The 238,401-nt window shown below is 48.0% G+C and overlaps 2 protein-coding genes across 28 annotated transcripts; both read left to right on the top strand.

Moving 5' to 3' along the window:
• Window positions 1–12,140: 12,140 nt before the first annotated feature.
• On the top strand, window positions 12,141–67,231 carry STARD10 (StAR related lipid transfer domain containing 10). 2 transcript variants are annotated; one of them, XM_083737275.1, is made up of 6 exons: window positions 12,141–15,540; window positions 53,427–53,574; window positions 55,419–55,522; window positions 57,389–57,506; window positions 63,006–63,058; window positions 65,415–67,231. In XM_083737275.1, exons 1-6 carry the CDS (start codon window positions 15,379–15,381, stop codon window positions 65,640–65,642), a joined length of 813 nt encoding a protein of 270 aa, XP_083593401.1. In that variant the 5' UTR covers window positions 12,141–15,378; the 3' UTR covers window positions 65,643–67,231. The 2 variants fall into 2 exon arrangements, with proteins under 2 accessions (XP_083593401.1, XP_083593400.1); XM_083737274.1 differs by having other exon boundaries at window positions 14,629–15,540; window positions 53,432–53,574.
• Window positions 67,232–77,101: 9,870 nt separating this feature from the next.
• Window positions 77,102–238,045, top strand: ARAP1 (ArfGAP with RhoGAP domain, ankyrin repeat and PH domain 1). 26 transcript variants are annotated; one of them, XM_083735959.1, is made up of 35 exons: window positions 77,410–77,454; window positions 126,737–126,850; window positions 128,096–128,846; window positions 157,434–157,564; window positions 158,626–158,696; window positions 164,655–164,767; window positions 168,341–168,502; window positions 170,956–171,079; window positions 172,081–172,201; window positions 172,942–173,147; window positions 174,465–174,571; window positions 176,868–177,067; window positions 178,451–178,536; window positions 183,952–184,134; window positions 188,129–188,303; window positions 192,106–192,240; window positions 194,455–194,590; window positions 196,118–196,220; window positions 197,539–197,734; window positions 201,556–201,601; window positions 202,742–202,905; window positions 206,164–206,376; window positions 210,742–210,847; window positions 212,052–212,199; window positions 214,836–214,922; window positions 216,235–216,303; window positions 217,423–217,540; window positions 226,175–226,288; window positions 227,983–228,125; window positions 228,939–229,021; window positions 230,511–230,561; window positions 232,198–232,261; window positions 234,164–234,319; window positions 235,659–235,698; window positions 236,887–238,045. In XM_083735959.1, exons 3-34 carry the CDS (start codon window positions 128,179–128,181, stop codon window positions 235,674–235,676), a joined length of 4,497 nt encoding a protein of 1,498 aa, XP_083592085.1. In that variant the 5' UTR covers window positions 77,410–77,454; window positions 126,737–126,850; window positions 128,096–128,178; the 3' UTR covers window positions 235,677–235,698; window positions 236,887–238,045. The 26 variants fall into 26 exon arrangements, 19 of the variants coding, with proteins under 19 accessions (XP_083592091.1, XP_083592078.1, XP_083592088.1 ...); XR_014563547.1 differs by lacking the exon at window positions 126,737–126,850 and having other exon boundaries at window positions 77,102–77,454; window positions 171,010–171,079; window positions 235,659–235,900; window positions 236,382–238,045; XM_083735965.1 differs by lacking the exon at window positions 126,737–126,850 and having other exon boundaries at window positions 77,102–77,454; window positions 171,010–171,079.
• The last annotated feature ends 356 nt before the right edge of the window (window positions 238,046–238,401 follow it).

Below are 238,401 nucleotides of genomic sequence, written 5' to 3'. Positions count from 1 at the left end.
GGATTGGCATAGCCTTCTTGTAAAAGCAATTTTCAACATTTCCACATATTCTTAGGGCCAACCAATATTCTTAGGACCGAACTGGACACAATGTGTGTGTGGGGGGGGCTTGTTGCTGTTATTGATGGTAACTTTTTGTATCTTCATTTTAGATGTCATTATGATTTATATGGAAGCTGTATCAATTTGTGTGTGCTTTTTGATGCTTCTTTGTTGTTTATGACTACTTTGGTTATATTTGTAATTTGTTATATTTTTGCAATTGGATGCGTTTGCAGCAGAAGGCACACACACACTCTTTGGATCAGACCAAAAGTCCACTTACTTCAGCATCTTCCATCCCATAATGGCAAGCAGGACACAAAGGCGATAGCTTTCTTTTGGTTTTGCTTCCAGACAATTCATTTTCCAAGGTAGACTGTCTCTGAGCATGGAGGTTCATTAGCTTTGCCAGCCGATAACTTAAAACAGATTCGTCATCATCCAGTTCTGAAGCCGCTGCCACATTTTGGGGCTGCAAATGTGAATCTTCTGCTTGACATTTTCATGGGATGATTCTGGAACTGTAGGATTGTGGGAGAGGGAGAAATGTACATACATCTCTCTTTCTCCACATCAACTGCCTTTTGTTCTACACCATGGGTAGGCAAACTAAGGCCTGGGGGCCGGATCCGGCTCAATCGCCTTCTATATCCATCCCGCGGACGGTCCGGGAATCAGTGTGTTTTTACGTGAATAGAATGTGTCCTTTTGTTTAAAATGCATCTCTGGGTTATTTGTGGGGCATAGGAATTCGTTCATTCCCCCCCGCCAAATATAGTCCGGCCCCCCACAAGGTCTGAGGGACAGTAGACCGGCCCCTTGCTGAAAAAGTTTGCTGACCCCTGTTCTAAAACCATTTCCAACCCTCTGAAATCCTCCAAGCAGGATCTGGTTTCCAACAACTAATATTCGGAATGTAGCAGGAACCCCCCCACCCCAATCATTCTGTTTGTATAAACTTCACACACACACACACACATGCCACATTTCTGTTATAAATTCATAGAAAATCAACCATACATCGGATTTGCACTGTTCCATTTTTATTTTACTCCATATGACAAGAACTAACAAAGGGGGGTGGCTTAGTCCTGGTCAGCCATAATCCCTTCACTGTCTCAGCACATAACACAGGAGCCCTGCCCATGCCAACCCTGATGATCCCAGACAGAAGACAATCAAGATCACAAAGAACCTGCATATGGGAGTGGATTCAAACAAAGGACACTGATCAGATCTTCCCTCAGGGGGCAGAAAACTGCAAAATCCCCTTTGTCTCCTGAAGTGACTCAGGGGGAGGGGGGAAGGGAGGAACCAGCCAGGTGACAAGACACTCCAGTTACCACCAACTCCTCCCTCAGCCCCTCCTTTCTGTAATGTATGCATGATGTTTCTGGGGGTGGGCTAGACCTAGAGGAGGGGAATTTCAAAAGTTTTTATAAGACCTTGCACACTATTCTTCTGGGTCTTTTCCTCTCTCCTGCAAGTGAGGGGAGCACCCTGTTGCAACAGTTCAATAAAGGCCAAGCCTACAGGCTGCTGTTTTGCTCCAAGTTATCCTGGTTGGTGTCTTTGTTTTGTCCAAGGGAGCCCTCAGATTTTTCCTGTAACAGGAAACATTTATTACCTTCAGCTGTGGAGGCAGAGCAGAGTCATTCTGGCTGGTAGCCATTGCTATTCCTCTCCTCCATGAACTTGTCTAATCTGCTTCTAAAGCCATCACGTTGGTAACCATCTCTGCCTCCTTCAGGTGCGACGTCCATAGTTTAACTTGCACTGCACAAAGAAATTACCGTATTTTTCGCCCTATAGGACGCACTTTTCCCCCTCCAAAAATGAAGGGGAAATGTTTGTGCGTCCTATGGGGCGAATGCAGGCTTTCGCTGAAGCCTGGAGAGCGAGAGGGGTCGGTGCGCACTGACCCCTCTTGATCTCCAGGCTTCAGGAGAGCCCCACCGCCAGCCCCACAAGCTCAGGGGGCAGCGGGGAGGCGGAACGGCGCCATCCCGCTGTCCCCCAACCTGGTTTGGAGGCTGGCGGCGGGAGAAGCCTGCTCCTCCCCGTCGCCAGCCCCGCAAGCTCGGGGGACAGCTTCCCGCCCCAGCCCCGCGCCTGGGGGGGAAATAATATTTTTTCTTTATTTCCCCCCCAAAAAACTAGGTGCATCCTATGGGCCGGTGCGCCTAATGGGGCGAAAAATACGGTACTTCTTTTATCTGCCCTGAATCCTTTAAGATGCCACAGGACTCCTTGCAGGCTTTTATCTCAGGAGCACAACAACCCTGTAAAGGAGGCCCAGTTGCAGTATCCGTATTGCAGAGAGGAATAATGATAATAATAATAATAAATTTTTATTTATACCCTGCCCTTCCCGGTTCAAAAACCGGGCTCAGGGCTGCTAACAACAAATTAAAACACTTAATTATAAAAGCAGCATAAAATACAGTATAAAAACATGAATAACAATAAAATTCAAAAATCATGTCAATAATCCCCAGGGCTAGTTGGCTGAATTGATCCTACTTGGGCCAGCAAGGAGGCCAGGGGAGAATTAAAGAATCAAATTAAAGGCCAGGCGGAATAGCTCTGTTTTACAGGCCCGACGGAAGGAGGTTAAATCCTGCAGGGCCCTAGTCTCATGGGACAGAGCATTCCACCAGGTCGGAGCCATCACTGAAAAGGCCCTGGCCCTGGTGGGGGATACTTCCTTAGGGCCCGGGACCTCTAAACTAGAGGAGACCAGGGGAGAATTAGCTGTCGGGTCTCAGAGCGTGTGATCTTCATAAAAGGGGAGGGGGAGGGAAGAGAAGGGAAATAAAAGATCAGGCTGAATTCAAATTAAAGGCCAGGCGGAATAGCTCTGTCTTACAGGGCCGACGGAAGGAGGTTAAATCCTGAAATGCCCTAGTCTCCTCGTTCCACCAGGTCGGAGCCATCACTGAGAAGGCCCTGGTGGAGGATAGTCTGACTTCCTTAGGGGAAGGCCATGCAAGCAGTCCAAGGGGAGATTCAAACTGAGGATTTCCTCTCACTCCTCCTGTTCTCCGTTGCTCTCTGCTGGACCGTTTGCCTCTCTTTTTCTGGCTTTTATCTCAGGCAGGAGCACGACGACCCTGTAAAGGCGGCCAGCTGCATTATCCGCGTTATCGATTGCAGAGAGGAGGGGGTTCACTGAAGGCCATGCAAACAGCTTCATCTCACCCCTCAGTCGCTCTGCTGCACCATCTCTCTCCCTCCCGCTCTCTCTCTCTCTCTGGTCTTCAGCTTCCCGCCTTGCCCTTTGGCATTGCCTCTGCCCCTGTCTGTGTGCTGCCAAGTATTTAAATGAAAGCCGACAGAAGCAGCTGCAGACACTAATGAGCAGCCCAGATCGTTAGGACCGGGCGGCTCGCAGGGGTGGCGGCAGGGCGCTGGCCTGATGAAGCGGATTCTGCCTCCGAGGTGCCGTCTGTCTGAGACGGTGCTGCTGTGCTGGGTGGGCTGCGGGTGCTTAGAATTCAGGGGAGCCCTCCTTGCAGGGCTGAGTCATAGCCTGCAATGAGGCAACACATTTTCCTGAAGTGCAAAGCAGAGACCGGGGAGGTTGGGCCCGGCAAAAGCTACGGTCAGGCAAAGAATCATAGATACCGAGGGACAACAGGACTGCTCAAGGTGCCCCGGCTATAAAATGGGAGAAATCGAGAGATACATAGCCGCACCGGCAGCATATCTCTTCTTTCTCATATGCAAAAATGCAAGAAGGGCTTTTACACTTGCCAGAAGCTCGGCTCTGCCCTCGCCGGTCCCGGAAGCATCCTTTTAAAAAGTCCCACATGCTCAGAGACTTTGCACCTGTCCATTGGGGGAGATAGGAAGCCCAGAGCACTTGTTCTTTAGATGTCCCATTTACGAAGAGGCGCGTAGTGAGACCATTGATCCCCGGCTGGTGAGGCTCGCTGACCTCCCGAAAAAGCAAAAATTTGACTTTCTCCTGTTTGGCAAAGATCATAAGACGACCCGGATGGTCGCCAGATTCTGTGTACAGATCTGCAGGCGCAGGCCACCCCCCAAACAACAAACTAGTTCGTTAAGAAAATCCCCAAACTCGGTTCCATGGGTGACTCTGGGTCATCTCTCTGCGGTAGCTTATATTAAAGTTTTAAGTGTCTATACGCTTGTCGCATTTATAAATTTTAAATTTATTGTTGTACATTGTTGTAAATGTTTGTTTTCCTCCTGGGATTGTATCCCCAAGTGTGTTTTATAAGCTGGTCTCCAACCGTAATAAATTATCTATCTATCACAGACCAGAGAGGGAGAGAGGAGAGGAACCGATGCACCTCTTTCTCTCTCTCTTTCTCTCTCTCTGTGTTTCTTTATTTTTCTCACTGCTAGAACCAGCCTAAGAATCTAAGAAGAGCCCGCAGGATCAGGCCGGTGGCCCAAGTAGTCCAGCATCCTGTTCTCACAGGGGCTGACCAGATGCACAAGTGGGAACCCAGCAAGCAGGATTCGAACACAAGAGCCTCTCCTCTCCTGTGGTTTCCAGCACCCGGTCTTCAGAAGCACTGCTGTGGAGGCAAGCATAGCCATCATTAGCTTTCTCCTCCTCCATGAACTGGTTGATTTAGAAGGTCCAGCGCCGAGGGCCTTCTGGCGGTTCCCTCCCTGCGAGAAGTGAGGTTACAGGGAACCACGCAGAGGGCCTTCTCGGTGGTGGCGCCCGCCCCATGGAATGCCCTCCCACCAGATGTCAAGGCAATAAACATTTTACTTTTAAAAGACAACTGAAGGCAGCCCTGTTTAGGGAAGTTTTTCATATTTAATGCTGTATTGTTTTTAACACTCGATTGGGAGCCACCCAGAATGGCTGGGGAAACTCGGCCAGATGGGCGGGGTATAAATAAATTATTATTATTATTATTATTATTATTATTATTATTATTATTATTTGAAAGAGAACCTGCCATGGAGGCATCAGTGGCTAGTGATGTTTGGTCGGAAATTCCCTCCTTGTCATTTGAATCCATTGGTTCGGAACCTCCCTTCTGGAGGAGCAAAAAACAAGCTTGCTCCATCTTCCATGGGACGGCCCTTCGGATATTGGAGGGTGGGATATAAACAGTTATAATCATGGAAGGGACCCCATTGGTCATCAAGTCCAACGCCCTGCATTGCAGGAATTGGGAATCTCAGCTGAAGCATCCATGGCATCCATTATTATCATGAGAATAATAATAATAGATACACGTTGCAAAGAAACCAGCCCTGCAAAAGATGAAGAAGGTCTCAGCTTTCTATTGCTTTGGAAGAAGAACGAAACACACAACTCACATGCAAAGCGAGAGATAGACTTGTTTGCTTGCACCTCTGCTTGGCTGCCTGGAAGAGAGAGAGAGAGAGAGAGAGAGAGAGAGAGAGAGAGAGAGAGAAAGAGAGAGAAATCACAGCAACTGAAATTGTGAGAAAATGCAGAGCCACTTTCGCCTCCCTGGCATGACTCATCTCTGCAGCTCCGAGAGAGCTGCTCTGTTTATTCCTTAGCCCATCTGCCTCTGTTTACAGGCCCATGTGGCAAGCCAGACGCTGTTTCTCCTCCTCCTCTTCCCACACGCCCTGCTCCAGGGAAACAAATAATGCCACAGAGGAGGGCTGCCTTCGGATTGCTGCCCTACAATGGGCCAGGAGTCCTGGGGTGGATTCACAGCCGCTGTTGCCAGCTGCCCCGGGCTCAGCAAGCCACAGGCAGCATGCTTCACATGCCCAGCGGGTCCCGGGTTCAAATTCCTGGCGACCCCTTGCCTGAAACTCTGGAGAAGGGGTCGGCAGGTCTTACCGGGCATGGGCCGGATCACTCCCGTGGAGATCCTCCGTGGGTTGGACCAGCACAGCACGATGCCGGAAATTGCGTCTGCGCAGAAGCGATTCCGGTGTCTGGGCATGCGCAGAAGCTATTTCCAGAGCCGCGGAAGAGAGTCCCTGTGCCACACTGGTTTAGTGCAGTGCGCGGGGACTCGCCGAGCGGACGGCTCGATTTGGGGGCGGCTCGGGGGCCGGTTAAATGGCCCCCGTGCACCACTTCCGGCCCATGGGCCTTAGGTTGCCAACCCCTGCTCTGGAGAGTTCCTGTGCAGAAGGAATGCTAGGCTAGATGAATCCAAGGTCTGGCTCAGGAGAAGAAGACTCCCTTTGTTCCTATCCCAACTATTATTATTGTTATTGTTATCATTATTAGCAGCAGCAGCATTATAGCCCAGACCAGGATTTAAAGCATCTCATCATGCCAATTGAAATGACCCAGATAAAATACAAAAGCTAAAAATGTTTGGAAGATAATATATTTAAAAAGCAATTAAATTCTAACAGAATTACAACAATATCAGAAACAGATCTATTGTAATACACGGAACAATGCAGCCTTCACAGCAAGGAAGAGAGCTGTTCTGGAATAGAAAATATATATTTTTTATCCCTCTCTCCTAACACTAGATGTCATGGGCATCCAACAAAGTTGAATGTTGGAAGATTTAGGATGGTGAAAAGAAAGACCTCCACACAGTGCAGAGTTAAACTGCGGAACTCCCTTCGGCAGGAAGCAGTGATAGCCACCAACTACGGTGGCTTTTAAGGAGGCTTTGGCAAATTCATGGAGGAGGGAGAAGGCAGTCAAAGGCCACCAACCACAATAGCTATCCTCTGCCTTCGCGGTTGGAGACAGAAATGCTTCTGAACCAGTGGCGTAGCGTGGGTTGTCAGCACCCGGGGCAAGGCAAGTAATTTGCGCCCCCTAACCCGTGGATTTGCGCCCCCTAACCCCTGGATTTGCGCCCCCTAACCCGTGGATTTGCCCTAACCCCAGATGTTGCGCCCGGTGCGGCCGGCCCCCCCTGCACCCCCCACGCTACGCCACTGTTCTGAACACCCGTTGCAGGAAACCGCAGGAAAGAAGAGGGATCATGTGCTCGAAGGCTGCTTGTGAGTCTCCCACGTAATAATAATAATAATAATAATAATAATAATAATAATAATAATAAATGTATACCCCACCCATCTGGCTGGGTTTCCCCAGCCACTCTGGGCAGCTCCCAACAGAATATTAAAAACACCATAAAAGATCAAACATTAAACCTTCAGGTGTCTTCTAAAAGTCAGGTAGTTGCTTATTGCCTTGACATCTGGTGGGAGGGCGTTCCACAGGGTGGGAGGGAGCCACCACCGAGAAGGCCCTCTGCCTGGTTCCCTATAGCTTCACTTCTTGCAGGGAGGGAACCACCAGAAGGCCCTTGGAGCTGGACCTCCATGTCCAGGCTGAATGATGGGGGTGGAGACGCTCCTTCAGGTATACACAAGCACCTGGTGGCTGGCCACTGTGAGAACAGGATGCTGGAATGAGAGATGGACCATTGGCCTGATCCAGAAGGCTCTTCTTCGGTCCTCAAGTTTTTTAAAAAATGGATGTTTACAAGTGCGGTTGGCTGTAGGGAAGGTTATGTTCTTAACCTGAGTGCAACCCCCAGTTGTGATTCCCAGCACATAATGGCCTCTGACGGCAGAGGCAGAAGGCAACCACTCTGGCTGTGTTAAGAGAAGGTTCTCAATTTCTGGACTGTCCCTTAGAATCGTAGGACAGTACAGTTGGAAGAAACCCTGAAGGGCCCTCTAGTCCAGTCCCCTGCAAATCAGGAATCTCGGCTAACAGATGACAGTATAGTATAGTGTATTTTAAAATGGGGTTTCAGAGTTTTTAGGGTTTTTTTTAATGTTTTATGTAGTTTTGTAGTAGTTTTATGTAGTTTTGTAGTAGTTTTATGTAGTTTTTCTGTAGTTTTCTGTAGTTTTGTAGTAGTTTTATGTAGTTTTTCAATTTCATTGTTCTGCATGGGACAATGACAGTAAAGATATCGTATATCGTGCAGGTGGCCGTCCACCCTCTGCTGTAAAACCTCAGAGAAAGGCGAGCCACAGCCTCCCAAGGTAGACCATTCCACTGACAAACCGCTCCTTGTTTCGTAGGTCTCAAATAAAAGATGCTGCAGGTTTTTTGGATCCAAGTCCTGAGTGAACACCCCAAAATGTTTGCTCCCCCCCCCCCACCTCACCTCCATTTTGTGAACCATCCTTGCAGGGCATCCCGGAATGTGACTCTCACATGCACCCATGAGATGGCGCTGATGCTCCACAGACCTGGGCCAAAGCGAGAGTTTTAGGAGCAGGGGTCAGCAAACGTTTTCTGCAGGGGGCCGGTCTACTGTCCCTCAGACCTTGTAGGGGGCCAGACTATATTTTTTTTGGGGGGGGGGCGAAATGAACAAATTCCTATGCCCCACAAATAACTCAGAGATGCATTTTTAAATAAAAGCACACTTTCTACTCATGTAAAAACACACTGATTCCCGGACCACCCGCAGGCCGGATTTAGAAGGTGATTGGGCTGGATCCGGCCCCTGGGCCTTGCCTACCCATGTTTAGGAGTGATGCTCTGGACCTGTTTGGCAACAAAGCAGTGGCTCCCAATTAGCTAAGTGCTGCAGCCCACCCTATTTTTCGAAAGCCAAGCCAAGGACCCCCTGCTTTTGAAAATATGGATGTCTCTGGTGGCTTTTGGTGTGCGAATGATGCCACAAGCCCCCTGGGTGGGTTATATATGGATGTGTAAGTGACTCAGACTTTGAGAAGCTGGCTTCTCTGGGTCAGGTTCATCAGCTTTCTCGACTCACACAAATGGTAATTGGATTTGGAGTAAACGTGCAATTAATTGTCAATATTTTGAATATTGTTGTTATCTTCCTGAGAGGGCCTTGCAAACTGCTGTTCTGAATAATGTGTCCTTGGGGAGTTGGCTAGGGGGCACTGGGAATGAGTTTAAATGTAAAGGGACCCCTGACCATTAGGTCCAGTCGTGGCCGACTCTGGGGTTGCAGCGCTCATCTCGCTTTACTGGCCGAGGGAGCCGGAGTACAGCTTCCGGGTCATGTGGCCAGCATGACTAAGCCGCTTCTGGTGAGTCAGAGCAGCGCACGGAAACGCCGTTTACCTTCCCGCTGGAGCGCTACCTATTTATCTACTTGCACTTTGACGTGCTTTCGATCTGCTAGGTGGGCAGGAGCACGGACTGAGCAATTGGAGCTCACCCTGTTGTAGGGATTCGAACCGCTGACCTTCTGATCGGCAAGTCCTAGGCTCTGTGGTTTAACCCACAGCACCACCCGCGTCCCTCGGGAATGAGTTAAGTGAATAATTATAATAATATAATAATAATAGTTTATTATTTATACCCCGCCTATCTGGCTTGGTTTCCCCAACCACTCTGGGCAGCTCCCAACCTGTTATTATTATCAATAATAAAGCAATTTAACATCAAACATTAAAAGCTTCCCTAAACAGGGCTGCCTTCAGATGTCTTCTAAAAGTCAGATAGTGGTTTATTTCCTTGGCATCTGATGGGAGGGCGTTCCACAGGGCTGCCTTCAGATGTCTTCTAAAACCAAGCAGGGTGTGGCCCCACAAAGTTGGGAACCCTTGATCAACAAATCATGCCTGATTTGTCTACAGAGAAACTGTGCTGCCTGTTGGGGCTTGGTTTTTTAATTCGGGACCTGCGCAGCTGTCGGAGGTTAACTTAATTCAAAAGGGTTATATGCAGCTTTTTGGCAAGCCTCTGAACAATTTCCTGGGGCTGGTTTTCCCTGGGTCCAAAAGAACAGGACGGGGAGGGGAAGAGAGAGGCTATAGAGACTGAGTAGCTTTTGAAAGCTATTTCACTGTGCCTTTACGCAACACAGAAAGATTACAAAGGCATTATTTCAGACATGGTCCACACATGAGATGCTCTTTCATTTTTTTAAAAAATGTTATTTATAATTCCCCCCCACAAGTGTAAGTCAGGCAACTGTTCAAAAACAGTTCAAAAATAGATTCCCTTATTGATCGACTTCGCTTCCACCCTTCCGCGGTTTCCTCCTGTATCTTGTCACTGCTGCATATTATAATTATTCTAATCCTTTCATCCATCTTATTCTCAAAATAGCTTTTACTGTTGAGCTTGTTCCAAATGGGCTAGTCTTCTCCTTCATGCCAAAGCATGGAATTGGCTGCCGCAGTGACCACCAGCACGGACAGCTTTAAATTGATTATTTATTCGCTTTCTTAGGGCATTTATTTTCCTCCAAGGAGCCTGAGGTGGCGTATGTGCCTTTCTTCCCTTCCTTGTTTAGTCCCCACAACAACCCTGTGGTTAGGCTAGTTAGGCTGAGAGAATCAGTGACTGGGCCAAGGGGCACACCCAGGGAGCTTCATGGCCCAGTGGGGGATTTGAACCCTGGTCTCCCAGGTCCTAAATTAATCCTCAGGAAAACCTTGTGAGCCAGGCTAGGCTGAGAGGCAGGGCCTAGTCCAATTGTTGTCTTTGTCCATGGAGTTTTCTTGGCAGGGATACTGGAGTGGCTTGCCGGTTCCTCCTCCAGGTGGATCACGTTTGGTCAAAACTCTCCACCATGACCTGTTCATCTTGGGTGCCCTGCTCGGCATAGTTCATAGCTTCTCTGAGTTCTTCAAGCCCCTTCGCCACGGCAAGGCAGTGATCCATGAAGGGGATCCAATACTCTTAATTCAATACTAGTCCAATACTCTTACCTATACACCACACTGGCCTTCCAAAATGAGAGCAGATAAATCAATGGGGGAATAACAAATCTTGGGAGTGGCTGTTCATCACGATGCCAAAATTAAACCTCCAAGGCTGTAAGCTGCAGAATAGGAACCACCTGAAGGGACCTTTGGGGTGTGTGTTTCTTTGAAAAACACCTGGCTGGCTCCTGTGAGAGGCAGGAGGCTTGGTTAGGTGACAGACTCACTTTTCTTGGATGTATCAGAGCTCTCCTTACATTCTTACTATGAGAAAAAACGGTCATGGATGCTATAGCTGAGATTCCTGCATTGCAGGGGGTTAGACTAGATGAACTGATGCTTAGACTAGATGAATTCATGCTTTTGAATTCTGGTGCTGGAGGAGACTCTTGAGAGTCCCATGGACTGCAAGAAGATCAAACCTATCCATTCTGAAGGAAATCAGCCCTGAGTGCTCACTGGAAGGACAGATCCTGAAGCTGAGGCTCCAATACTTTGGCCACCTCATGAGAAGAGAAGGCTCCCTGGAAAAGACCCTGATGTTGGGAAAGATGGAGGGCGCAAGGAGAAGGGGACGACAGAGGATGAGATGGTGGGACAGTGTTCTCGAAGCTACCAGCATGAGTTTGACCAAACTGCAGGAGGCAGGGGGAGACAGGAGTGCCTGGCGTGCTCTGGTCCAGGGGGTCACGAAGAGGCGGAAACGACTAAACAACAACAACAGACTAGATGAACCTTGGGGTCCCTTACAACTCTATGGTTCTCTGATTCTGTGACATGGGAACCTGCATGTCAGAGATCAGTAAGACCTCCCTGGCCCTTCAGACCTGCTGGACTCCCCATCAGCCTCAGCAGGCCCAAAGGTCAGGCCTGATGGTGCAGAGTTGGGCTCCAGAAACCTCTGCAAAGCTACCATTGGGCCACCTTTCTTGTCTGGGGAGAAGGCAAAGCAAAGTCCAGAAATGATCCAGGAGGTGGAGCGAATACCCTATGGAGAAAGGTTGCAGCATTTGGGACTTTTTAGTTCAGAGAAAAGGCAAGGAAGAGGCGGCGTGCTTTTTTCACAGGGGGACGAGGGTATACCAGCTCACATCCCCTTCATTAATGGCTGGAGGCAGTCCTAGGCGATTGCTCCCTAGGGAATTAGCCACGCTGATTGCCTTAATTATCTTTCCAACCTGCCTTGCCATGCCCAGAACAAGAATTAGATGCAGCTCCCACTGCACAGGCGGCAGAAGCCACACAGGGAGAAAAAGGCAGCCTCTGGGCTGGAGGAAGAAACTAATGATGCCCATCAACATTTTATTAACTGCTGGAGAAGCAGCAAAGATGCATTATTAAGGTACTTTGCATTTAAGGGGTATGTGTGTGAGTGTGCAAGTCCTATTGCCACTCATCACCCCAGTGATGAGATTCCAGGGGTTCCAGGCGATTACTCAGGCTTCAGTTTCCTCGGGAGGAAGATAAGCAGAGATTGCGATGTCTCTCGGATATCTGGTTTTATTTCCACGTATATACAACCTGAGCATAACACGGCAGGGCTCACAGCATCAGCACCGCAACAGGTCTTGCTTCTCCATCGGTCACAGCTTTGGATCCAGCACGGAGCAAGCAGGCCTCTCTGTCTCCAGCTCCCAGCCTGTTTCCCAGGTCAGCTCTCTCACACAGCTTTGGCTATTGCTCAGAGCTAGGAGAGGGGGTGGAGGAAAGGTTGCTCATTTATTCTATGGCTCCGAGCAACTTATGCTAATCTTATTGCTTAACAAGCCATCCCCAACCAAAAGGACTGGTTTGGCAAGCTGGCTCTCGTACCTTCTTTCCCTCACATATACAGGAACCCATGAACTGAAGGGAACCCAGGGCATCATCCAAACTGACCCCCACCACACAAACCAGCAAAACTATATTTTGACGCTATCGGGCCTTTTCGGGTGAGCGTGTGTGTGTTTGCCAACCTGTGCTAAGTGTCCATGTAATATAGGCAGCTCTGCCTTCCCTTAGTGCCCTCCAGATGTGCTGGACCGCAAGTCCCAAGAGGCCCTGCCGCACCGATGGGAGTTGTAGTCCGATACATCTGAAAGGAGCCAGGTTGGGGAAGGAGGTGAGATAAGGGAAGGGAAGGGAAGGGAAGGGAAGGGAAGAGATAGAGGCACAAGCATACCCACAGGGTAGCACCACTTTCTAAATACTGAGCCTTAATGTGCTAGATGCACTGCTTAATTAAGTGCCTTAATGCTGTTTGGGGAAATATCTGCCGCTACCCAGCTTGTGTTGTGGAGGGAATTCTGCACTTATGCAACACTGAAGATTTGGCCATATCAAACTGGTTTTTAATTGGCTAGCCCAGACTGGGGATTTTCATAGAACCGTAGAGTTGGAAGGGACCCCACGAGTCATCTAGTCCAGCCCCCTGCAATGCTTTGAATGCCTCTCTCTCACAATGAGTGAAGGTTGGACAGACTTTAGGTTAAGGGATGATTTAGTCTACGCAACTCTGCAGAAGGTCAGGGCTTAACCCAGGAACACGATATGTACGAAAACAAAGCAGCTCCTGGGCATGGGCAAAGTGCACTTCCAAGCAAAAAGCCACAGCTGGTTCTTGGGCTTATTCTAGAGCAATATCCTTACAAAAGGACATTACAGAGTTGGAAAAGGTTTAGGAAAAGGCAACCAAAATGAAGAAAGACTGCAGTGTTTGGGACTTTGACGCTTACATGATAGATTGAATTTTATTAAAATTATGCGTGGCCCAAAGAAAGTGGATAGAGGAAAGTTCTCTCCCTCGTAACACTGGAACTCGTGCAGATCTAAAGAAGCTGAACGTTCGAAGATTCCGTACGGAGAAAAGAAAGGAATTCTTCAGCCAGGTGCTCTAATGGGAAACCTGGAAGCAGGATTTGAACACAAGAGTGCTCTCCCCTTCTGGTGTCCAGAAGCATTGCTTCCTCCAGCTGTGCAGACAGCACATAGCTGTCCTGCCTAGTAGTCACGGAGCCCTTTCCTCCATCAATTTGTCTCGTTTCAAAGCCACCTGGGTTGCTTCTAGTGGGAGTGAGTTCCATAGTTTAACCTTCCCTGAAAATAAAAACAAACTACCACCAGCGCACCAGCAGGGAGAAAAGACTTTTTTTGCCTGATGTGTTGTTTGTTGCTTTTGAGGTGCACCCTCAAATGGGACTCCCCCCCCCCACCGGCAGAAACTCAGGTCTTCCCTAAGCTCTTTCCTCCCCACCCCCCTCTTTTTGCACCTGCCTTCTTCCCTTAGCGAGGACCCGTCCAAGCAAGTAGCATCTCAAGGATGCGCAATAACCAAGCCCGCCAAGAAGATGGTTTGTCTGCAAAATTGGGGAGCTCATCTAGGCTGCCGCCCCCCACCGTCCCTCCCTCCAAGATCTGAAAGCTTAGAGCATCCTTCCTCCTCCTCCTTTTAGAAAGAGGACAGTAGGACCCAGCAGAAGCCTCGGGCGCCCGGGGAGGTGAGTGTCTCTCTCTCTCTCTCTGTGTGTGTGTCTCGCCTTGTTCCCCGCCTGCTTTTGCATCCTTGAGAGAAAAGGCAGCAGATTCTGCCAAGGAGGCGCCCGGCCTGCCCTGCATCCCGGCCAGCGAGGTGTGGGGAGGGGGGCTGTGCCTGCCCAGAGGGGGAGAGGAGCGGGGAAAGGGGGGCAGCAGGAGAGGGGCGAGGGCGCTGGCTTGGCAATGTGAGCCCATCTGCCCCCATCTCTCTCTCTGAGGAGGAGAGAAAAGGCGCCCTGCGCGCCTGGTTTGCTGCCTGGCCCCAGGGACCGGCTCTTCTCCCGACTGGTCCTCTCTTCCCCTGCCTGGCTGGCGAGCATCCTTTGAACTCTCCCTGCATCCCAAGGAAGGACCACTTGGCCATCGCCGCTTCTTCCCCCCCCCCCCCACAGACAGCTTTTCTTTCTTCGTGTTTTCTTTCTTTCCCCCGTAGCGCCAGCGAGGAGAACAACTCTCCTAGGAGTTGTCGAAGGGTCTTCCCCTTTCCTCTTGCAGCCATCTCTTGAGAGGGGAAGGAAGGTTTCAGCGCTTGAGAAAGGAGGGCGGAGGGAGGACGACGACGAGTCCGAGCCAATTGTCGGAGGAGGAAGTCCTTCCACTCTCACCTGTTCCCTCCCGGAGGGCTGGATCTAATGCTGTGACTCACCTGCGCGGCTGGTTTCCGACAGGACACGACAACAACGCAGCGCCAGGCTTTGGCAGGCGACCAAAGCCACGCAGACTTCTTCTCTCCGTCTCCTTTGGGTGGCTCTGCCCCTTTTCCCTCCTCCTCCTCTCCCTCCTCCTCCTCCTCTACGAAAAGGAAGAACTCAGGAGTTCTCTGCAGCCTGCTGTTAAGTATTATACTTATAATATCCATGTCCGCTTTCGCCTTGGCAAAAGGGGAACAGCTCTCCATTGGGGAGAGACGCCTCTGCCAAATCTGATTTCCCTGGCTAACTTAGTTCCCCTTCCATCTCCACCTGCCTTGTGCTCTCCCCGCCCCTCTGATCCGAGACAAAAACCTCCTTGTTCTTTCATAATCGCTGCGAAATCAGTTTTACAAGGAAAAAAAGAGAGAAAGGAAAGAGAAAGGATAGAACCGGCCTCTCCAGTTTTGGCTTGGAAACCGAAGGGAGATCTTCCAGGCTTCACATCTCAGCCGCTTTTCGTTTTGCTGAGACACACTGAAATTTACAGTTTTGGTTGTGCCGGCTTATATATCTTGACTTCGACGCCATGTCCACCCGGGACAGCGTGCAGATTCCGGACGACCGAGATTTCGACCACTTCCGGACGGAGTGCAATTCTGACGATGGCTGGAGCCTCACGTACAACAAGTCTGGGATTGTCGTGTGGATCCAGATCCTTGAGGCAGAGAAATCCCTGCACAAGATCAAGGTAAGGAATGCGCCGTGGAGCGTGGAAGGATCTGGTCCAGCACAAGCAACCAGGGTTTTGTTGTGGCTTCATGCCACAGGCCCTGGTTGGCAAGGTCTTTTTTTTTTTTAATTCTCTTGTTTATTAGCAACTTTTCTTTTCCCCCAGTTGCCACTTCTACTTTTCTGCCTCTTTTGGGGTTGACGCAGGAAACCCAAGGCAGTTTTCAGACGTAGCGTTTTGAGGTATTTAATATGCAGGGGGGCTGTAGCCCATAGCGAACCTGTCCCACATGAGCCTCATGCAAAGGAAATGTGTGAGAGCGCATCTGTGGCCTTGCACCACTCCTGTGAGTTGTCACATATGAGTCCCAACCGCGCCAGAATGCCTGGCGACTGAAGTTTCGAAACCTAACATGCACTTTGCTGGGAAGTTAGGTTGTCCTCTTAACCTGACATTTTGACCGCTGCATGGAAGTCCTTGATAAGGCATTTCGTTAGAAATTCAGTTGCGCAATCCTCAGTGTCACCGCCACAAAATGAAGCAAGTCCCACAAGGCAGCAGAAAAGCGGCAGATTATTAACTCACAAAAGGGCAGGAGTTAAAAAGCGCTGTGCTGTCTTGAACTGGGCCACTTTGGAACATGTAGATTTCCAGGTTTCGCAGAACTCTTTGTCAGATAAAAACTGATGAAGACTTCTGAGAAAGCGGAACATGTGCATGCTTTTATACCAGCTGAAAACATATAATGTACCGGACAAGTTTTCCTTTCCCTGCATGCACCAAGTTTTTTTTTTGGGGGGGGGTGCATTTGTGCAAACCTGAATATCTTGGTCTTTTTTATTTGAACTTCTAAGTCACCTGAACTCCGTCCTTGAAGCTCCAGGGAGGCTGCAGTGCAAACACCCACCCACCGGTGATTCACTGCACTGTGAACCAGGAACTTCCTGGTGCGAGTCTTTCACGAGATCACCCTCTGTCCGACTTAGCAACTCCCCTTTCGATCGGGTTAAGATGATGCTGACCTTCCTTACAGGGGCGACGTTGCGTTTAGTTGGTCAGGTTTGCAAAGTTCTCTGAATCCTATGAGAAGCAGTATAATGATCTCTGAATCACTCCAGTGCTTTCCCTCCTTATCAACACAACAACCTTGTGAGGTAGGTCGGGCAGGGAAAGAGAGTTTTCTCCAGAGAGCATTGAAGTTCCACTGGAGCTTGGTTGGCTGTCTTTGCCTGAACACCACATGCTAACTACTATATAATAAATGGAGGATGCCCTAATGTAATTATTCTTTAAGAACAGAGGAAGCTTATGCGGAGACGGACTGGCTCCGTATTGCCTTCACTCACCGACAGTGATTCTCTCAGGTTTCAGATTAGTGTCGCCCCCCCCCCCCCCGGAGATGCTCTTCTAGCATTTGAAAGGCCTCTCCAAACTTCAAAATTTGCTAGGCACATTTTGCACCTGGCTATCAGCCGCTTGCGACCAAGTGAAGATGCCCAGGAGTCAGGATGGTGCCCGATGTCTCCACCACCTGTGGATCCTTGGCTCGGGACTGTTTTCACGCCCCAATTCCACATCCTGTAGAATCCTGTCATCCTGCACCATCAGAATGAATTTCAGGTACCAAAAAGTCGCACGGAAAAATACGACTTTTGAGTCGTCTGGACCCCAAATGGCCACTAGGCAACCGCAGCCCTGGTTTCAGGAGCCATTTGGCGCCTAGCTTATATATCTGAATTCCTAACCCTGTTTGTCTCTGAGCTTTGCAACACACACAGCTTTCGGAGAGCTCCAAGTGCCTCACATACATAACTCGCAACAACCCTGTAAGGGAGGCAATAATTATTATCTCCCTATGAGCCAGGGTAGGGCTGTGGCCCTGCCGTCTTACACGGCGCCCCCTTCTGGATTTCTGACGGAGGCAAGGTTGGTTGAACCAGGGGATTTTATCACATGCAACTTTTCATACAGGGGAGGCAGAAGCTGCTTTGGAGATCCCCTTTTCTATGCAAGGAGTCGGGGGGGGGGGCTCTGCTGGCCTCTCCCCTCCATGCCTGCCTGCTATACAGAAAGTAACCACACAATTAAACCCCTGTGTTGCAAACAATTATCAGTAATATCCAAGGCAACACGATGACCAAGTATAACAATGCGATGTCAATATGAACTCTTTATATAATCCATACAGAACATTGAACAGTATGAAATATGCACTCTCTGCAAAACCAAATAAACAGAAATCTTACAAATCTCTGAAAGTCACAAAATAGGCACTCTTGATGGATACTCTTGAAAACATAGAACCAAATAAACAGAAGTCTTAGAAAGTCTTTGTAGACCATGCAAGTCTCTGAAAGAAGCAATGGGTCAGATTCTTATCTGGTGAAAATAAGCCGTAAAGCTTTGTTTTATGACGTCCAACGCTGCTGAAGTGGTCCGCAAACAGATGTAGTGAACAGTGATTCCAGATATACCCACTTTCTGCTATCCAGAAAGGGCTTCTGACACCTTTCTTCATCTAGGAGTCCTTTGGGAGCGAAGGAAGGGTGGGATACCAATCATTGTTGTTAATAATAATAATAATAATAATAATAATATCAATAATAATAATAATAATAAATTAATTATTATGTTAATAATTATAGAGAAAACTCGTGCTCGGGCTTTGCCAAATACCCTGCATGTCATTCAGATACACAGTGAGCTGGTTCACACATGCATTTTAAACATGGCATTTGTTAGTCAGCTTTTCTGGGTCTTGTGAATGCTACAGTGTCCCACAGGTGTCGAGATCGCAGTTTGTCCAGCCTCAGTTCTATTGGCCATCCTACCACTGCTTAAAAACCTGTCCCAAAGGAGAGTCCACCATGTTCATAAGACCACTCACTCTGGCAAAGAGGAGAACTAAACCGGACTGAAAAGACAGTTATAGGAGCCGACCCAAAGTGTCCCCCCCCCCCATATCATGCGAGTGAGCTGTGAAAATATGATTCCTTTCCCGGTTCCTCATCTGTCTCCTAATCCATCTCCTTCTGTCTCGTATGCCTGAAGCTTTTTAGCAGAGATCCTCTTTGCTTAATCACATAAAGAGATGGAGCAGGGAGATCGGTTTCCCGAGGGGGAAAACGGATGTTTCCATCCCATTAACGTTACCCGGCACTCTGGGGCCAGAGGTCAGTTGGTGCCTCCGAGACGCCGTCTCTAAGCAGCAACAAGGATCAATGGGCTCCGGTGGCTCCTTCCGTGCTTTGCACCCGTGCAGAACGACGGCTAAGTGGTGTCAAGGAATAGATTCAGTCGCCACAGATTTAAAGAGGTGGATTTGGAGGACGGGCCTCAGAGATCCTTGAGCGCCGGCAAACGTAGATCCTTTTTAGGCTTGGCAACTGACCAGAAGCAGGAGGGAATGATATGAAGTGCTCTTGTGCTGTCTGTGGAAATCTCCCTGTGAAGCTTTTTCGCAGCCTGGAAATAAACACGATGCTTTTTGTAAACATGAAATCTGTCTGCGGTGGCAGATATCAAGGCATGAAGCTGTTCCTGCACAGCAGCAGAGGCATTTTGAGAAAGCTGGCAACCTCCACTCCAGAGGTCCATCTGCCTGCATCTCTTGATCCAGGCATAGCCTTTGAAAGAGATTTCTGTTATTTTCTCTTGAAAAATAATAGAATCAGACGTTTTTATTTTTCTGGCTCGGTTAAGAGGAACGGTTACCCTCCAAAATCGTGCCTCAACAGGGTGGGCGCTTGGAGATATGATATACGATAGCTTGTTTCCTCCAGCTGATCAGTTCCATCTATTGGAGATGGTGAAATGAGGCAGAGGTTTAAGAGGCCCAGAGTCTGTTTTCCCATCTCGCAGTTTGTAATCTCATCTATTCTCCCTTCTCAGAAAGACACACACAGAGAGAGAAAGCTCGCTCCTGAGAAAGGCGCAGAGGCATAAACGAAAGTGTAGCACCACTAGTAGATTAATCTTGGTGGTGGTTATTGTTATAATATATTTAATTATACCCTGTCTTTTTCCTTGACAGGGACTCGTCGACTTACAGTTAAAAATAGGAACTGCTAAAAATGTAAGGGGAGGGCAAACAATAACCAAAAAGCAAATTAAACATTGATAGACTTAAAACTCTTTCTCTCTCTCATCATAGGACTGTAGAGTTGGAAGGGACCACGAGGGTCATCTAGTCCAGCCCCCTGCAATGCAGGAATCTTTTGCCCAGTGTGGGGCTCAGACCCACAACCTGAGATTAAGAGTCCCGTACTCTATGGACCAAGCACACACATATATGTATATCTATTAAAACTATACATATAATTGCAATAAAAACAGCAAGCAACAGACCTTTCCTTAAAAGCAGTCAGATCCCCAAAGTCTGCTGGAACAAGCAAGCCTTCATCTGCTGGTGGCAGGACAGCAAGGAGGGAGTCTGTCTGGCTTCTCTAGGGAGGGGGTTTTCAAGTTGCTTCGGAGGAGCCACCACCGAGAAGGCCCTCTTCTGTGTCCCCAACAAGCGTCCCTGTGAGGGTGGTGGGACTGAGCTAAGGGCCTCCCCTGAGGGTTTGCAGCTGAGCAGCTGCTCTTCAGAGTTAGATTTACGAAGGGAGGTCAATGGATGCTGCAGGGGTCGGCAAACCTTTTCAGCAGGGGGCCAGTCCACTGTCCCTCAGACCATGTGGGGGCCGGACTGTATTTTGAAAAAAGAAAAGAAAAATAAGAATGAATTCCTAGGCCGCACAAATAACCCAGAGATGCTTTTTAAATAAAAGGACGCATTCTACTCATGTGAAAACCCGCTGATTCCTGGACGGTCTGCAGGCTGGATTTAGAAGGCGATTGGGCTGGATCCGACCCCCGGGCCTTAGTTTGCCTACCCATGCTGTTGAGAGTTTCAGAGAAGGAGACGGATAGACCTTACGCATGGCTAGAAACCAAGAGAGCTGGCATGGTATAGTGGTTAGAGAGTTGGACTAGGACCTGCGAGATCCGGGTTCGAATCCTGACTTGGCCACATGCAGTGTGTGGCCTTGGGGGTCAGTGGCTGCCTCTCAGCCCAGCCTACCTTGCAGGGTCGATGGGGGGGGGGTTAAATGAGGAGGAGGAGCATCACTTAGGCCACCTTGAGCTCCTTGGAGAAAAATGTGGGAAAATACCATTGATAAGTAGATCACAAGGCCACAACTCTACTGGGAGAATGCCCCACTAGGTAGCGTGTCGTTTTAGGGGTTGAAAGTTAATTTTTCATTGAGGGCCTTAAAAATATGTTTTTGGGTGTAAGCAATTCAAACCTGCTATTATTTTCTGTGATTGGACAACGCGTGGCATGGTAAGGCTTCGTTTGAAGAAGGAGTACATAAACTGCTTGAAGGAAAACCAAAGGATTTTAATCTTACCTTCTGAAAATGGCAGGTAATGCTAAATAACAGCAATAAATATAACAAGATGCAATATTATATGACAGATGGACACCCGCCCTCTGTTTAAAAACTGCCTGTGTTGAAGAATCCATCACTTTCTGAGTGGACGTATGTGGATAAGGCGACTTCAAGGGTGAACCGGTACAAATTGTTAAGGACTTCATGTAATAACATATGAATGAAACAGTTGTCATCTAACGTCCCCGCAAACTTTGCACGAGCAAAAAGGCATTTCTTCTTTTTTAAAAGACATGTGTTCTAAGGTGCTACAGGTTCGTAAACGTCACATAGAAAGCATTTGGGGGGGGGGGGTAGTGTTGGTCAGTGTCAGAAGGTCCGGGTTCAAAACTCACTGGCTTCTCCAGGGAAGCTGTGAGACATTCCTGCCTGGCCACTGGTCTGATTCGGTATTACACAGCTTCCCTTGCTCTTATCTAAGAGTCCAGCTGTTTCTTCTCCAACAGAGCCAGCATGAAATTGTGCAAAAGCCCGGCAGCATTTCTCAATCTGAAGCCCACTTCCGGGCATTCAGAACTCTGCAGATGGCGCGTTCAGGTTCTTAGGCCCTTGCAGACTTGCGTTCAAGGCACGAACTTGCGGCGTTGGTTGGTGAAGCTAAATAGGTTTGCATCTCAAGCCCAGTTATGGAACTCATTGCCACAGGAGCAGGGATGGCCACTGACCTTAGATAGCCTTAAAAGACCAGTAGGCCAATTGATGGAGGAGGCGAGGGCTATCGAGGACTTCGAGCCAGGATGCACGTTTTTGGAAGCCACAGGAAGGGAGAGGGCTCCTGTGTTCACTTCAGATCCTGCTTGTGTTAATATTTTAAATTCCCTGCCCTGGAGCTCCAGACCACCCCTCCATATATCATTCATATATCACAGAAGGGGTGTAACCCAAGCCCACCACCCCCAGATACATCATACCTACATAACAGAAAAGGTGGTCTACAGCGGAAACCTGAGTGCATTGTTTACCTCCTGTCTGGCAGGTTACCTGTTAATACTTACTTGATTGGATACCCTGGGGAGCCTGGCCAGTCTTTTGTAATGACAAATACTTAGTTCCTGAGTCCAGGTCACAGGCTCACCCTATTCATACACAGACATACCCTTAAGACAGGCTTTGTGAAGGAAAAGACAATGGGGAGGCTTTTCCATTTTCCTTTGACCTTACAGAGAAAACATTTGGTCAGTTTGGGAATCAAAAATGGTTTCAGGTCAGTCTTCCTGTGCTGGTCTATGTACGTGCTTGGTTGGTACATTTATGAACATTTAATACATATCTAAGACCTTAAAATTGTTATCACACTTGCAACAGGCATCTGGTTGGTCTCTGCAAGAACAGGGTGCTGGACTAGATGGGCCATTGGCCTAATCCAGCAGGCTCTTCTTAGGTTTTTAGGTTATGTCCCCCCCCCCGACACCAAGAGACACCAGTACAACACACACAAACACACACACACACACACGAGACATTGGGCAGACAAAAATGTAATTTGGTTCCTAGGCTTCTACATTTGGAGAGAGGCAAGAGTTTTCTCTTGGCAGAAGGGCAGGTGTTGGGCACCTTATTTTGTGCCAGGCCTACCATGCCTTTCCCTGCTGCACAGCAGGCGGAAATTAAACCGGTGCAGTTTCCCAGCACTGCTGGGGTGTGGCGCCGGGAAAGCTGTGCTTCTTGAACCCTTGCGAGTAGCATGTAAGTCAGAGGAGGACCTGGCAGAAGAAGAGAGGTGGCAATTTGAAGAGAGACTCGGGTGGAAGCTGTTCACTGTGTCCTTTGAAAGTGATTCTTTGCAAGCCTTGAGAAGCAGGCGAGGCAGGCGGGGTGTCTTTTTTTAGAAGCAAGAGTCTTCATTTTGCTTCGGCATTTACACTTTGCTGATACAAAGCTTCCCACTCTCCATGGGGGAGGCAGTTTTTAGCTTATTGTTGAGTAAATGAGAAGCTTCTATCAGTCCTTGCTGGAGGGTTGGCACCTCACTCTGGCGGATAAATTCACACTTAGGCAAGAGAGGTTACAGGTTCCTGTTTCTCCCTTCCTTCAAAAGAAAGGGGAAAGGGAGAAGAATATTGTCTCTACTTCAGAGGCTTCAAAGCCAGACAGAGAAAAAGCCACAACGGGCAGGAAGAATGTTATTTTTCCTCTGCGTTAGAGAAACCTGGGCTATGGGTCTCCTTCCAGCCCTTTCTCTCCACCTGCTCTCCGAGACTGGTGAGCGGTTTGGGTTCGGATGGGGCCGGAAATCTGATTCAGGTAGCATTCGTAGGAGAATCTGATTTGCACCTTCCGAAACAAAAGTGAAGTGCAACACAAGCCATCGTTGGAAATTTCCACATCTCCGAATCTTGCAGTGCCCTTTTCCAGCCCAGAAGCATAAACAAAATGGCACATCATTGTGTGCAGGAAAATGCACGTTTTATTTACATATTGCATTTATATCCCACCTTTCCTTGAAGGAGCTCAAGGTGGGCTACGTCGTTTTCCTCCTGGGGGCTGGTCCCCAGGGTGCCCAGTGAGCTTCATGGGTAATTTGAACCTTGGTCTCTCTCCCTCTCTATCCCAGCCCAGCATTCTAACCGAAAAACCTGCTCCTTTCCCCTTATGGGGTATCTAAGAGCCTGTATGGAATCCTTAAGAAGGTCGCCTATCGGAAAGAGAAAACAACAGAGGCCAACTAGAGAATGTTGAGAAGCAAAGCAGCTAGTAAGCCTGATCTTTATTGATCTCTTGCAACAGGGTACTCCCCTCACCACATGCAGGAGGGAGGAGGGACCCAGAACAATGGTTCGCAAGCCCTTATACACTGTAAAGACTTATGAAATTGCCCCCCTGTAGCCCAAGACCACCCCCCAAAACAACATACATCCATCACAGAAGGAGGCGGTCTACAGCAGAAATCGTGTTTCCCAGGATACCTGATAATGGTCACTGATTGCTTTAACTGGGCAGCCTGGCAAATACTTTAATTCCTGACTCCAGGTCACAGGGTCACCCTACTCATACACACATACGCCCTTCAGACCGGTAAGCAAAAGACAAGGGGGAGGCTTTCCATTTCCTCCCTCACTGCAGAGAATATTTAAGGTCATTGGGAGAGTCAAAATGACTTCGGGATTGCTCTCCTGTACTATTTCAGACACGTGGTTTATATACTTATGTATGTGTTTGCCTTGTAGATTTATGAACATATGATTTATAAATCATATGAATTCCTGTGACAACCCAACTCTCCCAACTCTCTTATCACAGCCCAGCCTTCTAACCATTGCACCACACCGGCATACAAATTGCATGATGTGAGCAAAAACTGCTTTGCTAAAATGGGTATATTGGCCAAACTGCAGATAGAAGTGGGTGCGTTAGGAGAAGTCTTCCTTAAAAGCTGCCTAATTGTCACAAGGACTTTTGGGGGGGACAAAATTCCACTTAAGAGTGGAAAACAGAGAAATTGAGATTGACAGATTAACCCATCCCTCATTGTGCAAAGAGTGAAGGAGCAACTTCAGCTGCCAGATTTTGGATGCCGCTAAGGGTGAGACTGACAGATCCAACTTGTGGATGGAAATTCAGGGCCCCGTCCATTGCCTTATGCACCTCTGCTGACCTACCACTCGATTTCACAGCATTTTCAGTGGATCCGTACCCTAGGCCTTAATCCAGCTCTGCTTTTAATTTTTAGTGTCAAGTATGCAGGTGGCGCTGTGGGTTAAAGCCTCAGCGCCTAGGACTTGCCGATCGAAAGGTCGGCGGTTCGAATCCCTGCGGCGGGGTGCGCTCCCGCTGCTCGGTCCCAGCGCCTGCCAACCTAGCAGTTCGAAAGCACCTCCGGGTGCAAGTAGATAAATAGGGACCGCTTACTAGCGGGAAGGTAAACAGCGTTTCCGTGTGCAGCTCTGGCTTGCCAGAGCAGCGATGTCACGCTGGCCACGTGACCCGGAAGTGTCTCCGGACAGCGCTGGCCCCTGGCCTCTTGAGTGAGATGGGCGCACAACCCCAGAGTCTGTCAAGACTGGCCCGTACGGGCAGGGGTACCTTTACCTTTACCTTTATGCTTCTGACACTAACTTTTTCTCCATTAAAAAAAGAGTACAGTACTTTTTGTGCTTTGAGAAATATACATCTTAGGAGTGTCTTCTCATGTTCACATTGACTACATTGCTAGGAATAATACGTTTGCACAGTTGCACTTTTCAGCAAACCGAGGGCGTGAAATGCAGGCGACAGAATCCTTGCCCAAGTTGTGAGACGGAAATGGCAGCTTTGTATCTTTTCAGATCCGAAAACAGTCTGTCTTAAAAATAAATAAAAATGCCCTAATTTCAATTACCATTTCTAACAAGTAAGATGGCTTCTTCCTTAGGCGGTTTACTGTGAAGTTCAAGATCTATTTAGGAACATGAAAAGCTGCCTCATGCAGAATTGGACCCTTGTTCCACTAAAGACAGGAATAGGGGAACATTTGTGGCCTTGAAGATGTGGCTGGACTCCAACTCCCATCATCACTGACTGGGGCTGATGGGAGCTGGAGTCCGCCAAGCCTTATGAGGAGTGGTTGAAGGAGCTGGGTATGTTTAGCCTGGAAAAGAGGAGACTGAGAGGAGATAGGATAGCCATCTTCATATATTTGAAGGGCTTGCCACATGGAAGATGGAGCAAGCTTGTTTTCTCCTGCTCTGGAGGAGAGGACTTGAACCCATGTCTTCAAGTTACAAGAAAAGAGATTCCGACTATATGTTGAAGAATCATTGCTTCAACACGGGTGATCTTTGCTTCTTCCAGTACACTGGTATTTGTCCTCTGGAATTCCCAAGTGATGTGTAAATTTTTTCAGAGATACCGTTGATGGAATCTTTCGAGGAGTTTGAGATGGCGTTTATAAGTGGTCCATGTTTCACCATAGTTTAATAAACCACGGCTTAGTGTGAAGTGAGCATCAGGGGCTGTCCGAGGTGTCTGAAACAAGGCCTCTGAAACAAGGAGATCTAGCAGTAAGTGGGAACTCAGATCTGCATCTGGTTAGACCGGTTCTCTTCCTCTTCTCCTGCCCTTCCTCTTCCCCTGGCAGTTTCACCTGCCCTTTAGATTTACTATAAAAAGATAAGCCTTTCCCACATCTGTGCACGTCCTTGAGACGCCTCCGGCCTTCTGAGTCTCCTGCCCTTCCCTAAAGATTGCAGTTGCCAAGAGAGAACCGGTTAGGGTTGTCGTATTTCAAAAAGTAGAAACCAGGACACCCCAAACGTTTGGTGGGAAAAGCCACCCAAAAACCCACAATTTTTCGATTGACTTGCCTAAGATCCAGGACAAAGCGCCACCCTCCGGAAATTCCCCCTGGACGTCACTTCCTCCCTTGAAATCCCGGTAATGTCTGGGAAAATCCAGACAACATATGGCAGCCATAGAAACCGTGCTGGTCTGGAGCCGAGCCTGGCAGCCTGTTTTCAATACTGGAGCTTTGTCTTTGAGTACTGAAGTAGTGAAGAAGAGCGACTGTGAGCATGTGCAAAGTGCCCTTCCCCTCACCCCTGCACAGCCTTATCCTGAACAAATGTGTGTGATCCTCTTTTAAAACTTTCTATCTTTCTGTGTTGCATCTACCGCATTTTTCGCTCCGCAAGGCACACCTGACCATAAGACGCACCTAGTTTTTAGAGGAGGAAAACAAGAAAAAAAAATTCTGAACGAAACAGTGGATGTATGATTTTTGTGGTTCCTGCTGTGGCCACAGACATGTGATTTGACGGTGAGTTTGGGGTAGCCCAATGCAAATATTCCTGAGAATCCATGTGGATCCGTGCTTTGTAACCACGTTTTTGCACCATTGCGGCCCCACAAAACAGTGGATGCGTGTGTTTTTTGGTGCAGGCTGTAGCCATGGACATGCTATGTGATCTGTTGGTGAATTTGGGGTGACCCAATGCAAAAATCCTGAGGATCCATGGGCTTTTACCTCCCCCCCCGGCAGCCTCCTTTGTTGCTAGCATCCCTTATCTTCCTCCTGATCACTTGCCAATCAGCTGCTCAGCGGCTTAGTTTCAACACTCCCTTTCCTCTTTCTAAAAAAAGAAAAGAAAAAAAAAGCACGATCTGCTTTTCACCCCTGGGCAATTTGGCTCCAGGGACCAGGCACTCGCTCCATAAGACGCACAGACTTTTCCCCTTACTTTTTAGGAGAAAAAAAGTGCGTCTTATGGGGCGAAAAATACGGTATATCCCACCTTTTCCTTGAGGTGGCCTGGATGTTTCTTCCCCTCCTCTGTTAATCCCCACCACAACCCTGTGAGGTAGGTCAGACTGAGAGGCAATGACTGGCTCAGGATCACACCCAAGGGAGCTTCATGGCCCAGTGGGGATTCGAACCCTGGTCTCCCAGGTCTTAGTATGACACTCTAACCACTGCCCTCCTGTGGCAGGGAGTTCCATAGTTGAACCCTGTGCTGCATGAAGAAGTACTAAATCTTCCCACATTCAGCTTTATGAGATGCTCGTAAGTTTGAGTGTTCTCAGAGAGGGAGAACACATTTCTCTATTTCATTTCTTGAGGCCTGTCTTCTAGACAATGGGGATTATCGGTTCTCGCAAGCAGCAAAAGAGATGTTAGCGCTTTTAACTGGTCTGGACCAGAGGTGGGGTCTCCTTTTATTTTAATTTGCGCAGAGGGGGATTCAGCTCCTCCTTTGAGCCCCTGTTTGCGTCTGGAAGTTGTCCAGTCCGGAAACAGCTTTCCCCTCCTTCTCTGCTGTTTGGGAACAGCAGGACTCGTCCCCCTCCCCCATCATTGATTTATTGATTTATGGATAGAACAAATTATATCCTGCCCTTCAAAATGGTGTTTCTAGGGCGGCCTTGCAGCCAAACAAAAACAAAACACGCAACCGATCCGTCAGAACAGGACAATGTCAAGGATAACGGATAAAACAGGATATGCAAGCAGCGTGGAACCAGGCACCTCACAAGCTGTGCAGGGGCTTCTGACCATTTGCTAAGTCCCTGTCTCTCCTGGCTCCTGACTGCCTGAGGTTCTTTGCCAGCCCGGTGTCCTCTGGAAGTTTTGGACTACAACTCCCATCAGCCCCTACCAACATGGTCTGGGTGTTTCAGACTACAGTGGACCCTTGGGTTACGTTACCTTCGGGTAATGCAACTTTCGGGTTGCGAACGCGGCAAACCGGAAGTGTATTCTTCTGGTTTTCGCCGTGCACACATGCGCAGAAGCAGCGCCCCTACTTACAGAATTTTGGGGTGCAGACAGACCCCCGGAATGAATTAAATTCATTTCCAGAGGGTCCACTGTACAGTGGTACCTTGGTTCTCAAACGCCTTGGTTCTCAAACAACTTGGAACCCAAACACTGCATAGCCGGAAGTAAGTGTTCCAGTTTGTGAACATTTTTCGGAAGCCAAACGTGCTCCGTTCTGAGTGCCACACTTCCATGTTAAGTGTTACGCTGAGGTCTGTCTGTGTTTTTATTTATTTTATGTTTTTGTTTTTGCGGCTCTTTTTTTGTTTTGTTTTTGTGACTTTGTGGAACCCAGTTCAGCTACTGATTGATTGATTGATTGATTGATTGACTGCAGTACAGTGGTACCTCGGTCAAAACAAATTTTTTTTTCCTTCCAGTAGCACCTTAAAGACCAACTAAGTTAGTTCTTGGTATGAGCTTTCGTGTGCATGCACACTTCTTCAGATACACTCTGAATGCACACGAAAGCTCATACCAAGAACTAACTTAGTTGGTCTTTAAGGTGCTACTGGAAGGAAATTTTTTTTTGTTTTGACTATGGCAGACCAACACGGCTACCTATCTGTAAGTGGTACCTCGGGTTACAGATGCTTTAGGTTACAGACTCCACTAACCCAGAAATAGTACCTCAGGTTAAGAACTTTGCTTCAGGATGAGAACAGAAATCATGCTCAGGTGGCGCGGCGGCAGCAGGAGGCTCCATTAACTAAAGTGGTGCTTCAGGTTAAGAACAGTTTCAGGTTAAGAGCAGACCTCCAGAACAAATTAAGTACTTAACCCGAGGTACCACTGTACATTGTTTATTGCTTTCATTTTTCATTTTATAGATCAGTGGTCTCATTAGATAGTAAAATTCATGTTAAATTGCTGTTTTAGGGGTTGTTTTTAAAAGTCTGGAACGGATTAATTACTTTCTTTGGGAAAGCGCGCCTTGGTTTTGGAACGCTTTGTTTTTGGAACAGACTTCCGGAACAGATTAAGTTTGAGAACCAAGGCACCACTGTACAAAGCCCATCATCCTGAGCCAGCACAGCTGTGTACCTGGATCAGCAGAGTCCTCTCTAGGTATCATCCACAAAACTGTCCTTTACTTACATAATGTCCCACTACACATTTTCGGGAAGTATGACTCTAATTTCCCCCATTTCTTTATTTTCATTGCCATGATCATTCCCCGCTCTTCTGCTTTATATAGTCCAGATCTATCTTTCCCAGTAACAGAGACATTTCAAGACCCTGACGGCTCTGGCGTTCATTAAGATAAGCTTTGCTAAAAGTGTGTTGCAACTAACAACAAGCCCAGAACCTTTCATGACTTGAGACCTCTGTACTTAAGACCCTGTCCCTTACACACCTCTCTGCATCCTAAGGTCTAGGAAGCCCCTTCTCTGTGGGGTCCCTCAACCTGAAGCTCAGAGGGGGGCAACAAGAGAGACTCCCCTTTGGTGGTGGCCCCGCATCTATGGAACCCTCTCCCAAGAGAAGCCCACCCAACACCCCCTTTGTGGTTCTTTAGGTTAAGGTTTTCCTGATCCTCCCCATCCTTTTAAGATCACGTCCTCATGTTATCGGTGGCAGGCTTAATTTATATTTTATTGTGCTGCTTTTGCGTTTGGGCTTCTCTTCCGGTTCCCGCTTATAATCTTATCGTGGCTCGATTGCAGTATATAGCTTTAGGGTTGTTTTATTTTCTTGGACTCGGACAGCGGCTCGATAAGATTATTTTATGACGCTCCTTATCGGCGTAATAAATGAACGGATTGCGCGAAAGAGAGAAGGGGCTTTGTTTTGTTTGAGCACCTGCACCTGCCATTCACCTCTCTTGCCTCCCTCCCCGGTCAGTTTCTCCCTCAATAGATGTTCAGGATACGTCATGGAGCGCAATCTAACCCTGAAAGGTTTTGGCAGGGAGCCGGTTCTGGGAACAGCCGATAGCCTGGCTCATCTTGGCATCAAATGACACGTCTCACTTATGAGACTCTGCCTGTTAGTTAATGTTTAAACAGCCACCCTGATCTGCTTCCAAACAACATTAGCTGAGTTTTCCCAACTGACATGAAAAGTGGGCGCTGCTCGCATCCTGCTGTTCCCTGTCATTATGGATATGTGGAAAGGCATGATTCACCCAAACCACACAGGCTGTCGCTCCTTGATGGCATGTGTTTAACAGATGAGGATGCAGCCTCAAAGACAATTCCCACTTGAAAAAGGGACCTTAGACATAATGCAGCTCAACTCAGTATAGTGTTCAGAGAATTTTGTTGTTGTTGTTTAGTCGTTTAGTCGTGTCCGACTCTTCGTGACCCCCTGGACCAGAGAATGCCAGGCACCTCTGTCCTCCACTGCCTCCGGCAGTTTGGTCAAACTCATGCTGGACAGAACACTGTCCCACCATCTCGTCCTCTGCCGTCCCCTTCTCCTTGTGCCCTCCATCTTTCCCAACATCAGGGTCTTTTCCAGGGAGTCTTCTCTTCTCATGAGGTGGCCAAAGTACTGGAGCCTCAGCTTCACAATCTGTCCTTCCAGTGAGCACTCAGGGTTGATTTCCTTCAGTATGGAGAGGTTTGATCTTCTTGCAGTCCATGGGACTCTCCAGAGTCTCCTCCAGCACCATAATTCAAAAGCATCAATTCTTCGGCGATCAGCCTTCTTTATGGTCCAGCTCTCACTTCCATACATCACTACTGGGAAAACCATAGCTTTAACTATACGAACCTTTGTTGGCAAGGTGATGTCTCTACTTCTCAAGATGCTGTCTAGGCCTGTCATTGCCCTTCTCCCAAGAAGCAGGTGTCTTTAATAGTCCCACTCTATTCTACCTTGGTCAGAATCCCCACCTGGGATATTGTGTCCAGTTCCGGGCGCCACAGTTTAAAAAGGATGTTGACAAGCTGGAAGCTAGACTGGTGACTGGGAGTGGCCATCAAGACCACATAACACTGGTCCTGAAAGACCTACATTGGCTCCCCATACGTTTCTGGGCACAATTCAAATTGCTGGTGCTGAACTTTGAAGTCTAAACGGCCTTGGCCCAGTAGACCTGAAGGAGTTACAAGAAAGGAGATTACGACTAAACATTAGGAAGACCTTTCTGAGGGTAAGAGCTCCCTTGGAAAGTGGGTGACTCTCCTTCGTGGGAATCTTTCGAGCACAGAAAGTGCGCCAGCGCTGGAAATGGGGCATTGATCGGGCCGGCAGCTCGCAGATATCGAAGGGGGTGGGGTGGGAGTTTGTGTCTGCTGGCTGGAGAACAGTTCCCCTACCCTTTTGCTAGGATAATGATTTCTGCGGATGCTGAGAGAGGCAGCATTTCATGGAAACAGCCTTGAGCCGAAGCCTTGAGCTCTCAGACCTTGAAGGGATTAAATTATGCATTTGCGCAACTGAAGAAGTGTGCATGCACACATTTGTGAATCTGAAGAAGTGTGCATGCACACGAAAGCTCATACCGATAACTAACTTAGTTGGTCTCTAAGGGGCTACTGGAAGGAATTTTTAAATTAAATTAAATTAAATTTATTTTGTTTCGATTTCTGCAACAGTGAGAGCTCGGTGTGTAACAAAAATATACATGCACCATTTTGTTATTTGTTCGCCATGCTCTATATCTCACGTTTCCCCAAAACAGGAATGGAGAGCCTCTGGCCCAGAGACGAAATGTGGCCCTCTGGGCATCTCTCTCTGGCCCTTGAGACTCTCTCCTGGCCACACCCCTTTTCCCCAGGCCACACCCCTCAGTGGCTCTGCTCTGCAAATTCCTCCAGTGGTTTTGCCCTGACTTTAATTCTGCTGTTGAACTGGATGGAGGGAGGTGCGTGTTTACGTGTGTGTAAAAACCTCTGGCCTTTGCGTGGCTAGATTGTAAACCAGTAGGGCAAAAGAAGAGGAGAAGATCCTGCTGGATCAGGCCCAAATGGCACATCTAGTCCAGAGTCCGCTTCTCACTATGGCCAAACGGATGACTGTGGGAAACCCATAATCGGGATTCGAACACAAGACCCCTCCTGCCGTCCAATCATCTTTCAAAGCCATCCAAGTTGGTGGCCAAGCATGGGGCTTCTTCTTCTTAAATAGTTTTTATTGAAAATTTCAACATAACAATTTATCAAAAACATATCATCCTCACTACCACCCCCAATTTTCCCTCACCCCTCCCTAAAAGAAACCCACCCTCTCGGACTTCGCTCAGCTTCTCTCTCTGGTTTTTAAACACATGTTATTTTCTGCGTATTATCAAATTGTAATGATCCTTAATTTGTCTGTTTATATGTTACCAATAGGGACGCGGGTGGTGCTGTGGGTTAAACCACAGAGCCTAGGACTTGCCGATCAGAAGGTCAGCGGTTTGAATCCCCGTGACGGGGTGAGCTCCTGTTGCTCGGTCCCTGCTCCTGCCAACCTAGCAGTTTGAAAGCACGTCAAAGTGCAAGTAGATAAATAGGTACCGCTCCGGCGGGAAGGTAAACGGCATTTCCGTGCACTGCTCTGGTTTGCCAGAAGCGGCTTAGTCATGCTGGCCACATGACGCGGGATGCTTCACGGGGCTTATTCGCTCTCCTGCTCTTTAGCGCTCAGTCAGAGCAAACAGCAGTCGGGTTTTCTGCAGAAAGCTGTTCCTGTTAGAGCTAAATCGCAGGTTTTCTTTGGGAACGGAGCTTGACAAGGGGAAAACCGCTCTGAACTGTTCTTTCTATCCATGGGACAAGTGGAGCTGGGGATTTGGGGACGAGCCCATAGTTTAACTGTTCAGTGCGTGGAAAAGGACTTCCTTCCAGGTGTCCTGAATCTTCGAAGCTTCATGGGATATCCGCGGGTTCTAGCGTTACGAGAGATGGAGAAGAACCTTCTTCCAGATTTCTTCTTCCAGATTTCTTTCTCATGAACTTTCCTCCTATTCCCTCCCTCGCTCTCATCCCTGCTCTGCACCTGGTCCTTATCATGCTTTGATTCTCACCAAACCCGTTTTTCCGGATTCTGCCAATGTTGAGGCAGAACCACCAGCCTTTGAACGAACTGGGAGACTTTCCTAAATGCAAATTCACCCCACAACCAACACCACAATTCCCCCCTCAAAGAAAAACTAGGAAGGGCAAGGAAGATCGTGGAGAGATGCTTGCAGAGGATGGTCCTCACCCATCCAACCAGTTTGCTAGGAGTTCATGAGGACAAGGCCCCCGAAATGTCTTCTGTCCTCCCCTTGGCGGTGCCTGCCTCTTACCTTGAGACTCATCCGGAAGAACCAGAATGATGCCCTATCTGGACTGTTGATGTGGACCAGACCAAGGGGTGCGAGCAACTCACACCTGCGGGGAAAGTTTGCAACGTTTGGTATTTTTCAGTCCCCAGAAAAGGCGGTGGGATTTATAGAACCAAGCACGGCAGGGAGAAAGTGGACAGAGGGGGAGTTTTCCCTCCCTCCCGTGTAACTCTAGAACTTGTTGAATGCGGGCAGATTCACAACGGAGCAAAGGAAGTCCTTCTTCAGGCAGCATGTGATTAATCTGTGGAACTCCCTCCCACAGGAAGCAGCAAGGGCCACCAACTAGGATGGCTTTGAAAGGAGATGCACACCCAGGTTGTGGGTTTGATCCCTGTACAGGCCACCTGCATATACCTGCATTGCAAGGAGCTGGAATAGATGACCCCTGGGGTCCCTCCCAACTCTAGAATTCCATGATTCTGTGAAATTCATGGAGGAGGAGACGGCTGTCGACGGCTACTAGCCAGGATGGCTGTGTTCTGCCTCCGTGGCTGGAAGGATCAATGCTTCTGAATACCAGTTGCCGGAAACCCCAGGAGGGGAGGTTGGTCTTGTGTTCGAATCCTACTCGCGGGTTTCCCACAGGCACCTGGTTGGCCACTCCTAGAGCTCTGCAAACATGGAGAGGGGATTGCAGGAAAACGTCTGTCTGGTGTCGGTGGTTGTCCAGAGGAGGGGCACAGAGGCGGGTAGCAGACCCAGCCAAAGGCTGCCAGGCCCGAGGGCATCCTGCGCCACGTCGCCAGTCCCCCTTTAGAAGCAGCCCATCTTCAAGCTGCACACCTATACTTTGCCGTTTCGCTGCCTTGCCCACGCCTGCCTTTCTCCCCTCCCTGTGGTTACTGGCAGCGCTCTTCAGAAGTGAAGCCCGCAACTGTAATGAAATGAAACGGGCCATCATTTTGGATGTCGGGAACCTCTGCTGACACATGTCTCGGTCGCTGTGGACGGTCATGACGATGTGGAAAGGAGAGAAGGCAGGGACTTCTGCTCCTTGCAGCTCAGGGTGTGCTGGGAAGTGGAATGCAACCCGTTGGACCTCCTTGTTCTCAGGCCCAGTGTTTGGAGAGGCTCAGCTAAGCACCGCTGCTTGCAGAAGATCTTGAGTTCAACCCCCAGAGTCTCTAGGCAGGACTGGGAAAAGACTAATCTAAAATCCCGGCTGGTGCAGACAAAACTGGGCTAGAGAGGCCGACGGTCTGGTTCCCTATACTGCAACTCCCTCCGTTCCTGGTTGAACCTCCCCTTCCTTCAAAACCATGAGGACCAGAATCTTAGCTCAGTGGTAGAGTCCTTGCCCTACATGCAGAAGGACCCTGGTTCAATCCCCAGTGCCTGAAACCCCAGAGAGGTGCTGCCGGCCTGTGTAGCCAAGGCTGGACTGAATAGATGGTCCCCTTCCACCTACAGAGATTCCTGCATTGCAGTGGGGTTGGACTAGATGAGCCTTGGGGTTCCTCCCAACGCTACAATTTTATGATTCTGTGACCGGCAAGGAGCCTGGAATGGCGCTCCCCTTGGCCCCTCTCGCAGCCAAAGCCCAGGAAACGAAACTTGCCTCTTTGCAAACGCACTCAGAGCTTTGTGCTGGTGCTCAATGGCTGGCTGGCATGAGGGAGGACAGCACAGGGCCAAGAACTTCGTATCAGCTGGTGGACATCTTCCAGCCAAAGAGGATAAAAGCGGGCTGAGTGCAAGGTGGATTCCAGAGGGCAAATTGCTTCGGGGGATTTTGCATTGCTCCACTTCTCCACTCTGGGCCTGGGGCTCATCGAAGAGGGCTTGAAAATCAGAGAATCAGAGAATTGGAGAATTGGAAAGGCCTCCGAGGATCCAGCGCCCTGCAAGGCGGGAAGACGCAGCTGCCCCGTGCAAGGAGGGAAGCTTCTCCTGAATCGGTAAGGCTATGTGTCCTTTCTAGGTGTTCCCAGACTCTAGGTGTTCCCAGACTCCGCCTCGTCATTTCTTTTGCAGTATATCTGTGCGTCTTCCGTAGGTGTTTGAGCTGCTGCTCTGTAGGATTTCAGTGCCATGGGTTTCAGTGGAATGGGCTCTCCTTCTTTGGAGGTTTGTGAACAGAGGTTGGGATGTCCCTCTGTCCAGGGTCCCTTCCCAGTTGCAGGTTCCTACGATCTCTGTGGGACTTACTTCTGGCCAAACACGCCCAGTTCTGGACTGTATATCTCAGCCACGGGGCTGAGGTCTTGCAAAGCTCACTCCTGAGTCGTCCTGAGTCCTGAGTCGCATTGGAGTCTCTGCGAAGCTCTCAGAAAGCCTGAGATGCCAGAACAGATTTGGGATGTGAGGCTTAGGAACACCGGAAGCTGTCTTATAGCAAGACAAACCACTGGTTAACCTGGGTCAGTATTGCATGGCACAGGCTGGCAGCAGCTGTCTGGGGTTTAAGGCAGGGGCACTTTCGCCAACCCTACCTGGAGACGCTTTGGCTCAAACCAGACACCTTCTGCAGGACAAGCAGGTGACCTACCACCGAGTCACGCCCTCTCCCTAAATTGTGAATCTAATGAATCTTATGGCTTGTGAATCTTATGAGAGGCAGTGCAGGGTAGTGGTTAGAGTGTCGGACTAGGACCTGGGAGACCAGGGTTCAGATGCCATCGCTTGGCCATGAAGCTCATTGGGTGACCTTGGGCCTGCCGCTGCCTCTCACCCTGACCAGCCTCGCAGGGGATTAAATTGGGTTAAACTACGCATGCCATTGCACAAAATAAATAGATAAATAACGGGGAACATAGGAACCTTCAGCTGTGACCCCTGCATTGCAATGGGGCTGGAGTTTATGATTCGGCAATAGGAATCTGCCACTTACCAAATCGGACCCTTGGCCCACCCAGCTCAGCTTCTTCCACAGTGACTGGCAGGTGCTCTCCGGGGTTTTGGAAAACAGGGGTCTCTCCCAGCCCTACTGGGATATGTCCGCGGTGGTTGAAGCGGGTCTCTACCACTGAACTACGGCCTGGAAATCGGTGCCTGCCACCAGTGTGCCCGCTTTCTCCTTGTCATCTCCCAGCTCGCTAGAGAGAGTCAATATTGACTCACAGCTGAGCGATTCCTTGCCCTGTTCTGCAAAGAACCCGGATCTGCTGCATGCATCCTGCGCAGGACTGGCGGGACAGAAACTTCCTTCGCCTGCCCGGCCCCATTGCCTGTTTTCCCTGTTGTGCTGCTGCCACCGCCTGGCTGCTGTGGGGGTCTTCTCTTGCTCCCCCAAGGGCAGAGTCGGCCACACGGCTGGTGCTGATGGGCGACTAGGAGGAGGAGGGAGCTAAGGGCATGGCTGTCCTTCAAGCTGCGCTGATTCATCATCCACATAAGACCATAAGAAGGGCCTAACTGGATCTGGCCAAGGGCCCGCCTAGTCCCGCATCCTGTTCTCACCGTGGGAAACCCCACAAACAGGATCCGAGCACAAGAGCAACTCTCCCCTCCTGGTGTCTCCAGCAACTGGGAATCAGAGCCTGTCTTTGCTGCCTGCCGTTTGGAAGCGGCTGCTGGCGACAGTTCATCGCAGAGTTGGGGAAAAAAGGTTCAGGAAAGGGCCACCCAAACGATGGAGGGGATGGAGTAGCTCCCCTAAGAAGAAAGGTTGAAACATTTTAAGTTTAGAGAAAAGACGAGCACACACTTTGCTTTCCCCTGCCGCTTCCCTGCGGGAAAACCCGCTGCTCACTGCTGAATCCCAGCAAATGTCAACTGGGTTTTCTCAGAGGAAGGGGACAGAGAGACATTTTTCTCCCTCTCGCTAGAACTTGGGGGCATCCCGTGATGCTGAATGTTGGAAGATTCAGGACATCTTCATGCAGTGCAGCGCTAAACTGTGGAACTCCCTCCCACTGGAGATAGGGATGGCCACCAACTTGGATGGCTTTAAAAGAGGATTAGGCAGATTCATGGAGGAGTAGAAGGTGATACCCATGATAGCTGTTTTCTGTCTCCAAAAGTCAGAGGCAGCAAAGCGTTTACTGGAAACTGCAGGAATATGCAGCTGTCCCATACGGGGAGCGAACCTGCAACCCTGGCACAATCAGCACCATGCTCTGACGCATTACGAACGAGGGACGTCAACCTTTCTTGGACCAGCTTTGGGAAAAGGCCTGTTGAATCCCCTCCTGGGATGTCAGAAGGATTAAGTATTAAAATATGAGGAGGTGGGTTTTTTAAAAGTGGTATTAGTAGGAAACCAAGAATTTTAATTCCCTGCCAAGAGCGCATGGAGCGGTTTGTGCAGATTCCAGCAGCTGTTGGGAAGCGAGACACAATTACCTGCACGGGAAACAGATCAAGGTGCCAACACAGAGCGTAAAAATAGCGGCCAAGTGTGGCACGACTGTGAGCTCGGTTTCTCTGACGGCTCTCTGGTGCTCCCAGGAACCTGTCACAGACTCTCTGTCTGCTGCTGAAAGCCATGCAACTTTGGAGTCAGAACTGCTCATCCAAGGATAGGCCTGAGAGCATCAGAAGAAGAGCCTGGCTCCTGGATCAGGCCCACGGGGGCTCCTCTCGTCCAGGATACTATTCCCACCGTGGTGAAGGAGTTGCCCCAGTGGGAAGCCTGCACGCGAGATCTAACCACTAGTCATCATGGTCCAGCTCGGCCTCTGTACTTGCCGAAAACCAGTTTCTGGAAACCACAGGCGGGGAGAGATGCTTTCGCACTCGGGTGCAGCCTCTGGGTTTCCCAAAGAGGTCCCCGCTTGGCCCCTCTGAGTACAGGGTGCTGAACCAGATTCTTCTTCGGGTCGTCAGGTCACAGGGATGGCAACTGAATGGAGGAGCTTTCGGGACACTTGAACAGAAGTCGTTCTCCATGCAGCACCTTGTTAATCTGTGGAACTCCCTGCCACAGGAGACAGTGAGGGTCACTGACCTGGATGGCTTTGAAAGAGGATCACCAACAATAATAGATTGGCCAACACTCATGAGTGAGTATTTTCAGATAGCAAAGCTGACTGGAAAAGTCAGGGGAGCCCCGAACCCAAAAGCATAGCAGAGAAAGGAAACTATTCAAGGAATATATAAGGATATATTGTAATAATGACATTATCCCAGCAGAAATGAATGATACTTGTATATAATAAACAAATGAAACAAACATCTTAGAGGAATAAACAGAAAATGTTATAAAACTGTGCGATAAAATCATGACAACATAAAAAGTACAATGAGAATGATTGGAAGGTTTTCTCAGAAGACTATTGGATAAGATATGGTGCTATATAAATAATTGGCTTTTTAAACTGATTTTCTTTTTGTTCTTGTTAATTCTTTTTATGTATTTTTTTTTCTTTTATCTTTTTTCTTTTCTTTTCGGGTTCAACACTGCTGTACCCATCTGTAATGTATGATTGTCTTTTAAATCAATAAAGACATTTTTTTAAAAAAGGAAAAGAAAGAAAGAGGATCAGACAGGGACTTGGAGGAGAGAGCTGTCAGTGGCTGTGTGAAGAGCGACTTTATTTTATCCGTCCTGGGTGTGGGGAAGGCGTCCATGCGCTCATGTCCACTGTGAGGAGAGAAGGGTGCTGGACTAAGATGGGCCTCCTTTGGCCTGATCCGGCAGGCTCTTCTTATGTTCTCATGACCTGAGTGCAACAGAACCGCTCCCCTGCTTGAGATTCCCGGCAGTGTTGAATAGCCATCTTCAAATCCTGTGTCTCAAAGGCTGATTTCTCCTGCTCTGGAGGGCAGGACCTGAACCAAAGGCTGCTGCTGTTATGATTGCAGCGGCGTCAGCGCGGAGAAACAGGAAAGATATCCTCTTATCCTCTTTGGGATACTCCAGGCACTCGTTTCGATTTGAAAGCCATGTAATTGCCCTAAAGTGCACTTACTGGTTGACTTCACGTCAGAGGCTAAAAACGGCTCTCTCTTCCTTGCTCAGCGATGCCAGCTAAGTATTTCGGGAGACCTGCGGTCCGGCCTTGATGACATGGCTAGCAGAGCTGCAATTTCTCCCTCTCTTTCTCCCCCTCCCTGGCCCCTGTGTGGCAGCAAAAATAGTCAAGAGGTAGCCATGAGCGCTGGTTTTCCCAGTAGTGATGTATGGAAGTGAGAGCTGGACCACAAAGAAGGCTGATCGCCGAAGAATTGATGCTTTTGAATTATGGTGCTGGAGGAGACTCTTGAGAGTCCCATGGACTGCAAGAAGATCCAACCTCTCCATTCTGAAGCAAATCAGCCCTGAGTGCTCACTGGAAGGACAGATCCTGAAGCTGAGGCTCCACTACTTTGGCCACCTCATGAGAAGACAAGACTCCCTGGAAAAGACCCTGATGTTGGGAAAGATGGAGGGCACAAGGAGAAGGGGACGACAGAGGACGAGATGGTGGGACAGTGTTCTCGAAGCTACTAGCATGAGTTTGACCAAACTGCGGGAGGCAGTGGAGGACAGAGGTGCCTGGCATTCTCTGGTCCATGGGGTCACGAAGAGTCGGACACGACTAAACGACTAAACAACAACAACAAAATTCTCTGAACACTATACTGAGTTGAGCTGCATTATGTCTAAGGTCCCTTTTTCAAGTGGGAATTGTCTTTGAGGCTGCATCCTCATCTGTTAAACACATGCCATCAAGGAGCGACAGCCTGTGTGGTTTGTGTGAATCATGCCTTTGGCCACCTCATGAGAAGACAAGACTCCCTGGAAAAGACCCTGATGTTGGGAAAGATGGGGGGCACAAGGAGAAGGGGACGACAGAGGACGAGATGGTGGGACAGTGTTCTGGAAGCTACCAGCATGAGTTTGACCAAACTGCAGGAGGCAGTGGAGGACAGGAGTGCCTGGCAGGCTCTGGTCCAGGGGGTCACGAAGAGGCGGACACTACCCGTTGCGGGGATTCGAACCGCTGACCTTCCAAAGAGGCTCAGTGGAAGCCATTAAGTAGATGACCATGAGGTGCTGTGCTCTTTGTGGTGCTTAGTCAAACTTGTAAGAAGTTCTTCAGGAAGCTTAGTTAATCCTACATCATGTGGGAACAGTTTTTGGGAACTTGGAAGCGGGTTTCCACTGAAAAATTTGATGACTATCTGAAAGAACTTGGCGCAGACTTTGCCACCAGGAAGATGGCTGGTGTTGCCATGCCCAACATGATCGTCAGTCACAATGGAGATGTTATAAGCATCAAAAGAGAAAGCAGTTTAAGAAACACTGAGACTTCCTTCGGGGGGGGGGAGTTTGATGAGACCACCACAGATGACAGGAAAATAAAGAGCATTGTGGAGTTAGACGATGGGACATTCGATGAGTTGCAGAAATGGGATGAGAAAAGAGATGGCAACAAAAAGACGAAGAGCAGATGGGAAGCTGGTTGTGGAGTGTGAAATGAACAACCTTATCTGCACCAGAAAGCATGAAGACAGACTGTGTGGTTAATGGGACACGGAAACAGGAGAGTTAGCTGGTTCGGGGAGCAGAGCCCCAGAAGGCAGTTGTTTTCTCCAAAGAACTGAGACGGTATTGCTAGAACTTTTCCCAAAAACCTGTATACAGTATCCAACCTAAAAGCATTGTGACTATTCAACAAAGGGCTTAATGAAAAAGAATAAAAAATAAAGTTAATAATAATAATAATAATTTATGATTTATACCCCGCCCATCTGGTTGGGTTTCCCCAGCCACTCTGGGCGGCTCCCAATAGAATATTAATATTAATAAAAATAATAATCAAGCGATAAAACATCAAACATTAATAACTTCCCTAAACAGGGCTACTTTCAGATGTCTTCTAAAAGTCAGAAGTTTGTCGTCTTAAGGCTGCACTAAACCTTTGCTTTTCTAATCCACAAGCGTTTCAGTTGTGAGACTGAAGTCAGTACAGTGTCCTCCCAGCTTCTGTAAAATCCACTTTCCCCCTACAATTTGTGCGCGTGCTGGCAAGTCTGTGCCACGCAGCTGGCTCTGGTTAGGAGCGCAGCTGCTGTCTACCCACTGCAGAGAACAATCCTGTGCCGCTTAGTCCAGAAAAGTAAAATCTCCAGAGTGCACCTTTTCGTGCGGCAGGACCGAGTGTTTCCAAAAATATCTGGAAAAGAGGGAGATTTGTGCCTTCAAGGAGCTTAGCGTCCGGCTCAGTCAAGGAAGTGAAGAAATGTGTTGAATTGGAGTGACGAGGGCGTGCAGATGGCTTGCTGGAGCTGCACACCTCTCCTTGGGGAGGGCAAGCGGCGCTGCAGGATCCGTGGCGTAATCTCTCTGTCTCCCGCGAAACAAGCGCAGGTTATCCCCAGATGAGTTTCAGGAGCCAGCCAGGAAAATAGAAGTTTGCTTTTATTCGGCGTAATGGCAGATAAGCTGTCGGGTGTTTTGAGCTCGCATCGCGCCAATCGGTTCCTTGGCGGAGAGGAGAGCGGCTGGCTTTTTCCTGGGGATCAAAGGGAAGGCTTCCCAGATGAGATCAAATAGCAAAATGTAAATCAATGGAAATGTATTCCTGCTTCCTGGGCGGCCTAATTGGCACGGAGAAGCCGGGCCTGGCTTCAAAGGCAGCTGTGCGGACCCCTAGAGGCCTCGCTGCTGCGGAGACCATGGGCAGGCAGGATGGCTTGGTCTCGAAAGCGGCCTGAGCGCCCGCTGGATCAGGCCGGCATCCTGTGGCCAACCCAGGGGAACAGGATGCCAGGCTAGATGCCCCTGTTGTCTGACCCAGAGGGGCTTTTCTTACTTTTAGTTAACCACACATTTTATCTGACAGATTTTATCTTTGTGTGAAATCAAGATGTGTCAAACTATGCCTGCTAAAAAAGGTAAAGGGACCCCTGACCATTAGGTCCAGTCGTGGCCGACTCTGGGGTTGCAGCACCCATCTCGCTTTATTGGCCGAGGGAGCCGGTGTACAGCTTCCGGGTCATGTGGCCAGCATGACTAAGCCACTTCTGGCGAACCAGAGCAGCGCACAGAAACGCCATTTACCTTCCCGCCGGAGTGGTACCTATTTATCTACTTGCACTTTGACATGCTTTTGAACTGCAGAAGGTACATTTTTGATAATCTGAGGGTGACTGCGTTTGTAGCACTCAACTTCAGCTGGGCTCCCAGAAGCCCTGAGCAAACTGGGGGTGATGGGAGTTGTAGTTCAAAAGCATCTGGATTGCACCAGGTGAGGGAAGGCTGAGGTGCACCAAGGGAAATTGTGTGCCACTGTCGAAGTGAGACATCAGAGGGGAGTCCCCAGTCCTCTTCCAGTCCTACAGTTACTTAGCACATCATGTCGGATAATAATAATACTAATGATAATAATTCAGTGGTGCTTTAGATCAGGGCTCAGCAAACCTTTCCAGCAGAGGGCTGGTCCACTGTCTCTCAGACCTTGTGGGGGGGCTGGACTATATTTTTTGGGGGGAAATGAACTAATTCTTATGCCCCACAAATAACCCAGAGGTGCATTTTAAATAAAAGGACACATTCTACTCATGTAAAAACACGCTGATTCCCGGACCGTCCACAGGCCGGATTTAGAAGGGGATTGGGCCGGATCTGGCCCCCAGGCTTTAGTTTGCCTACGCAGATGCACTCTGTTCTTATAGGTACCAAAAGGGTTTTATTCTGTGTCATTAGATCTGCTCTCATAAAATCTATAGTGCTGCCACCTAGTGGATAATGCAGGGAAGCAGCTCAGAGACTACTGGGAGCCTCAGTGGTTTTCAACCAGTGTGCTTTGGCACCCTGGGGTGCCTTGAATGATGGTCAGGGGTGCTGCGGACAACACTGGCCTCTGTCCCGCTTTCCTTCCCTCCCTCTTCTGATGCCCTCTCATGACTGCCTCCCAAAGCCTTGCACAACTGTCTGTTGCAGCAGCCCTGCCCACAAGCTCTGCAGGTTAACGGTGCCTCTGGGGCAGGCCAGGGGGTCATTCCTAGGCCCCTGTGGGGCAGTGTGAGAAGGCACCTCTCTTTGGGGCAGAGTGGGGGGCAGTTCAGAGACCAGGGGCTGCAGGTACGGCTGCCCAGAGGACTCCCAAGGAGAGGGGAGAGGAGAGGAGGCTGAGGGAACGCTCCACAAGGGAGGGTGCTCGAAAAGGGGTGAGGGGCTGTCAGCTCTGCAGGCAAGAGGGGACATAATTGGGGTCCTGAGCCCCACAGGGGTGCCGCAGAAAGAATGTAGTTGGTCGAGGGAGCCAGGGACTCAAAAAGGTTGGAAACCTCTGGCCTAATTAAAATTCTCTCTCTGTGTGTATATATCTGCAGAAAATGTTCAGATGGATTTTCTCCCATAAATTCTAAAGATTCGATGCCAAACAATGTTGATGTCAAACATTGCTTCTGTGTGCGCAAGACGTTTGGCGCCAGCTTGGCAGCAGGAGTTGCCCGAAGGAGGCAGTACAGTGGTACCTCGGGTTACAGACACTTCAGGTTACAGATGCTGCTAACCCAGAAATAGTACCTCGGGTTAAGAACTTTGCTTCAGGATGAGAACAGAAATCGTGCAGCAGCAGCATGGCAGCAGCGGGAGGCCCCATTAGCTAAAGTGGTGCTTCAGGTTAAGAACAGTTTCAGGTTAAGAACGGACCTCCGGAACGAATTAAGTTCTTAACCAGAGGTACCACTGTATAAGGTGCCATCCAACCGCCTTAGGGACTCCACTCCAGATTTGTGTGGAGCAGGCATGTCCAAAGTCAGTTTCAGGGGCCTAATCCAGCCCCTGTGGCAGTTTACTTCCTGGGGTAAAATCCTAAAAAAAACCTCAACAACTTCAATCCTAAAAAAGGTGAACAACTTCTTCGGTTGGCCCTTTGGTCGGCCCTCACAACCCTTCACTTCATCAAATCTGGCCCTCTTTGAAAAAAGTTTGGACACCTCTGTAGGGTTTCCTCCTGAGCCTTTCTTCTCCTGAAGTTATCCCCCCCCCCACACATACGGCTGACAATTTGCTGAGCATTGTCCAAGTATTTATATCACCATTTCGCATCTTATGTCAATGGGTTTCAGTTGCTGATATTTCACAGTCAAGAGTCAACAGTCGCTCCTGGAGCCATATTGATGCTATTTCGGGGTGGGCCATCTGTCGGTGCCCCACCTGAGGAGGAGGTGGGGGGCATTTCAAGTTGGAGATAAGAAGGCAAACATCATATTATCAGCGCTTGCTTGGGAAGTTTCACTCAGCTGGGCTGGGTTTGAACCAGCCCGCCAGAACCTGCCGCTGAGTCAGACCTCTTTGGGTTCTCCATGTATTTGCAGGATCCCTTTGTGGCAGCCGCCCATCACGAGCGAAGACCGTGGGAAGGAAGCATCCATCCCATAACCATCCAGTGTGAGTGCTGACTGTCCTCAGTGGGACTTTGTTAAGTCTCAGATGGCTTAAAAAGAGGATTTGGCTAATTCGCGGAGAGGGCTATCGATGGCTACTAGCCAGGAGGTCTACCCTCTGCCTCCGCAGTTGGAGGTGTTGTAGATAAAAATCTTCCCCTTTCCCCTTATGGGGTACCCAAGAGCCCATATAGAGTCCTTACGTAGGTTCCCTATAGGTAGGAGAAAATAACAACCAGAGAATATTGAGAAGCAAAGCAGCTAGTAAGCCTGATCTTTATCGATCTGTTGCAACAGGGAGCTCACTGCCACATGCAAGAGGCAGGAGGGACACAAACAATGGTGCATAAGCCCTTATATAGACATTTTAAATTGTCCGCCTTGGAGTCCAAGACCACCCCCAGAAACATCATACATACATCACAGAAGGGGTGTAACCTAAGACCACCCCCCAGATACATCATACCTACATCACAGAAAAGGTGGTCTACAGCAGAAATCTGAGTGACTTGTTTATCTCGTCTGACAGGTTTACTTGTTTAATGGTCACTTGATTGGATACCCTGGGGAGCCTGGCCAGTCTTTTGTAATGACAAATACTTAGTTGCTGAGCCAGGTCACAGCCTCACCCTATTCATACACAGACAGACATACCCTTAAGACAGGTTTTGTGAATGAAAAGACAATGGGGAGGCTTTTCCATTTTCCTTGACCTTGCAGAGAAAACATTTGGTCAGTTTGCGAATAAAAAATGGTTTCAGGTCGGTCTTCCTGTGCTGATCTATGTAGGTGCTTGGTTGGTACACTTATGAACATTTAACATATATCTAAGACCTCAAAATCCCTATCACAGAGGCAGCTGTGTTTCAGAATCCCAGTTGCTGGAAACCGCAGAAGGGGAGAGGGGTCTTGTGTTCAAATCCTGCCTGCTGGATTCCCATGGGAGAACCTGGTCGACCCCTGGGAGAAGAGGATGCTGGGATACTTGGGCCATTGGCCCGATCCAGCAGGCTCTTCTTATTACCTTAAAAGGGGCAAGAGGAGCCAGCCGGGGTGTAGGTCTGGACCTGGACCATAGAATCATAGAACTGTAGGAGAGACCCCAGGGGTCATCTAGTCCAACCCCCAAACCTGCAATGCATAGCAGGATGTCTGGTGCCTTTCCTGCTCCTTGCCCTGCCTTTGCACCCAGCCTTGTCAACCCCCCCAATATCTGACCCCCCAGGCTTTTTTCAGCACTGTTTGTGCCTCCCTCCTTTGTGCAAAAAGCGCTTCTCCAGTTCCACCTGGTGCAGTGGAAAAACGAGCCCCTGCGCCTTTGAAATGGGCACAATGGCAGGTTTGTGCAATTCATCCCCTTCACAAAAGGCCCCCTTGAAAGCCAAGCGCTGCCGTGGGTCCCAGCCCACCTGATGTTCTGCCCAGGAGGAGGAGTGGGGCTCTTTGTGGGTATCGGTTTTGCGCATCAGGTTTCGGGGCTGCAGACCTTTCCGTTCCGCGGCTTCTTGGATCGAGACGCAGCCTCCTTTGTTCGGCGGTCTTCTGGCGGGCGGGCAGAGAGAAACGACTCCGGGTGGCTGATGAAATATTTAGAGGCTCGGCTTGTAAAAATGATAGGCCTGATTAATAATGAGAGAGTCTGGAAATGGATCCACAGACCCACTTTGCCACAATTGCCGCCATCTGACAGGCAGTGTGCTTTTGCAAAAGGAGCTGTGTGTGTATTTGTGTGTTTGTGCTGGGGCTGCAGGGAGGAGAAAATGAGGGATGTTCAAAATTCTCATAATCTTCAGGTTTGGGTGCCAAAACTCCATTTTTGCAGCCTCATCCTGTTTGCTGAATATTCAGTGGGGAAGCGGGGCTCTGTCTTGGCCTTCAATTGCCCATTGATCTCCAAGTTCCTGAAATAAACCAAACAAATCAATACAATCAAAACAGGGTTGCCGTATTTCAAAAGGTAAAAACCAGGACACCCCGAAAGTTGCTGAGGCAGCCCTAATCAAAAGAGCAGAAGTACAAAAAAGCAGCACAGTGTATCTGAGAGAGACTGAATATTATGGATGAGGAAGTACTTAAGGCCATTAAGGAAGCCAGTTTTCATGTTGCACTGTAGGGAGAAATGCCTGTGTCTCTAAATTTGTTGCACATGAGATAAAATTCCACCAAACACCATTTTTTGAGGTCCTCTGAGCCTTTGGTAATAGGGGTGGAGGAAGGGTGTGTGTTGTGTGTGGGGGGCCGGCCTGGGTGTCACCACTGGGAGGGGGTGACAAAATGCCGGGTGGCACTCACCGTGGGGCCTGCAGTGCGCCTGAGCCATGTGTCTCTTCTGGGAGAGACGCAGTGGCATGGCTCTGCACTGCCCGAACAGTCTGCCCGCTGCCTCCCCCTCAGCTATAGGGCGGCTGAGTGGGAGGAGGCAGGCAGACTCTGGAGGCACCGCCCCATGGGCAGCTCGCCCCACCCTCAGCCCGTGCCGCCCCAGGCGCCCGAGCGGCTTCCTCTGCCACTGTTTGGTAACATGTGACTTATGAGTTATTTTCCCCCCAGCTAATGCTAAACTCCACATATTTCTCATAACAAAACAGAAGTTGCAAATCCTGCATTCATTTTGGGGGAATACAGTGGACGCTCGGGTTGCGAACGTGATCCGTGCAGGAGGCACGTTCGCAACCCGCGGCTGCGCGTCTGTGCACACGCAGATTGCGATTCGGCACTTCTGTGCACATGCAAAGTGTGATTTAGCACTTCTGCGCATGCGCAACCGCCGAAACCCGGAAGTAACCCGTTCCGGTACTTCCGGATTTCGGCGGTCCGTAACCCGAAAACACGCAACCTGAAGCGGCTGTAACCCGAGGTAGGACTATATGAGGTTTTGGCAGCTGAAACCTTTCATAACAAGTAAAGCTGCAATGAAGTTGGAATGGGGCGTTTTGAGGGAGTTTGGTCATTTCTTGGCAAACCATTGTGCAGAATTTGAATCCTTGTGGTCAGTCCCACCATAGGTGGGGGAAAGTGCCTATTTTTAAAAAAACACAGTTTGGGGACCAGTTCAGGAAAGGGCTTTCTTTGCTAGAGCGTCCAGCCCGACGCCTCCCACATGTGTTGCATCAGGAAGGTTTTGGGCATTGCAGAGCAGGACAGTTTTGAAGATGCGCTCTCTTCAGCCCACATTCCCAGGCTAGTCACACTGCTGTCTGTGTTGTCTACACTGACTTGGTCACGTCCACAGAACAGAAGATGGCAGGGTCCCCAGGGATGTTCTCTACAGGGAGCTGGCTTCAGGTGCCAAGCCAGTTGGCAGACTAACTCTGCACTACGAAGATGTCTGCAAACATGCCATGAGGGCTGGCAACACCAACCCAGCCTTGTGGGAATCCCTTGTGGACGACCGCAGTGCCTGGAGACAGGCAGTCGAGTTGTGCATCTGTAGCAGTGACCAGAGGAGGAATGACCTCTGGGAGGAGAGCAGAGAGAAGAAACACCCTGGTGCATCTGCAGCAGCACAACCGGACCCCTCTCTGCCCCAGCTGCAACAAAACATCTCTCTCCCCTATCGGTCTCTACAGCCACAGCAGGTGCTGCAGGTGTCCAACAGTTTGCCTTCACCTCCAAAGGAGCACTTCTCCACTGTCTCCCAAGACAGACAGATGCCAGCAAATTCTCTGCCGGCCGGTTCTTTCTTGGCAACCACAGAAAGATGATTTCTCATCAGCTGAAGATGGATTTTGCATTTATTTTTTAAGTGTTGCATCCCTTCCAACCAATAGTGTACAGTTTGGCTTCCACTGACTCTTTTTGCCTAGTTCTGCCTACAAAATCAACCCCTGGTTTTGCTGAGTTAAAGATCACCGTGTTTCTCTTTAAATCTGCTCTTTGCCTGCCTTGGGAAGCTGTGAGTTTCCTTTACAGTTTGAGACAGTTCTGGGTTACAAGCCAGACACTTGAAGGTGGGGGGTTATTTTATCCCAGAATCTCAGGCGTGGAACCTGATAATCTCGGCGCCTGAGAGGGGCTTAGCTTGCAATCTCCACCTTGGAGCTGAGTCCACAAGCCCACCTCATGGCTACAACATCCAGCTTTTTTTACACGCACAGACACCCCCCCCCCCGCACCCCCTGGCTTTGTGCAACATCTTGCCCAATCGAGAGCCCTGGAGAACTCAGGAGCTTGCAAAACTCCTGCGGCATTTTGGTCACTCTCAGAAAAGGTGCTGCCTCACACAGAAAGGATATTGCAGAATTGGAAAAGTTTCTGAAAAGGGCAACCCAAATGATTTAGGAGATGCAGCGATTTCCTCCCCTGTGAGGAAACTCCCCAACCAAGAAAGATTGCAGCATTTGGGACTCGTTAGTTGAGAGAAACATTGAGGAAGAGGCAACATGATAGAAGTTTATAAAATGATGCCTGGCCGAGAGAAAGTGTATAGGGAGCAGTTTTTCGCCATCTCTCGTATCACTAGAACTCATCGGCCTCCAAGGAAGCTGAAGGTTGGAAGACTCAGGACGGGAAAAACAAAGCCCTTCTTCAAGCATATAATTAAGCTGTGGAACTCCTTGCCACAGGAGGCAGTGATGGCTACCAATGCAGATGGCTTTGAAAAAGAATCAGACCAGGGGTCACCAAACCTTTTCAGCAGGGGGCTGGTCTACTGTCCCTCAGACCTTGTGGGGGGATGGACTATATTTTGGAGAAAGAAAAGAAAAAAAGAATGAATTCCTATGCCCCACAAATAACCCAGAGATGCATTTTAAATGAAAATAACGTCAGGTCCCTGAAGATTTCCAGAGGGGTCATTGTGTTGCAGCAAAAGCCGTTTTTAATTCTCCACCAACAACACAGTTAAACAGTGGAACTCACTGCCACAGGAGGTGGAGATGGTCACTGCCTGGGATGCTTTTAAAAGAGAATTCTGCAATTCATAGAGATTTGCCACAATGGCTATTCTCTCTGTCTCCACCTCTGAATCCCAGTTTCTGGAAACCACCGGAGGAGAGAGAGCGGTTTCCCACGGGGGCACCTGGTTGGCTGAGTCCTCTTTGAAGAGGTCGGGGGGGGCAGATGAGGAGCTCTTTGCCCCCCTGACCCTGGAGCCAGGCTCTGCTTATCTCCTTAGGGTAGTCGGGTCACAGGGATAGCAACTGAATGGAGTAACACTCAGGACAGAACAATGGAAATAGGTCCTTACGCGGCACATAGTTAACCTATGGAACTCCCTGCCACAGGGGTGGCCGCCAACCTAGATGGCTTTGAAAGAGGATCAGACAGATTCTGGGAGGAGGAGAGGGCTCTCCGTGGCTGCGTGAAGAAATCCTTTCTTTTATTTGCCCTGGATGTAGGGAGCGTGCCTCGCACTCGTGTCCTCCTTGTGAGTTTCTGGAACAGGAAGTTGCACTAGATAAGCCTCCAGTCTAGTCTGACCCAGCAGGGCTCTCCCTGTGCTCACGGAACAACAATCTTTATCTCTGGGCGAAAGCAGAGACTGTGTTGAAATACGCCTCTGAGGAGGAAACAAAATTGCATTGCAGAAGTTAAATTTCTGATAATTTGAAAGCACTTGAAGTTCCTAACGTTGCAGCACTTTGTAGAAATCTTTTGTCTGATCCGTGGTGCCTATTTGATTTTTCCGTTGAGACCCCGTTTTAAATCTTTGAGTGTAGATATAATTAAAATTGGACTGTGCTTGTGTGTGATGGGGGAGCTGAGGCTAATTTGGTCCCGCTTTCGAATCTTGCAAATGGCTCTTCGAATCTTGCAAATGGCTCTTCCATAGAATCCTAGAATCATAGAGTTGGAAGAGACCACAAGGGCCATCTAGTCCAACCCCCTGCCAAGCAGGAAACACCATCAGAGCACTCCTGACATATGGTTGTCAAGCCTCTGCTTAAAGACCTCCAAAGAAGGAGACTCCACCACACTCCTGGGCAGCAAATTCCACTGTCGAACAGCTCTTACTGTCAGGAAGTTCTTCCTAATGTTTAGGTGGAATCTTCTTTCTTGTAGTTTGGATCCATTGCTCCGTGTCCGCTTCTCTGGAGCAGCAGAAAACAACCTTTCTCCCTCCTCTATGTGACATCCTTTTATATATTTGAACATGGCTATCATATCACCCCTTAACCTCCTCTTCTCCAGGCTTAGCCGTTCCTCATAAGGCATCGTTTCCCTCTGTCAAGCTGCAAATTTCATTTCTTCGTATTTCCTTAGCCTGCCTTTTGGCCATGCAAGCACCCCACCCCCCAAGCAGCAGACAATAATTAAGATAAGGTTCACATCAACAGTATAAAATGATTTCATGTGCAAGAGCTGTAAATCAGAATTTGCATTGTTTTGTTTACATGCAAGCTTTTTAGCTCGAGACATTTGGAGAGGAATGTAATTTCCCCAATTAAGGAATGAAAAAGCAAATTATATGAATATGCAATTATGGATAAATAACGCTGTAACTAAAGGAAGAAGACATAATCCGTTACTGTGATAATTGGCTTTGGCTTATTAAATTATTGGGACAACAATGAAGGGGAGCATTTCAACTTGTTGTTGACAGTGAGGCTGCAATCCTGGCTAATTTACTTGAGAGTAAGTTCCATTGATCTTGGGGGGACTTACTTCTGAGTAGCCGTGTGCAGGATTGTGTAGGCTTGCACTGTTATCATGGTCACAGAAATAACTGAAGTGTGCCTATAACTATCTATAAACATTGTGATTAGGGTGGGATTACTTGATGTATATTTCCATATGTTTCTCTTACGCAGTTTTAAAAATTCTCCTAACTTTCTTCAACAAGGCCTCTGAGGCAACTTTATTGAGATGCTGAAATGCAGATTTATTTAAACGTTGGCAGTTGGTTATTTGGAGGGGAGATTATTCTGCAAAAGGGTGCTGCAAACTTTGGCAGCTCTGAAAGTGAAACACTTCTTTCAAAATGGGACTTTCAGGCATTTCAGCTCTGAGACAGGAAACACTTTCCAAGGGGGATTATGTGTCTCATTAATACGGGGATCTTCCTTCCCCGTTTACAAATAATAAAAATTTAGAAAAACAAGAGCATTCACCAGCAGATTGAGAATAAAGGTTCTGCATAGCCTTGAATGAGCCAGACATTTGTGTATGCTGGAGGCACTGAGTGACAACGTGCCTTGATATCTGTGTAAGAAATAAAATCATTCCATATATACAGTGGTGCCCCGCAAGACGAATGCCTCACAAGACGGAAAACTCGCTAGACGAAAGAATTTTCTGTTTTGGAGGTGCTTCGCAAAATGAATTTCCTATGGGCTTGCTTCGCAAGACGAAAATGTTTTGCGAGTTCCTGTGGGGTTTTTTCCTTCCCCCCCTTTTTCTAAGCCGCTAAGTCGCTTATCTGCTTATCCATTAAGCCGATAAGCCGCTAAAAGCCGCTAATAGCGCTAATCCACTAATCTGTCAATGGGCTTGCTTCGCAAGACGAAAAAACCGCTAGACGAAGAGACTCGCAGAACGGATTCTTTTCATCTTGCGAGGCACCACTGTATATATATATGGGCGGGTGGGTGTCGTTTGAGCTCTGCCCTTTGAAAGCTGCTAGCTCATGAAATATCTTCTCAAAACGGGTTGTTCCCAGGTCTGCGTTCCATGAAGCTGTTATAGCAACAGGGGACCACCCCCCTCCACCAGTTGACATACATTCCCCCAACAGGCTGCGCACATGTAGTCGGAGACTATGCCCACATTGAAGATGCCTGTTCTCTTCCCTTTTTAGCCCCCTCCTGGTTCTGGGAGACAGCGATGCAAGAAAGGAGGGGAAGCACTTGGCCCTTCACTTGCCTGTCCTACCTCTTCTTCCCCTTCTTCCTCATCCTCCAGCCCATCCCTCCAGCTCCAAAACTTCTCCTGCCTCCAGCCCATCCCTCCTGCCTCCTGGCTGGCACAGAATAGGGACATCCTCTTCAACAACAACAACAATTTTGTACTTTTTACCACACTCAAATGACTGGGTTGTCCCAGCCACTAGGCAGCTTCCAACATATATCAAACATAATAAAACATTTAAAAACTTTCCTATACTGGGCTGCCTTCAGACAGCTCAGGGTTTGGATAACTCCATCCCCTCCAACATCTCTCCCATGAAAATTGGGACGTCCTGTACCACTCTGGCGGGAAGGTAAACGGCGTTTCCGTGTGCTGCTCTGGTTCGCCAGAAGCGGCTTAGTCATTCTGGCCACATGACCCGGAAGCTGTACGCCGGATCCCTCGGCCAGTAAAGCGAGATGAGCGCCGCAACCCCAGAGTTGGCCACGACTGGACCTAATGGTCAGTGGCCCCTTTACCTTCACTATTCCACCCCCTCCAACATTTCTCCCATGAAAATAGGGACGTCCTAAGGAAAAGTGGGACACTCTGGGGTTAAATAAGAAACCAAGATGGCTTCTGTAAATCCTGGACTGTCCCTGGAAAATAGGGGCACTTGGGGGGTCTTCCAGCATCCGGCCCAGTCCCTGACATCCAGGGTTGGGAAAGAGACCCCCTGCCTGAAACTGTGAAGAGCCTCTGCCGGTCAGTGTGGACAACACTGAGCCAGGTGGACCGATGGCTGGCTCCGACTCCGTCAAAAGTGTCTTCCTACATGGCCTAAGGACCACAGTTTCCCCACTCCAGTTTGAAAGGGATCCTGTGGACATTAGTGCCGGCGTTTGGGCTGCTGTTGTGTTTCTGACGCCCCGTTTCTCTCCAGTGCAGGATAGAGTGCAAGGATGTCGCGGCAGAAACCCTCTATGATGTCCTGCATGACATCGAGTACAGGAAAAAGTGGGACACAAACGTCATTGAGACCTTCGACATCGGCAAGCTGACGGTCAACGCCGACGTGGGATACTACTCCTGTGAGACGCTGGGGGAGTTTGTGCGGGTGGCTATTGTCTAAGGCAGCCTCCGCCAAAGAGGGGTGTTCCAGATGTTTGGAACGGCAGCTCCTGTCAGCTGAGACTCTTGGGAGCTGCGGCCCAAATCATCTGGGGGTCCCAGGTTTGGAAAGGCAGGCTGCCACCGGTTGCCCTATTTCGAGCCATCAGTTGCCTGGATGTTTTTGCCCAGATGTTTTGGCCTTCCCCAAAACAGCCCAGCTGTGCTGGCTGGGTTGCTGGGAGTTGCAGCCCCAAAGGTCTGGAGGGTGCCCGGTCAGCAGAGCCAAATCTAGGGGTCCCTCCTGAAACTGCAGCCGTGTTCAGGTCGACCCCGGAGGAGATGGCTGTTGATGGCTTACTAGCTAGCAGCCTCTTCTGTTCTGTCTCGGGGGGGGGGGTGCCTTGCTTCCCTCCCACACCTTTGAGGTGATGCTGACAGCCACCTAAGGAAGTTTCGCATACTCAGAGGCACTGGATTCTGGATCATGGCCTTATGGCTGCAATGCCTCCACCAGCACATCACCCTTAAGGCACGGGGCATTTAACTTTACTCTTTGGTGACAACATCAAACATCAGGGGTGCCCAATGACGTCTGCCCTTTATGCTGCAGCAATCCATAGGAACCAACTCCTTGGGGCCCTGGGGGCTTTGCCCCCCCCTAAAATATTTGAGGGGGCTGGGCTATGGTTACCAGATTTTTTTCAATGAATCCAGGGACACTTTTTTTCTTTGAAGCTGAGTAGCAACAGGGAGTCTGTAGTGGGGATGGTGAGGCAAAAGACCCTGGGCCCAAGCACACATGCATGTTGTATAAAGGTGCAAAACCCTTCTTTCGCACCCTGTAAAACAAGAAATGCACAGAATTTTTAAAAAACTGGGCAACGGCTGCCTGCCCGCAACTCCCGAGCCTCCCCCGGTCAGTCAAAGCAAAGGGGGCAGGAGATCTGTACTGCCGGACGTCCCCGGTTCCCCTTCGGCAGTGGCAGCGGCAGCGGCGGTCAGCAGCCTGGAGCCAGCCTGGTAGCGCAGTTGGCTCTGGCTGGCTTCAGGAGATGCTCACTGCCCGCTGCTGTGGTGCCCGCCATTTTTTCTCACCAGAAGTTTCGGCAAGGAAAAATGGAAGGCGCCACAGCAGCGAGCAGTGAGCAGCTCCTGAAGCCAGCCAGAGCTGAGGCTGCCGCTGCCACGTTTTCCAGGGACAGATTTGCAAATCTGGGGACTTTTCCTGGGAACTGGGGACATCTGGTAACCCTAGGCTGTGCCCCCACATTGTTCAAATGGTGTGTGTGCACTGCGTCATGATTGATTATGTGGGGTGGGACTGACCCTGAACCCCCTCAATATTTTATTCAAGTTGGCCCCCCAGCAGCAAACTAACCTGGAAGCTTCCCCTGCAAGTTTAACTTGCATGCATTCAGACGCACTTTGGAAACTCCCTGCCTAGTGAAATCCGCTGAGCGCCTTCCCTGCATTCTTTTTGGCATGTGCCAAAGGCATTCACCTTTGCGCAAGCCTGTCTAGAAGTTTAGAATGCTGGTGTGTTTTCAGTTTATTGCTGTGATGTTCTTGTTGTTTTATTAAAAAAGAGCAATGACTTTATTTGTTTTTAGTTATAACTTTAATGCTTTTTTCCTGCAATTAGCTGCTTCGAGGGCTTTTTCTATACACAACTGAGAGGCATATAATTTTTTTGGTGTGGAGTTATAAATACACAATAGATTTGCTGCAGGGAGAGGGGTGAGAGTTGTTAGCTGCAAGCCAGGATGTCTGTTTGCTTCTCCTGAGATGACCTTCCTTCTCCTCTCCTCCCGCTTTTTGGCAGGGAAATGCCCCAAACCCTTGAAGAACCGAGACGTCATCACCTTGCGCTCCTGGCTCCCCATGGGCAACGACTTCATCATCATGAACTACTCCGTCAAACATCCCGTGAGCGGCAGCCTTTTTCTGGAGAGGGGAGAGCGAGGAGGAGGGGTGTGCATGGACGATGTTCTGTACACAGACGTGGGTAGCGCTGTGGTCTAAACCACCGAGCCTCTTGGGCTTGCCGATCAGAAGGTCGGCAGTTCGAATCCCCACGACGAAGTGAGCTCCCGTTGCTCTGTCCTGGCTCCTGCCAACTTAGCAGTTCGAAAGCAGGGCAGGGCAAGTAAATAAGTAGGTACCGCTGCGGCAGGAAGCTAAAAGGTGTTTCCATGTGCTCTGGTTTCCATCACTGTGTTCCATTGCGCCAGAAGCGGTTTAGTCCTGCTGCTCATATGACCCAGAAAGCTGTCTGTGGACAAATGCCGGCTCTCTTGGGCTGAAAGCGAGATGAGTGCCACAACCCTATAGTCACCTTTGACTGGACTTAACCGTCCAGGGGTCCTTTACCTTTTACCTTCACCTTGATAGGGATGCAGGTGGCGCTGTGGTCTAAGCCACTGAGCCTAGCGCTTGCCGATCAGAAGGTTGGCGGTTTGAATCCCCGCGACAGAGTGAGCTCCCGTTGCTCAGTCCCAGCTCCTACCAACCTAGCAGTTCGAAAGCACACCAGTACAAGTAGATAAATAGGTACCGCTGTGGCGGGAAGGTAAACATGTTTCTGTACGCTCTGGTTTCCGTCATGGTGTTCCATTGCACCAGTAGCGGTTTATTTATGCTGGCCACATGACCCAGATAGTTGTCTGCGGACAAATGCCGCCTCGGGCTGAAAGCGAGATGAGTGCCACAACCCCGTAGTCACATTTGACTGGACTTAACCATCCAGGGGTCCTTTACCTTTTACACATGCGCTAGAGTTTTAGGTACTGCAGAAATTCAGGGGTTGAGCTTGCAGCAAGTGGCATGCCTGTTATAGGAAAAGCTAAACAGGAAGGATTGCTTTTCAGGATGATTTAATACTGGGGTCCTGACGGGGCACCCTGGGGACACCATGGTGCCCTGAGACCCCCCGCATGGTACCTGCAAAGGCCCTTTCCCCCATTGTTATTCGTTAGAGCGGTTGCCTCTGTGTGTGTGTGTGGTTTTTTGGGGAGGGGGACCTTGCTTTTTTGTCTGTTCTATTTTCTTCTTCTTCACCCTTCGACCCACTCTTGGTCTGGTCTGCTCCATCCATCGGATCCTGTCTTCGGGAAACCAGGGAGAAAAACATGAGAGCAAGAGTCCTCTTGCCTCACATGGTTTCCAGCAATTGGGATTCCCCCGCCCTCAACACCCCATACAACTCCCATGGGGAGGTCTAATATAATAATTGATTTATTGCTTATACTCCGCCCATCTGGCCAGGCCTCTCCAGCTAATCTGGGCGGCTTCCAACAGGTTTTTAATGACAACAGGATTATTAAAAACACAATAAAACATTAAAAACTTTCCCTAAACAGGGCTGCCTTCAGATGTCTTCTAAAAGTCTGGTAGTTGTTTATCTCTTTGACGTCTGGTGGGAGGGTGTTCCACAGGGCAGGTGCCACCACCGAGAAGGCCCTCTGCCTGGTTCCCTGTAACCTCATTTCTCGCAGGAAGGGAACCGCCAGAAGGCCCTCGGAGCTGGACCTCCGTGTCCGGGCCGAACGATGGGGGTGGAGATGCTCCTTCCGGTATACTGGACCGAGGCCATTTAGGGCTTTCAAGGTCAGCACCAACAACAGCCCCCCCCCCCCAAGAAGCACATCTTTCCCCTAAATTAACTCCAGATTTGGAGAGAGGAGGGCAGTCCTTTCTGGCAGTTTGGGAGCTGCCAGGATGGTCGTTCTGGCTGGCTTATGGCAGAATTTCAGTTTCACCTGTCTTTTTTGTTTTGTTTTTTGCCTTTGCCAGAAATACCCTCCTAGGAAAGACATGGTGAGGGCCGTCTCCATTAAAACTGGTTACCTGATCCAGGGGAAAGGAGAAAAGAACTGCAGCCTCACCTACCTGGCCCAGGTAGACCCCAAAGGTAAGGTCCATGAAGAGCCACAATTTCTTGGGCGGCGGCGTCCTGAATCACTATTAACAGTGACACAACTTCTTATTTTGAAATATTGCTCGTCCAAGCTTCTTCCTTGCTCCCGGACAATAAAGTTGAGTAAAAATCATAGAGTTCTTTCTCTCTGCAAGAACGCACACGCATGCATAAGAAAATGAGAAGAGGTTGCTGGATCAGGCCCATTGCCCATCTAGTCCAGCATCCTGTTCTCAAGGGGTGGATCGGATGCTTGTGGGAAATAATAAATAATAATAATAATTTTTTATTTATACCCCGCCCTTCCCGGTTCAAAAACCAGGCTCATTTAAATTTAAAACACTTTAAAACACTTAAAACACTTAATTATAAAAGCAGCATAAAATATAGTATAAAAACATGAATAACAATAAAATTCAAAAATCAATTTAGGGGAAATAAGCTTTAGATAATCCCTAGGGCTAGCTGGCTGAGTTAGTCCTACTTGGAGGCCAGGGGAGAATTAGCTGTGGGGTCTCAGAGCGGGTGAGGGAAGGGAAATAAAAGATCAGGCTGAATTCAATTAAAGGCCAGACGGAATAGCTGTCTTACAGGCCCGACGAAAGGAGGTTAAATCGTGCAGGGCCCTGGTCTCCTGGGACAGAGCATTCTACCAGGTCGGAGCCATCACTGAGAAGGCCCTGGCCCTGGTGGAGGATAGCCTGACTTCCTTAGGGCCCGGGACCTCTAAACTTTGGTTATTCATGGACCTTAAGGTCCTCTGTGGGGCATAGCAAGCAGAACTTGAACACAAGAGCAACTCTCCCCTCCTTTGGTTTCCAGCAACTGGGATTCAGGGCTCAGCCACACTTAGCTTTGGTCTGCATTTCTAGGCACAGGTGAAATCTTTCCAGGTCTGCTGCGTTCGAGCAAATTTTTGTCCCCACACCTTTCTCTGCAAAAAACCCCCTGCTCTTTACTCCTGAATCGGCAATCTGCGGGAAACCCAAATTGCCGTTAGTTCTGATTCGGGGTGAATATTGGGGTTTCCTGGGGAAAGCAGCAGAAAGGAAAAAAGCATTTGGATACAGACTGGGGAAATGCAGACCTGAAAAGGGTGGGATGAATGGTAAGTGTGAATGAACCCTCTGATATTTTGCTTCCTCTGATCTTGGATGAATTCTCCTCCATGAATTTGTCCAACTCTCTAGGGACGCGGGTGGCGCTGTGGGTTAAACCAAGGAGCCTAGGACTTGCTGATCGTAAGGTCGGCGTTTGAATCCCCACGGCGGGGTGAGCTCCCGTTGCTCGGTCCCTGCTCCTGCCAACCTAGCAGTTCAAAAGCACGTCAAAGTGCAAGTAGATAAATAGGTACTGCTTTATAGCGGGAAGGTAAACGGCGTTTCCGTGTGCGGCGCTGGTGCTGGCTCGCCAAATGCAGCTTCGTCACGTTGGCCACGTGTCCCAGAAGTGTCTTCGGACGGCGCCGGCTCCCGGCCTCTGGTGCAAGATGAGCACGCAACCCTAGAGTCGGTCACGACTGGCCCAGACAGGCAGGGGTACCTTTACATTTAAAGCCATCCACGTAAGTGACCATCAGTGCCTCCACAGTTTGACTATGCGCTGCGTGAAAAAGTCCTTTTTTAATTCTGTCCCGAATCTCCCATCAATGGATGCAATTGACAAAAAGCTCCAATTATGCATGAAATGTTGCATAATTTATGGTCAGGGTTTAGGGATGGTTGTTGCAGAATTATTCAGGCTATTTTTAGCAAAGCAGGGAGAGGAGGAAGGGGAGCCGGCAGAGCCTCGTTCTCTGCTGCCTCGGCCACCCATTAAATCCTCTCTTCTCCAGCTTTGCCCCTAATCAGCCGTGTCTGAGCCTGTAAAGGCCTTTCTCTAGTTCTGACCTTGGAGTCCGTCCAGGCTGCCAAGAGAACGGCGTCTCTGCAACGGAGCCCCTGTGCCGTTCGGCAGCGCGGAATTTGCTAAGCGCCGGCGATTGACGCGGGGAGTTTGCAGGCACTAAAGCTGGGCAGATTTGGGAGTTATCCTTTTTTTAGTCCTTTAAGCACAAACTCCAGCTGTGCAGAGGATTTCTGCCAGCTCTGGAGAAGATGAATCTTTGGGAAAGGTGAAGGACACTGAGGACCATAAGAACAGAAGCAGAGCCTGCCGCTGGATCAGGCCCTTCTCATCCAGCATCCTGTTCTCACAGTGGCCAATCAGATGCCCTAAAGGAAAACCGACAGGATTCGAACACAAGACCCCTCTTCCCTCCTGCAGTTTCCAGCAACTGGCATTCAGAAACATCGCTGCCTCTAACTGTGGAAGCAGATCACAGCCATTCTGGCTAGTAGCCTTCCATAGCCCTCTCCTCCTCCTCCTGAATTAGGCTAATCGCCTGGAGAAGAAGAGACATTTAAGAGGCGATATGAGAGCCACCTTCCAATACAGTGGACGCTCGGGTTGCGAACATGATCCGTGCGGGATGCACGTTCGCAACCCACAGCATTCACAACCCACGTCTGTGTAAGCATGGGTTGCAATTCGGCACTTCTGCGCATGTGCAAGGTGCAATTTAGTGCTTATGCGCATGCACAACCGCCGAAACCCAGAAGTAACCTGTTCCGGTACTTCCAGGTTTTGGCGGTCCGCAACCCGAAAAAACACAGCCTGAAGCGGCTGTAACCCGAGGTATGGAATGTACAGTGGTACCTCGGGTTACAGACGCTTCAGGTTACATACGCTTCAGGTTACAGACTCCCCTAACCCAGAAATAGTACCTCGGGATAAGAGCTTTGCTTCAGGATGAAAACAGAAATCGCACAGCGGCAGTCCCCATGAGCTAAAGTGGTGCTTCAGGTTAAGAACAGTTTCAAGTTAAGAACAGACCTCCAGAATGAATTAAGTTCTTAACCCGAGGTACCACTGTATCTGGAGGGCTGTCACATAGATGCTTTCCTTTGCTGCAGGCTTAGAATATAGGACCTACATGAGCAGGTTCCAATCACAATGAATGACTTAGGCAGAGGCGTACCTGGGGGTTGGCGAAACCAGCCTCTGCCAGGTGTGCATGCAAAAATCACCTATCATCAGGGCTTTTTTCCCAGCTGGAACTTGCCGGAACTCAGATCCGGCCCCTCTCGGGTGGGTGCCATTGTCATTCTAAGACAGGCAAACCCAAACTCGGCCCTCCAGAAGTTTTGGGAATACAACTCCCATCATCCCTAGCTAACAGGAGCAGTGATCAGGGATGATGGGAACTGTAGTCCCAAAACGTCTGGAAGGCCAAGTTTGGGGGTGCCTGTTCTAAGAGAGTTCTCTGGAAAAATAGCACTGCCTATCATAGTATGGAATGTATGGCATATCCTTGTGTGTGTGTGTGTGTGTGTGTGTGTGTGTGTGTGTGTGTGTCGATGCAATGAGGCAAGATCACACGAAGGAGAAGCTTCATAAACGGGTTATTTATTATTTTATGCATTTATAGCTTGCCTTCATGCACTGTGGCACAAAGGTGATTTGGGGTGGGTGGGTGTGCGCGCACCAATACCGCTCGTTTCCAGGGGCGCAAGGGACCCTCAATACGCCTCTTTATTTTAGGAAGACCCTCCTTGTCCATCAAGCAGCTTGGCTCGTCTTATGTTCTTTTGTTTCGGGGCTTCCCATCATGGTCATCTGTTAATTATTATTATTATTATTATTATTATTATTATTATTATTATTATTATTATTTATTTATACCCCACCCATCTGGCTGAGTTTCCCCAGCCACTCTGGGCAGCTCCCAATCGAGTGTTAAAAACAATACAGCATTAAATATTAAAAGCTTCCCTAAAGAGGGCTGCCTTCAGATGTCTTCTAAAAGCCTGGTAGTTGTTCTCTTTGACATCTGGTGGGAGGGCGTTCCACAGGGCAGGCGCCACCACCAAGAAGCTCCTCTGCCTGGTTCTCTGTAACTTGGCTTCTCTCAGTGAGGGAACCACCAGAAGGCCCTTGGAGCTGGACCTCCGTGTCCGGGCAGAACGATGGGGGTGGAGACGCTCCTTCAGGTATACCGGGCTGAGGCCGTTTAGGGCTTTCAAGGTCAGCACCAACACTTTGAATTGTGCTCGGAAACGTACTGGGAGCCAGTGTAGGTCTTTCAGGACCGGTGTTATATGGTCTCAGTGGCCGCTCCCAGTCCCCAGTCTAGCTGCTGCATTCTGGATTAATTGCAGTTTCCGGGTCACCTTCAAAGGTAGCCCCACGTAGAGTGCATTGCAGTAGTCCAAGCGGGAGCTAAGTGTTTGGTCACTGTGGGGCCAGGACTCTAGATTAGACGGGCCGCTAGCCAGATCCATCACCCAGCCTCTCCCGTCCCCTCCAACATTTCTCTGGTGAAAAGAGGGACGTCCTATTCCATCCCCTCCAACATTTCCCTGCTGAAGGGAAAGCGGGACATTCCAGGATCAGATCAGAAACCGGGACGGCTTCTGTAATCCTGGGACTTCCCTAGAAAATCGGGACACTTGGAGGGTCTGCTCTGCCATTCATAGAACCACAGAAGTGTAGAGTCAGAAGGGGCCCCATGTAGTCATCTAGTCCAGCCCCTGCCATGCAGGAATCCCGACTAAATAATCCTTGACAGATGCCCATCCATCTTCTGCTTAAAAACCTCCAAGGACAGAGAGTCATTGTTCCAGATATTTTGGAAGGGTGCAGAAAAACCATTTTAGGAGATTTGGGGGCCAAGGTGTCCATCGCTTTGGGATTTTGCTTTGCAAGCCTGGGGTTGAAAATCACATACCGTATTTCTCTGTGTATAACACCCCGGGTATAAGACACCCCCTCTTTTTGGGGACTCCAAATTGAGAAACATGGGGGGTGTTGTTGAGCTTTTTGGGGGGTGATTGCCGAAAATTGCTCACCCACAGGACCGCCATAGCCAATCGCATGCACATCAACAAAACAACCAATTCTTCAGGCTTTCCAAAAGCAAGCGCCAATCGCCTGCCCATTTGCCGCAGCAGAAAATCGCCAGCGGACCTTGCCGCACCTGCCAATCACAATAAAATGTGCCCATGACAATCTCCTGATCACAGCAGCCACCAATACCCTATCCCTGTATTAGGGAATACCCCAGCCCTGTTTAGGGAAGCTTTTAATGTTTGATGTATTAGAGTATTTTAATATTTTTTTTGGAAGCCGCCCAGAGTGGCTGGGGAAGCCCAGCCAGATGGGCAGGGTACAAATAAATTATTATTATTATTATTATTATTATTATTATTATTATTATTATTATTATCCCGCCTCTCCGCTGTCCGTGTTTAAGACGGCCCCCAAAATTTACCATACTTTTAAAGTAAAGTAGCCTCGTCTTATACACGGAAAAATACAGTATGTAGGGGCCAAGACGCCAGGGACTGTGTTTCCTTCCCGCCTGCCTTTTGTACACCTTTTTCGGGTGGGTGTTTTCTTCTCTTTGGGGTAGGGGGCTGTGTCGCACTCTAAAAACTCTTCTCCCCTCCTCAGGTTCTTTGCCAAAGTGGGTGGTGAACAAGTCCTCGCAGTTCCTCGCTCCAAAAGTAAGTCAAGAAAACCATCCCTCCTTCCTCTGCCTCTTTCGTCCGCCGGTTGTCCGTGTTTCCCTTTCCTTGCCAGCCTCATCCTTAGGCTCTCCACAAAAATAATAAGTGTGTGGACTGTTGCTGGTGACACAGAAGAAAAGCATGTTTCCTGGGGGAATCACAAATGGGGCTGCACAGGAACCCCAAAGGATATGGCAGAGCCTCCTGAGCCCCTTGGCTAAACTCATTTTCTGCACGTGAGACAAACGGGTTATTTATTATTTTATGCATTTATAGCTTGGCTTTTTCTCCATGGTTCTCCCCCTCCTTATTTTAGTTCCCACAACAACCCTGTGAGGGAGACAGGGACTGGCTCAGTGAGCTCCATGGCCAGTTGGGGATTCAAACCCTGGTCTCTCCTAGGCCAGAGGCCAATGCTCCAACCACTACACCCTACTGCCTCTCTCATATTATTCTTGAATAACTTTCGCAAAAGGTTCAATTACGTTTGGTCTTTATTGAGCCTCCTTTCTGATTTGCTTGTTGGCTGTTTACACTTGGTCACATTCCTAATTTTCTCAGTCACTTTCCTAACTGCAAAAATAAATAAATAATCCGTTTCTTTTTCGGTGCCAGGGAAACAAGATTCTTCCATGGTGCAAACCCACAGTTCCTGGGATGCGCTTGGGCTTCTCCCTCAAAACACTGGCATTCTCGAGGCGCCTCGAAACGAGCCAGTATGGTATAGTGGTTCGAGGACTTTGGAAAGACCACAGTTCGAATCCTTCCACTTGACTGTGGTTCTCATTGGCTGGACCTTGACTCAGTCTCTGCCTTCTCTCAGGGCTGCTTTGGGGATTAAATAAAGGGGAGAGCTATGTCTGATAGCTCCTCAGAGAGAAAAGGCAGTCTATAAACGCCATGCCATGCCATGCAGCAGGCAGCTTTCCACAGACGGCCATTTCTTCCAAGAGCGCCCCCCTGTGGTGCGATTGGAATTTTATCTCACGGAATCATTGAACGGGTGGGACCCCTCCTGGTCATCTAGTCCAGCCCCCTGCAATGCAACTAAACAATCCTTGTTTTGCTTAAAAACATCTGATGAAGGAGAGCCGTTGTTAGCAGCCGGGGGCCTCAGGAAAACACCCATAGTTTCTGTGCGTTTTGGCTGAAACCGCCAAGGGGGAAAAATGAGATTTTAAAGGCGCTTGCTGTTTCGTTCCTGCCCAAAGCACCTGCGATGAAGCCTGGGCTCGCATGGGCTGGCTCTCCAGGCCGCCGAACGTGAGGCCAGCATTGTGCTGGGCCTCCTTCGATGCTGACACCCACAGAGGGCACATGAGCGCGCTGCCGTCTCCCGTGACCCGGGCAGGTCACCCTCTTGCCGCGTCGCTCTCCTTTTCCATGAGCCCATCGCCGGATTAATTAGCCCTGTGGCTGAGATGTCACGTTAAACCCCTCCATGGCACCGGAGAACAGAGCAGATCAGCAAATGAGACGATGCCTCCATTTAATTAAAAAACCCAGAACTGCAAGAGAGAGAGAGAGCCCGCACACATTTGTTCGTCGTGAGCATATTAGCTTTCCAGAGGCGGAAGGCGTCTTGAGTTCTTCTGGGGTTCCTGCCCAGCAAAGGAGGCCTGTTTTTTGAATTTCATTTCGTTTCATCGTCTGGGGATTTTTTTCCTGCACCTGGGGGGGGGACAGATGACGACAACACTGTTCTTTTGCTTCAGAAATCGAGGTGGGTTATGAGATCCAGAAGGCTGTGTGGTGAAATTGAACGCATAAGCCCTGCACATGTCCGAAATGCAGGGCCAGACAGATGCAGCTTTGTGGTCAATAATAATAATAATAATAATAATAATAATTTATTTATACCCCACCCATCCTGCTGGGTCTCCCCAGCCATTCTGGGCAGCTTCCAACAGAAGGTTAGAAATACATTAAAACATCAGTTATTAAAAACTTCCCTAAACAGGGCTGCCTTCAGATGTCTTCTAAATGTCAGATAGTTGTTTATTTCATTGACGTCTGATGGGAGGGAGCCACCACCGAGAAGGCCCTCTGCCCGGTTTCCTGTAACCTCACTTCTCGCAGGGAGGGAACCGCCAGAAGACCCTCAGAGCTGGACCTCAGTGTCTGGGCTGAATGATGAGGAGATCGTATCTATATACTTTTCTAACTGTCTTTTTACCAGTGCAGCTTCCTCTGGCTGGTAGAGCACGAGACTCTTAATCTCAGGGCTGCGAGTTCGAGTCTCACGTTGGGCATTGCAGGGGGTTGAACTAGATGACACTCTAGGGTCCTACGGCCGAAGTGCCCCCTGCTTTGGCCTCGGCTGCTTCCTCTTTCCCTCTCTCTTCCCCTCCAGGCGATGAAGAAGATGCACAAGGCTTGCTTAAAGTACCCAGACTGGAAGCAGAAACACAACCCGCACTTCAAGCCCTGGCTGTACCCGGAGCAGAACACCCTGGCCAGCCTGGCGCTCTCAGATCTGGCCATCCAGCACGCCGACTCCCTCGAGAACATCGACGAGAGCAGCCTCTCTGAGACCAAAGATGACCGGGGCGAGGCCAGCGACGAGGACAGCGTCAACTGAGCGTCGCCCAGGGGCCTCTCCTCCTCCCCATTCGCGCACCCAGCCTTTGTTTTGTCTGTGTGACCCAGGCCTCGGCCAGCTGGGGGTCGCCGGCTCTTTTGGACTACAATTCCCACGGCGCCGGCTGGGCCTTCTGGGAGTTGTGGCTCAAAAGAGCGGCGGGGCCCCAGCTTGCCAAAGGCCGGGGTCACCAACACAGTTTGTGTTTTCCGAAAAGATACCTCCACGCCTGTCTGGCACACTCAGTGGTGCAGGGGGGAGGAAAGCGGGTTGGGATGGATGACCTTGGGGGATCCCTTTTTATACCCCCGCCCACAGTTTTATGATCTCCACTCACAGGTGTAGCAAAGCACTCACTTGTCCCCTCTCCGGGTGTTTTGGACTATAATTCCCACCAGCCCCAACCAGGACAGCCTTATGATGCCCGGGTGTATGACAGTGGCGGAGTTTGGGCTCTCAAATTTCAGCGGCGCATCGAACTGCGCCAAAATTCAGTCCCCCCCCCGCCTCTTGCCTCCCGTTGTTTGTCATTGTAGCAGTGCCCTCTCAGCTCAGCGCCCAGTGCAGGCGAACCGGCCGCGCTCCCCTAAATCCACATCTGGCTGGTGGGAGTTGTAGTTCGAAGCAGCTTGGAGGGCTCCAGGGCGCCGAAGGCTGGCGGAACCAATGCAGTTTGTGGCTTTTAAACCGGTCCCCTCTCCAGGCGCTTTGGGCCACAACTCCCACCAGCCCCACCTGAGACAGCCTTAAGACGCCGCGGCTGGTGGGAACTGTAGTTCGAAACATCTTGAGGGTGCCCAGCTGGGGAATTGGTGGCGAAAATAAGACTTTTCCTTGACGGCGAGCTGCAGACCAGATGTCCTTTCCCCTTTTGGGTTCCTTGTCCGTCCAAACAACTGCTTTGTCTCGGTTTTAAACACACAATTTAAACCGAGCCACAATTGTGTGGGTGCTTTGCAATGGTTTGCAAATGGGTGGAGAAGCAAATTTCAAATTTTCTGCTCCAGATTGCTGCCTCCCTCTCCCCCAACCACCCGGTCCTGGCCGTGGCTGGTGGGGCCCCTTTCCCTGCAAATCTTGCCCCCCCCCCCTGCGGAGGTAGCTGAAGAAAACACTCTGGACGCTCCCAGGAGCCTTGTACATCTATTTGTCTGGTTCAGTGGCTGCTATTTTTCACTCTTTTCTGTGTTTCTCCGTAATTGTTATTAGAGCTGCCTCTTAAGGGTTGGGGAAAAGTCTTTTCTTTCTGGTGTGCTTGTGATGGCCGTGGAGGGAGTTCTGTTTTTGCAGGCAGGGTGTGGGGGCCTTTTCGCAATAGGTTTGGGGGCTGAAGTCTCCCGCAGGCTTCCTCCTTCAAGCCTGTTGCCTTCTTTCTCTCCCTGCAAAATCTGGAGGCCTTGGGCAGCCTTTGGGGTGGAATTTAGCCACTCACAGATCTGGGGTTTGGTGACTGTTTTATTGGGGGGGCTGGCTCCTTGAAGCCTCTTTTGCATTTTGGGGGGTGGGGCGGGGGCAAAAGAAGAAGAAGCAGCGAGATTTCATACGTTGTTATCGGAGCCGTTTATTTCAAAATAAAAGAATTCAAGCAAGCCTGCGTGTCGTCTCTCATTGCATTGGAAGCGGCCGAGATTATTAATAATAATAATAATAATAATAATAATAATAATATATTTATTATTTATACCCTGCCCATCTGGCTGGGCTTCCCCAGCCACTCTGGGCGGCTTCCAACAAAATATTAAAATACTGTAATACATTAAAATCTTCCCTAAACAGGGCTGACAAAAGATCCAGAAACCGACCCTTGTAAGGAATGGTTGAGAGACTTGGGTATCTTTGGCCTGCAGAAGAGGAGACTGAGAGGCGATATGAACCACCCTGTGACCTTTGGATCATAGAATCATAGAGTTGGAAGAGACCACAAGGGCCATCGAGTCCAACCCCCTGCCAAGCAGGAAACACCATCAGAGCACTCCTGACATATGGGTGTCAAGCCTCTGCTTAAAGACCTCCAAAGAAGGAGACTCCACCACACTCCTTGGCAGCAAATTCCACTGTCGAACAGCTCTTACTGTCAGGAAGTTCTTCCTCATGTTTAGGTGGAATCTTCTTTCTTGTAGTTTGGATCCATTGCTCCGTGTCCGCTTCTCTGGAGCAGCAGAAAACAACCTTTCCCCCTCCTCTATGTGACATCCTTTTATATATTTGAACATGGCTATCATATCACCCCTTAACCTCCTCTTCTCTAGGCTAAACATGCCCAGCTCCCTTAGCCGTTCCTCATAAGGCATCGTTTCCAGGCCTTTGACCATTTTGGTTGCCCTCCTCTGGACACGTTCCAGTTTGTCAGTCTCCTTCTTGAACTGTGGTGCCCAGAACTGGACACAGTACTCCAGGTGAGGTCTGACCAGAGCAGAATACAGTGGCACTATTACTTCCCTTGATCTAGATGCTATACTCCTATTGATGCAGCCCAGAATTGCATTGGCTTTTTTAGCTGCCGTGTCACACTGTTGGCTCATGTCAAGTTTGTGGTCAACCAAGACTCCTAGATCCTTTTCACATGTACTGCTCTCAAGCCAGGTGTCACCCATCTTGTATTTGTGGCTCTCATTTTTTTTGCCCAAGTGCAATACTTTACATTTCTCCCTGTTAAAATTCATCTTGTTTGTTTTGGCCCAGTTCTCTAATCTGTCAAGGTCGTTTTGAAGTGTGATCCTGTCCTCTGGGGTGTTAGCCACCCCTCCCAGTTTGGTGTCATCTGCAAATTTGATCAGGATGCCCTTGAGTCCATCATCCAAGTCGTTGATAAAGATGTTGAATAAGACCGGGCCCAAGACAGAACCCTGTGGCGCCCTGTGGATGAAAGGAGGTATATAAATTTAATAACTATATGAGAGCCACCTTCAAATATCTCAAAGAGCTGTCACCCAGAAGACGGGGCGAGCGATGGTGATGGCAGAAACGAATGCATTTTCTGCAACCAGAGTGAAAGCGTTGTTGGGACATGGTTGCCAGGACCCAACATCCTTGCCAAAACATTTTTAAAAATGTTATTATTTTATTAAATTGATAATACACAAGGATAACAGAGTATTCAAACAATTCAATAAAATGGACAAATGGTCAGGAGATGAAAGGAAAATATTTAAAGAAACGTGTGCAAAAGAGGCAATATGGCAGTATGCCAAGATATGGCATAAACATTGGATCACAAACTCTCATAATCAAAAATAGCACCAGATTATATCATTTTTGGACGGCATTTGCCATACATGCAACTTTTATGATTTTTTTCATTTCTTTTGTTAAAGGTATAATACTTGGACAACATTAAGAAATATTCACCATCCCTCAAAGAAGTAGTAGTAGTAGTAGTAGTAATAATAATATAACAATAATAACAACAACAAACAACAACAACAACAACAACAATAATAATAATAGGCTTGCTTTCCAGAATGTGAATGCCTTTACTAAAGACTGAACATCTGGCGCCCTCGTGTGGCGGCACGTGGAAATACTGGTGTGTGTGAAACAGCGCCACCTGCTGCCTCCTTTCATGATCATATCATAAGAAAAATGCCCAAATCCACATTAAAGGTAAAGGTAAAGGTACCCCTGCCCGTACGGGCCAGTCTTGCCAGACTCTGGGGTTGTGCGCCCATCTCACTCAAGAGGCCAGGGGCCAGCGCTGTCTGAAGACACTTCCGGGTCACGTGGCCAGTGTGACATCGCTGCTCTGGCGAGCCAGAGCTGCACACGGAAACGCCGTTTACCTTCCCGCTAGAAAGCGGTCCCTATTTATCTACTTGCACCCGAGGGTGCTTTCGAACTGCTAGGTTGGCAGGTGCTGGGACCGAGCAACGGGAGCGCACCCCGCCGCGGGGATTCGAACCAGCGACCTTTCGTTCGGCAAGCCCTAGGCGCTGAGGCTTTTACCCACAGCGCCACCCGCGTCCCAAATCCACATTAGGGCAATATAATTATTGCAGCAGTGGGGGCCCTTTTTTGGCCCCGCCCCCACGGGACAACTTTTGACAAGGCAGCCCACCTGCCAGTCCATCTATTCTGATTTGCCTGCCCCGGCAGCCGAACTCTTCTGAAGTTTAAGCCAAATAAAATATCATAAAGTAGCCTGTGAGCTTTTGATTCCTCCCCAATAGTTGATCTTGCTGGGGGCAAAAACCATGAGGTGGGGAAGGAGAGAAAGAACAATCTGTGTCCTTTGTTTTGTGGTTGTCGTCGTTTAGTCATGTCTGCCTCTTTGTGACCCCTGGACCAGAGCACGCCAGGCACTCCTGTCTTCCACTGCCTCCCGCAGTTTGGTCAAACTCATGCTGGTAGCTTCAAGAACACTGTCCCACCATCTCGTCCTCTGTCGTCCCCTTCTCCTTGTGTCCTCCATCTTTCCCAACATCAGGGTCTTTTCCAGGGAGTCTTCTCTTCTCATGACGTGGCCAAAGTCTTGGAGCCTCAGCTTCAGGATCTGTCCTTCCAGTGAGCACTCAGGGCTGATTTCCTTAAGAATGGAGAGGTTTGATCTTCTTGCAGTCCATGGGACTCTCCAGAGTCTCCTCCAGCACCATAATTCAAAAGCATCAATTCTTCGACGATCAACCTTCTTTATGGTCCAGCTTTCACTTCCATACATCACTACTGGGAAAACCATGGCTTTAACTATACGGACCTTTGCTGGCAAAGTGATGCCTCTGCTTTTAAAGATGCTGTCTAGATTTGTTATTGCTCTGTGTCCTTAGTACATCCCTTTTTCCATCGGAGGGTATTGAGTTATGTGCCCCCCAAGCCAAGGAGATAAGTAACTGTACAATCTTTAGAAAACAGCTGAAGGCAGCCCTGCATAGGGAAGTCTTTTTTAATGTTTAATTTTCTATTATGTTTTTATATACAGTGGTTCCTTGGTTCTCAAACTTAAGCTGTTCTGGAAGTACATTCCAAAACCCAACCCGTTCCAAAACCAAGGCAGCTTTCGCATAGAAAGTAATGCAAAATGGTTTAATCCGTTCCAGACATTTAAAACCCCCTAAAACAGCAATTTAACATGAATTTTTACTATCTGATGAGACCATTGATCCATAAAATGAAAGTAATAAACAATGCACTGCAGTCACACACACAATCAATCAATCAATCTGTCAGTCAGTAGCTGAACTGGGTTCCACGTAGTCATAAAAACAAAACGAAAAAGAGCTGCAAAAACAATACCACAAAATAAATAGCAAAAACAGACAGACCTCAGTGTAATGCTCAAAACGGAAGTGTGGCACTCAAATTGGAAGCGTAAGACTCAAAGCGGAGCACATTCGGCTTCCAAAAAAAGGTCACACTGGGTTTGCAGTGTTTGGGTTCCAAGTTGTTTGAGTACCAAGGTGTTTGAGAACCAAAGTACCACTGTATGTTGGAAGCCGCCCAGAGAGGCTGGGGAAACCAAGTCAAATGGGTGGGATATAAATAAAAAAAATAGTAGTAGCTCCCCTCCCCCCATAAATAAGCCAAAACATAATGCCAGTAACCTGAATATTCAAAGTGCTTTCAATTATTATGTGCTGTACTTTGGGGACAGAATTTTAGCATTCTAGGCTTTGGGTCTACTAGACAGCATGTCTCAGCTCTGCTTCCAGAGTTGGAGGCAGCAACACTTCTGAATCCCAGTTGCTGGAAACCCCAGGAGAGGGCAGGGGTCTTGTGTTCGAATCCTGCTTATGGGTTTCCCATAAAGGGCATCCGGTTGGCCCGTGTGAGAAGAGGATCCTGGACTGGAGGGGGATCTGGCTGCAGCCACTTCTGATGTTCTCATCGCTAGGCAGTCTTGGCTGCCCTCCAGATGTTTTCGACCGCAGCTGTCCTGGCTGAGGCCAATGGGGATTGTCGTCCAAAACATCTGGAGCATCCCAGGTGGGCTGTAGGGTGTTGCGATGTTGGGGATTTGTTTGGCGCCTGGCAATATTGCAAAGCATGGCAGCTGGTGGAGACTGCCTCTGCTGCTCCTTTGCCCCAGGTCAACTGAAGAGCAGAAGAACGTAAAATAAAAAAGCCCTGCCGGGTCAGGCCAGTGGCCCATATAGAGTCCACGCTCCTGTTCTCACAGCAGCCAATCAGTTGCAAGTGGGAAATCTGCAAGCAGGATTCGAACACAGGAGCGCCTCTCTGCTCTCGAGGTTTCCAGCAACTGAGATTCAGAAGTGTTGCTGTCTTCAACTGGGGAGGGCAGAGCAGAGCCATTAGCAGTTCTCTCCATTCATTTGTCTCATCCCCTTTTAAAGCCTCTGTGATGGCCTGGGATTCGGACTCAGATGCTGAACCTGAGGGATCCCAGCCTGCACAGGATTCCCCGCCTCCAGAACTAGCTGAGCCAGGGCTGGGGCTTGAGCCTGAAGGGTCCTCACCTGGGCTGGATCCTCAGGTGCAGGCACCAGCTGAGTCTGCTCTGGCTCCTGAGGTGATGGAGGACCCATTGCCTGCAGGTGCTCCACTCTCAGCCCCATCAGGGGAAGAGGAGGTTGCCTCTGGGTCCAGTAACCCTCCAGCCTCTCCTGAGCTGCAGAGGCTCAGGGCAGAGAGGCGGAGGGAACTAAGTTCCCGCAGGAGGAGTGCTCACCTCCAGGCCAGGAAGGTGAGTCACCAGAGGATTGGGGCCGCCCTATGCCTCGGGGCAGATAAAAGTCAGCCAGCCCCAGTCCCAAGTTTCGGGAGCAACATTGTTGGTTGCTAGTTCCTGCCTGAGCTCCTGACCCATCCTGGCTCCCTGCGTGCAAGCCTGTTCCTAACTTCACCCGACTCCCTGCCCTGCACCCAGCTTCAGCTACTACAGGCTGCCTCCTTGTTGCACCTTTGACCACGGACTGGACTTGGACCTCGTCTCTCGGGTAACCCAAGTTCCTGTGGCAGTGAGTTCCATAGTTCACCTCTGTGCTGCATGAAGAAGTCCCTTCTTTTTGTCTTCCTAGGAGGCCCCTGAGTTCTACTGCTCTGAGAGAGGGAGAAACCCTTTTCTCTAACCACTTTCTCCAGGCAATGCATCCATTTATGCAATTCTATCAGGTCACCTTTTCCCTAACCCTAAAAAGTCCCCAACTCTGCAACCTTTCTCTCTTGTGGGTTTGCTCAATCAGCTCAATCATTTCGGCTGCCCTTTCCTGCACCTTTCCCAATGCTGCAATATCCCCCTAGAGGCAAGGCAACCGAAATTGCTTCTCTCCCTCTCCCTTTCCTTTTTATTCCAAGTAAATATTCCCCGTTTTTTATTCCTCCCACGGCACACGGATCTCGTTTAACGGAAAGGAAAGTCCTGATCCCTGTGAGATTCTGCTCTCCTCCTCCCACCTCCGGGATGATGCACAACTCCAGGTGAGTCTCTTGTGGGCACCTTTTGGGGAGTTAGGAGGGTGCCTTGGATGCCAGGGGGCACAGGGGTGAAGGGAGGGAGAGGCAGAGAGGCAGAGGAGGAGGAGGCCTGGGCGTTGTGCTGAGTCATTGCAGCGGTGGCATCGCCAGCTGCTCCCGCTGAGTCATGCTTTTGTTGCATGCGGACCATCACCATGGCACTGGGGTGCCAGTCTTATTTATTTATTCCTTTGATTGTTCATGCAATTCATAGGGCTTCCTGGAAGCCGAATGCTTGGAGTGGCAAACAGGAGTTTAATGCCAGAGGGTGCGTTTGGGGCACTGCCTTCTGGCTGACCCTCCTCCAGGGCCCACAGCAGAAGGTGCCGACCTATACTGAATCCATCTAGTTCAGTAGTGTCTACACTGGCAGGCAGCAGCTCTTTAGGATTTCGGACAGAATCTCTCCCCTGCCGCTGAGCCATGGCCTCATCCTGTATGTCCGTGGTGGCCTCTTGCCAAATGCAAGGCGGTTCTTTTAAAATGAGGTTTCAGAAGCAATACAAAACACAAGCGAGTGAGAAGTTTAAAGGTTTTATTCTCAACAGCAAGCAATTTCTCAAAACAATGTCCAACATCAAAGAAGGTACCCAGCACTATCACTTCTTCCCAACTAACTGATTAGGACATTAAAGGCTGTTCTTCATCCCATCAGAGAACTTAAGAAGAGACAAGGGGAGGGGAAAGGAACGGAGGCAGGAAGAGTAAGCATGTCGGATCGCTAACTCCTTGAAATACCATTTATTTTCCGGATGCAGGGCCCATACAGGTGGGCACAGCTGAGGCGAGAAAGGGGAATGTCACCTGAGCGGCCCTCCTCTCTCACAGTCAGGGCTTCAAAGAGGCATTTTATCCAGGGCTTTGAGAGACCATCCGGGGCTGCTGTGGGACGAAGGGAGGAAGAAATCCCTGCATTGCAGGGGGTTGGACTAGATGACCGCTGGGGATCCTGGCACAAGTCTCCAGTTCTCCGACGGGAAAGCTCAAAATAATAATAAAAAAAATCGTGAAGATTGCAACCGCAGGAATGAGGATTAGCCCTCGCCTCTCAAGGAAGATTGTATCCTCTGGGGATGGAAGGATCTGCCAAACTCAGTTCTATCAGTTTCTGCTTCTTCTATCCTAAAATTTGGGGTTTTTTTTTACATTTCTACAGCAAGTAGCAAATATTCCTTTTAAAAATTCCAGTGTGAATTTCTCCCAGTAAACACATTTTTGATTGCGGTTTTGTTGCACACATTTCCTCCACTATTTTTGTAAACACGGGTTGGTAGGGAAACTGCCAAGAAGATTTTGAACAAGCGCAAATTTCAAAGGACTTTTCGGATCTTGCAATGTTTGAGAAAGCGCAAAGTTAAGAAATCCAGCTTTAACTGTGAAGTGCATCAAATATCTTCCCCCACAGCAATTCAGTTTGAAAATGCCTTCTGTGGGAGCCCATTCAAGGCTTTCCCCATTAAATCTCATCCTGCCCCCCCCCCACCTTGCACATTCACCCAACTTAATTTTCTGCCCATTTCAGGTGGAGTGTTTGCTAACATTCTACCACATGCATTCCCCCCGAGCAACTTCAGGAGATTAATAATACTAATACTATGTGGCTTTATCCAATGGATTTCAAAAGAAGGTGCTTATTCCAGACAATGATTTGTAGGCAGTCAGGGTAGAGAACCCACATTTGAGGCGAATCTCAAAATCTGTGGCCATGTTGCACCAAGAGCTGGGTCTTGATGCAAGTCCAGGAGTCGGACTCCAGAGGGGGCCAGTGGTCCAGTTCATCACTAAAGTATTTCATTTGGCTCTGAAGCAGCTGAGAGGCAGCGCTGAACCCATGGCAGGGAGAGGAAGGCAAAAGCAGCCCCTCTGGACACATTTTTAATAATAATAATAATAATTTATAATAATTTATAACCTGCCCATCTGGCTGGGTTTTACCCAGCCACTCTGGGCGGCTTCCAGCATACTATTAAAATACAATAGTCCTTCCGATATTAAAAACTTCCCTAAAGAGGGCTGCCTTCAGATGTCTTCTAAAAGTCAGGTAGTTGTTTATTTCCTTGACATCTGATGGGAGGGCGTTCCACAGGGAGGGAGCCACCACCGAGAAGGCCCTCTGCCTGGTTCCCTGTAACTTGGCTTCTCGCAGGAAGGGAACCGCCAGAAGGCCCTCGGAGCTGGACCTCAGTCTCCGGGCAGAACTACGGAGGTGGAGACACTCCTTCAGTTATACTGGGCTGAGGCCATTTAGGGTTTTTAAGGTCAGCACCAACACTCTGAATTGTGCTCAGTAACATACTGGGCGCCAGTGTAGGTCTTTCAGGACCGGTGTTATGTGGTCTTGGCAGCCGCTCCCAGTCACCAGTCTAGCTGCCGCATTCTGTGTGAGTTGTGCATTCATTGGTGCCCATGATGCAATGGGCGTGTCTTTCTGTTACGGTGCAATCGTCCTCTGCACAGCTGGGCTAGATTGGCCTGATGACCCTTGGGCTCTTATTTCAGTACCCCCCCTCATTTTTTACATGATTGCACCTTTGATGGTGTATTTGCCTGGGATTTGGTCTATATCCATCATGCATGCTTTAGCAGCAATGTCTGCATTGCGCCAGGGTGGGGGTGGGCTAGATGACATTTGGGGTTCCCTCCCAACTCTACGGGGACGCAGGTGGCGCTGTGGGTTAAAGCCTCAGCGCCTAGGACTTGCCGTTCGAAAGGTCGGCGGTTCGAATCCCTGCGGCGGGGTGCGCTCCTGCTGCTTGGTCCCAGCGCCTGCCAACCTAGCAGTTCGAAAGCACCTCCGGGGGCAAGTAGATAAATAGGGACCGCTTTCTAGCGGGAAGGTAAACGGCGTTTCCGTGTGCGGCTCTGGCTCGCCAGAGCAGCGATGTCACGCTGGCCACGTGACCCGGAAGTGTCTTCGGACAGCGCTGGCCCCTGGCCTCTTAAGTGAGATGGGCGCACAACCCCAGAGTCTGTCAAGACTGGCCCGTATGGGCAGGGGTACCTTTACCTTTACCCAACTCTACACACCTATGATTTAGACTGCCTGCAACCCTGTCCCTGGGTAATAAGCCCCATCGAACTGGGACTTACTTTTGAGTAGTAATGGACAGGTGGTGGTGCTCTGCTGTTAAAGGATGCCAGTTTTCCTTAAGCCAATAATAATAATAATAATAATAATAAAATGGTGCACCATCAAGACCTTTTTCCCAAACGGATATGGAGACAGCCCCCTAAAATAGCTGGCCCTAAAATAGGAGGAGGTTTGTGATATACAGAGTCACAGAACCATGGAGTTGGAAAACCCCAAGGATCATCTAGTCCAACCCCCACCCAGGCAGGAATACGCAGCTGTCGCGCCACAACTGCAGATAGAATTTTCTTAGCCAAGAATTGTAAAACACAAGAAGTCCCAACAGTGGAGGAATGGCAGATGAAGATGATGGACTTTTTGGAGTTAGCCGACCTGACTGAAGAGTCTGCGACCAGAAGGAGGAGTACCAGGAGGAATGGAAGAAATTTAAAGACTATTTAGTTAAATATGTTAAGATAATTTAAATAGAAAAACTTGCAAACACCAGATGGGCTTAGGATTTAAATATGTGATGCTATAGAATAACATGTTTAAATTCTATATGAAAAGAAAGAAAGACGTTAATGGATTAAGTAAATTTTATGAGAAATTTTCGGAAAACTGTTACAATGATATATATTGGAACTCAGCCAGGGGGATAAGAGGAAGTCGCGTAACAATGTTATTAAGACTGGAATGTTTACAGTTAGGATTTATGTTTGTTTGTAAATTTTGGAAAATCAATAAATTTTTTTGGGAAAAAAAGAAAAAAGGAATACGCAGCTGTCCCTTAGGGGGCTCAAACCTGCGACCTTGGTGTTATCAGCACTGGCGCGCTCTAACCATCGGAGTGCAGTGCAAGAGGGGGAAAAAAACCCCCCAGTTCCAAGGAGCCTTGCTGCCCTGGGTGCAAAAGGCGCTCTCCTTCGCGGCCCGCCGCGCCTTTCCTCCGCCCCTCCCGCGGGGAAGTTCCCTCCCAGTTTTCCCCGGCGGAGAAAGGGAAGGAGGCAGGAGGAGGCAGGAGGAGGAGCGGAGCCCGCGCGCGAAGGAGGAGCAGCAGCAAGCGCCTCGCCTGCACTACTCCTCTGCCCTCCTCTTGCGCCTTTCCTTTCTTTACGCGTCTCCGCCGAGGAGGAAAAAGAAGGGGGAAGGCGGCAGCGTCTGGCCAGCCCTTCGTCCGCCGGCCGGGAAGGAAGGAAAGAAGGCAGGCAGGCAGGCAGGCAGGAGGGCCGGCCGGGGAGGCGCTTGGCCGGCGGCGAGCGCTTCGTCTCCCCGCCCAGGCGCCGCCTCCGCCGGCCGAGAGCGCACGGAGGCGCCGGGGAAGGAGTCGGCGCGGCGGTAAGTGGATCGCGGGTGCTGCGAGCGGCGGGGCTGCTCTCCTTTGCCTCTGGTCTTGAAGAGCCGCGGAGCAGGCAGGCATTCAACGGGGGCAGCTTCCCACCCGTTCCCCTTTTGGAGAAGCGTTCCCCGTTGGCTTTCTGCCTGCCTCGGGGGAAGTCAAGGGGCTGGGGGATCTTCTAACACAGCTCCCGTTCGTCCTCATTTGGAGAAGCTCCCCGGCCGAGCTTGTGCAAAGCAGGCAGACATTCAACAGGGAAAGCTTATTCCAAACACCAGTGGGGAGCAGCGGGGGGGGGGGGACTTCCCCTGTTGAGTTTCTGCGAGGCAGGCAGAAAGTAAACAGGGGAAGTTTCCCCCTCTACTGGCTTTTGTCATTCAGAGAAGCTTCCCCTGTTGAATTTTTGGGAGCTTTCTCACCCCCCCCCCCCGCTGGTGAAATGGATGCAGGAGCCAAACGAGGATTACACACGAATGAGGTTCTGAATGATCTGTCTGTTTTATAAGATGAAAGTTTCTCGGGACTGTAGGATTTCAGAGCTGGGAGGGGGACCCCCAAAGGTCATCTAATCCAACCCCCTGCAAAGGGTGGGGAGAACTGCTTGTAAACCAGGCCTTCCCAACCTGGTGCCCTCCAGACATTTGCAACTACAACTCCCAGAAGCCCCGGCTAGCGCATCAGTGGGACTTGTAGTACAAAACAGCTGGATGGAGCCCAGTTGGGGTGGGCTGTCAAACAGGGAGGCTCAGAGGCTACAATATTATTATTATTATTATTATTATTATTATTATTATTCTTATTCTTATTCTTATTATTATCATTATTATCATTATTATCATTATTATATTTTATTATTTATACCCCACCCATCTGGCTGGGCTTCCCCAGCCACTCTGGGCGGCTTCCAACAGAATATTAAAAATACGATAAAACATCAAACATTAAAAGCTTCCCTAAGCAGATCCACGCTGTGACATTTCTGCAAAGTGGACTTCTTAATATTTCTGCTGCGGGAGAGGTGTCACTTCTGCAAAGCGAACCCGGGAACATTATGGGATGCGGACCTTATAGCACTGCTGTTGTTTGTATTTATTTGAGCTTTGCTTGGAAATAAACCTCTGTTTGCATTTTCCCAGACCTTTTAAACTCCTCCCTCTCAGCCTCACTGAATTCAATAGCCCCAGTTCTGCTTGTGGCCGAGGCCTGTGCAAAATCCCTTTCTTGCTTCTTGCTGGAATGCCCGAATAACTAGGGTTTTGTGTCCTAGTTGCGTTTTTAAGTATAAATGCATATGAAATGGTTTGCATGGGGGGGGGGGGATTTTAAATAGGTCTTGGAGCCGCCTCCAGCTGCAGAGGGGAAAATCGTTTTAAGTGGGTGTAATTGGGTCTCTCAGCTGCTCTGGGGACTTGCAAATGTGTGCTGCTGCTTATAGAATCGGAGAACTGTAGAGTTAGAGGGGCTCCCAGGGGTCATCTAGCCCAACCCCCTGCAATGCAGGAATCTCAACTAAAGCATCCCTGGCAGGTGGCCGGGGCGGGGGGGGGGGTTCCCACAGTGAGTGGGGGACATGGTGGGGCAGGGAAGGGACTTTCCCCATTACTAGCTTTGCTCATGTGTGGGTTTTTTTAAAGACTTGCCTATCGGAGCAGCATTGTGATCTGAGGGCCTCCTCCGCAGGGTCGTTGTGTCGGACATCATGGGGTGCAGTTGATCTTGGGGCAGAAAAACATCCTGGGTCAGCCATGCTGTGACTAATGCCGTTTTTGGTCTTGCAAAGTGGTGAAACTCTACCTTTGCTGGAATATTTCTGTTACATCGTGTGATTTCAGTATTTGTTAACACCTGCTTCTCTCGTTATGTCTGTGGGTCCTTTGGGGTTTTCTCCAATCATAACAAAAAAAATTCCTTCCAGTAGCACCTTAAAGACCAACTAAGTTAGTTCTTGGTATGAGCTTTCGTGTGCATGCACACTTCTTCAGATACACAGATTCTCCAATCATGTTTCTGAAGATTTGAGGACTAGCGACTTGCTCATCTAAAACCCCTACATTTTTGGAATGCTGATTTTAGAGGTGGACATCTAATGGCTGCAAGTGAAATTGTGAATCCTTTAGACTGCAATCTGATTTTATTATTGTTGTTGTTACTAAATTTGTATACTGTACTGGCCTTCATCTGTAGATCTCAGGGCATAAAATTACAAGACAAAAACTCAAACACTTCTTAAACAGACATATGAGCTCTTTGCGGGGCTATGACACTGTGTTAAAGGTTTTAACCGCTGAGTAAAAACTGCCTCTTTCTTGGTCATCTGACCTGATAGGAAGTGTGTAGGACCACAGGAAGCAGCCTTGAAATGAGCTGGCTGCTGGGTCAAATCACTGTATTTTTTGCCCCATAAGACGCACCTGACCATAAGATGCACCTAGTTTTTAGAGGAGGAAAACAAGAAAAAAAATATTCTGAACGAAACAGTGGATGTATGATTTTTGTGGTTCATGCTGTGGCCACAGACATGTGATTTGACGGTGAGTTTGGGGTAGCCCAATGCAAAAATCCTGAGGATCCATGTGGATCCGTGCTTTGTAACCACGTTTTTGCACCATTCTTGCCCCACGAAACAGTGGATGCGTGATTTTTTTGGTGCAGGCTGTAGCCATGGACATGCTATGTGATCTGTTGGTGAATTTGGGATGACCCAATGCAAAAATCCTGAGGATCCATGTGCTTTTACCTCCCCCCTCCCAGGCAGCCTCCTTTATTGCTAGTGTCCCTTATCTCCCTCCCGATTGCTTGCTGATCAGTTGCTCAGCGGCTTTGTTTCAACGCCCCCTTACCTTGTTCTTAAAAAAAAAAAAAGCATGATCTGCTTTTCGCCCCTGGGCAATTCGGCTTCAGGGACCACACATTCGCTCCATAAGACGCACAGACATTTCCCCTTACTTTTTAGGAGGAAAAAAGTGTGTCTTATGGAGCGAAAAATACGGTAGCTTACTGTAGTTGACACTGAGTGTCATGGGACTCTCCAGGATCTTAGTGTGAGGACATTCCCATCTCTACCTGGAGATGCCAGGAATCCAACCTGGGACACCAGAGGAGCCGGCTGGATCAGGCGAGTGGCCCATCTATTCCAGCATCATGTTCTCATAGGGGCCGAGCAGGATCTGAACCCAAAAGCCCTCTCCCCTCCTGAGGTTTCCAAGCGACTAGTATTCAGAAGCATCACTGCCTCTGACTAAGTCAGGGCTCAGCTGTCGTGGCTCAGCCATCATGCGTTATCCTCCTCCATCAATTGGTCCAGTCCTTTTAAAAACTGTTGCAGGAATTTATGTCTAGGCGGTGGTGGAGGTTTGCCCCTCCAGCAGATATCCTGCACATGCAGCCCACTACCAAAATCAGCACCATCACTTTTGTCACTTTTGTGATTTGTCCCCACAAAACACTTCATCTCAGTTTCTTCCTATCTATTCAAAGGGCCTCTGCTGCAGAATACCAAGTGTAAGAATTCACTGATCAATGTACCTGTGTACGGGCTCACTGGGAAAACTTCAGAAATTCATATAGACACATGAGCTCAGCTACTCAGCAGCCCCTCTGCCTGAGTGATAATCCCTGGCATGCTCAGATTACTGCCACCAGACCTCCCCTTTCATGACGTAACTGTGATGTATTAGTGATGTAGTTTGGGGGGGTGTAACATGGGGGTGAGCAGCTAATAAAAGTTTGGGGGCTCTTTTGTTCGGGGCTTCCATCTTGTTCCACCTTGTGGCAGGTGGGAGTCCTGTTGCGACCGTCTTCAATAAAGACCAAGCCTACTGGCTGCTGTTTTGCTCTGGTATTCCTGGCTGGTGTCCTTGTTTTTTGTCCAAGGGAGCCCTCAGATTCCTCCATTAACAAAAGCCATCTGGCTCAGCAGTGCGCTGCTGCATCCTGTGGCAGGGAGTTCCGTAGTTGTAACTTCTGCGTGTGTAGCAGGTTCTCTGCCCTTGACTCCTTACCGAAGCCTGCCGACGGCTCAGATTTGCTAAAGCTGGGAAATTTTAAGGGCGCAGCTGGCATGCCTTTCTGAGAGAGATGCGCTGGTAAAACCCAGAGCTTGCAGGAGCAGGAGGAAATGGAGGCGGGCTTTGGCATGTCTGCCACACTGGCCTCCTCTTGGCATCGGCGCTTGTTCGAGGTAGCCGAGGGGGGACGAGGTCTGCAGAGCCTTCAGCAGGAGCCAAGACTCGCGTGCCCATCGCTGGGTCCTGGGATGCAAGCCTTAGCTTGCGTGCCACAGCTGTTCCTGGCAGCGGTGCCAAAGGAGAGATGTACAGCTCCTGGCTTGCACGCTTGGAAGCTGCATCCCCGAGGCTTCCGGTTGGTGCCGGGCTCACAAATCGAAGCTTGCCCTCCAGCCTCCCCTTTTGCAGCTGGGAAAACAAGGCAGCTCCGACAATCTCACTGCTGTGCGCATATCTGGGGTTAGAGGGACAATGCTCCCAATTTCTGGGCAGTTTTAAGAATTCAGCAGCAAGCCAAGGATGGAAAAAAATTCCAGGTCTTTTGTTGCTGCTGCTGCTGCTCCTTCTGCCTTGGTGACCACCAGGTGACTGGGAATTTTTTTATTTTTTATCTCTGGCTGGAGAGTCCAAAGTTACAGCTTCCTTGCTTCTGGAGCTGCTCTCGGCTTCCTGAAACATAATTGAGAAAAGTCACGGGGCCCTTGAAAGATGAATGGATGTGTTGTGGCGCCCAGGGCTGTGTCAGATTTGGGAAGCTATCTCAGGGCCCCCAAACCCTTTTCTCGTCTGACTCCCTTCTCTGTAGGCTGAAAATAAAGGGTCGGTCGCTCTGAGGCTGAGCTTCTGATCTTGGCCCCCGCAGATAGAAGGCTGGATGTGGCCCTTTGCTTGAGCTTTGCTTCAGAGAGCCGGCATTCTGTGCCCAGTCCAGGAGAAGTTTAGCAGGGCACCCTCACCCAGCGCGGAGAGCGGGGAGAAAAGGCTCTTTGTCTGCCGGAAGAATAGGCCAGAAATTCCCCTTACATTCAGACCTTCCCACAAACATTTCTGTTCCTGCTACGAGGCCGAAGGGGACCTGGCTGCTCCCTGGCGAAGCGCGCGGTCAGCAGGGACAGATCGGTGCCAGGTTTTGCTTTGATTTCCAGAAAGCCATCGCCCCTTTCCTGCCTGCTGCCAGGTGAGTTGTTCCCTGACGCCCAGGCTAAACATCCTCTTCGCTCCATCTCTCTCACGTTCTTGGGATGACTGAAGGGGGCTCAGGAGTGGGGTTCCCTCTTTCCCTCCCCCTCCCCAGTCTTCAGGGCCCTTTAGAGAATAATAAAGAGCCCGAAATGTACTGTACTTTTCGCTCTATAAGACGCACCAGATCACAAGACGCACCTAGTTTTTGGAGGAGGAAAACGAGAGAAAAAATATTCTGAATCTCAGAAGCCAGAACAGCAAGAGAAAACAGCCATCCCTCTTGTTGTTCTGGTTTCTGGGATAGCTGCGCAGCCTGCATTTGCTCCATAAGACGCACACAACATTTCACCTTACTTTTTAGGAGGGAAAAAATGAGTCTTATAGAGCAAAAAATACGGTATATTCCAGCCTTAGGGAGGCAGCGCTAGGAAGAGGCCAAAGGGAGCTGACTGGGGCTGCCCCCCGCTTGCGTTTGGGGTGCCCAGGGAGGCGGCAAGGGTTTCAGAAATCAGACTGACCCCCATCAGGCACAATGCCTTAGGAAGGTCTCCTGCACAAGCTCGGTGAAAACTGGGGGTGCCCACGCATGTCCCCCTCTCTTGTGTTTTGTGTTTCCTCCTCCCTTTGAACATTTATTGCGTGCTCTTTTATGAATCGGGGTCTGTTCCCCTTGCCAGACTGGGAGGGGCGGAGAATAGAGCGCCCTTTCTGATGGACCTCGGCTGCGGTCCCTTCGTTTTGCTCTTGAGGAAGGCCCCTCTCGCCTTATCTCTTTATATTTAATAGCTTAATCCACTCCGTTTGGCCTTCTGGTTTATGAGGAACTCTGGGTGGTGGTTTGATTATGTCGTTGGTTTTATGGGCTGGAGGGAGATTCCCTGCGCCGTTCGTTCGCTCAGATTCTGACAGTTTGGTTTGGATGGGTGTGCATCTGCGAGGGCATTTTCACGAAGCGACATTTAAAGCCCCTCAGCTTCCAGTGCTGGCTCCAGAAATCTGCACTCGTGTGTGAATTGCCAGGGGTGGTGGAAATGATTTAAGTTTGCAGAATAAAAGAGAAAACGAGGGTTGCACCAGTCATTTGAGGAAATGGAGGAGGAGGTGAAAGAATGAAAAACAGGAAAGCTTGCAATGTTTTGGACTTTTCGGTTTAGAGAAAAGCTGAGAAAGGAGTGGAAATGTGTAAAATCATGCGTGGCCTGGAGGAAGTGGCCAGAGAACAGCCCCCCCCTCTCATATATATAATATTGGAAGGTGCAGAACAGATAAAATACAGTAAAGGGCTTTTTCATGCAGCACCATAATTAAACTATGGAACAGGAGGCAGTGATGACCCACAACTTGTAGGGTTTTAAAAGGACTGGGCAAACTCACGGTTAGCCTTGGCATTATTAGCACTGCAGTTAACATTAACAAAGTTGTACCCGAAATCCACTGCAGCTTGAGTGTGCCATATTAAGCCGAGCTCATCTCCTTGTCATCCGGCCCCCTCCCAGGGTGAACGCCGCATTCCCCCCTCTCTCTGTTGGAATGCGTGTCTTGTCAGAGTAGATGCGGGCCCGGGACCTCTATGTGTGCCCCCATTTCCCTCACCCCTTTTTTTTAAAAAAGGAATTGCATCCTTTTCTCCCTTAGGGTCTATCTAGTAGGTTTCAGCCCAAGCCAAGATATTTTGCTGTCTGAGGCAGAGGAAATGCTCCCCCCCCCCCCAGCTGTTTCCTTCTCAAGGCGGCTCGTGTCATTTTGGTACCCAAATGAGGGGAAAACAACAACTAAACCCAATCAAAAACAAAACAACTAAAAAATGAAAGTGTTTAACCATTTCCTGCCCTGTTTCCTTTTGCCCCTAATGGTAGGGCCGGCCCATAATCATCTGGTCGCTGCAGCCACTGCGTGGCACCTTGTCTGTCTTCTTCCAGCAACTCCTGCAGCCCAGGTAAAGGTAAAGAGACCCCTGACCATTAGGTCCAGTCGTGGCCGACTCTGGGGTTGCAGTGCTCATCTCGCTTTACTGGCCGAGGGAGCCAGTGTACAGCTTCCGGGTCATGTGGCCAGCAGGACTAAGCCACTTCTGGCGAACCAGAGCAGCGCATGGAAATGCCGTTTACCTTCCCGCCAGAGCGGTATCTATTTATCTACTTTGACGTGCTTTCGAACTGCTAGGTGGGCAGGAGCAGGGACCGAGCAACAGGAGCTCACTCTGTCGCAGGGATTCTGATCGGCAAGCCCTAGGCTCTGTGGTTTAACCCACAGTGCCACCCGCGTCCCTGCAGCCCAGCTGGTGCCAAATGTTTTGCTCTTCTTTCCTTTGGACCACATCTTGTCGTCTGGACTCCAGCTCAGGACTCCAGACAAACTGGCCAGGCTTGCAGGTCGTTTCGCTGCTGCTAACACAGCAGCACTGCTAACACGGGACGCAGCAGTTCCAAGTTGCCGGCCTCTGCGGCCACAGCAGGCGCTGTGATTCTCCAACAGTTTGACTTCATCCTTGGAGGCACGCTCCATTGTCTCTCGAGACGAGTTGTGCTGATTCTGAGGATTAAAGTGGGCCCGTGTGGGTGTGGCGATCTAGTCTCAAGTTGTGAAGGCCGGGTTGCAAGGGAGGTCTTCCGAGAGAGGAAGACGGAGCTTCAGGGAGAGAAGCGCCAGCGTTATTAGGGGCCGCAGGGCAGGGCCTGGTCAAAGGAAGCTGGAACGGTGCCCACAGGCGGTGCTCCAAGGGGCGCAGAGCCAGGGATTTCTCAGAAGCCACAGGGACATCTTGGCCTGCTGTATTTGTAGTGAACGAGGACAGAGGCTGGAGGGTGAGGCAGAGGGCAGGGGATTTGAGGGGGCAGAGTGGACTGATTCGGGGTGGGCTGAGCATGCCACACTATGTACCGTTCTGGTCGCCTCCACTAAAAAGGATATTGGAAATGGAAATGGTTCAGATAAGGTAGGGCTTCCGTTACATTCAGATATTCCCGGTCATTACCGGGATTTCAAAGGAATTGATGTTGTGGGTGTGGATTTCCGAAAGGCGGCAAGTCAATTGAAGAAATCACTTGGTGGGTTTGTGTGTGTGTGTGTTTTAGTAGAAAGAACTAAACAGCTTTGGGGTTTGACCAGTGCTGGATTTACGTATAAGCTAAACAAGCTATAGCTTAGGGCCCCACTCTCTTGGGGACCCCCAAAAAAATTTAAGGGGGGGGGAAAAGAACTGGATGTACATTTCCAAAATATAAGAAAAACACACAAATAAAATAAAACCTACATACAGCAACCGTGTTTTGTGTTGTGTAGGCTTCTGTGATGTAAGTCATGGGCCCTGCCTGCTCCCTCAAATATCACTGCTTTGCTCCTTTCTATATATAGGGTGCCTACATTCTGCATGCATTTCAGTTTAACAATGACTTTGATAAAATACATATTTTGTTATGTGCAAATGGCTTTAGATACCTATTAGGTCCATAAATTACCATGTAGCATATATGCAACACAAAAAACAGCAACAGTTTGTTGTTGACAAAGGACAGCTGGACTTAGAAAGGGGGGCCCCATGTCCTTCAGTAGCTTAGGGCCTCATCAAACCTAAATCCGGTCCTGGGTTTGACTTTTTTTTTTAAAAAAAAAAAGCCAAGTGAGGGAATAAGAAGGGAAAGGTTGCAGCATTTGGGACTTTTAAAGATGTTCATAAAAATACACACAGCACAGAGAAAGGATAGTTGAAACTGTGGAACTCCCTGCCACATGAGGCAGAGAAAGCTGTGGATGGCTGCTAGCCAGGAGGGCTCTTCTCTGCCTACACAGTCAGAGGCATCAACGCTTCCCGGTATCAGAGTACTGCTTGGTCCCTGTTTGCCTTTTGAGACTTTGTTATGAGGTTAAAGTAAACCAATAGGAATTCTGAAATAAAGAGAGAGAGAAAGGGGGAGGAGAATGAAAAACAACAACCAGGGTTCATAGCCTCATAAAATAAAGAGCCTTCTCAAGTGACTAATGATTGAATTGGATGTTGCAACAAGAACTGACTTGATGCGCAGGGAGTGCAAAACAAATGAGACGAATGCTTTAAATATTTGGCTCCCTGAAGTTGGGTTTGTTCCTATTTCTGAGAAATTAACAGCATCTTCAGGCTGCAGCAAGACCTGTGGGTTTTCCCCGGGGATGTCCCAATGAAATATGACTTTTTAGGGTTTGCCCTTTTTTAAAAAAATGCCCCCCTGCTTCAACAAACGAAGAGGAACTCCCTGCACAGAGAGAGGTAGCAGGTCAGGGAGGCAAAGCAAAAGCGGTTTGTGCAGATCTGCAAAACTGAGGGGTTTTTCTGTGGCTGGATGAAGAAGTCCAAGTGGAAATTTACTGCTGGGAATTCTCAGGCGGGCAGCATGCCAAGCGGTAAATGGGGCAGCAAGAACAACTCACAAGCCGCAGCAGGGAGATGGGGGGGGGGGGAGAGAAGCAGAATTCTTTGCACTGCGCTCTCCCGACGTCCTCTCCCCGAGAATTGGAGCAGGAGGGGGGTCAATGGATGGGAGACGGTGTCTGGAGACGGGTTTGCACAGTTTGGAGACTTAACCTGGGCAGAAAACAGCAAAGACCTGATGAAGAGAGCACAGCAGAGGTTATATTTTCTGAGAATCCTCCGGAAAAACAAACTCTCAAAGGACCTGTTGATGGCATTTTACCATTGTCCTGTTGAGAGTGTATTAACTTATGGTCTGTGTGTGTGGTTTGGGAGCTGCACCGTCAGGGAAAAAACAATGCTGTCCAGGGTTGCAAAGAATGCGGAGAGAAGAATTGGGTGCACTCTTCCCACTCTGGACCAAATCTATGCTTCCAGGTGTCATAAGAAAGCTGCAGAGATAGCGCAGGATAGTGCGCACCCCAGAAATGATCTCTTTCAGCTTCTGGAAGAAGGTACAGGGTTATAAAGACCAGGACTAGCCGCCTGAGAAACAGTTTCTACCCAAATACGATTTTGGTTTTAAACGCAGTGCAAGGTAGTATCTACGGGAGTATATTGTATTTAAAAATGGGGTATCAGAGTTTTTAGGGGGCTAACCAGGCTGGGATAGCAAGCTGGTTGGTTTTTGAATGTCTTCTGTAGATTTTCAATTTTGTTGTTCTGTATGGAACAATGAAGGGACGCAGGTGGCGCTGTGGGTTAAAGCCTCAGCGCCTAGGACTTGCCGATCGAAAGGTCGGCGGTTCGAATCCCTGCGGCGGGGTGCGCTCCCGCTGCTTGGTCCCAGCGCCTGCCAACCTAGCAGTTCGAAAGCACCTCCGGGTGCAAGTAGATAAATAGGGACCGCTTACCAGCGGGAAGGTAAACGGCGTTTCCGTGTGCGGCTCTGGCTCGCCAGAGCAGCGATGTCACGCTGGCCACGTGACCCGGAGGTGTCTCCGGACAGCGCTGGCCCCCGGCCTCTTGAGTGAGATGGGCGCACAACCCCAGAGTCTGTCAAGACTGGCCCGTATGGGCAGGGGTACCTTTACCTTTACCTTTTATGGAACAATGACAATAAAGATGATTGTATCGTATCATATGGTATTCTGGATTGGTGGCAGAGGAGGAGTCCTGGCAGCTGTGACTGTGTGCCCACAAAGTTACCCGAAAGAAGAGGATCAGGGAGGGAAGCAAGGGAATTGTAGGATTTTAGAGTTGGAAGGGCTCTCCAGGGGTCATTTAGACCAACCCCCAGCAATGCAGGAATCTCTGCTAAAGCATCCCTGACAGATAGCCATCCAAGCTTTGCTTAAATGCCTCCAAGGTGGCCCATGACCACCCGTCTTACAGTCAAACTGCTCTTACCGCTAGAAGGTTCTTCCTGATGTTTAGTCGGAATCTCCTTTCTCGAAACGTGAAGCCACGGGTTCGAGTCCTACCCTGCAGAGCAGGAGAAGACAAGCGTGCTCCCTCTTCCATTTGACAGCCCTTGAGATACTTGAAGATGGCTATCGTATCTCCTCCTAAATGGCCGGCGAGTGGTTATATTAATCATCCCTGGGGATATTTGCCCACTGCTTAATATGCTGCATCCCTAACTGGTTTAGGTCAGGGGTCAGCAAACTTTTTCAGCAGGGGGCTGGTCCACTGTCCCTCAGACCTTGTGGGGGGCTGGACTATATTTTGAAGGAAAAAATATGAACGAATTCCTATGCCCCATAAGTAACCCAGAGATGCATTTTAAATAAAAGGACACATTCTACTCATGTAAAAACACACTGATTCCCGGACCATCTGCGGGCCGGGTTTAGAAGGTGATTGGGCCGGATCCTGCCCCCGGGCCTTAGTTTGCCTACCTATGGTTTAGGCATAGCTGTCAACATTTCCCTTTTTTTAAAGGGAAATTCCCGTATTCCGAATAGGATTCCTCGCAAGAAAAGGGTTTAGGTCATACTAAAACACAGTAAGATTTTTATTTTGCTCTGGGGAAAATGTATATGCAACATTAAAAACCCAAAATACAAAGAGATGCATCAGTAACCCCTTCTGTGCTACAAATCCCACAGGCTTCAAAGTAGGTTTGCCCCATTGACCTCCAGCTTCAAGGGCTGAGGTCGAGGGTCAGCTCTGGACCCCTTGCCTTCCAGCTCTTTCCTTCTCTGTCAATATTCCTATCATCCTCCTCATCTTGGAAGGTTGGAGGAATCTCCCACTTACCCTCAGGGCTATTTGCAGTTTGAAAAGAAAGAGAGGCAGAGGGAGAGACAAAATAAAAACAACAGCAGCGAAATAGAAATTCCAGGATGTTGTGCCAAAGTGGAGCTTAATTTTGCAAACGAAGCGAATTGGCATATATGCTGTTGTTTGCAAAGAGGCTAAGCAGAATATCAAATATCCTTCGGATGCCAAACGCTGCCCCACAAGGTGCCAACCCTGTCTGTACTGCCGTAATCCTGTTTTATTGACCTGTTTCCCCCCCATTGCTCTAGGGTCAAAAGGGCTGCCAGAGAGACTTGCAAAAAACCACTGGCTTATCTAAAATGCACAACACAAAAGGAAAAAGGAACTGGAAGGGAGGAGGAAAAGAAAACTTGGGTAAACTTTATTTAACAAAAACCTCTGCAATTTTCAGGAGGAGGGATTCTGTGCTCAGTGCTGGGTAATGACACTTCCTCCGTGGAATTATGGGATGCCAGCAGAATCTGGGCAGGGCTTTGAGAGCAGAAATGTTGCCGGTAGGTGGTGGCTAACTGCAAGTGCTCCATATACTTGAAGCGCTGAAAATGTGTCTCGGGGTTAAAGCCTGGATCACGCTGAGCGTTGTCCTTGTTTTACTTCATTTTGTCTGCTCAGACGTCCTTCCCGTGAGGGATGGACATTAGACTGAGCATCTTGCTCTCGGGACTCCTAAGAATTCGAACCCAGGACTTGGTTCGCTGGCTCAGTGGATTGAGTGACTTGAATCATTCAGATGAATAAAGAAGAAACACTTCTAGAAGAATTGAGACCCTGTTCGGATTATTTGAGAAAATGTTGTTGTTTAGTCGTTTAGTCGTGTCCGACTCTTCATGACCCCCTGGACCAGAGCACGCCAGGCACTCCTGTCTTCCACTGCCTCCCGCAGTTTGGTCAAACTCACGTTGGTAGCTTCGAGAACACTGTCCCACCATCTCGTCCTCTGTCGTCCCCTTCTCCTTGTGCCCTCCGTCTTTCCCAACATCAGGGTCTTTTCCAGGGAGTCTTCTCTTCTCATGAGGTGGACAAAGTCTTGGAGCCTCAGCTTCAGGATCTGTCCTTCCAGTGAGCACTCAGGGCTGACTTCCTTCAGAATGGAGAGGTTTGATCTTCTTGCAGTCCATGGGACTCTCAAAAGTCTCCTCCAGCACCAGAATTCAAAATCATAAATTCCTTAGCGATCAGCCTTCTTTATGTCCAGCTCTCACTTCCATACATCACTACTGGGAAAACCAGAGCTTTTACTGTACAGACCTTTGTCGGCAAGGTGATGTCTCTACTTTTTAAGATGCTTTCTAGGTTTGTCATTTGAGAAAAGATTGCAGTCAAATGAAATCGCAGGTGGGACTTGAAATATAAGCAAAGGAAAGAGAATGATGAAAGGAATGTACTGTAAGATACACGCGTTGGAGAAATATTACGTATATGGCAGGCGATGAATGATTTGAATAGAAACATCATGGAAGTGAAGATAGGAAGTCAGAATCTCATCGCAGTATTGCATTGAAATTGAACTGAATTTGTTAAATTGAAAACCAATTTAAAATTATGTGTGTGTGTTGGGAAGCTAGCCTATTGTTCACAGTTAAGATTCATGTTTGTTGCTCCGCCTACTTTCCCTCCTGACCCCGCCCCCACTGTCAATGTGGCCCCCCAGAAGCTTGTATGGAAGGAAATGTGGCCCTCTGGAGGACAATGTCTCCCCAGCTCTGCGGTGGCAGGGCCAGGTTCCCAGGATAGGGGAAGTGGCAGTTGTGAGTCTAATGTCTTAAAATAAATCACTGTTAACCGCAGACGGGATGCTGTGCCTTGGCACTGCCCACCCTGGCTGGCGTCATCGCTGCGTGCCTTCCTCGCAGGGCTCACGTTTTGCCCGAGTCACTGCAGGCCGGGGGGTGGGCGAGAGGCCTCCCGACGGGAAGCCAGGGTGGCTTGGGTGACTCACTGGATGGTACAGGACCTCTGGTCGATGAGTCAGCCCTCAGGGACTGTCAGGCAGAGCGATTGCTGTGGATCGGTGCCCCGGCTGGTGTTGTAAACAAAATCTGCCCTTTTCCCCCTTATTGGGTATCCAAGAGCCTGTATAGAGTCCTTACATGGGGTCCCTATTGGTAGGAGAAAGTAACAGAGGCCAACCAGAGAATATTGAGAAGCAAAGCATCGAGTAAACCTGATCTTTATTGAACTGTTGCAACAGGGTGCTCCCCTCACATGCAGGAGAAGGAGGAGGACCCCGAACAAAGGTGTGCCTGTCCTTATACAGTATTTGTTTTGTTGTTTAGTCATTTAGTCGTGTCCGACTCTTCATGACCCCCTGGACCAGAGCACGCCAGGCCCTCCTGTCTTCCACTGCCTCCCGCAGTTTGGTCAAACTCATGCTGGTAGCTTCAAGAACACTGTCCCACCATCTCGTCCTCTGTCGTCCCCTTCTCCTTGTGCCCTCCATCTTTCCCAACATCAGGGTCTTTTCCAGGGAGTCTTCTCTTCTCATGAGGTGGCCAAAGTATTGGAGCCTCAGCTTCAGGATCTGTCCTTCCAGTGAGCACTCAGGGTTGATTTCCTTCAGAATGGAGAGGTTTGATCTTCTTGCAGTCCACGGGACTCTCAAGAGTCTCCTCCAGCACCAGAATTCAAAAGCATCCATTCTTCGGCGATCAGCCTTCTTTATGGTCCAGCTCTCACTTCCATACATGTCCTTATACAGTATAGATATTTTTAATTCCCTGCCTAGGAGCTCAAGACCACCCCTCCATACATCATACATACATCACAGACGGGGTGGTACCCAAGACTACCCCCCCAGATACATCATACCTACATCACAGAAAGGGTGGTCTACAGCAGAAATCTTAGTGCTTTTTTTACCTCCTGTCTGCCAGGTTACCTGTTTAATGGTCACTTGATTGGATCGCCTGGGGAGCCTGGCCAGTCTTTTGTAATGATAACTACTTATTTCCTGAGCCAGGTGACAGCCTCACACCCTATTCATATCTTAAATGAGCCCTTAAGACAGGATTTGTGAAGGAAAAGACAATGGGGAGGCTTTTCCATTTTCCTTTGACCTTGCAGAGAAAACATTTGCTCAGTTTGGGAATCAAAATGGTTTCAGGTTGGTCTTCATGTTCTGATCTATTTACGCGCTTGGTTGGTACTCTTATGAACAAAATTCCTATCACACTAGCAGAATTTCAAATAACCAGCTCCACCTCGCCTGGCTCTCTAATTGCAGGTCCTGTCACTGTTTAGTAGCTCTTCCTTAAGAACAGGAATTTCACTAGGGTCAAATGTCAGGTTCTGCAAAGACCGGAAGAACCAGACGGACAAATATAGTATGGGGGTCATCTGTGTTATAATAAAAAAAACTCTGTTCCCTTTCCCTTATGGGGTACCCAAGAGCCTATTTAGAGTCCTTAAGTGGGTTCCCTGTCGGTAGGAGAAAATAACAGAGGCCAACCAGAGAATATTGAGAAGCAAAGTGACTAGTAAGATCTTTATTAAACTGTTGCAACACTCACCACACACAGGAGGGAGGAGGAACCCCCAACAATGTTGCGCGAGCCCTTATGTAGACTTTTGAAATTGCCCACCCTGGAGCCCAAGACCACCCCCAAAAACATCATACATGCATCACAGAAGGAGGCCGTTTACAGCAGAAATCCTGTCTGCTGGGATACCTGATAATGGTCACTGATTGCTTTACCTCTGTTTAAAAACCTCCAATGAAGGTTTTAAGGTCTCTTGTTGTGCCAGTTTGACATCCTCCCCCCCCCCAAAAAAAAATTTCATGTGCAAAGGATTGGATGGGGCTGTTGGCAATCTTGTCAGAAGAAGATCCGTGGAAGATGGAACCGGCTTGTTTTCTGCCGCTCCAGAAGGCAGGACTCGAATCCATGGCTTCAAATGAGAAGAACAGAGATGCCAAGATTCAAGAAGAACTCTCTCAACTGTTCAGCACTGGAATGGACTCACCCACATTGTTTTTTTTTTTATAATATTTTTTATTGATTTTAAGAAATACAGAAAAAAGAATAAAGGATAGATATAAGAGAATAGAATAGAATAGAAGAATAACAAATTTCCATGTTCTTTTTTCACCAAATCTAAAGGACTTCCCCACATCCTCCAAACCCTGCATTCTCTGTCATATAAAACATCAGCAGTTTGTTAACTTATTTCAAAACTTATTGTATCTTCCATTTTATCATGTTCCCTGATTTCAATTTTACTGTAACCCAATTCTTGTACGCTTTGTATTAAACACAATAAAGTTGTTTCATTATTTTACCTCTAAATTCTTGTGTCTTAATTTTCATTTCATTAACTTACATTTGCTGAAGCTAGAGTTTCCTAAAAGGTGCATTTTTTTTTTTTAACATTCATACAGCTTATAGTGTTTTTTCAAATAGTCCTTAAACTTTTTCCAATCCTCCTCAATTGTTTCTTCTCCCAAGTCTCGGATTCTGCCAGTCATTTCGGCCAATTCCATATAGTCCATCAACTGCGATTGCCATTCCTCCAGCGTGGGTAAATCTTGTGTCTTCCAATATTTTGCAATCAGGATCCTTGCTGCTGTGGTAGCATACATGAAAAAAAGTTCTGTCCTTCTTAAGCACTCTCTGGTCCACCATGCCCAGAAGGAAGGCCTCCGGTTTCTTAGGTAAGGTAAATCTCAGTACCTTTTTTAGTTCATTATGGAACATTTCCCAGAAGGCCTTCACTTTCGGGCAGGTCCACCAGAGATGAAAGAATGTCCCTTCCGCCCGGACTCACCCACATTGGAGGTTTTTAAGCAGAGGTTGGGGGACCATCTGTCAGGGATGCTTTATTTTGAGATTCCTGCATTGCAGGGGGTTGGGCTAGATGACCTTTAGGGGTCCCTTTCAACTCTTAAGACTCATCAGATTCTATTATTCTAAGGTCTCCCTTCTGAAACACAGGGCGCCCCATCAGTGCTGCCATTCCCCCACCTCGGGAAGACACACCTGTGAAAACATCCTCCTTCCTTTGATCTCCTGACCAGAACATCCTGTTCCAGTTGTTTTCATTGTTAACGCTGGTTCAGTGGGTTTTCTTTATTGTACATTTTAATTATGGATGGATGCTTCTAACGTTTCGATGGAATGGTTTTATTCTGCTGGTCAATTCTGTGTCCAGGTGCTGGTCAATTCTGTGTCCAGGGCAGCTGTTTACCAGCTCCATCTGGTACGCAGGCTAAGACCCTCCCTACCCACAGACTGTCTCGCCAGAGTGGTGCATGCGCAAGTTAATTCTCGCTTGGACTACTGTAATGCACTCTATGTGGGGCTACCTTTGAAGGTGACCCAGAAACTACAACTAATCCAGAATGCGGCAGCTAGACTGGTGACTGGGAGTGGCCGCCGAGACCACACTGAAAGACCTGCATTGGCTCCCAGTACGTTTCTGAGCACAATTCAAAGTGTTAGTGCTGACCTTGAAAGCCCCAAACGGCCTCCGTCCAGTATACCTGAAGGAGCGTCTCCACCTCCACCGTTCTGCCCGGACACTGAGGTCCAGCACCTTCTTGCGGTTCCCTCACTGCAAGAAGCCAAGTTACAGGGAACCAGGCAGAGGGCCTTCTCGGTGGTGGCTCCCTCCCTGTGGAACGCCCTCCCACCAGATGTCAAAGAGAACAACAACTACCAGACTTTTAGAAGACATCTGAAGGCAGCCCTGTTTAGGGAAGTTTTTAATGTTTAACAGACTACTGTATTTTAATACTTTGTTGGAAGCCACCCAGAGTGGCTGGGGGAAAATAATAAATTCTATTCTATTCTATTCTATTCTATTCTATTCTATTCTATTCTATTCTATTCTATTCAAAAAGTTCTTCCTGATGTTTACTTGGGATCTACTTTCTCATAACTTGAATCCAGATCCTAGCCTCCAGAGCAGGAGAAAACAAGCTTGCTCCATCCTCCAGCCCTTCAGATACTTGCTATTAATATTCCTCCAGGGGCTCCAAGTGGCGCACATGATTCTCTCCATTCACCTTTTAGCCCCACGACGACCCTTCGAGGTAGGACAGGCCGAGAGGCAGTGACTGGCCCAAGGGCAGAGCGGAGCAGGCTTCATGGTCTGGGTGGGGATTTGAACTGTGCACCACATGGAAAAGGATGTGGTATGTGAAATAATAACAACGGCAACTTGTGGGCATCTCAGGAGCAAAGGAGGGCCAGGGGAAGGCTGGATTCGATCCTTTGCTTCGGAATCCCATTTGCTGGAAAATGCAGGGCTCTTGCGCTCAGATCCTGCTTGTTGGCTTCTCACAGGCATCTGCGAGAAGAGGACGAGACCTTGGCCTGATCCAGCCAGCTGGCCCACGGGGCGAGCCCTCGCTGGCGGAAGCAAAGCACAGAAATGAAAGCAGAGGCGTTGCTCCTCTCTCTCCGCTTCAGTAAGTGCCTGCCGTTTTTTCGCATGCATTTCCTGCCCGGCGCTGGATCATGTCTTAATGCACTTCCTGGAGCAGGAAACGCGGGTCAAGGCCGTTGCCCTATCGGATCCGGCGCCCTGCAACACACAACTGAGCGGATCCTGACCCCAGCAGCAACAGCAGCAGCAAATGAACCAAATTGCATTATGTTCTGGAATGTAAAACTTCCTGCAGTGAAGAGCGTTCCTTGCAGATTGAAAGGGGACGGGGGCCTAATCCAGCCCACTGGTCGATTCAATCTGGCCCTGGTGGCAGCTTATGTCCTTGGGTAAAATTCTAAAAAAAGTTCAGCACCTTTCAGCTCTAAAGAAAAGAGTAAATGCGAAAAAAAGCTCAACAATTTTGGGGTAAACCTCAATCTGAAAAAAGCTCAACAGCTTTGGTCGGCCCTCACGCATGTTCAATTCATCAAATCTGGCCCTCTTTGAAAAAAGTTTGGGCAAGGGATCCCAAACCTTTTCAGGCCACCACCCCCTTGGTTCCATCAACTCGTCCTCAGTGGGCAACCCCTTACCCTATTACAAAGTGTTATTCAGAATAGCAGTTTGCACGACCCAATAAGGACATACCCTCCAACATTTCTCAGATGAAAATAGGGACATTTCTCATTTTCCCCCCTCCAACTGGTAAAGGTAAAGGTACCCCTGACCGTTAGGTCCAGTTGCAGAAAACTCTGGGGTTGCAGTGCTCATCTCGCTCTATAGGCCGAGGGAGCCGGCGTTTGTTCGCAGACGGCTTCTGGATCATGTGGCCAGCAGGACTAAGCCGCTTCTGGCGAACCAGAGCAGTGCACGGAAACACCATTTACCTTCCCGCCAGAGCGGTACCTATTTATCTACTTGCACTGGTGTGCTTTCAAACTGCTAGGTTGGCAGGAACAGGGACCAAACAAAGGGAACTCACCCCATCGTGGGGATTTGAACCGTCGACCTTCTGATCGGCAAGCCCAAGAGGCTCTGTGGTTTAGACCACAGCGCCACCCGCGTCCCTCCCCCTCCATCTTACCCTCCTCCTATTTTCTGCAGAGCATTTCCTATCAGAAGAAGGGTCAGTGCCATCACCAAGGGGACACAGCACACACACCGTCTTGAGAAAACCCCTTAATCCTGATCTTATTTTAATCTTTGGTATAATCATAGAATTGTAGATTTGGAAGGGACCCCAAGGGTCATCTAGTCCAACCCCCTGCAATGCAGGAATCTCAGCTAAAGCATCCATGACAGATGGCCATCCAACCTCTACACTGGGCTGGGTTTTGGCAGCGGCAGCCATGCCGCTATGAGCTGCCCAAGGGAGGAGGCTGGCCGCAGCCGCTATGGAGAGGCCATGAGACGCTCCCTCGCGGCCACCGTTGTCCCTTGGGACAAGTGTTGGCTCAACCTTTTCCCAGAGCTCAGCAGCAGCAGCAGCAGCAGCAGCAGCACTGGCAGAGGAAATGGGGACATTCCGGGATCAAATCAGAAGCCAAAATGGCTTTCGTAATTCCGGGACTTTCTGGGGAAATTGGGACATTTGGAGCGGTGCCAGATTTACTTATAAGCTAAACAAGCTATGGCTTAGTGCCCCACTCTCTTGGGGCCCCCAAAAAAATTTAAAAGGAAAAAAAACCCTGGATGTACATTTCCAAAATATAAGATAAAAAACAAATAGAATAAAACTTAGATACAGCAACAGTGTTTTGTGTTGTGTAGTCTCCTATGATGTAAGTCATGGGCCCTGCCTGCTCCTTAAAGTATCCCTGGTTTGCTTCTTTCTATATATAGGGTGCCTACATTCTTCTTGGACTGATTACATAGAGACTGGTTTTTAGAGACTAGATAATGAGTCTCTGTAAATTGTGTTTCTATTTTTTTAAAAAAATAATATTTATTAACAGTTTAGAGACTACAAAAGAAAGCAAGAAAATTAAACAAAACAATACAATACAAAAACAAAGACACTACATGACACTAACACTGAAACATTAAACTAACAAAACAAAACAGAAACAATTTAAAACACATTCAATAGTTTCAATATCTTAACTTTCATTCACTTGTTTCAACGACCTCCTCACACCTCCCTTTTTGTGTTCCACTTCAATTAACTGTTTCAGCAATTCCTTTCCATCTTCCACTGTTTTCTGTCCTGTAATTTTTCTTAACATGTTCTAATCTTATTTCCCCTCCCTTTAATACATTGATAATCTATTTGTACTTAGTTCCTTATAACATTTCTACTAAAGCCATATAACTTCATTCCAACATTTTTCTAGCATTCATTTATTTTACAGTATTTCTGTAAATAGTCTTTAAACTTTTTCCAGTCTTCTTCCACCAATTCTTCTCCCTGGTCTTGGATTCTGCCAGTCATTTCCGCCAGTTCCATATAGTCCATCAACTTCATCTGCCATTCTTCCCGGGTGGGTAAATCTTGTGTCTTCCAATACTTCGCGATGAGTATTCTTGCTGCTGTAGTTGCATACTGTAAATTGTGTTTCTAAAGGAACTTTTGTTACTGCCAAATGCCAATGTGTTTGCATTATTAAGTTTGTTATGAATCAAAAATCATTTTAACTTAGAACTTAATAATTATTTCACTATTAATATACTTCTTAATTGTATTTCAGTTCAACAATTACTTTGATAAAATACATATTGTGTTATGTGCAAATGGCTTTAGATACCTATTAGGTCCATAAATTTCCATCTAGCATATATATTCAACACAAAAAACAGCGACCATTTGTTGTTGACGAAGGACAGCTGGACATATAAAGGGCCCCATTACCTCCAGTAGCTTAGGGCCTCATCAAACCTAAATGCAGCCCTGATTTGGAGGGTGTGCAACCCACCAAGGAAGACAATAATGCAATAAAATTCATAGCAGTAACAATTAGTTTCACCTGTCTTCAAAATCCAATTAGAGGTTGATGGCAAGGAAAAAGATGGTGTTGAAAGAGAATTTCCTGGATGCCAAGATCCAGGTTTAGGGCACAAACTCTTTGGCGAGATGCCCCAGTGAGAAGCTGGCAAGGAGGACTTGAATGCAACAGCATTTGCTCTCTCCACCTGCAGATCCTGGCAACAGGTGGTTCACCTGTTCAACAGGTGATTGTGGATGTAGATCAGAGTCACTGTGAGAAGCGCCGGTTTAGAAGGTGGCTGCGTTCTGCGTCGTTTTGTGTGGCTTGCCCGGCCTGCGGAGAAATTCAGCTCCCCCCACCTGTAGCTCTCATGATTTTGTCGATAAGATTTGGAAGCAGACAGGCAGAGGCTGAATGGCTCCAGTGTTCAGCGGCTGGAATGTCTGAGCCCTCTGGCGAAACTCTTGGTCATCGTCCCAGCCATCAAGTTTCCACACCCTCCAAAATTTCTCCCAAAAAATCAGGATACAGTCATACCTTGGGTTACAGCCCAGCCGCTTCAGGTTGCGTTTTTTTCGGTTGCGGACTGCTGAAACCCGGAAGTACCAGAATGGGTTACTTCTGGGTTTCGGCAGTCGCGCATGCGCAGAAGCGCCGAATCGCAACCCACGTGTGAGCAAACGCTCAGACGTGGGTTGTGAACGCTGCAGGTTGCGAACATGCATCCCGCACGGATCACGTTTGCAACCCGAGCATCCACTGTACCCTTAACAACAACAACAACAACAACAATTTTATTATTTATACCCTTCCTGACTGGGCTGCCCCAGCCTCTCTGGTTGGCTTCCAACATAGATAAAAACATAGTAAAACGTTAAACATTTAAAAAACCTTCCCTAGACGGTTAAAAACCTTTAGATGACTTCCAAAGGTTGTCTAGTTACTTATCTCCTTGGCTCGGGGGTTGCATAACTCCACACCCTCCCAACATTTCTCGGAAGAAAATAGGGACGTCTTAAGGAAAAACAGGACATTCCAGGATCCAGTCAGAAATTGGGACGGCTTCTGTAAATCGGGGACTGTCACTGGACAATAGGGGCACTTGGAGTGTCTGCATTGTGTGTGTGTGTTTGGGTGTGTGCGCAGGAGAACATCCTGGTGGATTATTCCCCAAATCATCAACGGGGTCAATGGAGCTGCTTGGATTACTGTTTAATAGCTGTTCTTTGGGAGTTCTGTCTCGAACTGCACCCTTTCTCCTAGTCCCCACAATCTGTTTAACTCTTCCGTTGTTCTTCCTACTCCTCCTTTTTAAAAATAATTGATTTTGTTAACAACAAAAAATGTACAAACATAACCCCCCCCCAAAAAAAAAAGAAAAGGAAAGAATCAAAAATTTGGACCATGGAGTGTCATAGTCTGGAAAAACAAGTCCAAAGATGTAGTTCAGTTCCAAAGGCTTAATAAAGTATTAACTCATACAGGGATTCTCTTTACAAATAAGAAAGATGCGACAAAATAAATCCATTCTCCATCTGTGAGTGCCATCCTTATTGAGAATAAAGTTTCTACGGGGGTTTTAAATGAGTTTGACATTTGCATATACTGGTGGCACTGAATGACCGAGTGGCTCAAAGTTTGTTTAAGAAATGAAATCCACCCACACAGACGCATGCGATATCTGTGTGTGATTCAACCTCTGTCTTTTCAATTCTTTTAAGTGTAGGCGATACCTTTTCAAGAAGGGCAGTTTGCCAGAGCCTTGAAGACCAGCAGTCCAAACTATTAGGATTAAGGGTCTGTCAAGGGTTTGTTTCTTCAGATCAGTTTCACCCATCAATCATTTTTTAATTTATTTTATTTTTTTAAAAAGGCTCTTCTGCATTTCTGGGGCCTTAGGAGACAGGAATGCCCACGCGCCGTCCTTCCTTCTGCTATGAGCTAATTGCAAAACGCTTTCTGCCGAATATTCAATCTCTCTCCCCCCCACCTTTCAAGTTCCTCATCTGCAATTTTTGCAATTGGAAAGGTCTCGTAAGCAGAAACTCCCTCGCTCTTGACGGAAGCACAGTAGCCTTCAGTAAAAGGGGGCATGGATTGCTCAGACCCACTCAGACATTGCCAAAGGAGGAGGTGAAGCCCAGAGGTTGGTGCCACGGTGCCTTTTCCCCCTTAAAATAAATGTTGTTTGGGGGAATCTTAGGATGTGCTACCCTGGGGCTCGAGGGATGTTTGGGGCAAGTTTGTTTGCACGCTTCTGTTCAAGGTAGGCTTTTCTTCCTGGTGGGTATTAGAGCTGGCATGATCTTCGGACTGAAAATGTGTAAAAGAGGGCATGGGCAGGAAAATCTCAACAGCTGGGAAGCGTCTTTGACCCGTGTTGCTTTGGGCAAATTCCTAAGGAATATCCTGGGCTTTCTCTTCTGGCACCTCCGTTTTGGTTCATAATATGTGGAACTTGGCAGACGGGTAAGAGCCTTGGGTGGAGAAGGTTCGTTCGCCCGCTTCTCCAGACTGTTTGCCCGAGAGAGCAGCTGCCAGTCAGAGTAGGCATACTGAGCTAAACAGGCCAAAGGTTTGACTTGATATAATGCAGGTTCCTGTGTTGCCTGTTGAAAGAAAAGCTGGCTTTTTGCAGCTGATTTTGCTACCCTGGAAATTCCTTGCCTGATTCACTCACATAGGAAACGCTGGATGAAATTTGTCGCAATGTACTTTAGACAGAATGGTTTACTTGAGATGAAATTTGTCGCAGGGTTCTGTTTGGGCCAGGAAGTTTGCCCCCTGCACTCCTCGTGATCTTGGGTGCTTTCCTCCCACTGGGGAGCGTGACAAATATGGGACAGGCTTTCAAGCGGCGTGGAACTAGATTTTTGCAAAACTCTGCTTTGGGGAGACTCTGTTATTTGTTGTCGTCTCCCAGTGAAATTTGCTTTTTCTCTATTTTGGTTGCTTCTGCATTGTGGGAGTATTTTCACTTTCTGCTGCAGCGCGTGTGTGCTCTGGAAGCCCGTTCCCCCACCCCCACCCCCCGGTGCCATCTGGCGTGTCTTAGCACACGGCACAGCTCTGAATTGTGTGGGCTGTTCTGTGAACAGAAGGACAGAAGGAGCATCTCCAGTCCTGTTCTCACAGGGGCCAACCAGATTCCCATAAGCGGGATTCGAACACAGGAGCAACTCTCCCCTCCTTCATTTTCCAGCAACTGGCATTCAGATGCACCCCATAGCCATGGTGACTACTAGCTGTCCACTCAACTTTGAAAGCCATCTAGGTCACTTGTTGAATCCTGACAAGACAGAAGTACTGTTTTTGGGGAACAGGGGACAGGCGGGTGTGGAGGACTCCCTGGTCCTGAATGGCGTAACTGTGCCCCCGAAGGACCAGGTGTGCAGCCTGGGAGTCATTTTGGACTCACATCTGTCCATGGAGGTGCAGGTCAAATCTGTGTCCAGGGCAGCTGTCTACCAGCTCCATCTGGTACGCAGGATGAGACCCTTCCTGCCCACAGACTGTCTTGCCAGAGTGGTGCATGCTCTGGTTATCTTCCGCTTGGACTACTGCAATGCACTCTACGTGGGGCTACCTTTGAAGGTGACCCGGAAACTACAACTAATCCAGAATGCAGCAGCTAGACTGGTGACTGGGAGCGGCCGCCGAGACCACATAACATGGGTCCTGAAAGACCTACACTGGCTCCCAGTACGTTTCCGAGCACAATTCAAAGTGTTGGTGCTGACCTTGAAAGCCCTAAATAGCCTCAGTCCTGTATCCCTGAAGGAGCGTCTCCACCCCCATCGTCCAGCCCTGAGATCCAGCACCGAGGGCCTTCTGGCGGTTATTGTATTTTAGTGTTCTGTTGGAAGCTGCCCAAAGTGGCTGGGGAAACCCAGCCAGATGGGCGGGGTATAAATATATTGTTGTTGTTGTTGTTCTTATCCTCCTTCTGTGGGAGTGAGTTCCATAGGTTCTCTCTCTGCTGTGTGAAGAAAGACTTTCTTTCATTTGTTCCAAATCTTCCAACGTTTAGCTTTGTTGGAGATCCATGAGTTCTAATGTTATTAGCGAGGGAGAAAAAGTCTCTCTCTTCACTGTGCAATGCAACACAGAGGCTAGCAGGCTTGTTGTGGGAGCCTCAGGACGGTCGTCCCCTGTTGTCCATCGCCAGAAGTTGGAACCAGTGCCGGATTTACATATAAGCTGAACAAGCTATAACTTAGGGCCCCACTCTCTTGCCCCCTCAAAAAAAAATTAAAGAAAGAAAACCTGGATGTACATTTCCAAAATATAAGATAAAAAACAAATAAAATAAAACCTACATACAGCAACAGAGTTTTGTGTTGTGTAGGCTCCTAGGATGTAAGTCATGGGCCCCGCCTGCTAGCCTGTTCCCTAAAATATCACTGGCTTGCTCATTTCTATATATAGGGTGCCTACATTCTGCATGGACTGGTTGCAGTGCAACATGGGCAAATGGCTTTAGGTACCTATTAGGTCCATAAGTTACCATATAGCATCTATTCAAGACAAAAAACAGCGACCATTTGTTGCTGACAAAGGACAGCTGGACATATAAAGGGCCCCATTACCTTGTTTGAGGCTGAGGGCCTCATCAAAGCTGAATCCGGCCCTGGTTGGGACCCAGAGGTATACCGCTCTCAGCTCTGGAGGCTCCGTTTGGTTAAGAGCCACTGACGTACCTTCTCTTTATTTACTTTGAAAAATGTTCCCAATCCCTCTTCTTAAAAGTACTCAGAGCTGGGTTTGGCAAACTGCCCTTCTCGAAAAGATATCTCACAAACTAAGCACATCGAAAGCACATATAATAGCGACAATTTTTAAAAATGGCATGATTTTATTTCTCAGGCAAATATTCAGGCAGGTGGTTGCTCAGTGCTACTTCTTCTTTGCCAGACATCACTTTACAAACTTCCACCATGTGGCCTGTTCCTCACCTTTAACCTGAAAAGTCCGAGATGCTGCAACCTTTCTTCACCCCCTTTTTCTGAAGTGGAATCTGCACACATAAAAAAACCATTGTGAAAATGCTTTTTTTTAAAAAAAGCGTTTTTAAAAAGACGGTTGAATTTTCCGTAAGGCTCACCATCGCCATCTACTGTCACATTGCATATTGCCCTGAAAACACACTTAAAATATTTTATTTGCAGCTGTATAGCTGAGTCCCAAGTCTTAAGATATCCTTTTTTAGGTGAGGCAACCAGAGCTGCACCCAGTATCCCAAATGTGGGAAAAACCCAGGAGCCTAATTGCTGGCATCTTTTCTCTCTCTCTCTCTCTCTCTCAGCGAGGCTGCTGAGCGGATTAACGCCTGAGCAACAAGGCAGCATTTTTTATGCTGCAGCTTTCCTCCAGCGTTGCAACGTCTTGCCTCCAAAAGACTCAGCAGTCAGGGTCTGCTTGCCGCACATTTGCGGAAAGCGCTGGAGCTTTGTCGGGGAGAAAGGCAGTTGTGTGGACTAGGCGCTCCTGTTTGCTGTCATTGAGTTGGGCTGCTGGGCTTCCGCTTCCTTCTTGAGTTCGCTGTTTCAGCCACAGAGAAGAATCACACATGGAGCAGCTTGCGGTTAGCAAGTAGAAGAGGGAGACTCTGTTTTGCGTACATTTTAAAGCCGCCTTTGGCAGCCTGGTGTTCTCCATGACACCTCCATGAGAGGTTCAGAGGGTGGCAACACGAGAATGGGGCCTTTTCTGCAGTGGCTCCCCGTTGGTGGGATGCTTGTCTGGTGCCTTCATTATATACATTTAGGCGCCAGGCAAAAATGTTCTCTTCAGCCAGGCCTGTGACTGGTTAAAGTCCGGTACCCTTTTTAATGTGCAGACAGATCACAGAATCATCGTCTTCTTGGGCGATCCCTCGTAGTCGAGTAAGATTGTCTTCCATGAACACGGTTTTAACAATGAGTCTGTAAGCGACTGTGGAGGCCAATTCTGGATCCACACGTCCTTCCACAGTGGGGACATTGGTTTCCGGGCGGGAGTTGATCACGGTGTGGATTTGCCAAGTGTGCCTTCCTCTTAGCACGTTTCTCCCTTGCATCCTGAGTTTGAGTGTCTTCAAAGCCCATGACACCTTTGGGAAAGGCTGTTCTCCAATTGGAGCACTCGCAGGCCAGTGTTTCCCAATTGTCAGTGTTTATACTACATTTTTAAATATTTGCCTTGAGACAGTCTTTAAATCTCTTTTATTAACCACCAGCATTACGCTTTCCATTTTCAAGTTTGGAATGGAGTAGTTACAGAATCATAGACCACAACTGTCTTCTGGTCCAGCTCCCTGCAAATGCTGGAATCTTTTTGGTCCACCCTTGGGCTCAAGCCCACGACCGAGAGATGAAGAGTCTCATGCTCTACCAACTGAGCTATTGTGGGAAGGGGGATTATTGGTTTGCTTTTGCTTTTATTACGAAATTTGAGTTTCTGATATTGTAATTTCGTGTTGTGAACCGCACTGAGATCCACGGGCAAAGGGCTGGTGAAGCAGTGGCTTCAAGTTACAAGAAACGAGTGGGAAAAACTGTGGACTAAAACAATTAAATTCACAGCATGTGTGTCACTCAAAGAAAATATATTTAAGATGATGTACTGATGGTATATCACACCTGCCAAACTTGCTAAAATGTATAGAAATCAAGACAAAAATTGTTGGAAGAGGGTAATTTCCTCCATATGTGGTGGACTTGCTCCAAAGTGAAAGCCTTCTGGGATATAATATATAATGTGTTTTAAAAGGTTTTGAAATATAACTTCAATAAAAAACCAGAGGCATTTTTATTAGGTTTAATTGATGAGGAAATACACAAAAGAGATGTAAACATGTTTATGTATGCCACAACGACTGCAAGGACACTTCTGACTCAGAAATGGAAGCAGCAGGAACTCCCAACACTGGAAGATTGGCAGGTCAAGATGGTGGAGTACGTAGAGATGGCTAAGTTGACGGGGAAGATCCGGAATCAGCGTGACGAACTGTTTCAAAAGGACCGGAACAAATTTATATTTTATATGAAAGAAAATTGTAAACATTTGAAAACGTTTGTAGGTCTGAATTGAAGTGTTTTGTAATGTAAATATAAGGAACTAATTTGCCGATAGTAAGGTGAAATATTATAATTTGACAAAGGGTAAATAAGTGATTATAGAAATGCGAAGAATATGGAAAAGTATGTGGAAGTCAGAAAGAGGGAGGGAAGGAGGTCGATGCTCTTACAGAGTAATATATAAAGTCATAGAATTATGTAACAAAATGTGAATATGATTTAAGTGGAAAATCCAATAAAAATAATTTAAAAGGAAAAAAAAGAAACGAGATTCCAACTGAACTTCAGAAGAAGAACTTTCTGACAGTGAGAGCCGTTTGACAGTGGAATGGACTTTCTCGGGAGGTGATGGACTCTCCTTCCTTGGAGGTTTCTAAGCAGAGGCTGGATGGCCATCGGTCATGGATGATCTAGCTGAGATCAGACTACATGACCTGCTTGTCGGTTTCCCATAATGGGAATTTGTTTGGCCACGGTGAGAACATGATGCTGGACTACCGTATTTTTTGCTCTATAAGACTCACTTTTTCCCTCCAAAAACGTAAGGGGAAAATGTGTGTGCGTCTTATGGAGCAAATGCAGGCTGCGCAGCTATCCCAGAAACCAGAACAGCAAGAGGGATTGCTGCTTTTGCTGCGCAGTGATCCCTCTTGCTGTTCTGGCTTCTGAGACTCAGAATATTTTTTTTCTTGTTTTCCTCCTCCAAAAACTAGGTGCACCTTGTGGTCTGGTGCGTCTTATAGAGCGGAAAATACGGTAAATGCCTACTGCACCCTGCCCCAACCTGGTGCCCTTCTGACATCACGGACTACAACTCCCATCAGGCACAGCATCATATGTCCGTGCTGGCTGGGGTTGATGGGTGTTGTAGTCTGAAACATCTGGAAGGCAAGCTGACTGGGGAAGCCTGCTTTAATGAGCCATAAGATTGCTACAATACAGTGGTGCCTTGGTTCTCAAACGCCTTGGTACTCAAACAACTTGGAACCCAAACACTGCAAACCCGGAAGTGTTTGCAAACATGCTCCGTTTTGAGTGTTACTCTGCTTTTGCTATTTATTTTGCGTTTGTGTTTTTGTGACTCTCTTTTGTTTGTTTTTGTGACTGTGTGGAACCCAGTTCAGCTACTGATTGATTGATTGTGTGACTGCAGTTCAGTGGTACCTCTGGTTGCGAACGGGATCCGTTCCGGAGGCCCGTTCGCAACATGAAAAGAGCGCAACCCGCAGCGGCATGTCTGCGCACTCGTGGGTTGCGATTCGCTGCTTCTGCGCATACGTGTGACATCATCTTGCGCTTCTGCGCATGCGCGAGTGGCGAAACCCGGAAGTAACCCTTTCCAGTACTTCCGGGTCACCGCGGGACGTAACCTCAGAGAATGTAACATGAAGCAAACGTAATATGATGTATGACTGTATATTGTCTATTGCTTTCATTTTATGGATCAATGCCTTAAACTTATGAGCATTTTATGGATCAATGGTCTCGTTAGAAAGTAGAATTCAAATTGCTGTTTTAGGGGTTGTTTTAAAAAGTCTGGAATGGATTAATCCATTTTGCGTTACTTTCTATGGGAAAGCGCGCCTTGGTTTTGGAACGCTTTGGTTTTGGAACGGACTTATGGAATGGGTTAAGATTGAGAACCATCTCCCCTTCCTTTCTCTCTTTTTCTGACTGATGATGAGCAATGTCCGCCGACCAACTAGGGGAACAGCAGGCTAAGCATCTGCTGAAATAATATTACTGGTTGGAGGAAGAGTGTGCAGGCTGGCTTGCCATAGTCTGCCACACGGTCGATATCCCTCATGGAGTTGCACGAAGAAGCACCATTCGTTTTTGTCTTTGGCGGGTGGGTTTTGCTCACGCTAATTTCACTCGCGCAAATTTGGCAAGACCGGCTTTGTGAAACGCTATTGCACGCTTGGAGGAACGTGCCGAGTGGTCAGCTAGGCCTTAAATCCGCAGCAGTCAATATAAGCTTTTTTAAAAATGGCATGATATCTGCTGGAGGGGCAACCCCCCCAACCTATACATAAATTCCTGCAACGAGGTGTACAGTTATTTTAGGACAGTGTGGTGTAGTGGTTAGAGTGCCATTCTAGGATCTGGGAGACCAGGGTTCAAATCCCCTCCCCACTCAGCCATGATGCTCATTGGGTGTCCTTAAGGGGTGGGGGCTGTCACTCACTCTCACTGTACCCTACCTCACAGAGTTGTTGTGCGGATACATGACTAAGTGGGGGAGTACCATGGTTTGCCACCTTGAGCTCCTTGGAGATATACCGTATTTTTCGCCCTATAGGATGCACCGGCCCATAGGACGCACCTAGAGTTTTTTTTTTGGGGGGGAAATAAAGGGAAAAAAAATATTCCCCCCCTCCAGGCACGGGGCTGGGGCGGGGGAAGCCGGAGCTTCCCCCGACCCTAGCCCCCAGAACGGGTCGGAGAGCGATGGCGAAGGTGCGCGCAGCTTTGGCATCGTTCTGGGAGCTTGCCGGGCTGGGGGGATAGCTTCCTGAAGCCTGGAGAGCGAGAGGGGTCGGTGCGCACCGACCCCTCTCGCTCTCCAGGCTTCAGCGAAAGCCTGCATTCGCCCCATAGGACGCACACACATTTCCCCTTCATTTTTGGAGGGGAAAAAGTGTGTCCTATAGGGCGAAAAATACGGTAAATTCAGCCCAGTAAAACAAAGTAAAATAAAATAGGCAACCTAACGAAACTTGTACACGATTACAGCACATGAGAAAACAGTTAAAAGTTCTGGGATAGTGTGATAGGAATTTTATGGTCTTAGATATATGTTAAATGTTCATAAGTGTACCAACCAAGCACGTACATAAATCAGCACAGGAAGACTCACCTGGAACCATTTTGATTCCTAAACTGAGCCAACGTTTTCTCTGCAAGGTCAAAGTGGGAAACCTCCCCATTGTCTTTTCCTTCACAAATCCTGTCTTAAGGGTATGTCTGTGTTTGAATAGGGTTCCTTCCAGTAGCACCTTAAAGACCAACTAAGTCAGTTCTGAAGAAGTGTGCATGCACACGAAAGCTCATACCAAGAACTGACTTAGTTGGTCTTTAAGGTGCTACTGGAAGGATTTTTTTTTTGTTTTGACTATGGCAGACCAACACGGCTACCTATCTGTATTTGAATAGGGTGTGAGCCTGTGACCTGGCCCAGGAACTAAGTATTTATCACTACAGAAGAATGGCCAGGCTCCCCAGGCGATCCAATCAAGTAATCTGCCAGACAGGAGATAAACAGGGACAGGAGAAAACAACATTCAAATTTCTGTTTACACCGCCTTTTCTGTGATGTAGGGGTGATGTATCTGAGGGGTCTTAGGTTACACCTCTTCTGTGATGTATGTATGATGTTTCTGGGGGTGGTCTTGATCTACAGGATGGCAATTTCAAAAGTCTTTATAAGGCCTTGCACACCATTTTTCTGGGTTCCTCCTCTTCTCCTGCGGGTGAGGGGAGCACCCTGTTGCAACAGATCAATAAAGATCAGGCTTACTAGCTGCTTTGCTTCTCAATATTCTCTGGTTGGCCTCTGTTATTCTCTCCTACCAATAGGGAACCTAGGAAAGGAAACTGTATGGGCTCTTGGATACCCCATAAGGGAAAAGGGCAATTTTTGTATACAACAATAGCTCAGTCGGTAGAGCATGAGAGTCATCATCTCAGGGTCTTGGGTTCAAGCTCCACATTGGGCAAAAAGATTCCTGCATTTCAGGGGGTTGGACTAGATGCCCATAAGTGTCTCTTCCAGCTATGAGCCCATCAGGACTTACTCAGTTAAAATATACAGTATAATTAGCCAGCTGAAAAGCATAACCCAGCAGGCTGCACACCATGTGCTCAGGACTTTTGTAGCCCTGGGCATCTACTGATGGCACGCTTGACGTGCTCTGGAGGCCTCTGCGGCTGCCCAGGGCTGTCCTGCCCTTGCTGGGGACCAAGATGTGGTCCTCCTGTATTTGGTGCCCACACCCTGAAATGTTCTCTCTGATGTTCTCTCTATCTCTCTCTGCTTATTTGCTCAACACTCCCTTGCTTTAGATATTGGGAAAACCATTAACTTAACAGTGTGCGAAGAACTATGGAGAAAGAACTGGAAATTTACAAGCCTCTGAAGTTTTGAGGGAAAACCTAATCAAGATGTTTTCTAGATGGTCCTTAACACCTACCAAAATAGCTAAAATGTATAAGACGAAAACAAATCTGTGCTGGAAGTGTGGTAAAACAGAGGGGACACTTCTACATGTTTGTTTGTTTTTTATTAGCAATTTTTTAATTTAGTTACAATTCCAATAAACAATACCATATGACATATCTTTTAACATAATCTTCATAACTTCTTTGGACTCCCTCACATCTCCCGCTCCTGCGTTCCTAGCCAAGAAGGTTTTTCCAGCAAATTTATCCCCTTATTTCGATTCTTATTATCTAATTTTCCAATATTATATCTCCAATTTTTAATATCCATTGCTCAAATCTTAAAGAATTAAATATAACTTAAAAATTTTCCAAAAATTTGTCTTTTCTTAAATTTAACTTATCTTCATATATCACTTCCTCTATCTCAATGGTGCCCAATTGTTTACATTCTAGCATCCTCCTTAACATTCATATAATTTACAATATTTTTGTAGATAGATCTTAAATTTCTTCCAATCTTCTTCCAACGTCTCTTCTCCCAGGTCTCGGATTCTGCCAGTCATTTCAGCCAATTCCATATAGTCTATCAGTTGCATCTGCCATTCTTCCAGTGTGGGTAAATCTTGGGTTTTCCAATGCTTGGCGACAAGTATCCTTGCTGCTGTTGTTGCATACATAAAAAATGTTTGGTCCTTCTTTAACACCTTCTGGCTGACAATGCCCAGAAGGAAGGCCTCTGGTTTCTTAGGGAAGGTATACTTGAATACCTTTTTCAGCTCATTATATATCATTTCCCAGAAAGCCTTCACTCTAGGGCAAGTCCACCAGAGGTGAAAGAATGTTCCTTCATTTTCTTTACATTTCCAACATTTGTTATCAGACAAGTGGTATATTTTTGCAAGTTTGACTGGGGTCATATACCATCTATATATCATTTTCATAACATTTTCTTTCAAAGCATTACATGCAGTAAAATTCAGCCCAGTAGTCCACAACCTCTCCCAGTCCTCAAACATGATGTTATACCCAATGTCCTGTGCCCACTTTATCATTGCTGATTTGACCGTTTCATCTTGTGTATTCCATTTTAACAGCAAGTTATACATTCTTGAAAGTACCTTAGTCTTAGGCTCTAACAATTCCGTTTCTAACTTCGATTTTTCCACCTGGAATCCTAACTTTTTATCAAGTTTAAAAACTTCTTTAATCTGAGCGTAGTGTAACCAATCTTGCACTTTGTCTTTCATTTTCTCCTGACTCTGCAGTTTCCAGTTATCTCCATCTTTTTCTAAAACTTCTACATGTTTGGTGGACCTGTGAAAAAAATCAAAAGCTTCTTAAAGTTTAAGAAAAATACAGAAGCTTTTCTACTAGGGATAACGGACACAGGTATAGCAAGAGAAGATCGGAAAATATTCCTCTTTGCCACAGGAGCGGCAAGGATCCTAATTGCCAAAAACTGGGGAAAAGGAACTGTGCCAACAAAAAAGGAATGCCAAGACAATCTGTTAGAGTGTATTGAACTGGCTAGAGTAACAGAGGCCCTGAGAGATCACACTAGACAAGAGTTTCAAAAAGCATGGGGGAAATGCAAAGAATACTTCGCAAAACAGTGCCCTAAAATACATACCTGGACTTGTTTCGCTTAATGTCTGCAGGAGACTTTGTGGATATTTAAGTTATAATTAGAAAATTCTTAATAATTATTCATAAAGGAAACAGTTTATAAGAAGTAAATAAGGAGGCCAGATACAGGATAAAGGAAGTCTTATATTTGGTTGTTTGTACAGTGGTACCTCGGGTTACAGATGCTTCAGGTTACAGGCTCCGCTAACACAGAAATAGTACCTCGGGTTAAGAACTTTGCTTCAGGATGAGAACAGAAATCGCACAGCGGCAGCAGGAGGCCCCATTAGCTAAAGTGGTGCTTCAGGTTAAGAACGGTTTCAGGTTAAGAACAGACCTCCAGAACGAATTAAGTTCTTAACCTGAGGTATTGTTGTATGTTATGCTCACTGTATGTTATGTTCACGTTTAATAAGGGTGGATTTCTGTATTGTGTTATGTTCTTCTTCTTCTTCTTCTCCTCCTCTAGAAGAGATGCTGCAAGAATTTCTAAGTCTCTTACAAAAGCGGTTAATGCCCGTTGCCTAATCCTGGGCAGGAATGCATTTTGCAAGGACTTGGTGGGGATTTGTGACTGGGGTAGAGATGCCAGTCATGGCTAAGGCAGGAAGAGGAAGAAGAGGAGGAAAATGCTGGATCTCTCTCTCTCCCCCCTCTTTCTTTCTTTCTTTCTTTCTTTCTTTCTTTCTTTCTTTCTTTCTCTGCAGCTTTTGTGGGGCCCTGTAATGCAGTTGGTCTTTGGGAGACCAGAGGGAAATGCAATCTAAAAAACACACGACACAAAAGGAAAATGGATTGTCAGGGAGAAGGAAATAAGAAAACTCAGGCGCAAGCTCATAGTCGTTAAAGGTAAAGGTACCCCTGACCGTTAGGTCCAGTCGGGGCCGACTCTGGGGTTGCAGTGCTCATCTCGCTTTACTGGCCGAGGGAGCCGGCGTACAGCTTCCGGGTCATGTGGCCAGCATGACTAAGCCACTTCTGGAGAACCAGAGCAGCGCATGGAAACGCCGTTTACCTTCCCGCCGGAACGGTACCTATTTATCTACTTGCACTTTGACGTGCTTTTGAACTGCTAGGTGGGCAGGAGCAGAGACCGAGCAACAGGAGCTCACCCCGTCGCGGGGATTCGAACCACCGACCTTCTGATCAGCAAGTCCTAGGCTCTGTGATTTAACCCACAGCGCCACCCATGTAGTCGTTAGCGTACCCTTTGAATACTTATTTAGGTCACGATGACTGCAGTCTTATCGCGTGTTTACCCGGGAGTAAGTCTCCTTGAGCTGAATGGCCCCCGCTTCTGAGTGGGGACATAAGGATTGTTTGTGCGTATAAAGTTTGTGCTGTGAACTGCCTGGGGTTATGTTTGCTTTCCGTTGCTGCATTAAAACGACCAGAAGCTCCCTTTGATAGTGTAGATGGTTTCACAATCTTATCATGACCGTTTCTGCAACTCGAATGCTTCTGAGCAGTAAAAGATGCAGATTTTGCACACGCGGAGATGAGCTTGTGGCTGTGACTCACCCTGTGTGTTCCCCGGACTGTCCCGGGTCCTTGGGTGACGTACGAGGAGTGTGAGAAAGAGAGGAAGAAGGAGCCCAGGGTGATGCGAGAACGACACAGCCCTTGCCACGACTGCGGCAAGTGGAGACCCTGTGACGGTGAGCCATCCGTTCCGCCGACATCGTCCTGGGACTCTCTGGCGTGATGTGCAAATTGGAAGACGGTGGTCTGTGATGAACGAACAAACTGAAATTAGAAAATATGGGTGGGAGAGGATATTGATAAGAAGGATCAGAAATTGTTCCTATACAAAACAGCAGCGGCGAGATTACTGCTGGATCAGGTGTGGAAACAACAACAATTGCCACCAGTAGAAGAGTGGCAGTACAAGGTCATGGAATATGTGGAAATAGCCAAATTATAGAATCCTAGAATCCTAGAATCATAGAGTTGGAAGAGACCACCAGGGCCATCAAGTCCAACCCCCTGCCAAGCAGGAAACACCATCAGAGCACTCCTGACATATGGTTGTCAAGCCTCTGCTTAAAGACCTCCAAAGAAGGAGACTCCCCCACACTCCTTGGCAGCAAAGTCCACTGTCGAACAGCTCTTACTGTCAGGAAGTTCTTCCTAATGTTTAGGTGGAATCTTCTTTCTTGTAGTTTGGATCCATTGCTCCGTGTCCGCTTCTCTGGAGCAGCAGAAAACAACCTTTCTCCCTCCTCTATGTGACATCCTTTTATATATTTGAACATGGCTATCATATCACCCCTTAACCTCCTCTTCTCCAGGCTAAACATGCCCAGCTCCCTTAGCCGTTCCTCATAAGGCATCGTTTCCAGGCCTTTGACCATTTTGGTTGCCCTCCTCTGGACACGTTCCAGTTTGTCAGTCTCCTTCTTGAACTGTGGTGCCCAGAACTGGACACAGTACTCCAGGTGAGGTCTGACCAGAGCAGAATACAGTGGCACTATTACTTCCCTTGATCTAGATGCAATACTCCTATTGATGCAGCCCAGAATTGCATTGGCTTTCTTAGCTGCCGCGTCACACTGTTGGCTCATGTCAAGTTTGTGGTCAACCAAGACCCCTAGATCCTTTTCACATGTACTGCTGTCAAGCCAGGTGTCACCCATCTTGTATTTGTGCCTCTCATTTTTTTTTGCCCAAGTGCAATACTTTACATTTCTCCCTGTTAAAATTCATCTTGTTTGTTTTGGCCCAGTTCTCTAATCTGTCAAGGTCGTTTTGAAGTGTGATCCTGTCCTCTGGGGTGTTAGCCACCCCTCCCAGTTTGGTGTCATCTGCAAATTTGATCAGGATGCCCTTGAGTCCATCATCCAAGTCGTTGATAAAGATGTTGAATAAGACCGGGCCCAAGACAGAACCCTGTGGCACCCCACTAGTCACTCTTCTCCTGGATGAAGAGGAACCATTAATGAGCACCCTTTGGGTTCAGTCAGTCAGCCAGTTACAAATCCACTGAGTGGTAGCATAGTCAAGACCGCATTTTACCAGCTTCTTTACAAGAATATCATGGGGCACCTTGTCAAATGCCTTGCTGAAATGAAGGTAGGCTACATCCACTGCATTCCCTTCATCTACCAGGCTTGTAATTCTGTCAAAAAACAAGATCAGGTTAGTCTGACATGACTTATTTTTCAGAAATCCATGCTGACTATTGGTGATCACAGCATTCCTTTCTAGGTGCTCACAGACTGTTTGCTTAATGATCTGCTCCAGAATCTTCCCTGGTATTGATGTCAGACTGACTGGGCGGTAATTATTTGGGTCCTCTCTTTTCCCCTTTTTGAAAATAGGGACAACATTTGCCCTCCTCCAGTCTGCCGGGACTTCGCCTCTTCTCCAGGAATTCTCAAAGATGACTGCCAGTGGTTCTGAGATCACATCTGCCAGTTCTTTTAATACTCTTGGATGCAGTTCATCTGGCCCTGGAGACTTGAATACATCTAGACTAGCCAAGTATTCTTGTAACCCTGCCCCTTCTGACCTTTGCACAGGGAGAACAGCAAATCAGCCACAAGAAACACACACAAGAAAGCCCTTTTAACGGGGGAAATTAACAGGGGAAATTCAACAACAGGGCAATGAAACCTTTCAGAAAGAATGGGGAAAGCATCATCTGCCATGGATGCTTGAGTTGTGATTCCTGCAGTGCAGCGGGTTGGACTAGATGACCCCTGAGGCCCCTTCCAACTCTTATGAGTCTATGAACCCATTGGTTCAGGTCCTCCCCTCTGGAGCAGCAGAAAACTAGCTTGCCAGCGCATCACTCTGATGTTCAGCTGCCCATATGCTCCTGGACCAAGTTCAAATTTCTTCTATTATTTTACAAGGCCCTTAACAACTTGGGTCCAGGATCTCTCAGGGACTGCCTGATCCCTTATATCTTTGCCCTCTCGCTGGGGTGTCTACTGAAAACTCAAAAATAAATAAATCCAACAGGCATTTTAAATGCATTCTGATTTTACAGTTTTAACTGATATCGGTTTATTTGTTGTTTAGTCGTTTAGTCGTGTCCGACTCTTCGTGACCCCCTGGACCAGAGCAGGCCAGGCACTCCTGTCTTCCACTGCCTCCCACAGTTTGGTCAAACTCATGCTGGTAGCTTCGAGAACACTGTCCCACCATCTCGTCCTTTGTCGTCCCCTTCTCCTTGTGTCCTCCATCTTTCCCAACATCAGGGTCTTTTCCAGGGAGTCTTCTCTTCTCATGAGGTGGCCAAAGTATTGGAGCCTCAGCTTCCAGATCTGTCCTTCCAGTGAGCACTCAGGGCTGATTTCCTTCAGAATGGAGAGGTTTGTTCTTCTTGCAGTCCATGGGACTCTCAAGAGTCTCCTCCAGCACCAGAATTCAAAAGCATCAATTCTTCGGCGATCAGCCTTCTTGATGGTCCAGCTCTCACTTCCATACATCACTACTGGGAAAACCAGAGCTTTAACTATACGGACCTTTGTTGGCAAGGTGATGTCTCTGCTTTTTAAGATGCTATCGGTTTATTACTCAGCGCCTAAAAGCCACAGATGTGATGCAGCTGCAAAAATGGAGAGTGCAGTTCTTTAATTCAGTAGGAAGTTGTAGCATTTCTGGTAGATGTTCGAAGGGACCTGAGGCAATTTTAGGTCCTGCTCTTCAAATGGAGGACAGTATACAAATTTAATAATGTTGGACAAACTTGGAAGCCTGATTTAATGTACTAATTAGTTTTAAATTTCTTCTGTCCTTCAAGCTGAGGAGGAGCCAAACACCTGCAGTTGTTTCTGTACCGTAATGTACCCTTGTGCCTCTGCGCTTAATACCTTTTTAACGAAGCTTTCCTTTTCTTATAGAATAAACTTACCTTGGAACTAAATTTAGCTGCGGCTAATGAGGGTTTAACAGCTACAGGAGTGTTGAAAAGATGCTAGGTCATTTTCTGCCTCCAGCAGCGCCGTGTCCTTGTTTGAGTTTTCCATGTAGAATCATAGAGATGTACAGCTGGAAAGGGAACCTCAGGGACCATCTAGTCCAACCCCCTGCGATGCAGGAACCGCTGCTCAAGCGGAGACTGAACGAGGGCCCAGTCGGAGGTGGAGCAGTTCCTCTTGGTTGACTCAGCTGTTCTGCTTCCGCTAGTAACTTCTGGGAGAAGGCGTTTCCTGGGAGAGGACGGGGGTTTGGAGTGTGTGTGTGTTTTTCAAAATGAAGTGTTCTGCTCTGGAAAGACAGCTGGATTTCTCCTAGAGCGGTTTAGCGTTGGGAAAGAATCTCTAGCCGCAAAGCAGCATGATGGGCCATTGGTATGTGAACGTTTTCAGGAAGCTTAAATTAGCTGAGTTGGGCTATTTTTACCCGTTTCTTGTTTACCAACAACCCAGAGAGAAATGTCAGCCTTATGATGCGATCTGGGGAGGGTGATCTCCTTCCCTTTTCCAGTTTTACTAGACTGGGGCAAACTGCAGCCCTTGCTTTCTGGAAACCGCAGGAAGGGGGAGGGCTCCTGTGTTCGAATCCTGCTCACCGATTTCCCGCAGGCATCAGGTCAGCCCCAGTGAGAGCAGGATGTCATTGGCTCGATCCAGCCGGCTCTTCCTAGTTTCTGATATTCTGGGTGTTGGGAGATTCAGCACAGGTAAAAGGAAGCCCTTCTTTGTGTAGCTTGTCGTTAAACTGTGGAACTCCCTCCCACAAGGGACAGGGATGGGCAGAAACCCAGATGGCAGCTTCCAGGAAGAGAGAGAGCACAATTGATGGCCGCTAGCCATGGTAAGAGGCAATGATGCTTCTGAACAGGAGGGCAGAGAATTGCCCTTGTGCTCGGATCCTGCGTGCAGGTTTCACACAAGAAGACCAGGACGCCCGGCTGGATGGGTCATTGGCCACCGAGTCTAGTAGCCCTCAAGAGCCCTCTCCTGCATGCATTTGTCGAATCTTCTTCTAAAGCCATCTATTGCGGCCATCACTGTGGAAGGGAGTTCCGTAGGTTAACCATGTGCCGCGGTGCCCAAATACTGTGTATCAGTTCAGCAAAGCAATGAGCAGTCCAAATGGACGTCTCTGTTCAATAACCCACAGTCCCAATACTATAAAGCAGTAGAATTCTAGAACTGTAGAGTTGGAAGGGACTCCCAAGGATTATCTAGACCTCCCCCCTGCAGTGCAGGAATCTAACCAGCTGAGTATGTTTTGGACAGTGTCAGGGCCGGATTGAGGTTTGATGAGGCCCTAAGTTGCTGAAGGTCATGGGGCCCTTTATATGTCCAGCTGTCCTTTCTCAACAACAAACTGTTGCTGTTTTTTGTGTTGAATATATGCTAGATGGTAATTTATAGACCTAATAGGTATCTAAAGCCATTTGCACATAGCACAATATGTATTTTATCAAAGTAATTGTTGAACTGAAATACATTTAAGAAGTATATTAATAGTGAAATACAATTAAAAAGAAGTATATTAACTGTGAAATAATTATTAAGCTCTAACTTAAAATGATTTTTTATTCATAACAAACTTAATAATGTAAACACATTGGCATTTGGCAATAACAAAGTTCCTTTAGAAACACAGTTAACAGACACTCATAATCTAGTCTCTAAAAACCAGTCTCTGTGCAACCAGTCCATGCAGAATGTAGGCACCCTATATATAGAAAGGAGAAAACCAGTGATATTTTAGGGAGCAGGCTAGCAGGCGGGGCCCAGGACTTACGTCACAGGAGCCTACACAACACAAAACACTGTGGCTGTATGTAGGTTTTATTTTATTTGTTTTTTATCTTATACAGTGGTACCTCGGGTTACATACGCTTCAGGTTACAGACGCTTCAGGTTACAGACTCCGCTAACCCAGAAATATTGCTTCAGGTTAAGAACGTTGCTTCAGGATGAGAACAGAAATTGTGCTCCGGCGGCGCGGCAGCAGCAGGAGGCCCCATTAGCTAAAATGGTGCTTCAGGTTAAGAACAGTTTCAGGTTAAGTACGGACCTCCAGAACGAATTAAGTACTTAACCTGAGGTACCACTGTATTTTGGAAATGTACATCCAGGTTTTCCCCTTTTAATTTTTTGGGGGCCCCCAAGAGAGTGGGGCCCTAAGCTATAGCTTTTTTTATATATAAATATTTATTAAGATTTTTGTAAAAGAAAAGCATAAGTAACAAACAACATTGCTTATATCATAACAAAGTTTCATAACTTGTTTAGACTTCCTCACGTCTCCTGCTCCCACTTACAGTGTTAAGAAATTTTTTCCAAGCAAATTATCATCTTGTTTACAATCTTATATCCACTCATTTAAATATAATCTAATAGTTCTCCCAAAGGGTTTATCTTTTCCTTAATCTCACTTATCATCAAATTCCAATCTAGTTTAGTGGTGGCCAGTTATTTATGATCAAGCATCCTTCTTAACATTCAATCAAATTACAATATTTTTGTAAATAAATTTTAAATTTCTTCCAGTCTTCTTCAATCCTTTCTTCTCCCAGGTCACAGATTCTGCCGGTCATCTCTGCCAATTGCATATAGTCTATCAGCTGCACCTGCCATTCTTCCAGTGTGGGTAGATCTTGAGTCTTCCAATTCTTGGCAATGAGTATCCTTGCTGCTGTTGTTGCGTACATAAAAAATGTTCGGTCCTTCTTTAACACCTTCTGGCCAACAATACCCAGGAGGAAGGCCTCTGGTTTCTTAGTGAAGGTATACTTAAATACCTTTTTCAACTCATTATATATCATTTCCCAGAAGGCCTTCACTTTAGGGCAGGTCCACCAGAGGTGAAAGAATGTTCCTTCATTTTCCTTACATTTCCAACATTTATTATCAGACGAATGGTATATTTTGGCAAGTTTAACTGGGGTCATGTACCATCTATATATCATTTTCATTACATTTTCCTTCAAAGCATTACATGCAGTGAAGTTCAGCCCAGTGGTCCACAACCTTTCCCAATCCTCAAACATGATGTTATGCCCAATATCCTGTGCCCACTTTATCATAGCAGATTTAACCATTTCGTCTTGTGTGTTCCATTTTAATAGCAAGTTATACATTCTTGATAGTACCTTAGTCTTTGGTTCTAACAATTCTGTCTCTAACTTCGATTTCTCCACCTGGAACCCTAGTTTTTTGTCATTTTTAAAAACTTCTTTAATCTGGGCGTAATGTAACCAGTCTCGCACTTTACCCTCCATTTTCTCCAAACTCTGCAATTTCCAATTGTCACCATCTTTTTCTAATATTTGGCAATATTTATAGCTTGTTTAGCTTATACGTAAATCTGGCAATAAGTTGGAGGGGGCAACAGATTGGCGAAGGAGCGCACGGAGGCCGGACCTTTGCCCATAGCTCCCTTTCTGCATCAGTTGAGGTTTGCTGGTTTCGGTCGCAAAGGTCATTTTTGAAGAGGCTTGGCAATGCCTCCCTCCTTTGAAAAGCGCTTTGTGACGGGACCGGTTGCATCCTGGCTGCTAGCTCCTGTCGAAGTCCCGCAGGGGGAGGCAGGTGCTTGTGGCGACGGCCGAGGGAGAGGTAGCAAGTTGTGAGTCACCGAATTGTGACTGTGATGCGCAGCCGTTTCTTTTAGCGCTCCTTTTTTTAGCTGCAGGAAACTCCTTCCGCCCCCACATCCGGCAACTGTTTTGCAACTCCAGCGCCTCTGGGAGAGCATGGCAGGAGAGGGGGCTGCCCTTTCTTAGCTTCCATCTCACCTCTTGCCCTAGAGGGCTCGGCCATTCGGATTTAGCCTTCCAGACAAGAGGATTTAGTTGCAGGAGTGTGAAATTTTGCTAAAGGGCTTTTCAAAAGGCCTCGTGGTGCAATGCAATCACTAGAGAATTATGTGTCGGTTTTGCAAATATCACTCGGACAAGCAAGCAAGCAAATGACGGGAATACAGACACTTCAGGTTGTGTTTTTTTGGGTTTCAGCGGTTGCTCATGCGCAGAACTGCTAAATAGCGCTTTGCACATGCGCAGAAGCACTGAATCGTAGCCCGCACATGCGCAGACATGCCGCTGCGGGTTGCAGATTCTGTGGGTTGCGAATGTGCATCCTGCATGGATCATGTTCGCAACCCGAGTGTCCACTGTATATTGAATAAGGAAATTGTGTTGTCTTTTAGCAGCAAATAATAAATACGAGACCATATAACACTGGTCCTGAAAGATCTACATTGGCTCGCAGTACGTTTCCGAGCACAATTCAAAGTGTTGGTGCTGACCTTTAAAGCCCTAAGCGGCCTCAGTCCAGTATACCTGAAGGAGTGTCTCCACCCCCATCATTCTGCCTGGACATTGAGGTCCAGCTCCGAGGGCCTTCTGGCGATTCTCTCCCTGCGAGAAGTGAGGTCACAGGGAACCAGGCAGAGGGCCTTCTTGGTGGTGGCGCCTGCCCGGTGGAACACCCTCCCACTGACGGGCTGCCTTTCTCCCTCTCCGGGGAAAAGCCCCCAAGCGCCACACACACGCTCCGCGCAGCTCTTTAAAAGGAGAGCTGAGCAGAGCCTGGGACGCATATTTTCTTTTTTTTATAAATTTTTATTAAGTTTTCTTTTACAAATAATTTTGACAACCGTGTTAGGAAATTTACAAATTTTTCGAACTTCCACCAGCACCTCCCTCAATCATCCATTTTTCATATCTTAATGCATTTTCTATGTAATATTGCCCATTTGAACTTAACCTTCCGTCTCAGTTCCATTCTTACAATATACCTTGTATTATCACAAAGCCTCTTTAAAACCCACTAGCGTTGTCTGTTCATCACATATAGTTTTCAGATATTCCGTAAACTTCCCCCAGTCCTCAATGAATTTGTGATCTTTCTGATATCTAATTTTTCCAGTCATTTTGTCCAATTCTGCATAATCCATAAGTTTCATTCTCCACTCGCTCAAAGTCGGTAATTCCTCTTGTTTCCATTTTTGGGCCATTAATATTCTTGCCGCTGTAACTGCATATTGAAACAGTTTATAATCACTTCTTTTTATCTCTCTTCCTGTTATTCCTAACAAAAAGGCTTCTGGTTTTTAAACAAACGTATATTTAAACATCTTTTTCAATTCATTATATATCATTTCCCAGAAACCCTTTACCTTCTTACATTCCCACCACATATGAAAAAATAAACCTTCTTTTTCTTTACATTTCCAACACTTGTTACAAGTTTTATACATTTTTGCTAACTTTACGGGTGTAATGTACCATCTGTAAACCATTTTCATAATATTCTCCTTTAACGCCGTACATGCAGTAAATTTCATATTGTCATTCCATACCTTTTCCCAATCATCCAATTGTATATTATAACCAAAATCTCTGGCCCAGTGAATCATAACCGACTTTATCTCCTCATCTTTTGTTTGCCATTCCAAAAGTATTTTATACATTTTTGACATTGTCTTAACATCATTATCAATTATCTCCGTTTGAAATTTCGATTCTTTCTCTATAAATCCCCTCTCTTTGAGGTCCATTTTGAACCTTTCATTTACCTGAAGATAATGCAACCAATCATACACATGCTCTTTAACTTGTTCGTATGGCTTCATTTTCCATTTCCCCCTTCTTTCATTACTAACTCACCATAGGTTATCCAATTTCCTCTCATGTTAATTTTCTTTACACTCATTATCTCTAATGGTGACAACCAGTGTGGAACTTTAGGTTCCCTGGGATGCATATTTTCATATAATTCTCTCTCGATAATATGCAATCTGTAAATTTCAAATTTACTTTCCATAATTTTATCCAATCCTCAAATTGTATGTTATGGCCTGTGTCTAAAGAAAAGGACACATTCTACTCATGCAAAAACACGCTGACTCCCGGACAATCTGCGGGCCGGATTGAGAAGGCGATTGGGCCTTATCTGGCCCCTGGGCCTTAGGTTGCTGCCTTTGACCTTACCGCCTTGAGTGACCCTGCTGGGAGTCCGAGATTCCCGACGGCTTCGCTCACGAGGGTCATAGGAACGTGGAAGCCCACTCACCACGACAATAGAATTGGAGAACTGGGAGGGACCCCAGTGGTCATCTAGTCCAACCCCCTGCAATGCAGGAATCTCAGCTCATGGGTCCCTGTTGGGGGGAGCAACCGATGCCAGGTGATTAGGAGACATGACCGGTGGAGATTCCCTGTCTGGCACAACACTCACCACTCCCCTAATTTATATCATGGTCTGGCCAGCCAAATGATGGTTTGCCAGGGGAACAGCAAGCCAGTCTCCCCCCCCCCCCTGTATTGTGTTAAAAGAGGATGTTGGGGAAATTAAAATGTACGCATTGGGAAAGGGATAGAGAAGTCAAGGAATCTAGAACAGGTTAGCCACCCCTGCCCTAGGGCACACCCTGGTTAAGAGTGGCAAAACCTTGAAAACGTTTCCTCCTTTTTTTGTCTTCAAACTGAAAAAAACCCCCAACCTGTAGGCAAGAATGCAGTTGTAAGTTTAACACTGTGCCTGCTTCAAAGGCAGATTTTATTTTTTTAAAAAACCATACACATCCAAGACTGAAAAAGTGTTCTGTGTCACTCCTAAGGCTTGCACACTCCAAAGCTTGCATGTGTACATACTTTGAATACTGTCGGTGTAAAGAATTTGCTGGGCGGCATATGGTTCCTCTTTGTACTGTCTAGAGTAGACGGGATCGGGTTGATCCGAGAGTCCGACTGGTGGCCAGGCCTGGTGTGGAAATAGAATAGAAGATCCTATTTGCCAGCCATTGCTGTTCATATGTTACCCTTTCTGGTCATGGGGAGCAGAAATCTAAATAGAGAGCTCATCCCAACTTACCTTTCCCCTGTTATTTCCAGGCACAGATCCATTTTTTAAAACTCTGTGTCCAAGCAGTTTTATATACGGTATTTTTTTGCCCCGGAGCTTCCCCTGCAAGACCCAGCTCTTTAACACAAAACCCAAGCAAATGTCAGTTCAGGTCTTCCAGAGATTGCTCTTTGCTCCTATTCACCTTTAAAGAGCAGCTTTTCGCAGGGAAAGCTCTGGAACTCAGACCTGGAACTTTAAAGCATGAATTTTTGGCTGGAAAAAGCAGAGGAAAGGTTAGGGTGGAGAAGCCTGACATGGTGTGGATGTGACCTTGAATTCAAAACAGCCCTGTTTCTTCCTCATGTGATCTGTTTGGATGAGATGATCACAGAATCAAGACATAGAGTTGGAAGAGGGTCATCTATTTTAGTCCAACCCCTGCAATGAAGGAATCTGTCACCCTATGTGGGACTCAAACCCACAACCTTGAGATTAAGAGTCCAACACAGATAGAAGCTGCTGACGGGATGAGCTCCCGTTGTTCAGTCCCTGCTCCTGCCAACCTAGCAGTTCAAAAGCACGTCAAAGTGCAAGTGGATAAATAGGTACCACTCCGGCGGGAAGGTAAACGGCGTTTCTGTATGCTGCTCTGGTTCACCAGAAGCGGCTTAGTCCTGCTGGCCACATGACCCGGAAGCTGTACGCCGGCTCCCTCAGCCAATAAAGTGAGATTAGCACCGCAACCCCAGAGTTGTCTGCGACTGGACCTAATGGTCAAGGGTCCCTTTACCTTTATCTCTATAGTTCAAAAGCTATTCATCAGGACATAAGGATTTGTTTTAAATTTTTCATGTGTGCTAAAACTAAGTATAAGTTTGTTTCTTTTTAAAAAAAGTTTAACCACATCAGTTAACAAACAGGGATACATATGCTATAATGTTATTGTTTTAGTTAAATAAATTGTTTAAGTTGTTATTAAGGGAATGGTTATTTTTCTCCTTCCAATAAAGTACGGCAGAAAGGTTGTCCAAATATAAACAGTTAACTTATTAAACTTCACAATAAGTTCATAATTATCAGTCTATGTATTTATAATAGTATAACCAAATCAGTAATTTTTGTTATAACTGTAAAAACTACTGTACTCTGAAAATTTATTATTCCAAAAATGAAACCTTCATCTGGTTGTAAATATTAAGTTGATACCAGCAAGAATGAGCCTTTCTGTGAAAAAAACGATTTAAATCAAGTCTTACTGACTAGTGTTTTAAATCAAGTCTTACTAACTAGTGATTTAAATCGTGATTTGATTTAAATCGAATCCGCCCGGCTTGAAGGTGACTTTGCTGTGCTCTGTCTGATTGGCAGATCCCGCACAGTGTTTGTGCATCTGGTGCTAACGTGACGAAGCATTTTGAACCACACAAAGGTCCCATTGTTCCCCATCAGGGCATTCCGCAGATTGCAGGTGAGCATTCAGTAAACAGAAACACCAAACCATTTGGGGAAGCTCTTCATTGGCTCTGTGGATCAGGACCACGGAGGGGGTGGGAAGGAGACCTTGCCAATGTTGTAAACTGCCTCTCCAGTCATGGAATCCTCGCATTGTAACTTCAAAGTTTGCAGGCTTCAAAGTTTTTCACACATCCCTGTTTTGAATCCTGGCAGTAAAATCTCTGAGAAAGTAGAAATTTCTTTTTTTTATAATGATATTTATTAAATTTTTGTTTAATAAAAGACATACATAATAACATAGTATTTTCCAATATCCACATTTCATTCTCATCTTTGGACTTCCTCACATCTCTTGTTCCTGCATTCTAAACTCATAGATTTTGCTAGCAAATTATTAACTTGTTTCAATTCATATAATGTAATTTTCTAATATTAAATCTCAAATTTTAGAATTTAAATCACTCTTTTGGAGACTTAATTATAACATACTATTTATCCAAAATTTGTCTTTTCTTTCAATTGCATTTAGATTTATATTCCTTATAACTAATTTGTTGGAGCCATACTATTACTAATCTTACATCTTTCTTAACATTCATACAATTTACAATATTTTTGTAGATAGTCCTTAAATTTCTTCCAATCCTCCTCCACCAGTTCCTCTCCCAGGTCTCGGATTCTGCCAGTCATCTCTGCCAGTTCCATATAGTCCATCAGTTGCATCTGCCATTCTTCCAGTGTGGGCAAATCTTGAGTTTTCCAGCATTTGGCGATGAGTATCCTTGCTGCTGTTGTAGCAGAGAAAGTAGAAATTTCTAGTTGTCTGAAATTTGCTGTGTGTGGGCCTTGCAAAAATGCAGGGTTGTTGTTCATGCTTCTTGGAGAGGGTTGGAGAGCCCAGCAGGGGAACGGAACAGGAGATGACTTGCCGTTCCGATGATGATGATGATGATAATAATAATAATAATAATAATAATAATAATAATAATAATAATAATTATTATTATTATTATTATTATTATTTATACGCTGCCCATCTGGGCGGCTTCCAACAAAGATTAATAATGCAGTCCTACCTCAGGTTACAGATGCTTCAGGTAGTGTTTTTTCAGGTTATGGACCCACCGAAACCTGGAAGTACCGTAACGGGTTACTTCCGGGTTTTAGGGATTGCGCATGCGCAGAAGCCCTCAATCATGCTTTGTGCATGCGCAGAAGTGCTGAATCGCAACCCGCACGTGCGCAGACGCGCCACTGCGGGTTGCAAATGCTGCGGGTTGTGAACGGATCATGTTCGCAACCCGAGCATCCACTGTACATTAAATTGTCACACATTAAAAGCTTCCCTAAAGAGGGCTGCCTTCAGATGTCTTCTAAATGTCGGGTAGTTGTTTATCTCTTTGACAGCTGATGGGAGGGCGTTCCACAGGGCAGGTGCCACCACCGAGAAGGTCCTCTGCTTGGTTCCCTTTAACTTCACTTCTCGCAGGGAGGGAACCGCCAGAAGGCCCTTGGAGCTGGACCTCAGTGTCTGGGCAGAACGATGGGGGTGGAGATGCTCCTTCAGGTATACAGGACCAAAGCTGTTTAGGGCTTTCAAGGTCAACACCAACACTTTGAATTGTGCTCAGAAACGTCTTGAGAGCCAATGTAGGTCTTTCAGGAGCAGTGTTATGTGGTCTTGGCGGCCGCTCCCAGTCACCAGTCTAGCTGCCGCATTCCGGATTAGTTGTAGTTTCCCGGTCCCCTTCGTAAAGCGCATTGCAGTAGTCCAAGCGGGAGAGAACCAGAACATGCACCACTCTGGCGAGATCAGCGTTCGAGTCTCCTAATCTGCTCACTGGGATTATGATGGGCTAGACCTGGGGATGCTTTGACGTTTCGCTATTGTTTGGGATAATTGCCTCCAGTTCATAAGGTGTGGACAAAGTGGGAGCCGAGCTAGGAGAAGCCTGTCTTAGGAGAAGGCTTTCTCAGTTGCCATATCTTTGCTTGTTGATCTGAGTAAACGTCAGGTGTAGGGGAAGGGAGAGTGGTGCTTGAGTCCTCCATTGTTCTTTGCAGTGTTTTCACGGTAATTCACCTGAAGCACTTCAAGCAGCCACTTCCTTGAACAGCAATATTTGGACTTAAATCCAAAGACACAGAAATAAAAGGAGAGCGAGAGAAAGAATTTAGGTAGGCCCTCCCCTCCTTTTTTCTTTGATGGCGTTCCAGTTTCAGACTAGGTGCTTAAATGGCAAAGCCCAGAGTGGCTGGGCCAACCCAGCCAGATCGTTGGGGTATGTATGTATTGTAATAAACGAAAATCTGCCCTTATTCCCTTATGGGGTACACAAGAGCCCTTATGGAGTCCTTTGCAGGTTCTCCATCAGTCGGAGAAAATAACAGAGGCCAACCAGAGAATATTGAGAAGCAAAGCAGCTAGTAAGCCTGGTCTTCATTGAACTGTTGCAACAGGGTGCTCCCCTCACACGCAGGAAAGGAGGAGGACCCCGAAGAAAGGTGTGCCCACCCTTATATAGACCTTTTAAATTGCCCACCCTGGAGTCCAAGACCACCCCAGAAACATCATACCTACATCACAGAAAAGGTGGTCTACAACAGAAATCTGAGTGCGTTGTTTACCTCCTGTCTGGCAGGTTACCTGTTAATACTTACTTGATTGGATACCCCGGGGAGCCTGGCCAGTCTTTTGTAATGATAAATACTTAGTTCCTGAGTCCAGGTCACAGGCTCACCCTATTCAAACACAGACATACCCTTAAGACAGGATTTGTGAAGGAAAAGACAATGGGGAGGCTTTTCCATTTTCCTTTAACCTTGCAGAGAAAGCATTTGGTCAGTTTGGGAGCCAAAATGGTTTCAGGGCTGCTTCAGACATGTGGCCCATACATTTATGTATGTGTTTGCCTGGGACATCCATGAACATTTATTATTTATATAAGACCTTATTTTTTTTTAATTTCAGTATGTGTGTATGTATGTATAAACAAACAAACAAACAATCAAACAATAAAATTTTGCTTGCTTGCTTGCAATAGCATCTGCATTTGGAATTAAAAGCTGAAACACGCCTCTCATCAGCTTTAGCCTTTGCTGAACGAATGCCCCGTGTTTCTTCACAAGTTAAGCTGGTGCATATTTAGTCAAAAGTCCACCTCACTGAGGGTTTGCTCACAGGCAACCCAGAGCAGGATTGGTGTTTTAGGTGCTGTTGAAAGGCGGATGGCTGTAAAAGAGGATTCGAAGACAGCGGATAGCTCAGTTGAGGAGAGTGTGGTGCTGGCAGTGCCAAGGTCACAAGTTCGATCCCCGCATGGGACAGCTGCGTTGTAGGGGGTTGGGCTAGATGACCGTTGAGGGTCCCTCTCAATTCTACAAGTCCATGATTTTATCTCTTTCCCTTGCTTTCTTCCCCAGGTGCTGCCGCTGTTTGGGGTCCAGCGAAGACAGAGGAGCTGGAGGGATGAAGTGAGGCCTCAGCAGGTGCCCGCTCCGGTGCCATGGCGGACGGGGCCTCGCTCCCCATGGGCGACTGGCTCCGTGCCCTCCATCTGGAGCAGTACGCTGAGAACTTCGAGCGGAACGAGCTGTGGTGCGTCTCAGACTGCCAGCACCTGTCGGACGAGGCCCTGACCTGTCTGGGCATCCTTCTCCCTGGGCACCGCCGGCGCATCCTCTCTGGGCTCCTGAAGGCCTTCACGGAGTCGCTGCCCGTCATGGACGCCCCCAAACTGCCCCCCAGGAGGCCGGTGCCCATGAAACGGAACATCTTCCGTGCCGGCGCTGCGACTGCGGCTTCCTCCACGGAGCAGGAGGCTGGGAGCGAATCGCCGACAGAAGCGTCGCCTCCTCGCCGGGAGCTGGAGGCAGCTCCCACGCCGCCGCCCATCCCTCCCCGGACGAGCTGTCACCCGCCGCTGAAGTTTTCCTCTACTGCTGTGTCCGAACTTCCCGCAGGCCCTTGTCTTTTGGAATTTACGTCGCCGGCAAGAGGCAGGCTCAGCCCGGACGCTGCGGCTGCGGAAGAGACAGGGAACCCTCCCCTGCCCCCTCTTCCTGCCAAGCGCCACCATCTGGAGGGCAAGCCCCCCGCCCAAAAGGCCCCTCCGGTGCCCAGCCGCCCTCCCACGCTGCCCCCCAGGGGCCCACCCCAGAAAGCAGTGGCCAGGTGAGTCCGAAAGATGCAAAAGTGTTGGGCAGGGGGCGTTCCTGGGCGAGGGGACGGTCGCTTTCTTCCCACTGGCCTGAGCCACTGCGGTGTAGTGGTTAGAGTGTCGGTCTGTCACTTGGGAGACCAGGGTTGGAATCTCCTCTCAGCCTTGTTGCTCGCTGGGTGACCCTGGGGCGGGTGCTGAACCAGCGTTCGAAATTTGACAGGCGCATTTTGAACCTGGCTATCGGCCACTTGTAACCAGGTGAAGATGCCCAGGCGCCAGGATGGCACCTGAGGTCTCCACTGTAATAAAAGAAAATCTGCCCTTATTCAAATATGGGGTACCCAAGAGCCCTTATAGAGTCCTTTGTAGGTTCTCCATCGGTCGGAGAAAAGAACAGAGGCCAACCAGAGAATATTGAGAAGCAAAGCAGCTAGTAAGCCTGGTCTTCATTGATCTGTTGCAACAGGGTGCTCCCCTCACACGCAAGAGAAGGAGGAGGACCCCGAACAAAGGTGTGCCCGCCCATATATAGACTTTTAAAATTGTCCACCCTGGAGTCCACCCCCAGACACATCATACCTACATCACAGAAAGGGCGGTCTACAACAGAAATCTGAGTGCCTTGTTTATCTCCTGTTTGGCAGGTTACCTGTTACTGCTCACTTGATTGGATACCCTGGGGAGCCTGGCCAGTCTTTTGTAATGATAAATACTTAGTTCCTGAGCCAGGCCACTGTCTCACCCTATTCATACACAGACATACCCTTAAGACAGGATTTGTGAAGGAAAAGACAATGGGGAGGCTTTTCCATTTTCCTTGACCTTGCAGAGAAATCATTCGGTTAGTTTGGGAGTCAAAAATGGTTCCAGGGCTGTTTTCCTGTGCTGCTTCAGACATGTGGTTTGTATATTTATGTACGTGTTTGCTTGGTGCATTTATTATATATATATAAGACCTTAATTTTTTCCTTTCACCACCATTGGGAGGTGCCTGCCTCGGAAACTTTGGAGCTGCCTGTTTTCATGCAGAAATCCCACATCCTGTAGCTATTTTATCTGCGCAATCAGAACGGATTTCAGGAACCAAAAAGTCGCATCGAAAAAGACGACTTTCGAGCCGCCTGGCCCCCAAATGGCAACGAGGCATTTTGTTTTGGCGACTGTAACCCTGGTTTAAGGGGACATTTGGTAAAAAGGTAAAGGTAAAGGGACCCCTGACCGTTAGGTCCAGTCGTGACCGACTCTGGGGTTGCAGCGCTCATCTCGCTTTATTGGCCGAGGGAGCCGGCATACAGCTTCCGGGTCATGTGGCCAGCATGACTAAGCCACTTCTGGTGAACCAGAGCAGCGCACGGAAACGCCGTTTACCTTCCCGCCAGAGCGGTACCTATTTATCTATTTGCACTTTGACATGCTTTTGAACTGCTAGGTTGGCAGGAGCTGGGACCGAGCAACGGGAGCTCACCCCGTCATGGGGATTCGAACCGCCAACCTTCTGATCGGCAAGTCCTAGGCTCTGTGGTTTAACCCACAGCGCCACCCGCGTCCCGGACATTTGGTACCTAGCCTATATATCTGAGTTTCTAACACTGAGCTGAGCCTATCCTGCAGGGTTTTTGTGGGGATAATATGAAGGGAGAGAAGAACCATGCGAAAAGGCGGCGCCGCCTTCTGGGAGACAAAAAAGCATCAAAGGGTCTGGTGGCCTGTTTATGATGGCATTGTCTAGGCAAGCAGACTTTAAAAAGGGTTAGCATTTGATTCGAGCTTCTGCAACCTGGTGCCTTCATATGGTTGGACTACATCTCCCATCAGCCCCAGCTAACTTTCCCGCCCTGATCTGGCCACAATGATCCCTGCGACAGTCACCTCCAGGCTTGATGATTGCAACTCGCTCTACGCGGGGCTGCCCTTGAAGCTGACCCAGAAACTCCAGCGGGTGCAGAATGCCGCGGCGAGGCTCCTTACGGGGTCCTTGCCGCAGGATCACATTCATCCAGTGCTTTACCAGCTGCACTGGCTCCCGGTGGAGTACAGGGTCAGGTTTAAGGTGCTGGTTTTGACCTTTAAAGCCCTATGCGGCCTAGGACCCTCGTACCTACGGGACTGCCTCTCCTGGTATGCCCCGCGGAGGACCTTAAGGTCCACAATTAACAACACTTTGGAGGTCCCAAGTCGCAAGGTAGTTAGATTGGTCTCAACTAGGGCCAAGGCCTTTTCAGCACTGGCCCCGACTTGGTGGAACACTCTGTCACAAGAGACTAGGGCCCTGCGGGACTTGACATCTTTCCGCAGGGCCTGGAAGACAGAGCTGTTCCGCCTGGCCTTTGGTTTGGACTCTGTCTGACCCTTATGTTTCCCTCCCCTTATGGTCTTGATCTATTGGCTACTTTTAAAATGAGGCTGCATTTTAAATTGTATTTTAACCCATATTTTAAATTGTCCCCCCCTTTTCTTTCTTTCCCCCTCCCATTATGTTTTTATTGTAATTTTACTGGTGTTAGCCGCCCTGAGCCCAGCTCTGGCCGGGGAGGGCAGGGTATAAAACTTTATTGTTGTTGTTGTTTATTGTTGTTGTTGTTGTTGTTATTATTGGAATTGGGGAGGGGGCAAGGGGCTTTTAAGGACAGACAAAAGAAAGGACTTAGTTCTTTGCACAGTGCATGAGCCCCAAGGGGCAGCGATGCCACCAACATGGATGGCTTTGATAAAGGATTGGACAAATTGGAGGAGGAGAGGGCTGTCCATGGATCCTGGCCACAATGGCTCTGTTCTCCCTCCATGGTCAGAGACAGAAATGCTTCCGAATGCCAGTTTCCGGAAACCACAGGAGGGGGCAGGGCTGTTCTGCTCGGATCCTGCGTTTGGGCTTCCCATGAGCTTGGCCAGGTGAGGTGAAACTTGAACTCCTACCTGGGCTGCAGTTTGCTTTCTGAGCTACAATTCTTCAGAAACTGTGCAGAAGATATCTTAAAGAGTGATGAGCATCACTTTGTCCCAAAGAGCAGCAAATCAGCTCAGATGGGTAGAATTTGTTGTTGTTTAGTCGTTTAGTGGTGTCCGACTCTTCGTGACCCCCTGGACCAGAGCACGCCAGGCACTTCTGTCTTCCCCCGCCTCCCGCAGTTTGGTCAGACTCATGCTGGTAGCTTCTAGAACACTGTCCCACCATCTCGTCCTCTGTCGTCCCCTTCTCCTTGTGCCCTCCATCCATCTTTCCCAACATCAGGGTCTTTTCCAGGGAGTCTTCTCTTCTCATGAGGTGGCCAAAGTATTGGAGCCTCAGCTTCACGATCTGTCCTTCCAGTGAGCACTCAGGGCTGATTTCCTTCAGAATGGATCGGTTTGTTGTTCTTGTAGTCCATGGGACTCTCCAGAGTCTCCTCCAGCACCAGAATTCAAAAGCATCAATTCTTCGGCGATCAGCCTTCTTTATGGTCCAGCTCTCACTTCCATACATCACTACTGGGAAAACCAGAGCTTTTACTATACAGACCTTTGTTGGCAAGATGGGTAGAAGAGAACTTCCTTTTTGAGGGCAAATAGCCGGTGAGGCTGTGACGAAGCCTATTTTTGGGTGATGCTGCCACCTTGTGTTGAAATCAATTCAGCCGAGAACCCAGTGAGAGAAGTAAGTTAACAGGCACGGTGTCCCTGGAATGTCTCCTGTTCAAGTCCGGCCCACATTGTAGAATCATGGAATTGCGGTGTTGGAAGGGAAACCCAAGGGTCATCCAGTCCAACCCCCACGATGCAGGAATCTTAAAGGAGCACAGATTGGGGTGCCAATTTTCTGCATGCACAAGAAGCCCCCCCAACATCTCTAGTTAAAAGGAAACTGTTAGGTTGTGGGTTGACATAGCAGACGACACAGCGATTTCTCCAAGTAGCTCTTTATTTCGTAAGCTGGAATAGAACTGACTGCAAACAGCTCAGCCGGCCTGCTTTTATAGGCAGCCGGCTGTCAACATTGTAGCAACAACAGCCCAGAGTTTCCGCCTAAAATAACTGACGTGGACCTGAGTGAAAACTATCTACAGACCTGAGTGAAAACTATATACAGTATCCCCCTGCTGGCCCAGGGTGAAACTTCACTACATAACAGAAACAACCTTGTCTGAGAACCTGGAGAATAATAATAATAATAATAATAATAATAATAATGATGGTGCGGTACTTGAATCCCTGTCTTGAATCCTACTAGGTGACCTTGGGCAATCACTCCCTCTCAGCCTAACCTACCTCAAAGGGTTGTTGTGAGGGTGAATTTAGAGTGTGTTGGGGAGAGAACTGTGTGTTCCACCGTGAGCTCCTTGCTGGCCACACGACCCAGAAAGCTGTCTGTGGACAAATGCCGGCTTCCTCGGCCTGAAATAATAATAATAATAATAATAATAATAATAATAATAATAATAATAATATTTATACCGCGCCCATCTGGCTGGGTTTCCCCAGTCACTGTGGGTGGCTTTCAACAGAATATTAAAATACAATAATCTATTAAACATTAAAGGAATCCCTGAACAGGGCTGCCTTCAGACGTCTTCTAAAAGTCTGGTAGTTGTTGTTCTCTTTGATGTCTGGTGGGAGGGCGTTCCACAGGGCGGGTGCCACCACCGAGAAGGCTCTCTGCCTGGTTCCCTGTAACCTCACTTCTCACAGGGAGGGAACCGCCAGACGGCCCTCGGAGCTGGACCTCAGTGTCCAGGTTGAACGATGGGGGTGGAAACACTCCTTCGGGTATACAGGGCCGAGGCTGTTTAGGGCTTTCAAGGTCAGCACCAACACTTTGAATTGTGCTCGGAAACGTCTTGGGAGCCAGTGTAGGTCTATAGAGACACTGTACATGAAGCAAGCACTAGCAGGGCACTCACGGTAGTGGCCCCCACAAGTGGATCTCCCTGCCTGGGGAAATCCCACTTCTAGCCATGTTCAGGTTCAGCTTGGAATTTCTCCTCTTTTGTTCAGGCCTTTGGGATGTGTGTGTGCATATATGTACGAAGGGTGTCAGGGAGATATTATCTGCTGCCATTTTTGTAGATTTTTAAAAATGATGAAATGTATTGCTTTGTTGCTTGAGAGTCAGTGTGGTTTAGTGCTTATAGTGCCGGACTGGGACCTGAGAGACCAGGGTTCGAATGCCCCACTCGGCTAGGAAGCTGCCTGGGTGACCTTGGCTTAGTCTACCTCACAGGGATGTTGTGGGGATCAGTTGAGGAGGGGAGAACCATGTTGTTGTTGTTTAGTCGTTTAGTCGTGTCCGACTCTTCGTGACCCCCTGGACCAGAGCACGCCAGGCACTCCTGTCTTCCACTGTCTCCCGCAGTTTGGTCAAACTCATGCTGGTAGCTTCGAGAACACTGTCCCACCATCTTGTCCTCTGTCGTCCCCTTCTCCTTGTGCCCTCCATCTTTCCCAACATCAGGGTCTTTTCCAGGGAGTCTTCTCTTCTCATGAGTCTTGGAGCCTCAGCTTCAGGATCTGTCCTTCCAGTGAGCACTCAGGGCTGATTTCCTTCAGAATGGAGAGGTTTGATCTTCTTGCAGTCCATGGGACTCTCAAGAGTCTCCTCCAGCACCAGAATTCAAAAGCATCAATTCATCGGCAATCAGCCTTCTTTATGGTCCAGCTCTCCCTTCCATACATCACTACTGGGAAAACCAGAGCTTTACAGGGATGTAACTGCAAAATTGTTATGCCGTGGTTCGGCACGTTCCTCCTGGGCCGTGTCCAGAAAGTGGGACAAGTCTAAACTGAATTCTCTCCTCTTAGGCAAAGATCACAAGAGGACCTGGCTGGTAGCCAGATTCTGTGCCCAGATTTGTAGGCACAGATCATCCTCTAGAATAAAAAAGCTTACTAGGGAAATGCTGAAGTCGCCCTTTGGGGAGCCTCAGGGTCAATTTTTATGGCAGCCCAAATCTCAGTTGGACGGGTGTATGTATATATCTCAATTTTAACTCATGAGCTATTGCTGCAATCTGCTCCGATTGTATAATTTATCTTTATGAACGCTGTTTTTATTGCGTTATGTTATGTAAGCTGGTCTTTGACCGCAATAAATTATCTCATCCAACTATCTACCCAGCTCTACCTCTGACACAGGTCCTGTGTGAGTGTCTGGAGACGGTTGTAGGAAGGGTGGCAGCGTAGGCGAGTTGGTTTGGCCAATCGTGGTTCCTGACGGTCAGCGGCAGTTGGTGAGAGCGAAACAGCTTTCCTTGGCAGACTGGAGTGAAGACTTGGACTTGCGATTCGGTGAAGGGGGGGTGTCAGACGGAGCCGATCGGCAGACCTTAGCGATGTGGCCCCTTCTGGAACACGTCCGACAGATGGCGTCTCTGAATCTATTGAGGTTGAATCCTGACAAGACAGAAGTACTCTTTTTTGTGGGACAGGGGGCGGGTGGGTATGGAGGACTCCCTGGTCCTGAATGGGGCAACAGTGCCCCTGAAGGACCAGGTGTGCAGCCTGGGGGTCATTCTGGACTCACAGCTATCCACGGAGGCGCAGGTCAATTCTGTCTCCAGGGCAGGTGTCTACCAGCTCCATCTGGTACGCAGGATGAGACCCTCCCTGCCCGCAGACTGTCTTGCCAGAGTGGTGCGTGCTCTGGTTATCTCCCGCTTCAGCCATTCTTTTGAGATGGTAAATGACTTAGTTCTTGAATCGAAGGTCACACGCCCACCTTACCCATACACCAAATATGCCCTTAAAACAGGATTCCGTAGGATTTGAAAAGAACTGGGGAAAGTTTATCGAAGGCATTAGCTACTGCAGAGGAAACACTTCGATTCATTAGGAGTGACAGGATGGCTTTCGGGATTGTTCTGTGTGCTAAAATAAAGGACAGTTTTCTCAGGGTTTATTTCCTAAATGCCCAAGGGTGAAGGAATGGTATTCTGTGCAGTGTGTGCACCCTTAAAATGTTATAGCAATTACAAAGCAAAAGCCAGACACTCTTAAACACAGTGAGGTTGCTTCTCTCTTTTGAAGCCCTCGTGTTTCTGAGCAATGCAGATTGTCTTCTCTCTCTCTCTCTCTCTCTCTCTCTCTCTCTCTCGGCCAGACCCTTCAGAACCTCCGGGGTCTGTGCAAAAAACAAAAAAGGAGAATGAAAAGAAGTTTCTGCGAGAGGAGGAAGTCTGCCAGCCGTGGTGGATTCTGGGTGCTGTCGCTTTCTCTCTCCCACTTTCATATTCTCTCTCTTTAAAGCAGCCTGTCTGCTGTCTCTCTCTCTCTGCAATTTTCAGGAAGTCCTATCAGGAAGCGCTAAGCAACAAGAAAAAGCTTGCTCTGCAAAGGTTGTGGTCTCTTGGCTTTTCCTGTTCATCTGGAGGGGGGCTCCCTTTCTCTCCCTTGCTCTCGCTTTCTTTTTCTCTGGGGCAGCTCTCTAAAGGGGGATCTTGGAGACAAAAGGACAGAAAAGGGGCGCCCCCTTTTTCGCTGCTCTCTTGTGCCCCCTGGCATTTGGGAGCCAGCCTGCCTGCCACGGGACTGCAGAGGTCTCCGCCTTCGCCGCCACTTCCCCCAGGTAACAGATCTGAGGACAAACTTGGACTTGTCTCCTTTTTGCAAAGCAAGGAGCTGAAAAAAAAGCAGCAAAGGAGAGGCATGACTTTTGCTTTGTGTGGGTCGATGCTGTTAACTCTCTTTGCCTCTTTTGCAGGCTGCCTGTCTGCCTTTTTTCCCTGATTTACCGCTATTGATCTCGCCTCCGGGCTGTTGAAAACTGCTCTGTGTCGACATATTTTGGAAGATTTGGGGCTTTTGTGGGGTGGGTGGGGAAAACATCGCCTTGTGTAGGGGAGAGGGAGAAATGTAACTTTCTTGATATGGATTGATTTATTTTTTAAAGCTGCTTGGTTTCTCCCAGTTTGGGGCTTTGTTTCTGGAAGGTCTGAGGTTCTATGTGTGTAGAAGTTGGGAAACTTTGTTGAAGCTTTTTGAAGAGTTGACCCCCAGGAGAGTCGCTGATGCTCCAAGACTGAGAGGGTACTGGCAGAATCACAGAATTGTGGAATCAGGAGGGATCCCCAAAGATCATCATTCTAGACCAACCCCCTGCAATGCAGGAATCTAAAGTTTCCTGGCAATCACTTATCAGGGTTATTGATTCTGAACTGGGATAGTTTCCCCTGTCATGAGAAACATGGGTGAAAGATGACTAGGATTTATTGGGGCTTTTCCGGCTGCTGAAGGAATCTTTGATAACAAATGTATTTTATCAGCCTGGAGCCCTCCCAGCCAGCTGGGAGTTGTAGTCCAAAAACATCTGGTGGGAACCAGGCTGGTGAAGGCTGGGATAGAGAGTGTATGTTCTCCCCCAAATTTGGTTATCCCCATGTTAATCAGTTCAGTAGATTGATTAACTAACGTGCCGCCCCCTACTTAAAATTCGAGTTATTACATAAAACAATATTGAATAGGTTGGAAAATGCATATGTTGCAGTCTACACAGAAACACAGGGTGTTTTTCCCCCAAGGTTGGCTTTTCACTGTTAACATCAGGATTTCCCCCGATTTTTATTGATAATTTGATTTTTATTGATCATTTTATTCTTTTATCTCTTTTGTAAAATGCTTCGAGTTTTTTTTTTAACAGTCAAGCAGGGTATAAATTTTATGAAATAAATAAATAAATATAATTTATTCATATATATATATATATAAAGAGAGAGAGAGAGCAGCAGTAAATGAGAACATTCCTTTCGGATAAAAAATGTTTTTATACACACACACACACATACATACATACATACATATAATTTCCAAAAATCATATAACATATTTTCTTATACAACGTTTTGGGCTTCCATCAACTACAGTGGTACCTCTGAATGCGAACGGGATCCGTTCTGGAGCCCTGTTCGCATCCTGAAGCGAACGCAACCCGCGTCCGCATGTCTGCGCATGCGCAGGTCGCGATTCACCGCTTCTGCGCATGCACATGATGTCATTTTGAGCATCTGCACATGCGCAAGCGGCGAAACCCGGAAGTAACGTGCTTCATCCCGAAGCTACTTCAGTATGACTGTACATCTGAAGATTTTTCAATCTTTATCACTTAATCTGCATTTCATTAATTTCACTATTACTTTTAATAGTCCTTCACTAATAATTTCCATCATAATTTTCTCTGCAATTTTTCGCCTAATCCTCCTTACGAAACGTCTTGCAATCCTGCTAGCGTAACCTGTTGATTACAATTGCTTTTCAAATAATTCACGTATTTACTCCAGTCCGGATAAAAAATGTTTCTTAGACCTACCTCAAAACTGGCCAAGGAGAAGTTCAGAGGATCTCCCGAGAGATCTCCCTTTGTGGAGCCACCACTGAAAAGGCCTTTGCCAAAGATGGGGCAGAGAACAGAAGATGTCCGTGTGCCAGGATGATGCCTGGCATCTCCACCATCTGGAGCTGCATGCCTGGGTATCCTCAGATCAGGACTGTTTTCACACACTAGCAACACATCCTGTAGAATCCTATCAGTTAGATTTTATCTAAACAATCAGAACGAATTTCAGGAACCAAAAAGGTCGTACTGAAATATATGACTTTGGTGCCATCTGGCCCCAAAATGGCAACTGGGCATTCTGTTTTGGCGACTGTATCCCTGGTTTAGGGGATGTGGGTGGCGCTGTGGGTTAAACCACAGAGCCTAGGACTTGCCGATCAGAAGGTCGGCGGTTCGAATCCCCGCAACGGGGCGAGCTCCCGTTGCTCGGTCCCTGCTCCTGCCAACCTAGCAGTTCGAAAGCACATCAAAGTGCAAGTAGATAAATAGGTACCCCTCCGGCGGGAAGGTAAACAGTGTTTCCGTGCGCTGCTCTGGTTCGCCAGAAGCGGCTTAGTCATGCTGGCCACATGACCCGGAAGCTGTACGCCGGCTCCCTCGGCCAATAAAGCGAGATGAGCGCCGCAACCCCAGAGTCAGCCACGACTGGACCTAATGGTCAGGGGTCCCTTTACCTTTACCTAACTGTGGTTTAAGGAGCCATTTGGCACCCAGCTTATATACCTGAGTTTCTAACGGTCCACAAAGATTGTGCAACGTCGCTAAGGCTGGCAACAGCAACACCACTGTGTGGGAATCCCTTGCGGACGACTGCCTGGAGACAGGTTGTGCATCCACAGTAGTGACCGGGGGAGGAACGACCGCTGGGAGGAGTGCAGAGAGACCAAACGCCCGGGTGTGTCTGCATCAGCGCAACTGGACACCTTCATCTGCCCCGGCTGCAACAAAAGATGTCTCTCCCGTAACGGTCTCTACAGCAACAGCAGGCTCAAACCTCCCGGCAGTTTGAGATCATCCCCAAAGGCGCGTTCCTCCACTGTCTTCCGAGAGGGGCGGCCGCCGCCTTGACCTCAACCACCACCTTTCCCCTTCCTCCGAGGCTTCTATCTCCTTTCTCCATGAGCCTGGGTAGCCCCTGAGTTGTTGATTCTTCGGTGGTGGTGGTGGGGAAGTGGTGTGCGGTGGGTCAGGCATGGAAGGCGGAGAAGGAGGGCCGAGAGCGGCGGCAGCGAGGCTCAGGCAGCACGATGCCTCCCTTCCCATCGGAGCAACCCCAATCCCATTCCTACTTTCATGCAAGCAGGAGGGGGCAGGGAACTCTCAGGCAGCGTGATGCCTCCCTTCCCATTGGAGTAGCCCCAATCCCATTCCTACCTGCGTGCAAGCAGGAAGGGGCGGGGATCTCTCAACTGGGAAGGGAGGCTTCCCATTGTCTAACTGAGAGATCCCTGTCCCCTCCTACTTGCACGCAAGCTCTGATAGGCAGCGTGAAGCCTCCCTTCACAGCTGAGAGATCCCCGCCCCGCTTGCATGCAAGTAGGAGTTTGGAGGCTACTCCGATAGGCAGCATGAAGCCTCCCTTCACAGCTGAGTTGCTGGGGTCGGGGAAGGTGGGGGCAGCCCAGAAGTTGCATCTGAGAGCCCCTGCACCACCATCACATGGGGACTTGTGAGCAGCTCCTGAAGCCAGCCAGAGCCAACTCCTCCGGGCTGCTGAGACGGCCGCTGCTGCATTTCCCAGGGACATTAGATGAAACCCGGGGACATTCCGGGGATGGTATTTGTCTGGGGACTTATTTGCGAATCTGGGGACTGTCCCCGGGAAACGGGGAGGTCTGTTATCCCTAGTGTAGGCAGCACCAAGCCAGAATTAATGCTGCATTTAATGCTTATGAGCCAGAAATTATCCTTTCTTGGCAAGGAAACAGGGATTATTTTTTTTTATCTACAAGAAGCGGCCATTTAATTCGGTTGTGATTCCAGCGTTGCAGGGGGAGCAGCCGACTAGGTGCTTTTTGGTTGCCTTCCGCTTCTGCGATTCCACTTTAAACAAATGGCTTTCCTCCCTCCTTCTCTCCAAACAAATTAGGAAGATTGCAGCCCACATTCTTAATTTCCCCAGATCGTCCAGATTCCTAAATGCAGGGGGTTGGACTGATGACCTTCGGGGGACCCCTTCCAACTCTGCAATTCCACCAGCCTAGAAAGCAGCCTTGAGAATGGTGGAGCATTTCCTCACAAGGAGCTGGCTTGGGTTATTCCCATCTCCATCTTCCCAGAACCTAATGACAGGGCTGTAAGGAAATAATTAACAGGATTCTGGCTGTCGGGAGACAAGGGAGTCCCTGTTCCTGCAGCTGAGGCGGGTGCTGAGTTTGGGGAGAGGGGAGTTTCTTTCAGCTCTTTCTCTCCAGCTTGTGGTCTGCTTGGCCTCTCCATCTCCTTTGCCCTCTCCGGCGTCTATATTTAGGGCTCTCTCAGACAGCGCTAATTTGGGTGCAGAGAGGGCAAGTCTTTTCCATATGCATTTAGGAACAATGGGCAGCACAGACTGGGGGTCACCAACTCTCTGACCCTCTGCATGTTTGCACCCTAGAGTGCATCGTGAAGTTTAATACACTCCAAGATGCGTCTTTGGGTAGAGGCATTCCTAAAAATGGTTGTTTATTTCATATAGAAATCTCTTAAAAGGTAAAGGGACCCCTGACCATTAGGTCCAGTCGTGGCCAACTCTGGGGTTGCGGCGCTCATCTCGCTTTACTGGCCGAGGGAGCCGGCGTACAGCTTCCGGGTCATGTGGCCAGCAGGACTAAGCCGCTTCTGGTGAACCAGAGCACGCACGAAACCGCCATTTACCTTCCCGCTGGAGCGGTACCTATTTATCTGCTTGCACTTTGACATGCTTTCAAACTGCTAGGTTGGCAGGAGCAGGGACCGAGCAAGGGGAGCTCACCCCGTCGCAGGGATTCAAACTGCTGATCGGCAAGCCCTAGGCTCAGTGGTTTAATCCACAGCGCCACCCGCATCCCAGGAATCTCTTACCATAGAATAAAAACATATCTGCACTGTTAGAAACTCAGGTGTATAAGCTAGACGCCAAATGGCTCCTTAAACCAGGGTTACAGTTGCTAAAACAGAATGCCTAGTTGTCATTTTGGGGCCAGACAGCACAAAAGTCATATACAGTCATACCTCGGGTTACGAACGCTGCGGGTTGCACGTTTTTGGTTGCAGGCTGTGCCAAACCTGGAAGTACCGGAACGGGTTGCTTCCAGGTTTCGGCGCATGCGCAGAAGCGCAAAATGGCGTCACACGCATGCGCAGAAGCGCCGAATTGCGCGTGCGCACACGCGTCACTTCAGGCTGTGAACGCTGCGGGTTGTGAACGTGCCTCCCGCACGGATCGCGTTCGCAACCCGAGGTATGACTGTACAGTCGTGCCTTGGATCTCGAATGCCTTGCCTCCTGAATAAACCAGCTCCCGAATGATCAAAACTTGGAAGTGAGCATTCCAGTTTTTGAACGCTTTTTGGAAGCGTCCGACTGCAGGAGCCTCCTTCAGCCAATTGGAAGCCGCATGTTTTGGAAGTCGAATGGACTTCCGGAACAGATTCCGTTTGACTTCCCAGGTTCCAAGGTATTTCAGTACGACCTTTTTGGTTCCTGAAATTTGTTCTGATTGTTCAGATAAAATATAACAGATAGAATTCTACAGGATGTGTTTCTTGTGTGTGAAAACAGGCAAGATCCAAGGATCCAGGTGCAGGAGACGTCCTGTGTCTGCCTGGTGCTTGTCTGTCACCTGCACATCCTCCCTGGGTTGCAAGTGGCCCATAGCCAGGTGCAAAATGTGCTTGACTCCTGGCAGATTTTCTGCCTATATCCATAAAAATGCAAGGCTGTCGTCACACTGCTCCCATTGGAGGATTTGTAGGGGCTGTATTACAATCCTGGATTTGCACAAAGTCAAGGGTCGGTAGGGGAGCAAAGGGAAGGCAGGTTGCATCAAACCAATGGCCATAGCATGGGCATGAGAAGGGGGAGACACTGAAGGGGGGGGGGAATTGTGGTTTAAAACAACAGTTTACTCAAAGTCTAGTGTCCCGATCAAGGGAAGTAATGGTACCACTGTATTCTGCTGTGGTCAGACCCCATCTGGAATACTGGGTCCAATTCTGGGCACCACAATTTAAGAAGGACGTTGACAAGCTGGAAGGTGGGCAGAGTAGAGTGACCAAGATCCAGGGTCTAGAAAGGATGCCTGATGAAGAATGGTTGTGGGAGCTGGGTATGTTTAGCCTGGAAAAGGGGAGACTTAGAGGAGATAGGATAGCACTCTTCAAATATCTAAAGGGCTGTCACGTGGGAGAGGGAAAATGCTTGTTTTCTCCTGCTCTGGGGGGTAGGACTCGAACCCATGGCTTCAAGTTGCAAGAAAGGAGATTCCAACTAAATATAAGGAAGAACTTCCTGCCAGTCAGCTGAATGGTCTCCCTCGGGAGTTTGTTGACTGTCCTTCCTTTTGAGCAAAGCTTGGATGGCCATCTGTCATGGATGATCAAACTGAGATTCCTGCATTACGGGGGTTGGACTAGATGGCCTTTGGGGTTCCTTCCAACTCTGCAATCCTATGCTGCTTTGACGGAAGTAAGCTCCCCTGGGTTGCTGGTTATCACTTTGCACAAAGTTGTAAGGGTGATCTCAAAGCTGGCTTAGTAGTCAGATAGCTTCTGTTACATCTCCCCTTATTTTTTCAAGCTATGTACTTTGTCCGATTGATATTCTACAGCCTTTTAAATGTCTTTGTGGGAAGTGGGAAGGGGGGGGGGTTATTGCTTTTATTTTATTTTAACAATTTACTTGTGATTTTACCTTGTATGAAGCTCTTGTGACGAAGGGCCGAATATGAATCTAATCATACTTTGCAATATAAATTGAGCAGAAACCTCTAGATACGAAAACAAGAAGGCCTCTCGCAGGCAGGCACGCTGCAGCTCTTGCCCTCATTGTGTCTGGCTAATCGGCATTCATTTGGCATTGCATTTGCGCCCAAAATGCATTTTGTTCCGCCCCCTGCAAGATGGGGGTGCTGGTGCTCATTTTCGGCACACTTTTAGCGCTGCGATGGCCAGACCCCTTTCCCCAAATGCGTGTGAAGGTGGCGCAGAGCTTCTACCCAAAGGTTTTATTATTATTATTATTATTGATACAGCAAGAAAAGAAAAAAGAGAAAACACAAATACCGAATTCCTCACAGGAATAACCATAGACACAGAATTTTCTTAAACAATAAGACATAAATTGGTCTTAACGCTAAAGACCCAACCCTCCCGTCTATTCCGTATTTCAATTTCCTATAACTTATCGCCAATACACACTTTTAATCGTCATTAAGCTTTTTCTTAATATATCTCAATTCTTATATCTGCCTTGCAACTCTTACTGAAGTTCCTCGAATGCCACAACCGAGTTTAAACTACTGTATTTATAGTTCAAATATTCTTTGAAAACCTCCCATTTTGAAACAAATTCCTGTTTTGATTTATTCTTTATTTTTTTCTGATAGACCGTCGAATTCTGCTTATTCTATCAGCTTTTGAACCCAATCTTGTATAGAGGGAATTTCATGACTCTTCCGTTTTGCCGCGATAAGAACTTTACCCAGAGAGCTTGACAGTACCCTCTGGCTTGGCGCACCTTTTCCATTCAGCCTCTCGGAGCAAGGATTACTGCCTCTTTGTTTCCCGCATGGATGGCTGACGCTCGTTTCTATAGAGACGGCAGCCCAGGGAGAGTCAGGCCATTTGGATTTGCTCATGTAAGCTTCCACCACGGCCCTCCTAGCCTGCCCAGAGGCTGGCTGTCCGGGAGCCAAGAATAGGGTGTCCGGCCCCCCCAATCCCATCAGGCTACAAGAGTGACCCCAGAAGTAACCCCAGAGCCTGGACGCCAGCCCTGTAAGGGGGGCTCTGCTGCAGCTTGGACTTGCCAGGGACCCTCTAGCTGCGGTTCTTGCATCCCAGGGGTTGGACTTGATGAGCTCTGGGGGTCCCTTCCAGCTCTCTAGTTCTATGATTGTATGAGGCCAGCCAGGATTCCTCTTTTGCTGTTTCTGATCTCCTCTGTTCTTTGCATTCAGGTCAGTTCCACTCTTTTAAAGTGTGTGTGTTATTTTGTTCTTTTAAAGCAGCCTTTCTCAACTTGTGGGTCCCCAGATGTTGTTGGACTACAACTCCCATCATCCCTAGCTAGCAAGGCCACTTATTATTGAGGGGAAGTGCGTGGAGCAGGTCTCGGTGTTTCGATTTCTGGGAATGGAGATGTGAGATGACCTAACCTGGGGAGAAAACATCAAAGACCTGATGAAGAGGTTATATTTTCTGAGAATCCTCCGGAAAAACAATCTCTCAAAGGACCTGTTGATGGCATTTCACCATTGTACTGTGGAGAGTGTATTAACTTATGGTCTCTGTGTGTGGTTTGGGAGCTGCACAGTCAGGGAAAAAACAACGCTGTCCAGGGTTGTAAAGACTGCGGAGAGAATAATTGGGTGCACTCTTCCCACCTTGGATCAAATCTACGCTTCTAGGTGCCATAACAAAGCTGCAGAGATAGCGCAGGATAGTGCGCAACCCGGAAATGATCTCTTTCAGCTTCTGCCTTCTGGGAAAAAAGGCCCAGGGTTATCAAGACCAGGACTAGCTGCCTGAGAAACAGTTTCTATCCAAATGCGATTTTGGTTTTAAACGCAGTGTAAGGTAGTCTGTGTGGGAGTATATTGTATTTAAAAATGGGGTATCAGAGTTTTTAGGGGGCTAACCAGGTTGGGATAGCTGGGGTAGCAGACTTGTGGGTTTTTGAATGTCTGATGTAGATTTTTCAACTTCGTTGTTCTGTATGGGACAGTGACAATAAAGATTATTGTATCGATGATGGGAGTTGTAATCCAATAACATCTGGGGACCCACAGGTTGAGAACTCCTGTTTTAAAATCTCTCTCTCTGTGTGTGTGTTTTTGGGGGGAGGGCAGGAACTCTGTTTGGCGTTGCTCTCTTTGGTCAACATTTGATCTTCCGGATGTGGCAACAGGTTTTCCCCCATTGCACTCTCCTTGCGCATGAACTCGCTCTCCCTTCCCTCTCTATCTGTTTCTGGTCTAAACGTTTATGTAAAGGGGCCCTGGCGTTTGGCAGGAATCTCTTATTGCATTTGGGGACTTTGCAACGAGTTCATTTGGTTTTCCTCCCTTCTCTCGCTCCACTGGCCAGGCGCCTCTTTTGCTGTTGTCGATTGCACATGTGGTGAGACTCTGCTGTAGCTTTCCGCATTTCACTGTGCTGTGGGGGGTGGCTTGCAGCGAACACTCGGCACGTATTGTGCCGTCTTTTGTAAACTGCCACTTTTAGGGTTTCCCCCAACCGCTTAGAGAGTTCTGTTGAAATATGAAACAGTCAACAATAAGTCAACAAACCTGTATCCTGGAGCAGTGCAGACAGGGCTTTTGTGGAGCTCTCAGGATCTCAGTTCCGGCACCTCTCAGGTGGGTGCCATTGCCATTCTAAGAGAACGAGGGAGAAATGTGAGCTCCAGCACCTGTTTTTATGGAAAAATAGCACTGAGTATGCAAGTTCAATATGGTTAATAATAATAATAAGATTTTGTACTGCTCCAGGAAATCTGTGTGGTTTACACCTCAACAAAAACCAGTGCATTCTCCCTAAAAATACAAATTCCATGTCTGCCCGCAACTTCTTAGTAATAGTAAAATCACACATTTTAAATAAGCAATAGGTGTCTCTTCTCAGTGTGCGTGAAATAAAAAACAAGCAAACCATCAAGAAATCCATTGGGACACACCATCAGAGTGCAACATAGCTGCAATATATATCTTAAAATATCTCATAAATATCACCAAATGAGAATGGGTGTTCACATGTAATACTAGAAAGCTGTTTGACAGTGGAATGGACTCAGCTTTGCTGGGGGTTTTTAAATGGAGGTTGGATGGCCATTTAGGTTAAGAACGGACGTCCAGAACGAATTAAGTTCTTAACCCGAGGTAAAACTGTGTTTGTTGTTGTTTAGTCGTTTAGTCGTGTCCGACTCTTCGTGACCCCATGGACCAGAGAACGCCAGGCACTTCTGTCTTCCACTGCCTCCCGCAGTTTGGTCAAACTCATGCTAGTAGCTTCGAAGACACTGTCCCACCATCTCATCCTCTGTCGTCCCCTTCTCCTTGTACCCTCCATCTTTCCCAGCATGAGGGTCTTTTCCAGGGAGTCTTCTCTTCTCATGAGGTGGCCAAAATATTGGAGCTTCAGCTCCAGGATCTGTCCTTCCAGTGAGCACTCAGGGCTGATTTCCTTAGGAATGGAGAGGTTTGATTTTCTTGCAGTCCATGGGACTCTCAAGAGTCTCCTCCAGCACCAGAATTCAAAAGCATCAAAAGCCTTCTTCTTCCATACATCACTAGGTACCACTGCAATCAGGTACAAATCCTGCCACAGGTCAAAAAACGGCCCCCATCCTTTCCACCCCATCTCTTACCTGGGGGATAGTGATGTCCCCCCGACTCTCAGCTAGAGAGATGAACGCCCTTCTCCACCAGCAGACGCCCACCCTGTATTTTAAATAATAACCACATAAATGAATGCTCCCCTTTGTCAAGAGAGATCCATCAGTGCCGAGAATGCCTCCTCAATATATCTTTGTTCAGAAAGGATACATAAGAAAGCAATGAGAGACCCACATTTTAAAAAACAGTTTGCTTTTTTTAAAAAAACAAAAAACACCACACACCATAGTTCCTCTTTCTTTTTTTGGACCAGTTCAGGCCTGTTTTCGCAAGAATCATTTTAGAAGCCCGGTGGTTGTGTTTTGTTGCTTTCAAGTGAGTCCTGTTTCCCTCTTCTTTCTGGTTTTCTCCTTGCTGCTGATCTCGGTGGTGGATTGGCAGGGATCCGAGCGGCCAAGTGGAAAAGCAGGTTTCGAGTCTGCAGATGCCATGGGAACCTGTTTTACTGCAGGACGAGGTTTCTCCTGGGAGGAACGGTCTGCCGAGTGAACTGCAGAATGTAATTTTTGGGAGGCGGAACCTTGCAAAAGCTAAAAGAACTGAAAAGCAGCAGCAGCCTGGTTTAGTTTAAGGGGGTCTGCTGTGGCTGCAGGCCTAGAGATCTAGAAAAACTGCTGATTAGGAAAAAGGAACAACTTCGGAGCCTGCAGCGTTGCAAGGATCTGGAAGTTGTGCCCTCACTCCTGGAGAAGAGAGAACTTCTCAAATCTCTGCACTTGAATTAACTTGGAAACCTAACTAGCCTCCTTTGTAAAGGGGATTTTTTTTCTGAGCTCGTGTAGACTCTGTGGGTGGAAGAAACGGACACCTCCCCCTGCCATGAACTGGGCACCCCAGTTTAAGAAGGATACTGAGCAGCTGGAAGATGTGCAGAGAGGGTTGAACAAGATGATTAAGGGTCTGGAGACTAAGCCATATAAGGATCGGTTGAGGGAGTTGGGTATGTTTACTAGGACTGGGCGATATCTGGTTTTCAACATCACAATATGGGCCGCAGGTGGCGCTGTGAGTTAAACCACAGAGCCTAGGATGTGCTGATCAGAAGGTCGGTGGTTCGAATCCCCGCGACAGGGTGAGCTCCCATTGCTCGGTCCCAGCTCCTGCCAACCTAGCAGTTCGAAGGCACAAAAGTGCAAGTAGATAAATAGGTACCGCTCCAGCGGGAAGGTAAACAGCGTTTCCGTGTGCTGCTCTGGTTTGCCAGAAGCGGCTTAGTCATGCTGGCCACATGACCCGGAAGCTGCACACCGGCCAATAAAGAAAGATGAGCGCCGCAACCCCAGAGTTGGCCATGACTGGACCTAATGGTCAGGGGTCCCTTTACCTTTACTTTAAGCATCGTGATATACCGATATATCACAATGTCTGGAATAAAGATGGAGCTATTTAAAGGTGATATGTGGTTTTCAGCTAAGTAGAGGCATTGACTTGCTCTATGGTTTTCCCCATATTGTGATTTCTGCATAGCACACACAAAGACGTCATGATTTGCGATATATTGCCGGGTCAAAAAGTACGAAACCGATCTCACGATATGGACTTCAATCTGGTTTTGGATGATATACTGATATCTTGCCCATCCCTAATGTTTGGCTGTGGAAAGAGGAGACAGTGAGTTGATATGACAGCCTTCTTCAGCTATCTGAAGGACTGTCTCATTGACTGATTGATTTATCCAAAAGTTCTCCAACATTTCCCTGACAGAACTCATGGTGGTTTCCAGATAAAAGGTAAAGGGTAAAGGGACCCCTGACCATTAGGTCCAATCGCGGACGACTCTGGGGTTGCGGCACTCATCTCGTTTTACTGGCTGAGGGAGCCGGAGTACAGCTTCCGGGTCATGTGGTCAGCATGACTAAGCCACTTCTGGCGAACCAGAGCAACGCACGGAAACGCTGTTTACCTTCCCGCCGGAGTGGTACCTATTTATCTACTTGCACTTTGACGTGCTTTTGAACTGCTAGGTTGGCAGGAGCAGGGACAGAGCAACAGGAGCTCACCCTGTTGCGGGGATTCGAACCGCTAACCTTCTGATCGGCAAGTCCTAGGCTCTGTGGTTTAACTCACAGCGCCACCTGTGCCCCAGTTTACAGATAAGAACTGCTAAAAATGTAGAAAGACAGAGCAACTTGTTTTCTGCTGCACCGGAGGGCAGACCTGGGAAAGGATGGATTCAAATAGCAAGAAAGGATGTTTCCGGCTAAACATTAGGAAGAAATGCCTGAGGGCAAAGGTTGTCTGACCATGGAACGAACTCCCTCGGAAGATGCTGGGGTCTCCTTTGTTGGAGGTTCCTAGACAGCGGTTGGGTGGCAGGAATTCATTAGCTGTGATTCTTTCATTGCAGAAATTCTTGGGGTTCCCTTCCAACTCTTCACTTCTATGATCCCCTCCATTGCATTTGCACGTAAAGCAGCCTTTGCCAGGGTGCAGGGCTCCCGATGTTTGTTTTTTGTTTGTTTGTTTTTTTAAGCAAACAAAAACATATAAACATGTATAATTTCAAAAACCTTTCTTTCATAACCTTACTTCTCGGACTTCCCCTTACCTCCCCTTTTCTGCATCCTTGTTTTAAAATTTCTTCAGCAACTCTTCAGACCAATTAATTAATTACTTATTTTCTTTTTAAGCTTCTTCTAACACTTAATCAGTTACAGCTGTAATTCTATATTTTCCTTTCCCCTGACATTTTAGCATTCTTCAATTTTACAACAATTTTTAAGATATACTTTAAATTTCTTCCAATCTTCTTCCACCAATCTTCTTTTTCTTGGTCACGGATTCTGCCGGTCATCTCCGCTAGTCCCATGTAGTCAATCACCTTTGTCTGCCATTCTTCCAGTGTGAGTAGTTCTTGTGTCTTCCAATACTTTGCTAAGAGGATCCTTGCTGCTGTGGTGGCATACATAAAAAACGTCCTATCCTTCTTTGACACCAATTGGCCGACCATGCCCAGGAGAAATGCCTCTGGTTTCTTATGAAAAGTACATTTAAGTACCTTCTTAATTTCATTATAGATCATTTCCCAGAAGGCTTTAATCTTCGGGCAGGTCCACCAAAGGTGGTAAAGGGTTCCTTCAGTCTCATTACATTTCCAGCATTTATTATTGGGCAAATGATAGATTTTTGCGAGCTTGGTTGGGGTCATGTACCACCTGTAAATCATTTTCATAATATTTTCTCTTAAGGCGTTACATGCCGTAAATTTTATACCGGTGGTCCATAACTGTTCCCAATCCGCAAACATAATGTCATGACCAATGTCTTGTGCCCACTTAATCATGGCTGATTTAACTGTCTCATCCAGTGTATTCCATTTCAACAGCAAGTCGTACATTCTTGATAAGTTCTTAGTATTGGGTTCTAACAGCTCTGTTTCTAATTTGGATCTCTCCATCTGGAAGCCAATTTTCCTGTCTTGTTTAAACACCTCCATTATTTGATGATAATGAAGCCAATCTTGTACTTTAGACTTTACTTTCTCAAAACTCTGTAATTTAATTTTTCCACTCTCTTGCTCTAGGATTTCACAGTATTTTGGCCATTTGGATTCCATATTAGGTTTCTTCACTTCCTTGGCTTCTATTGGTGACAACCACCTAGGGGTTTTATTTTCCAACAAATCCTTATATCGAATCCAAACATTATATAATGCTTTCCTGACAATATGGTTTTTAAATCCTTTGTGAATTTTTACCTTGTCATACCAAATATATGCATGCCAACCGAATCTATTATCAAATCCTTCCAAATCCAAAATGTCTGTATTCTCAAGAAGTAGCCAGTCCTTCAACCAGCAGAAAGCTGCCGATTCATAGTACAGTCTTAAGTCCGGCAGGGCAAACCCCCCTCTGTCTTTTGCATCAGTTAATATCTTAAATTTTATTCTGGGCTTTTTGCCCTGCCAGACAAATTTAGATATATCTTTCTGCCACTTCTTGAAACAGTCCACTTTGTCCACAATCTGTAATGTCTGAAACAAAAATAGCATTCTAGGCAATACATTCATCTTAATTACAGCAATTTGACCTAACAAGGAAAGTTTCAAATTTGACCATATTTCTAGATCTTTCTTTACCTCTGTCCAACATTTGTCATAGTTATCTTTAAATAAATTCACATTCTTAGATGTCATATTAATCCCCAAATATTTCACTTTTTTTGCCACCATTAATCCAGTTTCACTTTGAAACCTCTCTTTTTCATCATTTGTTAAGTTCTTCTCCAAGACTTTAGTTTTTTGCTTATTCAACTTGAATCCTGCTACCTGACCAAAAACTTGAATTAGTTCTAAAACTCTTCGTACTAGTGTCTGGCTGTTGTAAAGTCAATACTAGGTCATCTGCAAAGGCCCTCAGTTTATATTGTTTGGCTCCGACCTGAATTCCTTCAACCAGCTGGTCCCCCCTAATCATATTTAACAATACCTCCAAGACAGATATAAAAGTGGTAGGGATATTGGGCACCCCTGTCGTGTCCCTTTTTCTATGGGAAATTATTCAGTAACCACATTATTTACAATTAACTTTGCTTTTTGTTCAGAGTATATTGCACCTATACCATTTTCAAACCTTTGGCCTACCCCCATCCCATGGAGATTCTTCTTCATAAAACTCCAAGAAATATTATCAAAGGCTTTCTCCGCATCCACAAATATTAGTACCGCCTTCGTATTAATATTAACTTCTAACAATTCTATAATGTCAATTATGTTTCTTACGTTATCTGACATATGTCTCCCTGGGAGAAAGCCAGCCTGGTCCTTATGAATCTCCTCCACCAACACCTTCTTTAGTCTTTTTGCCAAAATGTCAGCAAATATTTTGTAATCCACATTAAGTAATGATATAGGGCGGTAGTTCTTAATCTGGTTCTTTTCAGTCTCAGTTTTTGGTATAAGTGTAATGAATGCTTCTTTCCACGATTCAGGCGCCTTTTCCCCCTCTAAAATTTCATTGCAGACCTCCTTCAGTGGTTGTACTAACCATTCTTTCAAAGCTTTGTAGTATCTGGAGGTCAATCCATCTGGTCCTGGAGATTTCCCTAATTGCATATTTTGAATGGCACCCTCTATTTCTTGTTCAGTTATTTTCTCATTCAAAATCATTATACTTTGTTGCGAAATTTTTTGTAATCCATATTTCTTAAGAAAATCGTCTATTTCTCCTTCATTCTCCGGCCCTCTTGCGTATAATCTTCTGAAATAACTCTGAAAACAATTACTGATCTCATTTGGTTTATAGATGTCCCTTCCTTCCACCTCCAAACTTGTAACTGTATTCAATTTCTGTCTCTTCTTCAATTGCCATGCTAGAAGTTTCCCACATTTGTCTGCTGATTCAAATGTCCTTTGTCTCATTTGCTTAATTTTCCATTCAATCTCTTGATTCATCAGTTCCATGTATTGCATCTGGTAGAACTTAATTTCTCTCAAAATCTCATGAGACTTTGGTTTTGACCTCAATTTCCTTTCTCCTTCTTTCATCTTTTCCAATATCTTGTCCTTCTTTTCATTTTGTTTCTTCCTCTTTAAAGAGTTCTGTTGTATTAGGAAACCTCGCATCACGGCTTTACTTGCGTCCCAAATTATTCTTTTCTCAACATCTGTCTTCAGGTTTATCTCAAAGTAATCTTTTAAAGTTTTTTGGGCCTTTTTGTAGATCTCATCATCTCTAAATAGGGTGTCATTCATTCTCCATCTAAAGGAACCAGCTGTTGTTAGTTTCATCTCCATCTTTACAGCATTATGGTCGGAGCAAGTTTTTGGGCACATTTCTACTTTTTTTTTATCTTTGGAGCCATCCCACTAGTAATCCAGATTTGGTCAATTCTTGTCCATGTCATTTTTGTTTCAGAGAAAAAGGTTCCCTCTCTCTCAAGAGGGTTCCTCGTTCTCCAAATATCAATCAAGTCCATATTTTCAGTCATTTCGAAGAAAGTCTTTGGTAATCTCCCATCCTTAGAGACCACCTGTCTTTGTGCTTTGTCCATGTTTGTGGAGACCACGCCATTCATATCTCCCATCAAGATTACATTACGATCCAGATAGTCCATTAATATCTCATGCAACTTCTTAAAAAATTCTGCCTTCCCTTCATTTGGTGCATAAATTCCAACTGTCAAAAATTTTTCTCCTTGGACTTGTATTTCAATTGCCAAAAATCTTCCTTGTTCATCTTTAAAAATCAACTTTGGGGCCAACTTCTCCTTTGCATAGATCACCACTCCTCTTTTCTTGACTTTATCTGACGAAATAAATTCCTGTCCTAATCTTTTGTTTATAAGTAATTTTCTATGTGCCCTAGTCACATGGGTTTCTTGTAAGCAAATTAAGTCCAAATGTTCTCTTTTTAAAATATGAAATACTTCACGCCTTTTTCTGGGAAGGTTCAAACCATTACAGTTCCAACTTAGAAATTGCAGAGCCATCTTGTTGTTTAGTTGGTTACTCTCCAGCTGCTCCCTGCGGCTGTTCTTCCTCAGTCGGTGGTTTAAGTCCAAATGTTAGATTCAAAATATCTGCTTCTGGAGTCGATTCCACCACTCCCTTATGAAGGTCCTCCTCGTTTCCTTCCAGGAATTGTTCTTTATCTTGCACTGTTCTTATTTTTACTTTCTTCCCTTTGTAGTTGAAAGACAAACCTTGTGGAAACTCCCACCTGAAGGGTAACATGTTCTTTTTCAGCAGGTAAACCAGGTCCTTATAATGAGTTCTTGCCTCCAAGATGTATTTAGGGATGTCCTTATAGATTTGAACAAAAGCGTCTTCAATCTCAAGAGTTCTTTGATAATGTAAATTTAATATTTTGTCTCTTTCCTCTTTGGATCTTAAGGTTATCAGACAATCCCTTGGATTCTTCCTGTTTTGTCTCCTACCCAATCTGAAGGCAGCTGTTATCTTAAATTCTTCTTCATCCAGGTTTACCTGCCAAAATTCTGAAAATTCTTTTGTGAGAAAGTCCACCAAGTTGTCCTTTTCACTCTCTGGGACCAATCTTAATCTCAAATTTCTCTCTTTCCTCTGCATCTCCCACAAAGACAAGGCCGCCTCATGTTGGTCCAACTGTTTACAGACTGGTACCAATTTTTCCTGTGTAGTTTCTGCAGTAGCTTTAGCTTCCTCAGCAATCTTTCGAGTTGTAGCGTTTTCTTCAATCAATTTATAGTTTCTGTATTTGATGTGATACTTTTAGTATTTAAATCTAATTTTGTTGACAGTTCTGTCAGCTGTCTGGTATTTTCCGTGCTCTGCTTTGTCAAAACTTCTAAAGATTCATTTATTTTAAGTAATGCTTGTGTCACTGGATCCATCGGTATGTTTGTCCCTTTTTCCTGCCCAGCTGCTCCTGTTGGCAGTGTACTAGATATTGAGCCCCTTTTCTTTTGTGTAGCTTTGACTTTAGATCATGTTATTATCTCTTCTGCTGGGCCACTCATGTCCCAAGGTCATTCCCACAGGAGCAGCTTTAAATGGAAAAATCCACTGACTTGTTTTTTAGTGCTCCTGATGTTTTGGACTACAACTCCCATCAGTCCCAGCCGGCACATACCATCAAGCACTGATGGGATTTGTAGTCCAAAAACTACAAGAGCACTCCAGGTTGGTGAAGTCTGCCCTAGAGGGAGATCTAGGCCTGTGACAACTGCGTGTCCCTAGGTGTCCTTGCACCTCCTTTCATAGAATCGGAGAACTGTAGCGTTGGAAGGGACGCCAAGGGCCATCTAGTCCAGCCCCCTGCCATGCAATGTGGGGCTCACAACCCTGAGATTAAGAATCTCAAGCTCTACCAACTGAGCTATTCTAGCTATTGCAGAGCCCATCTAGTCCAGCGTATTTTCACTAGGGCCAACCAGCTTCGTAGCAAAAGGGAACGGGGAACTGATGATTTATTTTGGGGGGAACTGGCAGATGAAGTTGATGGACTACATGGAACTGGCGGAAATGACTGGCAGAATCCAAGACCAGGGAGAAGAGTTGGTAGAAGAAGACTGGAAGAAATTTAAAGACTATCTACAGAAACACTGTAAAATTAAGGAATGCTAGAAGGATGCTGGAATGAAGCTATGTGGTTTTAGCAATAATGTTACAAAGGGGTATGTAAAAATGGATTGTTAACAGGTGAAAATGTAAAGTTACAATATATTAAGATAAAATATCAAGATAAAAGCAAAAATGGTAAGGACCTGCTGAAACAACTATTGAATTAGAATACAAAATAGGGAGGTGTGAGGAGGTCAGGGAAACAAGCAAATGAAAGACAGGACATGGAAAGACTGATTTGTTTTTAATTGTTTTTATTTTTCTGTATTTTGTATTTTTTGTTTCTTTTTTTCTTTTTTTCTTCTTTTCATTTTTGTAACTTCTTTTAAACTTTAATAAATATTATTTAAAAAAATACTTTGGGGGGAACCAGTGATTTAGTTTTTCCGCTTTGCTTGGGGGGAGGATCCCCCCTCCTCGTTTCCTGAGAGTAAGTAAATCACTGCTTGGCGTCCTGAGCTTGGAAGGCAGCGAGAGGGAAGTTGCAACAGCAAAGGAAGTCTAATTTTGCTGCGTTTTCTGGTTGCAGCAAAGAACCTTCCTTTGTGTCTCTTCTCTGGGAGCCAACAGGGTGACTCTTGGCCAGTTGGTGACTGGGCACTTCTCTAAAAGAGGATTAGACAAATTCAAGGAGGAGAGGGCTATCGATGGCTCTGCCCTCCCTCCACAGTTGGTCCATTGACCACTTTGAGGATGGGATGCTGGTCTTAGGTGAGCCATTGGGTTATAAGAAGCCTCTTCCTAGGACCATTTTTTAAAAATCTGGAACCTTGAGTTCCTTTCTGACTCTCCTGTTTGCCTTTCTGTCATTCTATTCTCTTTAAATTGCTGCAAAAGCTCACATTCAGATTGTTACAATAAAGACACATTACTAGTGATATTGTTATTATTATTTATTACGTTTGTTTATATCCTTTTATTACGTTTGTTTATATCCTTAAATTACTTACTCTACAAAGTAATTTAATAGAATTTAAAAAGTACAAATAAGAGACTCTATTAAAACAGAGGTAATAAAAAGAAAATAGAGTGCTGCTATTATCATGGGTTTCAGCAGCTAACAGTAAATCCTCCCAAGGATCTCTGGGAATCACCCGTCACCGTTGGGACATCAAAGAAGAAATTGAGGATAGTTTTTTGAGGGCCTTCTCGGTGGTGGCTGTGGAACGCCCTCCCAGCAGATGTCAAGGAAATAAACAGCTATCTGACTTTTAGAAGACATCTGAAGGCAGCCCTCTTTAGGGAAGTTTTTAGTGTTTGATATTTTATCATGTTTTTAATATTCTGTTGGGAGCCGCCCAGAGTGGTTGGGGAAACCCAGCCAGATGGGCGGGGTATAAGTAATAAATAATAATAATAATTATACATATTAAATGATTTTTATTAAACAATTTCAACATACCACATTATCAGTCCAAATAATCAGTTACATTATTTCCCCCCTTCCGCCCCCCGCACCCAAGGACCTCCCTCAGCTCCCCTCATAGCCTTATCTATCAAATGTTCAACTAATAAATTTGTGGATGTTTATTCAAAACTTGCCAAGGAGTCCAGATCATTTTGTTGTCTTTTTAAATAATTTGTAAAAAGTTCCCATTCTTCCTTGAAGACACGATTGTCCTTCTCTCGCAGCTTGTATGTCAATTTGGCCAATTCCACATAGCTCACCAATTTTTCTTGCCAGTGTTCTTTAGTTGGGATTTCTTCATTCTTCCATCCTTGTGCTAACAAGACTCTTGCCGCTGTTGTAGCAGACATAAATAAGTTATTTATTTTTCTTGGCAGGTGGACTGAGATATTTCTTTTCTCCCTTTTGCACAAGACCTGTTGTTGTTTAGTCGTTTAGTCGTGTCCGACTCTTCGTGACCCCCTGGACCAGAGCACGCCAGGCACTCCTGTCTTCCCCCGCCTCCCGCAGTTTGGTCAAACTCAGGCTGGTAGCTTCAAGAACACTGTCCAACCATCTCGTCCTCTGTCGTCCCCTTCTCCTTGTGCCCTCCATCTTTCCCAACATCAGGGTCTTTTCCAGGGAGTCTTCTTTTCTCATGACGTGGCCATAGTATTGGAGCCTCAGCTTCAGGATCTGTCCTTCCAGTGAGCACTCAGGGCTGATTTCCTTCAGAATGGAGAGATTTGATCTTCTTGCAGCCCATGGGACTCTCAAGAGTCTCCTCCAGCACCAGAATTCAAAAGCATCCATTCTTCGGCAATCAGCCTTCTTTATGGTCCAGCTCTCACTTCCATAAATCACTACTGGGAAAACCAGAGCTTTAACTATATGGACCTTTGTTGGCAAGGTGATGTCTCTGCTTTTTAAGACTAGAACTAGAACCCAGTAAAGCTGAATATTGTAGGATTCGGATGAAAGAAATAACTTCTTGACACAGTGCATGGTTAAATTATGCGATTTCCACCATAATGGCTCTGTTTTGCCTCCATGGTCGGAGGCAGCGATGCTTCTGGAAACTGCAGGAGGGGAGTGTTGCTCTTGTGTTCAAATCCTGCTTTCTAGTTTCTCCCAAGAGGCACCCTGCGAGAACAGGATGCTGGACTCAGTGGCCCAAGGGCCTGATCCTGCCAGGCTCTTTGGATGTTCTTCTGAGCTCATGAAATGGCTGAGCTAGGAGAACGATGCCAGCTTTGGGCTGATTTTAAAGCGAGGTCTCTGTTGTTTCTCATTCCAGTCCTCCTGTGAAAAACGACCTGCAAGATCCCGAGCAGCCGCCCGCGCTCTTACCTCGCCTGAAGATTGTGGAGCGGACCGGCGCCCCTGAGCTACCTTCAAAGCCTCCCCTCCTCTTCCAGAACGACTTGGGTGAGTGTCTGTGACTGGTGGAAGAGAAAGCTCAGTGCTGTGCGATCACTCAGTCGCAGGGGGTTGGACTAGATGCCCTTTGGCGTTCCCTTCCAACACAGTGGTTCTGTGATTCTGTGAAAGGGGTATTTGGAAGTCGGCCCGCTTCCCCCAACTTCACTGTTCAGATTCTGAATGTGAAGTTCTGTTTTGAAATCTGGGCATGCGATACATTCTGGCACCTCTCAAGCGAGCACCAACAATATCGCCCACCTTGGAAGACCTCTTCCGGTTGGAAAAGACGATAGATTTTGGTCTAGGTGGACAATAGGGCATTCCTGGAAATCTAAGTCACTCTTGTGTGTCCCACAAAATGTCAACATCGCAGAAAAACGGGTTGGTGTCAGTTTTAATCTGGTTTTTATAGTCTGTTGGTGTTTTAGCTTTCAGAAGCTTTTTATCGTTCATCTTTCTCTGTTACAATGTTATCGTCTACTATTTTGTAAACTGCTTTGAGATTGGTTTTACAAAAAGAATAAAATATTCATAATAATATTTAAAATAGTATCAGCAGCAGAAAAATATATCAATAATAAAATCAATTTTGATTTTAATTAATTTTTATAATGTTTTTATAATGTTGGACTGTTTTAGTGTTGTTGGCCGCCCTGAGCCCGGCTTTGGCTGGGGAGGGCGGGATATAAATAATTCTATTTATATTATTATTATTATTATTATTATTATTATTATTATTATTATTATTATATCAATAAAATTGATATCAATAACAGCAGAAAAATAATACCGCAGCAACAACCCTCCCCAATAGAACCCCCTAAACAACACCCCTGTCCGAGAGTCTGTTCAGCATCCTCAGCTTTTGCTGCTGGAGTCAGTCCAGACCAGCTGGGAAAAGTCCTTCAGGCAGGGAGCAGGTCTTCCAGGACTCACAGCCAAGGTGATTAGTAGCCATGGAGAGCCTCCTCCTCCTCCATGAACCTGCTTAATCCTCTTTCATAGCCATCACTGCCTCTTGTGGCAAGGAGTTCCATAGTTCAACTATGCCTGGTCTGTCTCTGCAGATGATTCTGATTATGAAGACCCCCCGTTTGAGGAGGAGATAGAAGCTCTGGCAGAAGAAATGACTGACAAGGTAGGTCCGTATCCCTGGGGGGGGGGGGTTATGCTGCCCATCTCATCCTCAAAAAAACTGGGAGGTTGCCTTCCCCTCCCGGATGTGCTAATGCAGGGGTCGGCAAACTTTTTCAGCAGGGGGCCGGTCCACTGTCCCTCAGACCTTGTTGGGGGCCGGACTATATTTTGAAAAAAAACAAATGAACAAATTCCCACAAATAACCAAGAGATGCATTTTAAATAAAAGGACACATTCTACTCGGGTAAGCCGAAAGGGTTTTCCGATTTTTTAGCGGCTTCGCAAGACGAATTTCCCTATGGGCTTGCTTCGCAAGACGAAAGCCCATAGGGAAATCTCCGGGGACAGCGGGGAAGCGCAGCGCGCCTTCTCCTCTGTTCCTGGACCTGTCCTAAGGCTTGCGGTGGGAGGTCCAGGAACAGAGGGGAAGGCGCGAAGTGCTTCTCCTCTGTTCCCTGGGCTTGCGGTGGGAGGAGGGTTTTTCCTCCCCACCGCCAACTTTCAGAACAGCCTTCTGAATGTTGGCGGTGGGGAGGAAAGCCCTCCTCCCACCGCAAGCCTTCAGGACAGGTCCGGGAACAGAGGGGAAGGTGCGCAGCGCTTCTCCTCTGTTCCCGGACCTGTCTTGAAGACTTGCGGTGGGAGGAAGGTTTTCCTCCCCACTGCCAACATTCAGAAGGCTGTTCTGAAGGCTGGCGGTGGGAAGAAAAGCCCTTCTCCCTCGCCAGCCTTCAGAAGAGTTCCCGCCTAGGCTGTGGATAGCAGCCTGCTGCCCCGTGCGAGGGGCGCTCTGCTTAAGAGCGCCCCTCGCGCGGGGCAGCAGGCTGCTATCCGCAGCTTGGAGAGCCCTCTGGACCTCTTCTGAAGGCCGGCGGGGGGCAAAGGTCTTTGCTCCCCCCCGCCTGCCTTCAAAAGCCGTCCGGGAGCAGCGCTGCATTTCTCCTGGACCTCTTCTGAAGGCTGACGGGGGGCAAAAGTCTTTGTCCCCCCTGCCTGCCTTCCCGGGGGCTTTTAAATCGCCCCGGGACAGCGGAGATTTCCTCCACTGTCCCGGGAAGGCAGGCGGGGGAAGCAAAGACTTTCGCCCCCCCCCCCGCCGGCCTTCAGAAGAGGTCGGGGGACAGACTGTCCCCGGACCTGGTCTGAAGGCGGTTTCCATAGGAACGCATTGATTGATTTTCAATGCATTCCTATGGGAAACCGTGCTTCGCAAGACGAAAAACACGCAAGACGAAAAGACTTGCGGAATGAATTAATTTCGTCTTGCGAGGCACCACTGTAGTTATTTTTCTCTTTGACATCTGGTGGGAGGGCGTTCCACAGGGCGGGTGCCACTACCGAGAAGGCCCTTTGTCTGGTTCCCAGTAATTTCGCTTCTCACAGTGAGGGAACCAGCAGAAGGTCCTTGGAGCTGGACCTCGGTGTCTGGGCAGAATGATGGGGGTGGAGACACTCCTTCAGGTATATGGGGCCGTTTAGGGCTTTCAAGGTCAGCACCAACACTTTGAATTGTGCTCGGAAACGTACTGGGAGCCAGTGTAGATCTCTCAGTAATGGTGTTATGTGGTCTTGGTGGCCACTCCCAGTCACCAGTCTAGCTGCCGCATTCTGGATTAGTTGTAGTTTCCGGGTCACCTTCAAAGGTAGCCCCACGTAGAGCGCATTGCAGTAGTCCAAGCGGGAGATAACCAGAGCATGCACCACTCTGGCGAGACAGTCTGCAGGCAGACAGTGTCTCAACCTGCATACCAGATGGAGCTGGGAGACACAGAATTGACCTGTGCCTCCATGGACAGCTGTGAGTCCAGAATGACTCCCAGGCTGCGCACCTGGTCCTTCAGAGGCACAGTCGCCCCATTCAGGACCAGGGAGTCTTCCACACCAGCCCGCCCCCTGTCCCCCCAAAACAGTACTTCTGTCTTGTCAGGATTCAACCTCAATCTGTTAGCCTCCATCCATCCTCCAACCGCCTCCAGACACTCACACAGGACCTTCACCACCTTCACTGGTTCCGATTTGAAAGAGAGGTAGAGCTGGGTATCATCTGCATATTGATGGACACCCAGCCCCAACCCCCTGATGATCTCTCCCAGCGGCTGCATGTAGATGTTGAAAAGCATCTTGCGAGCGGCAGGGGCTGGCAGTGGCGGGGTGATGAGCAGCGCGTGAAAGGGCTCCGGAGAGGGGCTGGCAGCACGAAAGCCCAGCCCCCTTACTCTCTGCTCTAGGGAGGGTGGGGAGAAGCCAGGGGGAGGGAGGGAGGAGGCGCCGCTGAACGCAAGCGGTGGCGCAGCCCAAACGATCAGATCCACGCCAATCCACACGGCGATTCCTGGACCGTCTGCGGGCCAGATCCAGAAGGCAACTGGGCTGGATCTGGCCCCCGGGCCTTAGTTTGCCAACCCATGTGCTAATGGGTTGACCCAGCCACTCTGGTTTGTTCAAAGGCTTGGGACTTGTGTTCAGAGTAGGTGTGCCTGTTTGATGTGCAGCAGCGGAGATCATTCTGTTTACTTTAAGGGTTAAATCTGTTACTGGTAAGTCAGCTGACCAAGAGGGGCAGGGAAGGAGGCGTTGCTTAGCAGCCAGGCGGAAGGGCTTGAGCCTCGCTGAGCTAGCACACGCTCTGATTGGCTGTGTAGCCTAGAGGAAGTTTTCCTCTGTGTGTTTGGTTGAAAGCCTCGGTGTTTAGCACAAGGCCTTATCGTAAGAAAAGTGAAAGCTTGCTTTCTCCTTAAATCGCACACTGGTTTTGTTCATTTTGCTCAGTTAAAAGATAAGCAGGAGGACCCATTAGCAAAAGCATGCCTCTAGTTAAGAACTGTTTCAGGTTAAGAACGGAGCTCCGGAACGAATTAAGTTCGTAACTAGAGGTACCACTGTGCTACCAATAGAGTAAAGAAAAAGAAAGAAAGTGTTAATATTTTCAGGATGATATTAAAGAACAACAACAGCTGAAATACAAATGGTCTGCTCCTAATCTGCTCTCATGTTTGCAAGTTTGCTTTTTCCCAACACCTGTTCCTTTTTTATTTTATCTTATTTTAAACTTTTGTTTTGTGGCATCTTCAGCGGCTTGAGCTCTGAGATTCCTTAAATACCTGAGCCCTTTCTAAAGGAATAAGGGGTGGGGGAAAGACGAAATGAAACATGAAAACTAAATGAAAAGGATAGAGAGAGGACAAATTCATTTCCACCGTCTCCTCTTTGTTTCTTGAAAGGAAGTGGTGAACATATGAACATAGTAAGCTGCCTTAGATGGAGTCCGACCACTCATCTATCTGCCTCTGTATGGTCTGCACTGACTGGCAGTGGCTCTAAGAAACATCAGAATAGCCTCCTGGATCAGGCCAATGACCCACTTTGTCCAGCATCCTCTTCTCACAGTCGCCAACCAAATGCCTGTGGGAAACCCGCAAGCAGGATTCGAACCCAAGGGCCCTTTCCAGAAAGGAAGCATTGCTGCCGTGGAGGCAGAGCCCAGCCACCCTGGCTAGTAGCCATCCATAGCCTTCTCCCGCTCCATAAATTTGTTGAATAATCTTTTAAAGCCATCTCAGCTGGTGGTCCTCTCTGCTTCCTGCAGCAGGAAGTTCCACGGTTTAACTATGTGCTGCTTGAATAAGCCCTTTCTTTTTACTGTGCAGAATCGGGGAGCGGGGAATCAGTTAAAAACAGGTATTCAAAAACAGTATTATTACAAAGACTATTATTATTATTTATCAAATGATTGTACTGCCCTTCATCCATAGAGCTCAGGGTAACACACAAGGTAAAAACACGCAAAAACGATTTTGGCATGTGAAAGAAAGGCATGAGAGAGAGCTTGGTCTTTGGGTGGCCTCTAAATATCGTCACTGTTACAGTGGTACCTCTGGTTGTGAACGGGATCCATTCTGGAGCCCTGTTCACAACCTGAAAGGAATGCAACCTGCGTCTCCCAGGGACCACAAATATTCCTCTGCAGTTTGTCATTGTCTCTGTGCTCACCAATCCTGTCTTAAGGGCACATTTAAGATATTACTAGGGTGTGAGCCTGTGACCTGGACTCAGGAATTAAGTATTTATCAGCACAAAAGAATGGCCAGGATGCCCAGGTAAAAGGATTCAGTGACCATCAACAGGTTTGCTGCCAGACAGGATGCTGCTGTAGACTGCCCCCTGTGATATATTTCTGTTGGGGACCACCTCTTTCTGTGATGTATGCATGATGTATTGGGGGTTAGTCCTGGGCTACAGGGTGGGCAATTTCAAATGTGTCTGTATAAAAGCTTGCATACCAATATTCTGGGTTCCTCTTCCCTCGTGTGTGTGTGTGTGTGTGTGTGTGTGTGTGTGAGAGAGAGAGAGAGAGAGAGAGAGAGAGCACCCTGTTGCAACAGTTTAATAAAGATCAAGCTTACTAGCTGCTTTGCTTCTCAATATTCTCTGGTTGGCCCCTGTTATTTTCTCCTACTGACAGGGAACCCAGTTAAGGACTCTATACAGGCTCTTGGATACCCCATAAGGGAAAAAGAGCCTCTTTTGTTTGCTTCAGTCACCGAGGAAGTAGCAGTGGGGACGGAGAAGCCGAAATCCCTGCTTCTCTTTGCTCTGCTGTGGCCCAGGGGGGAAATTGCTGATGCGCTTCTCAGCAGAAAGCTCCCGGACGGTGGTTCTTTCGGCTATAAATAGAGGGGTTCTGTGCAACATCCGGTTGCATCATGCACCAGAAGCAAGGAGACGGTGAAGCAGTCCCAGTCGGGAAGGAGGACAGCTTTGACCTCCCAGGCACCGCTCTGCACCCCAAGCAATTTTTCATTTGTGGCGCATGAGAATAATTCTTAGGCGGGGCTGGTGCCAGACCCAGGGAGCTGGGTGGGACATTTTGTAGCCGCTTCCTGGTTCTTTGCATTGTTTAAGAGCTGTGCGCTGTGGGTTAAACCACAGAGCCTAGGACTTGCCGATCAGAAGGTCGGCGGTTCGAATCCCCGCCATGGGGCGAGCTCCCGTTGCTCGGTCCCTGCTCCTGCCCACCTAGCAGTTCGAAAGCACGTCAAAGTGCAAGTAGAGAAATAGGTACCACTCCGGCGGGAAGGTAAATGGCGTTTCTGTGCGCTGCTCTGGTTCGCCAGAAGCGGCTTGGTCATGCTGGCCACATGGCCCGGAAGCTGTACTCCGGCTCCCTCGGCTAATAAAGCGAGATGAGTGCCGCAACCCCAGAGTTGTATGTGACTGGACCTAATGGTCAGGGGTCCCTTTACCTTTACCTTTTGCAGAGCTGCAACATGGAGCCAATTCACCAATTAGGTCATAACTCTCTGAATTGTTTTTAAAGCTGCCATCTATTTGATTTTTTCTAAAAAACGTGAAATTATCCCCCCCCCCCAATTATTATTTTTTTAAATGAAGTTTAGAGAACCTAGCAACACATGCTACCTTGGGCAAGAGCTGGGCAAATCAGGTTTTAATTTAATGCTTCCACATCTGTGTGGGGCCACTGCAGAAAAGGCTTGTTCTCATAGCACTGGAATTGTGAAGTTGGATGGGACCCCGAGGGTCATCCAGCTCACCCCCCAGCAAAAGCAGGAATCTCAGCTAAAGCTTCCAGGACAGAGGGCCTCCCAAACTCTGCTTAAAAACCTCCAGGGAAGGTTTTTCCAGATGTCAAGGAAATATACAACTGTCTGACTTTTAGAAGACATCTGAAGGCAGCCCTGTTTAGGGAAGCTTTTAATGTTTAATGCTCTATTGTGTTTTTAATATTCGGTTGGGAGCAGCCCAGAGTGGCTGGGGAAACCAAGCCAGATGGGTGGGATTGTTGTTTAGTCGTGTCCGACTCTTTGTGGCCCCATGGACTAGAGCACGCCAGGCACTCCTGTCTTTCCTGTGGGTCGTTAATAATAATAATAATAGTAATAATTCTGAGGCCCGGGAGCTTTTCAAAGTGAACTCCTTTTTGTCTTCTTCCCTCTGCAGGAAGACGTGGTGGTGGAGTCGACATCCCAGAAACGTCGCTCTGCCCGGTTCAGCAGCCTGATGAGTGAAGACGAGCTGATTGAGGATTATTTCAAGGAAGAATCCGCCACCAAGTGAGGGCTGCTTTGGTTATGTTTGTGCGCGTGTGGGTGTGCGCATGTTGGCAGTTCGTATCCCCACGACCGGGTGAGCTCCCGTTGCCCAGTCCCTGCTCCTTCCAACCTAGCAGTTCGAAAGCACGTCGAAGTGCTAGTAGATAAATAGGTACCACTCTGGCGGGAAGGTAAACGACGTTTCCGTGCGCTGCTCTGGTTCGCCAGAAGCGGCTTAGTCCTGCTGGCCACATGACCCGGAAGCTGTATGCCAGCTCCCTTGGCCAGTAAAGCGAGATGAGCGCCACAACCCCAGAGTCGTCCACGACTGGACCTAATGGTCAGGGTCCCTTTACCTTTACCTGGAATATCTGGCCTCACCCTCTTGTTTCCAGGGATGCCTTCGAAAGCTAGGAAGGAGCTTCCACTTGATAGACAAGCTATGCAAGGTCCAGAAAAAGAGCACCCGAAATGATCGAGGGGATCGTAGTGTTGGAAGGGACCCTCAGGGGTCATCTAGTCCAACCCCCTGCATTGCAGTGGGCGTAGAGCAACCTGCCCTCTCAGGCTGCTGAATTTGGGGCTCTTTCGTTTAGAGAAAATGCCAACGAGAGGCAACCTGATAGGCACCTGGCATGGAGAGAGAAAAGCTCCCGCTCCTTTCTCATAACAGTAGAAGTCTGGACATCTCACGAACTTGAAGGCTGGGAGATTCAAGACAGGCGACGGGAAGCACTTCCCATGCAGCGCATAGTTAACCCGGTAGGGTGTTGTCAAGTCAACTGGCCTCAAGCAAACGTTGAGCGTTTAGCATCCCTGCTCCCACGGGATGCTCTTCCAGCAGATATGCAACAGGCAATCTTGCTTTCGAATTCCAGGCAGCCCTGGAAGATTTGTGCAGGCCTACGCAGTTGTTCAAAAATGTCCTGGAATAGCCATTCGTTCAAATCATTCAACTGGCAATGCCCATCAACTTTTTTGGGGGGCCCCCACTCCCCTCAAATATTTTATTGGGGGGGTGAAGGGGCCTCGGCCCTTAGGAGTTGGCTCCCATGCTCACAGCCCTGGAGATGCCCTTCAGTTTCCCAGGAGGTTTGTGGGTGTTAAAAGATAAAGGTACCCCTGACCATTAGGTCCAGTCATGGCCGACTCTGGGGTTGCGGCGCTCATCTCGCTTTACTGGCCGAGGAAGCCGGCATACAGCTTCCGGGTCATGTGGCCAGCATGACTAAGCCGCTTCTGGTGGACCAGAGCAGCACACGGAAACGCCGTTTACCTTCCCGCCGGAGTGGTACCTATTTATCTACTTGCACTTTGACGTGCTTTCGAACTGCTAGGTTGGCAGGAGCTGGGATTCAAACTGCCGACCTTCTGATCGGCAAGCCTTAAGCTCTGTGGTTTAGACCACAGCGCCACCTGCGTCCCTGGGTGTTACTTGCAGCCAACTCTCTGCCAGGGGTCCTCTGTGGATTTTGCTGATGACTCATCTCTGGCCTTCCTTGTAGTTATTGGCCCTGTTTTCCCGGAAGAGGGTGCTCAGCAGGGTGGGTGACAGACTATTTCTGACCCAGGGGGAATCTAAGGGGGGAGGAGAGGCACTTATTTGCCAAACATGGTTTTGCAATGCAAATGGGGAGGAAGCAGAGTGTATTTGCTCTTTTGCATCACCGTGCTGGGATGAGAGAAGAAAGCAATTTGGGATTTGGAAAATTGGGTTTTATTTTAGCAATGTATGCAGACGCATAGTGAATGGGCGTCCAAAAACAAAGTCCCATCTATTTATTGTGGTTCTTTCCCGCGTTATCCTCTTAAGGGTGTGTCTGACGTTCGGGTTCCAAATAACATTTGCAAACCAAAACACTCACTTCCGGGTTTGCAGTGTTCGGGAGCCAAAACGTTTGAGTTGCAAGGTGTTGGGGAGTTGTGATAAGAACGTAAATATATAAACCGCATGTCTGAAAACCCCACAGAAAAAAAAAGTCCTGAACAAATTGACCTCAATTATTTCTCTACAAGGTCAAAATGGGAAACCTCTCCATTCTCTTTTTCCTTCACAAATCCTGTCTTAAGGGCACATTTAAGATATTACTAGGGTGTGAGGCTGTGACCTGGCTCAGGAACTAAGTATTTATCATTACAAAAGACTGGCCAGGCTCCCCAGGAAATCCAGTCAAGTGACCATTAAACAAGTAACCTGTCAGACGAGATAAACAACGCACTCAGATTTCTGCTGTAGACCGCCTTTTCTGTGATGTAGGTATGATGTACCTGAGGGGTGGTCTTAGGTTACACCCCTTCTGTGATGTATGTATGATGTATCTGGAGGGGTGGTCTTGAGCTCCAGGGCAGGGAATTTAAAATGTCTTGTACACTAATATTCTGGGTTCCCCCTCCCTCCTGCGTGTGGTGAGGGGAGCACCCTGTTGCAACAGATCAATAAAGATCAGGCTTACTAGCTGCTTTGCTTCTCAATATTCTCTGGTTGGCCTTTGTTATTTTCTCCTACCAATAGGGAACCTACGTAAGGACTCTATATGGGCTCTTGGATACCCCATATGGGAAAAAAGGGCAGATTTTTGTTTACAACAGAACCAAGGTACGACTATATATAAAAATAAATAAATAAAAGTATACACACACCTGAACGTCCGATGTGGCTTCCGCGGTTTCTGATTGAGTGCAGGAAGCTCCTGCAGCCAATCAGAAGGCACGCCTTGGTTTTTGAAGGTTTTTGGAAGTCGAACAGACTTCTGGAACGGATTCCATCCGAGAATCAAGGTCCAGCTGTATATACACGACACTCACGCTCCTTCGCCCCCCAGTGACAATAGGTAGATCTATGCCAGGTTTTTTATACAGGTAGGTAGCTGTGTTGGTCTGCCGTAGTCAAAACAAAATAAAAAAATTCCCTTCTTGTAGCACCTTAGAGACCAACTACAGTGGTACCTCAGGTTACAGACACTTCAGGTTACAGATGCTTCAGGTTACAGACTCCGCTAACCCAGAAATAGTATCTTGGGTTAAGAACTTTGCTTCAGGATGAGAACAGAAATCATGCGGCGGCAGCTGGAGGCCCCGTTAGCTAAAGTGGTTCTTCAGGTTAAGAAGAGTTTCAGGTTCAGAACAGACCTCCAGAACGAATTAAGTTCTTAACCTGAGGTACCACTGTAAGTTTGTTATTGGTATGAGCTTTCGTGTGCATGCACACTTCTTCAGATACTGTGAGTAGAGTGCAGTCTCTAGGGAGTTGCACGTGCTTGATCCAGACGAGGGGTTGGCAACCTAAGGCCCGGGGGCCGGATGCGGCCCAATTGCCTTCTCAATCCTGCCCACGGACGGTCCGGGAATCAGCAGGTTTTTACATGAGTAGAATGTGTCCTTTTATTTAAAATGCATCTCTAGGTTATTTGTGGGGCATGGGAATTCATTCATTTTTCTCTCCAAAATATAGTCCAGCCCCCCACATGGTCTGAGGGACGGTGGACCGGCCCATGGCTGAAAAAGGTTGCTGACCCCTGGACTAGGACCTAGGAGGCCTGGGTTCGAATCCCCCCCTGCAAGGCCTGATGTGTCGCCCCTCTTTTGTCTCCACAGCAGCAACCACTGGAATGACTGCGAGCTGAATTCGTGCTCCGGCAGCGCTCTGTCCTTGGGCGCCTTGAGCCTCCACGGCGACGGGATGAACAGAGCGGACTCTTCGTCTCAGCTCTCGCCTGTCATCAAGGCGGGCTGGCTGGATAAGAACCCGCCTCAGGGGTGAGTAAAGCAAAATTGTGCCTCCCTTGCGAAAGCCGATGGGAGTTGTAGTACCAAAACACCCGGCAGGTTGGCAGTGGTTGCCCTTTTGATAACGTGCGCCTGGTTTTATTAGGACCCTGATCTTCTTCAAGCCCCTATGTTTGTTTGCAGTGGGAAAAAAGACAGTCACGGAAGCAAAAAATTACACAAAACAAAAGAATTGCCGTGAAAATCCCTGAAACGAGAAGTATTCGATTATAGAATTGGATGAAATAACAAAAAAATAAAAAAAATAAAATAAGGAAAAATTAATCTAGAATTAAACAAAGACTTAACGAGATGCCGGCTACAAAACTCGTTTCACTGAACTAATCAGTTTCCTCAGAAGGAAATAAAGAAATTATAAACCTTAAATGATTTTTAAGTGCCCAGAGTGGCTGGGGAAACTCAGCCCGATGGGTGGGGTATAAATAATAATAATAATAATATATTATTATTATTATTATTATTATTATTATTATTATTATAAGAGCAGGGCTGAAATGCTTCCTTGGGTTTACAAAAAAGGTATGAAAACCTCAATGACAAGTTTTAAACATAGCTCTATTTAAGAGAACCAAGCAGTAATAAGAAATTGAGATTTTAAGTTTCAAACAAACTCAAAGACGGGGCAGAAACTGAAAAACAGGGCTGAAGCGCTCCTGACTGCTGATGTTAAAGACTCCAGGCACGGGTTCAAGAGATTTTTCTTTTGCCCCGCTGTTCCCCACCCTCCCGGGGGGGGGGGGACGCTGTTTGCCGCTGAATCGGAACCAACAACCATCTTCAGAAAAAAATCTGTTTGCTCCTTTTCGGTGGGAAAGCGGCTGGGCAAAAGAAAAACCGATTGGATCCGCTTGGGGGCAAATCTGCTTATCCTGTTAATTTGACAGGCGGCATTGTGGCCTGTCATTGCCCCCCCCCCCCCCCGAGCCCAATCCCCGTGATCTTCAGAGGAAGGGTGGTATATAAATCTAATAATTAATAATAATAATAATAATAATAATAATAATAATAATAATAATTGCCCTTTCTGATGCACTGGGTATACCAGCCAGTTTTCAAAACTGCTTTTGTGTTCCTGAGCTCTCTAAGATGCTTTCTTAAGTTTCTCAATGGGGGCTGTAGTTCCATAATCTATCCCCCCCCCCCCGGCTCTATAGAGTTGAGTTGGCAGCTCTTTCCCCAATATTGTGCTGCTGTTTTTCCAGCTGCAGACACGAAAAAGATTAGCGGGCCCTAAAATGCATATGGTCGTCTACAAACAGATTTAAGAATGCCAGCCTTTAACCCTGGAGGGTTAAAGAAAGAGGAAAATGGTGTAAAAAGTATAAAGATAGAGGTAATCTACATTAGACACAACAACTTCGAAAGAGTAAAAAATTCGAGGTCTTAGAACAAAGGAAGGAAGTCAATATGTGTATATGTACGTAATGATTACGTACTGGAGTACTGTGTCCAGTTCTGGGCACCACAGTTCAAGAAGGACACTGACAAACTGGAACGTGTCCAGAGGAGGGCAACCAAAATGGTCAAAGGCCTGGAAACGATGCCTTATGAGGAACAGCTAAGGGAGCTGGGCATGTTTAGCCTGGAGAAGAGGAGGTTAAGGGGTGATATGATAGCCATGTTCAAATATATAAAAGGATGTCACATAGAGGAGGGAGAAAGGTTGTTTTCTGCTGCTCCAGAGAAGCGGACATGGAGCAATGGTTCCAAACTACAAGAAAGAAGATTCCACCTAAACATTAGGAAGAACTTCCTGACAGTAAGAGCTGTTCGACAGTGGAATTTGCTGCCAAGGAGTGTGGTGGAGTCTCCTTCTTTGGAGGTCTTTAAGCAGAGGCTTGACAACCATATGTCAGGAGTGTTCTGATGGTGTTTCCTGCTTGGCAGGGGGTTGGACTCGATGGCCCTTGTAGTCTCTTCCAACTCTATGATTCTAGGATTCTATGAATGATTAGATTAGAATGATGATACAGTTTTATTTTTAGATGTGTGTTTTTGTTTTTTGTCTTTTTGTTTTTTGTGTTCTTTTTTTCTCTTGTGTTCCCCCCCCCCCCTTTTCTTGTTTGTACTGTTTTATTTTGGATTCAATGTTTGTAATTTTTGTTGTAATTTTGCATTGAACAAAAAATAAAATAAAAGAGTGCCAGCCTTGGATCAGGTTGCAAAGCTTGTCCCGTGATAGAAGAATCTTTTTTCAAGACAATTTTATTTTATTTTATTTCGTAAAAATTATATATGCCGCTTGACTGCAAATAACCACAAAGCTGTTGACGAAAAGAGATTCTTTTCCGAAATGATCCCGCAGTTTCCATGTGGTTGTAAGCTGCTTTGGGTTGTCTTGGGCAGGATATTTAATAAATGATAATAAAATAAAGGGGTGTGAATCCTGCCAGTCATTGACCGCTTGATTTTACCTCCTTAAGGACCACCCTGCTGACCCACAGAGCACCCCAGCTAACAGTCTTTTCCGGCTCCAGGTCCTATATCTACCAGAAGCGATGGGTGAAATTGGATAGCGACAACCTCCGCTACTTTGACAATGAGAAGGTGAGCGGGGGAAAGATAGGTCCACGTAGAGCGCAGTTAGACTGTGGAACTCCCTGCCACAGGAGACAGGGATGGCCGCCCACTTTGAAAGAGGGTTGGACAAATTCATGGAGGAGGGGGAAACAATACAAATAACCCCTTTGAAAACCCCCCCCCCACTTTTGTGGATCCTTAGGTTACAATTCCCCCCCCCCACCGCATCTCCTTTATAATTCCAATTTTTAATAAATCCTTAAGTATCCCTTAGTTAAAAAATTTAACTGCAAGTTTTAAATCAATCCTGCTAATGAATTTAATTGTTTCCAGTAATTTTTCCAATAAATTATATACTTGCCCCCTTCTTTATTAAAAAATGGGTTTTTCCTGGTTTCCAATTCTTTCCATTACTGCGTAGTCCATTAATTTCATCTGCCATTCTTCCTTGGTCGGTATTCCTGCTTTCCATAAGGCTCTCCTTATGGAAAGCAATGGGGCTTGATGGGTTCGGAGGAATAGCCTATCCCTTTCCACTTTCTGCACCAATTTTGTGCCCTAACTCAGCCCCCTGCCCACCTTCAGAATACATTTAATCAGTACCAGCCATAGCCTCCCCCAAAGAGTGCTGGGAAGTGTAGTTCTTTATAGGGGCTTAGAGTCGCTAAGGAAGGGTTGCCATATTCCAAAAAGTGAAAATCTGGACAGAACAGAAAATAATTGTTTTGAGCTATTTTTAAGGCTTCCCCCCAAAATACTAAGAATTAAATACTGAGTGCCTCACTCGGTCCCCATATTTCGCATTGTGCCAGTCTCCTGCCCCTGAAGAACTGCTGAGAAACTGGTGGCTGGGTTTTGCTTTTTCCTCTGCCCTCCTCATGCCTCTTTCCTTGCATGTGTGTGTGTGTGTGTGTTTCTGTTGCATTTGGATCGATTGCGAGCCTGCAGGTAGTGTACAAAAGCCACGCTCCGAATGAATCGTCGTGATAATATGTTCTGTTGACCAACCTTTCTTTCCAATGTTGCAGGATGTTTACTCCAAACGCCTCATCCCCATATGCTCTATTACCCGTGTGGCCAGTATTGGGGACCAGAAATTTGAGGTGATCACCAACAACCGGACCTTTGCTTTCCGGGCTGAGAGTGACGGTAGGTGAGATTCCTCTCCCTCCCTCTCTCACAATGCTATTAAATTTCCTGTTTTACAATTTAAAATGCTCATTTAAAAACCCTTAAAATATCAATGACTCCCCTTTTTCTCTTTCCATGGTTCATTTTACATATCATAAATCCCTGCATATTTTACAAAAAACTATACCATTCAGTATTCTATTATTGCATGCATCAAAACTTATCTACGCTGTTGAATTCATCTTAATACTGGCAACGTTTTCAGCTGTTATTTCCCATATATTCAATAAACGTTTTCCAATCTCCTTTAAACATATGTTCTTCTTGTTCTCTTACTCTAATGTTAAGTCTGCAAGCTGCGCATATTCTGTCAACTTAAGTTGCCATTCTTCTTTGATTGGGACCTTGCTCGTTTTCCATGGGCCGCAGTTGTTGCATACATAAACAACCTTTTTTGACACCTGGGAATTTCAGTCTGAATTATCCCCAGCAAAGAGGACTCTGTTGTTGTTTTTTGAAAAGTACATTTAAACATTTTTTTCCCAATTCATTATGGATTATTTCCATAATCCAAAAGAGAGAACTTCTTCATATAGTCAAACTGTGGAACTCCTTGCCACAGGAACCAGTAATGGCCACCTAGATTCTTTGATTTCTCCTCCCCTGCTGGGACCCCCCCCCCCAGAACGAAGTACTGCCATCTGAGAACGGTTCTGTTTTCGTTTCTCTAAATACCAACGCCGTCTTCCGTGCTGCAGCGGATCGCAATGAGTGGATCAGGGCCCTTCAGAAGGTAGTGGACGAGAAGAAGTCGAGGTGTTTGGACAGAGCGTCCGTCTTCCAGGTGCCTGGCGGCAGCTTCGACTCGGTGGACAAGAGCGGCCTCTTGGAGCTGCGGGGATTTAAAAACAAGCTGTACGTTGTGGTGGCCGGGGAGAAGGTTTTCCTCTACAAGAACGCAGAGGTGAGTATGCGCCGCAAGTGTGCTGCTCATAGCCGCCTGGTTGAACTGCGGAACTCCCTGCCACAGGAGGCCGCCAATTTGGATGGCTTCGAAAGAGGATTGGACAAATTCATAGAAGAGCAGAGGGCTATTGAGGGCTCCTAGCTAGGATTAAAAACTTCCCTAAACCGGGTTGCCTTCAGATGTCTTCTGAAAGTCAGATAGTTGGATGAGATAATTGATTACGGTCAAAGACCAGCTTGCATAACCCGATAAAAACAGCGTTCATAAAGATAAAATATACAACCAGAGCAGATTGCAGCAATAGCTCATGAGTTAAAATTGAGATATATACATACACCCGTACAACTGAGATTTGGGCTACCAAAAAAATTGACCCTGAGGCTCCCCAAAGGGCGACTTCAGCATTTCCCTAGTAAGCTATTTTATTCTAGAGGATGATCCGTGCCTACAAATTTGGGCGCAGAATCTGGCTACCAGCCAGGTCGTCTTGTGATCTTTGCCTAAGAGGGGAGAATTACCGTATTTTTCGCCCAATAGGGTGCACCGGCCCATAGGGCGCACCTAGTTTTTTTGGGGGGAAATAAGGGAAAAAATTCCCCCCCAGGCATGGGGCTGGTGCGGGGGAAGCCCGAGCTTCCGCCGACCCCAGCCCCCAGAACAGGCTGCTATCCGCAAGCCTAGGGAGCCCTGCGGGAACTCCTGCGGGCTTCCCAGGCTTGCAGATAGCTTCCTGAAGGCTGGAGAGCGAGAGGGATCGGTGCGCACTGACCCCTCTCGCTCTCCAAGCTTCAGCGAAAGCCTGCATTCGCCCCATAGGACGCACACACATTTCCCCTTCATTTTTGGAGGGGAAAAAGTGTGTCCTATAGGGCGAAAAATACGGTAAGTTTAGACTTGTCTGAAAGATCGGTGAGTCTCTTCAGCAAAGGATCAACGGTGTCTCTTCGAAACTCAATATAAAAAGGACATCTAAAAAATATATGTCCAGGGCTTCCTATTTCACCTAATGGGCAGGTGCAAAGTCTCTGTGTATATGGGACTCTTCTATAGGAAGTCAGATAGTTGTTTATTCCTTTGACATCTGAAGGGAGGGCATTCCACAGGGCGGGTGCCACCACTGAGAAGGCCCTCTGCCTGGTTCCCTGTAGCTTCGCTTCTCGCAGGGAGGAAACTGCCCAAAGGCCTTCATAGCTGACCTTGGTGTCCGGGCTGGACGATGGAGGTGGAGACGCTCCTTCCATCGTGAAACCACTTTCCAATCCAGTACGGATTGCGATTGAGGCCTCGCTTCCAATTCTTGTGCCCTCGGCTTAGGAGTTCCGCCTGGGCATCGGGATCACCTACATCGAAATGAACGTGGGCAACGTCAAGGATGTGGACAGGAGGGGCTTTGACTTGACGACACCCTACCGGATCTTCAGGTAATGACGGCTGCTGACGCAGAAAGGCCTCATCCTGCCCCTGTGTGTTTTGGGGAAGGGCTGAGCTCAACAGCAGCAGACTGCCTTGCTTTGCCACAGAAGAACCCTGGTTCCATCTCTGACATCTTGCAGTCGTTGAAACTTCCACTTATAGTGGTGCCCCGCAAGACGAATGCCTCGCAAGACGAAAAGCCCGCTAGACGAAAGGGTTTTCTGTTTTTTGATGCGCTTCGCAAGATGAATTTCCCTATGGGCTTGCTTCGCAAGACGAAAACGTCTTGCGAGCCTTGCGATTTTTTTTGCTCCCCCCCCTTTTTCTAAGCCACTAATAGCCTTTTAGCTGCTAAGCCGCTAAGCCTTTAATAGCCGCTAAGCCGCTAATAGGGTTGCTTCGCAAGACGAAAAAACCGCTAGACGAAGAGACTCGCGGAACGGATTATTTTCATCTTGCAAGGCTCCACTGTACAGTAAATTGCAGGAAGGGAGAGGCCTCCGGGGCTCAGATCCTGCTTGGCATTTCCTATTAAGGTTGGCCACAGTGAGAACAGGATACAAGACTAGATGGGCAGGCTATTCTTGCATAGTTCTGGTTACAGGTAGGTAGCCGTGTTGTTCTGCCATAGTCGAAACAAAATAAAAAAAAATCCTTCCAGTAGCACCTTAGAGACCAACTAAGTTCGTTATTGGTATGAGCTTTTGTGTGCATGCACACGTCTTCAGATACTAAAATATCCGCCCGATGAAGTTAAACGACAGATCAACAGAGCCAGACTGATACCCAGAGAGAATCTGCTGCAAGACAGACCCAAAAAAGAAAATAACAGAACACCACTAGTAATCACATACAGCTCCCAAGTTAAAACAGCACAACGCATCATCAGAGATCTACAACCTCTCCTAGACAATGACAGTTCTCTTTCTCAAGCTCTGGGAGGAAGACCTTTCATTGCCTACAGACAGACACCAAATCTTAAACAACTCCTCACCCACAATAATACAACAACCAGAGTTAACATGGGCACTGGTACCAGAGCCTGCAATAAACCCAGATGCCAACTTTGCTACCACATACACCCAGACAGGGACACGGGTGGCACTGTGGGTTAAACCACAGAGCCTAGGACTTGCTGATCAGAAGGTCAGCGGTTCGAATCCCTGCGACAGGGTGAGCTCCCGTTGCTTGGTCCTTGCTCCTGCCAACTTAGCAGTTCGAAAGCACGTCAAAGTGCAAGTAGATCAATAGGTACCGCTCCGGCGGGAAGGTAAACGGCGTTTCCGTGCGCTGCTCTGGTTCGCCAGAAGCGGCTTAGTCATGCTGGCCACATGACCCAGAAGCTGTACCGGAAGCGAGATGAGCACCGCAACCCCAGAGTCAGCCACGACTGGACCTATTGCTCAGGGGGTCCCTTTACCTTTACCTTTACACCCAGACAACACCGTTACTGGCCCCAACAACATCACACATACCATCTCAGGACTATTTAATTGCTCATCTTCTAACATTCTATATGCCATTAAATGCCAGCAGTGCCCTTCAGCTCTCTATATTGGACAAACAGGCCAAACCCTACGCCAAAGGATAAATGGACATAAATCTGACATCAGGAATCATAAGACAGAGAAACCAGTAGGAGAACCCTTCAATCTCCCAGGACATTCTATACAAGATCTCAAAGTAGCTGTCTTATTACAAAAGAATTTCAGAAATAGACTGGAAAGAGAAGTTGCTGAATTGCAACTTATTACCAAACTTAAAACCATGGAGAGACCTGGTCTGAATAGAGACATTGGATTCTCATCTTATTATACATGATAAAGCCATCTCCCCCCTTGCTTTTTCCTGTAAGCCCAATTGCAGTTGTTAACAGTCGTCAACAGGTTTACCACCCCTATCAGCCAATCACCCCTTCCCACCACCCTTCTGAGAAAAACCCCCTCTCCACCCTCTCACTATATATAAGGGCCTGGCGACTTCTGTTTCAGTGTATCTGAAGAAGTGTACATGCACACAAAAGCTCATACCAAGAACAAACTTAGTTGGTCTCTAAGGTGCTACTGGAAGGAATTTTTTTATTTTATTCTTGCATAGTTACATTTTGTCGTTGCAGAACTCCGCAGGAAGGGAGCATATGACCCAAACCAGAATTTGCTGGCTCTCACCCACCTGCTGCCGGTTCTGGCCGCTGCTCCTGTTTAGCCTCCATCTGTTCCACTTCCAGATTCCTCCCCTCAGTCCTAGATATCGCACAGGATTGGTCCTCAATCCCTAAGCCGCTGCTCTTCTCGCCTTTCCCAGCTTCATTGCAGAATCCGACCAGGAGAAGGAGGAATGGGTGGAGGCCATGCAGCAGTCCATCGCCGAAGCACTTTCTAACTTTGAGGTGGCCGAGAGGATTTGGAAGGTGGAGGAAAACTGCTTCTGTGCTGACTGCGGCTCCCCAAAACCTGACTGGGGCTCCATCAACCTCTGTGTGGTCATCTGCAAGAGATGCGCAGGTAAGGAACAATTTGTTTCTCTCTCTCCCACCCCCAATCATTTTATTAATCTGGGTTTTCAAAGAGAACCATAAAACAAATAGAAAACAGGCCAAGCAACTTTTTGAAAGATTCATCGGATGAAAATGGGTCCTGCAGTGCTTCTCCTTGATCCGGACAGACAAAAGGAAGCCTTTCTTCCTGGTTGAACCTTGGAACTCCCTGCCACATGAGGCAGTGGGGATTGCCAACTAGGATGCCTTTAAAAGAGGATTAGGCAAATTCCTGGAGGAGGAGGGGGCTACCAGTGGCTGCTAGCCAGGATGGCTATTCTCTGCCTCCGCCATCGGAGGCAGCAATCCTCCTAAATCCAGATAATTCCAGCAGTAGAAAGTATATCAAGTATGAAAAGGTAACAGGTGAGCAGAAGCAGGTATGGTCTGATGAAAATATGCAGCAGAGCAGGTTTTGATAAAGGACATCATGGAAGGGGGGAAGGGAAGCTTGAATACTGTCATTGTGTGTTGTTGGAAAATTATAAATAAAACTATTTTTTAAAAAGCAATGCTTCTCAAATTCCAGTTCCTGGAAACCACAGTCAGGAGAGAGTTGCTCTTGTGCTCGGATCCTGTTTCCCAGTTTCCTGCAGGCATTGGGTAATCTAGACTTGAAAGTCCTGAATGCTGCAAGCTTTCCATATGGAGTTGTTGCTCAGCTTGCAAAAAGTATACCGTATTTTTCGCCCTATAGGACGCACCGTCCCATAAGGCGCACCTAGTTTTTTGGGGGGGAAATAAAGGGGAAAAAATTATTTCCTCCCCAGGCGCGGGGCTGGGGCGGGGGAGGCCCGAGCTTCCCCCGACCCCAGCCCCCAAACAGGCAGCTCTCTGCAAGCCGTGGGAGCCCAGCGCTGGCTCCTGCTGCTTGTGGAGAGGTCCGCGAAGCCTGGACACGCTGAGCTCAGCACACGCAGGCTTCGGCATGCAGGCCACTCTCTGCAAGCAGCGGGAGTGCTCCTGCTGCTTGCGGAGACGTCCGCGAAGCCTGGAGACCAAGAGGGGTCGGTGCGCACCGACCCCTCTCGCTCTCCAGGCTTCAGCGAAAGCCTGCATTCGCCCCATAGGACGCACACAGATTTCCCCTTCATTTTTGGAGGGGAAAAAGTGCGTCCTATAGGGCGAAAAATACGGTAATTATAGCTGAAGCTCTTTTTTAAGTGTATCTCTTCTGGCCCTTTTTCATCCTCTCTTTCCCTTAAGCGACGTTGCTCCTTGCAAGTGTACGGAGTGAGAAACTGAGGTCAGCGAGTGGGGAAAACCTCCCTGCCTGTCTCGCCAGGTCTCCGTGCTGCGATTTTGGAATGCGGCGCCTTTTCAAAAATTGTTCCTCTCCTTCCCGACACAGGAGAACACCGCGGTCTGGGACCCAACGTCACCAAAGTCCGGAGCCTCAAGATGGATAAGAAAGTCTGGACGGAGGAGCTGATTGAGGTGGGGAATTAAGGGGCTGGAAAGGAGCGAGGGAACTTGCGACCACGTGTCCCAGGGAAGCTCTAATATCATCTGTATTTATTTATGGCATTTGAGGTTATATTTTCTGAGAATCCTTTGGAAAAATAATCTCTCAAAGGACCTGTTGATGGCATTTCACCATTGTACTGTGGAGAGTGTATTAACGTATGGTCTGTGTGTGTGGTTTGGGAGCTGCACAGTCGGGAGAAAACAATGCTGTCCAGGGTTGTAAAGACTACGGAGAGAATAATTGGGTGCACTCTTCCCACCTTGGATCAAATCTATGCTTCCAGGTGCCATAAGAAAGCGGCAGAGATAGCGCAGGATAGTGCACACCCCGGAAATGATCTCTTGCAGCTTCTGCCTTCTGGAAGAAGGTACAGGGTTATAAAGACTAGGACGAGCCGCCTGAGAAACAGTTTCTACCCAAATGTGATTTTGGTTTTAAACACTGTGCAAGGTAGTCTCTGGGATGTGGGTGGCGCTGTGGGTTAAACAACAGAGCCTAGGACTTGCCGATCAGAAGGTCGGCGGTTCGAATCCCCATGACGGGGTGAGCTCCTGTTGCTCGGTCCCAGCTCCTGCTCACCTAGCAGAAGAAGAAGAGGAAGAAGAGTTTGGATTTGATATCCCGCCTTTCATTCCCCTTCAGGAGTCTCAAAGTGGCTAACAATCTCCTTTCCCTTCCTTCCCCACAACAAATACTCTGTGAGGTGAGTGGGGCTGAGAGACTTCAAAGAAGTGTGACTGGCCCAAGGTCACCCAGCAGCTGCATGTGGAGGAGCGGAGACGCGAACCCGGTTCCCCAGATTACGTGACTACCTCTCTTAACCACTACACCACACTGCCTCTCAGTTTGAAAGCACGTCAAAGTGCAAGTAGATAAATAGGTACCACTCCGGCGGGAAGGTAAACAGCATTTCCGTGCACTGCTCTGGTTCGCCAGAAGCGGCTTAGTCATGCTGGCCACATGACCTGGAAGCTTTTGAATTATGGTGCTGGAGGAGACTCTTGAGAGTCCCATGGACTGCAAGAAGATCAAACCGATCCATTCTGAAGGAAATCAGCCCTGAAGGCTCACTGGAAGGACAGATCCTGAATACTTTGGCCACCTCATGAGAAGAGAAGACTCCCTGGAAAAGATCCTGATGTAGGGAAAGATGGAGGGCGCAAGGAGAAGGGGGCGACAGAGGACGAGATGGCTGGACAGTGTTCTCGAAGCTACCAGGTTTGACGAAACTGCAGGAGGCAGTGGAAGACAAGAGGGCCTGGCGTGCTCTGGTCCAGGGGGTCACAAAGAGTCGGGCACGACTAGACGACTAAACAATCAGAACAACAGTGATGATGATTTGAACCAAGGAGCTTTTCCTCTTCCTGAAACGGTACTTTAAAGCCCTTTGACTTTGGACCTTGGCCCGGGATGAGCCAATTGCCTTTGTACGTTCTGCCTTCATTTCTCAAAAACCAAGGCTGCTTTAAATCTCAGAGATGCATCAATGCTTCCACATGAGGGCAGAGTTTTCACAAGATAGCAGCTCTGCACAAAGTGTCTTTGGGAAATCCTTTTAATACACCCCATCTGGCTAATACAGAAAAGGCTGCTCTCATCCAGTGCTTTCAAGATCAGCACCAACCCTTTGAATTGTGTTCAGAAACGTCCTGGGAGCCCGTGAAGATCCTTGAGGACCCGTGTTGTATGGTCCCGTCGGCCGCTCCCAGTCCCCAGTCTAGCTGCCGCATTCTGGATTAGCTGTAGTTTCTGAGTCACCTTCAAAGGGAGCCCCACGGAGAGCGCATTGCAGTACTCCAAGCGGGAGATAACCAGCAAACAGCAGCAATGCCCACAATGAAACCCCAGCCCAAGATAAGATCTCTTTTGGAAAGATGGCACAAAAGGAAAAAAGGGATGAGGAGGGTAGAGGAAAACAAGCTGGGTTTAGATCGCTTTCCTGACTGTGCTTGGTCACATCTAGTCTCAGTCCCTTGGTGAGATGGCAGCTCCTGAATTTTCCCATAGTTTAACCCAGCCATGTCCAATCTGGTACCCTCCGGATATTTTGGACTGCTGCACGAGACAATTAGGATGCGGTGGGATGATTTTGATGTGGCTTATTTATCCAAAATTCTCATCCTTGCTTATACTTCCAGCTGGAGCTGATAGGAGTTGTAGGCAGTACGGTGTAGCGGTTAGAGTGTTGGGTTTGAACGTGGGAGAGACCAGGGTTCAAAGCCCCACTTGGCCACAAAGCTCACCAGGTGCGACGTTGGGGGCCAGCTCCTTCCTCTCCACCTAACCTACCTCGCAGGGTTGTTGTGGGGACTTAATGAGGAGTGGGAACGCCTTGGATAAAGAGGCAGGATAAATGCAGTAAATAAATAATAGTCCGAAACAGCTGGAGGTTGGCAAAGGCTGGTATGGGGGTAGGAAAATGAGGAAGCCGTTCCTCCTAAGATTCGGTTTTAGGTCAACTTTAAAACTTAACCAAGTTCTGCTTTTTTCAGCACATAGTTAAACTATGGAACTCACTGCTGCAGGAAGCAGTGATGGTCACCAACTTGGAAAACTTTAAAAGAGATTTAGACCAATTTGTGGAAGAGGAGGAGACTAACAATGACTACTAATCATTCCACCTCCACAATCAGAGCTAATATCCTTTATCGTTCATTATTATTATTTGTTGCATTTATATAGCACTGTTTCCCTGCAAGGAGCTCAAGCTGGGGCACATGACTCTTCCCCTCCCCATTTTATACTCCCAACAACCCTGTGAGGTGGGCAAAGCTGAGAGACAGTGACTGGCCCCCAAGGTCACACTCGGTGAACTTCACGGCTGAGGGGGAGGATTCGAACTCTGCTCTGCCAGGTCCTAATCTGAGAGATTTTACTTTCTTGGGCTCCATGATCACTGCAGATGGTGACAGCAGTCACGAAATTAAAAGATGCCTGCTCCTTGGGAGAAAGGCGATGGCAAACCTAGACAGCATCTTAAAAAGCAGAGACATCACCTTGCCAACAAAGGTCCGTATAGTTCAAGCTCTGGTTTTCCCAGTAGTGATGTATGGAAGTGAGAGCTGGACCATAAAGAAGGCTGATCGCCGAAGAAATGATGCTTTTGAATTCTGGTGCTGGAGGAGACTCTTGAGAGTCCCATGGACTGCAAGAAGATCAAACGCATCCATTCTGAAGGAAATCAGCCCTGAGTGCTCACTGGAAGGACAGATCCTGAAGCTGAGGCTCCAAGACTTTGGCCACCTCATGAGAAGAGAAGACTCCCTGGAAAAGACCCTGATGTTGGGAAAGATGGAGGGCACAAGGAGAAGAGGACGAGATGGTTGGACAGTGTTCTCAAAGCTACCAGCATGAGTTTGACCAAACTGTGGGAGGCAGTGGAAGACAGGAGGGCCTGGCGTGCTCTGGTCCAGGGGGTCCTGAAGAGTTGGACATAATTAAATAACCCCTCCATTTAGCTACGCTATGATTTATTTGCTAATGAATTATGCAAAGAAAGGGCACACTAAATCATAGTGATTTTGTTATACTGCTTCTAATTGTTCTCTTATATGGTCTAAACTGCCGTCATTCCTTCCGATGAGGATCAAGCAACAACTATTGCTAATGTTGCTGATTATAGTAAATACTGGATGTTCTGAGGTCTTGGCAATGAGTCCCAACACATCCCAATGCTGCTGGGCGTGTCTGACTGATCTCATCCCTCGGAAATGCCTGCCTGGCTTTTAATATTAATGCAGCTCCCAAGCGCTGTGAGGTTTAATGTGCCCTGAGCTGAAATCATTTGTCTGTTTGTCTGTGCGCTTTTGACTGTATAGAGTCGAATCCCAGAATCGTAGAGTTGAGACCATGAGGGTCTTCCAGTCCAACCCCCTGCAATGTAGGAATCTATTGCCCAGTGTGAGACTCGAACCCATGACCCAGAAATTAAGACTCTACTGACTGAGCCATGAATTAAACATATTTGTGATCATTTTCCCCAATGCATTAAGGCTTAGGGCAGAGACGGAGGGAGGGGTCTATTTCCACGCGCGTCAGTCTCACAGAGGTTCATTCATTAAACTCTGTTCTCTACCATTTTTCACTACTGTAAAAAAAACAATTTGGACAGCAATGCAGATTTCACATTCATCAAAATGCCCACATTTCAAAGCCTCTTTTACACATGGCAGGGGGGTTGCAGTAGATGTTCCCCAGGCTCCGTTCCAACTTTACAGTTCTACGATTCTGTGATTTTTTGGGGGTACATTATTTGAGCTATTATTTGTGGGTGCTCGGCCCCTTCCTGGGGAATTTTGTGGGTGCTCAGGCACCCAGGGCCCCAGGGAGTTGGACCTCAGGCTCCCGAACCAGCGATGGAAGAGAAGTTTGTTCGGTCTGTATTGTGACCCAATTCACCCCTCCCAGAATGGAACAGGATCACCCTTCAGAATTCACCCTTCTCCAAATTGTGCAAGACAGATCTCAGCTCAATTTACTATCATCAGCAACATTAGCAATATTTGTTGCCTGTCCTAACAGCTCCCAGCATTCTTAACAAACTACACTTCCCATAATTCTTTGCAGGGGGGGCATGGCTGTATTCACACCATATGATACCACTTTAAATGGTATATTGATAGTGGCGCCCACCCTGTGGAACTCCCTCCCATCAGCTGTCAAGGAAATAAGCAGCTTGTTGTTGTTTAGTCGTTTAGTTGTGTCCGCCTCTTCGTGACCCCCTGGACCAGAGCACGCCAGGCACTCCTGTCTTCCACTGCCTCCCACAGTTTGGTCAAACTCATGCTGGTAGCTTCAAAAACACTATCTGAAGGCAGCCCTGTTTAGGGAAGTTCTTAATATTTAATGCTGTATTGTTTTTAGCACTCGATTGGGAGCCGACCTGAGTGGCTGGGGAAATTCAGCCAGATGTGGGGGGTATAAATAAAAAAAATATTATATTATTATAAATAGTCCAGAATTTTGGGAGATGCAGTTTGTTAAGGGCACTGAGAGGTTGTTGGGTTTTTTTTGGGGGGGGGACCCTATATTCTCCCTCCCAGAGTTACAATTCCCAGAATTCCCAGGGAAGAGGGGCTGGTTGTTAAACCACTGTGGGAACTGGGAGGGGAATGGGGTGTGTGTGTGGGTGTGGGTGTGTGTCTCCAAACAACTCTCAGTACCCTAAGCCAGGTTTCCTCAACCTCGGCCCTCCAGATGTTTTGAGACTACAACTCCCAGGTATCCCTGACCACTGGTCCCTCTAGCTAGGGATCATGGGAGTTGTAGGCCAATAACATCTGGAGGGCTGAGGAAGCCTGGACTAGACGACTCCATGATGCCCAGAGCGGCGGTGGATCAGGCAGTGCAGCCTTCACATCCCTGCCCCTTTTTTTCCTCCTCAGCTCTTCCTGCAGATCGGCAACGCAGTGGCCAACCAGTTCTGGGCGGCCAACGTCCCCCCCAGCGAGGCAGTCCACCCCAGGAGCGACAGCCAGGAGAGGCGCCGCTTCCTCGTGGCAAAGTACAGGGAAGGAAAATACCGGCGCTACCACCCGCTCTTTGGCAACCAGGAGGAGCTCAACAAGGTGGGTATTCCTTATTTATTTATTTATTTATTTATTTATTTATTTGCTGAATTTGTATATTGCACAGAAGAATACAGAAGGATAACACAAAATACATAATAAAAAAGCAAAACAAAAAATCCCCCCCCCCTCCCACAACACATTTTAAACGGCACCACACTGTAAAATTAATGAATCTTAGAATAATGTTGGATTGAAATTAAGTGGTTTCTAGCTGTAATGGTTTAAAAGAATATGAAAAAAATGGGTTTCTATAAGTAAAAATTCAAGGTTGTAATAATTTAAGATTAAAGATTTGGGTAGAATAAAGAGGGAAAGAGATTGCTGAGCTAATATACAGAATTGGAATACAAAAAAGGGAGGTAGGAGGAGGTCCGAGAAACAAGTAAATGAAAAATAATATGATGAGAAGATTGATTGTTTTTAACAATTCTTATTTTGTACTCTTTCTTTCTTTCTTTCTTTTCTTTTCTTTTCTTTTCTTTTTCTATTTTGTAATGCAAAAACCTTAATAAAAAATTATATTAAAAAACAACAACACATTTTAAACGGCACCAGATGTCAATCCGCCAAATAATAATAAGTTTTTTAAAAAATATATTTGCACTCTGCCCAACTGGGTCACCCCAAGCACTCTGGGTAGCTTCCAGCACATAAAAAAAACATACAGTCATATCTTGGGTTACAGACCCTTCAGGTTCCGTTTTTTTGGGTTACGGACACGCCGAAACCCGGAAGTACCAGAACAGGTTACTTCTAGGTTTGGGGGGTTGTGCATGTGCAGAAGTGTTAAATCGCGCTTTGCGCATGCACATAAGTGCTGAATCGCAACCCGCACGTGCGCAGACGTGCCGCTGCGGGTTGCGAACGCTGTGGGCTGCAAACGTGCATCCTGCACGGATCACGTTTGCAACCCAAGTGTCCACTGTAGTACAGTCATACCTGTAGTACAGTCATAACATAGTACAGTCTCAAACACAAACGGGGAGCCATCATAGAAAAGGCCCTGTTCTCGTGTTGCCACCTTGGGGAGAAGGCAGATGGAGAAGGGCCTCTGAAGATGATATCCGGGTCGGTTCATATGGCAAGAGGTGGTCCTGAGCTGTTTAAGGCCAGTTCCTGGATAGGGAGGGCGAGGGTTAAGAAGCTGGGTCCCCCAGGCCTGTGGACTGGCAGGTGGGCAGATGCTGTCATCTGGATAGCACAAGGGGGGGGCGGTGGGGTGTGGAACTGCCTCCATTTATGGCTTGCATCTCTTGCGCCAGATCCGGCTCTGGGCGAGATGCCCAGAACAGTGTCCAAGCAACAAGGAAATTTGTGCATAGCTTGTACGAGCTGGGCAAAGAGAAATGAATTGCAGTGTTGTGTCTCGTGGTGCAGATAGCCTCTGGGTGTGTGCAGAGTGCCGTTCCCTCACCTCCAAAGCTGAGTTTAAACATCTTCTTTTAAAAGAACAACAACAAGGAAATCCCTGCCATTTCTCCCATGGTTATTAGTACAGTGGTACCTCGGGTTAAGTACTTAATTCGTTCTGGAGGTCCGTTCTTAACCTGAAACAGTTCTTAACCTGAAGCACCACTTTAGCTAATGGGGCCTCCTGCTGCTGGAGGACGATTTCTGTTCTCATCCTGAAGCAAAGTTCTTAACCTGAGGTACTATTTCTGGGTTAGCGGAGTCTGTAACCTGAAGCGTCTGTAACCCGAGGTACCACTGTATTAGTATTTTTAGTAGTAGTATCACTATTCTTTCTTCTGCAATTGGTTCTCCATTCCCAGAGCAGGGGATAAATGCGTCAATTTTCCCCATAAACCTATCTGTGCAGTTGGTGAGTGCCAGTCCTCAGGGCCTTGCATTTGAGCATCTTTTAAAAGGGGGCCATATTTCAAGAAAACCGCCTGCGTCAGACACATCGTTCAGAGCATGTCGGGGATTGGACTAGATGAGCCTCAGGGGTCCCTTCCAACACTGTGGTTCTCTGCTTCTGAGTGTATGAGGCCGCTTCCTGTGTTCCTGCTGCGAGGGTGTGCGCTGAGCCATTTTTATGGCTGTGGAAAACCGGCGCCTCTCCCCTATTTATTTTTTTCTTCGGAAATGTCCTGGCCCCAGAGAGCTGTCAGGAAGCTGTGAAGGAATGCGCGAAAGAAGCTGGAATCGTTTGAACATCCCTTGCAAGCTCAGTCGCTTGACCTGCTGGGATTTTTATACACTTATTATTATTATTATTGTACCCTCCTTTGGATTTCCCGCTCATGGGCTTAGTGAGCAAGGCTTCCGGGACTTTTGCTTTCATGCTCTGGGGATGACTGACCCTTTTTATTGCAAATTGATGAGCGTTGGAGAGTGCGATCAGAATTGCTTAGTTCAGATAGAAGGCAAGGAAGAGGCGACATGAAATGAGTAGAATTAGGCACAGCATGGGCAAAGTCTTCAAGGGAATCTTTGGACCAATTTATTCTTTATTATTACTTTGGAGCTGTGCTGTATCCTTTGGACTTTAGTCCTTCTGGGCTGGGACACTGGATGCTTTCAGCACTGATTTCTTTGCCTTCCTCCTTTTGGTGATGATCCCACTTCCACGCTTAATACAGTGGTACCTTGGTTCTCAAACCTAATGTGTTCCGGAATCCGTTCCAAAAGCAAAGTGTTCCAAAACCATAGAAAGTCATGCAAAATGTCAGTTCCAGACTTTTATAAACAATCCTTAAAGCAGCAATTTAACATGAATTTTACTATCTAACAAGATCCTTGATTCATAAAATGAAAGCAATAATCAATGTACTGCAGTCAATCAATCAATCAGTAGCTGAACTGGGTTCCACACAGTCACAAAAACAAAACAAAAAGAGCCGCAAAAACAAAAATGCAAAATAAATAGAGGAGACAGACAGTCCTCAGCGTAACACTCAAAATGGAGCATGTTCGGCTTCCGGAAAAAGTTTGCAAACGGAAAACTTACTTCTGGGTTTGCAGTGTATGGGTTCTAAGTTGTTTGAGAACCAAGGCATTTGAGAACCAAGGTACCATTGTAAAGGTAAAGGTGACCATTAGGTCCAGCCGTGGCTGACTCTGGGGTTGCGGCGCTCATCTTGCTTTATTGGCTGAGGGAGCTTTCTGGTCATGTGGCCAGCATGACTAAGCCGCTTCTGGCGAGCCAGAGCAGCGCACGGAAATGCCGTATACCTTCCCGCCAGAGCGGTACCTATTTATCTACTTGCACTTTGACGTGCTTTTGAACTGCTAGGTTGGCAGGAACAGGGACTGAGCAACGGGAGCTCATCCCGTCGCGGGGATTCGAACCGCCTACCTTCCTATCGACAAGCCCTAGGCTCTGTGGTTTAACCCACAGTGCCACCCGTGTCCAGTAACCACTGTAAATCAATGCAAATATAAATGAGCCTGGGGATGAGGTACGCCCCCTGCCCTCAGCTGTTGCGGCGGAAGAGTCGCCCTTCGCTTTTAAAAATGCGAGCTTGGGAGCAGTCCAGAGCTGCGTTCCATGCACTGTTTTTGCAGCTCGTGTGTTGTTTCCCCATGTGGCCCTGGGGGAAGGGAGGCCAGTGACTCTCCCCCCTCCTCCATCCCTCCTCCCATCTACGCTCCGGCAGAGCCAAGTAAGTGGGATCTGACCTTGCCGGATCAGATTGCAGCACTTCCTACCTCCCTCCCTCCCTCCCTCCCGGGGCTTCTCTGCTTCTCATTTGCAGCAAAGCCTAGTCCCCACCCTCCTGGCCAGGGACTCTGGAATGCCACCCGTGGGGTGCCTTGCCTCCTTCCAATAGATAAAAGACCCGTTGCTGTCTCTTGGGCTGAAAACTTCCTTTGCCGCTGTCTCCCTTGGACGGGTCCTGCCGTCTCAGCCAACGCTGCTTTGAGGATGGTTTGCGGGCACCTGCCTGGGCAGAGGTTCGGATGCCCCCCTCGCCTCCTTCTCTTCCTCCTCTCTCCTCTCTCTCAGGTGCGCCTAACTCTCTCCCCTTGCCCCCCCCCCCAACAGGCTCTGTGCGCAGCCGTGACCACCAGTGACCTGGCAGAGACGCTCTCCCTCTTGTTCTGCGGCGCCGAGGTCAACTGCTACACGGGCGACCCCGGCTACCCCTCGCCCATTGCCTTAGCGGAGCAGGCCGGCCAGAGGCTTCAGGTGGAATTCCTGCTGCACAACAAGACCTCTGGTGAGGAGGGGAAGGGGGCAGAGGAATTTGGCCAGAGGGGCTGGAGCGGAGGGTGCCTGCAAGTCGGCGTGTGGGTGTTGCAAGCCGAACAGCGAGTGCCTGGGGAAATGAGGCAGGAGGAAGCGAGGCCGCTGTGTCGTCCCGAGTTTTCTGGGCTGGCTCCCGAACCTATTTCTCTCCCCGGTGCATTTGGAAGCACCAACCCTCAGGTGTGAGGTGCAAGCAGCAGGTGTCGGCTGCTTCAGTATCTCATATGCCAGGTCAAACCCTAGCCTAGGATCAGAGCCTTGCAGAGCCAGGCAGAGGCCTAGGCCAGGTAGATAATGCCCCCCCCCCTTTTTTTTTACCCTGGGGATAACGGAAGTCTTATAAATAAGTATAGAAATAATTTTCACAAAAGTTATGCTGGCAAATAATTTTATTTCAAGGCTTGAACCGCACCTGCATATAAAGACAAAATGGAAAATATAGATGTACAATAAGGTAAAAGGTAAAGGTACCCCTGCCCGTATGGGCCAGTCTTGCCAGACTCTGGGGTTGTGTGCCCATCTCACCTAAGAGGCCAGGGGCCAGCGCTGTCCGAAGACACTTCCGGGTCACGTGGCCAGCGTGACATCGCTGCTCTGGCGAGCCAGAGCTGCACACGGAAACGCCGTTTACCTTCCCGCTGGTAAGCAGTCCCTATTTATCTACTTGCACCCGAGGGTGCTTTTGAACTGCTAGGTTGGCAGGCGCTGGGACTGAGCAACGGGAGCGCACCCCGCCGCGGGGATTCGAACCGCCGACCTTTCGATCGGCAAGCCCTAGGCGCTGAGGCTTTTACCCACAGCGCCACCCGCATAGATGTACAATAGTGCCTTTTAAAAATATGCTGACCAAGGCCCCCTTTGGAATCAGAGGCCCGGGCCAAGTGGCCCATATGCCCCCCCCCCGTCTGGGCCTGCCTAGGATGGTCTGCTCTGACTGGCAGCAGCTCTTGGGGGCGTTGGGCATTGCAAGGGGGTTGGACTAGAGGACCTTTAGGGTGCCCTCCAACTTTGTATTTCTATGATTCTGTAACTCTGCAGAGGTCTGTGTCCAGCTTTCCGAAGAAGTGAAGTGGGAAAGCAGGGAGGACGTTGACCAGGAAAGACAGTCGTTTGGGTGGGGGGCACCTGGCTGAACCTGCAAAGGGTCTAGACCAGCGGTTCCTAAACTTTATTGAGCCAGTGACTGCCACCCGACCTTATAAAAAAAATAATCATTCAGAATAGCAGTTTGCACCCCCTCCAAGGAAGACAATAACAAAATAATGTCGAAACTAGTAACAATGATTTGCACATTTGTTTTTGTTTGGGGAACCGCAGTATCTGAGCAGGAGATTTCGGAACAGCAGTTCAGCTCTGCGCATCGGAATTGGAAAGGAGGGACATGGATATTGGGTGTGGTGTTCCGGCATATCTTCCATCCATGGTCCTTGCCCCCCGCCCCCCCCCCCCCGAATGGAAGAACAAGGCAGGGGAGCTTTATCTGCAAAGAGAATCCTGCAAAACCGTTCTCCTTTGCACCCTCTCTTGCGGTTTTTGGGAAATGAATCGTTCTCCCCTTCTTCTTTTTTGGAACCTGAAAACAGACCTGAAAATGTGTCGGAGGCATAAAGCGGAATATCTCAGGTTTTGCTGGTATTTAAGGAAAAAACAGCCACCAGCAGGAATCAAAGGGGGCTTCTGGATCAGAAGCATCGCTGCCCCTGAGGCTACTTCATGAATTTGTCTTGTCCTTTCTTAAAGCCTTCCAGATTGGAGGCCATCCCTGTGGCAGGGAGTTCCACAGTTGAACCACCTGCTGCCTGAATAAGTCCTTCCTTTTCTCTGCCCTAAATCTTCCAACATCCAGCTTTATGGCATGCCCACAAGTGTTACGAGAGAGCGAGCAAAACCTTTTCTCTGTCTGCTTTCTCCATGCTAGGCATCACGTTATAACTTTCTATCAACTTTCTATCGCCTTCTCCTCGCCTTTTCTCTACGCTGAAAAGTCCCAAACACTGCAACCTTTTCTTGTAGGGAAGTTGGTCCACCCCTCTTGATAGTTTCGGGGTCATTGAACCATCAAACTGTAGAGTTGGAAGGGACCTCTAGAGGCATCTAGTCAAGCCCCCAGCAACGCAGGAAGCATCCCTGTTCTATACCTTCTCCAGCTCTGCAATACCAGATATTGTAAGAAATGGGGGGGGGGGGGTCTGTTCTGGGAAGTAGAAAAGAAGCTTTGCTGGGAATCCAGACTGCACAGGGCTTGGAACAAAAGCCCCTCTGCCCCACCGCCAGGAGGACAAAAAACCAAGCCCAAATTTCCAGCTCCCCCCGCCTTAAGTTCTTCTTTCGCTACCTCCCCAGAACGATGCTTCGCTGACTCACTGCTTTTGGCAAGCTCAACACAGCCCCGCGCTGACCCTTCCCCGCTCCCCTTCCGCCTCGGCCAAATTTCTCCCCACACCCTTTTCGGTTTTTGGAAAGCCCACGGAGCCAATTACTGGCAGGAAGGGCCAAAAGCCTTGTCTCTGAAGATGGATGAGCCGGGGACTGAGCGGCTTGAAAAACAAAAGGCGGGTGGGCTGGAAAAACAGACAGGCTTGCTGAGCGCGCATTGCAAAGCTTTGATGGGTCTTCCCCCGCCCCCCGGCACATCTGGTTTGCATCGATTCTCTGGCCCCCACGCCCCTTGGCTGTTTGGCTTGGCGGCTTGCGCCCCTGAAGCAGTCAAGAGCAGGGGCAACTGAGTTGGGGAGAGTAGGAGGTGTCCTGTGCTCTTTGTGTTTTTTACAGGAAGGGAGGAAAGGAAGGCAGAATCACAGAATCGTGGAGCTGGAAGGGACCCCAGGGGTCATCCAGTCCAACCCCCTGCAATGAAGGAATCACAACTCAAGCATCCATGACAGTCCGCCGTCCAAGCTCTGCTTGAAAACCCCCAAGGAAGGAGAGTCCATCGCCTCCCAAGGGATATTGTTCCACTGTCAAATAATAACAATAACAATAATGATATGATAACAATTTATTATTTATATCCCGCCCATCTGGCTGAGTTTCCCCAGCCACTCTGGGCGGCTCCCAGTGTTTAAAAACATGCCATGTTTAAGTTGATCAGGTCCAACATGGTTTCTTTAAACAAAAATCTGAAGCAAGCTTGCATTTTTAAACTATTCACCCTTAGGAAAGGCAGTCTGTGGATGTTGTGGCCAATTTTAAACACAATTTTAAAAACACCCCTTAAACATTTCTAAAATGACAGAGACACAAGGAACAGGCTCCCATACACTTAACGGTATCATATGTGGTCGCACCACATATGATAAAATGTTCCTTCTTTTTCTTTATAACAGACCCATCATCATCTTGGTGCCCTCCTCTGCATGCTTCCCAGCGTGTCTGATGGTAGGGGTGATGGAGGGACATGGATGGTGCTGTCATAGAATCATAGAATCGTCGAGTTGGAAGGGACCCTGAGGATCATCTAGTCCAACCCCGGAAATGCAGAGATCACAGCTAAATAATCGGTGACAGGTGGCCACCCAACCTCTGCTTAAAAGGAAGGAGAGCCCACCAGCTCCCGAGGGAGCCCAGTGTTGAATGGCTCTTGCCGTCCGAAAGTCCTTCCCGACGTTTTGCTGGAATCTCTTTTGTCGTCATTTGAGTTCAGACAGGCTTTCTCCATCTTCCATGCAGCAGCCCTTTGGAGATGTGACTCCATCTCCTCTTCTCCAGGCCCAATGCTCCCTGCCCTGTGACTCCAGCCTGCCGCTCACCCCGTTTCTCTCTTGCCTTGGCAGAGACCCCTCAGCTGGACATGGGCACCAACATAGAGAAGCACTACTCCATCATCCTGCCTTCTGTCGCTCACAACGGCTTCCTCTACAAGGCACCCTCCATGGCCAAGCTGGTCCACGAACAGAAATCACGGGAAGGTAAGGCAAGGGGGGGAGGGGGGCACCGAGGCAGGTTAATAATAATAATAATAATAATAATAATAATAATAATAATTTATACCCCGCCCATCTGGCTGAGTTTCCCCAGCCACTCTGGGCGGCTCCCAATCAAGTGTTAAAAGCAATACAGCATTAAATATTAAAAACTTCCCTAAACAGGGCTACCTTCAGATGTCTTTTAAAAAGAAGATAGCTGCTTATTTCCTTCACATCTGAAGGGAGGGAGTTCCACAGGGCAGGCGCCACTACCGAGAAGGCCCTCTGCCTGGTTCCCTATAACTTGGCTTCTCGCAATGAGGGATCCGCCAGAAGGCCCTCGGAACTGGACCTCAGTGTTCGGGCAGAACGATGGGGGTGGAGATGCTCCTTCAGGAATACTGGGCAGAGGCTGATGGCCGGCAGAAAAGCGGTCACCTCTCCTCCCCGCACTGCCACCGCTTGAAAACGCAACCCTGAAACGTGGAGCAGAGATCGAAATCACTGACTTCACTCTCTCATGGACCCCCCAAGATTGGCTGCACAAAAAGCAGCGGCAATTTGTTGTTGGCAAAGGACAGCTGGACATAGAAAGGACCCAATTACCTTCAGTAGCTTAGGGCCTCAACAAACCTTAATCCGGCTCTGCCTTTTTGAGCAAGTTGCTAGACCTCATGGTTCCAGCAGCGTTTCCAAAAGTGCAGGGGGGTGGGCTGCTGATAACCTGCCGAAATCTCTCAAGACGGGATGGCAGCTTAAGTGATAAGGGTCGAGCGTTAGTCAAGTGGACCCGCCGGAAAAAAATTAATGGGCGTGACCGACTTAGGTCCATTGATTTAGGTGTGTTTACTCGTTGGGCTCTGAAGGCAGGGCACATGTTTTGGCACCTCCATAGCAGAAAAATACCGTATTTTTCGCTCTAGGACGCACGTTTCTGTTACCAAATAGGAGCAATGCAGCAGCGAGCAGCAGCTTCTTCAGCTGGCTGGAAAGCCAAACAGGATGTTGATGTTTGTGACTGTTACCGTGGGAAGAAAGGGGCAGTCCATTCACTGTACTGAGCACCGGATGTTAGCTCAGTGTGTCATCTGACCTGTACTGGAAGTACATGGGAGGAGTCTATTCTCTCTGCTGTTGATGTAAAGAGAGTGCAGACATGTTTCTCTGTACTGCTGCAAAAGACAGAAATAAAGGCATGTAAATATATTTCTGTCTGTCTCTTTCCCCTCCCTGGGGATAGCAGGGAGGAGAGTGAAGGAGTGGTGTGTTCTTCTCACGTTTGAGAAGGATTGCCGATTACAGACCTCGCCTGTTTCCTGCCGGGAGTCGCAGACGGGGAGGTCAACAAGGAAATCAGCCGGTGCCTGGAGAGTGGCACATTCCTCTGACAAGGCCTGATTTCAACAGTTTCCCCCCTCCAAAAATGAAGGGAAAATGTGTGTGTGTCCTATGGATCGAATGCAGGCTCCTTGACTTCAGCGATAGCACCGGGAAGCCTCCGAAGCACAGAGCGAGCACTCCCTCCGTGCTTCTTGGCTTCGCGTTGCATTCGCTGAAGCCTGGAGAGCGAGAGGCGTCGGTGCGCAGCAAGTGTTCCCCCCGCGCTCCAAAGGCTTGCGGATAGCAGCCTGCAGCCTGAAGCCCGGGGAGCGCAGTGCCAACTCCCGCTGAGCTCCCCGGGCTTCAGGCAGCTATCCCCAAGCCTTTGGAGCGCCCCTCCAGCCCCGCAAGCTCTGGGAGCGGCAGCAAGGCTGCGCGCAACCTTGCCGCCGCTCCTGGACCTGTTCTGGGGGCTGGGGTCGGGGGAAGCTCGGGGTTCCCCCGCCCCAGCCCCGCGGCTAAAAACGAAGCCAAGACAGCGAGCGGGATCCACCCAAATGCCGCGTGCAGCCTCTCCCGGCTGGATAGGTTGTGCGCGGCTAAAGAGGAAGCCAAGACAGCTAGCGGGATCCATCTTGGCTTCTTTGCTCTTTGGGGCTGGCGGGGGGGGGGAATAAATTCCCCCCCTAAAAACTAGGTGCGCCCTATGGTCCGGTACGCCCTATGGAACGAAAAATACGGTATTTTAATATTGTGTTGGAAGCCACCCATAAGGGACCGTTCCTTGCATTGCCTTGACGTGTGCTCCAGCGATGGGTCTTGTTCTCTCCCTGAGCTGAGCTATGCCCCTCCCTTTCTCCGCTTTTTTGGCTAACGCTTGACTCCTTCCCCACTTAGAGTTCAGCCGCCGCTGGTGCCGGCTCCACGAGGGCATCTTCAGCTACTACGACAACAACACCAGCACCGTGCCAAATGGAGAGATCCGGATGCAGGAGGTGGCCTGCCTGGTGAATAACCCCCCAGAGGCCCACGGGTGAGTGGGGTTGCCCCCTTTGTGCACGGGGGTTTAGGGGGACCCCCAGCGTAGGATGCTTGGTTCATCACCCTACTGAGGAAGTGGGGTCCTAAGTAATGAAACTGAGCGTAATTATTATTACCATTATAATCATCTGTTTAATTTATGCCCTGCCTTTCCCCCCCCCCCCGACAGGCTTTCACCAAATGACACAGATAAAATGCAAAAGGTCGAAAGCATATAAAGGATCGTAGCTAAGAAGCAATTAAACTGTAACGGAACGGAATCCATATAAAAATGATCCCTTGAAATGCAGGTAGTTGTGGGAATGTTCAGGGATGCAGGAGAGGATATATTTTTTTGATTATAGCCTTTCCAACTTCTGTTAACAAGTTCACAATTTAGCAAAGTAACATTCCCCTTTTTAAACTTGCAGCGGATGCGTTTGCTCAGGCTTGCTAAAGCCTCTATAATAACTCTTCTGGTATTTCTCCCTTATTCCCTCATAAAAAGATAAGAAACTACACAGTCTTCTATAAAAGTATTTAAAAGGTTTACTCACACATCATTCTGCTCACAATAGGATCCCAGAAGGCAGACTTAGCTTAGAAAAGTAACATATACCTGGAAACTATCTCATAAGAAGACAGTCCCTTTATCCTCTCTTGGCTGGAAGACAAGAGAGCATCTTTGTCTAATCAGATGTTGCTTCTTCGATGCATGTAGTTAAAGAGAGAGAGATGGCTGCCCTGCCCTGTGCTTTTGTCGTTACCTGCACAGGTGAGGCCACGCCCACCTCTAGTCACATGCAGAGGAAGTCTGTCCCAGCCCAGAAGGAAACTGGAAGTTTAGCTGCTGACTGGACAAACATTCCTCCACATGTGCAAACATGTTCACTCTAGGAATGTTGTACTTGACTGCTCTTGTGTTTCACATCCCACAGTAGTAAAATGACACCACCATAAAAAAAACACCTTGGCAAACTATGTTTCCCAGGACTTTGGGGGGAAGTCACATGCATCAAGTGTGGGCTGGATCCTTCTCCAATTAAGTGGAGGGCATCCGTCCTGATTAATTTTCAGAATTTGCCGGGGCCAAGAAACAAGTCAAGGCATCGGCCCATATTACTAAAGCCAGAATCCTCTTCTTACAGTGGCTGACCAGGTGCCTATTGTGTGAAGCCTGCAAGCAGGATCCGAACTCAGGACCAACTCTCCCCTCCAGTGGTTTCCAGCAACTGGGACCCAGAAGCATTCCTGCTCCTGATCATGGAGTAGTCATCGCTATCCCTCTCCTCCTGCAAGAATTTGTCCAATCCTCTTTTAAAGCTGTCTAGATCTGGTGGCCATTCCTGCCTCCTGTGGCAGGGAGTTCCGCAGTTTAACTCTGTGCTGCGTGAAAAAGGAAAATATATTTGTCTCGAATCTTCCCCGCGTTCAGCTTCCTCGGATGCCGCCCAGTTCCAGCATTACACGAGAGGGAGAAGGACTTTCCCTGATCCGCCCCCTCCTCTCCCTGATGTTTCCTCCCTGTCTTTTGCCGTAGGTTCGCCTGCACTTTTGAGGTCTATATAGAAGCGGAGAGACTGTACCTCTTTGGACTGGACTGTCCCGAGGCCATCCGGGAGTGGGTCAAATGCATCGGAAAGGTGAGAGCGTCCGGCAGGTACTTCTCCAGCTCTGGGAAACTCGAATCCCAACTTGTGGGGGTTTGGCATCTTCTGGGGTTGGGCTAGAAAGCACCCCTCTGCAATGCTCCCTTCCTGCGCCACAATGTGGGTCTTGCAGAGCGAATTCCACCCCCCTGCCAGCTGTGCGGTTGGTTCTGTTGCATTTCCATTGCCAATTAATTTTGTTTGTCTTTCAAAAAAAAATTAACCAATTCACATGAAATTTAATACAGTGGTGCCTTGGTTCTCAAACTTAGTCCGTTCTGGAAGTCCGTTCCAAAACCAAAGCGTTCCAAAACCAAGGGGTGCTTTCCCATATAAAAGAATGCGGTGCAGACTTTTAAAAACAACCCCTAAAACAGCAATTTAACATGAATTTTACTATCTAATGAGAACATTGATCCATAAAATGAAAGCGATAATCAATGTACTGTACTATAAAATAAATAAGACAGTATTGTAGATGATAAAAATTAAAATTATTTTTTCCCCTTTCCTGCACTGATGATAGTCATTGTTTGGATGGGGGCTTTTATTCATTTCCGCAGTCACACAGTCAATTGATCAGTAGCTAAACAGGGTTCCACACAGTCACAGAAACAAATTAACCGAAAAAGCCACAAAAGTGCAAAATAAATAGCAAAAACAAAAGCGCCAAACTTAATCCATTCTGGAAGTCCATTTGACTTCCGAAATGTTCAAAAACCAAGGCACAGCTTCTGATTGGTGCAAGTGCCCCAGAAACAATAGCCGACAGTCACATCGGACGTTCAGCTTCCGAAAAACGTTCGAAAACCGGGTTTTTGGCGTTTGAGAACCAAGGTGTTTGAGAACCAAGGTACCACTGTACTAGTTTAAAAGTTGACTTCCCAGGCCCCTTCTATGATATTTCTCTTCCCTTATCATTAATTCCCACCCCCTTCTTCATTTTTCATTGGCTGCACATACAGTCATACCTGTGTTACAGATGCTTCAGGTTACATTTTTGGGGGGTTACAGACGCGCTGGAACCCGGAAGCACTGGAACGGGTTACTTCCGGGTTTTGGCGGTCATGCATGCGCAGAAGCGCTAAATCACGCTTTGCGCGGAAGCGCCGAATCGCAACCCATGCATGCGTATGTGCAGACACGCCGCTGCGGGTTGTGAATGCTGCAGGCTGCGAATGTGAATCCCGCACGGATCATGTTTGCAACCCGAGCGTCCACTGTATTCCAGTTCCTGCTTCGTTTGACTATCACCTGTTCCCCAAACGTGGAGTTCCTTTTCACTTGGCCTGTCGGTTGCGTTTCTTTCCAGTCCTTCGTCCCCCCGGGTGCCGACGGCTTGCTTGCCCACGACTTTGAGCGCCTCGGGCGGCTGCAGTACAAAGGCGGTCTGAACCTGGAACGGGCCAAGGAGGGCTGGTTTGCGCTGGCGCAGGGCACCCTCTACGCCTACCTGGAAGGCAGCGAGAAGGAGGAGGCCGTGCACCTGAGGAAGCTGCAGGAGCTCTGTGAGTACCCGGGGGCTGGGGGGCAGGGGAAATGCCAGGGTGCCAGGCTTTCCCAGGGATCCCAGCAGAACCCCCTCCTCAAATCCTCAAAGCAGTTCTCCATCTCCACTCAGTCGTCCTTTCCCCTAATACACCTCGCTGGGTACTCTGAACCAAGAGTTATCTGTGCCCCACATGTGCCCACTGTACTGCGTTAATGGCAGACAGTTTCCAGATTTGTAAGAACCCAATTATTCACTCTGGAACTCCCTGCCTATTGATACCACACCTTCGCTATCCCCTTTTCTGCTGAAAGCATTTTCTGCAATTAATGAATGTTAGAATGATGTTGGATAGAAACTAAGTGGTTTCCAGCTGTAATGCTTTAAGAGAATATGGAAAAAAAGGTTTAGAAATAGGTAAAAATTTATTGGTAAGGATTTGCTGAACTAACAAGTTGAATTGGAATACAAAAAAGGGAGGTATGAGGAGGTCCGGGAAATAAGTTAATGGAAAATAAGTAATGGAAACTCTGTGTGTTTTTAATTATTTTTATTTTTGTATTTTTGTTATTTTTTCTTTTTGATTTTCATTGTTTTATTATTGAAAACTTTAATAAATATTCTATAAAAAAAAATAATGAAAGCATTTTCTGCTTGGGGTTTTAACCCTGACGCCCCGTTTAATCTCTTTGCTGTTGTTCTTTTCACTTTTTGAAAGTCTTAAACGATGGCTGATTTTTCTCATGGGGAGTGGGCGTCCCCCACTCCCTCGCCAACCGAAGCCCATTGACTTGCCAACCCTCTAAACTGACTTTTCCCTACCTGAGGCCTTCAAGATATTTTGGACCGCAACTGCCATCACCCGCCGCGTCTGACACAGCAGTGCCGCCATCTTCCTACGGCATCGGGCAGCTGTGCTGGCACTGGGAGTTGTAGTCCAAGACATCTGGCGGGCACCAGGTTGGCAAGGAATGCCTTGAGGGAGGAACAAACTCTTTATTGTCCAAAGCACACTTACATGTTGGGAAGAGGTGTGTCATATTATTATTATTATTGTTATTATTATTAATACCTCACCCACCTTGGTGGGTTTCCCCTGGCACTCTGAGCGGCTGCCAAAAGAATATTAAAAACACAATAAAACATCACACATTAAAAGCTTCATTAAACAGGGCTGCCTTCAGATGTCTTCTAAAAGTTGTTCACCATATTTTCCGCTCTATGGGATGCACCCGACCATAGGACGCACCTTGTTTTAGAGGGGGAGAACAAGAAAAAAAAAATCTCCCCCTCTCTGCTCAGCGCCCCTTGAGCGAAGCGGCAGGAGAAACGGAGCCCCTTCCATTTCTCCTCCCGCTTCGCTGAAGGGGCGCTGCGCAGCTCTCCCTCTCTGCTGAAGCCAGGAGAGTCTTGCTCTCCCGGCTTCAGCAAAAGGAACCCGAAGCCTTTGAGTTCCCGCTGCACTTCGGAGGCTTCAGGCGGCTATCCCTGAAGCCTGGAGAGCAAGAGGGGTCGGTGTGCACTCTCACTCTCCAGGCTTCAGCAAAAGCAATGCGAAGCCTTTGGAGTGCGGAGGGAGTGTGTGAGATAAGATGGTGCCTGGCACGCTTCTGCTGCGCCGATGGACGTCTGTGCCGATAGGAAAACTTGAGCTCCCTTAGCTCTCTTAGCAAAGTCCTTAGCAGAGTTTTGCAGGGGCAGAAACTGTTGCCTTGTGTGTGGATAATAAATCAGATTGAATGCAGGCTTCTTGCTGATCTCCAACAGTCTTTTAATGAGAAGAAAAACATCATAAATCAGCCCGGCGAGAGAGCAGACATCCTTTCGCCTCTCAGCCAAAAACAAAAAGGAAACTCACACACAAAGAAAGATTCCCGTATGTGAACATAACCACGCCTCACATGTGAGACGTCACACAGAACTGTTTAACTCTGTAAGTTCTGATTCTCCTCACAGAGTGCTCCCTCTGCGCTTCGGAGGCTTCGCATTGCTGTCACTGAAGCCAAGGAGCCTGCATTCGCTCCATAGGACGCACATACATTCCCCTTAATTTTTGGAGGGGAAAAAGTGCATCCTATAGAGCAAAAAATACAGTATTTCCTTGACATCTGATGGGAGGGCATTCCACAGGGCGGACGCCACTACTGAGAAGAGGGGAAGTCACTGATACCTGATAACAGAAAATTTTAGGTGTGTGTGTGTGTAGGTCTACTGGGCCTTTGAGGCCATTAAGATAGATAGATTCTTTATTGTCATTACACAAGTGCAACATTGCACAAGTGCAACGAAATTGGATGCCATCCTTAAAAACAACAAAAGCAACACAACAACAACCACCAAACAAACCACATTCCAGCCACACCCACACCCATCAAACTCCCAGGTCACACTATCGAGTTACTGCATTTAAGAAGGCCACAGCTCTTGGATAGAAACTATTTTTCAGTCTATTTGTCCTTGACTTGATGTTTCTGTATCTCCTGCCAGAAGGCAGTAGTACAAACAGACTGTGTCCCGGGTGAGATGCATCCTGCAGGATATTGTTTGCTTTCCTAAGACAACGGGAACCGTACAGTTCTTCCAAAGATGGGAGGGGATGACCAATAATCCTTTGGGCTGTGGTTATGACCTTCTGGAGCACCTTCCTCTTCCTAGCTGTACAGCTGGAGAACCAGGCACAAATACAGTATGTGAGAATGCTCTCTATGGAGCCTCGGTAGAAGGACACCAGCAGTCTCTCACTCAGATTGTTCTTCTTTAAAAGTCTGAGGAAATAAATTCTCTGCTGGGCCTTCTTCTTAAGGGCTTTCAAGGTCAGCATCAACACTTTGAATTGTGCTCGGAAACGTAGTGGGAGCCAATGAAGATCTTTCAGGTCTTATGCGGTCTTGGCAACCCCTCCCAGTCTCCAGTCTAGCTGCTGTCCTACGACTCTTGGTGTGCACCTGGTGAGGCAGTTGCCCCAACAGAGACCTCTGTTTGCGCATCTTCCCCCACCTGAGCTGCGGGCAAACAGGTGAAGGATGGGCCTGTATGTTACCTGTTCCTGCTCCTCTTGCTTCAGCAGCAGGAAGAGATGTGGCCGCTCTTTTACGATACGATAATCTTTATTGTCATTGTCCCATACAGAACAACGAAATTGAAAAAATCTACATCAGACATTCAGAAACCAACAAGCCTTCTATCCCAGCCTGGTTAACCCCCAAAAACTCTGATACTCCCATAATTAAATACAATATACTCCCATAGAGACTCCTTACACTGCGTTTAAAACCAAAATCGCATTTGGATAGGAAACTGTTTCTCAGGCGGCTAGTCCTAGTCTTGATAACCCTGGACCTTCTTCCAGAAGGCAGAAGCTGAAAGAGATCATTTCTGGGGTGCGCACTATCCTGCGCTATCTCTGCAGCTTTCTTATGGCACCTGGAAGCGTAGATTTGCTCCAAGGCGGGAAGAGTGCACCCAATTATTCTCTCCGTAGTCTTTACAACCCTGGACAGCATTGTTTTCCCCCGACTGTGCAGCTCCTAAACCACACACACAGACCATAAGTTAATACACTCTCCACAGTACAATGGACTCTTGACTCTCCACCAGCCTGAACTCTCTTCCACTTGCACCTGTTCTTTGCTCTGCAGTCCTGCAGCATCACCTGCCTCTGACCCTCTTCTCCTGGCTGTCACAGGTTCCTCCGCATCTCTGAGCCCCACATCTTCCAGGCCAGTCTCCTTGTCCACTTCTCCCGATGCCCATGTGGCAGTCTTCTTGCCAGTCCCTGACACCACTCAAACCAACAGCAAGTTGCATCCCTAAACATTAATGCTGGTTTTTGCCTTACAGCCATCCAGGGAGACAATGAAGTTCTCGTGCTGGTGGAGAGGAGAAGGTAAATGGGGTGGTGGTTTTTTTTGGGGGGGGGGGGGGAGATGGAACGGAACCTTGAGAAGCAAGCCTTATATTACAAGATCTTCTATTCCTCCACTCCCCACGTTATTTCCTTTTACACATTCCTTATAAAATGTTTTGCATCCTGCCCTACCGATCCAGGCGACTTACAAAGTACGCCCAAATAGCCTTTGCAGCCTAGCAGAATATACCAGGTATTAAATGAAATAAAATCGAAATGATAAAAGACCTGCAGAGATCACGGGGTCCAGCCCAGTGGTGGAGTTTGGGCTGTCAAATTTCAGCAGGGCGGCGCGAGAATTTGGGGCACAGTGGGACCGTTCCTCTCGCGCCACCTTAAAAATGAAGGGAATCTTTTTATACACCACAGAGGCTGCAAGAGTCTCATCGCGGCAAAATGGAAGAGTATTGAAATTCTCTCTGTACATGAATGGATCCAAAAGCTGACAGAATATGCCGAGTTAGATGGTCTATCAGAAAAAATAAAGAATAAATCAAAACAGGAACTTGTCTCAAAATGGGAGGTTTTCAAAGAATATTTGAAATATAACTATAGTAGTTTAAACTCTGTTGCAGAATTCGAGGAACTTTAGTAATAGTTGCAAGTTAGACGTAAGAGTTAAGATATATTAAGAAAAAGTGAAATGATGATAAAACTGTGTATTACTGTGTAATAAGTAATATGAAATTGAAATAAGGAATAGACGGGAGGTGGGGTCTATAGTGTTAAGACCAACTTATGTTTTATTGTTTGTTAAAAATTTTTTGTGTTTGTTGTTATTCCTGTGTATAACTCTGTACAGAGGTACCTCTGGATGCGAATGGGATCCGTTCCGGAGCCCCGTTCACATCCTGAAGTGAATGCAACCTGTGTGTGCGGGTCACGATTTGCCGCTTCCGTGCATGCGCATGATGCAATTTTGAGTGTCTGCGCATGCGCAAGCGGCGAAACCCGGAAGTAATGCGCTACCTGAAAATATCCGTCCCAAAGCTACTTCAACCCAGGTATGACTGTATCTGTGTTTTCTCTTTTCTTGTTGTATCAATTAAAAAAAGAAACAAACCCGTCTCTGCCCATTCCCGTGTCTTTCACACCCGGTTTCTGACGTATCTCCCCCAGGACGCTCTACATCCAAGGCGAGAGGAAACTGGACTTCCTGGGTTGGGTCAACGCCATCCAAAAGGCGGCTGGAAGCTTGGGAGACACCTTGTCTGAACAGCAGCTCACAGACACAGACGTCCCCATCATTGTGGACCGATGCATTGATTACATCACGCAGTGCGGTACGTTGGGTCTGTGTGCAGAGGAAACACCCAGTCATGAATCCAACTAGATGACCTTGGGCCAGTCCCCCTCTCTCAGCCTAACCTACCTCACAGGGTTGTTGTGAGGGTGAAATTGGGGTGTGTTGGGGAGAGAACTGTGTGTTCCACCGTGAGCTCCTTGCTGGCCACACGACCCAGAAAGCTGTGGACAAATGCCGGCTCCCTTGGCCTAAAAGCGAGATGGGCACCACAGCCCCAGAGTCGCCTTGGACTGGACGTAACCATCCAGGGGTCCTTTACCTTTTACCTTTACCTTGATAGGGATGCGGGTGGTGCTGTGGTCTAAACCGCTGAGCCTCTTGGGCTTGCTGATCGGAAGGTTGGCGGTTCGAATCCCCGCGACGGGGTGAGCTCCCGTTGCTCGGTCCTTGCTCCTGCCAACCTAGCAGTTCGAAAGCACATCAAAGTGCAAGTAGATAAATAGGTACCAGTCTGGCGGGAAGGTAAACGGCGTTTCCGTGCGCTGCTCTGGTTCGCCAGAAGCGGCTTAGTCCTGCTGGCCACATGACCCGGAAGCTGTACGCTGGCTCCCTCGGCCAGTAAAGCGAGATGAGCGCTGCAACCCCAGAGTCGGCCACGACTGGACTTAACTGTCAGGGGTCCTTTACCTTTACGTTTAAAGCCCTTAGGGATGCGAGTGGCACTGTGGTTTAAACCATTGAGCCTCTTGGGCTTAGTGATCGGAAGGTTGGCGGTTCAAATCCCTGTGACAGAGTGAGCTCCCATTGCTTGGTCCCAGCTCCTGCCCACTTGGCAGTTCAAAAGCACACCAGTGCAAGTAGATAAATCAGTACCATTGCGGCAGGAAGGTAAATGGCATTTCCGTGCGCTCTGGTTTCCGTCATGGTGTTTCGTTTCAGCAGAAGCATTTAGTCCTGCCAGCCACATGACCCATAAAGCTGTCTGTGGACAAACGCCAACAACCTTGGCCTGAAAGCGAGATGAGTGGCACAACCTTTGAGTGGATTTAACCATTGGTCAGTCGTTTGGGAGCTTCATAATCTTTCTTCAGCCTGAATATCACAGCGATCGATGCCAACCGACACCGGCACAATTAGGGATCTGCAGAGTTTGCGGACCTTTCGTGACAGAGCTCAGCAACTCAGCATTTGGGCTAATCTACTTTATTTACAGATAAACACACACAGAGCACTGCAACATGGCTCCCTCTCTAGCATCAGGCAGCAAAGAGAAAAAGAACAAAGGACAAAAGTCCCACTTTACGGAACACAGAAACACAAACATCCTGTCTCCGTCACTTCCCACTCTGTGGAGTCAAAACACACACCATCATGTGATAGACAACAATCCCATGACTGCAATCACAGAGCAGGAATTCTAACACAGGGGTCCTTTACCTTTTACCTTTAGCTTGAAGGAAAAGTGGGATATAAATGCAAATGCGACTCAATCAGAGGGGCCCTTCCCAGCCTCTCCCAGAAGCTGAATGTTTCTCCTCCTCTGCTGGCTATGGGACCGCCTCTCCTGCTACGTCCCACGGAGGACCTTATGGTCTTTAAACTAAAACATCTTGGAGGTCCTGGGCCACAGGGAGGTTAGGCTGGCCTTGACCAGAGCCAGGGCTTTTTTGGCCATGGCCCCGATCTGGTGGAACGCTCTGTCACAAGAGACCAGGGCCCTGCGGGACTTGACATCTTTCCGCAGGTCCTATAGGACAGAGTTGTTCCACCAGGCCTTTGGCCAAGGCACAGCCTGAACCCCTCCTTCGGTAATCCTCATAGAACTCTAGCCCAATGGTTGCCATGCATTTGGTTTGAACTGATTTTATAATGAATTGACTTGAGAATGCTGTATTATTTTACTGTTGTTAGCCACTCTGAGCCTGGCTAAACAACTTTGGGGTTTGACCAGTGCCAGATTTACGTATAAGCTAAACAAGCTACAGCTTAGGGCCCCACTCTCTTGCCCCCCCCCCAATTTTTTTAAGGAAAAAACAAACTGGATGTACATTTCCAAAACATAAGATAAAAAGCAAATAAAATAAAACCTACATACAGCAACAGTGTTTTGTGTTGTGTAGGCTCCTGTGATGTACGTCATGGGCCCCGCCTGCTCGCCTGCTCCCTAAAATATCACTGGTTTGCTCCTTTCTATATATAGGGTGCCTACCTTCTGCATGGACTAGCTGTAACAGTTACTTTGATAAAATACATATATTGTTATTTGCAAATGGCTTTAGATAACTATAAGGTCCTTAAATTACCATATAGCATATATTCAACACAAAAAGCAGCGGCAATTTGTTGTTGGCAAAGGACAGCTGGACATATAAAGGGCCCCATTAGCTTCAGGAGCTTAGGGCCTCATCAAACCTCAATCTGGCCCTGCCTTTTTGAGCAAGTTGCTAGACCTCATGGTTCCAGCAGCGTTTCCGAAAGTGCAGGGGGGTGGGCTGCTGATAACCTGCCAAAATCTCGCAAGACGGGATGGCAGCTTAAGTGATAAGGGTTAAGAGTTACTCGAGTGGACCCGCCGGAAAAAAATTAATGGGCGTGACCGACTCTGATCCTGTCTTTCCTGGGGAGGGCGGGATATAAATTATTATTATTGTTGTTGTTGTTGTTATTGTTGTTATTATTATTATTATTAATAATAATAATAATAATAATAATAATAATATTTATTAAGTTTTTTTGTTTACACAATAAAAGACATACATAATAACATAGTATTTTCCAATATCCACATTTCATTCTCATCTTTGGACTTCCTCACATCTCTTGTTCCTGCATCCTAAATTCATAAATTTTACTAGCAAATTATTAACTTGTTTCAATTCATATAATAAATTTTTCCAATATTTAAATCTCAGATTTTAGAATTTAAATCACTCTTTTGGAGACTTAGTTATAACAATTTATCCAAAATTTGTCTTTTCTTTCAATTACAATTAGATTTGTATTCCTTGTAGCTAATTTGTTGGAGCCATTCTATTGCTAATCTTACATCTTTCTTAACATTCATACAATTTACAAAAAATTTTTGTAGATAGTCCTTAAATTTCTTCCATTCCTCCTCCATCAGTTCTTCTCCCAGATCTCGGATTCTGCTAGTCATCTCCGCCAGTTCCATATAGTCCATCAGTTGCATCTGCCATTCTTCCAGTGTGGGCAAATCTTGAGTTTTCCAGCTTTTGGCGATGAGTATCCTTGCTGCTGTTGTATATTATTGTTATTATTATTATTATTCCCCCAGGGCTGACCTCGGAAGGAATCTATCGGAAGAGCGGACAGAACTCCAAGACGAAGGGCCTCTTGGATATCCTCCGCAAGGACGCCCGCAGGGTGCGGCTTAAGGAAGGGGAACACCAGGTGGACGACGTGGCCAACACCCTCAAGAGATTCTTCCGGGACGTGGAAGACGGGCTTTTCACCAAAGATTCCTCCCCGGCCTGGCTGAAGGCAACAGGTAAAGGTTTGCGCACAGTGGCCTTCTCTTGACATCAACACGGCAGCAACAGAAGCGCCGCGCCGTTGTTAAACTGCGGAACCTCCTGCCACAGGAGACAGTGACGACCACCAACTTGGGCAGCTTTTATTTTTTTATATAAATTTTTATTAGATTTTTAACATATCATTTTCAACAATACTTAAACACACTTTAACACCTTATACAGTTGTTGTTTTTTTTACTTCCATCAATCACATCTGAAAATTTTCCAGTCTATTCACTTGATATACATTTCTTACATTCACTATTACATTTAAATCTCATAACTAATATCTCTATTCTTTTTCTACTTTGCAATATTACATATAGCTCTTTTAGTCCCACTAACGTAATTTGTTGATTACAGTTGCTCTTCAAATAGTTTGTATATTTCTTCCAATCTTCTGTGAATCTCTGTCCCGCAGGTTTCGAATCCTTCCTGTCATTTTATCTAATTCTGTGTAGTCCATTAATTTTGTCTGTCATTCTTCTTTCATTGGAATTTCTTCTTGCTTCCATTTCTGGGCTAACAATACTATTGCTGCTGTAGTTGTGTATAAAAACAATTTAAGATCTTGTCTATTAATATCCTCACCTATAATGAACTTGGGCGGCTTTTAGAGAGGACTGAGGGAGATGGCTCAGTTGGTTAGAGCGTGGTGCTGATAACGCCATGGTTGCAGGTTTGAGCCCTGTGTGGCACAGCTGCATCGCATGGGGTTGGACTAGATGACCGCTGAGGGTCCCTTGCAGCGGTACCGTTCTATTGATGGCTACTAGCCACAATGGCTATGTTTCCCTTCTGCCGTCCAGAGCCAGCAATGCTCCTGAATCTCAGTTGCTGGGAGTCACAGGAAAGGGGGCCTTGTGTTCGAATCCTGCTTGTGGGTTTCCCTATGGGATCTCTGCTTGGCCCCTGTGAGAACAGGATGCTGGACTGGGTGAGTCACTCGCCCGATCCAGCAGCATCTTCTTATGTTCTTACTGAGCTCGGAGGTTTTTGGGCCTCCTTAGACAGCTTTTCCAATAATGTTGGACGACTTCGTCAGCCTTTTCTTGTTAGTCCCCTTTATCTTCAGATGTCTTCCAAAAGTCAGATAGTTGTTTATTTCCTTGACATCTGGTGGGAGGGCGTTCCACAGGGCGGGCGCCACCACTGAGAAGGCCCTCTGCCTGGTTCCCTGTAATAATAATAATAATAATAATAATAATAATAATAATAATAAAAATAAATTTTATTTATATCCTGCCCTCCCCAGCCGAAGCCGGGCTCAGGGCGGCTAACAACAATCAAATAATCAAACAATCAAATAATCCAACATTCTTAAAAACATTTCATTATAAAAATTAATTAAAATCAAATTGATGGCAACCGTTAAGCAAAATTCTGTGCAGGTTGCCAGAGGAGGGAGTCAGGCTGCGCCCTGACCAAAGGTCTGGTGGAACAACTCTGTCTTGCAGGCCCTGCGGAAAGATGTCAAGTCCCGCAGGGCCCTAGTCTCTTGTGACAGAGCGTTCCACCAGATCGGAGCCACGACTGAGAAAGCCCTGGCTCTAGTTGAGGCCAGCCTAACCTCTCTGTGGCCTGGGACCTTCAGGATGTTTTTATTTGCAGACCGTAGGTTCCTCTGTGGGGCATATCAGGAGAGGCGGTCCCGTAGGTAACCTCACCTCTCTCAGGGAAGGAACTGCCAGAAGGTCCTCAGAGCTGGACCACAGGGCTGGACGATTGGGGTGGAGATGCTCCTTCAGGTATACTACACCGAGGCCATCTTACCCTTGCAAAGGGCAAAGGTCAGCCAGGCAACTTCAGGGCAACCAGTTCCTCCGACATAGACCCTCGTTGCCTGGGAAATGGTGTTCTTGACGCCCCCAGACTCTATTGGTAAAGTTTTTAATGCTCAAAGCACATGCTGTATCTCAGAGCAGCTGCTCCCTCCTTAAAGAAACGCACACCTATTTTTTGGGCCAGAGTTATTTCTCTTGGAAACAGCTCAGGGTGCTTTTTAGCTATGAAAAAACGCCCCTCCTGCTTTCTTAAATCCTGGGATCTCTGACTTCTCATGGGAATAATACGGCACAGACAAATCACTTTCGCGCCCCTGGCTGGTTCAGGGGGGCATTGTTGGTTTCTTGCAACAGGACTGAAGATGTACATTTGAAAATTAATTATACTACTTTGCCTTCTCAGCTATGGGACACCTGAAACTCAGGTTAGGCTATCAGGGACATTCTGGCCAGAAGTCAGAGTCTGTTTTTAACCCTTTTGCCCTGGTTAATGGTTTTTATTGTCTGGCTTTTATGTTTTATCGCTATAAACCACACACACAAGAAGAGCTTGCTTTTGTTGTTGTTGTTTAGTCGTTTAGTCGTGTCTGCCTCTTTGTGACCCCTGGACCAGAGCACGCCAGGCCCTCCTGTCTTCCGCTGCCTCCCGCAGTTTGGTCATACTTATGTTCATAGCTTCGAGAACACTGTCCCACCATCTCATCCTCTGTCATCCCCTTCTCCTTGTGCCCTCCATCTTTCCCAACATCAGGGTCTTTTCCAGGGAGTCTTCTCTTCTCATGAAATCAGGGCTGATTTCCTTCAGAATGGAGAGGTTTGATCTTCTTGCAGTCCATGGGACTCTCAAGAGTCTCCTCCAGCACCAGAATTCAAAAGCATCAATTCTTCGGCGATCAGCCTTCTTTATGGTCCAGCTCTCACTTCCATACATCACTACTGGGAAAACCATGGCTTTTACTATACGGACCTTTGTTGGCAGGGTGATGTCTCTGCTTTTTAAGATGCTGTCAAGATCAGACCAATGACCCATATAGTCTACCATTCTATGATTATGAAAAACATCAATATACTGTAGGCTAAGGTCAGTTGAACTGTCTTGCCTGGAATGCAGAATCAGGCGATCTTTCAAGACCTGGGAGAGACAGCAGTCTTGCAGCTCAGTTGGTAGAGCATGCGACTCTTAACTGCAGGGTCATGAGTTCGAGTCTCACGTTGGGCAAAAGATTCATCCGTTGCAGGGGGTTGGACTAAATGACCCCCGGGGTCCCTTCCAACTCTCAAATTCTGTGCTTCTATGATATGTAGCTGCATCCTTTATACCAGCTGCTCCCACACCACTCACGGATATTGGGCACAGTTTCCTATGGAGGATGTTGCTGTGCATCAATTCAGGCTTAGGTGGGATATCAGAAAAGGGAGCTGGCTGGACCTTCTGCATCTGGAGTGGTTCCTGGCTCCAGGTTTTCCTGCCCTGCCTGAACAGAGCTGGTCCTGAAGGATGTTCCTTCACAGAGACTACGATATTGTTACGATATTGAAGCAATGCAGCTGCAAAGTGCTAGCTTGAAAAGTAAACATGATGGGAATGTTGGGGCTGCCCGTGGGGAACAGAGGGACAGTCAATTCACAGTGCGGAGGACCGGAATTAGCTCAGAGTGTAATATGAGCTCTTCCGTTTGTTCCTGTACACTGCTGGAGTTTGAAGAGAGCAGTCATGTTTTTTGTAATGCTGCAAAGACAGAAATAAAAGCATGTAAATACGTTTCTGTCTATCTCTTTCCCCTGCCAGGGGGCAGGAAAGGGGGGGGGGGTGTTTTTCCTCACGTTTGAGAAGAATCCCCAATCGAGACTTAGCCTGCGCTTGCTGGGAATTGCAGCCAGGGAGGTCAACAGGGAATCAAGCCGGGTGCCTGGGAGAGTTGCCAGTTTCTCCTGATATGGGCTTGAATTCCCGACATTTCCATCCCGAAACACCACTGCTCCCATCCAGCACAATGTTGGGGATGCTCACCGTAACATCTCTGTCCCTGCCAGAATCCTGCTCATACCTTTGCATCTCTCTCTCTTTTAAATTTTATTTATGCTTTTCAGGTTTTTACATTTCAATAATTTTACAATCATTTTCACATTCCAAAACTTGACTTCCTTTCCCCCTCTTTCTGCAGTTCCTTCAATTTATTTTTAATATCCAAATTAACTTAATTTGCTCCTTCATTCATCTACTTTAAATATACAGTCGTACCTCTACTTACGTATCCCTCTGGATACGGAATCTTCGGGTCACGGCCGTGGCAAACTGGAAGTGTATACTTCTGGGTTTTGCCGCACGAGCATGCGCAGAAGAGCGCCTCTATTTACGTAATTTTTGGGGTGCGAACGGACCCCCAGAACGAATTCAGTTTGTATCCGGAGGGTCCACTCTTATAAAACTGCCGGTTGTTACAATAATCCCACCAATGTTCTGATCTGTTTGCAGTTTACCTGTAAATATTCAATAAGCCATTTCCCTTCTTTTATTACGAGTTTGCTATCTTGATTTCTCTCTCGCCCTCCCAGCCATCGAAGACGACAAGGAGAAGGTCGGCCGCTATCGGAAGCTCCTCAGCAGCCTCCCCGCCGTCAACAGAGCCACGGTGAAAGCGCTCATCAATCACTTGTACAGGTGAGAAGGGCGTCGCAGGTCTCAGGCCACCCTTCCGCCACCCACCTTGGCTGGACCTACCTCTGCACCCTCTAGTTGGCCAGAGAGGGGTGCTTGGACGCAGAGGTCCCCGGTGGGTGGGTGGCTGCAAGGGAGCAAAGCCAAGAGTCACCTGGATTGCCACACCCAGGCCTGCCTCTGACGGATGTCAGTCAGACATCATCCCCCCCTCAGTTGTCACCCGGGGAAAGCCATTCCATCCGGCTACGTCAGAAGGAGAAAAAGGAGGCAGGCGGCCCATTTCACACTTTGCTGGAGGTTCCTGCCCCTGAACCGGGCCAGCTGGTCATTATAGGAGCAATAAGTTAGAAATGGGCATCTGAGTTTTGCTTTTTCCTCTTCCCTCCCCATCCCTTTCCTCTTGTGTGTCGTGGGTGTTGTTGTTTTTAATTATTTTTTGGGGGAAAAAGAAGCGGCTCTGGGAGCCTTTTTGGCTGTAGAGTGTGGGACAAGCCCTGCAAATAAATACAGGCACCCCCCCATATTTACACGGGGGTTACATTCTGAGGTACCACGTGCATAAGTGAAAATGTGTAGAATTGAAACCCATTGAAAAAGCCTGCAAGCACCCCAGTCTGCCCCTGTTCTGCCATTTTAGAGACGTTTCAGGGACTTCTTTATAATGTTTCTGGGTCGTCTCACGCACATATTGATTGTATGTAAATGGGGGTGGGGGTGGGACGAGGAGGGCCCTGCCTGCACATAAATATTAAAATAAATTACCCCTTCAATAAACTAAACAAATCACACAAACAAACAAACAAACAAATAAACAACAAACCAAGCAAACATATGGTCCGAAAAAATAACTAAACAATAAGTCAAGTAAGTTGCATAAATAATAAAATAAGTCCCCCCCCTTTTAAACAAATAATAAAAGAAATAAACCCTCCAAACAAACAAGTAATGAACTAAATAAATAAATCCTCCAAATAAATGAATATTAATATAAATAAACACTTCAAATAAATGAATAATAGAATAAAAAATAAATCCAAATAATAAAATAAAACAAATTACGCAATAAATCGATAGATATCCCCACCCCCTAGCCTAAGGCGTCACCCCCCTACAGGGTCAGCCCCTTTGAGGCTCTTCTTTCTCGCTGGACGGAGAGCGGGAAAGGGCCCCCCGTTTCCCAGCGGCCGCTTTGCCTCCCTCGCAGGGTCCAGTGCTTCTCGGACATGAACCAGATGACCACGCACAACCTGGCCATTGTCTTTGGGCCGACGCTCTTCCAGACGGACGGCAAGGACTACAAGGCGGGGCGCGTTGTGGAGGACCTCATACGCTGCTACGTGGACATTTTCAGCGTACGTTTGGCTGGGGGGGGGAGACGCCTCGCTCTCTGGGGTGGGAGGGCGGCCAGGCTGGAGGAATGTCAGGGGTGGGGCTGCCAGTGGGACATGTTGGCATGCAACCAAGGAAACGGGGGCAATTGTCAGGCCCCCAGTTGGCTCCAGCCCACCTGCCGGTGGGCCAGGCAATCTCCAGTCCTTGATGCAGCATCAGCAACCCTAGCTTCAGAAGCTGGGGCACGCAGAATAAACGCTATGCAACAGACATGGCAGGAGAAGCTGTGTGAGCATATTTACAAGCAGTTTATTCAGCATACATCAGGACAAAAGGAAACATGTCTGATCTCCTTTGTCTCCAAAGCAAAAACAGCTAAAAGAAAAGCGATACACAAAACGGAAGTTCCCAGCAAACTGTGCTGGCATGTAAACAGATATGTGACATACAACAAGTCCACATGTCTGTTCTTAAGGTGGAATGGAATATTACAACGGGACATTCCCCCCCCCCCCGCCTGTCACTCGGCAGGACTGGGACGGGAGGAGGCACAGAGGTCTCCCCAGGTGGGCAATATCCTGCTTGGAGGAAGAGCACCTGACAGGGAATCCTGGAAGACTCAGGACCGGTAAAAGAAAGTCCTTCTTCACACAGCACCTAGTTGTAGAATCATAGAATCGTACAGTTGGAAGGGACCTCAAAGGTCCTCTAGACCAACCCCCCGCAAGGCAGCAATCTTAGCTAAAGCATCCATAGTTGGTACCTCGTGTTGCGTAACCTCCAGGTTACGGAATCTTCAGGTTACGGCCGCGACAAACCCGGAAGTGTATACTTCCGGGTTTCGCCCCCCGCGCATGCGCAGAAGCGCTCTCTCGCATCACACAAATGTGCAGAAGCGGCGTCTCTAGTTACGGATTTTTCGGGGTGCGCATGGCCCCCTGAAACGAATTAAATCCGTAACCACTATAGTGGTAGAAGGAATCTTAAAGGAACACCTACCATATTTTTCATTCCATAAGACACACCTAACCATAAGACGCACCTAGTATTTAGAGGAGGAAAACAAGAAAAAAAAATTCAGAATGAAACAGTGGATGTATGATTTTTGTGGTTCATGCTGTGGCCACAGACATGATATGTGATTTGACGGTGAGTTTGGGGTAGCCCAATGCAAAAATCCTGAGAATCCATGTGGATCTGTGCTTTGTAACCACATTTTTGCGCCATTGGGGCCCCACGAAACAGTGGATGCGTGTGTGGTTTTTTGGTGCAAGCTTTAGCCATGGACATGCTATGCGATCTGATGGTGAATTTGGGGTGACCCAATGCAAAAATCCTGAGGATCCATGTGCTTTTACCTCCCCCCTCCCAAGCAGCCTCCTTTATTGCTAGTGTCCCTTATCTCCTTCTTGATCGCTTGCCGATCAGCTGCTCAGGGGCTTTGTTTCAATAACCCCTTCCCTCTTTCTAAAAAAAAGAGCATGATCTGCTTTTCGCCCCTGGGCAATTTGGCTCAAGGGACCAAGAATTCACTCCATAAAACGCACAGACATTTCCCCTTACTTTTTAGGAGGAAAAAAGTGCGTCTTATGGAGCGAAAAATATGGTAGTTTGAATGAATGGAACCCATAGTTTGAATGAATGGAACCCATAGTTTGAATAAATCTCACAGGGGGTCACAGGCTTAGGGGCCCTTTGGTCAACTTCAGGGGGGTCTCCTTACATTCTTAGGACATGTTCCCCCTCTCAAGCCCCAGGGCCAAGGCAGGTCACCCAGTTCCCATTCCTGCTCTGGTCCTGAGTGCGTTGAGTGCCTCGCCTTAAGTGCAAAGAGGTTTATTGCCCAGCACTCTGGAAGGTACCAGCTGAGCTCTCAAGTGCTTCCCGCCTCTGCTCCTGCCTCAAGAGACAACAGAAAAGTGTGCCATCGGGGGCAAAGCCAAGCGGTTGGAGAGTCCGATGTGGGAGAGGCATGTTTTGTTGGGATACTGCCGGGGAGATGGGGGCATCAGGCAGCTGGCTCCAGCCACCGGCTGGCAGCCGGACGATCACTGGTCTCCCTTGGAAACAGCATCAGGGACACGAGCTTCAGATACTTTTAGAGACCCATGCACGCTCTATCAGCAGAGTGTGTAAATCTTTGCACAGCAGAAGAGGTGGACAGAGAAATGTGTAAGCGTAATATACAGCACTTTATTCAGCATAGTTCAGGAACAAAGGAAAACATGTCTGCTTCCCTTCGTCTCCAGCAAAACAGCAGCAATGCAAAAGCTATATACAAACGGAAGTTCCCAGCGAGCCTGTGCTGGAAGTAAACAGGCATGTCACACACAACAGTCATGCCTGTTCCCTTTTAAGGTGGAACGAAACTATATCCTAACATGTTTTGCTGCAGCAGAGCAGAAGTTTCTTCTCTCTGCACTGCAAAGGCAATGGATTGCCCGTGAACAAGAGGTTTGCTCGAAACGTGTCGAGGGAAGAAGCAAGGCTGTGTTTCCTTGCTCCCCTGAAATGGCCACTGCCATTTTTCTGGATCCCCGTTGGAACATTTTGCCACTGACTTTCCTTCCTGGCAGAAGCGAAGCCTTGGCCTCCCCCACCCCACTGCTTGGTTTCTCCTCTTTAATCCCCTCTCTCTTTCACAAACGCTTGGCAGGTGGACGAGGCGGAGATGAGGAAGCAGCAGGAGGAAATCACCGCCATCATGAGGATGCGTGAGGCTGGTTCCTCTAGTGCGACGCAGGTGAGATGGGGCAGGGCTAGGGATGGGCCGGCAGCCGGCCTGGCGGGGAAGCAGAGGCAGAATAACAAGGCTGCCCTCCTTTTCTCCTTCTCTGCACCAATCTTGATAATAATCATTTTATAATTTGTACCCCGCCCATCTGGCTGGGTTTCCCCAGCCACTCTGGGCTGCTTCCAACAAAATATTAAAATACAATAATTCATCAAATATTAAAAGCTTCCCTAAACAGGGCTGCCTTCAGATGTCCTCTAAAAGTCAGGTAGTTGGTTATCTCTTTGACATCTGATGGGAGGGCATTCCACAGGGCGGGCGTCACCACCGAGAAGGCCCTCTGCCTGCTTCCCTGTAACTTGGGTTCTTGCAGCGAGGGAACCACCTGAAGGCCCTCAGAGCTGGATCTCAGTGTCTGGGCTGAACGATGGGGGAGGAGACGCTCCTTCAGGTCTACTGGGCCTTTGAGGCCGTTTAGGGCTTTCAAGGTCAGCACCAACACTTTGAATTGTGCTTGGAAACATACTGGGAGCCAGTGTAGGTCTTTCAAGACCGGTGTTATATGGTCTTGGTGGCCACTCCCAGTCACCAGTCTAGCTGCTGCATTCTGGATTAGTTGTAGTTTCCAGGTCACCTTCAAAGGTAGCCCCACATACAGCGCACGGCAGGAGTCCAAGCAGGAGATAACCAGAGCATGCACTACTCTGGCCAGATGGTCTGCGGGCAGGGAGGGTCTCATCCTGCGTACCAGATGGAGCTGGTAGACAGCTGCCCTGGACACAGAATTGACCTGCGCCTCCATGGACAGCAGTGAGTCCAAAATGACTCCCAGGCTGCGCACCTGGTCCTTCAGCGGCACAGTTACCCCATTCAGGACCAGGGAATCCTCCATACCCACCTGCCCCCTGTCCCCCAAAAAGAGTACTTCTGTCTTTTCAGGATTCAACCTCAATCTGTTAGCTGCCATCCATCCTCCAGCCGCCTCCAGACCCTGGGTCCAGGCAGTTGTGTTGATGGGGAGCTGGAGGCAGCCTGGCAAAACCCTCCTCAATTGCATGTGCTGGTACCACACTTGATCTTCTGGATGAAAAGGGGGACAGGAAATTAAATGCAACTTCTAAGGTTGTTTTCAATGCAACTTCCAGTTTAAGGCCTTTGCCCGGAGCTTTCATTCTCGGCAGCAATCCTCCGTCCTTCTAAATATATGTTCTGGACTCCAGCTCCCATCACCCCTGGCTTCTAGGGCTGCTGGGAGTTGTAGTCAGCGCCTGGAATGCCCGGGGCCTTCTGCCTTTTTGACCTGGCTTCCTTCTCCACCCAGCAAGCCGGAGACTTCATTTGCACGGTGTACCTGGAGGAGAAGAAGACGGAAGCAGAGCAGCACATCAAGGTGCGTGGAGGAAGGGTCAGGGAGGAGACCCGGGAAGGGTTCGGTCACACGGGGAGGAGGCAGCCAACTGATGGCTGATATCTGTTGGGATACTGCCAGGGAGACATAGGCCATCACTGCCTCCATGCCGACTCCGGACGTCCATCGACCTCCCGTAGATACAGTATCAGCAATTAGTGACATGAGCTCCAGAAAATAGCCTTCCACATTCCAGAACTGATGCACGCTCTATCAGCAGAATTCACACAGCAAAAGTTGCACTCAGGAGAGCATTATTTAGAAAGTTTATTCAGCGTTGGTCAGAACAAAGAAAAACATGACAGCCTGCTAGCGTGTTCAGGCACCGAGAGAAAATGAAAGCAACAGGAAACATAAACATCCTGTGAACAGGAAATACGCAGACTCTGTGACTCACAAAGCCTGCTCCCTTTTAAGGTGGAACAGAAATATCCTAACAATATCTCTGGTGGGAGAGAAACCGGCCTCTCTTGGCAAGCCGTGGGGGGAGCACAGTGGCGGGACGTTGGCTGTGTGTTGGCAAGGATGGGAAACGAGAGAAAATAACAACAACAACAAAATTTATTTATACCCCGTCCTTCCTTGTTCAAAAACCAGGCTCAGGGCATCTAACAACAAATTTAAAACACTTAATTGTAAAAGCAGCATAAAATACAGTATAAAAACATGAATACGATAATCTTTATTGATAAAATCTTTACTGATAAAATCGATGCTTCCAGGTGCCATAAGAAAGCTGCAGAGATAGCGCAGGATAGTGCACACCCCGGAAATGATCTCTTTCAGCTTCTGCCTTCTGGAAGAAGGGACAGGGTTATAAAGACTAGAACTAGCCACTGAGAAACAGTTTCTATCCAAATGCGATTTTAGTTTCAAACTCAGTGTAAGGTAGTCTCTATAGGAGTATATTGTATTTAAAAATGGGTATCAGAGTTTTTAGGGGGCTAACCAGGCTGGGATAGCAGGCTTGTCGGTTTTTGAATGTCTGGTGTAGATTTTTCAATTTCGTTGTTCTGTATGGGACAATGACAATAAAGATTATCGTATCGTATCATCTCTGGAAGGTCCTTTATTCACACACACACCCCTCTCCGCCTCCAGATCCCGGCCACCATGACTGCGGAAGAGCTAACCTTCGAAATATTGGACCGGCGGAAAATCGTCATGAAGGAGAAAGACTTCTGGAGCTGCTTCGAAGTCAACGAGCGGGAGGAGGCAGGTAGGCGTCTTCTGGGGGCTTCTGGTGCTCAGAGCATCCTCTTCCTCGGGGCAGACCCCCCCCCAATCGGAGGGCCCCCCTTGGAAGTGCCGCGAAAGATGCGCCTCTCTGGTGGCCCCCTGCCTAAACTCTGCACTGGGTTTTCTTCTGTCGCAATGTTGGAGGGGGCTGCAGCTGTCTTAGGTTTCCCACGCTTCTACAGTGGCGCCTCGGTTGTCAAATGTAATCCACTCCGGAAGACTGTTCCACTTCTGAAACGTTCGACAACGAGGCTCAATGGATGGTCTGCAGAATAATAATAATAAATAATAATAACAACAATTTTTTATTTATACCCCGCCCTCCCCGGCCAACACTGAATATAACATTTTTTAAAAAACCCAAACAAACAAACAAACAAACAAACAGTTGATTAAAATATAAATTAGAATACAGGTTAAAATGCAGCTTAAAATGCAGTCTCGTTTTAGTGGTAGCCTATAGATCAAAGCCATAAGGGGAGAAAACGTCAAATCCATTGAGAAAATGGAGAAACGTGCCTTCAAAGACATTGGACTCCTGAGGCATGTTCAAAAACGGACGCAATTGCCATATTTTTCCACGTTATAACACGCTGTCAGGACTGCCACTAGGTCCCAGCTCACAGAGGACCAACGCCCAGTGGATGTTATATACAAAAGTCTTTATTAAAGTTTAGTTTCCATTTCCAAGCTCTGGGCGCGCAGACCCACGTCTCGACGCTAGACCGGCTAAGTCCCCTCTGACTCACTGCTCCACCCACACCAGTTTAAGATTCCAGCCCGGCTCCACCTCTTGCGCTGCTCTTTCCTGCGCTGGGTCCTTCTGCCCTCTGGGGTTCCCTCCTTCCTGGACTCCTCTGACGCTGAGCCTCCTGAGTCTTGCCCCTCCCTCCGGCGGGCTTTAGGACCTGGCTCCCTTCCCGGGCTCCCCGCTGTGCCGCGCTCCTGTACATTTGAACTTGGCGCGCGCGCCCAGCCGGTGACTTTCCTTCTGACCGTTTCCCCGCTTCCTGATGTGGGCGTTGCCAAACCTGACTCCTCTCCTCCCTCTGGTGGTGAGGACACTGGTCCCGACTCCTGGGACTCCCCCTCCCCACTGCGCTCTGGTGGAGACGCTGGTCCTGATCTCCAGCTGCTGCTCAGGGACTCCCCACTGGCCCCTTCCTCCTGGGGCTTTCCCCCTGGACCCCCCTTCGCTCTGGCCACCGGCGCTCCCTTCTGTGAGTCCTCCGATTCGCTAGAGAGGCTTGTGGAATAACTCTGGCCACTGTCACTGCCTGCGCCCCCCTCGTACTCCTCCTCCTCACTCTCCATTTGCTCCCCCTCCTGTGTCTCTCCTTCTGAACCCCTGACATCCATCCCCCCCTCGAAGCCCCCCCTTCCCCCCTCCCCCTCTTCAGGTGCGGGTTCCGGGTGCTCTAGAGTTGTCGGGGTGAGTTCAGGATACAGTTCGTCCCCCGAGGCGTGCAGCCATCGTGAGAAGTCCGGAAAGTCCTCCATGGGCTCGTCGACTGCGATTCCCTCCGCTTCCATCTCCTGGGCGGTGTGTTCGAAATCTGAGGCCGCCCCCAAATCACTCACAACCCCTTCTCCCCCTGTCGCCTGAGGTGCCGCCACTTCGCAGGGTCCCTCCGGCACGTCTCTGCGCCATCCCACTTTGGGTTGGTCCTCCCACCAATAAGATCCCCCCGTGCCAAAACCTGAGAGCGATCCCTCTGGGGAGCTGCCTCCCGGAGCCGAGTCCTCCGCTGACGAGAAACCCCGGAAAGTGCTGGCCGAGAGTGTGGGTGTGAACAGACAATCATCGAAAAAGCCCGCCGGCATAGGCTTGTGCGGGAAAAGTGTATGGAATTCTTCCTTGAGCAACTGCTCCTCCAATGCGTAATCTGGCACCCACCTGTTGGCGCTGGCCGGGGTGTCCTCTGTGGCGAGAAGATATTCAATCCCGTCCTCCCCCCACCTTGAGTCTAAAATCTCAGTGGCTTCGTTGAGTGGCCCCCTCCTCGGTGACCCCCCCTTTTTGGGCGCTTCCCTGAGCGGGTCTGGCGCTGTCCCTGGTGCCTGAAACCTGTGGGGCTCTTTGTAGGGTGTGAGCACTGATCTATGAAAGACCGGGTGCATTCTGGACCCCTCCGGGAGTGTTAAACGGAAGGCCACTGGGTTGATCTGCGCCTCTACTTGGTAAGGCCCTAGCTGCTTGTGCCCGAGCTTCTTCTTGGCCAACGATCTGGCCGGAACTGCCTGGGCTGCTAACCAGACCCAGTCTCCTACCCGGATATCTTCCCCAACCCTCCTGTGTCGGTCTGCCTGCACTTTGTAAGCCTGTTTCGCCATCTCTAACTGCCTCCTGAGCTGCTCGTGGATCTCCTGCAACTCCGCTGCCACTGCCTCTGCTCCCTGCGGCTCCCCCACCCTCACTTTCTCCAAACCCGGGAAGGTTCTGGGATGCCGCCCATTGTTGGCGAAAAACGGTGTCACCCCCGTGGACACGTGTTTCGTGTTGTTGTAGGCAAACTCGGCTAGCGGTAGGTAGTCCACCCAGGTCGAGGGCTGCTGGTTCGCGTAGCATCTCAGGTACTGCTGCATGATGGCGTTGACTCTCTCCGCCTGTCCGTTAGTCTGCGGGTGTCGTGCCGACGCCAGGCTGACCTTGACGTTCAGGAAACCCATCAGCTTTTGCCAGAAGTTGGATATGAACTGGCGCCCCCTGTCGGACAGGATGGACCGTGGTAGGCCGTGCACCTTGAACACGTGGTCTATAAACAGCTTGGCGGTCTGCTCGGCTGTGGCCACCTTCGCGCAAGGAATGAAGTGGGCCATCTTGGTGAACAAGTCTACTACCACGAGTACTGCCGTCTTGCCTCTCGAGCTGGGCAGATCCGTGACAAAGTCCAGGGCCACCCTCTCCCACGGCTCGAACGGTGTCTGTAGCGGTTCCAAGAGGCCCGCCGGCGGCTGGTGTACTGGTTTGGCCCTTTGGCAGGTGTCGCACCTCCTGACGTATTCCGCGACATCCCCCCTCATCTTGGGCCACCAAAAGTTTCTGGCTACTAGGTCCACCGTCTTCTCCTTGCCGAAGTGTCCCGCGCTGGGCGCGTCGTGCAGCTGTTGCAGGACCCTCGCGCGGAGGTTGTCTCCCGGCACGTAGAGGGCTCCTTTGCGGATGAGCAGGCCGTCGCGTATTTGGAAGTCGTCGTCCCTCGCCGTGCTGCTACGCACCTCCTCCATCTTGGCTCGCGCGAAGGAGTCCGTCTGCGCACGACGCACCGCGTCCAGGTCCACCGTGGCTGACGCGCATGCCCACGCCTTTGGTGCGAAAATATGCTTGGCCGCCGCCGGCGCCTCTTCTTCGAGATACTGCGGTTTCCTGGACAGCGCGTCCGCCATGATGTTGTTGTTTCCAGGGATGTATTCTATTCTGAAGTCGAAATCTGCAAAGAACTCCGCCCAGCGGATGTGTCGCTGGTTCAGGAACCTCGCCGTGCGCCAGTACTCCAAGTTCTTATGGTCCGTACGGACCTGCACCGTGTGTTTGGCCCCGACGAGGAAATGCCGCCACGCCTTGAAGGCTGCATGTATGGCCAGTAACTCCCTGTCCCAGATGGTGTAGTTCTGCTCCGACTTGCTGAGTTTCCTGGAGTAGAAAGCGCACGGCCTCCAGTCCCCCTGGTGGTCTTGCTGCAACAGGACGGCCCCCACGGCCCTGTCTGACTCTCCGTCTCCACTCTCATGGGCCTGCTGGGGTTCACGTGTAGCAGGTGTTCCTCGGACGCGAAGAGGTGCTTGAGCTTCCGAAAGGACTGCTCTGCCTGCTCCGTCCAGATGAACTTCTTCTTCTTGGAACTGAGGGTGTCAGTGATGGCCGCTGTCTGCATGGCGAAACCTTTGATGAACTTGCGATAAAAGTTGGCAAAGCCGACAAACCTCTGGACTTCCTTTCGATTGCGTGGGCTCTTCCAGTCCAGCACTGCCCGTACCTTGGTACTGTCCATGGCGAGTCCCTTGTCGGACAGTTTGTAGCCCAGGAAGTCCACCTCCGTCTTGTCAAACTGGCACTTCTCCAGCTTGGCGTAAAGCCGGTGCTCCCGCAGCCGCTGCAGTACTTCCCTGACATCTCTCTCGTGAGCCTCCGGCGACTCCGAGAAGATGAGGATGTCGCCCAGGAAGCAGACGCACTTCTTGTAGAGAAGACCCGCCAAGACATGATGCATGAATGCTTGAAAACAGTGGGAGCCATTTTGTAATCCAAAAGGCATAACTCTATATTCATAGGTGCCCAGCGGCGTAAACATGGCCGTCTTCCACTCATCACCCTCCCTCACTCGTATGAGATTGTACGCTCCGCGTAGATCCAACTTGGTAAAGATGCGCCCCTTCCGCACCGTCGCCAGCAGGTCATCGATCTTGGGCATGGGGAAGGCTGAGGGCTTGGTTTTCGCATTTAAGACGCGGTAATCAACTACAAGCCTCTTTTGGGGCGTGTCCCGCTTCTTTACAAAGAATACCGGGCTGCCCCCCACCGCCTTGGACTCTCGGATGAATCCCCGCTTCAAGTTGTGATCTATGAACTCCCTGAGCTCCTGCAATTCATCCTCAGACATGGAATACAGCTTCCCCGCCGGGAGCGTCGCCCCCGGCAGGAGGTCAATCTTGCAGTCGTAGGGTCTGTGGGGAGGCAGCTTGTCCGCTTCTTTCTCGCAGAAGACCTCCAAAAACTCTTTGTACTTATTAGGTACCACTTGCAACATGCCCAAGTTCAGCTGTGGTCCATCCTCGTGCCCCTCATCGTCCAAGTCAGCCAGGATGCAGTGTTCTGCGCAGTAGGAGGAGCCGAAGGTCAGTTGCCGCTGGTACCAAGCTAATGCCGGGCTGTGCCTATCCAGCCAACTCATGCCCAACACAATGGGCGTGTCTGACAGGCGGGTGACGTTGAAGCTGATGACTTCGCGGTGATTACCAATGCACATCACCATTGGCGGCGTCTGCTGCAGCACTTGCCCTCCCAGTAGCTCCCTGCCGTCCACTGTGACGACTTTCAGAGGTACCGTCGCTGGCAGAAGGGCTATGCCATGTTGCTGGATGAAGTCCATGCCTATAAAATCTGCATTGCTCCCAGAGTCAATCGTAATGGGGATTTCCACAGTGAGCCCATTGGGAAGTTGAAGGGATGCGGTGAGCTGCACTACTGGTTTGGGTGGGAGGGGGTCTGTGGGCTGTAACATTACTGGGGATTGCTTCACTGACTTGTCTGGCTGGCCCCCAGTGACTCCATTTCCAGCCAGACAGTGGAGTTTTCCTGCTGTGATTCACTCTGCTGAACTGCTTCTGTTACTGTCGCTGCGGCTGCAGTGTGCTTGTGAAACCGCTGGGGACACTCTTTCGCCATGTGCTGAGCACTGTCGCAGATGTAGCACTTCCTGGTCCCTCTAGGAGGCTTCATTTTGACTGCTCCCGGCGTTAGGGCTCCGGCTGTGGACTGAGCCTTAGCACCACCTATCTCCATCGGCTCCTCTCCTCCTCCCAGCGGAGGCATGGATCGAGCGCGTGCCGCTTCCTTGGGAAAGGGGGGTGGTGCTTTCGTTGGCGTGCGGCCCCAATGCACTTCCTCTTTGTCCCAAGAGCGTCCTTCCAGCCTAACCCCAATGGCGAGTGCCCTCTCCACAATGTCCTTGGTGGTTTGGGGTCTCTCCCCCCTTGCAATTTCATCTTTCACACCTCCGTTCAGCCCCTCCCAGAACAGATCTCTGACGGCAGGCGATTCTCTCTCCCACCCCAATGCGTTCACCAATGCGAAAAAACGTGAATGATATTGCCTTACAGTGGCTCTACCTTGTCTTAGTCCGTGAATCTGTTTCCTAGCGATATCCACATCAATCTCAGACAAAAAACACGCATCCATCACTTTAAGGAAGGCACCCGCATCTTGGAGGGCTGGATCCTTATCTCTCCAGAGATTGCGCAGCCACGTTTTCGCCTCTCCCCGTAAATGCGAAACAATAAATCCCACTCTTTCTTCCTCATTTTTAAAGTCCTTGTCAAGCAGCTGCAGTGCATTTAGTACATCTGCTCTGAAGTTAGGATACTCCTGCAGGTCCCCATTGAAGTGAGACACAAGGCTCCCTCCTCTGTTCCCCAGCCCAATCCCTTCTGGTCTGGTGGCCGGTAGCCTCTGTGTAGTTAGCACTTCTAACCTGGTTCGCAGATCCTGGCAGGTAACAGCTGCTTCCTGCTCCTTCTTTCTGGACGCCGCAATTTATGCAGTCAGCTGCGTCACTGCGTTTTGCAGACTCGCTATCTTCTCTTCGGTAGTCATTTCCCTGGTTTTCGTGAGCTCGCGAAGCACCAATCTTCACCCCTCGCTGCTTTCCCACACTCCACGAGGTTTTAAAATTGGTGGAAAATGGCGAGAGGGGACTTACTGTCAGGACTGCCGCTAGGTCCCAGCTCACAGAGGACCAACGCCCAGTGGATGTTATATACAAAAGTCTTTATTAAAGTTTAGTTTCCATTTCCAAGCTCTGGGCGCACAGACCCACGTCTCGACGCTAGACCGGCTAAGTCCCCTCTGACTCACTGCTCCACCCACACCAGTTTAAGATTCCAGCCCGGCTCCACCTCTTGCGCTGCTCTTTCCTGCGCTGGGTCCTTCTGCCCTCTGGGGTTCCCTCCTTCCTGGACTCCTCTGACGCTGAGCCTCCTGAGTCTTGCCCCTCCCTCCGGCGGGCTTTAGGACCTGGCTCCCTTCCCGGGCTCCCCGCTGTGCCGCGCTCCTGTACATTTGAACTTGGCGCGCGCGCCCAGCCGGTGACTTTCCTTCTGACCGTTTCCCCGCTTCCTGATGTGGGCGTTGCCAAACCTGACTCCTCTCCTCCCTCTGGTGGTGAGGACACTGGTCCCGACTCCTGGGACTCCCCCTCCCCACTGCGCTCTGGTGGAGACGCTGGTCCTGATCTCCAGCTGCTGCTCAGGGACTCCCCACTGGCCCCTTCCTCCTGGGGCTTCCCCCCTGGACCCCCCTTTGCTCTGGCCACCGGCGCTCCCTTCTGTGAGTCCTCCGATTCGCTAGAGAGGCTTGTGGAATAACTCTGGCCACTGTCACTGCCTGCGCCCCCCTCGTACTCCTCCTCCTCACTCTCCATTTGCTCCCCCTCCTGTGTCTCTCCTTCTGAACCCCTGACACACGCCCCCTTGTATAAGACTAGGGGGCTCAGGATTAAGAAAATGGGGAGAGATTGCCCCTGTGTATAAGGCTACACCCCCTGTTAACATTATACTTCAGTAAAGAAAACTTAATCTTATAGACTGAAGTTTTCCGTCTCTGCAGTCAAACGAGCCTGGCTTAATTGACTACAGTATAGTGTAAACGCGGGTGGTGCTGTGGATTAAACCACAGAGCCTAGGGCTTGCCAATCGGAAGGTCGGGGGTTCAAATCCCTGCGACGGGGTGAGCTCCCATTGCTCAGTCCCTACTCCTGCCAACCTAGCAGTTCAAAAGCACCTCAAACTGCAAGTAGATAAATAGGTACCACTCTGGCGGGAAGGTAAAGGGTGTTTCCGTGCGCTGCTCTGGCTCGCCAGAAGCGGCTTAGTCATGCTGGCCACATGACCTTGAAGCTGTACGCCGGCTCCCTCGGCGGGTAAGGCAAGATGACTGCCACAACCCCAGAGTCATTCGCAAGTGGGGGTCCCTTTACCTAACTTTTTATATTCACTGGGAAAGCAACAAATAAAAATGTTGTGGCTCGCTTTATTCCGATATTTGCTAACTTGCAGTGGTCTGGAACCGAACCCACAGTACAGCGTTCGAAATTCGCCAGGCACATTTGTACCTGGCTGTTGCCTGCTTGCGACCAAGTGAAGATGCCTGGGTGTCAGGATGGCACCTTTGTAGAGGTGCATGCCTGGGGTTCCTTGAGTAATAATAATAATAATAATAATAATAATAATAATAAAAAATTTATACCCTGGTTTCCCCAGCTACTCTGGGTGGCTCCCAACAGAATTAAAACATCAGGCATTAAATACCTCTGGGCTGTTTCCACACACTAATTCCGCATCCTGTAGAATCCTGTTTTATCTGAACAATCAGAAGGTATTTCAGGAACCAAAAAGTCCCATTGAAAAATGCTACTTTTGTGCCACTTGACCCAAAAAATGGTTGCCAGGCATTCCGTTTTGGTGACTGTACCCCTGGTTTAAGGACATGACATCTTTCCACAGGGCCTGCAAGGCTGAGCTGTTCCACCGGGCCTTTGGCTAAGGCACAGCCTGACCCCCTCCTTTGGTAATCCTGATAGAACTCTAGCCCAATGGTTGCCATTAATTTGATTTTTAATTGATTTTAGAATGAATTGATTTTAGAATGCTTTTATTGTTGTTAGCTGCTCTGAGCCCAGCTTCGGCTGGGGAGGGCAGGATATAAATAAATTATTATTATTATTATTATTTATTATTGGCATCTAGCTTATACATCTGAGTTTCTAGCACTGCTGCAGAGGGATGCCTGTACATCCATATCATATGTTTTTCTGCCACTCCCCCCCCCCCTCTGTATTTTCTCCTTGGAAAGTCTAATTTAGCCTCCTGTTTCTCTCTTTTTCTCTCTCGCACGCAGAACGGCCTTTGCACTACAGTGAGAAGGTCCTCCCCATTTTGCACAGCCTGGGCAAGGACAGCTACCTGGTGGTGAAAAAGCAGCTCTCGATGGAGAACATGCTGCTCTATCTAGGTAGGTAGGCAGGGGCAGAGGCTGCCCATTGCCACCCAGGGGGAAGGGGCAGACCTGGGCACCGGCCAGGAGCAAGACCCCGGGGTTTGTAACAGAGAGCAGAGAGAAGACATGGACCCCGGGGTGCAGCAAATTCCAGGCTAGGGGTCATTAGGAAAGGAGCTGGAAACAAAACTGCCCATATCAAAAGACCGTTATTTCATTTCATTTTCCACTTTTAATTTGTATATGGTGGTACCTTGGTTCTCAAATAGTTTCGGAACCCAAATGCTGAAAACCCGGAAGTAAATGTTTCCATTTCCGAACGGCTTCCGCTGAGTTATTTTTCAATTTTCTCTATTGAATTTGCACCTTGGTTTTCGAACGTTTCGGAAGTTGAACGGTCTTCCGGAACGGATGACATTCGAGAACCGAGGTTCCACTGTGTCTCTTTTCTCTTATTACCGTATTTTTCGCTCCATAGGGCGCACCTAGTTTTTAGGGGGGGAAATAAAGGGGAAAAAAATATTTCCCCCCAAGCCCCAAAGAGCAAAGAAGCCAAGACAGGAAATGGGATCCATCCCGTTGGCTGTCTTGGCTTCCTCTTTAGCCGCGTGCAACCTCTCCAGCTGGGAAAGGGTGAGCGCAGCTTTGGCGGGAGGAACTCCCACCGCGCTCCGAAGGCTTGCGGATAGCTTCCTGAAGCCTGGAGAGCGAGAGGGGTTGGTGAGCACCGACCCCTCTCGCTCTCCAGGCTTCAGCGAAAGCAATGCGAAGCCTCCGGAGCGTGGAGGGAACGCTCCCTCTGTGCTTCAGAAGCTTCCCATTGCTATTGCTGAAGCCAAGGAGCCTGCATTCACTCCCCTTCATTTTTGGAGGGGAAAAAGTGTGTCCTGTAGAGCGAAAAATATGGTACTATACACATGCGGTTTGCAGCAGCAAAACAGACAGCAAAGATCACCCGTCTTGTAATAATCTGACCCAATATAATGATGTCATAATTTTAAAATAAAGAACTTGTATCGAACGACGTAATGTTCAATAATCCACTAGGTCGCATTAGTACACAATGCAATTAAGTCTCAAAATATTGGCAAACAGCAATTGAACGGAAATAAACTCATAGCAATTGCAATCAAGAATTACGAAACTACCCTCAGTGAAAATAATAGCAAGTCGCAATGCATGAACTGCCACCGTACAGACTCCCCTACGAAGAAAGGTTTCAGCATTTGGGACTTTCAGATTAGGGAAAAGGCAAATAAGTGGTGATATGATTGAAGATTTTAAACTGCTGCCTGGCATAGAGGAAGTGTCACTGAGCGTCCCTAATTTGTCTAAGAAATAAAATCATGGCATACCATATTTTTCCGTCTATAAGACGCTCCCTATTTTTGGGAACTCCGATTTAAGAAAATGGGGGGAGATAATACCCGTGTATAAGCCGAGGCCAGATTTTGAACGTTATTTTAGATTGAAAAAACAAGTCTTATACACTGAAAAGTACGGTGATTTTTTTAAAAAAAAAATTCAGTCATCAGCATCATCACTTTTAATTTTTGTACCGTCTTTCTATTTTACAATACCCAAGTCGGTTTGCAAGCTGAAGAAAGCCACCTCCCTCCTCTGTTGCCCCCGTAAGCCTTGTCATGGCGCTAGTCCTCAAGCCCTTGGCGCCCCCACCCCCAGTTCCTGATGCCTTTGTTCTTCCCCAGCCAGCAAGGTGGGCGACAGCAAGCATGGCATGATGAAGTTCCGGGAGGAGAAGAATGTGCTGGGCGTGGGGCTCAGCACCGGCTTCCACGACCGATACTTCATCCTCAACAACAGCTGCCTGCGCCTCTACAAGGAAGTCCGGGTACGAGCAGAGGTCCCCTTGACAACCCTCTCTGGGCACCAGCCCCGTCGCCTGCCTGTTTTGAGAGTCGTGCCGGCATCATGTGGCTGGCAAAGGTCATGGTGACTCCCAGACCTACATTGGCTCCCAGTATGTTTCCAAGCCCAAAAGTGTTGGTGCTGACCTTGAAAGCTCTAAACAGCCTCGGTCCAGTATACCTGAAGGAGCATCTCCACCCCCATCGTTCTGCCCGTACACTGAAATCCAGCTCTGAGGGCCTTCTGGAGGTTCCCTCACTGTGAGAAGCCAAGTCACAGGGAATCAGGCAGAGGGCCTTCTCGGTAGTGGCACCCGCCCTGTGGAACGCCCTCCCACCAGATGTCAAAGAGAATAACAACTGTCTGACTTTTAGAAGACATCTGAAGGCAGCCCTGTTTATATAATAATAATAATTTATTGTTTATACCCCGCCCATCTGGCTGAGTTTCCCCAGCCACTCTGGGCGGCTCCCAATCGAGTGTTAAAAACAATACAGTGTTAAATATTAAAATATTAAAAACAGTTAAACAGTTAAAAACAGTACAGCATTAAATATTAAAAACTTCCCTGAACAGGGCTGCCTTCAGATGTCTTTTAAAGATAGGATAGCTGCTTATTTCCTTCACATCTGAAGGGAGGGCGTTCCACAGGGAATTCTTTAACCATGATTTCTGCATTGCAGGGGGTTGGACTAGATGACCCCTGGATACCCTTTCAGCGCTGCAGTTTTGTGCCGATGAGTCATAGATTTGTAAGTTCCCTTTCTGCTCTCTCACTCTTCTCCTCCTTCTCCAGAGCCACAAACCGGAGAAAGAATGGCCAGTGAAGAACCTGAAGATCTACCTGGGAATAAAGAAGAAAGTCCGTCCTCCGAGCTGGTGAGTGTCTGCTCTGAGTTCAGGTGCCGCTGCCTCTTCATCTATGCCAGTCTCATCCTGGCTGGACACCTCTTTATCTGTGCTGAATTTTTGTAAGTGCCCCTGGACCTTCTCCCCCAAAAGATCCGCTTCCAGAACCTTCAGGATCACCGAATCAGAGAATTTTAGAGGGGACCCCCATGGTCATCTAGTCCAACCCCCTGAAGCCCATGGCAATGTTTTGTTATGTTTATGTGTTCTGCGTGAAGCATCCCAGAGTGACTGCAGCAACCTAGTTGGATGCATGGGGTATATAATAATAATAATAAATAATAGTAATAATAATATTCTCATCATCACCATATTCAGAGGAGTGCCACCTGCATCTCTGCATGAGTCCCTGAGTCTGTAACCCTCCAGATGCTTCTGGACTCTGACATAGCCGTAGCCAGAGGGACAAGAAATAAATACATAAAAATACTTAACAAACTGGCCAATTGCATCGCAGATAGCTTGGTTCTGTCCCCCTCCCCCCGAACATAAATCCTGGCTGTGCCTATGGACTCGCCCCCACCCCATCCTTCCTGCCAGTTTGGAAGATTCAGAGCCGATAAAAGAAAGCCCTTCTTCGTGCAGCGCAGAGTTAGACTGTGGAACTCTCTGCCACAGGAGGCAGCGATGGCCAACAAGGAGGAGAGGGCTATCGAGGGCCATACTCTGCCTCCACAGTCAGAGACAGCAATGCTTCTCAACATCAGTTACCGGAAACCACAGGAGGGGAGAGCCGTTCTCGGGCCCGGATCCAGCCTGCGGGTTTTGCACCGCGAGAACAGGAGGCTGGGCTGGTTGGGCCCGTGGCCTGATCCTGCAGGCTCTGCTTACCTGTTCTTCCTGAGCTCATGCACAACCCGCCCTCGGCCGCCAGGTGGCAAACCTGCTTCGCAAGACGCACAGCTCTGTTAAGTGGTACCAGCTGAGCACAGGGTTTCTCCATCTGGGGGAAACTTTTGAGGGTCTGGGGAAAAAACACCCGCAGGGCTCTCAGCTGAAGGAAGGACCCTGATTTTGCTGCAATCACTGCTTATTAGGGCTAATTGCAAAGAGGAGGTGTGATGCTTCAGAGAGGAGCTGGAACTGATGTTCAAAGATGTGCTCTGTTGTGTCATGGCGGGATTTGAAGGGTGGGCATTGGTGGTGGGCTGTGGGGTGAGTTTTCAGCCCTTCCGGGAGATGCTATCAGGGATTAGGGACTAGGGACCTTCGGGATGCTGTTCAGGTTATTATTATTATTATTATTAATTATTATTATTTGGGGGGGTCCCTTCCAGCTGTACAGTTCCATGATTCTGTAAATGTTTGTAACCTTCCCTGCCCACCTTCTTAACCTGGGGAAACACTGAAACCCCAAGGAACCATTTCCCCCCAGGCAGCACAAAAAATGGGGTGGAGGTGGCTGATTCCTTTGCTGGCTTGCTCTCCTTTTGACTCTTCCTCCCTCCCTCTTTTCCAGCTGGGGGTTCACCGTCTTCTTTGAGAACGAGAAACTGGAGAAGCAGCAATGGTAAGCAGCTGGGGGGGGGGTCCAGACCCACAACTGTGGCTTTTTGCTTGTTTGTTTCCAGCCCATCCCATTGCGATAAAAGCTGGGGAAATTCCTTTTTATTTATTTCGTAAAATTTATATACCGCCTGGCCAGGGGGGGGGGGGATCAGAGTGGTTTACAGAAAAAAAATAAATCAACAAAATTTAAGAAAAATGGGCAGCAATAATTTATGGCTTTCGAAAAAGTTTGGTAGGCAGACAGCCTTTTTTCGAAGGTAAGGGATGCTGGGCACATCCTTCCCTTCTTTTCATTTTGTAATGATTTCCCCCCCCCCCCATGGTTTTATCTATCCTGTGAGCCACCTCAAGTCCCCGACATGGGGAAAAGCAAGGAATAAATAGAAACAGTAATAATGTGGGTTAAACCACAGAGCCTAGGACTTGCCGATCAGAAGGTCGGCGGTTCAAATCCCTGCGACGGGGTGAGCTCCCGTTGCTCGGTCACTGCTCCTGCCAATCTAGCAGTTCGAAAGCACAAAGTGCAAGTAGATAAATAGGCACCGCTCTGGCGGGAAGGTAAACGGCGTTTCCATGCGCTGCTCTGCTTCGCCAGAAGCGGCTTAGTCATGCTGGCCACATGACCTGGAAGCTGTATGCCGGCTCCCTCAGATAGTAAAGCGAGATGAGCGCCGCAACCCCAGAGTCGGCCACAACTGGACCTAATGGTCAGGGGTCCCTTTACCTTACCTTGATTCTCAAACTTAATCCGTTCCAGAAGTCTGTTCCAAAACCAGGGCACGCTTTCCCATAGAAATTAATGCAAAACGGATTAATCCGTTCCAGACTTTTAAAAACAACCCGTAAAACAGCAATTTAACATGGATTTTACTAGCTAACGAGACCATTGATCTGTAAAATGAAAGCAATAATCAATGTACTGTACTATAAAATAAATGAGACGGTATTGTAGATGATAATAATAATAATATTTTTTTCTTACCTGCACTGATAATGTTTGGATGGGGGGCTTTTATCCATTTCCGCAGTCGCACACTCACTCACTCACTCACTCACTCACTCACTCACTCACTATCACTCAGTAGCTGAACTGGGTTCCATACAGTCACATAAACAAATTAACCAAGAAAGCCTCGGAAACAAAAACGCAAAATAAAGAGCAAAAACAAAAGCGCCAAACTTAATCCATTTTGGAAGTCCGTTTTACTTTCAAAATGTTCGAAAACCAAGGCGCCCCAGAAACAATAGCCAACAGCCGCATCGGACTTTCGGCATCTGAAAAACGTTTGAAAACATTCACTTCCGGGTTTTTGGCGTTTGGGAACCAAGGCGTTTGAGTACCAAGCAAGACAGAGCTGTTCCGCCTGGCCTTTGTTTTTGACTCAGTCCAACCCTTATGTTTCCCTCCCCTTAGGATTTTGACTTTTAAAATGAGGCTGCATTTTAAATTGCATTTTAATCTGTATTTTAAATTGTTTTTTCTTTTTCTTTTTTTCTTCTTATTATGTTTTTACTGAAATTTTATTGATGTTAGCTGCCCTGAGCCCAGCTCTGGCCTGGGAGAGCAGGGTATAAAGAATTTATTATTATTATTATTATTATTATTATTATTATTATTATTATCTCCCCCCCCCCAGGTATCTCTGCTGTGACACGCAGATGGAGTTGCGGGGCTGGTTTGCCACCTTCCTCTCTGTGCAGGTAAGAGGAGGGGTCTCACCCTGACCTACCTTGCAGGGTTGTTGCAGGGGGTTGGGCTAGATGGCCTCTGGGGTCCTTCCCAACTCTACAATGCTAGGGTTCTATGAGGGTGGAGCAGGAGGAGGAGAACTGGCCTGCGACTAGCCACTGGGCCTGATCCACCTTGTCCCTTCTTGTGCTCCTTGTGACCAGATAATACTTTATTCGGCTATAAGCCCACAAGGTAAAACAAATCAATAGATAAAATAGCATTTTACAATCTAAAATATCAACTAAAATATTTCAACGCATAATCTCCTTCACATTACTTACAATCTCTAGATGTACCATATTATGGCCTTGAAGATCAAGATGGTGCATAGAGTTTACTGGATTTTTAATAGTTATGCAGCATTCCATGAAGTCTTTTATATGAAAGAACTGAAATCAGGAATCTAGCAACCTGTAATGTTCTATAAGAGTCAATGTCCTGGAGTAGATAAGCTAGATGTAATTCAGGTGATTTAGCAGCAATTTCCAGAATGATTGAACTCAGGATCCTTGATCGGGGAACAATGTATAATTAAACAATTAAACAATAATTAAACAATTAAACAAGATATGATAGAGGGATTCTATTGATTTGTTGTCACATGCGCATAAAACAGAGGTTTTACCGTTAGAAAATCTATTGCTCAGCACATTTGAGGGGAACACATTAAATCTGGCTCTAACAAATGCGAATCTATGCGACGCAGCCGATAAAGTAGACAGATATCGAGGTATCTGGGACATAGATGTAATGCCCTGATTTATCGGGGAACATGTACCTCCACCTGTAGTAAGATTTTGTTGCAAATCTACCTCCTCCAATCTTTGTTTGATGACCTTTTTAGCTGTAATTAGATCTAAATTAAGTATATCGGAAGGACAGATTCCTTAAGACAACAGTTTTGAATGGATTTTTGTTGCCCATGGGCTGGTGAATTCATCTCTCCAAAGGCACTGAATAAGATGGTAGTTTGGCAATTTATGCCAAAGGGACAGCCAATAATTAAAGGCATGTCTCCACATCAGAATCTCTAGGGAGGGGATCTTAAGTTCTAGGCAAATGGCAGAGTTGCTTACACAGGAGGGTAGTTTCAAAAGGCGTCTTAGAAAAAGATTTTGCAATGTCACCAGAGGCAAGAGGTTTACAAAGGCGCCCCATAAAGGGACCGCATAGGCCATAGTTGCAACCACTTTCGCACTATAAACTTTAAAGGCGGATGGGACATGCATAGCCCCCTCAGTAAAGAAGAAGCGTAATAGAGCATAGATAAGGGCTTTAACCTTATTTTGTAAATATGTGATATGCGCTTTCCATCCCATATTATACTGGAAGTAAATTCCTAGATATTGAAATTTGTAAACTTGTTCAATTGGCTTCCCCTCGAGTTCCCATCTATACAGTTTACGACTCCTGGAAAAAATTAGGACTTTAGATTTGGAATGGTTAATAGTAAGTAAATTTGTTTGGCAGTATAACGCAAAAATCTTAAGGGCCCTCCTCAAACCGATTCGAGAATAAGAGAGGATCACCGCATCGTCAGCGTACAATAATAAGGGGCAGTGATAGTCTGCAAGGCTGGGTGCATGAATGGAGGTTTGGGCCTCAGCTAGGGGCGTTCTCATGTCACTAATATAGAGGTTAAAAAGATAGGGGGCAAGGATGCACCCTTGTCGTACCCCCTTATTTATTGGTACAGAGTTTGTGAGATCGCCCTCATGTGTTAACCTCACCCTAGCGGCCGTCCCTTCATGTAATTTAATCATAAGCCACAACAGCCTTTTATCTATGCCCCACTTTGCCAGTTTTTCCCATAACAGCTCTCTAGAGATACTGCTCCTTGTGACCTCTTCCTCCCTCTCTGGCCTTCCCAGCATGGCGGGAACATCTGGCCGCCGGAGTCCTCCAAGGTTCGGGCGTCCCGGACGCAGCAGGATTCCCGGCTGGGGAACATTTCCCTGATCCCTCTGCGAGGCAACGAGAGCGAGATGAGGAACAGCGTTGCGGCCTTTGCAGCCGACCCACTGACGGTGAGGGCAATGCACAGGTGCTGCCTATGGGCACAGGTTGCCCGCATTCTGCTGGGCGCTAGGCACCTGGAGGGAGGGCAGCAGGCAAGGGAAGGCTGCTCAGCTCTGCATCCTTGTTGGCAATACCCCAGCAGAGACGTCCGCGCTCTGTTTTTTTGCTCTAAGAAGCCAGCGTCAATTCTGTGTCCAGGGCAGCTGTTTACCGGCTCCATCTGGTGCACAGGCTGAGACCCTATCTGCCTGCGGACTGTCTCGCCAGAGTGGTGCACGCTCTGGTTATCTCTCACTTGGACTACTGCAGTGAGCTCTAAGTGGGGCTACCTTTGAAGGTGACCCGGAAACTGCAACTAATCCAGAATGCGGCAGCTAGACTGGTGACTGGGAGCGGCCGCCGAGACCACATAACACCAGTCTTGAAAGACCTACATTGGCTCCCAGTATGTTTCCGAGCACAATTCAAAGTGTTGGTGCTGACCTTCAAAGCCCTAAACGCCTCAGTCAGGAGCGTGTCCACCCCCATCGTTCTGCTTGGACACGGAGGTCCAGTGCTGAGGGCCTTCTGGTGGTTCCCTCCCTGTGAGAAGCAAAGCTACAGGGAACCAGGCAGAGGGCCTTCTCGGTGGTTGTGCCCGCCCTGTGGAACGCCCTCCCACCAGATGTCAAGGAAATAACTACCAGACTTTTAGAAGACATCTGAAGTCAGCCCTGTTTAGGGAAGCTTTTAATGTTTAATAGACTATTGTATTTTAGTGTTTAGTTGGAAGCCGCCCAGAGTGGCTGGGGAAACCCAGCCAGATGGGCGGGGTATAAATAATAAATTATTATTATTATTACTGTCCCTGATCCCCCCACACATAGCTGGGTCTGGCTTATTTCTTTGGTAGAGCAAGCCTACAGGCTTGAGAGGCAGTGTGGTGTAGTGGTCAGAGTGTCAGACTAGGACCTGGGAGAGACCGGGGTTCGAATCTCGCACTTGGCCACTCACTCTCAGCCAACCTCGCAGGGTAGTTGTTGTGAAGATAATAGGAGGAGGAGGAGTACTTAGGCCACCTTGAGCTCCGTGGAGGAAAGGTGGGGTGGAAATGCAATGAATCAAGGTTTCCCCATCTTGGGTCTCCCGCTGTTTTTGGTCTACAGTTCCCATCATCCGTGACCACTGGTTCCACTAGCTAGGGATGATGGGAGTTGTAGTCCAAAAACAGCAGGGAGACCCAAGCTGGGGAAACCCTGCAAGAAGCAGCAGCCTTCCTTATGAGGCCTGTCAGGCCCCGCCCTGGGCCAGATGGCGAGACAGGAGGGCAACTTCTCCCTTTCTAAGCTTGTCTCCTTTCCTCTCCAGCTCCTTCGGGATGTATGAAACCGGACACCGAGCGTGGCAGGTAACTATTGTCTCCCTGGGCCACGGATGCCAACTTGCCCCCACATGCAGTCTGCATGGCTGCTGAAAAGAGACCTGCCCGGTTTTGGAAAGACCACTGAGGTCTCTCTTAGCCCTCTTGACCAAAAGGTTTCTAAAAGCTACAACATCCTGCCTCAGGAGCAGTTTCACGCCAAAGGCGATTGACTAATCCTTTTCTACGGGCAGTTACAGATAGGTAGCCGTGTTGGTCTGCCATAGTCAAAACAAAACAGAATCCTTCCAGTAGCACCTTAAAGACCAACTAAGTCAGTTCTTGGTATGAGCTTTCGTGTGCATGCACACTTCTTCAGATACACTGAAACAGAAGTCACCAGACCCTTCTATATAGTGAGAAGGTGGGGAGGGGTATTACTCAGAAGGGTGGTGGGAATGGGTGATTGGCAGATAGCTGTGATGAGCCTGTTGACCTACAGCAGTCGTTAAGAGTCGTCAACAGGCTCATCACAGCTATCTGCCAATCACCCATTCCCACCACCCTTCTGAGTAATACCCCTCCCCACCTTCTCACTATATAGAAGGGTCTGGAAACTTCTGTTTCAGTGTATCTGAAGAAGTGTGCATGCACACGAAAGCTCATACCAAGAACTAACTTAGTTGGTCTTTAAGGTGCTACTGGAAGGAATTTTTTTTTTTTACTTCTAGGGGCATCAACTGAAGTCCACTGTCCAGATCAACGTAGAAAAAATCTGGTATATGCACAAATGGCAACCAGGGGATGGGGTATTGTTAAGAAGACATTGCCTGAACAGACCTAGCCTAGGATCCTCTTTCCCCCAGTGGCTAACCAGAGAGAGAGAGAAAAAAAACTTTATTGGCATTAGCCAATGGCCATAGCAACAGTGAAGCATTGCAGTATATGCAGAAAAGGAAATTTGACATAAAAGCACAATTTGAAGTCCTGAATCAGCCGTCAGTTAGTGGCCCTTATTCTGATTGCCCCTGCTATGCATCTAGCAACCTTTGCTGTTATCTGATAGAAGAAAGGGCATTGTGTCAGTGGTTGAGCGCCCTGGGATGCTTAGTGCGAGTGGGGTGATGATCTCATTCCCCAGGTCTTTGTAGTTTTGTACAGGACAGGTGTGTAGAGAGTACAGGACAGGAGGACATGTTCCTGAGTGTAATTTATCGTCTCTCTTTCCTCCTGCAGGATGGTTGGCCAAAGTCCAAGGAGGCGAAGGAGCCGTCCGGAAACGAAGAGCCCTTGGCTGGTCCAGCAGGGAAGGGAGGGGGGGATGTTCAGGAACAAAGCCTGCTCTTTAGGGACTCCCCATCTCCCTGCAAGGCTGAGCCAAGGACTCCCAAAGGAAAGGAGGGAGCTTTCTTCAAGGACAGCCCTGGAGACGGTCCTCAGGAGGCTGGGACATTGATAAGCCGACTGGAGAAGGAGCCCTGGGAACCCAAGACAAACCCCAGGAGGACGTTGCATCTCTGATCGACATGTGCCAAATTTACTACCGAACCGGCATCGCTCCTGCCCCCTGTCCTGTCCTGGTGGCTTTACCCACAGGTGCCCCTTGCCCGCGACATCCTTCTTTCGGATTGTGCAGGAACTGTGAGACGCCTCCCCTGGCCACACCGTGGATTTTGAGCCCTTTCTGGAGGTGCTCCAGGGCTTTGCCAACCCAATTTTGTTCTCATTGAGAAACAGTGGGGCAGAAAGGACTGTGACCATTTTGGATCCGGCCGAGGGCTTCCTGGCAGTATCACACAGAGAAATCCTGCCGGATCGGGCCAGTGACTCGTCTAGTCCCGCATCTTGTTCTTGCAGGGACCATGCTGATGCCTCTTGAGGGGGAAACCGCAATCAGGATTCGAACACAGAGCGCACTTGCTTTGCATGGACTGGTATTCAGAAGCATCTCTGCTTCCTGCTCTCACTCCAGAGAGTTGGCAGGAGAGAGATGCTGCTGTCTACCTCCCTCTGCCCTCTCTCCGCATGGCTTTTTGCCAACCCCTTTGCCTTGACCTGGTGGGTTGCGGGTGCTGAGAACGTCTGCCTGTCTCCCTCGGCAACACCGGGTGCTCGTTTTTGGTACCCGGGTGGACGGAGGAGGGACAAAGGAGCATCGCCAGAGCCACCGAGCCGCAGTGCTGGGTGCAGAGAGGTGTCAGGGCTGGGTGCTTCTCGCCCACCTCTGTTTGGACAGGGAGGAGGCCAGCGAGGCTTAAAGCCCAGGAAACCCCCCCTGCGTTCTTTGTCTGATGCTGGGAACCTGTGGGAAACGGGGGCAGGCGGAATCTTTCCTTAAGAGCAACACCTCTTCCTGTTGTCTTTTTTTGTAATGTTAATAAATACCCTCGGAGAATCCCGTGTCGTAGTGTCTCTGACATTTTATCTGGGGCTGCTGAACACCTGAGATGGAGGTTTTTATAGAATTGTCGGGCTGGAAGGGACTAGAGTATCATTTATTCGCACCTGCTGCTATGCAGGGATCACAGTTTTGCTAAAGGGCCCTCGCCAAGATACTGACTGAGGAATTTGAAGGTGAGGAGGGAGACAGATTTCTTACTTTAATAATAATAATAATAATAATAATAATAATAATAATAATAATAATAATAATATATTTATACCCCGGCCATCTGGCTGGGCTTCCCCAGCCACTCTGGGCGGCTTCCAACAGAATAGTAAAATACAATAGTCTATTAAACATTAAAAGCT

Source organism: Podarcis gaigeae, assembly GCF_964106915.1.
Source record: "Podarcis gaigeae genome assembly, chromosome: 4".
In the NCBI taxonomy this organism is placed as follows: Eukaryota; Metazoa; Chordata; class Lepidosauria; order Squamata; family Lacertidae; genus Podarcis; species Podarcis gaigeae.
This window is presented reverse-complemented; position numbering and strand designations above follow the sequence as displayed.

What these genes read in the sequence shown, in the direction of transcription:
- STARD10 (XM_083737275.1), top strand. Translation starts at nt 15,379, where the DNA reads ATGTCCACCCGGGACAGCGTGCAGATTCCGGACGACCGAGATTTCGAC. An exon ending in ACTACTCCGTCAAACATCCC is followed by an intron (nt 55,523 to 57,388) that starts GTGAGCGGCAGC and finishes TGCCTTTGCCAG; the next exon opens with AAATACCCTCCTAGGAAAGA. An exon ending in GGCCCAGGTAGACCCCAAAG is followed by an intron (nt 57,507 to 63,005) that starts GTAAGGTCCATG and finishes TCCCCTCCTCAG; the next exon opens with GTTCTTTGCCAAAGTGGGTG.
- ARAP1 (XM_083735954.1), top strand. Translation starts at nt 128,179, where the DNA reads ATGGCGGACGGGGCCTCGCTCCCCATGGGCGACTGGCTCCGTGCCCTC. An exon ending in GCTACTTTGACAATGAGAAG is followed by an intron (nt 171,080 to 172,080) that starts GTGAGCGGGGGA and finishes CCAATGTTGCAG; the next exon opens with GATGTTTACTCCAAACGCCT. An exon ending in GGCCTGGCTGAAGGCAACAG is followed by an intron (nt 206,377 to 210,741) that starts GTAAAGGTTTGC and finishes TCGCCCTCCCAG; the next exon opens with CCATCGAAGACGACAAGGAG.